The sequence below is a fragment of the Copadichromis virginalis genome, linkage group LG3 (assembly GCF_057382275.1).
Source record: "Copadichromis virginalis isolate Kocher_CV1m ecotype Utaka linkage group LG3, C_Virginalis_male_GT1.1, whole genome shotgun sequence".
Taxonomy (NCBI): domain Eukaryota; kingdom Metazoa; phylum Chordata; class Actinopteri; order Cichliformes; family Cichlidae; genus Copadichromis; species Copadichromis virginalis.
In genome coordinates this window covers 23,834,297-24,107,572 of record NC_140620.1, presented here as the reverse complement: position 1 = coordinate 24,107,572, position 273,276 = coordinate 23,834,297, and the positions used below count along the sequence as shown (strand labels likewise).

General features: G+C 39.0%; 13 protein-coding genes, 2 long non-coding RNA genes and 1 pseudogene across 18 annotated transcripts; 10 read left to right on the top strand and 6 right to left on the bottom strand.

Annotated features, from left to right (window-relative positions):
• The first annotated feature begins 20,678 nt into the window (after nucleotides 1-20,678).
• Nucleotides 20,679-24,685, top strand: LOC146713551 (butyrophilin subfamily 3 member A2-like). The gene is made up of 6 exons (XM_085438586.1): nucleotides 20,679-20,714; nucleotides 22,543-22,648; nucleotides 22,955-23,296; nucleotides 23,431-23,718; nucleotides 23,794-23,904; nucleotides 24,186-24,685. Exons 2-6 carry the CDS (start codon nucleotides 22,549-22,551, stop codon nucleotides 24,683-24,685), a joined length of 1,341 nt encoding a protein of 446 aa, XP_085294712.1. The 5' UTR covers nucleotides 20,679-20,714; nucleotides 22,543-22,548.
• A 28,728-nt stretch (nucleotides 24,686-53,413) lies between these two features.
• Nucleotides 53,414-56,936, bottom strand: LOC146713550 (uncharacterized). Its single transcript, XM_085452674.1, has 6 exons — nucleotides 56,801-56,936; nucleotides 55,946-56,203; nucleotides 55,722-55,865; nucleotides 55,451-55,504; nucleotides 54,286-54,354; nucleotides 53,414-53,814 (listed from the first exon to the last, which is right to left on the bottom strand). The coding sequence occupies exons 1-6, from the start codon at nucleotides 56,880-56,882 to the stop codon at nucleotides 53,723-53,725; spliced, it is 699 nt and encodes a 232-aa protein (XP_085308800.1). The 5' UTR covers nucleotides 56,883-56,936; the 3' UTR covers nucleotides 53,414-53,722.
• Nucleotides 56,937-72,896: 15,960 nt separating this feature from the next.
• On the bottom strand, nucleotides 72,897-116,422 carry LOC146713549 (uncharacterized). Its single transcript, XM_085448737.1, has 29 exons — nucleotides 116,327-116,422; nucleotides 115,019-115,360; nucleotides 114,403-114,696; nucleotides 114,177-114,302; nucleotides 113,995-114,089; nucleotides 112,903-112,989; nucleotides 103,262-103,336; nucleotides 102,841-102,933; nucleotides 100,204-100,278; nucleotides 99,003-99,086; nucleotides 94,200-94,262; nucleotides 93,289-93,342; nucleotides 92,728-92,823; nucleotides 88,203-88,256; nucleotides 87,712-87,774; nucleotides 87,250-87,318; nucleotides 86,824-86,922; nucleotides 83,910-83,984; nucleotides 83,564-83,620; nucleotides 82,948-83,022; nucleotides 82,109-82,201; nucleotides 81,136-81,228; nucleotides 78,856-78,930; nucleotides 78,434-78,523; nucleotides 77,032-77,106; nucleotides 76,412-76,492; nucleotides 76,031-76,129; nucleotides 73,285-73,338; nucleotides 72,897-73,129 (listed from the first exon to the last, which is right to left on the bottom strand). Exons 1-29 carry the CDS (start codon nucleotides 116,418-116,420, stop codon nucleotides 72,932-72,934), a joined length of 2,928 nt encoding a protein of 975 aa, XP_085304863.1. The 5' UTR covers nucleotides 116,421-116,422; the 3' UTR covers nucleotides 72,897-72,931.
• Nucleotides 116,423-129,354: 12,932 nt separating this feature from the next.
• LOC146713548 (uncharacterized) lies at nucleotides 129,355-133,584 on the top strand. Its single transcript, XM_085448609.1, has 6 exons — nucleotides 129,355-129,593; nucleotides 129,789-129,926; nucleotides 130,032-130,085; nucleotides 130,565-130,651; nucleotides 130,829-130,923; nucleotides 132,956-133,584. The coding sequence occupies exons 1-6, from the start codon at nucleotides 129,497-129,499 to the stop codon at nucleotides 132,983-132,985; spliced, it is 501 nt and encodes a 166-aa protein (XP_085304735.1). The 5' UTR covers nucleotides 129,355-129,496; the 3' UTR covers nucleotides 132,986-133,584.
• A 10,559-nt stretch (nucleotides 133,585-144,143) lies between these two features.
• On the bottom strand, nucleotides 144,144-152,924 carry LOC146713547 (uncharacterized). Of its 2 annotated transcripts, none has more exons than XM_085448591.1 (7): nucleotides 152,786-152,924; nucleotides 151,507-151,618; nucleotides 149,449-149,793; nucleotides 149,107-149,364; nucleotides 148,005-148,106; nucleotides 145,565-147,202; nucleotides 144,144-144,694 (listed from the first exon to the last, which is right to left on the bottom strand). In XM_085448591.1, the coding sequence occupies exons 2-7, from the start codon at nucleotides 151,610-151,612 to the stop codon at nucleotides 144,687-144,689; spliced, it is 2,457 nt and encodes an 818-aa protein (XP_085304717.1). In that variant the 5' UTR covers nucleotides 151,613-151,618; nucleotides 152,786-152,924; the 3' UTR covers nucleotides 144,144-144,686. The 2 variants fall into 2 exon arrangements, with proteins under 2 accessions (XP_085304717.1, XP_085304724.1); XM_085448598.1 differs by having other exon boundaries at nucleotides 149,449-149,754.
• A 3,675-nt stretch (nucleotides 152,925-156,599) lies between these two features.
• LOC146713546 (uncharacterized) lies at nucleotides 156,600-158,168 on the top strand. The gene is made up of 3 exons (XR_014918042.1): nucleotides 156,600-156,703; nucleotides 156,800-157,072; nucleotides 158,118-158,168. It is a non-coding gene; the product is annotated as an uncharacterized LOC146713546 (long non-coding RNA).
• Nucleotides 158,169-159,284: 1,116 nt separating this feature from the next.
• LOC146713545 (uncharacterized) lies at nucleotides 159,285-160,784 on the top strand. The gene is made up of 4 exons (XR_014919281.1): nucleotides 159,285-159,399; nucleotides 159,482-159,550; nucleotides 160,454-160,522; nucleotides 160,707-160,784. It is a non-coding gene; the product is annotated as an uncharacterized LOC146713545 (long non-coding RNA).
• A 9,118-nt stretch (nucleotides 160,785-169,902) lies between these two features.
• Nucleotides 169,903-173,631, top strand: LOC146713544 (Fc receptor-like A). The gene is made up of 4 exons (XM_085448581.1): nucleotides 169,903-169,958; nucleotides 170,991-171,266; nucleotides 172,868-173,110; nucleotides 173,470-173,631. Exons 1-4 carry the CDS (start codon nucleotides 169,949-169,951, stop codon nucleotides 173,619-173,621), a joined length of 681 nt encoding a protein of 226 aa, XP_085304707.1. The 5' UTR covers nucleotides 169,903-169,948; the 3' UTR covers nucleotides 173,622-173,631.
• A 1,250-nt stretch (nucleotides 173,632-174,881) lies between these two features.
• On the bottom strand, nucleotides 174,882-180,879 carry LOC146713543 (butyrophilin subfamily 1 member A1-like; the record flags this gene model as incomplete). The annotated part of the gene is made up of 6 exons (XM_085438575.1): nucleotides 174,882-175,849; nucleotides 177,881-178,006; nucleotides 178,286-178,567; nucleotides 178,785-179,123; nucleotides 179,385-179,484; nucleotides 180,823-180,879. Coding segments are annotated over 6 exons (948 nt in total), but the record flags the coding sequence as incomplete, so codon positions are not given.
• Nucleotides 180,880-183,846: 2,967 nt separating this feature from the next.
• On the top strand, nucleotides 183,847-226,068 carry LOC146713540 (uncharacterized). Its single transcript, XM_085438561.1, has 2 exons — nucleotides 183,847-184,141; nucleotides 225,734-226,068. Exons 1-2 carry the CDS (start codon nucleotides 183,847-183,849, stop codon nucleotides 226,066-226,068), a joined length of 630 nt encoding a protein of 209 aa, XP_085294687.1.
• LOC146713542 (caspase-8-like) lies at nucleotides 194,735-196,095 on the top strand. The gene has a single exon (XM_085448570.1). The coding sequence runs from the start codon at nucleotides 194,923-194,925 to the stop codon at nucleotides 195,880-195,882; it is 960 nt and encodes a 319-aa protein (XP_085304696.1). The 5' UTR covers nucleotides 194,735-194,922; the 3' UTR covers nucleotides 195,883-196,095.
• Nucleotides 200,522-211,153, top strand: LOC146713541 (uncharacterized; annotated as a pseudogene).
• A 16,966-nt stretch (nucleotides 226,069-243,034) lies between the features above and the next one.
• Nucleotides 243,035-250,843, top strand: LOC146713539 (Fc receptor-like protein 5). The gene is made up of 5 exons (XM_085438551.1): nucleotides 243,035-243,272; nucleotides 243,762-244,004; nucleotides 249,356-249,583; nucleotides 249,892-250,137; nucleotides 250,665-250,843. The coding sequence occupies exons 1-5, from the start codon at nucleotides 243,035-243,037 to the stop codon at nucleotides 250,841-250,843; spliced, it is 1,134 nt and encodes a 377-aa protein (XP_085294677.1).
• Nucleotides 250,844-253,240: 2,397 nt separating this feature from the next.
• On the top strand, nucleotides 253,241-262,569 carry LOC146713538 (low affinity immunoglobulin gamma Fc region receptor II-like). Of its 3 annotated transcripts, none has more exons than XM_085448560.1 (8): nucleotides 253,241-253,544; nucleotides 253,934-253,978; nucleotides 254,683-254,937; nucleotides 255,106-255,354; nucleotides 256,460-256,636; nucleotides 257,000-257,032; nucleotides 258,495-258,569; nucleotides 261,752-262,569. In XM_085448560.1, exons 1-7 carry the CDS (start codon nucleotides 253,523-253,525, stop codon nucleotides 258,566-258,568), a joined length of 855 nt encoding a protein of 284 aa, XP_085304686.1. In that variant the 5' UTR covers nucleotides 253,241-253,522; the 3' UTR covers nucleotide 258,569; nucleotides 261,752-262,569. The 3 variants fall into 3 exon arrangements, with proteins under 3 accessions (XP_085304686.1, XP_085304679.1, XP_085304673.1); XM_085448553.1 differs by having other exon boundaries at nucleotides 253,934-253,996; nucleotides 257,003-257,032; XM_085448547.1 differs by having other exon boundaries at nucleotides 253,934-253,996.
• A 288-nt stretch (nucleotides 262,570-262,857) lies between these two features.
• LOC146713537 (uncharacterized) lies at nucleotides 262,858-269,999 on the bottom strand. Its single transcript, XM_085438542.1, has 5 exons — nucleotides 269,850-269,999; nucleotides 266,659-266,767; nucleotides 266,116-266,457; nucleotides 265,189-265,470; nucleotides 262,858-263,406 (listed from the first exon to the last, which is right to left on the bottom strand). The coding sequence occupies exons 1-5, from the start codon at nucleotides 269,997-269,999 to the stop codon at nucleotides 262,895-262,897; spliced, it is 1,395 nt and encodes a 464-aa protein (XP_085294668.1). The 3' UTR covers nucleotides 262,858-262,894.
• LOC146713536 (uncharacterized) lies at nucleotides 269,599-273,012 on the bottom strand. Its single transcript, XM_085452673.1, has 3 exons — nucleotides 272,739-273,012; nucleotides 271,199-271,321; nucleotides 269,599-271,046 (listed from the first exon to the last, which is right to left on the bottom strand). Exons 1-3 carry the CDS (start codon nucleotides 272,914-272,916, stop codon nucleotides 270,535-270,537), a joined length of 813 nt encoding a protein of 270 aa, XP_085308799.1. The 5' UTR covers nucleotides 272,917-273,012; the 3' UTR covers nucleotides 269,599-270,534.
• Between the last annotated feature and the right edge of the window lie 264 nt (nucleotides 273,013-273,276).

Here is a 273,276-nt window from a genome sequence, read left to right as displayed (position 1 = left end):
ATGTGAGAGATTTGTGATGTTTAGAATGTTTGGAGTGTGTAGTTAATGTGTTGTCTTGTGTAGTTAGTGTGTAGTGTTGTGGATTATTTTGTGTTGTGTGTCAGAACAATGAGGTGACTGCTGTCTCCAGGTAGAAACAGGAGTGATACACCTGCTGTCTGCGATGTTCTCATTTATAGTGGACAGAAATTATGTTTTTGGAGTGGCACAAATAATTTGTACTTTAGAAACATGAACAGGTAGAAACGGAGGCTGCAGCCTGACTGCTCATCACTGCTTGGGGAAGTTCGGAGTCAGGTTGGTGGGCTGGGATGGTTATGCAATTAGTTAAATCACCCTGGGGTATTGTCTAGCTTACCATTAGCTTTCTGTCTGTGCAGATGCTTGCAAAGTTTAGTTAGTAGTTGTCAAGTTGTTTTTGTCTTTGGTGCATTTTGCACTTTACATTTGTGCTCTCGTCCTTTTGTGCAATAATATTAAAAGTAATGTCCATATCTACGCTACAGACTGTGCTGCTATTTTTCTTCTCTAGCTAGCAATCTGAAATCAGCTGATTGTAGCTCAAGTGCAAGTGGAACCAATACGCAGGATTGATAGGCAATCAACTAACAAGTTCAGGGAATTGAACTAGTGGAAACTGGTTCTCGATTTGTGTTCCATGTTATATTAGACATAGAACTAGGACTAGAAAGAGAGCACCTCTTCTAACTCTCTGTGGTTATACACACACTCTACATTTAATCATTAGTTATTATTAATTATTATTAATCTTTGTCAGTGTGTCTTTTTCCCTGTAAGCCTGTCTCCTTCCCCTCTCTCCCCTTACCCCTAATCTGTATACCTCGGTCATGGGAGATGATTATTCCTTCACCCTGTTTGCAAGTTCTCAACTATTCTACAGTCTTTATTCTAAAATACAAATATAATTTGGTTGTTGTTATAATTTGGTACAACAGCCTTTATTTATCTACGGATATATAGAGACATATAGATCATTCTGGCTAATGTTATAGCAGCCTTTATTTCAAAATGTGTGTTAACAATATGTGTTGCTTAGAAACATATGCTTCAAATGTCCTTTTACATACATATCTGCATACCGATGTTGGTGTTTCACTGCATAGGTATATATTTTTTATTTTCATTTCACACAAGCCAAACATATGACCAAAAAATGACATGGGGTCATAAACCCATTATAGTACAGTATAGTTTAAAAAAAAACATTCTGCTGTTAACATTTACTGATTGTCTCCCCAAGGATTTATAAAATGCAATTTACATGTGCAGCATACAGTACCTCAGTTAATAATTACTGGTAATGTAGTCAATTCATGTATTGCTCTCAAGCGATGTAAAATGTAAAGCTTCAATCAAAACAAAAAAGTAAAAGTAAATAAAAAAATATGTTTGTCCTAATGAAACTGCTGTTTTTAACTGTAATAATTCCACTTTCTCTTCTGTCAGGCATCTTTTCTTTAGTAATCTATAAGGCAAACAAGAAATAAACATTTTATACAGGAAACAGGAAGTGAAATATAACAAGCAGCTGAGAAAAGAATCCAATAGCAGTGCCAGTCTCACCTGCAACACACTTAATAGAAGAATAGACAACTGTTTCTTCTTGCAGACTTGGACGGGGATGTAAATTGGAAACATCTTGTTCTGTGTGGGACAAAGGAGACACCACAGCCTCAGTGCAGTCAAAGCTTTGCATTGTTGCCTGTTACAGTTAAACAGCACTATTTTTTATATCTAGCGCTCATCAACCACTGCACTGTTTGAATTAAATTGTACAATTCACTGCAGCTTATATCTTTAAATGTGGATATTGACAAACCATTAATATTTTAAATTTATACTGGGAGGCAGAGCCTTCAGCTCTCAGGCCAGTTACGTCTGGATCAGGTGACCCTGAATCCTCCCTTAGTTATGCTGCCATAGGCTTGGGCTTTTGGGAGATTCCAGATTTCCAGTATAACTGTGAGAAACGTTTCGGCACTCATCCAAGTGACTTCTTCAATCTCAGCTGACTGCAGGTTTCCTAAATTCACATCTTATAAACAGTACATTTGCATAATAACTGAAACCAGGTCAGTTCTTTGATCATGAATATGATGGTCTTTCCCTTTTGATGTAAATGGCCTCCTTGACTCTGCGCTCAAACCAGCGTTCCTCCCTGTCCAGGATGTGTACATCCTTATCATTGAAAGAGTGTCCACTGGCCTGTAGGTGTAAATAGACTGCAGAGTCCTGGCCTGATGAGTTGGCTCTTCTGTGTTGATTTTCACCCAGGTGTCATGCACATACCTGAACCAATGACTTGCTGGTGTTCCAGGGTAGGATAACAGCATGGTTGTTGATCAGTGGTCATGACAATTTGCATATTAATGATCTAGGAACTGACCTCACAGCCCATTGTTCGTCCAGTGGGCTAGTTTCAGTCATTGTGCAAAGGTACTGTTCAAAAGGTTGAGGAAACCTGCAGTCAGTTGAGATTGAAGAAGTCACTTGGATTAGCGACAAAACATTTCTGCCACGGAAATCATTACATCCAGATGAACAGAATTAACTGTCTTTTTATAGATGGATGATTGAGCATGCATCAAGACATTAATAAGCATTAATATATAATCCTAAAACCGGACCCTTACACTATACTTTCGGACCACAAATCAAATGTGTGTGTAGACTAAGCCTATCTCCAAATTCTGTTTTTATATTTAATCCTAAGCATCAAGTCTGCAGCTGAAAGAATAAAAATATATTTATTTTAAAATTTTCAGTGCAAATTAGTGCAAATTAGACTCTCAGCTGGAAATTGCTTAATTTTTTTTTCTTTTGTTCTTTCTTACTAAGCACTGTTGAGCTGTACCTTGCTAAAACCACTCAATGAAATTATAACTGCGTCTCACATTGTCATGGGAATGTGCATGTAAAAATTTGTGTGTGTGTGTGTGTGTGTGTGTGTGTGTGTGTGTGTGTGTGTGTGTGTGTGTGTGTGTGTGTGTGTTTGGAACCAGTAAAGCTGGAATATATACATACCTTTGTTCCACTTTATTTTTACAACCTCATAAATCACATCTGGCCATGAAGAGAAAAAGCAAAACAATCTGTTAGCATTGTCTTTGTTTTCTTTTGCATTTGCATCTGGATAATTTTATGTTATCAATATTAATTAAAACACTGCTTTTTTTTACCTTCCTTCTTCCTTGGAAGGTAAATGTTAAATCGAGCAGAATTTATTTTTGTGTGTATGCGTTTATGCTGTTGTTATGTCTTGCAACAGCATATGTTGCCACTTGTGGAGCAACTGAACAGTTATGTCCGGAACGTATATCACACAGAATGAAATGCAATTATCCTCTCGTATTTAATCAAATGTGGCACATGCAATTTTGTTTTATATTTGACAGAGGCAACTATCAAACTACAGGAGGTGGTAGATTTTATAGGCTTCCAGTCAATTTATTAAATTTTTCCCTCAAGTTGATTTTCACTCATTAGCTATATTCTAGTGTAAAATGTATTATTAAAACCCTGATTAGTTAGACATCTATAGATTTTTCTTACTGCATAGCGTTGCCCTGAGGCAACAAACCACATTTTCATGCCTCACACAGGCCCTTCAAAGGACCCCTTTCTGCAAGCTGCACTACATGAGAGACATCTCCCTTAGGAGGCAAGATAAAGATCACTATTTTACATGTTTATAGTGAAATGTTTACAGTGAAATAAATGTATAAATGTATATGAAAAAATACTTGTATGTGCATGAATATGCTAAGAAGCATATTTGATTGTTTGTTCTACTTTTTAACATTTATTTATACATTTTGTGTGCATTTATATCATCATAGTCAATGTTTTTTACTTTACAATCTACTGATAATTACAGGACATGGACGTAAAAATCTTGTATGGAAGGAAACCAAGGGAATGTGCACTTTCTGTCCTCAGAAAGTGAGGACAGTGAGCTATCAGGGGGTGTCAGTGAAGTAGAGAAGTGGATCCCTGAATCAGGTTTGAGGGACACTTAGGAACTCAGGGGTCAGTTGGTAAAGTAATCGTGTCTGTGTGTGTGTTAGTGTGTGTGTGTGGTCGTGTGGTCGTGTATTACTTATTGTTGTGGGGACACAAATTTGTTCACACACTCACATTGTGAGGTCTCGCATACTTTACGGCACAGGTGTCGAACTCCAGGCCTCGAGGGCCGGTGTCCTGCATGTTTTAGATGTGTCCTTGATCCAACACAGCTGATTTAAATGGCTAAATTATCACCTCAACATGTCTTGAAGTTCTCCAGAAGCCTGTTAATGAACTAATAATTTGATTCAGGTGTGTTGAAACAGGGTGATATCTAAAACCTGCGGGACACCGGCCCTCGAGGCCTGGAGTTCGACACCCCTGCTTTACGGGGACAAATTGCAAGGCACACACGGGTGTTCACTGCTCGTAGACCCAAATTACACCTTTCTTGGCTACTACTTCGAAGCACATCTGTCCTGCGTGCTGCACAACAACATTGAATATTTAGTATTTACTGCTGTTTACACTTAGCTAGATTAATGTGATGGTGTTGTGTTTAGTATGTTGCTTTGTTTTTTTTTGCTTGTTTTCTATTCTTCTCTCAACAGGTGATCCAGGAGATTTTTATTTTTTTTCTCCCCCCCTTTCTCACTGTCCCTCTCCCCTTCTGTTTTTCCTTTCCTTCCTCTTTCTTTCTCCCTTTCCTATCCCTCACTCATGTCTGTCCCGTCTGTAACATCTGAAAATAAAATATAATAAATAATAAAAACAAAGATCGACCAAATGGACCAATACGGCAATGCCACGATGATCCATTTGGCAAAGTAAATCCATTGGGTATCCTTGTTGGTCTTCAGACAACAATTCTGATGGCTAAAGAACCAAATGGGACAGGCAAAAAAAAAAAAAAAAACAAAACAAATTGCAAGGCAAATCATTCAATTTTAGGGTGAAGGCTTGAGTGAGGGTTAGGGTAAGGTTAGGTTTAGGATAAGGTTAGGGTTAGGTTCAGGCAGGGAGGTGTGATGGGTAGGATCAGGATAAGTCTCCAGGAAATGAATGTAAGTTAATGTAATTTCCCCAAAAGTGATGGAAACACACTGTGTGTGCGCATGGGGTTAGGGCACAGGTGTCGAACTCCAGGCCTCAAGTGTCCTGAGGGTTTTAGATGTGTTCTTGATCCAACACAGCTGATTTAAATGACCATGTTACCTCCTCAATATGTCTTGCAGTTTTCCAGAAGCCTGGTAATGAACTAATCATTTGATTCAGGTGTGCTGACCCAGGGTGATATTTAAAACCTCCAGGACACCGGCCCTCGAGGCCTGGAGTTCGACACCCCTGGGTTAGGGTCAAATGTTGGATGTATTTGGTGTTTTATTGTTCTGTGAAGTGTTTACATTGTTTATTTGTTGTTTATTTATTTGTTCATCCTTGTTGTACTAATAAAACCTATTATTGAATAACTTGGCGTTTTACTACCCTTGTCGTACAGTGTTGCCTTGAAGCAACAAACCAATATCTGTTGGGCGGGGCAAGGTGTCAAATTTTATGACTGATATACTATTAGGGACCCTAAAGCTCCCCCAAAATAGGGAGAAATATTTTTTCCCCAAAAGTCCAAAAAGTCATGCAGTAGAGGGTAAGATGATACATTAATAAAGTTATCTGAACTCTAGAACAGCTGCTATACTAAACTCTGGGGTATTCTCAGTTAAAAAACAAAGGCTTGACAGATTTGTTTTCATAGATTTTTTGATAAATCTTTACCTGTGTTAGTGGTTACTTCAGTTTGGATGTCTGCACTTTTGTGTTTTCTACAGTATATTGCTCCCAGTGCCAACAGCAGCAGGGAAAAGGTGATGACAATCCACAGCAAGGTTTGAGGATTTGAATGGTGATTCAGGGGCTGATGACCACATTCATAAGGCTCTGAAAAGATTGGAGAAATACTGACTGCACTATACACAAAAGTAGTAAAAGTTCAGTTTTACTATCTGCATAATTGTAAATATGCCAATTAGTGGATCACCTGCACTACCTCTTGAGCTATGGGCAGTGAAGTCATTCAAGAAACCAGTTTGGGATGATTTGAGCTTTGTGACATGATGTGCTACCATGGTGGAAGCAGTCATCAGAAGATGGGTACATGGTGGCCATAAAGTGTAAGTAAGCTATAATGTTGAAATGATGCTCAATTGGCAGTAAGGGCCCCAAACTGCACTGAAAGGCAGGATGGATCAGTGTCTTTGTGTAGTTTTCTGTCAAATTCTAACCCTACCATCTGAATTTTCCATTGCCTAACTTTGGCGAGTCCTTGTGAATTATAGCCTCAGTTTCTTATTAGCTTCTTATAAGCTGCCACTTAGTGTGGTCTTTTGCTGCAGTAGTTGATTATCTTCTAGGTTTGATGTCTTGTCTTTTGTGTTCAGAGCTGCTCTTTTGGATACCTTTATGGTAACAAGTTTTTAAATTACTTTTATGTTCCTATTTTTTGAAGGTATCTGGCTATTCTCTTGATATTTTCTCTGTAGAGATGATTGAGTGGTAAAATCCCAGTAGATCTTAGTTTTTGAAATAATAGGTCCAAAAAAACCATTCTGATACTTAATTTACTTCAGCAGGGGTCCTGATCATGTCTAGATGTCTAAATGTATTTTATTGTTGGCATGTGAATAGTTTATTAAATATTTCTGTTGAACAGGTGACCCTTACTTATCTGTACTGATGTATAAGGCGCTATTGTATGTGTTTAGAGTCTGATGAAGTTTTCTTTTGTATTTTTCTTACAGAGTTTAAAAGAGGCTGTGATGACCCACTCCACTCTGCCTTCCTTTTAAGCTGTTTGTGTGGCATGTCTTGTTTGGAGGCATTGAAGGGGTGGAGTGGCTGAGTCCCAATTAGTGACAATTGCAACAGGGCCCAGTGTTGCTACAGTTACAGTAAAAGTACACTGTAAAAGCCTTCAGAGCTCGGTCGCTGGGTGGCACTTTTGTTTTTTTTTTTTTGGTTTTCTTTGGTTTGGTTTTGCACTAAATAACATTGCTTACATCATTCTTCCACCCATGAACTCATCTACACCACTGATTGTACTGACTACAAATGCCATGGTTTGTGTAAGATTTTTCTTAGTTTTTCTTATTTAAAATAAATCATTTTTGAATGATACTTGTATGCATGGCCGTGTGGCACAGCGTGTTACACATAGGAGCCTGTCCATCTAAATTTGATTTATTTGTGAGCATTTTGGGTTTTGTTGGTGTGGACTTATTGCGAGGATGGTAGGTTATGTGCAAAGTGGATTGTTTGACAGCTGGGCAGGTGGGAGCTATTGGCAGTTCTTAGTGTGGTGGGTGTTTGTGTGGAGTCTCCCTCGGTAAGGATAGCAGCATTGTCTGTTTGGACTCATTGGTTTTTAGTTTTAGTTTTTTGTTTTTGTGTAATATGCGGTCAGAGCATTTTGCTCGTGGACAAGTCTAGAGCTGTTAGATGAGTAACCAGCTTGCTGGGGGCCTAACCGGGTTACTGGGTTGAGTGTTTAAAGAGTCAATCGCTAATCTGCATGAAGACAAATGTTCATGGTATACAGTAGATAAGTTGGGATAGGCAGGGCGGATGAGGGATTTTCATCTTTTTATTGACCAGGGACAACACTGTTTTTTGACTTTGTGTTTTTTCCTCCTGTACCTTAAAGACTCAGTGCAGGAATAGAGGAATTTTTTGCTGTGCCATGTAAAACTTTCCTGATCGTTGCACTAAAAACAGCTTTTGAGAGTTGCAGACAAGTGTCAACTTGTTTTGAGTGGTCTTGGGGATTAATGAAGCATTATTTAAAAAACAAACAAACAAACAAACAAACAAAAACTGTAAATAAGTTACAGTTGGTTGAAAAATGAGTGTTGGTGGCTGGGCAAAAGGGAGTGATTAATACTGCCACCTGGTGTTTAACCCAGAAAGTTTTTTGAGCAGCATATCTAGTGAAAATATTTTAATCTACATAATGATAATTTACTTGGTTTAGTATAAAATAAAAACAACACTTCCCCCAATTTTATTCTAAATAGAACAGAACTGCACTCTGAATAGAATTTAATTTTATTTCAAATAGAACATTTTTACAGTGAAGAGAATTATAAATAGAAGAAAAATTAACTTTATTTCACTCATTATGTAACTGTATTACAATCATTCACTACAAGGTTTTAAAGATACAATAAATAAATCAGTATTTTATTTTTTTATTTTAACAGCCACCTTTATTGTTCAGAGGAAACAGTATGGTACAAGATAAAAACTGGAATCACCATGACTGTATGACACCTGTAAATCAAATGCTTTACAACAGAAAAGCTTTTTGACATGAATTACATGAGGTCCGTCTCTTGTACACAGAACTTGAAAAACATTAAAATGCTCATTGAGACACACTGTTTGCAGTGCAAAAGTAATCAACAATAACCTCTCATCCTTCACAACAACACGATAGATCATGTGAAAAACTGACATTTCACAATGGACTTCATACAAACAACTAAATCTGCACCATAAATATTCCCATGGTGTTTTGCCCATCTAACATTTAACACCTTGGTGTTGATTGGTAGCTGAAGAGTCTCTGTAATCTCACAGATAATTTGGACAAACTAAGTTTCCAAAGATGAGAGGTAGATGCCGAAGTAAACACCAGGACTGGATGGCATTTAACCCCAAGTCATTTGAGTCCTCTCCCAACTTCACTGTAGGTGGTTTGTTGTTTTCTTCCATGTAGTAATAGTTAAAGCTCTTAACTCGCCCGAGCTCTCAGTGGAGACTGACTGCTGAGACGACCCTGCAGTTCCCATGTGACACAGTTTGTGCTGGCTTCTTAGTCTTCAGGGGTCCAGAGTCAGCTGAGGGCTGAAACCGAGCCTCTGGGGAGGCCCTGGAGAGAGTGACAGTCTCTAAAAAGGCCAGCCTTTGGGAAGCAGCTAAAGCCTTCATAGCATTAGTTCCCTGTGGGAATGAACGGGCGAAAAAACAGTCCTTTAAATTCACAGTCCCAATTATTATTACCCCCGGGTAAGAAGGAGCAACGCCAAAAGAGTCTTTCATATCCATAGGATGTGGCCTCGGAGAAAACAGACTTTGAATGTGCAATTTCAGAACTTGCAGACTCAGAGATGCTAGACCCAGAGTTTACAGATACTGAAAAGTTATTTTCAGGGTTGACAAACTCTAGAGGAGCTAGGTCAGCTGCCATACAAACAGTCTTTGAGTTGGTTTCTACTGAGCAAACTATGCTTAAACCATCAGAGCAGTAATACCACAAACACTAAATCCTCCTTCTCTTGTACTGTTTTGTAGCAGTGTATACACCTGAGACTGTCACCTGTCTGTCTGTCCTGCACTCTCTCTCTTTTTCTTTCTCTCTGACTGTGGAATAAAAGTATGAACATGTGTTTATAAGTTACACTTGTGTTTGAATCCTGCACCTTATCACACATTTGATTTCCATGTGTGACAACTGCAAGTGTCCAGAGTGAGGACAGGCTGAGGGACCCACTGCTGCACATCATCTGTGAGGCTTTGCACCCCTGATGATTCACCAGGACAAACTCAGCAGTGTGTGAGGAAGAGGAGGAGGAAGAGCCAGCAGCAGCTGACAGATGGAGAGAATAGACAGACTGTTCCCTGTTTGTGAAGGACTGCTAGGAAAGTTTAACATAACTAACTGTCTGTCCTGAATCAGTCTTATTAGGTAATGTTCAAATAATTTTATCATTCCAGTGTTTTCAGTGTGGGAGAAAGTACTCAGGGCCTTCAAGTTACACACTATGAAAGGCAGCAACAAGTTTAATATTCAGAAACCTAAAGTATGTATCAGCAGCAGAATGGAGCTAAAAATAAATGTTTGTGTCAGTTCTGTGAAGCTTTGAGTATTTTGGATTAGTAGCACTGCTGTGTTTGTTGCATCATATTGCTGTAATTGTTTATATGCTTTAAATATTCTGAGGTAAGTTAATCTATAGTGTTACATCATTTTCTATAAGGATGTTATGTGTTTGTAGACTTTCTGCCCAGTTTGACCCATTTAGCAGAAGTCAGCCTGTTTAAGTCTACTCTTCATTTTATCAGAAACAGTTATCACAGCTCGTACATTTTCTTTTTATAAATATATGTAAGCAATGAGCCAAATGTAATAATGCCAACATAATAAAATAACAATATTTGTCTCTTATATATAATACATCTATAGATACACTTTCAAAGATACTTGTCTTTGAATGGAGTTTTAAGGTGATAGGAAATATAAATAACTGAAACTTGAATTTTTACTGAAGCTCAGTAAGATAAGATAAGATAAGATAGAACTTTATTAATCCCTCGGGTGGGTTCCTCTGGGAAATTCGACTTCCAAAAAAAGCACAGCAACGACCGAAGTTACAGTTACAGAACTGTTATATATATATATATATACACACACACACACACACACACACACACACACACACACACACACACACATATATATATATAAATACAGAGACAAATATAAATAAAATATACAAAGGGGATAAATAGAATAAATAGGAATAAAAAATAAAAATACAAGTGAATTGCACATTTCAAGTATTGAGTCTATTGCACTGTTGACTATTTACAAAAGTATTGCACAAGGTATTGTACAGTGAGGTGAAGAGGCACTACAGCTTAGTTGTTCCCCCCTCCTTTGTCCTCCTGTCTCCCCTCCCTCTCCCCTCCAGAGAGGAGTTAAACAGTCTGATGGCGTGTGGGACAAAGGAGTTTTTAAGTCTGTTAGTTCTTGTCTTGGGGAGAAGCAACCTGTCACTGAACAGACTCTTCTGGTTGTTTATGGCCGTGTGCAGAGGATGCCCAGCATTGTCCATAATGTCCATCAGTTTCTTTAATTTCCTTTTCTCTGCCACTGTCACCAGAGTGTCCAGCTTCATGCCGACCACAGAGCTAGCCCTCCTGATCAGTTTCTCCAGCCTGGATGAGTGCTTCTTTGCTGTGCTGCTCCCCCAGCACACCACAGCATAGAAAAGTACTCCAGCAACCACCGACTGGTAAAACATCCTCAGGAGCTTCCTGCAGATGTTAAAAGACCTCAGCCTCCTGAGGAAGTACAGTCGGCTTTGGGCTTTTTTATACAGGTACTCTGTGTTGCATGACCAGTCCAGTTTGTTGTCCACCCACAGCCCGAGGTACTTGTACTTGTTGACCACCTCCACCTCCTCCCCCTCTATCTGAACTGGCAGTGGACCTTCTCTGGACCTCCCGAAGTCCACAACCAGTTCCTTAGTCTTTGAGGTGTTGAGTTGCAGGTGGTTTGTGTGACTCCATGCGACAAAGTTCCTCACCAGACTTCTGTACTCCTCTTCCTGATCATCCCAGATACACCCCATGATGGCTGTGTCGTCTGCAAACTTCTGAATGCGGCATAATTCAGAGTTGTAGCAGAAGTCAGAGGTGTACAGGGTGAAGAGAAGAGGGGACAGCACAGTTCCCTGTGGTGCTCCTGTGCTGCTGACCACTGTGTCAGACGTGATGTCCTTCAGCCTGACGTACTGTGGTCTGTCGGTGAGGTAGTCGGAGATCCAAGCCACCAGGCAGGGGTCCACCTCCATCCTGTTCAGTTTTTCCTGAAGCATACAGGGCCGGATGGTATTAAAGGCACTGGAAAAGTCAAGAAACAGGATCCTGACCGTGCCTTTTCCCCCATCCAGGTGTGAGTGGGCTCTATGGAGGAGGTACAGGATGGCATCCTCCACTCCGACACCCACCTTGTATGCAAACTGTAGTGGGTCCTGGGCATGTTGTACCTGTGGTCGGAGGAGGTTGAGGAAGAGCCGCTCTAGAGTCTTCATAAGATGTGACGTCAGTGCCACCGGTCGGAAGTCATTCAGCTCATTGGGCCGGTTCTTTTTGGGGACCGGGACGATGCAGGATGTCTTCCATAGGGCGGGCACTCTCCCCAGTCGCAGACTGAGGTTGAAGACTCGTTGTAGCGGCTCCCCAAGTTCAGCAGCACACGCCTTAAGCATCCTAGGACACACCTTGTCTGGGCCTGCTGCCTTTCTGGGGCGAAGCTTCCTCAGTTGCCTCCTGACCTGATCCACTGTGACACTGGGAGATGTTTGGGAGGAGGGGAGGGGGGGAGATGTCTTGCTGCTGAGAGAGGGATGGGAGGAGGGGGGTGTCATGGTGTCAGGAAGGGGGGGAAGCGAGGGAGAGTGGGGAGAGGACTCTGTAGTGAAGGTGAGGGTGAGGGTGGGGGGGTATTTGACACAGAATTCAAGTTCACTGCTTTAATAACTTTTAATGATTAATGTAATATTAACTTTAATATTGGCCATATTATATTTACATTACCAGAGTGAGATGATTTTAGTCTCATGAACAACATTAGCTTATTGTCATTTACTGTCACGGTCTGGAGGGCAGACCGTGGGGATGTGGGGAAAGGAGGACCCAAAACGCAGACTCTGCGATGCAAACAGTGCTCTTTATTTACAGTGGAAAGCTGTAAACACAATAACTCCCCGTTGTTCCCTCGAACCCCGTGTGCGTGCTTCCCTCCGACGTCTGTGCTCGTGCTCGTGCTCCCCGCTGTTGTGTTACTGCACACCCTGTGCGTGCTGCCCTTCTGGTCCCTCGTTTCACCTGCAGGACAATACAGAAGCAGCCGTTAAACACTGAACCCGCGCGCACACACACACGATCCGCACTTCCTAATGCTACACACTGACTTGGAGTCTTAGCTTAATGATCCTGCGCCGGTGGGAGCTCCAACTCTCTCCTAAGTAGCTCCCCCGACGAGCCCTGATCACCAACAGGTGTGGCATGAACTTCAGGTGTGGCCAGTCCTTCCGCAGGGCCACACCCCTCAGGCCTGCAGGTGGCTGAGCTCCATCCTCCAGCCACACCCGCAGACATACACACCCATACCCTGCCTATACATATGAGTGGGACACAGACTAACACAGCACAGTGCAGAAAAACACACACATCACCAAAATAATAACAACAACAATATCAACGGGAGGTGAGTCAAAACTGCTCACGGACCCCGAGTCCTCCAGAGCTGGGTCCGTGACATTTACTAGCTAATCTTAAAATGACTGTTCAGTACAGAAATGAAGCCCAACAATCATGTTTTTACAGTCCCGTGGTCTCAGCCCCAGATACTTATCAAATCAAACAAACCTGAGCAGCGTGAAGGAGGCTGGGCCATCCTATTTCACATGCCTCTGACTTCCGGCCTTTTCGGTCTTCGCACATAGACCGCTAATGCCGGGTCCGCCGAAGGATGCAGACCCTGAATTGGGACACAGCTACAGCCTAGGAGACTACCCCGACTACTACAATAGTATGACCCCCCCAGTGGTGGTATACCACAATAAGGGTTGTTACAATGGCTGAACTGTGATGAGACAGGGAGGCTGCAAAACAGTGACATCAGACACAGACCTTCAAAGTAAAACAGGAAATACACAAACTGAACTCAGAGACACGATACTGACAGAGTATAGAAGGAACACACGGGCAGGCATGACTAGACACTAAACAGAGGGAGCACACTAGAACATAAGAAAATAATATTTAACACAAAACACTGGGTCAAATGACCGAGGACTGTGACACAGTTACTTTTTCACAAAGGACGAAGGTACGTTTGGATAACTTTTCTCCCTTAATCAATAAAATCATCATTTAAAGCCGTATTTTATATTTACTCAGGCTATCTTTATCTAATATCAATATTTGGTTGATGGTCAGAAACATGCACGTGTGACAAATATGCAAAACACTAGGAAATCACTGTATATCCTTTACCAAAAAGGTAAAGTACCAATTTGAGAGTAAAACAGAGTCGAGCCTCTCTCCAGGAGGATGATTCCAAAATCCAAGCTGTTCATTAACTACATCTAACTGGTATTCAATGATTTTAGACAGCCCCCAGGAACATAGCTCCTCTGATCAGTAGGAGCCTATTGCTATTGTACTATGCAAGAAAACAGAGGAAGAACTGCATTAACTGCTGTCATGAGATTTTATTACTTGCTATCCAGAAGTTTTATTTATTTGTTTTATTTAATTTTAGTAAGTGTTTCACTGTTAATTTGTTTTGGGTGTGTGTGCATGTGTGCGTGTGTGTGTGTGTGTGTAGGAGTGCATATAATTCAGTAGTCCAAGGCCAGCGATAATAAAACTGGGTGAACACACCCTTTTCAGTTACCACTGAGCAGGGTTAAAGTACAATGCATTGTATTTGAGGATATATATATAGTGTGCTCAACACTGCACCCTAAACTGAGCGAAGCTTTCATACATCTATCAGGTATGTAGATGTTAACATAAAATGTTTTTTTTTTTTTTGTGTGTTTTTTTTTTTTAATTTCTTGTGGCAATGGGAAAATGTAATTACTAGAAATATCTGTCTATACAATTTTGGTAGTTTCACATTAAACTATAAAACAAAGACCCTAGCTGGACTTTGAACTTTGCTTTTACTGATAAAATTGTACTTAGATTCAAGGCACAGTTTTAGGAAAAAGAATTATTTCAATACTTCTCTCTTGTATTGTTGTGCAGTATTGTACTTTTCACCCACGTGATTTAGTCTCATCCATTATTACTGAATCAGTGTCATGAACGTGCGAGTGATAAGTCTGGCATTTAAATTATTTCTGTCTTTTTTTACCGTGGGAAAGTAACAGTTGTTTATTGATGGTAAACAGTTGTTTATATATATATATATATATATATATATCAGAATCAGAATCAGAATATTTTTTACTCTTGTCCCTGTAAAAAAAACAGGGACAAGAGTAAAAAACTGTTTTGTGTCCTCCGTTAATGTTTTCAGTTTTGCTTTCTCCACATCTCCTTATTTTTGATTACTCCCAGCTGTGCTCTCCTGCTTTGTTTCATTTACTCATTACTCCTTTGTGTATTTAAACCCTGTGTTTTCCACTGCCCTTCATCACATCATACCCTCATCATGCTGTGTGTTTCCTCCCTGTTTCTGGTAATGTTCTGGTTCTTGCGTTCCCAGTCTTCTAGTTTCCCACCTTCTAGTGGGGTGACTGTAGCTCAGGTGGTAGAGCAAATCAACTACTGATTAGAAGTTTGGTGGTTCGATCCTTGGCTTCCTCCAGTCTGCCAAATATCCAAATATTCTTGGACCAGATACTAACCCCAAGTTGTTCTCTGATGAGTTCATCGGAGTGTGAATGTGTATGAACACTGGTTAGATTGCACTAGAGTTTAGAAGTGCTTGTGTGAGGGTGAATGAGGCAGAGTAGAAAAGCGCTATATAAAATCAGTCAGTTTACGATTAGTTTCCTTGTATCTCATGATAGAGGTTTTGTACCGGCTAAATAAAGCTGCCTCCCTGGGATATTCCTTTCATTGAGTCCTGCGTTTGGGTCCTTCATCCTGCCTGCTGCGCAGCATAACATGACAGACCAGACCAAAGATAAAGTTTTGGGACTAAAGGCAAAGCGCTAAGTGTGGCGGAAAAGTAACACTGCTCATCTCCCTGAACACACCACCCGCTGTGAAACATGGTGGTGGCAGCATCATGCTCTGGGGATGCTTTTCTTCAGCAGGGACAGGGAAGCTGGTCAGAGTTGATGGGAAGATGAATGGAGATAAATACAGCACAATCCTGTTGGAGGATGCAAAGGACTTGACACTGGGAAGGAGATTCACCTTCCATCAGACAGTGACACTAAACATACATCAAAAACTACAATAATAGTTTAGATCAAAGAATATTCATGTGTTAGAATTTCAGTCTCTAGATGTGCAATTTATGTGTAAGTTACTATATTTGTGTTTATGTGTGTGTGTGTGTGTGTGTGTGTGTGTGTATATATATATATATATATATATATATATATATATATATATATATATAGTGTGTGTGTGTGTGTGTAAGTATATATAAAACAACAAAATGAATTACCAAATTAATTAATTAATTGGTAACAAAATTATATATGCTGTGTGGGTGTGTGTGTGTGTGTGCGCGCGTGTGTGTGTGTGTGTGTGTGTGTTTGTGTATAAGGATGTATATCTACAACTTACTGATTTTAAAATGTCAAACAATAATCTTGATGTGTGTTATGCAGTCATTATGTAGTGGATGTTATAATATGGCAGAGAAGAATGAATGGCGATGAATCTGTTTCAGATACTATATTTCAGATACTATATTGTTTCAACTACATATTGAAAACTTGCTGTCAAAATTAGAAAAACAGATATACAGAGTCTTAGAATGTCTTCAGTCCAACTGCAGTTGTAGACAGGTGTAGTTTTCTGTATGGTGTATAGTGTTATAGGTTTTCCTGTCTTTGTGTGATGCTTATTTACTATGTTGCCCTTCGAGAGTTTTCTTTCCCTGAGTTTGGAAAAAAGTCCTGAATTATACCTGTGATCTGTCTGTGTTACACTTGAATCCAATTTGTTTTTTTTTTAACATGTTTCTGTCTTGGATGGATGATAGGTTTGGAAATGAAAAATGCAGTGATTAATACCCTGACGGAACTAAAGAAGGAGCTTGGGAAACACAGAGATTAACTTACACAGCAGCTTGAAAGAATAGAGACCGGGAGAAATGAGAACAAGATGAAGCTTCGACAAGTAGAAGACACACCTGACTTTTTGAAAGAAAAAGATGACCTATTAAATGTCAAATCGAAACTAGATGACGAGCAGAGAACATATGGAAGTTTTGTGCTCGATGTGGACCAGATGCTAGAGACAACAGAGACTCTACTTGTAAAAGTGACTGAGTAGTTGATAATGTACAGCAAAGATCGCACTGACTTTGTGTTTGAAAAATGTTTTTAAATATGAAATTCTCATTTCTCAATTATTGAAGCTCTACTGAGCTTTCTTTGTGACAAAATAGAATAACAGAATTAATAATTAACTGTAACATAAGGCAGGTCAGTCACCTACAATTTCTGTGCATGAAGAAAGAGTAAATTTATTTTTATGTTGTCTGAGAGCCACATATTTGTATTTTATGTCTGGGTATTGTAAAAAAAAACTCCAATAAAAACTGTAAAAACCAAGCTGTTAATGGTTTACCAGCCAAGTGCTGCGCACACTGCACAGGCATTGATTGCCTTTCTTTAAAAAAAAAAAGCATTATAAAAGGAATTGTATTCTATTATCTGGGCTAATTGCATTTGCACAAACTACAAATGCTAGTCACTTGGCTGGGTGTATGACTGATTTATTTGTAAAGTTGCATTGGTAGTCTTATCGTCTCATACCTTCATCTTTTGATTCTTAGTATAAAGAAATAGCTACTCATTAGCTGTTTTGGTTTGTATGATCACTATAAATTACAACTGGGTATCAGTTTTGTTTTTGGCTTGGTTTTTTTGGGTTGTTTTTTTCTAACTGACAAACAGACAACACTGTATGTTTCGAAGGTAAATCCATTTGCACAGGCGCTTTCACTTGGTGTTAACTCTCATTTCTCTACTTTATTAAATCCAGTTCCTGTTGGAATGCACAAGTCCCTTTTCTGTAGCTTAATTTGTGCAGGTCAATTAATGAATTAATAACTTTTACTTTTGTGTAGAGTTTGCATGGTCTCCCCATGTTTATCTGTGTTCTGTCCGAGTACTCCAGTTACAGTACTTCCCTCTTTCTGAAGACATGCAATTAAAGCAGTGGGGTGATTCTAAATTGCCCATAGGTGTGAATGTCTGTGCAAATGGTGGGAACTCCCACATGTAGGATACCATAGGTGGTCAGAGGGCCCGGTGGCGCCAGTGTCCGGCAGCCTCGCCTCTGTCAGTGCGCCCCAGGGTGGCTGTGAGTACAATGTAGCTGCCATCACCAGTGTGTGAATGCGTGCGTGAATGGGTGGATGGATGACTGGATATGTAAAGCGCTTTGGGGTCCTTAGGGACTAGTAAAGCGCTATATAAATACAGGCCATTTACCATTTACCATTTACCATAGTGGAAAGAAGGTTTTCACTGATGAACAAGAGAAAGGATTAACAGAATACCTGATAAGGGCTGCAGATGCATTTTATGGACTGTGTCCATGTGATGTAAGCAGATAGAAATTGCTAAAGGATAAGACAAGGGAAAGTTAGAAAATTGTAATGGTGGCAATTTAAAATGTAGTATATCATAAATACTAACATATTTGGTGATTAAAATTACAGGTAAAACAAATGGCATATCAGCTTGCAGTGAAACATGGATGCAAATATCCAAAATCATGGCTGGACCAGACTGGTTCTCAGCCTATATGAAAAGAAACCCAACTTTGTCCATTAGAAGTCCTGAGGCTACAAGTCTGGCACGGGCCAACAGTTTAAATGAAGACAGTTGTGCAATGTTTTTCAACAAACTTGATGAAGTGCTAAAGAGACACAACGTAACTGCAAATGACATATGGAATATTGATGAGTGATTGCAAAATGTGACACTAAACAAGTTGGGGCAATGACAACAGCAAAGAGAGGTTCACTGGTCACAGGTTATATGTGCAGTTAATCCAATTGGCAACACAATTCATCCAATGTTTGTGTTCCCACGCATACGTTATGCACAACACTTTGTCTCCCAAAGAAGAGGCTGTGCCAGAAACAAGGCAAATCCTCTCCCACAAATCTAAGACAATCCAAGCTTTCAGCATCACGAAAGAAAAATCTGAAAATAAATAACACTGAACAGGACAACACATATTCCTAAGATGCTGATGAGAATTTCAGTATTTTGTGTATGGAGTGCCGTACATTTGTCCCCACTGTGATTCTGATGGTGACTAAAAACTTGACACAAACTCATAATTGATGAAGCTGGTGCACAACTACATATTTTTTAGCTTCATGTTCAAATGTTAGTGCAAGAGTTGTAGGTTACAATGCCCAGTGAGCCAATGAGGACAGACACAATGAAAGCCAACCAAAATTAATAAAATATATAGTTGTTAGAATATGTTCAAAAGCTATATTTTTGCACTCTGTCACACACACACCTACACACTAACGCACGCTACTATTTAATAGCAGAGACATGTAAATAATTTGCTTTGCATTTTGAATTCACTACCTTATAAGAGCTCCAAGCTACAGACAGAAATGTCAGAAATGTTACTACTATCCCTGGTCTCCCTTACTACAAAGATCAAATTTTTTTGAACAGGTCTCTCAAACATCTCTCAAATACTCCGTCTTTGAGTTTGTACCAGAAAATATATCACTATCTACCACTGGAGGAGTTGAGAAATAGCATTTTGTTTAAGTAAATGTATGTGGTTATGCATGATGTAAGTTGTAGGGAAGCACTAATGTAGCAAAATGTTCCACAGGTTACCCCTGTGGCGGCCATCTTGTTTTCCCCAGTAAAGAAGAGGCCGGCCTCGGTTGCAACTATTTTATAGGCCAGTCTGAATTGAGAAGGCGTGGTCTTAGAGTATTTAAAGCTGGCAGGAATTGGATTGCGGGCCATTTTGAGAAGTTGCTGTCCGTATGTGCAAGATCTTGCCAAGAGACTATAAAGTAGCGATGGCCAAATGAACAAATTCTCTTTATTTAAGAAGAGAATTTGTTCCTCTGTGATGGCCGAGTCTCTTTCTTTTCATGGAGATAATTTCTCCTGCCTTAAAGAAAATCCTCTCACATGGAACAGAGGAGGCTGGAGTGCACAGAAACTGGTAGAGATGCAAGTATACAGGCTTCCTGGGCCCCACAGACTATCAGCTAAAACAAATAAACAAATTCAATTGCTGCACATTTTGTATAATAAGACTTTAAGATTACATTAAATGTAAAGAGTCAAATGGAAGTCTATCTAAAGTTATTTAATGATATTTATATTATGAAAAGCAGATTCTTGACATTTTTCACATTTTCAGATAAAATAAACACGCACAAAACAAAAACAAACAACAAGAACAGAAAGCTGGCAAACCCACCCGATTCACCAAAATCAACTAAAAATACTCCCACACAACAGAACCTCCTCTCTTCCACGCTGGCTCCAAATCTCTCAATGGAATGAAAAATGGTTCGCTTTCTGTCACCATCAAAACACTCCACAAATCCCGCGAATGATTCACTTCCTTATAAACCATTGAATCAGACACTGAATCAGTTATGTTCTAAATGAAGCTTCGGACATCACTGATCACGTGACTCTGGCCAAATGAATCAAGCCTCGATACAGTGCTTCTGAAGCAGTGTGTTGTTTTTTTTACACATGCACCGGAGCAAAGCTTCAAGCAGACCATCTACTATAAAGTAATTACTTCAGTTAAGATAGAGTGAAGTCTGATGTTTTCCTCACCACACCTCTCTGCGTAATATAATTTTCAATACCTTATCACACAGTCACACACACCACTACCACATTGAAACCACACCATATTGGACAATCAGTTAAGTGAATGTATTTATCCACTTAAAAATTACTAAAGCAATGTAATATTGGTTCTGAACTACTCATACTCACATCTTAAACACCTATTTGCCTTTGTCTTTAATTATCATCAGCTGGCAGAGTATTGCAAGTCAATAATTACTAGAGACAGAGATAACCAGAATGTACCTTGATCTATATAAATCCTAGATCAAGGTACATTATTTTAGAACTTTGACTTACTGACTGCACTGAAGTAAGTGTTGAGAGCAACAACAGGTATGAAATCTTCTTTTGAGATTACTTGGTGATGATTAGCTGTCATGTAGATATGGGTGGGGGGCACACTGCCTTTGTGCAACAACTTGATATTCAAGATTTTAAGATTGAGTTACTCATGCTAACTATTCTTTTTAGGAAATTTGAATATTACAATTATTTTTTCTGCATAACACAGTGGTAATTCATTTTGAGGTTGAGTATGAGAGTTATTGAAACAGAAGTCATACATTTGCATTCTATGACCGAGTACTATAAACAACTCAATTAAAACTGTCATTACCAGGTTCAACCGTACTTAAACAAACAGTAATGGTAGTTACATGATTGGTTTTGTGGCAGGAATTTAGCTGTTAATTTGTATGTAAGTTCTTCATCTTTAACTTAAGTTGGTTTTGTTTTGACAAGGTCATTTCCTGATTTTAATAAATCCTAAGTCCTGATTTTTAAGAATGGGTGGGTATGTTAAAACATTTGGCTTGTAGTACAAATTGTCAATTTGTGTTTGGTTCTATACCACTATCCGATACCATTGTATGTATAAATGCATAAACCATATGAATGTTCATGCTGCTGAATATATATTACAATGACTTCAATGACAGAGACCTTTATAGAAGTAATTTCCACTGTTGACCACCTGTGGGAAATATCAGCTTTCAAAATATTTGTGCCCATAACATTTAGTTTCAGAATGTATCATATTTTCTGTACTACAAGGCACACTTAAAATCCTTTAATTTTCTCAAAAATCATCAGTGTACCTTATAATCTGGTGCGCCTTATGTGTGAATTCTGGTTGTGCTTACTGACCTCGAACCGATTTTATGTGGTACACAGCACTCAGAAATCTGTCAAAAAATGTTTTAGTATGACTTTGCTAAGTTACAAAGCCGCACAGTTTGATGGATTGTCTGAGCATTATGGCTACCATAGTCAGGAGCCTCACCAAAACAAACAAACACTGAGAGTTAAAAACTGTCTAAATTCTTTCATCTTTAATACAATGATCAGCGTTGCTGCCTTATCAGGTGTAACAATGAAGTTTAATATCCAGGCATCCATGAAAACAGAATGTATTAAATTTAACGGAGTTAGAAGTTAGCAGGAAGTTAGCTCGCTAGTTTCCACCTAAAAATGATATAGCATGTTCTGACTGAAATGTTTCTGAAAAGATTAAAACGTACAGCTGTGCTATCACTTCCAACATAAATGAAAACAGAAACTAAACAGCAGTGACTTTTGTAGGGTTATTGAAGTTGGACTAGTTGGTATATAATGATGTGCTACGTGATTGCTAGCGACACAACTATCTTAGCATAACAGAAACACAGTGAAGCTGGAGGATGAACGCTAACCTTTTTTCCACTCGATAAAAGTTAACGTGAGGGACTGACTGACTGCCAACTTGCAAACTGCTGATCTAAAATTCAATGCAGTAAGTGATGGCAGAAAGAGATGAATCAAACAGATGCAGGCCAAATAGATTTTTAAAAAATGTGCCTGATATTATTACAGCAAGAGGACAGCCTGTTTCCTCTGGTACTATTCTGATGCAGCACACTTGAAATAGCTTAGCTCAGAAGACTATAAAGCAGCCCTGGCAGATTGTTTCACTCTCCTGTTCTCCTGAATCCCAAAGTTATTGTATTATTTTTCACATACATGCAATAGTACACATCTGTTTTGTCTTTCATGCATTAAAGAAGTTGAATATTGGATCACAGCAAATTAATCAATCTAGAAGTAGTTCTTACATATTCACAAGACAACACAGTCTGAACATAGCTTATTTATTTACTTTTATGATTTATTTATTTTTTCACAGAACATCATGGTGCTAAAGCGAAGTAAGGGGCAGCCTACATCAAGATTCGCATGTTTCATTTTTCATCAGGCTCCTGTTCTGCTTCTCCTAACATGCTGTTGTGAAGGTAACTTTGGGAAAACAAAACAAAATAATCAGACTTGACTAAAGACTGCATCTTTGTTAGAGTGTGGTAGATTAGTATTTTCAGAGTAACAGGTGATTTTAACTGTCACTGAGAGTTCAGGATCACATTATCAAGTTTTATTCATACTTGTTTAAATTACATTGGCATCTAGGGGATTTGATAAAAACATACAATTGTTGTGTTTAGCTGTTACATATAAATAAAAAATGTATAAAATAAGTTTGGATAAGTTGCTGGAATCATCTTTGCACTCATTGTGTCTCATTGCTGGAATCATCTTTGCAGGTCAGATTCAGGTAGTTGGTCCATCGCAGGCAGTAACTGTGATGGTGGGTGATGACATTATTTTGCCATGCCATCTGAAACCGGCTTCAGATGCTTCTGGTATGACCTTTGAGTGGGCAAGACCTGACCTTAAACCCAGATTTGTCCATGTGTGGCATGAAGGTCAAGACCTTCATGTTAATCAGCATTCATCTTTCAAAGGACGAACATCAGTGGACATCACTGAACTGAAGCATGGAGATATTTCCCTGAAACTCTCCAAAGTACAACACTCAGACAGAGGAATATACAGATGTTACTTTCCAGATTTGGATAAAGAGATTACTGTCCAGCTTGTTGTTGGTAAGCAGAAGTTATTCTTGTTATTCTTCTTTTTTATCTGTGTACTCAGAAGTGTTTTACCAGCCATTAGTACTGCATGTTTGACATGATAATTATTACTCTGTCCTTCAATTGATGCTTATTTTGCTCACCAGGGAGTGTTTCCCAGGCAGTTGTCAAGTTAGCAGGGATTGACCAATCCATAAGTGGAGTGGTGTTACAGTGTGAGTCTGCAGGCTGGTATCCAGAGCCTGAGCTGCTGTGGTTGGATGGTGAGGGAAACCTCCTCTCTGCTGGACCTACAGAGACCCTCAGAGGTCCTGATGACCTCTATACTGCCAGCAGCAGAGTGACTGTGGAGAAGAGACACAGTAACAACATCACCTGCAGAGTCCAACAGAGGAACACCAACCAGAGCAGAGAGACACACATACATGTTCCAGGTAAAAAATCATTTGATTTGGGTATGCTTCTATATTTGTATATATTCATAAGTCTAACTTTTTCTCATATTTCAGATGATTTTTTTGGGACTCCATGTACCTCTGGTGCTTGCATTGCCATCAGCTTCACTGCTTGTGTCATGAGTGTCCTTGTACTCATCTTTGCTGTGTGGAAACACAAACACAGTAAGTTAAGTCATCAATGTATTAGTTTTAACCTTCTTGGATTTGTTAAATTGACAGCAAGTCTTCATATGTCTTTTTGTAGGTTTTGTCAAAGTAGCAATAAAAACACACATGGGTTTCTAACTGTTTTTGAAAACATTTTTGTTACTGAAACACATTTGAATTAAAATGTATTATTTAAATGCCCTACTGAGATTTTAATATTAAGTCACATATAACTTATTCGTGTCTGTTTAAAAAACATTAGCTGTGAAACTTCCTGTTTGTCTATTTGATAACAGAAACCCGACAACAAGAGAACTTGGACACCATGAATCAAAACATGAAGGCTATTGAGAATAACATGAACAAACTTAGTAAAGAATTACAGAAGAAGGAGGAAGAGCATAAAAACATGGTGGGGACACTGATGGGACACAAGAAAGAATTGAAAGAGGAGAAAGAGAAATTTAAACTGAAATTAATAAAAATTGAGGAAGTGGTGGAGGCCAGTGAAACGGAGCTCCACTCAGTGGAGCAAGATAAAGGCTCCTCCAGTGCACAATCTATAAATCTTCAAAAAAAAGTCGTAGAATGCAAATGGAGCCTGAATGAGACAGTGACAGCATCTGAGAGACTGGTACTAAGCATAGAGAAAGTGTTACAATATATAGAAACTGTGGACAGTCCTGATTTAAAGAGTACAGACTCCGAACAAACTTTTTGTGAAGACAGTACACTGATCTCAGAGGAAGAAAAAAAAAGTGATCACATTAATAGTGTGATCGTACTACTGCATTAGTAGGTTAGTCTTAAATTTGCTTCTGATTAAAACAAATGTCTATCCTTAACACTCAATAAATACTGTAATGTTACAGATCCTGTGTTTATTTGCAAATTACTGCATTATAGATTTGTTTGGTGCAGTAGTGCAATAGTCAACATACATTTCAATCAGTGATTAAGTTTTCAGTTCAGTGTAATGTGTTGGAAATTTAGTGCATTAAATAAAACAAGTGAACTGCTGGAGTTGTCTTTCGAGAGTTTTATTCTTGCAAAAAGGAATTCATTCACTGCAGCAGTGCAGTAAGGAATTCAGCAGCAGAGAAAAGTAATACGATTACTTTTTTCAAGTAACGAGTAAAGTAAGGGATTACTATTGCAAAAAAGGTAATTAGATTACTGTTACTTTCCCGTAAGCACACTGCGTTACTGCGTTACTAAAACCATGATTTTTTTTTTGCGAGTGTCTCATGACAATGACGTAAGCGAGTGCGACGTTCGTGGCAACAGCTGTGTGCAGATCAACAATGGATAATATATGGAGTGCGGGAGAGAGTATGAGCGTGGAAGTACTGACCTTACTATGAGTTTGATTCCATAAAAAGTGACAAAAACATTAGCATCTGCTGTTCAAAGAAAACTTATTTTTACAGCAAAAACACCCCCTAAACTTCCGCACAAGCACTGAGTAGGCTACGCTGTGAAACTCACAGAGAAACTCCTGGATTCTTCCACTGACATGACGGCTGCGACACACCTGCACCAGGGCAAACCTCCGCCTGCCTCACTCCTGCTAAACAGGTGAAAATAGAGCAACAGGACTGCTAGTCTTTGGTTTTATTTACTTTAAAGTTACTGATTACTTTTTTCAAGTAACTTGACCAATACTGTTCAGGAGTTCAGTAAGGGACAGAAGAAACAGACCCAACTTATACCTTAAGTACCCTCTTAGTAGGTGTCCAGTCCAGTCTACACAGATCAAACACAGTTCAGCAGGATATATGTAGCAGAAAGGGTACACAAGTATTATCTGTCCAGAGAGAGGAAGCAGTGGGGATTCTGCATGCCTCCACTTCTACATATGCAGTAGTGAGGAGGTTAAGCATAACACAGGCTTAAGAAAAAGACAGCTGTATCTTAGTATATAGCAAAATAATTACATTAATCTAACAGAAATCATGGCAGTGAAAGAAATACATGTAAGTCACGGTTATAATGTCATGATGGCTGAGATGGACTCTGAAGTCAGACTCTAACAGTCAGAGGCAGATTAAAGGTTTTATTGAAATTGACAATTTAAAGAATACACTGAGAACTGAAGTGGGGATAAACCAGGAGCTCTGCAAAAAATTGGAAAGGAGGATGTTAACTGAGTTTAAGGTGAACTGCTGAATTGAGGTTTGTTTCAGTTTCAGTTTTTATTTGTCATATGCAAGTTAGCACAGGGTCAGCATTGCAATCAAATGTGTATGACAAGCAGAAGACAAGTAACTAAGCAGTACAGTAAAAAAATATTACAAATATTAACAGACTAAATAAAAATATAAATATATATATATACACACATGTATAAATACCAAACTGTAATGCAGCTTGTCAGCAAGCGCTCGATCACACTCCTGTCGAAATTTGAATTGATGCTGGCATTCAACTTCCTCAACCACCTCAGAAAGTAGAATCGCTGGTGAGGTTTCCAAATTGGTAGATTGGGAAAAGTCTTACTTGGAAATGATAAGTGTGATGGAAATTTCTTTATTTTATGTACTGATCACAACTTTTAACAATACAACAATTGTGTCACTTAGTTATAGACGTATAAGATAGCACACAGTGGGGTAATTTCAACTGAGATGTCCAGTCACTGAGGGAAATTAGGCAGATGGTGAGACTCCTTCTTATCTTAGGGAGGTAGGGATGGGGGGCGAGAAGCCCCACCCTGGGGCCAGCTTCCCCACTGACCCCAGTAGGCACACCCACTACCAGGAATACACCACGGCCAGGGAGCTCAGGCCCATCCAGACCAAGGATGTGACAAACTCCCCGCCAGTTGAAGACACCCCTATTTCCGCCGGCGCATCAGAGGCCCCCCACGCCAGGGCAGGGCCTACACGCACACACCAACCCACAACCACGGCGACATACCAGCCAGGGCACAAGGCCCCTGGGCCCACCCAGAGTCCCAACCCGGAGGCGGAACACCCTCAGCCCAAGCCTGCACCTACCCTCGCAACCGCGATACTAGTGAAGGCAGGACAAAACCACGACCCCCCACCCCGCTAGGTGATGGAGCCGATCAAAGACGCCTAGAGCGATTAATTTAATGTGGTGGCAGAGGCTGTATCAAGACTAATGTGATCTATTACATGGTTTGTATATTGGTTAGAATTTAGATTATTTTTATTTTTCCAGTTTATGAGGACTGTTTTCTTGGAAATGCACAGGGCAGTGAAAACCATGTAGGCTGTATTTATTTCTGTAGTGACATCATCCAAGTTGCCCAACAAACACACTATTTAAGACACTTTGATAATTCTTCACATATCCCACGCCAAAACTTCTGAACTGGTGGACAGAACCAATGAGTGTGGATGTAATTGTCCAGTGTATTGCCTTGACAGTGTGAGCAGTTGTTAGATGACATAAAGCCCATCTGGAACATTTGATTACCTGCATAGAGTACTCTATGTAGTATTTTGTATTGTTTTGAAGACTGTAATTTCTAATCAATTGAAAGGTTTTTAAGCATACCTGATACCAGACGTTTTGGTCTAAGCTGATCGATAAATCTGCTTCCCATTTAGCAATAGGAAGGGATATTGATTCATCTATTTTAGAAAGTGTTTTGTATATTTTAGGCAATAATTTGGTGGTTATAACAGTAAGAAATTGTACCACACTTCGTGGTGTTTGTAATTCAACTTTACTGGGTTTAAATTTCTTTTTTACTATGGATTTAATTTGTTCAAATTCTAAAAAAATCTTTTCTTGTTGATCCCATATTGTATAACTAGTCTGTCAAATGGAATAAAGTCTGTTCCTTCTAAAATATGCTCCAAGTATTTAATTCCTTTGCAACTCCAATCTGGGAAGTTAATCATATTATTGTTTTGTAATATGTCAGGGTTGTTCCAGATAGGTGTATGTTTGCATGGAATTAATGAAGACTCTGTAATTGTTAGAAACTCCCACCATCCTGTCAGAGAAGAGCTGAGGTGTAACCCTGGGCACATCACTGTGAAAGAACAACTCTGCAGCAGAGACATTGAGCTGTTAGCCGTTAGCATGCGTCCGTACTATCTGCCCCGGGAGTTCTCGCATGTTATCGCAATAACAGCATATGCCCCCCCCCCTCGGCCAACGCGGATGCAGCCTGTGACTCTCTCCACTCTGTGGTCAGCAGACTGCAAACACAATCACCGAGAGCCCTTCTCATAATATCAGGGGACTTCAAACATGCCTCACTGGACTCCACACTGCCCACCTTCACCCAGTATGTGACCTGCCCAACCAGAGACAATAAAACACTGGACTTACTGTATGCCAATGCAGAAGAGGCATACAGTTCATCACCTCTCCCTCCACTGGGCAAATCTGACCACAACCTGGTGCACCTTGTCCCTGTGTATGAGCCCTTAGTGCGCAGGGAGCCACCAGCCACCCGCACAGTGCAGAGATGGTCGGAGGAGAGTGAGGAGGCTCTTAAGGATTGTTTTGAGTCGACTGTGTGGGAGGTGATCTGTGACGACCATGGAGAGGACATCGACAGCCTTACTACATGCATTACTGACTATGTTAATTTCTGTGTGGATAACACCGTACCTACCAGGACTGTACGGTGTTTTTCCAACAACAAACCTTGGATTACCCCAGAAATTAAAGCTGTCCTCAAGCAGAAGAGGGGGGCCTTCAAATCCAAAGACAAAGAGGAGTTGAAAAGGGTGCAGAGAGAGTTGAGGGGACTGATAAGGAATGGGAAGGACAGCTATAGGCAGAAGATGGAGAACCAGCTTCAGCAAAACAACGTTGGTGAAGTCTGGAGAGGCCTCAGAACCATCTCGGGCCACAAACAGCAGAACTCTCTGCCTGGGAGGGATGTGAGATGGGCAAATGAACTGAATCATTTCTTCAACAGATTTGATTCAGCCATGAGGCAGTCTGCAACATCGGCTGCAGACTCACTGTTAGATTTGTATTGTTGATTGTCATTTATGCTTAGAAATATTTACTTATATATGCTTAGAGTTTTGTAATTAGTTGTAGATTGGTAGAGGTTTTGATCCTTGATAGTCTGCAAACTTTGTGTGTATTAGACAGCACTTTGGGAGCATGAGAGGTCATACCATGTCTTATTGTTTTATGGTAGGATTAACGTAGTTGCGTCTGTTCTAGTCTAAGTGCTCTTTGTTTAGATGAACTGCAGGACTTCCTCACCGTGTTATCTAGGATGAACCATATAGGGTGAGGGGGAGGCTACCCTCTTCCTGACCAAGGATGTTTGACCCTTTGATCAGCAGTACACACACACACACACACACACACACACACACACAGGCAAGGTACTCTTTGTTTGTATGTAGACGTCGTATGTTAATGAACCTATGCATATTCATGTAACCTCAATAAAAGGACAGTGTATGGGAGAACGGACGAGAGCAACTGGGGTCAAGCGAAGGGACGGCGCTCTGTCCGGTCTCTCCCGTGCACGAGTAACATGAAGAACTTTGCCTATTTGTGTCTTGCTTAGCAGTGTAATTATATTGTCTTAACGTTCCAGCGAATAGGTTCAAGCTACAAACCTATCATTAATTGGTCCTTCGATGCCGGAGCCATGGAATCGCATTCACCGAGGGGAGGAGAGGCACGCTGAAAGACTGACGTCAGCCAGGAAGTTCCTGTGGATTCGCGGTCTGTCTTTTCTCCTCGATGAATGACGGTCGGCGGGATTCGGGCTGATATTACACTCTAAGCAACGCCAAGTAAGTTTAAAGAGGCCGACTCTATAACCGTGTCGTTGTGCAGTCTCCGCCACTGTGTGAGGCGTTGAGAAGAGCCCGACTCTATAACCGTGTGGTTGTGCAGTCTCCGCCACTGTGTGAGGCGTTGAGAAGTTCGCTACTTTGTGGAGCGATACCCGGGTTCCTTGCTACTTTGTGGAGCAAGAGGTTCCTTGCTACTTTGTGGAGCAAGAGGTTCCTCGCTACTTTGTGTGGCGAGAGGTGAGTTCTCCGCCACTTTGTGGGGCGTTGAGAAGTTCCGCGGGGTCCAGACTGTGCTGGACGATAGGCCTATTTTGTGTTGTTTTTGTTGTCGTCGTCGTCGTTGTTGTTGTTGTGTGGGTGTGTGCGGAGCAGAACATGTGGTCTGTGACACCGACTGTTGTTGTTATCATGGGTTTCTAAGCAACCAAGAGTGAGTCGGAGGGAGACAGACGTTTGTGCTGGACTTTGCTCCTGGCAGCACAAAGTATTTATGTAAAAAAGAGAGGGAGCGACGGCTCCACAGCTGCGCGGGTTCACGCAAGCGCGGTCACGCGGGTTTCACGCGGACCTGAGCCGTGCGGTTAATCGCAGGCTTATAAATGGAAGAGATTCAAATGTTAGAAGTTTTCAGAAAACACACCAGCCTTGAAGAGTGTGTGGAAAAGGCCAGCCCACATCAGCAGCTATGCTCTGGTGGGTGGCTTTCCCCCCACCCCTTCCTGACACAAAATGTTAACAGCCTGTGTGCCAAACCATAGACGTTATTGAGGTGGATAGTTGTTAAAAGTAATCTACATTAAGCTTGTGGTTGCTTAAATTCAGTACAATGACATGTGAGGAGAAGTGATATAGGTAAATATTTAAACTAATGAAGTGCATAGAGGCACTTGACCTGTGTGAAAGACTGTCGTCTTATTATGAGCCATTGTTGAGATGTAGAGCACACCTGTGAAAACAACTAATATGCTGAACCCTGTATGAAACATCTAAAAGTACATGATGGAGAAGCTGAGTTGAATATGAAAGTGTAAGACTTTGCCGCTGTGGGCAGAGCAACTACTGTGTGATGTCGCGTTGCAGTTTTGTTTTTGTTTTTTGAGCTGATGAGCAAGCTACACATTATCAGATCAAGAGCTGTCTGAGAACTACTCAAAGAGAGGGAAACAGAGAGTGTGCAGCGTTTCCATGAGCAGTTTTTCTGCACCTTGACTCGTGTGTGTGTGTAGCATCAGCATCATGTTTTTGTTTATTTGTTTTGTTGGATTAAAAATAATTAAATAAACTGGTGATCATGCTTATGGATCACCATGGCACATATCTCCAGCCATATGGTTTATTTATGCAGATGAAAAAGTGAGTGTGAATGTGTCTGACATCACAGTGTTTTTGTGCGCTGTGTAAAAGTAATTGCCTTTGATTGTGAGTGAGAGCGGTGATTCTGCAGGTCACCAGCTATTGTAACGAAAAAAAAAGAAAAAAAAGAGTGAAAAAGAAAAATAATCATAGGAAAAAGGTTTTGTGTTGATCAGCCAAAAACAACTACAATTTCATTTTCTGCTTTTAAGAAAGGATTGTTCACAAAAACACAGAGCGAGAGAGAGAGAGAGATGTGTGTTGATTAAGCAGTGATGATAATAATGAACATGTTTTAGTTTGTCACTTTCAGGTGAAAAGCAGACCTGAATCAATTTTCCACATGCAGCAGTCGGAAGAAAGTTATATTTTAACATCATTGGAAACATGCAGGCCAAGTTTCTGGCTGACTTATTTACAGCGCCATGTGTCTCTCAACCTCACAAGCAAGCAAGCTCTCACCCCTCCCTGAAGACAAGGAATGCAGCTCCAAAGCAATAACATGATAAAGAGACAGCATCAAGTCCTGAGCAAAAAAGTCCCAACAAGCAGCAGTAATGTGGATAAACAGCAGCAGAAGAAGAAAGCAAACCCATGTTCCTGTCTGATTGGTTGAATTTCACGGAGGGGCGAGCAAGATGGCAGCGTGAAGAGGAGTTTTTGTTTGAGTTCTCAGCACGAGACACTTATTTGACGTCTTTCTGGCCTTCGGGACTTTTTTTGGAGATCAGCGCGCTAAACTTGCTGGATCTGAGGCCAGGGTCTGCGGCGGCAGCATGTTGAAATGCTCAAAAAGGACTGAGTGACTCGGGCAAGCCACATGCGGCTAGCATGCTGGCTAGCGACCATAGCTACATGAAAGAAATGGACCCTTCATGATGCGCTCAACGTGCCGGCGCTGTGGTGGGAAAGGCTCCATCATAAACACGCCCTGCGCCCTGTGCAGAGGTTCAGGCCAAGAAGAAGAAGACGACGACTTCCAATCCCAAGAAGGTCGGCCCCAGTGTGGGCGAGCTGATTGTGAAAGCCGTGGCCGCCCTCAAGAAGGCTCTGGCTGCCGGAGGCTACGATGTGGACAAGAACAAGGCCCGTGTCAAGACCGCCATCAAGAGTCTGGTGGCGAAGGGCACTCTGGTGCAGACCAAGGGCACCGGGGCCTCCGGATCCTTCAAGATGAACAGGGTTACTGAGACCAAAGCTAAGACGCCCGCCGCGGCCAAAGCCAAGAAACCGGCAGCAGCTGCTAAGAAGTCGCCCAAGAAGGCAGCAGCAGCACTTCAGCTACTAGACAGGACAAAGCTGAAGGAGAACTGCCGGGACTGTTGAAGTGGGAGAGGACAAAAGAGTGAGAGGACAACAGAGTGAGAAGACTAGGTGAGAACACATAGGAATTATTTAATGTGGGAAATCAAAATTTGGGTTAGCAAACCTGGGGAAAAGAAAACTGACAGCTTAAGTTGGAAAATTGAGACGGAGTCTGAAACATTGCGAAAATAGAAACATATACAAAATCACACACACACAAGCAGAACATGCATTAACCCTACTAACAATTCCAAACACAAAATGACTCATGAAGACTCATAGCACATTAGTTAAGAAATGATTAAATAATAGCAGAGAAGTGTGTAGGAAAGGCAGCTTTAAGAACATGCTCTGCTGGAGATGCAGCTCCACAGACATGCATTAGACCTGCCTAATAACACAAACACATGTAATGAAAATTAGCTTGTTATCTTTCATCAGTGTTAAATTAGTCTCAATTTAGCAGACACTTGTTATCAAATACTGAATTTATCCTAAAAAAAAAAAAAATTGACTCTCCAAGTTGCAGGACAACAATTTAACTTTTGTGGGAAAAAAAATCCTGGTTTGATAAATCAGTGATCAGGCAATAAATTTAGTGTTAAAATGGTAAATTGGGAGAAGCTTCCTGCTTGATTGATGCAGCAAGTAATTTACTGTATGAGGGAAATTGTCTTTTGTGATAATATTTTGAACATGCTTTCCTGTCGTCCTGTCAACTTAGTGGGTTAATAGCTGATATGCAAATTAGTTGATTGGTTTTAGATTAATGAAAGGTGACTGAATTCTAGCACGAGTGAATGAGATGTGTTTGAGTGGAAACTCTAAAACACTGAGTTCCTGCTTTGATGTGCGAGTGAATTCTGTATTTAGATATACAACTCTGAATACGTCAGAACAAACTTTTTTTATGAAGTGCATGACAGCATGTCACATGTTTTATGATGAAGGGAAAAAGGAAAAATTGAATAAAATAGATCTGTGACCTAAATGAGTGAAGAGCACAGACCTGGTGATTAAACTCATAGTTATGTGGTGTGGTGTGTTGTGCAGCTGATGGTTGGTTTGGAGTGAATCTAGCTGATGATTCTTCTCCTGTTGTGAAGATGATGAGGAGTTTGTGTCATGACTTAACAAGGCCTTTTTATTTTGATACTTTCACAGTGCACTGAGAGTTTGGTTTGATAATCTCTGTTATTTTTTATTTTTCATTTTTGAACAAGCACTGATTTTTGCTTGTGAATTTCTTTTCTTTGAGCAGATCTGCAAGTCGGGAATTAAAAGCGTTACACGTCGTCAAGACAATTGTGCCAAGTGAGTTCTCCACATTTAAATGGACTCTGGAGAAAGCCACTTATTTGGGACAATTATTAAATGACAGTCCCAGTCCAAAAGGATTCAGCGATGTAATCCAAACTAAAGTTCTTCTTTTTCTTTTTGAAATGACGTCATTTTGCTGAGAGTGGAAACTAAATGCGACGATAGGTTCCACTATCAGCAAAGAAAGAAAGAATGAATGCATGAATGAGTGAGTGAAAGGAAAACAAACTGACTGACTGGTAAAAGCTGACAAAAGCTGACAAGACTTTACTGATGTAACACGACTGTGTGAAGTTGACCCCCGCCTGGCAGGGGTGCAGATGGGTCTGTGTGTGCTTCCCTTTACAGAAGCAGAAAGATGACAGCAACACTCGAGGTTGCGTGATGATTTAACATTTTAAATGCCATTTTCTGTGTCTGTGAATTTACTATGTGTGTGTCATTCACTAGCTTGTGTGCTCACAGAGATAACTGTGACAAAGTATGCATACGCCTGCGCAAGCGCTAACATTTGCATTTTCGTTTTTACAGCATTACGGTTCTTCATGTGTTTGATCATGTGATTTATAGGAATACTGGCTAATGTTTCTCTACTACAAGATTTCTGGGTTTATGTGTGAAGAAAACTGTAGTTACAGGCTATATGTTGATGGAGAAATTAATATAGTTTGAGACATACTGTGATGAGACCAGTGTTACTTTTTCCACAGCGAGTGTTAACTTTATGGTGTTTTATGGCACCTCTGGAATGTGGATGGCCGACGCCTGCCCACCAGGATGGTCAATGTTGCTAATGTTTGTTTTTCTGAGACTGCATTTAGAAGATTCAGCTGAAGCGGACAAGTGACATGAGTACAAGAAATAAGAGATTACGGTAATTATGGAATAGTTTATTATGGGCTCATTTGCTGGCCACTTTTGAACCCATAATAATAATATATGAGTGGAGTGACTTTGCTTAAGAGAAGTCACTGATTACATTAATGTTAACAGAGTACATGGGATAATCCATGTCTGAGGTGAATTAGGGTAATAGTTGTAGTTACTGATTTGAGAAAACCTGCACATGACACTTGTCTTGCTGATGTTGAATGCTTATTACTCTTATGATACAATTGTTTACAGGTATGAAGTTTGATTTCACTTCCAGATTTTGCTTTCCAGGCCGTGATGGTGTGTATGCAGGCTCCTGGGAGAGCCAGGTGTTAAGCAAACTTAATATGCAACACACGCTAACATCTTTTATTGCAGGGTTACGGAGCTACTCCGGAGGAGGTGCCCTGATGTTGCCTGGGACATGATCTAGCTAATCTTTTTCTTTAAGACAGGGATCCAGGTTTGGTGAGTTGACGCATGGGAATGTCCATGCGTCAAGAGGTGGAGTGCAAGGATTAACATTAAACAATGTTTACTATTATTGTTGCAGTGATTTGTGTGATTAGCCGTTTATTTACAAGTATTAAACCTATGCAAGTGGTGCATCCATGTTCAGATGAGGCTTTGATGGCCTATAAGTGAAGTTCACTGAACTAAAGAATGTGGTTTGATGATTGTTGACATGCTCTCCAAATAGAAGTTTTTCTTCTTAGCAAGGAAATACAGGTGCAGCAGTAATCTCCTGAGAAATCTTCAGAGGCCCAGTGAGAAGCGTGAACCATTCCAGGCATAGCTGACAGCCAGGCAGTGGTTGAGGTCAAAGGTCAAGCTGGTTGGGGCCCATCATGAGATCAGACCTTGGAGCCACAGCAAGGACCATGAAACTGCCTGCAAAATAGAGGAGAGGATCGTCCACAAGATGGGAGCTGAGGCCAGGAGAGAGGCTTCAGGAGGATCAGAGATCATCTTCAGCACAGCAGACATCACACAGAGGGCTGTGCTACTGAGCTTCCAGGAGATTTTAAATAAAATGAAAGATTCAATATTGACGCTGAGGAAGACAACTAAGGTGTACGACGTGCTCTGCCTTAAACCTTCAGCAGCGTTGGAACATGAAAACTCGTGGGATGAGGGGAGCGTGCCAAGCTCCATCGACAGCGCAGAAGGAGTTCGAGGATGACATCATGATTCTGTGAAAGCACAGGAACCAGAAGCTATGGTGGTGATGACAGCAGTTTCCTATGAACATCACCTAATGCTGTGCCACTGTACTGTGCATACGATGACACTCTGAAGGCTGCTGGGATCATAACAGCAGTAAGATGACGGAACCCAGCACCCTTTCCACAGAGAGCTTTTCTGCAGAGCGTGGACAATTAAGGAGTCATAAATATCCCCCTCACAAGACGAAGGTCTGAAGTCAGGTGATGGGGGCTGGTAAGAGGCCATAAAACTAGAGTGCTGAGAGGTCTGCAGCTTTGGAAATAGCTGAGACCCATGTTGACAAACAACAAAACCAACTGGTATGTTTGAATGTTTATTCTACATACATTTGGACTCTGGTCCTATGGACAACGAAACAACTAGAAGAGACATTCATGTCGCCCTGCAGAACTCAAACCACTCTGCAGAGAGACATGTGATGTGCACACCTGGAGGAAGCACCACCAAGCTGAGATGTTTTTGGAAATGTTATCTTCTTATTTTCACTATTAAATTAACAATTTGTTTGTTTGTGGGATGCAGTTTGCCATGAGATGAGATCAATGAGGAATGGGATAACTGCTAATACATTTGTTAAACTGTGTACCTTTTCAGTAATTTAGGGTGATTTGACATATGCTGAGTATAAAAAGGTTTGCATTGAAACTGTCAGACATGAGGTATTCATACCTGGGAACTTTTCAAGCATAAAGGTCAAAAAGGGGGGAAATGTTAGATTTGTATTGTTGATTGTCATTTATGCTTAGAAATATTTACTTATATATGCTTAGAGTTTTGTAATTAGTTGTAGATTGGTAGAGGTTTTGATCCTTGATAGTCTGCAAACTTTGTGTGTATTAGACAGCACTTTGGGAGCATGAGAGGTCATACCATGTCTTATTGTTTTATGGTAGGATTAACGTAGTTGCGTCTGTTCTAGTCTAAGTGCTCTTTGTTTAGATGAACTGCAGGACTTCCTCACCGTGTTATCTAGGATGAACCATCTAGGGTGAGGGGGAGGCTACCCTCTTCCTGACCAAGGATGTTTGACCCTTTGATCAGCAGTACACACACACACACACACACACACACACACACACACACAGGCAAGGTACTCTTTGTTTGTATGTAGACGTCGTATGTTAATGAACCTATGCATATTCATGTAACCTCAATAAAAGGACAGTGTATGGGAGAACGGACGAGAGCAACTGGGGTCAAGCGAAGGGACGGCGCTCTGTCCGGTCTCTCCCGTGCACGAGTAACATGAAGAACTTTGCCTATTTGTGTCTTGCTTAGCAGTGTAATTATATTGTCTTAACGTTCCAGCGAATAGGTTCAAGCTACAAACCTATCACTCACCCACCCCCACTGCTGCTGTTCCACCTCTGACACCTCAGACACTTCACACCTCTTCTATTCACCCTGCTCACTCCCCCCCACCCCCAACAACAGCATCCAATACACACTCAACACAAGGCTCCAGCCTGTCTCTCTCAACCACCCAGGTTAGGAGGGAACTGAGGAGGATTAATGGCAAGAAGGCAGCGGGCCCAGATGGCATCAGCTCGAGGGTCGTCAGGTCCTGCGCGGACCAACTGTGTGGGGTGATGGAGCACCTCTTCAACCTGAGGCTGGGAAGAGTCCCACAGCTCTGGAAAACCTCCTGTGTTGTTTCAGTGCCAAAGACTTCACGCCCCAAGGACCTCAACAGCTACAGGCCGGTGGCTCTGACATCCCACCTGATGAAGACCCTGGAGCGGTTGGTCCTGGCTCAGCTTCGGCGCCTAACAAGCTCATCACTAGACCCACTTCAGTTTGCCTACCAGCCTGGCATTGGAGCAGATGATGCCGTCATTCACCTCCTACATCGTTCCCTCGCTCACCTGGAGACCGCTGGAAGCACTGTGAGAATCATGTTCTTTGATTTCTCCAGTGCCTTCAACACCATTCTTCCCTCGGTTCTGAAGGACAAGCTGGAGAACTCTGGAGTGGACCATCACCTCACTACCTTGATTCTGGACTACCTCACCGACCGACCACAGTATGTGAGGACTCAGGGCTGTGTGTCGGACAGGGTCGTCTGCAGTACGGGGGCCCCACAGGGAACGGTTCTGGCTCCGTTCCTCTTCACCATCTACACTGCAGACTTCTCCCACAACTCCACCCAGTGCTTCCTGCAGAAGTTCTCTGATGACTCTGCAATAGTCGGCCTCATCACTGATGGGGACGACAAGGAGTACAGAGGACTGACTCAAGACTTTGTGGACTGGTGCCAGCTGAACTACCTCCAGATCAATGCCAGTAAAACCAAGGAGCTGGTGGTAGACTTCCGCAGGCACAAGCATTCTCCACTGCAACCACTGAACATCCAGGGTATGGACATCGAGGCTGTGGACAGCTACAGGTACCTTGGTGTTCATCTGAACAAGAGACTGGACTGGACTCATAACTCAGACGCCCTCTACAGGAAAGGGCAGAGCAGGCTGTACCTGCTGCGGAGACTCAGGTCATTTGGAGTGGAGGGCCCACTCCTGAAGACCTTCTATGACTCTGTGGTGGCCTCAGCTATCTTTTACGGTGTGGTCTGCTGGGGTGGCAACATCTCTGCCGGGGACAGGAAGAGACTGAACAGGGTGATCCGAAGGGCCAGCTCTGTCCTAGGATGCCCTCTGGACCCAGTGGAGGTGGTGAGTGAGAGGAGAATGGCGGCTAAGCTGTCATCCCTGTTGGACAACATCTCCCACCCCATGCAGCAGACTGTGACAGCACTGAGCAGCTCCTTCAGTGGGAGACTGCGGCACCCACGGTGTGGGACGGAGAGATTTCGCAGGTCTTTCCTCCCCACTGCTGTCAGACTCCACAACAAAGACTTTAACTGAACAAACACACACATCCATACATATGCAATAATACTATGTGCAATAATCTTTTCTGGCATCGTTGTATTTTTACTCAGTGTATATAGCATTTGTATTCTATTTTTATCTTATTGTATATTTTTATTCTATTTTATTCTACTGTATATAGTATATTATTTTATTTTATTCTATTCTGTACAGTTGTGTACTGTATTTATTCTTATCGTATTCTAATTTTTGCATCATAACTTTTGCACTGTCCACTTCCTGCTGTGACAAAACAAATTTCCCACGTGTGGGACTAATAAAGGTTATCTTATCTTATCTTATCTTATGTTGATGCTTTTAAAGCAATCATGTCATTTGATGTTTGACCTAATGGTAGGTCTGACATCTCTAGATTATTGTATAGTGCCTGTTCTACATCTAGCCAAGGCTCATCTAAGAAGGTATGTTTTAACCATCCAGAGATGAATTGAAGCCTGTTGGCTAAGAAGTAGTGTTGAAAGTTAGGCAGATCTAGTCCTCCTTTATCCTTGGTCCTTTGTAGCATTTTTAAGTTGATACACAGTGGTTTATCATTCCAAAGGAATTTAGAAATATGTGAATCTAGAGATCTGAACCAGTCTTGTGATGGTTTACTCGGGATCATTGAAAATAAATAATTTATTTTTGGCAAGACCCTTCCCATGAGTGAAATGATTAGAGATTTCCGTCTGGCTAGATCGCCTTCTACTGTCTTTAAAAGTGGGATGTGGTTTAATTTAGTCAAATCTACAAGCTTAGGAGAGACATTAATACCTAAATATTTAATATTTCCAGATTGCAGTGGGGTAGAAGAAGAATTATGTAAGGAGCAATTCATCGGAAGAACTGTAGATTTCATTTGTGGTGAATATAAAGTTTAATAGAAATCCCTAAAAATGTTGTTTATTCTTTCAGGGTCATATATTGTGTTCCGAGATTAGTCTTTAACACCACATATAGTTGTTTTTTTCTTTATTTGTCTTTAACTGTTTAGCTAAGAATTGACCGGATTTGTTACCATGTTAAATTTTTTTTTTTAAATTTAAGCGAAGTCTTTGTACTAAGAACTGTATTTTTTAATTAATAATTTCGGGGGGGGGGGGGTTTGCACATTTTGTTCAGTATTTCCTGTTCCTGGGAGGACACGTAGGTCATAACTGTGTTTAGGGAGGGGAATGATCTTCAGGGATGATTTGAAGGGAGTTTTTGTTCTCTGCAATCTGCTTGTGCCTGTCTGAATTTGGTTCAAGTTTACAACACATGATCTGCATTTCCTGCAAATCACAACTTGGCATTCTTTTTTTTTCAAAGTAGGAAATGGGTTATTATCCAGAGATCAAATTTTCAAGTTTTGCCATGATCCTATCTTTTAACTCAGTGATTCATAGACATGAGCGAGACAGATAAATATGAAGGCATGCCAGCTTGGACGTCGCCTGGACCTATGGGTGTTTCGATACCCAACATCCACAATGATGGCGAAACAACTATTAGCGCAGTGTTCCAACATTCGAAAGAAGGAAGTGCTCTCACAGCCCCTGTCAGAAGGGGTTACATGAAAAGGATGAGGAACCTATGGATGCTTTGAAAGCCAACATCCACAATAATGGAGAAGCAACTAGTAGCTCAGTGAACCGACATGGTTCACGCCTACTGGCTAAAGAAGCTGATTGCACTCCACGAGCGTTTGGCAGCACAAATGAACCAGCTGCTAGTTGACGAGAGACCCCCAGAAGGGACCGGTCCCATCCAACTACCGACCAATAACCTGCCTCAGCACCACATGGAGGCTCCTGTCAGCATCATAGCAGCTAAGATGAACAGGCAAATGGCTCAATACATGAGTGGGGCACAGAAAGGGATGGGCAAGAATACCAGAGGCGCAAAACACCAGCTACTGGCAGACCAAGCAGTCAGCCGAGACTGCAGGACCAGACTGACCAACCTGTACACTGCCTGGATTGATTACAAGAAGGCCTATGACTCAATGCCCCACACACGGATCCTGGAATGCCTAGAACTGTATAAGATCAACACAACCCTAAGAGCCTTCATCAGGAACTCAGTGGGGATGTGGCGTACAACACTAGAGGCCAACCTCAAGCCCATAGCACAAGTCACCATCATGTGCGGGATCTACCAAGAAGATGCTCTGTCCCCACTGCTGTTCTGCATAGGCCTGAATCACCTCAGTGAGATACCGACTACAGACAGTACCAGGAGAGGACGTTTTAAGTGTATGTGCTTATGCACAGCAAATGTTGAGTAGATGTTTGATATCTCTGTCTCTGCTGATTGGAATTTTACACACATTACATATCACTTTGGTTTTATCTGCAGCACTGACTGTAAAATGCTTCCACGCAGAACTTGAACACGTTTTTTTTGGCTGGTGGAGGACCAAGAGGTGGCTCAGCAGCAGCCACACTCTTATCTATGTGATTGACCAAATCCATGTGGGGAGTTTCAGCTAAATTAATGAGTGACAGCTTCACCCCTACTGGAGACATATGCCCTGAAGTTCCAAAGGCATGTAGTCTACGCAATCCAGCTGCAGCATCACACCGCAAACATGACTACGATTCTCACTGAAACACAACTGAAGCAGACCCACTACCTTAATCACACTGAAAACGATCTGAAATTTGTATTACTTGGCTCTTAAAATGATTCTCTTATCCCAGGGCTCAGTGAAGAAAAGAAGTGTATGTGCTGCATCTCTCGAAGGGGAGAGTTGGGGCATATGAGTTTGTGGTTGAGGAGCCCAAGTGCTGTTTAAGCAGACTCTGAACACAGTAACCGTATCATGCAAATTAAATGTGAGTCCAGTTTTGTTCGTGGTATTTCCGGCTAAGCAAATACTATCAATGATGATTTTTTAAAATTTTTAAATCTGGAGACTCTGGATTAAATATATATTAAAGATATAGCTTTTCTTCAATTTTATTTCTTCAAACCAGTATCATACTGACTTTTAAACACAGTGCAACTTATATCTAAGTTTCACTTTTCAATGTCATTCTGACTGATTGAAATATAAATGAAAACTTTTAAGATTTGAGAGTTTGAGCACTTTATGTATCCTTTTATTTATTTTTTAAACACTGTGGTTAACAGAAGTATTATCACTAACAGAAATGTTAAATATTAGTGCCAGTTCATGTGTCAGTTCATGTATCCCTGTCCCTTTCAGAAATACACAGTGCTGCATTACTGAGGGTGTGTTTTTAATAGATGTCTGTGGTTTAATATGTTAACGGGAACATAAAACATCAGTGTGCTGTTATGTTGGTTGCTAACCACAGTAAATGTATTTAAAAAGAAGCAGCATCTATGTTTATATAAGCAGAATCTTCAGGTAAGAAACCGAGCCGTGAAAAGAAGGCGGTTTAACTGATACTAACAATGTAACCAAGACAGAGACCAATGTTGAGACAATGGGTGGGAGTAAGGGTGGGGGTGACCTTCAGTCTAGGTCAGCTGTCAACATCTTACACACTTGGAATTGGCGCAGAAAAAAACATTCCAAATTTAAATAAAAACATTATTTATATTTGTATGTTACATTATATTTGTATGTTAGTATGTGTAATATTAGGCAGAATCTACTGGTTGCCACTGAAACTTACTTTGATTATAGCTGTTTTAGAAAGAAGACCTAATTATGTGAGCCCAAGGAAGTGAGAGTATAACTTTATTGGTTTCAGAACTCAGTAATAGGTCTAAATGTATTGAATCTGATGGTCTATGTTCTGAATTTGTTACAGTGCACAAGGGGATGCCACAGAGCTCTCTGTATTAGGTCCCCTTCTACTTATCATTTACATAAACAATCTTGGTCTAAATGTGCCATACACATACTTGCACTTCTATGCTGATGAGACAGTTATTTACAGCTGTGGTTCAACTCTCATCCAGCTGTCCAGCTCTCTTTACTTCAGCTTAAACTTGTTCTCAATGCAGACAAAACAAAGCTCATGTTGTTTTCGAAATAAAGGAAATGGGCCAAACAATTCCTTCAATTTTGCCTGCTTGTAACGATGTTGATTTATTAACAAATATTTTTAATAATTATTATCTTTCTATTTTAGATAATATTTGCCCTATTAAAACTAGACTATCCCGTTTCAAAACCCTCTCCCTGGATAAACGACAGCATTTGCTGTTTAAAGCATGCTTTAAAGGTATGTGCTTATGCATAGCAGATGTTGATGTTGAGCAGATGTTTGATATCTGCTCAACATCTCAACAAAGAAACTAAAATACCTTTTACATATCCATATTTTTAATTCTATAAAACCAAAGCTAACACTGGTGAGACTTAATAAGAGGTGTAAGCATCACAGCAGATGCCTTTGTGTTAAAGTAACTGAGCATAAAACACAGAAAAACATGAAGGAGATTTTCTTGGCTTGGCTTTTTGTAGCAGATAACCCAAAAAATATTCTGCAATATAACAAAAACTGAAGAAAACCATGAATCAACATATGAACATTACCTGATGCTGCTGAAGTGAAGCAGAGCAAAGTTACAGAGGTTTAGAGACACAGCTAATGGTTTTGTAATTTTGCATAATTTTAAGAAGTCTAAATTTGTTCAGTATTGAATAGCAGAAATTAGGTTTTATTGTTGGAAGTAAAAAAAAGAAAGAAAAGAAAACAGCGGCCAACAGCGCTGTAAACAACGGTAGACTGGTGGGTAATAAGCAAGCGAATAATGCAGAAAACAGAGATTTGAGATTGGAAACTGTTCTTTAAGTACACCGAGAGAGAGAGAGCTGTGGAGGAAGTGTGATTTTATCTTGGTGGAAGCAAAACAGCAAAATTAATAGGGAATTCATGACGATGTTTATGTGAACCATAGTTTGGATCTTCTTTTGCTGCTGGTTCAGTCAATTTTGGTTGGAGAGAGAAAAAACCTGCATCTTCAGAATCTAGCGCAAAAAGGACGCAAACACAAAGTGCAGACCCGCCAACGCATCAGAATCAGTGAGATGTCGGCTTTCAGCCCCTACAGCATGTCCGTGTACGTGCCATCGAGTGAGAAGGGCGACATCTCACTGATTGTAATGCGTTTGCAGGTCCACACTTTGTGTTTATGTCTTTGTGCAGAATCCGTGGACCTGCTCTCATTTACTGTTTTAGCTGTTTGGTGGTTGTGGAAATTTTGTGAGGTTTAACCTGAGATTCTGGCGTTTCGGGCAAAATAAAGTTATATTTAAAAATTGATTCAGGGTTTTAATGAATTGATATTCCATTATCCAAGCTAGAATTGATTTTAATCAATAAATCGATTATCAAAACCCACCCATAGTTTTATATGTAAGGCAATACTTCGATTGCTGCCGTCCTATATAGGTTCCCTGCTTGCAGTGAAACATGCTGGTTGTTATTCTCTTCGTCCACAAGGTTAATTGCTGCTTTCTGTTCCATTTGCCCGAACTGAATTTGACAAAAGAGCTTTTGTCCGTTTAGCACCCTTGGCTTGGAACGAACTGCAGAGCGACTGGAAAAAGACTCAGTTCATTTAATTAAGTGCTTTTAAATCTGAACTAAGAATCCTTGAGGCGAAGTCCATAACATGCAACTGTTTCATTTAGATTGTTTGTCCGTTTTACTGAATTGTATTAAATTTTATTATATATATATATATATATATATAAATTTATTTTAGCATGTGTGTTGTTGCTATTTATGTTTAATTGAGTAATATTTGTAACTGTGAGACATTTGCTGCTGCCTATCTTGGCCATGTCTCCCTTGAAAAATACGTTTTTAATCTCAATGGGATCATCCTAGTTAAATAAAATAAATAAATAAAAAATATATATTCGGCTCTTCAACTGTTTTTTTTTTTAACTTTCATTTCCTGAAACTCTGGTCCTTGGGAATCTTCAGCAAGGTTCATTTCAGTCTACTTCAAGCATCTTCCTGTAACTTTTGTGTTATCCAAAAAACATCAAACAGTAACTGCTAAAAAACTGTTATTTCTTTAATATTTGTTTATTATTGTGGCTTTATAAATTACAGTGACTGGAGAGATAAAGAAAAGCTCACAATTAAAAAAAAATAGATATAGAAAAACTTAGATGTGCCATTCAAGAGGAGCAAACGTTACATTTATGGGATAATAACTGTTAATGTCTAATGTAAGTCCAGAAAATAAACTGTGTATGATCTTCCATTAATCAGTCAATTAGTATGGTTAGACTCATTAATGATTCTAAATTGCCCAAAGGTGTAAATGTGAGTGTGAATGGTCTCAATGTGCTAGCTCTGCAATAGATTGGCGACCTGCCCAGGGTGCATCCTGCTCTCGTATAGCCTCCAGCCCCAAGCACGACCTTAATTTGGATGAGCGGAAGAGAATGGATAGATGTATGTGCTTCAGTTCTCTGAAGAATAGGTGACAGTCTCTTCTTGAAAATATGGATCAATGTCTGCTCTGGACACTTTTAGTTCTGTGACGGAAACAAATATATCAAATTCAGAATGTTTCTTTTTTCAGGAAAATACGTAAATTTTATTATTATTTTATGCAAACAAGAAACAGTGTGAGAGGAATATTCTAGAATTTACATACGTATACCTGTAATTTAAATAAGTTTTTCACCTGTGTTAAGTATTTAGCTCATATACAGCTCAATAGACTACAATTAGGCTTTTAACAGGCTTTTCAAGTGTGTATGTGGATATATACTCTCTCTCTCACACACACACACATTCACACACACACACACACACACACAATAGTTGTCCAGTGGTTGTCCAGTGGTTGCTCACTGTGGCAATTGAGTCATCTTGATTTGTCTCCATCTAACAATGTAAGATTAAACCTGAAAACCTAAATATTCTCTCACATGCTGTCATTTATGTACTCATTTAATTCTTGAAAACCCCCACAAAATATAAATGACTCAAAAAGTTTACCTTTCTGTACAGCATATGCCACTTGTGTGTACTCTTCTTGCAAGCCTGAAATGTTAGAAAAAAAGGAGGCATTATGTTGATTTAATGTGAGGATTTTAACATGCATGTTATGGATGCATTATCATAGAAATATTTTAAGTACTACTGTTCAATTAATGTCAGCATTTCAGAAAATTGGATGCATTTGTTGAACATTTCTGAGGTCATCAAGGATGTCTCCTTGGGAAACATTTTTCCCTTAACCCTTACTAGTCTCCCAGTTTCTGGTGAAACAAACATCCCCACAGTATAATCCAGTGCCATGCTTCACTGAAGGCATTAAAATAATAATAAAATTTACATATTTTCCTGAAAACACAGGTGAAAAACTTATTTAAATTACAGGTATACGTATGTAAATTCTAGAATATTCCTCTCACACTGTTTCTTGTTTGCATAAAATAATAATAAAATTTACGTATTTTCCTGAAAAAAGAAACATTCTGAATTTGATATATTTGTTTCCATCACAGGACCAAAAGTATCCAGAGCAGACATTGATCCATATTTTCAAGAAGAGACTGTCACCTATTCTTCAGAGAACTGAAGCACATACATCTATCCATTCTCTTCCGCTCATCCAAATTAAGGTCGTGCTTGGGTCTGGATGCTATCCGAGAGCAGGGTGCACCCTGGACAGGTCGCCAGTCTATCGCAGAGCTAATAGACTGCCATGTTTCACTGAAGGCATGGCAGTGGCAAGGCAATGAGCAGTACCTGGTTTCCTTCAGATGTCACGCAGTGCATTCAGGTCGGATCAGATCAGATAATTTTGTTTCTCTATGGTCTGAGAGTCCTTCCTTTTGGCAACTCTAGGGGGTCTGTCATATGCCATTTACTGAGGAGTGGCTTCCATTTGGTCATGTTACTATACAAGCCTCATTGGTAGAGTGCTGTGGAAATAGTTGTCCTTGAAGGTTCTCCTGTCTCCACATGCAACACCGGAGTAGTTCCAGACTTCTTCAGTTTTACGAATGATGGTGGCCACTGTGCTCACTGCCAGAATTTTTTTTCTGTACCCTTACTTAGATCTGTGCTTCAATACAATCCTGTCTCAGAGGTCTACAGACAAGTCCTTAGACTTCATTGCTTGGTTTGCACTCGGATATGCACTGTCAACTATGGGACCTTGTATAGACAGGTGTCCACCTTTACAAATCATGTCCAATTGACTGAATATACCACAGGTGAACGCCAGTCAAGTTGTACAAACATTTGACAGATGATTAGTGGAAATAGGAGGAACCTGAGCTCAGTTTTGATTGTCATGGCAGAGGCTGTGAGTAGTTATGTACCTGTATAGTTTAGTTTTCTATTAAACATTTTTTTTCTTGAGTTTCTTATTGCGCTCTATTGGCTGTAGAATTTTGAGGTGAAAGTGAATGTAATCCATTTTGAAATACGGCTGTAACATGACACAATGTGGAACAAGTAAAGCGCTGTTAATACTTTCAGGATGCACTGTACAAGTTACTTTGGAAATCAGCTGTTTTTGAGAGGACTCATATGGGAACTCAGATTTGTCTGATGTTACAGAGAATGACCCTGTAGTTAATTAAAATCTGTATGCCTGTAACATCAGATTGAACATCCAGACATTATTAGTGTTTTTTTTCTTTGTGATAAGACTTCTCAAAAGCACCTCTGCTGTCTGCCCTTATGTTTCTGCCTAAATGTTTGAGTGCACAAGAGTTTAAAGGGAACTGTATATTGCACATTTGTACAGCTTTTATAGTAAAAGAAAATTTGCTTTTGTCTGAACAAAATTATTACTGTTAGAAAATAAAGTAACATTAAACTCTAAAATTGTCATGGAATCAAAACAAAAGGGCAAACTGGCTTGGGCATATCTAGGACTCATGTTGCAAGTTTTTAGTCACTGAAAAAGCCACTAAATGAGGATGGCGTTTCTCACCTGTGTTGTCTTCACATGAGCGTGACCCTTGTAGTGATGAAAAACAGGCTGATACTGAAGGACACAACAAAGAAAATCAATCAGTAGGAAAGAGAGCAGGGGAGATGTAGCAAAGAGGGGTAGGGGATGTTACTGGATTGATATATATAATAATCAAAATGTCAGCAGCTAATACATTAAAAAAGCATAATAGTGTCCTATGTGTATGTATATATAAAAAACACCCAGCACGCCCCTGCGGGCGGTTTATCCTTCAAGCTCGGGTCCTCTACCAGAGGCCTGGGAGCTTGAGGGTCCTGCGCAGTATCTTAGCTGTTCCCAGGACTGCGCTCTTCTGGACAGAGATTTCCGATGTTATTCCCAGATGTTATTCCCATATCCATAGGTCCGTCATGAATAGGATGACGGACCTATATATATATATATATATATATAATTTTTGTAGTAACGTTAAATTATCTGCCAAATATTAGGATAGCAATATCTGTCATATTAGCAAATACCTTCATATTTGTTTTGCAGGAGCAAGCCGACCACCAATAGATCCACCAATAAAACACAGATAACAGTCCACAGCAAAGTGAGTGTTTTAGAGAAGAGACTTTGTGAAAGCTCAGTCTCTTTGGAAGGTGCTGAAAAGAATATGTTAAACATGAGCATATACAACAAAAACAAAATACAAATATACTTAAAAATGCAAAAGAAATTTTTTTTTTACATTGTTTTATAACAGCTAACCAGCCCTCTGGTGATTCTCCAGCTCCAGATATACTGCACTTGTAGAGTCCTTCATCTGACTTGGAGACATTTTTGATGGTCATGCTGCTTTGATACCAGGTCCCGAGAGAAACACCATCTCTGTAGAAGTCAGTTATGTGTTCTGACTGAGTTTTCTTGTTTGTACATTTAAGGGTCACCTCATTTCCCTCCTTCACACCATGCGTCGGGGTTTCCAAGATCACAAATCCAGCTGCGAAGTGTGATGAAAATGCATTTTATTAATTACTTCATTACGTGATTTAATAAACATCTGACTATGGTAATACACATATTACCACACAGACATATACATATATATATGTATGTATATATGTATATATATATATATATATATGTATATATATATAGATAGATAGATAGATAGATAGATAGATAGATAGATAGATAGATAGATAGATAGATAGATAGATAGATAGATAGATAGATAGATAGATAGATAGATACCACATACCAGTGACTGTGATGTTAACAGCCTCACTTCGTTTGCCATCTTCATTTTCACACCAGTATTGTCCACTGTGTCTTTCAAAGATTGGATAAATTGTGCAGGGTGATGTAGATGTGTGGGAAGAATTTGTTATTTTATGGGATTTCCATTTCACACTCCATTCAGTGATGCTGTCATCTTCCTCACAATGTACCGAAACAGACTCGTATTCAAAGAATTGAAATCTGTTTGGAGAAAAGCGAGGGAAAACTGCACCTGAGACGGAGATGTGAAGAAGGAAAGCAATTATCTCTTCTTAAAACAAACAAAAAATCTTCCAACAGGTGTGGCTATTACTAAAAAAAATGAAAGTGCTAATTCCACTAGATTTTGAGACATCAGTGCTGGGAAGAATCTGCTTGTGCTAAATCAAATCCAAACATTTGCGTTTATATCAGGAACAAACTATTTTTAACTCACCAGCAATGTTACCGTGGTCAGTTTGTACGGTGATCAGGACTAAAACAGCAGTCACTGAAACGACAAATGAAAATGCTCTAAATCAGACGTATGTTATAGTTGAAAATGTAATGAACAATTGATATGTAGAATCAGTACTTACAAAGTCGAATACTGAGAGCTGTAATCTCCATAATGTCTCACTGAAGACTGTGAGAGCGTCAGACTGAAATACACCAAAGACAAAATGTAGGTCGGTACTTCCTCTTCCTGTCTAATTTTCGTCTCATGTTGATGCAGATGCAAATGGTACCAAGAAACTGTAGGACACATCATCAGCTGCTATGAGGATGATAATGTCACAAGTATGACCTATGATATATATATATATATATATATATATATATATATATATATATATAAACACCTAGCACGCCCCTGCAGGCGGTTTATCCTTCAAGCTCGGGTCCTCTACCAGAGGCCTGGGAGCTTGAGGGTCCTGCGCAGTATCTTAGCTGTTCCCAGGACTGCGCTCTTCTGGACAGAGATCTCCGATGTTATTCCCGGGATCTGCTGGAGCCACTCGCCTAGCTTGGGAGTCACCGCACCTAGTGCTCCGATTACCACGGGGACCACCGTTACCTTCACCCTCCACATCCTCTCGAGCTCTTCTCTGAGCCCTTGGTATTTCTCCAGCTTCTCGTGTTCCTTCTTCCTGATATTGCTGTCATTCGGAACCGCTACATCGATCACTACGGCCGTCTTCTTCTGTTTGTCTACCACCACTATGTCCGGTTGGTTAGCCACCACCATTTTGTCCGTCTGTATCTGGAAGTCCCATAGGATCTTAGCTCGGTCATTCTCCACCACCCTTGGGGGCATCTCCCATTTTGACCTTGGGACTTCCAGGTTATACTCGGCACAGATGTTATGGCGTTCCATGTATGCCTTGCCTGCTAGCATCTTGCACCCTGCTGTTATGTGCTGGATTGTCTCTGGGGCATCTTTACACAGCCTGCACCTGGGGTCTTGCCTGGTGTGATAGACCCCAGCCTCTATGGATCTTGTGCTCAGAGCTTGTTCTTGTGCTGCCATGATTAGTGCCTCTGTGCTGTCTTTCAGTCCAGCTTTGTCCAGCCACTGGTAGGATTTCTGGATATCAGCCACCTCCTCTATCTGCCGGTGGTACATACCGTGCAGGGACCTGTCCTTCCATGATGGTTCCTCGTCTTCCTCCTCTTTCTTGCGTTTCTGCTGCCTGAGGTATTCACTGAGCACTCGGTCAGTTGGGGCCATCTTCCCAATGTATTCTTGGATGTTTGTTGTCTCATCCTGGACTGTGGTGCTGACACTCACCAGTCCCCGGCCCCCTTCCTTCCGCTTAGCGTACAGCCTCAGGGTGCTGGACTTGGGGTGAAACCCTCCATGCATGGTAAGGAGCTTTCTTGTCTTTATGTCAGTGGCTTCTATCTCCTCCTTTGGCCAGCCTATTACCCCAGCAGGGTACCTGATCACGGGCAGGGCGTACGTGTTGATGGCCCGGATCTTGTTCTTACCATTCAGCTGACTCCTCAGGACTTGCCTGACCCTCTGCAGGTACTTGGTGGTTGCAGCCTTTCTAGCGGCCTCTTCATGGTTCCCATTTGTCTGCGGGATCCCCAGGTACTTGTAACTGTCCTCTATGTCTGCAATGTTGCCTTCTATATATATATATATATATATATATATATATATATATATATAAACGCTTGGATGTCTTCAACCCACTCAATAGGCCCTCTGTGAAGGTGCGATAAACACGAGGCCCACTTGTGATACCATTCCACATGCATACAACTGGTGACAGGAGTAAATGATCAATACATAGAATAAATAAAGAATAAAGAAATTTCCAATACAATAGAATTTAGAAAATACATCAGTGCCAATTTTAAGTCTATATCATAATGTCTGGTTTTAATTTTGTTTTATTTTGTGAGCTGGTTATTTGATGTCACTCCAGCCAGCCAGAGAATCCCCTACTGCCCGGTCTCTCTCCTCCCTGTGCCCGTGAGTGGAATCAAAACCTGTATGTCCAGGTGGCTGACCTGAAATCCAGAGTTCTCTTTGAACGTTGGTGGCAGGAGGGTATATGTGGTAAAGATATCCATCCAAGAAAAAAACAGAACATGGGGTTCGGTGGTGTGAATCCAGTAAGAGTTTAACCAGCGTCTGAATGGTGAGCACAGCTGTGAAGTGGAGCAGAAGCTTGATAAGGGCACTGTAGCACAAAGAGATAAAGGCAAGTATACAAAAACTTGGTCATAGAATGAGAACAGAGAGCCTTTTACCAACATGGGTAAGCTGATGAACTGGTACTGAAGAGACGGTGATGCTGGTCATATGTAAAATTTCTGAAGTCACATGATGGCCCAAAAAAATAACTGACTAGACTCTGCATTCCATAAACTGCTGCTAATTTGTTTGCAGAGCTGTACACACCACTCAAAACAAAATGACTGCATGTTTCATGTCTTTCTTTTATATATATGTATAACTTCCCACAGTGGCTCATTAGGGCGAAGCACTGAGCCATTGATGACCTTAAATGTCATTGAATGAAGTACTTGGGTCAGTTCATGAACTAGTGTGAGTTCATGTGTCAGTTACCTCAGGTTGAACTTAATTTGAGTGTGTGTTTCAGACATACAATGCTGCATTCGACAGGGTGTGATTTAAGAGATGTAATTGGTTTAATATGTTAATGGGAAAATCTAAAAGTGTCTGTGAAGGTTCTCAGTCATCCAGGTCATCGTAGTCAAAGGAGCTTGCAAAGAAAAGCGTCTGGACTTCTTTAAGTTGCTTGAAGACGTTTCACCTCTCATCCGAGAAGCTTCTTCAGTTCTAAGGTCAAATGGTGGAGAGTCCCAGATATAAACCTAGTGGGAGTGACCCCCCACAGAGGGACAAAAGGACCCCCTGATGATCCTCTAATCACCTGAGACAAGGTGTGAAATTGGGTGTGCGACCCAATCAGCCAGAGTTTCAGGTGAGTTCATTGTGAAACCTGGCCCCACCTTGTCATGCGAATTCCTGAGGTCAGATGGCCCAGGATGTGAGTGGGCGTTAAGGCGTCTGGGAAGGGATGTCAAAACTGGATTATAGATGGCAGAGAGTTGGTGTCGTAAACCCCCGCCTCTGTTCAAAGATGGTCGCTCACAGTGGACATAGATGGCTTCTTTCACTCCTCTTTCAAACCATCTGTCCTCTGTCCAAAATGTGAACATTGGCATCCTCGAAAGAGTGTCCTTTATCCTTAAGATGCAGATGGACTGCTGAGTCTTGTCCTGTGGAGGTGGCTCTTCTGTGTTGTGCCATGCGCTTGTGAAGTGGCTGTTTGGTCTCTCCAATGTAGAGGTCTGGGCATTCCTCACTGCACTGTACAGCATACACCACATTGTTAAGTTTGTGCTTTGGCGTTTTGTCTTTCGGGTGAACCAGTTTCTGTCTGAGTGTGTTGCTGGGTCTGAAATACACTGGGATGTCATGCTTGGAGAAAACTCTCCTGAGTTTTTCTGATACACCGGCTACATAGGGGATGACAATGTTGTTGCGTCTAAAAAAAATCTAAAAGCAGTCCACACTGTGTTAGTAACTAACCACAGTGAATGTATTTAAAAAGAGGTAGCAGCTGTGTTCATCTTCAGCATCTTCAGCCGTTGACAAACCGAGCAAGTAAGACAAAGTGGTTATCTGACACTAATGTGACTGAGACAGAGACCAAAATAGAGGCAGTATGTATGTGTGTGTGTGTGTGTGGGGGGGGGGGGGGGGGGTCAGTCTAGGTCAACTGTCCCACTAACTCACACACTTTGAAACTGTGCTGGAAAAACCCCCAAAACAGCCGTTACTGAACGTGGTAAGTTTGTGTGTATCTGTAACAAAATGCAGAAGTTACTTTTACCACTGCAATCATATCCAACATACTTTGAATATGATTATTTCAGAAAGAAGATATAATTATTTGAACTTGAGGAAATGATAGTAGAACTTTATTGATGTTTTTTTGGAAGTGAAATATATTTGGCTCTCCAGTGGTTTCTGTACTTTTTGTACTTCCTGAAATCGTGATCTGTTAACATGAATAGGGTTAGGAATAAATTGTAAGTAAAGTTAATTTGAGACAATTCCAAACACTGTCCTGTGACACCAGTGTTCAATAAAACCTTGCACTATAATAACTGCTGACAAAAAACAAAAAACAAAACCCCAGTACTTGGTTTCTTTGTCCTTTATTGATGCTATTTAAAATTACAATGAATGGAGAAAGAGATATGTAGACAAATGCTGACATTCTTTAAAAGTTCATAGGCAGATAAAATTAATTTCCAACATACGTATAAAAGAACTTTAATGTGCCATTTGGGGGAGGGGCTATCTTTTTGGGATGATACCTGTAATGACAGTTAAGGCTGTTTTTTCATATTTCAAAATAATATTATTAGTGATCATTTTGTCTTTTTTTAATGTCTTTCTCAGTTTTTTTCATTTGTGACACATGTTAGGCCAACATTAGATAATGGTTTATAAGTCCAGCAAATAAACTATGTATGAGGCTGAACATCCTTGACTGAAGAATAGATGACAGTCTCTTCTTGACAGCATGGATTCATTTCTTCTCTGGACACTTTTCGTTCTGTGTTGGAAACAAAGGTATCTGACTCTTTATCAATAAACTTTTTTTTCTCTTAATGCATGTTCAATTGTCCAGGTAGCAAAATCCCAGAAACTTTGTCATTTGGTCATCACATCAGGATGAACAGAACAGATGGGAAATAATTTTTCTTTCCATTTGTAAAACATGCATATTGAATTATTATTTTTTACAAATCATTATTAATACTGATCACTAGATAGATAGATAGATAGATAGATAGATAGATAGATAGATAGATAGATAGATAGATAGATAAGGTGATAGATAGGGTGGCTGTGGCTACAATGTAGCTTGCCATCACCAGTGTGTGAAAGTGTGTGAATGTGTGTGTGAATGGGTGGATGACTGGATATGTAAAGCGCTTTGGGGTCCTTAGGGACTAATAAAGCGCTATATAAATACAGGCCATTTACCATTTTTAGATATGCGTGTGCGTGTGTGTTTGGGTACCTTTTTTCTTCCAGTGGTTTTTAACAGTGGCATACATGACATCGTCTGGATCAATGGAACTGTCTCCATCTAACAACAAACATAAGATAAAACCTAAACACTAAAAGGCTCTTTGTCACACTATTGTTATTTATTTAAGTATTTAATTCATTTAGGCATGAAATGTAAAGGACTAATAAAACTTTACCTTTCTTTACTACTACTTTACTATTACCATTAATTACTATTAAGCCTTTTAAAACAAATAATTATGCTGGAGTTTTAATGACCCTAACTATTTCCAGGTGGCTAATCTGTAATCCTTCCAGTCCTTAAACTATGACTCAAACATATTTGTCTTTGTTAAATTGCCAAATGATTTCGATATAGAAACAGTTTAAATCTTTATGTTCACAATCTCAGTATTTGTTAACTGCATGGTTTTTTGGTTTTTTTTCCATTGCTCTGTAAGTTCATATATTCCCTGTGTGAGTGACACGTGACAAATAAGTGTAACAACTTGTAACAATAAAAATGCCATCAGTTGAATATAAGCTTCCACACTTAATAAATTAAGAGAATTTGAAAATGCTGAAAATATATTAATCAAAAATGCTACATTTTGAACCAAAACTATGTTCTTTGAAGGGCCTGCGACTCTGTAAATGTGCACAGCACGAGGATAAATTTTGTATGGCTTTAATATACTATAGCCACTATAGAGGGAATTTGGCTTATTCTGAATGAGTTATGGGGGACCTTTGCTCAGATTTGGCTGATGTTACACAGATTGGACTGTTGATGATATAACTTTTTGTATGTCTTGACTTTTCTTATTTATTTATTTATATTTTCCTCCTCTGATGAGACCACCTTAAATGCATCTCTCTTATTTACACTCATCTCTTTCTACAGGTGTGAAAGTGGAAGAGGACTGTTCATAGGGTACTATTGAATTGTAGGCTTGCAAAGCTGCTGAAAAAAGAGAAAATATGGCTTTGGCCAAACAAAATGATTGTTATTGATAATAAAATAACACTAAACTAAATTTAAATTATATGTTAATCTTAAATTGTCACACAGGGGTGGGATCTAGAGAAAAGGCCAAAGTGGTTTGGGCAACTTCAAATTTTGTGTTTTTCACATGGAAATGCATTAGCAACATTCCACTGAACAAGGTTCTCACCGGTGTTGTCTTCATGTGAGTGTGAAAGCCGTACTGATGAAAAACAGGCTGATACTGAAAGAAAGAGCAGAGGAGTGATAGCAAATACGATAAGTCAAGGTTAATGTAATGATGCCTAATATTCAAAGTCAGCAGCTAATGCATTAGAAGAATTAGCAATCCTGCTAATCTTGTTTTGATCTATTACAATCAGGCAAAAACATTGCTTATATTTGAATTAGTATGCTAATAATACCATGTTAATGAAGTCTGTAAGACAAATTTTCCATACCTTTGTGCCCCTTATGAAGAAGTAGGCCCACCACCAGCAGCAACAGAACCGCAGATAAAGCACAGATAACAGTCCACAGCAGAATGTCTTTTTTAGGGAGGGGACTTTGTGAAAGATCAGTCTCTTTGTGAGGCACTAGAAAGGCTACATTGAAGATATTAAAGCAATTTAAGAAAAAGACAAATTAAAACAAACAAAACAGGGATATATATGATCTAAATCACCTTTGCTTTGTTTTATAACAGCTAACCAGCTCTCAGGTGATTCTCCAGCTCCTGATATGCTGCACTTGTAGAGTCCTTCATCAGACTTGGAGACATTTTTGATGGTCATGCTGCTTTGATACCAGGTCGCAAGAGATAAACCATCTTTGTAGAAGTCAGTTATGTGTTCTGACTGAGTTTTCTTGTTTGTACAATTGAAGGTCACCTCATTTCCCTCCTTCACAGGGATGATTGGACTTTCCAAGATTACAAAACCAGCTGGGAAGTGTGATGAAAATATATTTTATCAGTTAATTTTTTACATGTTTTAGTAAACATCACATTACTTATGCTGCCCCTTTTACATGGAACATGATGCAAAAAGACTGGAAGATAGCAGATCTTATTTCATTAAATGCTTTTAAGTCCAAATTGAGAGAGCCAGAGAAAAATGTTTTTTAAAATGTAATTGTTACTTATAACATGTATGCAACTTTGTAATTTTAACATGTTGTCGCCTCTTGGCCAGGACTCCCTTGAAAAAGAGGTTTTTAATCTCAATGGGACTTTTCCTGGTAAAATAAAGGTTAATAATAATAATAGCATCCAACTATGGAATATTACATTTTTATGAAAAGTGTTAAAACAACTATAGTAGGTCCAGCCTTGTATTATAGACTCTGCTGGGTAATAGGTTTTACTCTGTACCCTTATCTACTTTTGTAATCTCTTGTTAACAGATAATATTGAGTATTAGTGCATTGTTGAGTATAAATAATGTGCTTCATATTCATCTTGATTGTCCCCTTATAAGGGGATATTTTAAAGAAAGGTTAGTATTAACATAGAAATAAAGGATATAGTCACCCAACATACCAGTGACAGAAATGTTCACAACCTCACTTCGTTCTCCCTTTTCATTTTCACACCAGTATTCTCCACTGTGTCTTTCAAACATGGGAGAAATTGTGCAGGGTGATGCTGATATATTCAATGTGAGGGAAGCGTTTGCTATTTTATGGGATTTCCACTTCACAGTCCATTCATTGATGCTGTTATCTTCCTCACAATGTACAGAGACATTATCATATTCAAAGAACTGATGCCTGTCTGGAACAATGCGAGCAAAAACTGCACCTGAGACAGATATGAAGAAGGAAAGCAATCAAATGAATTATCTGTTCTTGAAACAAGAAAAAAAAATCTTTCAAAATGTGTAGGTATTACAAAACACAACAAAAAAAGTGCAAATTTTGTTAGATTGTGAGGCAGTGACATTATTTTCTAGGCAGGATCTGCTTGTGTTAAAAAAGGCAGACCATTAAAGACTACAGTTTCAGAGCTTCAAACAGTTTTGAAGGTAGTTGAAATCTTAAATGTCAGTTTATATCAGGTATATCAAGTAACTGCTTCTTACTCACCAGCAAAGTTACTGTGGTCAGCTTGTGCGGCCATCAGGACTAAAACAGCAGTGACTAAAGAGACAAATGGAATTTTGTGCATCAGACATATAGGATTGCTATTGAATGATTAATTGGTAGAATCAGTACTTACAAAGTCGGATGCTGAGAGTTGTAATCTCCATGATGTGTTACTGTTGACTGTGAGAACATTAGACTGAAATACAACAAAGGCAGGATGTAGGTTGGGACTTCCTCTTCTTGTTTAATGCATTGCTGATGGTGTAACTTGTAAGTAGAAATAGATATTAGTGCTATACACTAATAATGTCACAGATGTGACACATTCGCTGGCTATTTGCTACTGTTTTGGGGAGTTAAATTATTTATTTAATTAATTAAAATTATTAATTATTTATTGCCATTTTGGGGGGGGGGGGGGGAGGGGTTATTTGTTTGTTTTTAGAGTTCCAGCTCAAGCATTTCAAAACAAAGATACTTGGACTAATGGGGGGCAAATGATTACACAGCGGATTGAACCCAAGGTAAAAACTATCCAGAACTAATCTTCATTCCTCTGCATTATAACATTCAGTAAAGGCTGTTTTCCTCTCCCTTCACTTTTTCTTAGTTCCACTCTGCCCTCTGCTGTTAGCCATTTTACACTCCTCAGTACATATATTATTTACAGATGAAATGAACATTGAACCTTATAAAGTACAAGGGGTGTAACAGTAGTCTGATAAGGCAGAATTTATTTTCTCTATCATGCCATCAAGTTTGTGACAGGTGCACCAAGGTCAACTTAAATCTTCAAACACTAAGATTACCTGAGATTAGACATCACAAATCTGGAAGTAAAAACGATTTTACTGGAGAACTTTGACCTTAAATTTAACTGAGTCCGACATAAGCAGAGGTCGGCTTACTTGTTCATGTAACCTTATATCGGTAAACTTTATAAAATGTATATTTATTAAAATTTAATATTTTTATTTTAATAATAGAATAAATTAATTGCTTTTGAAATAAAATCCGGGCTGTTATCCTGAGTCAGTAAATTGTTTTGATACGCCTATATTATATTTAATTTGGATTTATTACAGTAAAATTAATTTGTAGCTGAATATATCACATGTTTTTTGATTATATTATATTTTTGTTTAATATACTGAGATATTTATAATTAGATTGATTGATTAATTGCATTAAATATTAATTGGGCTGTCTTCTATACATGATTTCATTGATGCCAGATATTGTATTTCTTTTCAGTGTACACTTCCAAGGTGGTGGGTTTTACAATTGTGGACTGATTGCAGGTGGTTTGATAGTTGGTATCATAAGGAAATCTACACCTAAGTCTCAGCTCACTTATTCATAAAACTCCATATTTCACTTTAAAACACAAGTGAATTGTTGATATTGTAATTAATTTTTTTTAAGTGAATGGGGAAATTACTCTCTCTGCATTTAACCCATTCACTCAGTGAAGCAGTGGGCAACTGCAAATCAGAAACCCAGGGAGCAGTGTGTAGGGACAGTACCTTGCTCAGGAGTACCTCTGGGTAGCCGTTCAGTGGATTTGAACCCCTGACCTTCCATTCCAGAGACCTGAAGCCCAAAAAAAAAGCAAATGTTTGAAACATGACATAGATATCCCTGTTTTTTTTTTTTGTTGTTTATGTTGTTTTTTCGATCATTGTATTGTCTACTTTTTGGAATTTGTACAGTAACTAAGTAAAACCTAATGAAAACGTTTATAGTATTTTTCCCCTTTTTATAACAAAACAAAATACTTCTTATTCATCCTTTTTTGCTTACAAATTTATAAAATAAGGAGATAAGAGATGACCAGGTGCAAAGTACATGGCTTTCAGCATTTATTTTCTACCCCTTCTGAGCACTTTGGAGTGTTGACAGTGAATGTTGTTGCTTGGTTTAACTAAAACGGTATGTAAACTGTATTAAAATTTACTAATATTTTTTTGTTCTTTTATGTCGGCGTAGTATATTTAATATAGTTATTGTTAAATACATTTATTTATATATTTCTTATCTATCCTTTTTTTATTTGCTTTTACAAATTAAAAACAAAAAAATTAACAAGGTTTTGTAGCCAAAACACTAAGATTATTTTATTACAATTTGTTCTTTATTGTGAACATGCTAGGATTTTCAGCATGGATGATTTCTATGCAACTTTACAATTATGTTTTATGTTTTATCATTTCATTTGCTTTGACTGATGCAATCACATGACCATCATGTGTTACTAGTTTCTGCATGTGCTTGCATTTCTTTTGGCTTACAACCTTGTGTTTATTCCTCTACTTGGAAATAAAAACTGAAGTACACATTTGTCCTGTTTAATGTAATTTTTACCGTAATCTTAGTTAAACAAAAATGAAGCATTTATACTTTTATACAAGCCTGTATGTACATTGTGTGCCAAAGAACAATGTGTTCCAGGTACAAATCTGTCATATTATCTATCTAACAGTATCTTGGATTAAATATTAGCCAGTCTGGTTTTTTTGCTGAAACAATAAAACATTTTTTAAAAATTAGCAGTCACTAAAACCTGTTGCTAACCACAGGATCTTTCTGAATTTATGTAATTGTTTAAAGCTTTCTTTCATTACCATGTTGTAAGGGTGAACTACATATTATCTCTCTGTAGTGTCCATGCACCCATGCCGAATTGTATATCTTAGAAGTTCCTTCCTTCACACACACACACATGCATACACAGAAACCACCACCCTTTTTATATAGTCATGATCAAAGTACAGATGAGTCTGAGGTTTCTGAGCACAGCTTACTGAGGGGAGAATTTTTGTTTTGGCGAGTGTTTTGGCGAGCCTTTTGTTGGTAAGTAAATACATTACTATGCTATATCGTCTTCGTAAGCTCTGATCAAGTTTCAAATACTGCTGCATTCTCAAATTAATGTGGATACATTCATGGTTTTCTTTTGACATATTACAAATTTTGAAAGGAAGGATTAATCCTGCCTTCTAAAGTGGTTTAGGGTAGTGGAATTGTATAGTACACTAGTAAACTTCTGGCCCTCCAGTACCAGTTGAGCATTATTTAAATATCTCAACCTTGTATGAACATCCCTTCATGGCCCATGTGTACTAACTCTTAATGATATAGTAGTCACATTATTGTATAACAGAGATACAACAGAGAAGCTCAATTACATGATGGAAAATAAGTCACAGAATATGAATTGTGTGTTTATTGTTTCTAAATTACTTTTATTGTGGAAAAAGAACTGAAGTGCTGCTAACTTACCATTTCTGAGGCTGGTGACTAGGATGAATTTATCCTCAGCAGCAGAGGTGACTCTTGGTCTTCCTTTCCTGGGGCAGTCCTCATGTGAGCCAGTTTCATCCTAGTGGTTAATGATTTTTGTGGACACATTAAAAGTTTTAGCTATTTTCTGGACGAACTGACTTCAGTTCTTAAGTAATGACGGACTTTCATTCCTCTTTATTTAGCTGATTTGTTCATGTCATAATATGAATTCTAACAGTTGTCAAATAGGGCTGTCAGCTGTGTATCTACCTGAATTCTGCACAACTGATGGTCCCATCCCCATTAAGAAGGCAAAAAATTCCACAAATGAACCCTAACAAGGTACACCTGTGAAGTAAAAACCATTTCAGGCGACTAAATCATGCAGGCCAAGGGTTTGCAGCGCTGTCAACAAGACAAAGGGAACCTACTTTAAGGAATCTAAAGTATAAAACATATTTGAAGTTGGTTATCAATTTTTCTTTGCTACATAAGTGAATATATCATGGCTCATATATTTGATGTCTTCAGTATGTATCTACAATCTAGAAAGTAGTAAAAATAAAGAACAAATGCCGAATAAGAAGGTGTGTCCACATTTTTGACTGGTAATGCATATGTAATATATATATACACACACATATATAATCCTATAAAACCTCAAACAGCCAAATCATTGTTTATTTCTGTTAATTTCTCTGCTAGATGTCTTAACTTTTATTTATTTTTTTATTCAATTCATAGTAGTGAGATTGTTATTATTATTATTAATAATAATAATAATAACAATAATAAACAATAACAATAATAATGAAAATAATAATAATAATAACAGAATGACAATTATTAAATATGAATAATTCTGTTCTCTATACATGATTTAGTTAATGAAAGTTACCTTATAAGATGATGTTATTTGTCTTGTGCTTTTACGTTACCTTGCTTCAGTATTTGATTCTCTCTTTTTGCCAGTAAAAAAGTGCAAATCCGGTAACACTTTAAACCCCTGCATTACTATGGCTCTCCTGTTTGGCGCTGCTGGACTGATTTTGGGTGGTGTTACAGGCAATGCCATGTGGCTATATAGACGTAAGTCTCAGCTCACTTATCGTTAAAACTACTTATTTCAATTTAAAACAAGTATATTGATGACCATAAATTTTAAGTAAATGTAGTGGGCTTATTAAATACTCCAAAATCTTTTTAAGTGGTTTCATTGTGGAATAAAATGCTATCAGAGAAGCTCTACAGTACTGCAATATTATTTACTAGGGAATATTGCATAAATGCATAACTCACTGACATGTCTGGTTTTCACAGGTTTTAGATCTGACACTGAGAAGGGTGATGCTGCTGGTGCTGCTGATGCAATGAAGAAACTGAAAAAGGAACTGGAGAACCAGGAAAAACAATTAGAGGATGAACTTGATGACGTGAAGGAGCAACTCCGGAAAAACAAAGAGCAGCTTCACTTAGTGGAGATGAAACTAACACAAAAAGACACATCTGAAAAACCAGAGGCATTATTAACACAAAAACAAAACCTTCTACATGCTCAATGGGCACTGGATGAGAAAAAGAACGATTGTGAGAGAAAAATCCTGAAAATAGAGCAGTTGCTGGAGGAAATAAAGGAGAGTAGTTACATCTAAAAGGAAACAGATCTCAAGAAGCTCTTTGCTCTGATGAATATCAATGGATATTATAATTGGTACCACTACACAATCATCCCTATAGAGAGGTCAGATATTAAAACACTGACCAACCTTTAGGTTTAACTAAGCTGACAAAATCATTTTATCAACATATAACCCAATTTGAGAGTAAAAGAGAATAAACTATAGAAAGACATGGACATAATGGGAAAAAAGATGAGTGCCATTTAATGTGTGTCAGGCGTGTCGTGTGTGGAGGCGAGGAAGAGATGACCCAAACGCAGGACTCACGGTGCAGGATAATGGTGTTTTATTGTAGGCAGGCTGGATTAACAGAACATGAACTGAAATGACTGGCTGGGTGACTGAACTAACTGGCTGACTGGACTGGACCGGCTGATTGACTGACTGACTGAACTGAACATACATGCGGAGAGACGACATCAACATCAATGACACGACAAGGGCTGAAGGGAACAGAGGGCATAAATACGTGACTAACCATGACAACGATTGGAGACAGGTGAGAGCACAGCTGAACTTAGTCAAACTAATAATGCATGGAAGGAACTGGAACATGATACACTAGCAGACAGGCTGACACAGAAAACATCGATGTGAAAATAAACTGAACATGACAAAACAGAAAACACTGGGTCAACGACCCAGGAAACCTGACAATGTGTATGCAAATATTCAAGATTATTAAAGAAAATAAAGCAAACCACAAATGATGCTAATGTAAGTTCACATAGTTGTTCATGTTCTTCACCATAAGTGTCTTTTTCCATATATGCAAACTTAAATGGAAAAAAATGAAACAATTACATTTAAACTTATTTAAGAGCTATCTTTTACACGTCCAAAAACCCCTTTTTGTTTTTTTCCCTGGCACATTAGGGAAATTGCTTAAAAGATACAGAACAGATAAATTTAAGAATTATGAAGCAATGAATCAATGCTTACTGTTAGTGGATGCAGAAGCTTATTTTCACTTGAATTTATGTGAAATGAAGCAATGTCAAAACACAACTGGTTTTTTTTTTATTTAACCAGAAGCAGCTTAATGAAACGAGAGAAATAAATGCAGTGTGATTAAACCGTATATCTGCTCAAGTGCATATTCATGCAAATCTAAACTTGATATAGATTTTTTTTTTTTGTATTTTCTTTTTTTGTATTTTTGGGTCCATTTCATCCATGTGGAAATTGAATTAAAATCTAATAAAAAAATGTTTCTAGTAGTTTTTTTCTAATTTCCCTTTAAGTCTATCTATTTTTTTTTCATTTCACAGCGTTATTATTGGTATTATGTAAGAATAGTACATATATAGCACATGTCATTGCAGATGTAATAGTTTAATGTAAGGTAAACTGCGTAGTTGAAATTCTAAAGTCTCTCTGAAGAGACTTCATGATGTCAGAGCTGTGCAAATATGTAAAACACACATGTCAAACTCCAGGCCTCGAGGGCCGGTGTCCTGCAGGTTTTAGATGTGTCCTTGATCCAACACAGCTGATTTAAATGGCCAAATGACCTCCTCAACAGGCCTCTGGAGAACTTCGGTTGTGTCTCAAACCAGCGACCACACGCTTCGTAGTGCGCATTTGGAGACTGATTACATCACAGCGACGTGACGAAGGGTGTTCCTGTCCCAATTCGAAGTGTACTCCAAATGCAGTTGACAAATGCGCCTGTCACTACCCGATCCGTACGGGAAACCTGATCAGTACCACGCATGCGCAAATCTTACGTCACTTCCTCTCTTTGCCTTAATTGCGACAGTTAATGTATTTGAATGACACAGTTAGCGCCCAGTTAGCTCCTAGCATTTCTCAACAGCTCTGCCTCCTTTTCGACTGCCCGGGACATTTAAACAATGGATAATCCGTATACAAACAAATTAATAATTTTCTCCTCAACAGAGAGCATCCCTGATTGAACAACATCGCCGTAAAATAAGAAGAATTACACCTAATTGCGCCTAATTACAGACTTAATAATGGTCATGTCAAGATTCATCAGACAGATTAAGTGTTTACTGACAATTGACAGTAATAGTGGACATCATCGTCACTATTCCAACAATTCTCTCTTCACTGACATGCATAAACACACTCGACTATCACTAAATCAATGTATTTGTAATGACGCTAGTTCAGCTTACAATAGGATTCATTGGCTCGGTCAGCAGGTGGCGGTATCCTCCTACACTGGGGAGTAAAATGCCATTGAATGATACAGAAGAAGAAGAAAACATTTGCATATACACGGTACGGATCGGGGAGTCCTGATCCGTAACTATCTTTTTATTTTTCGTTTTTGTCTACATTATATTGAAATGTTTCATTATTGCAAACATTTTAAGAGATGACCCATAACTATCATAAAACGCTTAGGCCGGAAGTAGACACCTTTTGCACATGCGTGGTACCGATCGGGTTTCCAGTACGGATCAGGTAGTGACAGCGCCTTTCATTTCCCCAAATTTCAAGTGTGGTCCAGTGTAGACTTCATGGCCCCATATATCCCACAATTCATAGCGCTGCGGTGGATGGGGATATTTTGTTTGAAAAAACAACAGCAGATGGCTGAAGTGGGGCGCCCGAAGAGTAAACTTTCAAAAGTAAGAACTGAATATTATGTCACTTATTTATGTGCGAACGTTTAATAATGCAGAACATTTAAACATTATTGTTGGCCACATGTCGGCAATGTTTTGTGACATTAGCAACATTGTACTTGCAGAGTTAATTTGGTTTTAAAACCTTTACTTTAAAATATACACCGTTCAATAGTTGACTTTAATCTTACAGAGATTGTGATGATTTTGTGGATAATTAAAGTCAGTCATATATCCACAAACACAACAAGCTGAAAGTCAGTGATGCTGCTCGGTTTGTAGTCCTGAATATCACGGCACAAGCAGGATTCACTGCACTGTTAATGTTAGCTATGTTATATTGCTGCCTCTGTTCGGTGGTGTCGAGCCAAAACGGACTTTAACGTGTGTTTGAACGAGCTGACGGTTCACTCGTTAAGCTGAAAGAAAGATACTTTAATCACAGGAGTCACACATGTGTCCACTGCACCATCTGGGAACTCTTCTTGTTTAGCACTCGTAATAACACAAACACTAAATCCTCCTTCTCTTGTGCTGTTTTGTAGCAGTGTATACACCTGAGACTGTCACCTGTCTGTCTGTCCTGCACTCTCTCTCTTTTTCTGGACCGAAAAATAAATGTTTGTTTCAGTTCTATGAAGCTTTGAGTATTTTGGATTAGTAGTCCTGCTGCGTTTGTTGTATCATATTGCTGCAATTGTTTATATGCTTTATCGGGGCTCTAGAGTGCGACCAATGTGGTCAGAAATGTGACCATTTCTCAATAGTGCGACTAAAAAAATAAAAAGTTTCCACAACTCTGAAAGTCTCTGAAAGTCTCCGTGTGTTCAACAACAGACACACATTATGCACATGTCGTGTTCTAAACCAATCAGAGACAGTCAGAGGTGGGGACCTCTGTGATTGGCTTTGGTCCAGATATTCCTGCAGGCCTACGAGTGTGTACATTTGAAAGTGCACTGAAAAAAATAATCTGTGGGATAAACATAAAAAAATATGTACATTGGTTGCACGAAATTAAGTTATGTTTGGTTAACCTTAGTTTTTTATGTTATACCTGCACACATTTTTCTGGTAACATGAACATGACTTTTTTATGTTGTTGTTATGTTTTTCATTCCAGTCAAATATTTATAGAAACCACTTGTTTATCAGACATGAACTTTTTGTGTTAATTGTATTGGACTACTATGTGTTTTATTGACAAGATTATTTTATGGTAAGCTTATTTTATTTCATAACAAATTTCTAATATATAATATATAATTAATATATAATTGAGTGTTCAATAAATAAAACTAAATTAAGGCTGATCTTACTGTATGTACTGTACACTTTCTCTTCAATCAAAGAAGAGAAACATTCCTTTAATATTCCTTATTAAAGGAATATTTAATAGATCAGTCTACTTATCAGCAGTTATCACAGCATTTCCTTTTTACACATATATGTAAGCATTGAGCCAAATTTAGTAATGCCAACATATTAAATGATCAATATTTGTCTTTTATATATAATACATCTATATATACACTGTCAAAGATACTTGTCTTTGAGTGAAGATTTAAGGTGATAGGAAATATAAATAACTGCAAGTTGAATCTTTGACACAGAGTTCAAGCTCACAGCTGTAATATATATATATATATATATATATATATATATTGGATATATATATCATAATAATCTGACAATACTATAATATTGGCCATATTATATTTACATTACCAAAGTGAGATGACTTTAGTCTCATGGACAACATTAGCTAATTGTTATTTACTAACTAATGTTTAAATGACTGTTTATTTTTCAGAAATGAAGCCCATCAATCATGTTTTACAGTCCTGTGGTCTCAGCCTTAGATACTCAACAAATCAAAATGATCTCGTGAAAAAAATGAACGAACAAAAAAAAATTTTTTCTCCTTCATTTCTGTCAAACAATGCTGTATGAAACGTTTCTTGTGGTTAGTATCATGGTTGCTAGGCAACCTGAGCAGCGCAACGAAGGCCAGACCGTCCCATTTCACAAGCCTTGCACTTCTCGTACTTCGTAGTACCCGCCGTACGTAGTCCGCGAACTGCGCGTACTACAAAGCGTGCGGTCGCTGGATTGGGACACAGCCTTCATGACACGTTGAGGAGGTCATTTGGCCATTTAAATCAGCTGTGTTGGATCAAGCACACATCTAAAACCTGCAGGACACTGGCCCTCAAGGACTGGAGGTCCCCAACCCTCATCTAGCAGATAGGATGGAAAGGTGTGACATATAATCTGACACACCTTTTCTGATAAGAGATGACCAGGAGCAAAGTACAATGCTTTTTCTTTTTATTCCTTTCACTTCTCAGCACTTCCAACTGTTGACAGTGCAAGTCATGTTGCTTGTTTTAACAAAACAGGTATGCAAACTGTACTAAAAAAAAGTTGTCAGTTTTTGTTTTGATTTGGTGGCATTTTATATTTTATATATTTTTATATATGCAAAATATTTCTTATTTAACATTTTTTGCTTGTACAAATGAAAAATACATAAATAAATCAACAAGGTTTTGTAGCCAAAACACTAAAGACCAAGTCTATTTTAAAACAATATGTTCTTTATCGAATACAATAAAGAAAAAATTTAACCCATGCTGAAATTTTTAGAACGGATGATTTGTATACAACTTTACAATTATAAAGTTATATACAAAATGTTTTACGTTTTATGATTTTAGTGGTGTAATCTATTGTGTGTTACAGGTTTCTGCATGTGCCTGCATTTCTTTTTGCTTTTTCCTCGCAGAAATGTAAGTTACAACCTTATCTTTATTCCTCTACTTTGAAATGAAAACTGAAGTGCACATTTAGAGTCTTTGAACTTGCTTGAGCAATAATAACTTTTTTTTTTTTTAGGGCTTTTCATATTGTTTACCTCTGAGATGGCTGTTTAGTGTTTACTTACAGTGGCTTGCAAAAGTTGGCCCCTTGAGAAGTGGAAATTGAGGAGTGGAACGAAAATCATACATGATTCCAAACATTTTTTTTACAAATAAATAACTGAAAAGTGGGGTGTGCGTAATTATTCAGCCCCCTGAGTCAACACTTTGTAGAACCACCTTTTGCTGCAATTACAGCTGCCAGTCTTTTAGGGTATGTCTCTACCAGCTTTGCACATCTAGAGACTGAAATCCTTGCCCATTGTTCTTTGCAAAATAGCTCCAGCTCAGTCAGATTAGATGGACAGCGTTTGTGAACAGCAGTTTTGAGATCTTGCCACAGATTCTCGATTGGATTTAGATCTGGACTTTGAATGGGCCAGTCTAACACATGGATATGTTTTGTTTTAAACCATTCCATTGTTGCCCTGGCTTTATGTTTAGGGTCATTGTCCTGCTGGAAGGTGAACCTCCGCCCCAGTCTCAAGTCTTTTGACTCCAAGAGGTTTTCTTCCAAGATTGCCCTGTATTTGGCTCCATCCATCTTCCCATCAACTCTGACCAGCTTCCCTGTCCCTGCTGAAGAGAAGCACCCCCAGAGCATGATGCTGCCACCATCATATTTGACAGTGGGGATGGTGTGTTCAGAGTGATGTGCAGTGTTAGTTTTCCACCACACATAGCGTTTTGCATTTTGGCCAAAAAGTTCCATTTTGGTCTCGTCTGACCAGAGCACCTTCTTTCACATGTTTGTTGTGTCCCCCACATGGCTTGTGGTAAACTGCAAACGGGACTTCTTATGGTTTTCTGTTAACAATGGCTTTCTTCTTGCCACTCTTCCATAAAGGCCAACTTTGTGCAATGCACGACTAATAGTTGTCCTATGGGCAGATTCCCCCACCTGAGCTGTAGATCTCTGCAGCTCGTCCAGAGTCACCATGGGCCTCTTGGCTGCATTTCTGATCAGTGCTTTCCTTGTTCGGCCTGTGAGTTTAGGTGGACGGCCTTGTCTTGGTAGGTTTACAGTTGTGCCATACTCCTTCCATTTCTGAATGATCGCTTGAACAGTGCTCCGTGGGATGTTCAAGGCTTGGGAAATCTTTTTGTAGCTTAAGCCTGCTTTAAATTTCTCAATAACTTTATCCCTGACCTGTCTGGTGTGTTCTTTGGACTTCATGGTGTTGTTGCTCTCAATATTCTCTTAGACAACCTGTGAGGCCGTCACAGAGCAGCTGTATTTGTACTGATATTAGATTACACACAGGTGCACTCTATTTAGTCATTAGCACTCATCAGGCAATGTCTATGGGCAACTGACTGCACTCAGACCAAAGGGGGCTGAATAATTACGCACACCCCACTTTGCAGTTATTTATTTGAAAAAAATGTTTGGAATCATGTATGATTTTCATTCCACTTCTCACGTGTACACCACTTTGTGTTGGTCTTTACCTGGAATTCCAATAAAATTGATTCATGTTTGTGGCTGTAATGTGACAAAATGTCGGAAAGTTCAAGGGGGCCGAATAATTTTGGAAGCCACTGTATATAGAATATAGAGGTAATGTCATGACCAGTCAGAGCAGCGTGTCACATAGGTGGAGTAAAAAAAAAAAGAAATGGGGAACAGAAAATTAATCTTTGTTAAATTCATCCAAAATCTGAAAAGCTCAGGTTTCCAAGTAGTTATCAAATAGCAATACCCTGAGGATCTGCAGTTCATGTGATAGGACAATAGGGATTTAGTGAATAGTTAAATAAAAATAGAAAATCTTAAATTGCTTAATGAGTAGTACTTTGAACCTTTGACATTTTTGACAACATTTAAGTGTCTTAAAGTTATTGAAACGGAGTTGAATTGAAACTTAATTTTAACTCTGAAACTTTTTCTACATATACAAAATAGAAGTGTTCTGTTTGTGTGTGTACCTATTTCTGATAAGTGATAGGAGGTCCAGCTCTTTTCAAAACTCTTTTGGCTTGGCTAACTTAATTAACATTTGAACTCAGACGTATATAAACATGGTTTTGAAACACAATAACACAGGTACAGCAACATTACAATTCTATTTGTCTGACACAGAAAAATGAACAAAATATTAACCCTATTAAACACATAGACACAAAAATGTTCCCAGAATAGTGCTTTGGCTCAGGAGTTGTTACCTGATCAAATTTTTATTGATCAGTTGGTTTACTAACTTAAAACAAGTTTAAAATCTTTCCAAAAACAAAATTAAGTTAATAAATCAGCAGTGCATTTTCAGCATATTTTTAGTTGATAAGGTTTATTAGTTTTTCTGTACAACTGAACAAGGACTGAAAAACTTTAGTATTTGGGAATTTTAGATGGATGATAAAAGCTTTTGCTTACTTCACTTAAAGTGTTACAAGTTGAACAACTGATTATTTAAACATGAATCAGTGACATAACAAACACCAAGTTTCTCCATGATGAAGCTCTTTGACCTCAAGCACTCCTCAGTTACATGTTGAACAACTTCTGGATTAGTTTTGATTGGATCATTTCCCAAACACTGACCTAAACACATGGCTGATGTGGGAAACCTGTTGGCAGAGATCAGTTAGTGTTCTTCTTTTGTGTAAATACAATTCATCACATCTGTAAAAACTACAGTCAGTAAACGTGGAAGACAGATTTAAAGTGTTTGTCCCAACACCCTCAGCTGCCCTGTAATATTAGTTTTGTTTCTATAGAGCAAAGTATAAAGTTCAGTGACTATGAGAGTAAAGTTTTATTTTAGGACTTCTGCTCAGAAGTTTATTCTGACAAAAAAAAAAAGAACCAAGTCTGTGTGAACCTCGAGCCACTTTTTAAAACAGAAAATTGATAAATGAGGAAGTAACAACAGTAAGTATGGAGATAAGAAACAAAGCAAACAGAGCAGAATTCTTAAAATAATGTCCAACCATCCTTCTGATTATCTGGGGCCACGGGATAAACAAGGATTTAAAAATCTAAGTAGATGGCTAAGATGCTATGGCTAAAGAAAAGAAATTAATGGATGTTGAAAAGAAAATTAATCCTTAGCAAACAAACCAAAGGACATCTAAGGTGAGTGTAAGATGATGAATGTAAGGACTCCCAATCATGCTTCAGTAAGAAATGTAAGAAATGTACCCATGATGCACATGTAGGAACCTGTTACATAAAACATGTAGAAAAGAGAGATGATAGCAGGTGTTTCATTTGACAAAGATTTACCTCAGTTTTCTCCTCCTAGAGCTGCTTTACCAACTGGAAGACAGAAGAGAGATAAAAACAAAGCTCGGATTTGAACTATATTCACCACAATTCACTAAAGCTCCAGTTACAGCTTCACTTATACTTAAATATAACTGGCCTGATGTAAAAAAACAAAAACTCCAGAGAAACATTTAAATTTCCATTTAACTCGTCCCAACAACAGTTTAAACTCTTGTCTGTTTATAATTTCTGTTTTATTACAGCAGAGTTGATGGTTTAGTTTCTCACGATTGTTTTCATGCATGCTTCAAGTTGTAATTTCAGTATCTGTATCTGTACCATATAAAAAGAGATGATGGGGAAACATCACAGTAACTTGTTATGTTGGAAACCTTTTGGTTGAGTTTGGAAAAAGATATTTAACCCAGAGGGTTACTGGGGGTTATATTACACCTGAATATAGCATAAATAGTGCTGCTCACAGCTTGTGAACATCTGCTCTGCCACCTCCTAGCAGATCTCAGTCTGTACACCTGACCCCACGAAGAAAAATGAAACAGGTGACAGTGTCAAACTTTAGCTGTTAGTCAGGTGAGGCACCTTTGCACCTGACTAACAAGTGCTCTGCAAACCTTAAAGCTAACAGGTGGATTTTCCTGTTTTATAATTGAAGAACCACTGACTGCTTCAGAGACGGACAGTGAAAGTGGACAGTAGATCCTTGTTTTTCTAAACATAAATCTCATTGCTGCAGCTATGGGCAGTACAAAAGTGCCGTCTTAGTTTGATTAGTAGTTAGGTTTTTTCACTAGTTAGCTAACACAAACTAATGTCTATTAGCACCAACCAACCAAACAAACCGGTAATATTGTACTCGTACAAGATGGATCTACACATGGTCTAACAAACTATAAGTGAGAACACCTATTTCTTAACTCCAGCATCACAAACAGAGTTAAATCTGCTTAAACACTGTCTGCAGTTTTTGAGAGGATGGCTCCAAAGTTTAATATTTCATGTCTACATTAAAGTCAGAGTTTTCTGTGTCACAGAGGTTTCTCTCTTTTTACCTGGTTAATCACTATGGTAACCTGTGCTGATCCCATAAACAGGTTATGATCTGAGATTTGGTTTAAAATCAGCTGAAAACCTCTGATTGTTTAATTTACAGTATCTTGTAAGTTTCCTTACAATCTCTTCTTGCCAAATACATTTTAAATGTGTGAGCTGTTAAACTGCACCTTACTAAAACTACTGAATGATCAGTGTGCATCCATTAATTGTGTGATGCAAAAAAACATAAATACTGCTGAGTCTCTTTTACACTGCAGCAATTACAAGTCACACAGCAAGAATATCTGTTCAGTCAAATTAAATTCACTTTGATGTGTGAGCAACTTTATCAGACTGTGGGGCCTTTATTGTTTACATCGATCCAGTTTAAAGATTCATAAACCTAATGTGCAGTCGTCACCTTAGACAAGAACACTGAGAGTGCGCTCAGAGATAAAATAATGAACTGGAATTAAAATGTTTATTTTCTGTGTGCTAAATATCCAAGTTAATGACTTTCAGCATTTGTTTTTTTTTTTTGAAACATTTTTGCATTTTTTATGTTTAGAAGAAAATTCAGCAGGATTATAACAGAGAGATAAAATCCCTGATTTCTGGACTTTAGTTTTTTCAGGGTTTCTCCTGCTAGAGCTGATTGTTTAAGTCTGAATACTTTTTCTCCAACAGCAGGTGAGAGGACACATGACTGGAGACGTGCTCTTTTATAAGACATGATATAACAATACAATCACAAACTTCACTAAAGAAAAAAAAAATCTGTTTAAATGTAAAGTAAAACGTGTTATGTAAATATAAAGTGGTTGAGGATGTTTTTAAGTTTCAAGTTTGAAAACAGTGAGAACAAACTTGAGCTTCACTAACAGTTATTTGGTGTCTGAGGTTTGTTCTCATGTGTGATTGTAACCTGAACACGTAGAAAACAGAGATAATAGCAGGTGATTGATTTGGGTGACAAAGATTTACCTCATTGAGATTTTTCTCAGTTTTCTTCTTCTCATGCTGGAGCTGCTTTACCAACTAAAGAGAGATGAAGAAAAAGATCACAGCTATGAACTGAAATATGTTTTTGTGCTGGAAAATTAATGTTTGTGAAGAAATTCCAAATTTGGATTGTATACAAAGAGATAAAAGAGAGATGACAGCAGTGAACTGCTTTGGGTGAAAAGATTTACCTCTTTGAGTTTTCTGTCACTTTCATCATTCTTCCTCTTCTCAGCCTGGAGCATCTTTTCCAAATAGCAGAGAGAAATGAAAACATCAGTATATTTTTAATGGAAATATTCTTCTAATTACTTTTGCAATATCCTAATTTATTTAGATTAGTTTATTTCTTAATGTAGTAAAACAGCTGTCATTCTTATATAGATCACCAGTCAAAGGTTTTAGAACACATGTTATTTTTAAGTGTTTAACTGGTCCCTCAAATCCTACATTTTCCTCTCAGCATCTCGTCTTCTCTTTGTCCTGATGAAGCTGATGCTAATTATAGAATCATTTTTCTCTGACTGCACATTAAAAGACATGAAAAAAGTCTCATGCGTTGACATTTTGTGAGTGCTTTCTGTCATTTTTCAGGCCTGCTTATAGAAAAATATGACTAAAACAACTCGTGTATTTGAATTTCAATAAATGTTATTTAATTAAAAACTTCCCATCTATCAATTTCCTTACACTAATCCAATTTACATAAATCAATTCATCAATCAATAACTAAAATTATTGGGGCTAACACTACTGTGTTATGGGGTATTTTTGAACTTGTGTTTCTTGTTTCTCAATAAAAAGTCAAAAATTAGCAGGTTGGTCACATCAAACAAATCATATCAGCATCATAATTTCCACTAACGACTTCACATTAAGCAGAAAGTCACACAGAGGGACATAATGAGCGTGCAGGTCTATGATCATTGGTATAGCAGCCATCACATACGTCCATGTTTATCTGTCTTCTGAGCAACACTTTCATATTGAGTCTTCACTATTGGGGTTGGCACAACTCAGCTCTGTGTACTTTGAGTTCAGTTTATGAACTTGAACCACAACAAATAATGGTCCCATTTACTTTGACATCTGATAGCACATTTCTTATTACTGTCAATATTTATAGAATAATTATGAATTTCAATATAACCACAACTTTTATAAGGATACTGTTTAAATGAAATGAACATCTGCAATAGTCTTACTCTTGTGTTTATCTTTTCACACACAGTTAATCCAATCAAACGTAACAATAAAATAATAAAAATAAACTTCCTCTTGAGTCTACTCGTTTCTGTCAACCAATGACAGCAGCACCATCACACAAAGCAAAGAAATCATGCATGTAAAGTGAAACAACAGTGCTTTTTGTCTGAATGAAAAGCTGGAACAGAGCTGATCCTCTACATCAGACATCAGGCAGAACGTGGACCAGATCTGGACCCAGTGTTGAGATTTCTCTGTAAAGTCGAGACTGTTTAGTCAGGATTTAAACCGAAAAGGGACAATTCAAGCGTTTTATCTCTTTAATGAATTTTTCTGAAGTTAAGCACTTAATCTAAATGTGGGCAGTTTTCATATTTATATGGTGAGAATTTCAGCAGGCACACATACATATCTGTTCAGTTTTATGTTGTGTCAGCAAAGCTGTTTTTGAATTATATGTTAAAAGGTTTTGAAATGCACAATCATATGAAAACATCTGGGAACGTCTCTCCCTGCATAAATATTCACTCTTCATTCAACAAAAAGATAACAGTGGCATGCATTTCATTTCCTCCTCATTTCCTACATCTGAGTACTGGAGTGTTTCACAAACATCTATTTTTAGTGAAGCAGTATTTAGACGTACAGAATGGAGTTAGTTGTAAAAGCTGGCTGTGCAACAATTTGGGTATCATTGTAATTTTACTGATTTGAATGCATGGAACTGTTCAATACTGATTACTTGCAACACTAAATCAGTTGGATTAGCTTGTTAAGCCTTGAACTTCATAGGCAAGCATGTCCAATCATAAGAAAATGTATTTAAGGTGGAAACTTTCAAGTTGTGCTTCTCTTTGACACTGAACACTGACAGAACTGGATTCTCAAAGTAATTCTCAAAAGATCTGAAAACAAAGATTGTCAGTACTGTGGTTCAGGGGAAGGCTGCAAAAACATCTCTCAGAGGTTTGAACTCAGTTTCAACTGTAAGGACAGTAATCAGGAAATAGAAGAGCACAGGCACAGCTGTGGTTGAACTCAGGTCAGGCCAAGAAAATTACAGGAGCTGCATATGCAGCGGACTGTCAGAATGAATCACCTCCAAAACCCTGCAGAGCATCTTGGTGTTGTATTTGTACATATGTATGGGAGGGTAATGAAAAGAAGGCCTTTCTGCACTCACACCACAAACAGAACTGCTCGTTGTATAAAAGCTCATTTAGATGAGACAGATTGAAACTGTGCTGTGGAAGAATAACACCACATTCCCCTGAATTGGATGTCATTGAAAATTTGTCGGATAATTTGAATCAGGCTGTTGATGCTTTTTTGCTTTTTTGTATGGAAGAAGGATCAAACATGGCTTCATCTAAGATCCAGACACTCATCAAAGACTATCCGAGGTGTCTTGAATTATATTTGCAAATAAAGCTCAATTAAGTGTTGATGTGCTTAAGTGTTAACAAAAATAATGAGACATTATGATCATCTGGATCTTCGCATCAAGAAGTTTTCTCTAACTGGACTCTCTACATTTCAGTTTAATAACAATAATAATAATAAATCAGTGTGTGGTGGGGTAATGTTTATTAATATTGTACAGTTTGATGTAAATACTGACACTAACTGTATATGTTCTGAATGACAATAATATGGCTATTCTGTTCTATTCTGTATTACCAAAGAGAGTCGAGTCAGCAAATTCTCACTGAGTCTAAAGGAAACACAAACCTCCCAATTTTGGGACTCCATCTGCTTCTTCAGATTCTCTGCTGTGTCTTTCACCTCCTGGAGCTGATCGATGATTTTACTCTCTGTCTCAGCCTGGAACTGAAATGTTACATGAGGAAAGAGCAGAAGAAAGAAACAATCATGTTTAAGACAATAATGATAACACAACCAGAGTCAAATAAAAGCTGTATTATGTAAATAGTGTTCATCAATGCTGCTGATTTAATGAATTATGTAAAACGCTGCGTCCAGATGATTTAAATTTAATATAAATTTATTCATTTATATAGAAGAGTCTGACGGTGAGTAAATATTGATGTATGTAATTATTCAGTTCAGTAAAGTCAGTAAATTCAGAATCTTTATAACAGAAAGACAAACCTGAAGCTGCTCCACCTTCTTTGCTGTTTTTTTGTCCTGCTGGAGCTGTTTGATGATTTCACTGTCTGTCTTACCCTGGAGCTGAAATGTTACATGAGGAAAGAGCAGAAGGAAGAAATGTTCATGTTTAAGACACAATCATGATAACACAACCAGAGTTAAATAAAATCTGTAAATAAAAGCTGTATTGTGAAAATATAAGTTGGAAAATATAAATAAATATTTGTAAATAACTGAAGATGGTAAGGAAATATCTTAGTTTCAATGTAGTGTCTCTGAAACTAAAACCAGGTTTTACTTTTTACTTACTAATACTTTGCACGCACAGCCCAATGTTCATTAGTGCTGCTGATTTAATGAATTGTGTAAAACTCTGCATCCAGATGAACAGAATCAACTTTCTGGGAATATGCATGGACAATTTTTTCCTATATACTTACATATATGTGTCCTGGATTTTTTATTTTATTTAACTGAGACACGTAGATTTAAATTTAATATAAATTTATTCATTTATATTAAAGAGTCTGACAGTGAGTAAATATTGATGTGTGCAATTACTCTATTCATAAATAGAGCTGGGTCAGTAAATTCAGAATCTTTATAACAGAAAGACAAACCTGAAGCTGCTCCACCTTCTTTGCTGTTTCTTTGTCCTGCTGAAGCTGATTGATGATTTCACTATCTATCTTACCCTGAAATGTTATATGAAGAAAGAGCAGACGGAAGAAATGTTCACCTTTAAGACACAATATTAATAACACAATAGGATTTAAATAAAGCTAGAAATAAAATCTGTATTATGTAAATATAAGCTGGATAATATAAATTAATATTTGTAAATAAATATCTTTTGTTCAATTTAGTTTCTAAAACTAAAACCAGCTTTTACTTTTTCCTTACTAATTATATGCACAAAGGTGAAACATATTTTGCTTTATGCTTGCTTAGCAACTATTGATGCAGAAGGTGTTAAAGATAAGCATGCCATGAATAAGTCGACAGGAAACATCTGGAGGGTGAGACAGCCATATAGGCTAAAATGTTGTTGAACACGGAAACGTGTTTAACTGTCATTAATTATAACTTATGCCTGTTATATTCTTTATTGATGCGAAAAGGGGCGTGAACCCTGACATAATAAAACTATTTTAAAAGTATGCTTTGAGCGGAGATCTGTGTTGACAATGTAGTGCTGCGTATCTTCCCACACGTGTGTTTAATAAATTGAATAAATGCTTAAATAAAAAGGATATCGAAGAATAAACATGATATAAAAATTATATAATTCCCACAACACATCAGTTCTGCTGATTTTTTTAATTGATTATATAAATCTACTGTTCATAAGGTCGGGGAAACCTGCAGTCAGCTGAAGCTGACGAAGAAGTTACTTGGATGAGTGACAAAACGTTTCTCCCACTGAAAACGCTACGTCCAGATGAACAGAATCAACCTTTTGGGAATATGAATGCACACTGTTTTTTCTTACATTCTTACATGTATCAATCAGTCAATCTTTATTTATAAAGCACTTTTCATACAAAGTGCTTTACATGGTTAAAGGCAGCCCACCCCACCTCGCCCTCCAACTCACTCCCCACACTCTCATTAACATAAACGATCATGGATACATACATCTTTTATAAAAAGATAAAAATAATTAAGAATGGGATACAATATAAATATAAGAAAAGTAAGAAGATAAAAAATGACCAAGAATAAAATCAATAAATATTAGGTAAAACCTAAATTAATAATATAAATAGAATAACAGGATAAATAAGCATAAAATAAATAAACGTTAAGTAAAAGCTAAATTAAAAAGCTTAATTTTTAATTTTTAAGCTAAATTAATTATATCTGGGATTTTTTTAAATAATTTAGATGCTAAGATTTTGATTTATTGATTCATTTATAATGTACAGTCTGATGGTGAGTAAATATTGATGTGTGCAATTACTCTATTCATACAGAGAGTTGGCTCAGTAAATTCAAAATGTTTATAATGGAAACACAAACCTCCTGATTTTTTTTCTCCAGCTGCTTCAGTTTCTCTGCTGTTTCTTTCACCTCCTGGAGCTGATTGATGATTTTAGTATTCTCCTTCCACTGCAGGAGAAATGTTACATGAAGAAAGAGCAGAAGGAAGAAATGTTCATGTTTAAAACACAATAATGAAACACAACCAGTCACATTAAAGCTGTATGATGTAAATATAAGGGAGCTGATGTAGCATGATGCTAACAACATTAAGTGTTGTGGGATGACGTCAACAATCTTGCAGTGGTAGGATTTCAAAGTTGTGTTTGGTTAATGATACAGAAGCTGCTGCTGGACAAAACTGCAGGAATATAAGTGCACAGGTCTGTGATCATTGGGAGGATGACAGCATCACATGTGTCCATGTTTACCTCTGTGTGCTGAGAGATGCTTTCACTGACCTTTGAGTCCAGTGTAGGAAATGTTTTCATCAACTTCTGAATGAATTCATCCTTCTCCCTCTCAGATTTGATCATCTGTCACAAAAAAAGACAGACATATGTATGTATGTTTCTGCAGCATTTTGTTTATAAAAGTAACAAAATTATTGAAGCTTCACACTGTGAGTAACATGTTTCCAACCGTACTCAGTCTGATTGGTGGTTTTCTATTTTTTAAATGATACACACTGTATAGAATAAAATTTCTCTACTTTGTCTAAGAGAAACCAAGATTGCGTCAGTGTGTACAGCCTCTGCCGGAGGTTTCTTCCTGTTAAAAGGGAGTTTTTCCTTCCCACTGTCGCCAAAGTGCTTGCTCATAGGGGGTCATATGATTGTTGGGTTTTTCTCTGTATCTACTGTACAATATAAAGCGACTGACTCAGGAGACTCAGCTCTGTTTTTGCTTTTGGATCTGACCGCTGCCTTTGATACTGTTGACCACAGCATCTCCATCTCATGATTGGAGCATTGCAGCATCAAGGTCATTCCATCAGAGTGGTTCAGGTCTTACCTGTCTGACAGGACTTTCTCTGTGAGCTTTGGAGATTTTATCTCTTCCTCAGCTCCCCTTACTTGTGGTGGCCAATTTTATTATCTATTTTTATGCTGCTTCCAGGTCTAATTTTTTGGAAAATATAACATGTTTCCATTCATATGCCAATGACACTCAGATCTGTCTTCAACTGAACAGAAACTGTTCTGCCCTACCTGAACCCTTACTTCAGTGTCTTGGTGAAGTTAAAGCCTGGATGTCTTCTAACTTTAATAAGAACAAAACCAAAGTGATAACTTTGGGACCAAGTTGCAATCCCAGCACCTCTCTTGTTAACCTGCACAGTATTGAACCTTTTATTAAATTGCATGCCAAAAATGTGGGGGTTATAATTGACAGAAAGTTTGCATTTGAAAAAACAGATTAGCCCAGTGGTCTTTTTCCAACCTTATATCTATCTCTGAAATAATTTTTATCTTTTACAAACTTTGAACAGGCGATCCATGCTTTTATTACATCCCAGCTTTACTATTGTAACTCCTTATATGTTGGAGTTGACCAGAGCTGCCTTGTAAGACTGCAGTTGGTCCAAAATGCCGCTGCTCATCTTCTGACACGAACTACACATTTCCTCGGTGCTTGCCTCTCTTCACTGGCACACTGTTCACTTCAGAATTTATTTGAACATTTTATTGTTAACTTACAAAGTTAACTTACAGCGGCCTTTTTTTAAACTGAGGTGAAATCATTTTTCTCTTTTAAAAACTTTGAAAGGATGATCCATGCTTTTATTACATCCTAGCTGGAGACCAGCTGCAGTTGGTCCAGATGCTGCAGCTCGTCTTCTAACACGAACTAAACGACTTCCCATATTTCCCCGGTGCTTGCCTTCACTTCAGAATTCATTTTAAAATTTGATTGTTAACTTACAAAGCCCTGAAGGGACAGGCTCCCAGGTATTTATCTGACCACCTTCTAGGTCTCTTAGATCAGATGATCTTTTGCTTTTAGCCACACAAAGGTCAAAGCTGGTTCACAGAGGTGATTGAGCGTTTGGGGTCGTAGCTCCTAAACTGTGGAATAATCGACGCCTACACATCAGACAGACTCCTACTGTCAATCTTTTAAATCTTATCTTTAAATACATTTATATTCACTGGCTTTTAATAGAGTATGAGAGTTATTTGATATTTGATGTTTGGTACTAATATAAGTTATTTTACTAGTTATTTTGTATTTTTGTAAATCACTTTGATCAACATTGCTGTTGTAATGAAATGTGCTATAGAAATAAATAAATGATAAAATGTAAAGAATCTAAATTATGTAAAGTCACAAACTCATAAAATCTAAACTCAACCAAAACTGCTGAGGGTTGGTGCTTCAGCTTATGAGCTGTAATCAGTTAGTGAAGTTAGAAAACACTCTGATTTGATGGGAAAAACATTTTCTACTTTACTGAAGAGTTGATTGTTTCATCCTCTTTCATCAACATCTAAAAATCCCTGAATAGGGAGGAAGGTGACTGTTTATTTACTGAGATCAACAGCAGCATGTGTAGCTTCTAAATTCGTATTTAAAATATATTTTACACCTTTACATTTAGTTTTATTTATTTATTCATTTACTTATTTATCTAAATAGTCTGTTAGTGTGTAAATACTGATTTGGACTATTATTTTATTCATAATAATTCATCAGAGCTGAGTCAGCAAATTCATAATATATATAATGAAAAGACAAACCTGCTGATTTTTGGACTCCAGCTGAATCTTCAGGATCTCTGCTGCTTGTTCCAACTGCTGGAGCTGATGGATGGTTTCAGTTTTCTCCTCCGACTGCAGGTGAAATGTTACATGAAGAAAGAGCAGAAGGAAGAAATGCTCTCTACTGAGATCAACAGGAGACTTTTCAGATTGAAATCTAAACTAGAAAACTGAAACTTGTTGCTTCTAACATGTGAATGACAATCAGATCAGGAACGATCCTTTTACACAGGAGAGCGTTTACTCCTCTCCATCAGCCTATGACAGCAGCACCATCACACAAAGCCAACAAATCATGTATGTAAAGTGAAGCAGCAGCTTTAGTTTAATGAGAAGCTGAAACACAGCTGATCCTCTGCATGATCACAAACACCAGAAGTGAAGTTTCTGCTTTGACTGTCATGGTCCTGAGTCAGTGACACAGTGGTTCCAGGTCTCTGGACTTTATAATGTTTGGATATTCTATGTTGGTTTCATTTATTTTATGCTTTAAGTGTGTTTAGGTTAGAATAAGCCTTCCCTCTGTGTTCCCCGAGTGTCTCCTCTCTGCCCTGATGTCCTCTTGTGTATATGATGTATGTGTCTCATCTATTTGGTGTTGTGAGCTCGGTCTAGCTGTGTGTCTTGTCTGATTAGAAAGTTTCTGTAGTAATATTCCAAAGAGTTAGTTCCCAGTTCATGTTCACGTCACCTGTTTTCTAGGAATTTAGCAATAAAACTATTTCCAGCGCAGTTTTGCCTGAGAGTCCACAACTCTGCCTCCCACAGAAAATTTACCATGACATTGACTGAGGTTTGGTTGTAGACTGCCTCAATATCATGTATGGATGATATATTTAGACCCTTAGATTTAGATTTGTTTGTTTTTCGTTTATACTGTAAAGTCTGCTGGTGAGTAAGTACTGATGTGCACTTTTATTCTATTCAGTTATAGAAAAATGGAAAGACAAACCTCATGAGTTTGGAGCTGCAGCTGTTTCTTCAGGTCTTCTGCTTTTTGTTTCACCTGCACGAGCTGTTTGATGATACCAGTGTTCTTCTTCCACTGCAGGTGAAATGTAGCATGATGTTAACAACATTTTTTTTATTTTATTTATTTATTACTTAAATATAAGGAACCCCATTAGCTTCCACAACAGTGATTGCTGGTCTTCGTGCACAATGCATAAAAATCAAAAACCCTCTTACAATATTTACAATAATCAAAAACTGTGTAAATACATTTTTTTTTTTTTAATTAGGAATAGTAGCTAGTTCTCTAAGGCAGTTATAAGACAGTTTATTCCTCTTAAAATATGCTCTCAATATAATGATTTTTTTAAAAAAAAATTGCTTTTGGATCAAGGAATTTCTAAATTGCAGTTTGTTACACACCGTGTAGCATGATTGTGTATTTCATACAATACTGCAGCTGAGCAGAGAAAACATGTGTTGTGTTTAACAGTGTTGCTTTCTTTATAAATAAAAAGAAGCCAAAGTGTAATTTAGTTTGTACTGGAAGCTAAAAACGTTTATTATCTATTCGATCGTGCATTAATAACATCTTATTTAGACGGAGCATTTCCTAACCACAGCTGTGGCCTGTCTCATTTTCTTAATGACAGAGTCTCTATGCTGAGACCATGAGGTGGTGATTTATAGTAACACCAAGTAGTTTAATCTGGGTGATCCAGCTATGAAGAGAATCAGTTGTGGACTGTTGACTAAACTCTACTTCCAGTTAACATAGATTTAGGTTTAGATGAACTAGAATCGTGTTATTTTCACTTACTGAGCGATGCTTTCACTGACCTTTGTTTCCAGTGTAGGAAATGTTTTCATCAGCTTCTGAATGATTTCATCCTTCTCCCTCTCAGATTTGATCATCTGTCAGAAATACAGACAGATGTTGATGTTTCTGCAGTGCTTAGTTTATAAAAGTGACAAAATTATTGAAGCTTCACACTGTGAGCAACATGTTTTGTGGTGATCTGTATGAAACAAAACCTACACACAATATTCGAAGCACATAGTGCACACTGTGGGAATTTACGACTGTGTTTAAGGCTCTGATATCTATTCTGTATGACTTAAAGCAGTTATGACATGGTCTGATTTTCTCCCCCAATAAAGGAATATTTAATATATCAGTCTACTCTTCATTCTATCAGAAACAGTTTTCTGGTTGTAAACTGTCTCAACACGTTTAAACTCAAAGATCCAAAGATTCTGTGATAATATGCATATCATAGAATCTTTGTCATATGCTAATAATAACTCACTAATAATATGCAGAGAGACTTTTTAATGTTCTTAAATAAATATAGCCTAGAAATTTTTTTCTACACATATTGTAGAAAAATACTGGTGTGCACTTTGATTCTACAAATTCAGTCAACAAATTCATAATGTTTATGGAAACACAAACCTCACGACTTCTGAACTCCAGCTCAGCCTTCAGCTGCTCTGCTGCTTGTTTCACAACCTGGAGCTTTTTTAACACAATAATGAAACAACCAGAGTCACATTAAAGCTGTATGATGTAAATATAAGGGAGCTGATGTAGCATGATGTTAACAACATTAGGTGTTGTGGGATGATGTCAACAATCTTGCAGTGGTAGGATTTCAAAGTTGTGTTTGGTTAATGATACAGAAGCTGCTGCTGGACAAAACTGCAGGAATATAAGTGCACAGGTCTGTGATCATTGGGAGGATGACAGCATCACATGTGTCCATGTTTACCTCTGTGTGCTGAGAGATGCTTTCACTGACCTTTGAGTTCCGTGTAGGAAATATCTGCAGGACCTTCTGAATGAATTTATCCAGCTCCATCTCAGATATGATCGTCTGTCAGAAATAAAGAAAAACAGATGTTGATGTTTCTGCAGCACTTTGTTGATAAAAGTGACAAAATTATTGAAGCTTCACACTGTGAGCAACATGTTTTAACTATTGTGTCCTCTTACTCAATCCGATTGGTGCAGTTATTTTAATGATTAATTTAATTACGGTCACAAACTCATTAAACTAAAGTCAATTTATTTCATCAGCACTTTATTAAATACAACAAATGAGTGTTGGTGCTACTCTGCTCCAGGTTATGACCTTGACAATAAATTGTAGACTCTGATGCCTGAAAAAAACCTTTATTATTTCTGTCAATGTGAATTTTATAGAATAATTAAGGATTTAAACAGAACCACAGCTTTTACAAGGATACTTTAATGCACAGGTGAAACCAGATATTTACAAACACTTCACAAAAAAACTTTTTTCTTTACCGTCAAACTTTTTTGTTTTGTTATAGATCAATAAATGTTAACATATTTTTGTATTTGTGTAATGTCAGTATAAAGACAAAGAACACATGTTTTTTCATTACTTTCATGCACTAAGTTTATTGTGTCTTTATCTAACAAGACTTCAGGAAAACAACTGTGCACTTCCACATGTGCGGCTCATCTATTGGTGCAATTTCCAGATAACTGAAGGTCCCACGTTCATCAGTTCAGACAATAATACACAAGTATGAATACATGGGAACGTACAACTGTCATACTGCTCGTGTAGGAGACAGATTCTGAGTCCAAAAGAGGAACATTTTTGTGTGAAATGTGCAAAACAAACCCAGGACATCAGGTAAAGACCTTGTGAAGATGCTGACTGACACTAGAAAAACAGCGTCACTGAGTGAGTCCTGTACCACGAGCTGAAAGGTCACTCTTGGAGGAAAAAGCCATACTTGAAAACCATCATAAAAAAGTCAGACTACAGTTTGCAACATGGGGACAAAAATCTTAATCTTTGGGGACATGTCCTGAGGTCTGACCAAACAAAAACTGAACTGTAATGATAAACTTTATATTTGAGGAAAAAGGAGGAAGCTTTGAAGCCTCAGAACATCATCCCAACTGTGAAGTTTGGGGGCGACAGCATCATGTTGTGGAGCTGTTTTGCTGCAGAAGGGACTGATGCATTTCACAAAACAGATGGAACGTAAACAGTACACGCTTAGGCAACATCTGAAGACATCAGCCACAACGTTGAACCTTGGATGTAAACTGGTCTTCCGAATGGACAATGACCCCAAACATACCTCCAAATTAGTTACAAAGTGTTTTAAAGACAACAAAGTCAGGGTGTCGGAGTGGCCATCACAAAGCCCTGATCTCAGTCCCACAGAAGATTTGTGGGCAGCACTGAAAAGGTGAGTGACAGCAAGAAGGCCTACAAACCCGACCCAGTTACACCAGTTCTGTCTCTCAGTGAGCCCAGATTCAAGAAAACTATTGAGAAAGTTTGTGGAAGGAAATCTGAAACGTTTGGCTGAAGTGAAACAGTTTGACAGTAATTCTACTAAATACTAAGATGTGCATGTACACTTCTGACTCTGATGAAAGTAATAAAAAACCCACAACAAATATCTTTCTCTATTCGGACATTTCACAAATACAAAAAATATGTTAACAAAAAATGTTACTCTGATTTGATGTTTGACAGTAAAGAAAAATGTTTTTTTTCTGATGTGTCTGTAAATATCTGGTTCCAGCTGCATCTTTAATATAATGAACATGTGCAGGATTCTCACTCCTGTCTTTGTCTCTTCACTCACAGTTAATCACATCAAACGTAACAATAAACAGAAACTTTAAATCTCACTTCCACTTAATGCTATTTGATCAGGTGTGTGATAAGGTCAATATTTAATAAGGAATAAGTTCAAATTTCAACAGCACAAAATGCCCTCAGTTTAAAAAATAAATAAAAAAATCAAACTTTCTACTTTACTGTGAAGCAGGTTTTACAGTGTTTCATCCTCTTTTACCCTCATTGTGCTTTTGGTATGTGGCTAAAGTTTGTTAAACAAAGAATGAGTGAAGGTTCTACATCCTGCTTCCTACAACTGAACAGATAAAGACTGTATCCACACGATGGCCATAAAGGAGCAACATGTTCTTATCCCAAAGCGTAACATATCGACACTGTGACAAATCGTCGGTATGTTGCGCTTTCACCCACCCAACATGTCTGTGTGTTACACGTTTGGAAACATGAGAACCGTGTGGAATGAATCTACACATGTACATTTATTTTACTTTCTCATCGCTTTGAAAAACACTGTCTGACACGATTAAGGCTGTGGTTCGAGTTAGGCCTGGAATAAACAGCTGGATCGTGTCTTACCACCAGGAGCGTATCATGGGACACTGAAGGTTTGTTGTAGAACATTTCACCTCAGGATGTGACAAAACGCTGGCATGTTACACGTTGGGAAAGAGAGCGGTCTCAAAGGAGATGTTATTATTTTGCTTCTTTGTCACTGCTTGTAAGAACCCTGTTCATGCTGTATTGATCCCTTTGCAAAGGTTTCAACTTTCTTTTAAAAAATCTCAGAAAATCACTTTGATTTATTTTTTCCACAACATACAAAAAATCTCTGTACAGAGAAATTTCTGCTGTGACTGATGTTTGGCTGTAGACTGCCTCAACATGCAGATCTTAAACTGAGTGGGGAGGGTTAGGACAATGAGACCCTGAGATCCAGCACATATTCTTACTTGGATACATCCTGGATTCTTTTTTATATTTCAGACCTTCAGATTTGGTGAGTAAATATTGATGTGCATTATATTCATGAAGAGAGTTGAGTCAGCACATTTTGAATGTTTACAACTGAAAGACAAACCTCGTGAGAATTCTTCTCCAACTGATTCTTCAGTTTCTCTACTCTGTCTTTCACCTCCTTGAGCTGTTTGATGTTTTCAGTTTTCTTCTCTGACTGCAGCTGAAATGTTACATGAAGAAAGAGCAGAAGGAAGAAATGTTCATGTTTAAGACACAATAATGAAAACACAACCAGTCACATTAAAGCTGTATGATGTAAATATAAGGGAGCTGATGTAGCATGATGCTAACAACATTAAGTGTTGTGGGATGATGTCAACAATCTTGCAGTGGTGGGATTTCAAAGTTGTGTTTGGTTAATGATACAGAAACTGCTGCTGGACAAAACTGCAGGAATATAAGTGCACAGGTCTGTGATCATTGGGAGGATGACAGCATCACATGTGTCCATGTTTACCTCTGTGTGCTGAGAGATGCTTTCACTGACCTTTGAGTCCAGTGTAGGAAATGTTTCCATCAGCTTCTGAATGATTTCCTCCTTCTCAGAGTTGATCATCTGTCAGAAAAAAAGACACACAGATGTTGTTTCTGCAGCACTTTGTTGATAAAAGTGACAAAATTATTGAGGTTTCACACTGTGAGAAACATGTTTATGTATAGAAATACTTTAACAGACAACAAATAAACAAAATAATTGTCCTTCCTTACTCTGCAACTGCAACAATGGAAGGCAAAACACATGTGTGTGATTACACAATGCAATCACACATTCATTCATAAAAAGTTAATAAATTAAGTTTTATATAGAAATAAGAGAATGAGAATTAATTAGACATTTGGTGTCAAATAAACAAAATAACATCTAAAGTTTCCTTCATAACTCTTTACAATACAGAGATAAAGAGAATTTTGTCAGCATATTAAAAATGTTTACAGTGGAAGAACAAACCTCGTGACATTTGGACTTGAACTGATTCTTCAGTTTCTCTGCTGCTTGTTTCTCCTGCAGGAGCTGATTGATGGTTTCAGCATTCATGTGAAATGTTACATGAAGAAAGAGCAGAAGGAAGAAATGTTCATGTTTAAGACACAATAATGAAAACACAACCAGAGTCACATTAAAGCTTTAAATAAGAGCTGAATTATGGAAATATAAGTTGGTTCATATAAATAAGTAACAATGAAAATTTTATTTAAATGTTTTATTTGAATTATCTAAATAATTTAAATAAATGAAGGCCCAAAGGATATATTTGATTTTGAATGTAGTGTCTCCAAAAATAAAAGCAGATTTTACTTAAACACACTCACACACAAAATATAACATTTATAAAATGTGATTTATAAAACGAAACAACTACACTGTTTTGTGTTTGTTGGTAAAATTTAACAGCATCAGTGTCAGAATTAAATGTAAAAACATAAAAGTATCTCCTTTACTTTTTCCTTTGTTTCTTCATCCCTCTTTTCCTCATCCTTGAGTTTATTTTCCAGCTGCAGACAGGACAAAGAAACATCACCGTTTTTAACAGAGAAACAATATTGTTTTAGTACTTTATGCTTTTCTCTTATTTCTCTTTTCTCTTATGCACAAATGACATATAGGATTTATTTATTTATTTAGGAGAAAGACCTGATTGACTCTGGATAAAGATGCTACTTTGGCAACACAAACGGAATTTGCAGTTCAACAAACTAAGTCCATAGAAAGAGCACTTCAGCGATACACCACTACAACCACCTGATCTTCAACTGGTTACATACACAAAGAAAATAATTCCTGTGTTAGGATGAACATCACCCTTTTAGGCAACACTGTTCTACCTGCTGCTCCTACTGCTTCTGTGATCTCTACAAACACATCACCTGCTTCCTGCATCCCTGCTGCCCAGATATTGACTGTGTGCATAAAGTGAAACAACTCTGACAAACAAGACAAGGGATAGCTCCGTAGGTAAAGCGGTTGCCCCATGATCGGAAGGTCAGGGGTTCGAATCCCCTGAACGGCTACCCTGAGGTACCCTTGAGCAAGGTACCATCCCCACACGCTGCTCCCCGGGCGCTGCACTGGTGGCTGCCCACTGCTTCACTGAGTGAATGGATTAAATGCAGAGAAGAATTTCCCCACGGGGATCAATAAAAGTGTACATTATTATTATTATTATTAAACAACTCTCATGCCTCCGAACGAGGCACGATTTTCTTGTAAAACAAAGGGGGGCCTGGCAAAAAACATTTGGGAACCACTGCTCTAGCCAAACACCAGGGTCCTCTCTGACGATGGCCGCCGCCCTCACATCTTATATACACACACACACAATACAAATAAGCATCACACAAAGATACACACACAGACACAAAGATGTTCCACAACTCTTACATGTTGCCTCACCTCACAGGCCTATACCTTCCCTTCAAGGAGAGACATTTACAACTGTTTTTCACTAAGCTGTTGCCTCCCTTCTTCCACAGACGAGCAGGAGAGCCCCACTCTATCTATCTAACCCCCCCACACTCTGACTTACTGCAGCGGCCGCCGTGTGTGTCTGTGTAGAACACATGTGATAGAGCATAAGACACGTTAGTGAAGCTAACCTAAGTGACAAAATGATACAACTGTTACTAAAGTGATATGGTTAAAAAATGTGAACAATACATAACATAAAGAAATTTCCACCACATGGCACAGAGAAACCTGCAGCGTTTGCTTCCCCCAAACTGTCTGCAACAGAACAAACATGTTCTACTGTTGAAAAAGAAGCTCTTGCTGGTGTGTGGGCTGCAGAGAAAAGGAGAACATATTTGTGAGGCTGATGTTTCACTCTGCAGACAGACCACCAAGCTCTGACAACACTGCTGAGCAACAAAGGGATTCATAGGGCGAGAATGAATATCACCCGCTGGTCTGCTGTTATTTACCGCCCAGGGTCTCTGAGTTATACAGCTGACTGTCTATCTCGTCTGCTTCTGCCTGTTTCTTCCCATCACACTTTGGATGCAGATCTTGAAATGGTAGCTCAAATTTCTGCTGCCATGTCGTCACTTCCAGTTGCTGATTTTCATTCTGCCTGTTCGACTTGACCTTAACTGTTTGCTTTGCGCTCACAAAGTGTTTTGTCTGCCTCAATCAAATCACTTGCATCTTAATACAAAACCCATAATGAACTCTCAACTCTAATTAATTCTGTTCACAGATGCTCAAGACTCACTGCACCATGTTCAGTGAGACCTAAACTGATCACACTAGAAAGTGAAAGTCACCAAAGGATTGTGAACACAAAGCAAAGATTAAGAGACCTCTACTGGTGGCATCGACTGACTCCTACTCCAAATGGCCTGAGCTTATTCAACTCCTCTCGTCTGTCTTTAGTTGTCACGGCAACTCAGAGAACATTAATGTAACAGACAAAAGTACACAGTTTACCTCTGAAGCATTTGACCCATTCCTCCATAATACAGGCATCTCTCACAGCAGAACATCTGTCTACTACCCAGCTGCAAAATGGAGCAATTGAACGGTTTCTTCGTGACCTCTGCACCTGCATCCAGACAGCAATCCAGCAGTCACAGCCATGGAAGGAGACTGTGCTGGACTGGCTTCAAGTTTACTGTACAACACTGCATGCGACCACTTCCCTCTCCCTACGAACACCTTCATGGCAGAAAGATGGGTAATAAACTGGACATACTCCCTTTGCCTTCTACTGTAAGAAATATCAGCTGAAGAGGCAACATTACACTGATGCTAAGCGTCATGAATGGAAGCCTGCTTTTCTACCAGGAGAGAGAGTGAGGATGAGGAAACCACATCATTCTGTTAAAGGACCCCAGATTTACTCCTCCTGACCTGGTAGCACGCAACTTAAGTTTTTAAGTTAGATAAATAAATAAATGAAGCAAGTATGTGTGACAACAACACACACTGTCTCTGTACATTTTCGATAAACAACAACACCCTGCAATAAAAGACAGTCTTCACCCTGATGAGAAAACACTGAATCTCAGTATCACTAATGTCTGTAAAACTCTGAGGAGAGTGAATGTATGAAAGGCAGTGTGCTGAGCAGCTAGCACACGTCCTTACAGACATCTTTAACACCTCGCTGGAGCAGAACGTTGTTCCATCATGTTTCAAATCTGTCCCCATCACATGTTTTGTTGACACCTGCCCTCTGTATTAACTCCCTTAATAATGAAGTCCTTGTAGAGTCCCTTCCACGTCAGTCTTCGTACTGGCCAAACGGCTCCACAGAGCGATGTCCTCTGCTCTTCACCTGAGCTTTACGAGAACAGTCACGTATGAATGCTGTTTGTTGGTTGATCATCCCCCAGGAGGTGGTGAGAAAACTGACCCCTCCCACAGGTATCAGCACCCCCATGTGTATCTGGCTGCTGGTCTTCCTCAATGACAGAACTCACTCTGTGAGAGTGGGAAACAGAATCTTCAACTCCACCTGTCTCTACATTGGCTCCCATCAGGCTGTTTCCTGAGCCCACTGCTGTTCACGCTGCTGACACATGACTGCAGCGCTGAATCTGCCTCTAATCGCATGATTAGGAACGCAGATGACACAACAGTGGTGGGTCTCATTATGGACAACATAGATCTGTCCTATACAGGATGTGAAACGACTGGTGCAGTGTCAACAATCTAATCCTGAATGTCAAGAAGACCAAGAAGTTGATCATCAAGTTCAGGACAAAACAGTCCAGTTATTCACCACTAATCACTCACAACAGAGCTGTGGAGGTAGTCAGCAGTGTCAACTTTCTGGGGGTACAGATAACTAAGAAGTTAGACTGGTCACCAAACACATGAGCACTGGTTAAAAACTCAGCAGTGTCTGCACTTCCTGCATCAGATGAGGAGAGCACACCTTTCTCCTCCAGCATCTCCACTTTCTACTGAAGCAGCATTAAAAGTGTGCTGAGCAGCTGTGTCTCCATCTGGTTTGACAGCTTTAAGGCCGCAGAGAGGAAATCACTGCAGAGAAGATCACCAGGACTTCTCCTCCATCCATCCAGGAAGTCGAGCACAGATGCTGTCTCAGCAGAGTCCATAACATCATCAGAGACTCCGCCCACCCCCACCATGCACTGTTCTACCTGCTGCCCTCTGGAAAGAGGTTTAGCAGCATCAGGACCAGGACAGCCAGATGTTACAATAGTTTCCTTCTCCAGCCATCAGCACACCAACCACCCACCCTGACTGCCTCCCCCCTCCCCTCTGTCCCCCATGACTATATATTTACAGAAGTGTCATTTCATGGCTGAACGATGATTGTGCACTTTTCTGCTGCTGTTACTGCTGTTCGATATATTTAAAGATCCTGAACAGCTTTTCCTTACTAGTAAAAGTATTTCATAATCCAAATAATATTTCTTTTCCTATATTTTTACACGTTTATCCTTTTTAAAATATTTTAAACCTTTAGACTTTTTATAGATTTATTTATATTTAAAGTCTGGTGATGAGTAAATGCTTTTCATTTTGATGTGCACTAAATGTTCTGAATGAAAATAAAGTGGTGATTCTATTCTATACTATTCGCTTTACGCAAAAAGATTAAATAAAAGCTATTTTATTTTAAATATCAGGGAGTTGATGTAGCCTGATGTTAACAACATTAAGTGTTGTGGGACGATCTGAAAAATGTGTATAAGGTGGATTTATAAGTTCTTTTGTGGTCAATGATACAGAAACTGCAACAATGGAAGGCAAAACGTGGGTGATTGCACAATACAATCACACATTCACTCAAAAAGTTAATAAATTAAGTTCTATATAGAATTAAGAGCCTGCTATGACATAAATTACAAAAGGATGATCCCAAAGAAACACATTTATTTGCATTTCATTATTACTTCAAAATAATATGTAAAGTTTCCTTCATAACTGTTTACAATACAGAGATAAAGAGAGTTGGGTCAGTAAATTCTGAATGTTTATAATGGAAACACAAACCTCACAATTTTTCTCCTCCAGCTTCTTCTTCAGGTCCTCTGCTGCTTTTTTCTCCTGCTGGAGCTGATTGATGATTTCAGTATTCTTCTTCTCTGACTGCAGGTGAAATGTTACATGAAGAAAGCGCAGAAGGAAGAAATGTTCATGTTTCAGACACAATAATGAAAACACAACCAGAGTCACATCAAAGCTCTGAATTAAAGCTGTATTGTGTTAATATAAGTTGGTTCATACAATTAAAAAAATATTTAAATGCTTGATTTGAATTATCAAATAAAATATATATAAATAATTTAAATAAATGAAGACCCAAAGGCTATATTTGATTTGAATGTAGTGTCTCCCAAAATAAAAGTAGATTTTACTTAAACACACACACACACACGAAATATAACAATTATGAAATCTGATTTATAAAACAAAACAACTATTGACGGTTTATTTATCTTTTACTTGAGTGCAGCTGGATTTCAGTGTCACTAAACGGTTTTTGGTGCTTTTTTTTGTTGGTAAGATTTAACAGCATCAGTGTCAGAATGAAATGTAAAAACATAGAAGTACCTCTTTGACTTTTTCTCCATTGCTCTTTTTCTCATCCTTGAGTTTATTTTCCAGCTACAGACGGGAGGAAAAAACATCAGTTTTTAACAGGGAGACAATTTTTTTTAGTACTTTATGCTTTTCTCTTATGCACAAATGACATATAGGATTTATTTCTTTTTACTGGTCAGTAGGACACAAATCTTGTTTGCAGCTTCATCCATGTTGTCCTGTAATGTACATACCACATACCAAACTGCACCACTAGAGGTGGTGTCATAAAAATGTAGAAGAATGATGGCGAGCTGATAAACCTACATAATGTAGTGTTACATGTGTGTTTATGTACTGCAGACATCCAAAGGCACTTGATCCTTGCTGAGGACTTGTTTCATTATCAGCCACTATTACATTTTGGCAACAAGTGACTGTGTGTTTTTTCTGCTTATGTTGATTTTGGCTTCATCAGAGTTACTTGTAAACTGTGTCATAAAGTTTGCTCTTGTCTGCTGCTCATCCAAGACAATAGATGCTTAGCACGTCCACTTATTAAAACTGACTGTACTTTACTTAACAGACCCTCTGCATTTACTGCAGTGTAATTTCATGGCTGCAATGATGATTGTACACTTTTCTGCAGAACAGCTTTTCCTTACTAATAAAAATGTTTCATAATCCCTTGCTTTTGTTGTTAATGATACAGAAACTGCAACAATGGAAAGCAAAACACACGTGTGTGATTACACAATACAATCACACATTCATTTATAAAAAGTTAATAAATTAAGTTCTATTCAGAACTTAATTTGGTATGATATAAATTACAAAAGGACGATCCGAAAGAAACACATTTACTTCCATTTCATTATTAGTTAATAATTAATTGAGCGTTTTAAATTTACAGTGTTGATATATATAATGGAAACACAAACCTCACGATTTTTGTCCTCCTCCTTCTTCTTCAGTTCCTCTGCTGCTTTTTTCTCTTGCTGGAGCTTATTGATGATTTCAGTATTCTTCTTCTCTGACTGCAGGTGAAATGTTACATGAAGAAAGCGCAGAAGGAAGAAATGTTCATGTTTAAGACACAATAATGAAAACACAACCAGAGTCACATTAAAGCTGTATTATGTAAATCAGGGGTTGCCAACTCCAGGCCTTGAGAGCCAGTGTCCTGCAGGTTTTATATGTGTCCTTGATCCATCACAGCTGATTTAAATGGCTAAATTACCTCCTCAACGGCTGTGTCCCAATTAAGATACTGCACGCTTGAAGTACGCATTTTGAGTGCGATTACGTCACCGCCACGCGACAACGATTGGATTGGATTTATATAGCGCTTTTCAAGACACCCAAAGCGCGGCGGTGGGTGTGGATAATTTTGCCGCAGCATACGGCAGAAGGGAGCGGCCGAAGAGTGAACTGTCAAAAGTAAGTACTGAATATTATATCACTTACTTATGTGCAAATGTTTAATAATGAAGAACATTAAAACATGAATGTCGGCAAAGTTATGTGACATTAGTGATGTTTGTACTTTCAGCGTTAACTTGGTTTTAAAGCCTTTTCTTCTAAATATATATATATATATATATATATATATATATATATATATATATATATATATATATATATATATATATATAGTTGACCTTAATCTTACAGAGAATGTGATGATTTTATGGATAATTAAAGTCAGTCATATATCCACAAACACAACAAGCTGAAAGTCAGTGATGCTGCTCGGTTCGCAGTCATGAATATCACGGCACAAGCAGGATCCACTGCACTGTTAATGTTAGCTATGTTATATTGCTGCCTCTGTTCGGTGGTGTCGAGCCAAACGGACTTTAACGTGTGTTTGAATGAGCTGACGGTTCACTCGTTAAGCTGAAAGAAAGATGCTTTAATCACAGGAGTCACACATGTGTCCACTGGACCATCTGGAAACTCTTCTTGTTTTGCACTCGTAATAACACAAACACTAAATCCTCCTTCTTTTGTGCTGTTTTGTAGCAGTGTGTACACCTGAGACTCTCACCTGTCTGTCTGTCCTGCACTCTCTCTCTTTTTCTTTCTCTCTGATTGTGTAATAAAAGTATGAACATGTGTTTATAAGTGACACTTGTGTTTGAATCCTGCAGCTTATCACACATTTGATTTCCATGAGTGACAACTGCAAGTGTCCAGAGTGAGGACAGACTGAGGGACCCACTGCTGCACATCATCTGTGAGGCTTTGCACCCCTGATGATCCACCAGGACAAACTCAGCAGTGTGTGAGGAAGAGGAGGAGGAAGAGCCAGCAGCAGCTGACAGATGGAGAGAATAGACAGACTGTTCCCTGTTTGTGAAGGACTGCTAGGAAAGTTTAACATAACTAATTGTCTGTCCTGAATCAGTCTTATTAGGTAATGTTCAAATAATTTTATCATTCCAGTGTTTTCAGTGTGGGAGAAAGTACTCAGGGCCTTCAAGTTACACACTATGAAAGGCAGCAACAAGTTTAATGTTCAGAAACCTAAAGTATGTATCAGCAGCAGAATGGACCTAAAAATAAATGTTTGTTTCAGTTCTATGAAGCTTTGAGTATTTTGGATCAGTAGCACTGCTGTGTTTGTTGCATCATATTGCTGTAATTGTTTATATGCTTTATATATTCTGAGGTAAGTTGATCTATAGTGTTACATCATATTCTATAAGGATGTTATGTGTTTGTATACTTTCTGCCCAGTTTGACCCATTTAGCAGAAGTCAGCCTGTTTAAGGCTCTGATATCTATTCTGTATGACTTAAAGCAGTTATGACATGGTCTGATTTTCTCACCCAATAAAGGAATATTTAATATATCAGTCTACTCTTCATTTTAGCATTGAGCCAAATTTAGTAATGCCAACATATTAAACAAACAATATGTCTCTTATATATAATACATCTGTATATACACTGTCAAAGATACTTGAGTGTCTTTGAGTGAAGATTTAAGGTGATAGGAAATATAAATAACTGCAACTTGAATCTTTGACACAGAGTTCAAGCTCACTGCTGTAATATATATATATGTATCATAATAATCTGACAATACATATAATATTGGCCATATTATATTTACATTACCACAGTGAGATGATTTTAGTGTCATGAACAACATGAGCTAATTGTTATTTACTAGCTAATCTTAAATGGCTGTTCAGCACAGAAATGAAGCCCAACAATCATGTTTCACAGTCCCGTGGTTTCAGCCTCAGATACTCAACTAATCAAAGTGATGTCATGACAAAAATGAATGACCAACAAAACATTTTTCTACTTCATTTCTGTCACACAAAGCTGTATGTAACGTCTCTCGCGGTTAGTATCATGGTTGCTAGGCAACCTGAACAGCGCGACGAAGGCTAGACCGTCCCATTTCACAAGCCTCTCACTTCCGCACTTCTCGTACTTATAGTACGCACTGTACGTAGTACGCGTAGTGCGCGTACTTCAAGCATGCGGCCTCTTAATTGGGACACAGCCAACATGTCTTGAAGTTCTCCAGAGGCCTGGTAATGAACTAATCATTTGATTCAGGTGTGGTGACCCAGGGTGAGATCTAAAACCTGCAGGACAGCGGCTCTCGAGGTCTGGGAGTTGGCCACCCCTGATGTAAATATAACTTGGCTGATACAAAAAAGCAAATAAATAAAGACCCAAAGGATATACTTGCTTTTGAATGTAGTGTCTCCCAAAATAAAAGTATTTTTTGCTTAAAAAGATCCATTAAAAAAATATAACATTTATCAAATTAGATTTATAAAACAAAGAAAAGTTCAAAATATTCACAGTTTTTTTTTGTATCTTTTACTTGAGTGCAGCTGGATTTCAGTGTCACTAAAAGGTTTTTGGTGTCTTGTGTTGGTCAGAAAAGTTTAACAGCATCAGTGTCAGAATTAAGTGTAATGCACCTTACTGGGATCTACAATGTATTTTATATCTGTGTGTTCAATATTTTGTCAAGCTCATGTTGTCTACGTCCCCTTTTTGTCGCCCCCCCCCCGACGTTCAGGTTCATTCAGGTTCATTTTTGTCAGCTGTGTTTTCCCCAAGTATTCTCACTTCCCTCTTTACTCTACTGCATATTTAAGTTCTCTGTGTTCCTCTGTTCAGTGTTGGGTTGTCTGTTCGTCTTACTACAAGTTCCGTGAGTCTAAGCTCTTCATGTCTTGGGTTTCCCTGATGTTCATATTCAGGCTATATTCATGTCATAGTTTTTCATGTCTTAGTTTTAGTTTTCCCCAGTTCAGGTTTCAGGTTAATTTTTCCCTATTTCACCTTGCCTGGTTTTTGTTTTTGCTCTCAGCCTAGTAAACGGCTCACTTTTTGTTAGTTTTCCTCTCCTGTGTCTGCTTTTGGTAAACACTGCAAACACACCCACCCGGGGGGCCTTAACACCTCTATTTCTTTAATTCACAAATTTCTTTTTTAAAATCCTAGATTGATTAATCTCTAATATTTGTTAGATTTATCGAATGGATTTCCTTTTAGTATTCTCTATTTATGTCTTCTTACTGATCATTTTGGAGCTGACTTCCAGTATTTTGTGTGTCAGGTTTATTTCATGGTTCAGTCACACTAGGACGTCAACCTCATCTGAGAAAAATTATTCTTTGCCAGTTATTGCTTTGATTTGTTTTCACTTTTAGTAACTGAAAAATATATATACCCCAGAGGATGATTATACAATATCTAGGCAACAACATTTGATTGCAAGTGTTATGGAATAAACATATATTCTTAGTGCTTATTTTCTGAGTATATTGTTTTATGTATTTTAATAATAAAGGCTTGTAAACCAAGGCCACTTTTGACTCACAAACTAAGTGCTCAGCCACACTGAAAAACAGGAAGTTACTGTAGAGCTGTACAAGCATATAAATAAAAACAGGAAACCAGACAGAAAAAAGAGGAACTAGTAACATATAAGGAGTTGTTTGTATCGAGGCTGTGTGTGTGACGTGTAAAGTACCAAAATAACACCTATATGAGACACATTTTTAGCTTCTAATGTTAGAGTTTCTACAACTGGCTTTGGGCTGTGCAGGATTCTCTCTTCCGGAAGATGATCGAATAAAGAATTAGAAATGTTTTGACCACTCCTGAGTCGGGTTTTCTCTGTTCTATCATGGGGATCAAAGAATCGGGTTTAATACAAGGCAGTTGCACAGATGACCTGGTAGCAGGCAATCAATCAATGGGTCGATCCAAAGTTAGCAAATCGGTCACAGATGTGCATCAAGTTTAAGCATCATGTCGGCTCAGTGACATATAATTGGAGATCAACATGTTCCTAAATAAAAAATAAATAAAGAACAAGGTTGCAACATTCTTCTGTCATTCTGCAGTTCAATTTTGTCCTACAGCAACTATGATGAAATTTGTGGACAAATTTCTGAATTTATGTTTCAAATCTATGAGGCACCGCCTGGGAAATAAATGAAATAAACACTTTCAAGCACGAAGAATAGAAAATAATAATGATTGTTGCAAATAAATGACAGTTAATCACATTATCATTACAAACAGCAGATGAATCAGCCTAGAAAGTTTCAATCAGTACAGCTCTGCTTATGTTCAATTAATTATATAAAATCTGAATTTCTTAATGTTTCTTCAGAGTGTTTCGATCACCAGAGAAATAGATCTGATTAAACATGACAGTCATGTAAATGCAGGAAGTTAGTGTATAAAAAAATGAACCTGTTGTTTTGTGGAGTCGAGCTCATTGTTCAGTCTCTCCATCTTCCGTTTCTCTCCCTGGACTTGACTGATAGTTTCACAAAGCTGCAATTAAAAAGAAACAAAAACATAGAAGACAAATATATATTTTTATGTTTTTTGTTATAGCATTTGGGTGATTACACAGAGTCAATAAATCAGTTACTATATTGAATTAAGAGCTTGATATGATATAAATTTTAGAATGGAGAACCTGAAGAAACAACTGTATTTGAATTTCATTATAAGTAAATTATTTAAGCTTTGTCTTAAATTAAGAGTTTTTATATAAGAAGCAAGTATGTGTGACAACAACACACACCATCTTAATGAGGTCAACACATTTCTCAACAACACCCTGCAATAACAGACAGTTTTCACCCTGATGAGAAAACACTGAATCTGAACGTGACTGATGTCTGTAAAACTCTGAGGAGAGTGAATGTTTGGAAGGCATCAGGACAACATTCAAGGACGAGTCCTCAGAGAGTGTGCTGACCAGAGATGGGCAATAACGCGTAATCCGATTACATTTTCAAGTAACAAGTAATGTAACAGGTTCACTTTTCTGGAGAAGTAATCAGAAATTAGTAACCAAATACTTTTTTCAAGTAACGTGATCAACACTGGTGCTAACGAGCCTTCACACTTCCTTACAGACATCTTTAACTCCTCGCTGTGGCAGACTGTTGTTCCATCATGTTTCAAATCTGTCCCCATCACATGTTTTGATGACACCTGCCCTCTGCATTCACTCCCTTAATAATGAAGTTTTGGTAGAAGCCCCTCCACGTCAGTCTTCGTACTGGCCAAACAGCTCCACAGCACGATGTCCTGTGCTCTTCATCTGAGCTTTACAAGGACAGTTACGTATGAATGCTGTTTGTTGGTTGATCATCCCCCAGAAGCTGGTGAGAAAACTGACACCTTCCCCAGGTATCAGCACCCCCATGTGTATCTGGCTGCTGGTCTTCCTCACTGACAAAACTCACTCAGGCTACGTCCACACTAATGCTTTTTCGTTTGAAAAAGCATCTTTTTCTCTCCGTTTTGGCCTCCCATCCACACTGAGACTTCGTTGTCCCCAAGGAAAAACGCAGCATTTTGAAAACCCTCTCGAAACCTTCCTCCATCATCTCCACTTTATTAACCCCCCCATCTTCTGAGCGATGCTTTCACTGACCTTTGATTCCAGTGTAGGAAATGTTTCCATCAGCTCCTGAATGATTTCATCCAGCTCCGTCTCAGATTTAATCATCTGTCAGAAAGAAAGACAGACAGATGTTGATGTTTCAGCACTTTGTTGATAAAGTGACAAATTTGTCGAAGCTTCACACTGTGAGCAACATGTTTAAACACACAAAAACTAAAATCACTTCATTTCTTAGACATTTTATTTAAATACAACTACTGCTGGTTGGTGCTACTCTGTTCCAGCTTATGACCTTCAACCACACAAGTCTCGTATACTCTAAAGTCTGAAAGCACATTTATTTGTGTTACTGTCTGTTTAAGGTTTGTAGAATAATTAATGAACTTAAACAAAATCACAGCTTTAACAAGGATCCTGTATCTTTAATGAAATGAACCTGAGCAATATTCTCACTCTTGTCTGTGTCTCTTCACCAGTGTTGGTCAAGTTACTTGAAAAAAGTAATCAGTAACTAATTACTGATTACTTCCCCAAAAAAGTAATCCCGTTACTTTACTGATTACTTATTTTCAAAAGTAATTAATTACTTAGTTACTTAGTTACTTTTTAAAAACACGATTTACAACCTGAATAGGTGATAAAGCGATAGATCTTTCAGCCCAATTCTACTTTTTCTGCATAATCCATCATACAAAATGTAATCAAATGGAAAAGTCTCTTTTTTTAACTTGTTTTATTAGTTTTAATCTTTTAACTTTATGCATCAAGCAAAAATTTAATTATCTGCAACATTCTCTGACTTGAATAAATTAGTTTAACATTGAAACCTGTTTTCTGCACATTCCAGCACATAAAATAAAATATTTTTTGTGTTTACACTCAGTCTTTCAAATAGATGCAAGTGAAACGCAGCAGAAAAAAAATAAAGTCAAAGACTCAGCGGTCCTGTTGCTCTATTTTCACCTGTAAAGCAGGACTAGGGGTAGGCGGAGGTTTACCTTGGTGCAGGTGTGCCGCGGTCAGTTGTGCATTACGTCGTTGCGCACTCGGTGCTTGCTCGGAAGTTTAGGGGTTTTTTCGCTGTAAAAAGAAGTTTTCTTCCCACGCACGATGGACGCTAATGTTTTTGTCACTTTTTATGGAATCAAACTCAAAGTAAGGTCAGTACTTCCACGCTTTAAACGCTGCACGCTCATACTCTCTCCCACAATCGATATGTGATCCATTGTTGATCTGCACACAGCTGTTGTCACTGTCGTGAGACATTCTCGCAAAGAAATCACGGTTTTAGTAACGCAGTAACGCAGCGTTCCTACGGGAAGTAACGGTAATCTAATTACCGTTTTTGCAATAGTAATCCCTTACTTTACTCGTTACTTGAAAAAAGTAATCAGATTACAGTAACGCGTTACAAGTAACGCGTTACTGCCCATCTCTGCTCTTCACACACAGTTAATCACATCAAACATAACAATAAACAGAAGCTTTAAATCTCACTTCACTTACTGCTAGTTGATCAAGTGTGTGATAATGTCAATATTTAATATAGAAGCTCAAATTTCAAAAGCAGAAAATGCTGTCAGTTTAGAAAATAAAATTAACATAAGAACATATAAATATTCAGCTCCTATATATCAAATTTGATGACACATTGATTTTAGGACAGACTTTTTTCTTCTTTGCTGTGGAGCATCTTTTACAGTGTGTCATCCTGTTTTTGCCATATCCACAAAATCTCAGTTAAAGGAAGATGACTGTGTTCATTTACTGAGATCCACAGTTTGTATATCATAAATTATTTTTCTCACATTTTAGACATTTAGATTTAGATTAGTTTATTTATACAGTTGAGTTTCACAATAATAATAATAATAATAATAATAATAATAAACTTTATTTATAAAGCACACTTAAAAACCAAGGGTATCCCAAGGTGCTTAACAAGTAAGATAGAGTATAGGTGGAGGATAATAGAAATAGGACCAAAGTAAGTACTAAGTATGCAAGCAGATAACTGTCACTGATACATAGGAAAGCAACAGGTACAGAGCAAACAAGAATTTAAATGAGCATAAAAGTGCATGATATAAAATCATAAAAGAAATATTAACTAGAGGGAAAGGCAAGATTGAATAAGTGGGTTTTTAATCGTGATTTGAACAGTGCAATGGAATCAGATGCGCGGAGGTCGAGAGGAAGGGTATTCCACAGTACCGGGGCAGCCAGAGCAAACGCATGGTCACCCCGGGACTTCAGTCGAGATCTGGGTTGGGTCAGAAGTAGTTGAGTGGCAGATCTGAGTGTTCTAGCAGGAGTATGTGGTTTGAGAAGTTCACTAAGATAACTTGGCGCTAATTTATTAATAGTTTTGAAAGTTAGGAGTAATATTTTAAATTGAATACGGTACTTTATGGGCAGCCAATGCAGGCTACCTAGAACAGGAGTAATAGGGCAAAATTTCCTGGTACCAGTCAAAAGGCGGGCTGCTGCATTTTGGACTGTTTGCAGTATAAGAAGAAGAGAAGAGGGAAGACCATAGTACAAAGAGTTACAATAATCCAACCTGGAGGTCACAAAAGGGTGAGAAAATACTGATGTTTACAATTATACTTTTCACAAAGAGAGTTAAATCAGCAAAATCACAATGTTTATAACTGAACGACAAACCTCTGGATTTTTTTTCTCCAGATGATTCTTCAGTTTCTCTGATGCTTCTTTCACCTGCTGATTGATGATTCCAGTATTCTTCTCTAACTGCAGCTGAAATGTTACATGAAGAAAGAACAGAAGGAAAAAAAGTTCATGCTTCAGACACAATAATGAAACACAACCAGAGTCACATTAAAGCTGTATGATGTAAATATAAGGGAGCTGATGTAGCATGATGCTAACAACATTAAGTGTTGTGGGATGATGTCAACAATCTTGCAGTGGTAGGATTTCAAAGTTGTGTTTGGTTAATGACACACAAACTGCTGCTGGACAAAACTGCAGGAATATAAGTGCACAGGTCTGTGATCATTGGGAGGATGACAGCATCACATATGTCCATGTTTACCTCTGTGTGCTGAGAGATGCTTTCACTGACCTTTGATTCCAGTGTAAGAAATGTCTGCATCCGCTTCTGAATGAATTCAGCCTTCTCTAACTTAGAGTTGATCATCTGTCAGAAAGAAAGACAGACAGATGTTGATGTTTCTGCAGCACTTTGTTGATAAAAGTGCCAAAATTACTGAAGCTTCACACTGTGAGCAACATGTTTCCAACAATTGTGTCCCTTACACAGTCTGATTGGTGTGTTTTTTATTGATACAGACTGGGACTGGGACGACGCGTCGACGTAATCGATTATGTCGACACGTAAAATACGTTGCTGTGCGTCGATGTGTTGTCACTTTCAAAACAGACATGGTTCAGCGAGTAGCAGCAACATGAGTGAGGCAGCCGCAGTCGACTTAAATCACTCCACCCGAACACGCAGTTCTACAGTATGGGGATATTTTAACAGAAAAGGAAGTGATTCAGTCATTTGCTGGCTGTATATACCACATTAACACCATCTGAAAGGCTTTTTTCAGTTGCTGGAAACATTGTCACCAAAAACAGGGCGAGCCTGACTGCTGAGCATATAGAAATGCTAACATTCTTCCACACCAATGCATAACTACTTCATGTGATGAACGTGATTGAACACACACACAGAAATAGGAGAGAAGGCAGCAAAATGGATATTTTGTTAACAAAGAGCACTTTTTTTGCAGAGAGCAAGTGAATGTTAAGTTTCATTTGTTCAAAGATGCCATTGCTGCTGTTTATATTTTATTAATTTTTGGCTATGATTTCCTTTATTCATATTTGTTTTTGCACAGCATTTAATTTTTTTTGTTAAAAACAGAAAACTGTACTACAATTTTATTGTGGATTTTGTTTTTGTTAAATCTCCAATCCATAACTACTTCATGTAATTAACATGATTGATGATTGAACTCACACACACAGAGAAACGTGAGAAACGGCAACAAAATGGATTTTGTTTTGTGAATGAAGAGCACTTTTTTGCAGAAAGCAAAGTGAATGTTACATTTTGTTTAAAGACACCATTGCTGCTATTTATTTTAAATGTTTTGTTAACTTTTCCTTAATTTTATATATATTTTAATATTTCATTTCTTGTTAAATGCTATCTCTAATATAAGATTGTACTACTACTACAACTTCATTTTGCAATTTTTTTATTAAAAGGTGTTCAAATGAAGAAATTTGTGTTTTTCATTGAGATACATAAATTAGTAAATGTGAAATTGCTGTACAAGTCAAACAATGGGGAAATAATCGATAATCAAATCAAATCAAAATAGAATCGGATTGAAAAATTAATCGTTTTGCCCAGCCCTAATACAGACTGTACAGAGTAAAATATAAATAGAGTCAATTATTTTAAATATAGTCACAAACACAAGAAAGCTATCCATCCATTCTCTACCGCTTATCCTTCCCAGAGTTGAGGGGGGCTGGAGCCTATCCTAGCTGTCATAGGGCGAGAGGCAGGGTACACCCTGGACAGTTCGCCAGTCTGCGCAGGGCTAACGCATAGACACAGACAACCATTGGCACCCACACTGTGGGAGGAAGCCAGAGTACCCAGAGAGAACCCACGCAATCATGGTTGTTAGCACTGTTGCCTCACACCAAGAAGGTCCTCAGTTCAATTCCACCAACAGGCCGGGGTCTTTCTGTGTGGAGTTTGCATGTTCTCCCCGTGTTTGTGTGGGTTTTCTCTCCAGGTACTCTGGCTTCCTCCCAGATTAATTAGTAAATTGCACATAGGTGAGTGTGAATGGTTGTCTGTGTCTATGTGTTAGCCTTGCGACAGACTGGCGACGTGTCCAGGGTGTACCCTGCCTCTCGTCCTATGACAGCTGGGATAGGCTCCAGAGCCCCCTGTGACCCTGGGAAGGATCAGCGGAAGAGACTTGATGGATGATACAATGATTACACATGAAAACTAAAGTCACAATACAATACAATACAGTTTTATTTATATAGCACATTTAAAAACCCGAAGGCACACCACAGTGCTTCACAATAATATGGAGAATCAACATAAGTCAATGACAGGGTACAGATCAGGCACTAGCACAAACAGAATAGAGGCACTAACAGACCAGAGTTAAATAAAATAGGCATCAACCTCAAAAAGTTTACAGATTGAGGAGGTCGGTGAGGTAGCTGGGCGCAATGTTATTCAGGATTTTAAAAGTGAGTAGCAAGATTTTAATCTCAATGCAATATTTGATAGGTTACCAGTGTAGATCAACAAGAGCTGGAGTAATAGGATCAAATTTCATAGCTCCAGTAAGAAGGCGAGCTGCAGCATTCTGAACGAGTTGCAGCCTTCAAAGAGAGAAGGCTTGGAGACCACAGTAGAGAGAATTGCAATAATCTAACCTGGAGGTCACAAAAGTGTGGATAAGTTTTTCCAGGTCCCTGTGTGGTATATAATGCTTAGCTTTTGAAATCTGTCGCAATTGGAAAAAAAAAAAACAGATTTAACTACAGATGATACTTCCTTATTGAGCTTAAAGGAGCTATCCAAATAGACACCCAGGTTATGCATAGAATCAGAGAGAGAGTTAGCTAGGGGCCCCAGCAGGGCAACAAGCTGGTCTCGAAGAATATGGCTGTCGAACACCATAACTTCAGTTTTTTTCTCATTTAAAATGAGGGAATTATCTGACAGCCAATCTTTAACCTCTCTCAGGAAATCGAACAGGGAGTTCAGTGATGCTGACAAATCATCAGTCAGTTGACAATAGATTTGAATGTCTTCAGCGTAAAAGTGATAAGAAATATTGCATTTTTATATGGAGCCCAAGGGTAGCATATACAAAGAGAATAATGAAGGGCCCAATACAGACCCCTGGGGCACACCACAGCAGAGAGAAGCAACAGAGGAAGAGTATCCTCCCATCACAACAGAGAAGGATCTATCTGTGAGGTAAGAATTAAACCAGTTAAGGGCAGAACCCTTGATGCCTACAACAAGCTCTAGCCTCCTCACGAGTATATTATGATCAACCATGTCAAAGGCTGAAGACAGATCCAATAAAACTAAAACGGCAGGGTGACCAGAGTCAGCAAATACAAGAAGATCATTATAGACTCTTAGCAGGACGTTTCAGTGCTATGGTGTGGCTTAAAGCCAGACTGGTATTTGTCAGTGATATTATTTGCAACTAAGTAAGCATGTATTTGGAGAAAGACGGCTTTCTCCAAAATTTTTGATAAAAACTGAAGTTTTGAGATTGGCCTATAATTTGCAGGGTCTTTCTGATCGAAATTACTTTTTTTTTTCAGAATAGAGTGCACTACCACATGTTTAAAAGCAGTCGGGACACAGCCCACTAACAATGATACATTCATTAAAAATAAGACGTAATATATAAAATATATATAAAAATATAAAAATAAGATGCCCAGTTTCCTCAAAACCTTCCTTGATAAAACGGAAGGAAGGATATCATGCACAGCATTTCAGTTTCTTAATTTTTCAATTATTCCCTTAACCCTTGGATGCACAACCTTCCAATACCTACACTCTTCCACGAGTGGGGTCAAAAATGACCCCAAATAGAAACAATGCATTTTGCTATAAACTCTGTTGTTATTCTTCAAAATCTTTAAAACAAAGAGTTGTAATATTTTCATATTTGAGGTATTCCTCATAAAACATGTTTGTGACATGAGGCACTTTGCATTTTTATTTAGTTTTTCATTAATTTTAAGAAATTGCAGTTTTTGTATAATTGTATCACTTTTGTATGTTTGCTCTGCATATACTGCAGAAGCTTGGTCTTTCCTCTGAAAGGCACAAGTTGTTCATCTACTGTAACACAATCACTGAGCATGAATTTCTGCCTGCCGTTGACCAGGAACAGGCCCCATATGTAGCAGAAAGCTGCCATGTGGTTTGTTTTCAGTCGGTAGGCTCTGGTCCTCCTGTCATCAAAGTGCAAGAAACGGTGAATATCTTTAAATCTTTGAATTGACATAGTGGCCTTGTACAATGGGTTATGCAGAGGACTCCCAAAAACACACCAACTGGTACATCCCAGTTCTTCTCACTTCCTGCAAGAATGGTCAATCAAATGAAGGCCATGAGCTTTTGTTTGATTACATTTTTCCACTCTTTTCCCCTGTCTGTGGCTACTCTTCGTGCCTCCATGTTTGTTCATGTCAGCTCATCTTCTATTATATTATCAGACATGAACATCTTCCATACATCTATTGGGGAGACAGTACTAAACCCAGGTGCAAGCCCTGGCTGACTAATTCAGAATATTGTGGCTAGAGCAGTAAGAGGGGCTCATCCTGTTAGACTCAATATCCATCTCCTCTTCAGAGGACTCCTCTTTATCTGACTGGCCTTATTCAGTGGGGGGGACAATAGTCTGGGTCCTCTATGTCTGAGATCTCAGATTCTGAGTCAGTGCCTCCGATGGGCTCCTCATCCCATCCGTCCTGGATCATTTGTAGGGCCACACGGATCCTAGCTGGCCTCATAGCAGCCATGTTAAATATTTGTTATGTTAAATATTATTAGTGCGCATGCGCCAACCAGCGTGCAGCCTGTTACAGTCGCTCCTGCTTTTCTCTTAGTTTAGCTCTTTTTTCTTACGTATTCTTTTTTTTTCTGACTTGTATTTTACTCCGTTTTCTATCTCTTACTCAATCATGTGGATTGAGAGAGTTTTTGTTCTTCTGGTGGCCGTGGAACTGTTACTTTTATCAAGGAACGGGACCGCGGCACATCTCCTACACGCACGGACTGTTTACTCCAGAGATCAGCTGATCGCCCTGATGCCGGCCGGCTCGCTGGCCAGGCCCGCAGAAGTACCAGCTGAAATTTGGAGGAAAACACATCGGGGATGCAGAGGTCAAGGACAGAAGAGAAGAAAAAAGGTGACGGTGAGACAGCGGAGGCTCGAAGCGAGGAGGAGGTTTAAACCGTGTCTGCCGTCTATCGTGATGGGTAATGTGCGATCGTTGGCAATTAAAATCGACGAGCTCTCAGCACTGGTACGGAGTCAGAGGGAATACCGAGAGTGTAGCCTGATGTGTTTCACCGAATCATGGCTGCACCAGGACATTCCCGATGAGAATGCTTCCGTGGAAGGCTTCCACACTGTTCGGGCGGACAGGGACAGCATCGCTAGCGGTAAGCGGAAAGGAGGTGGGCTTGCTGTTCTAGTTAACAACCGGTGGTGTAACCCTGCCAACATAACAATCAAAGAAAGGATTTGTTGCCCGGACACTGAACTGTGTGCTGTTGGACTCAGGCCGTATTATTTACCCAGGGAATTCTCTCACGTCATCTTGGTGGCTGTTTATGTTCCCCCCTCTGCTAACCCCACAGCTGCATGTGACACTATCCACTCTGCCATAGCTCGGCTACAGACTCAGCACCCGAGTGCCTTTATTGTGATCTCGGGTGACTTCAACCATGTATCACTGGACAATACACTACCAACATTCAAACAATATGTGGACTGTCCCACCAGGGGAGAGAAAACTTTAGACTTACTGTATGCTAACGTCAAGGATGCATACAGCTCCTCCTCCCTCCCCCCACTTGGTAGGTCAGATCATAACCTGATTCACCTCACCCCCCGCTATGTGCCAATTGTGAGGAGGGAACCTGTGACCACCAGGACTGTCAGGAGGTGGTCAGAGGAGGCCTTAGCAGAACTACAGGGCTGTTTCGAGGTGACCGACTGGGAAACACTCTGTGAGCCTCACGCCGAGGACATCAATGGGCTTACTGAGTGTATCACAGACTACATAACTTTCTGCACCGACTCCATTGTTCCAGCTCACACTGTTCATTGTTACCCAAATAACAAGCCGTGGGTGACTAAGGACATCAAAGCCCTCCTCAACAACAAGAAGAGGGCTTTCAGAGGGGGCAACAAAGAGGAGGTGAGGAAGATCCAGGTGTTACTAAAGGACAAGATCAGAGAGGCTAAGGACAATTACAGGAGGAAGCTGGAGTGGAAACTCCAGCAGAACAGCATGAGAGAGGTGTGGAGGGGCATGAAGACCATCACTGGATTCAGGCCAACCAACAGCAGGGGAGCTGAGGGAGGTGAGAATAGAGCTAACGAGTTGAATCTGTTTTTCAATAGATTCGACACCACAGTGTCTGCTCCCACCCCCACAACCTCACCTGTAGTCAGCCTGGAATCCAGAGCCACACCACTGTGCCAGCCTCTCTCTTCACATGTTGCCTCCTGTGAGATTCCTGACACCCCTCCCCCACCCATCACCTTCACTCAATACCAGGTTGAGATGCAAATGAGGAGACTTCACTCAGGCAAGTCTGCTGGACCAGACGGAGTGAGTCCCCTCGTCCTCAAGACCTGTGCCCCCCAGCTGTGTGGAGTCTTTCATAAACTGTTTATGCTGAGTCTGAGTCTGCAGAGGGTCCCGGTGATGTGGAAGACATCATGCCTCGTCCCTGTACCAAAGACGCCACGTCCCAGTGGCCCCCAGGATTACAGGCCCGTGGCACTGACCTCCCACATCATGAAGACCCTGGAAAGGCTCATCCTGGACCAGCTGCGACCCATAGTAAGACCACATCTGGATCCCCTTCAGTTCGCTTATCAGCCTCGTCTCGGAACTGAGGACGCCATCATCTACCTGCTCAATCGTGTCTACACCCATCTGGACCAGCCGGCAAGCACTGTGAGGGTCATGTTTTTTGACTTTTCCAGTGCTTTCAACACCATCAGGCCGACCCTCCTGGGTGATAAGTTAGCAGCGATGCAGGTGGATGCTTCTCTGGTGTCCTGGATTGTTGATTACCTGACAGGAAGACCACAATATGTACGTCTCCCACAGTGTGTGTCTGACAAGGTGATCAGCAACACAGGGGCACCACAGGGGACTGTCCTCTCCCCCTTCCTCTTCACCCTCTACACCACAGACTTCAGCCACTGCACAGAGACCTGCCATCTTCAGAAGTTTTCTGATGACTCTGCGGTGGTTGGATGCATCAGCAGGGATGATGAGACAGAGTACCGGGCTGTGGTCGACTCCTTTGTCACGTGGTGTGAGCAGAATCATCTGCAGCTCAACGTGGCAAAGACCAAGGAACTGATCGTGGACTTCAGGAAGACCAGGAAACACTTGACCCCTGTTTCAATCCAGGGGGTCAGTGTTGACATTGTGGAGGACTATAAATACCTTGGAGTACACATTGACAATAAACTGGACTGGGCTAAAAACACCACAGCACTTTACAGGAAGGGCCAGAGTCGTCTCTATTTTTTGAGGCGACTGAGGTCCTTCAACATCTGCCAGAAAATGCTGAGGATTTTCTATGAGTCTGTTGTGGCCAGTGCGATCCTCTATGCTGTTGCATGCTGGGGGAGCAGGCTGAGGGTCGCAGATGCCAACAGACTTAATAAACTGATCCGTAAGGCCAGCAATGTTGTGGGGATGGAGCTGGACTCCCTCAAGGTGGTGTCGGAGAGGCGGATGCTGTCCAAGATAAAGACAATGTTGGATAACACCTCCCACCCACTCCATGACATGCTGGTCAGTCACAGGAGCTCGTTCAGTGAGAGACTGAGATTACCGAAAAGCACCACTGAACGACACAGGAAATCATTCCTGCCTGTGGCCATCTCCCTGTACAACGCATCCACTTAACACACTGTTTGCTGCTACAGCTACACATGTTTCTTTTCCAACTATTTATTTATAAGTGACTTATGTATGTATGTATGTATATATATATGTATATATTGTACTATTCTTAGTTAGTGTATTGTCTGTCTTGTCTTAATGTTGGTTTAAAATGGAGCACTGTAACAAAAAATAATTTCCCCCAGGGATCAATAAAGTATTCTGATTCTGATTCTGATTTTTAAAAAATCAGAAAGGACAATGTTTGAAATGCACAGGAAACTTTAAACAGGGCTACACAAAAATGGTCCTCAGGTGCGCATTTGCTGTCAAAATAAAAGACGCGTACCAGATAAGAAGTTGGAACGCTCGTTTGTGTAGATAAGATGTTCTGGAGGAGGACAGACGTTTGTTCAGAACTCTTAAAGATGTTGAAGAAGCAAGCTCCGTAAGCAATTACTTAGGTGTAAGTTCATGTTCATGTTTAACAGACAATAATGATAACACAACCAGAGTCACATTAAAGCTGCAAATAAAAGCTGTATTATGCAAATATTAGGGGTGCAACGATACTCGTATCGATATTGAACCGTTCGATGCAGTGCTTTCAGTTCGGTACGCATATGTATCGAACAATACAAAATTTTTAATTTATTTTATCAACTTTCCTTCTGATGATGCTGTCTGTGTTGAGCGCTCAGTGGATCTGCGCTCGACAGTGCAGCCTAGGCGGAGTAGTTGAACGCAGATTCACTGAGCGCAGGGCAAGCTAGCGAGACAGAAGTTAAGCTCTCCTTGCAACATGGCAAATTGAACCTCCCCCACCCTCATTCAGATCTGGCGTTTGGAACTATTTTGGTTTTCATGTGACGTATGACCCTGAAGGTAAGCGTGTCATGGAAACAGTATGTTGGATGTGCCACGCAATGCTCAATTACATAGGTGGGAACTAGTGTGTTACCGCAGTTAGCTCGTTAACGTGTTCGCTGTCCAGCCCCACGCACGGGGCGATCCACGGTAGCTCGTTAACGGAGATTTGCCGTGTTGTGGCGTTAATGTCATTTCAACGAGATTAATATATGACTGCACATTTACTCCGACAGCATCCTAGTGCAAAGACAAGTGGAAGAAGACAAAAACAACAAGCACACATGCTACAAAATTTACCCGAGTCATTTAGACAGCCGTTAGCACATGATTCTCCTTATGGGGACCTGATATGTTTAATATGCTGCTGAGACTATAGCCCAGAAGAAGCGTATAGTATAGCTTTTATTTTGGAAAGAGCCATTTCTCTGTAATAAACTCTCTTTTCCAAAGAGGAGTGATTCCTCAATCAGATACAGGGCTCACAAAATCGCTAGCCCGACGTCCCAGGGCTAGCGATTTTTCCAGGCGGGCTACCAAAATCTATCTCTGCCCTGTCCGTCGGGCTATCACCCCTAGTAAATATAACAGAATGATATATAAAAACTAATACATGAACAAGTATTTGTAAATAAATTGAGTCCTCTGTCCCCCATGACTGTATATTTACAGCAGTGTCATTTCATGGCTGAACGATGATTGTACACTTTTCTGCTGCTTTTGTTGATGTTCAATATATTTAAGATCCTGCGCAGCTTTCCCTTATTAATTTCCTTACTAATAAACTAAAATATTTGTTATTTTTTATTCTCACATGGATCTTTCTTGCATTTTATACCTTTAGACATTAATTTTATTCATTTATTTTTATATTTGATGATGAGTAAATGCACTGGAATTTCATTCTGATGTGCACTAACTGTTCCGAATGACAATAAACTCGCGATTCCATTTAATTCTGACACATTTCTGCAAGCCAGTCCTTTCTTTGAATTTCAACGTGGATTATAAGTTTGTTTAATATATAGAAACAGTTACTTTTTTAGACATTTGTTACAAAATAAACAAAATAATCTCCTTCATAACTTTACAATACAGAGATAAAGAGACATTTAATAGGGACACACTCACACACACATGACAAATATATACCAAATAACAAATACTAACCTCTTCTTTAATGTCCTGCAGATTCTTTTCAGCTTTCTCCCTCCTCTTTTGTTCCTCCTGAAGTTTCGACGTCCAAGTTATTGGCCACTAAGAGATGGCAGACAAACCAAGTACAAATACGTTGTTACTGTACTTCAGTATAATTTCTCAGTATCTTTACTTGAGTATTTTTCTGAGATCCTTTTAGTTGTACTCACATTTTTAAACAAATAGCTGTACTTTTGACAAATTATATTTTCAGAACAGGCTTGTTACTTCTTTTTTTTTACGCACTGCTGAGGAGTCATTATTTTACATCACTGTGAGCCTTCAAATATCAAACTGATTTGAGCCAGGAGATGTCGCATAAAAAGAGATGACATGTGCCAAAGTCAGAGGTTAAAGTGGACCCCTAGTGTTACATCTCTTCATCTGAGCATCTGCTTTTTCCTTGCCACACATTGACCTACTTTGATGGGATTCTCGATTCCCAAACGTGCTTCAGTAAGAAACTTAGTTATATTTGTGCTGTGATGTGCATGTAGTGGCCGTTATGTTGTAAAACAGCGCTGATGGCAGCAACTGGTTGCACAGCTTGGTACACTCGCCAGAGGAGGCAAAATCAGCTTGTGTTGGTCAGTTGCTCTCCTCCACACAGTGCTCATTTATAAAGTGCTTTAAAAACCCAAACGTTTGAGTGCAGCTAGACAAAAAACAAACAGCACAAATGTAGTCAAATAAACTGATTTTTAGTTATACTGTAGTTATTTTCCTCTCAGTTCTCGATTCTCTCACTAGTTAGCTAATTTTAGAGAATTGTGGATCAATATGATTGTCATTGTGTAAGATGATTAGATCTTTAGCAGAGTGATTACATCTTTAGGATGAATACTGACTTCTGTTTCCTACACAGACACACACACATATCACTGATCACATCACATGCTCATAGAGACACCCATAATGTCTGTGTGGTAACCGTGTGCAGTTTTTTTTTTTCTGTTAAGCATTATTTCAGATAGTTTTATTTTTAAATTAGGATTAATATTTCATCTCATTTCTGAAAAACAATGAACATCTTGATATTTAACTTGTTCGTGTTTATCCACTCACGAATGAAGTCTTATTCCTAGTTTTGGGAGAAGAGCCTCTCAGAGGAACTTTAGCACCTCCCACATCAATCTGATCCTCTGGGCTTCTGTTGTTCTCTTTTTGAAATTAAAAATAAATAAGAAGGAATGAAAATGAAAACATTGATTTATAGTAGAGGTAGGAAAAATTTATCAGTGACTTACTGTGTTTCTTCATTCTACATAACAGGACAGCAGCTGATGAAATTAACAGCATGATGCAAAGAGCCAAACTAACAGCCAAACCGATGATGACAGAGGGAGAACTGGATGGGACCTCAAAGAAATCCTCTGAAATGGTAAAAAAACAAAACAAAACAAAAACCTAGAAATCTGGACTTCAGATGTTCAAAAAGTGTTTCTATCATGAATGCAATAATATAATTTGAACCTGGAACATGTCTGTGTGTCTCTCTGCTCTGGCTGATTTTCTTCTGTTGGACTCTGCAGGTGATGTTGTTGCTGTGTCTCTTCTCCACAGTCACTCTGCTGCTGACAGTATAGAGGTCATCAGGACCTCTGAGGGTCTCTGTAGGTCCAGCAGAGAGGAGGTTTCCCTCCCCGTCCAACCACAGCAGCTCAGGCTCTGGATACCAGCCTGCAGACTCACACTGTAAAACCACTCCTGCTCTGTTTTTGTCAATCCCTGATAAACTGATGACAGGTGAGGTGGCAGCATCTGATGCTGAGCAAAAGAAAACATGACATTTCAAAGTCAATGGGCATTAATGAAATTACAAGATGCAAAAATATACTTGTGTACCTGTAAAGCTAATAGACTTCTGAATTCATAAATTTGGTCACTTACAAAGAAATGAAGAGTCTAAAATGTTTATGTTAGCTTAATTTTAATGGCGAGAGACTATTGAACAAAAAAATCCAGAACAAAAAATTTGTCTACAGAATCAATTTATTCCATTCCGACCTCTCCATCATGGGCAAGAACAAAGAGCTCTTAAATTATACCAGGGACAAGACTGCACAATACAAGACGAGAAGCTACTTACCAACAACTAGCTCGACGAAAGCTTCTTTGTCCATCTCTGGAATATAGCATTTGTATGTCCCTGTATCATCAAATTTCACTTTGGAGATTTTCAGTGAAATATTTCCGTACTTGAGCTCATCAACAAACAATGACGTCCTTCCTTTGAAAGTAGGATTTTTTAATTTTTCGATTTCCTGACTGGCACGTGAAACGTAGACAAATCTGGGGTCAAGGGAAGATCTTGTCCACTCCAGTGTCTTTATAGAAACATCGTATGCAGGTTCCAGATGACATGGCAAAATTACATCATCACCAGCTCTTGCCACCAGTGCCTGAGATGGACCAATCAAATGAGGCTGACCTGAAAACAAGTAATAATAATTCTTAAATAAGAAATCACCAGAAGGAGGGATTTTTTTAGCATTATCTCACAATTTTTTTTAAAATTACTAAACCTAAAGGCCATGTCTCTAACAAGCATCTTCTCTGATTCTAAAACTATTAATATTATTGTTAGTGTATAGTGTTTGTTAAAATATAATACTATATAGCTATCCTGTTTAAATACCTCTGCTGATAGAAACTGAAATGTGTTGGTTCATAAAAATAAAACAGTTTTGTATCCCGCCAGTGTTGTTTTGACTTCTTAAAACATGGATCTTAATAAAGGCACATTAAAAGCACAAATATAAATAATTAAAATGTGTGCTTGAAATATGAAAAAAACCAAACATTTATTTATGTCATGTTTCAGCTGTATGCAGGCAGGAATTGGACCCAAACGCAAACTCATTGGAAACGGGATTGAACTCAAAATGGCAGCTTTTATTGCTGAACACAAAACTCTACAAAACCTGAACTGGGAAGAATCTAACAAAACACACAGGAAGCCACAGGGAGAAACACACAGCATGAGGGAGATCACAACACTGACACACAGAAACACAGGGCTTAAATACACTGGGAAATAACGAGGGGAATGAGACACGGAAGAGGGAGCACAGCTGGGAGAAATCGGACATAACGAGACCCAAGGGAAGCGAAACTCAGTACATTCACGTAGGACACAGACCTTCAAAGTAAAACAGGAAATGTAACATAGATGCAGACTTGACTAGGGGAGACAGAGCAACTAAGAAACACAGAGGGCGGCTAACTAAATACTCAGAAAACTAAAGAGAATACAAGAAAGCCAAACTAAGACACTAGACTAAAGAATAAACTGGGGCAACAAAGAGAACTAAGATCATAATACAAAAACTCGACACAAGAAACTCAAAACACTGGGTCACTGACTCAGGACCGTGACAATTTATGTATTAATTACCATTACAGACATCCTTTAGGAGAATGATGAAGATCAGAACACTGAAAGCTTTAAGCAGTGATTGAGGAAAAAGTCCATCCTGCTGATGAGCCATCCTGCAGCAGATCAGGGGTCCCCAATCCCAGTCCACGAGGGCCGGTGTCCCTGCAGGTTTTAGATGTGTCCTTGATCCGTCACAGCTGATTTAAATGGTGTAGTAGATCATGCTATCTATACTGTCTTCTACAATTGCAGTAGTGTCACCTGCTGTAAAGGTACAGAAAAATCTAGTTCATAGATTCACCTTTTCCACCCACATAAAAGCTTTAGAACAACTTACACTTGGACTATATTCTTCAACCCAGTTTGACTCCAACAGTTTTAACAGTTTTTTAGACAGAAGCTACATGTCACATTAATAATAACATTAAATTTAATAGACAACATACCCGTTGACTGTGCTCTCTCTCTGCAACTCACTGAATGACTGTTAAAGAAAAACGAGTACAAATGATCAGTGATAGTTTCACTTACAGTGTGAACTTTGAGCCTGCTCCTAAGTAACACTTAAGTTTCATAAACACTGCAGCAGCAATTAAGAAACCTGTTGATGAGGACTGTTCCTTTGTTTCTGTCTATCTTATCAAGTTCATAAAGAGTTTGTAGTTGTTTGGTGTATTTTTTGCTGCAGGGAGCAGATTTGCTGATATATCTCCTACAATCTTATAAAAATGTAAGTGAAAGTAAGAGTTAAACAGTGAAAAACAAAAGAAAGAAAGCTCTTCCTGTTTTACCAATTTGATTTACCATAATACAGATTGCTCACAGAAAATCCTCTTTGTTCTGCATGTAGCTTAGTTCATGGCCCATCAGCACTTCCATTACAGTAGGTGTGCAAACACAGACACACCTATTTGGGCCCTGCTTGATATAATTGCAAGTTTGGCCTCCCCACACAGCTCCACCGTTCTCAGTGGTACATGGAGCAATGTTCCATGTTTGATACGAGTTAGTGGCAATAATGTACTGAGGAGGTGTGGCCCCAGGCTCAGCTGCAGAGGAGAAGTGGGTCACATCAATAAATGCTTCACAGTAATAAAAACATTTCAGTGTGTCATGTCCACTTTTATATGTACCATGTGTTCACTGTGGAGCACGGGTGGGCAGCCAACTGTGGGCCTTGGTATCGACGTAACATGTGAGACAGTGGGGCCCTGCGCAGTGGAATTCCAGTAGGGCAGTCCACGCCCAGAGCATTTGCATACTGTTTGTGTACACTGTGGACAAATATACCCTACATTTCATGCCAGTATATGCGGTCTACAGTCGGCTGCCCACAGTGTCCATGTCTCCATGGAGGCATGTTTGCTGAGGATGAGCTTTTGTTTACTTTTGTTAATCTATTTATTTCAACACTCAAACAAAAAACTATTGAACAGAAGACAATCATGGAAAGGATTGCCAAATGATTAAAATGCCTCATTTTAGCATTACCTGTTATTCTATTTAATGTATTTAAGTTGGACCTACTTGGACCACTCAATTAACTGATGAATTAACTTATTTACTACAAAGGTCATCCAACCCGGGGGGGCAATGCAGGGGGGGGAGGTATGAAAATGAAATAAATAAATAAATAAAATAACGGTTGGACACTGCTAGCATAATGAGCAGGTTTTTGAAAGCGCTCCCACACAAGCAGGAGATGAAGCATCGCTGAATATGTTTCCAAACCAACCTTTCCTTTCAAGACAAAAAGTAGGAAATATGGTGAAGCATATCTTCCCTTTGGCTTCAACTGCACAGGTGCCGAGGTAGGTCTCTGCAACAGTATTAGTTACCCCTGCGTGGGTACACACACTGGGCTCTCCAAATCACGGACAAACAGTATCCCACATTCTTGATTTTAAGTTTACAAACACTTCTTATAATGACTAACTACTCCTGACATTTTGGAGATGTTAGCTCTTTATACAGGAAAGTTACCGTGGGATACAAATAAAATCAGGCTGATCCTGCCACGATTTGTTCCCTCGGTTCAAATCATGGACAAACAGTATCCCACAGCTGTTTTTGTTTTTGAAGCCCTTTTGCACAGAGAGGCATTTTTTTAAATGTATTGATAGCAATGTTGAATATTATTACACAGGGAAAAAACAACTACATGTAAAATAATCACACTGTGATGCCTCTGCCTTTCTCAATGGAGGGACAGTAACTTCGTGTGTGTATGTAACCGTGTAAAACCTGAAGTTAGTAAGATTAACAGTATTTTGTCTCTATCTGTAAACAATAACGTGGTGCACAGCATGACGTGAAAAAAGGCACGCACCTTTGACGTTGCGTAGCGAAATCTGTTTCCTTGTCAACAACGGAGTGGTGGGGGGAGATTTTTCATGTAAAAGAAAGGGGAGCCTAACAAAAAAGTTTGGGAACCACTGATCCAACCCATGGAAGTTCATTTCTAGAGTCTAGATAACATAAAATGTGTTATGCACACCGTTATTTTCTCCAATTTATTGGATTTATAACAAATTTCACATAGCTGTCACTCCATCCATACATCCTCTTCCACTTGTCCTTGTCAGGGTCATGGGGAGGCTGGAGTTACAGGGTGAGAGGTGACGTACACCCTGCAGGCTACTAGTCTATTGCACAGCCAACACAGGCAACCATTCATACTTACAGGCAATTCAGAATCACCAATCAACCTAACCCCACAAACTGCATGTCTTTGGACTGTGGAAGGAAGCCAGAGTACCCAGAGAAAATCCACGCAAACACAGGGAGACCATGCAAACTCCAGACAGAACTTTTTGATTTGAACTCAGAGTCTTCTTTCTTTGAGGCAACAGTGCTAATCACCAGGTTATTGAGCAGTCTCTCCATACTAAAAAAAATAGGAAAGCAATAATTACAAAGCTCGATACAGAATTATCTTTACTTTTTTTTGTCCTTGACAGGTTAAACTACAATAAATAACAATAGCATATATATGGAGTGTGTATTCTTCTCTTCCTAATATAACCTCACTGATTTTCCTGTGGTTTGAAATCTCATGTGAGTCTGTGATATCACATGTGCAGGCAACTAGTTAGACTCTTGTAAATGTACTAACCACCTAATTTCCTTTTTTTGAGTGAACTAGAGGAACAGGTCCAACTCCCTGTTTCAGACTATGTGAGTAATTGTTCTTAGGTTTCTCTTTATATTTTAAGATTTACTGTATATATGTTTATACATCAAATAATTTATGGCTTTCCTGTCCTAATTTAGTCATGCTTTTAGTTATTCTGCTGGGGACACATGTTCAAAATAGCTTTACCCGACAAATGGATGAAAAGGTTAGAGAAGTTAGAAAAACAATTTAATCAGAATTTTGATTAATCTGTTAACATCTTGTGATGTTTCTAATTTTCAGCTGCAGCTACTCTTCATGTGACTCCTAACAGACTGCAACACTTTCAATATGAGTCGTTATCTTTTGATTGTGAGAGCAAGAGAAGTTAGAACATTTTAGTCCAGCGTGTAAGTAAGTAAAAGAACTTCATCTTCGGAGCCCCGCAAGGGACATGGGAGAAAAAAAATTACGATGAACTTTTGCGAGATACAATACAAACTCAGGATCTTGCAAAAGTTGAATCCCAACAATGGCGGCAGCTACTTAGTTGTAATATTACTCTTTCTGGGTCACAAAATAAACTTTAAAGATATTTTGAGGTGTGAATGTAGTTGTGTAAACGTCAGATATCTGCTCGGTTTACAAGACATCACATATTTGCAAAAGTGCTCTGACGTTTTCGGAGATCTGACACCCACCATCTCGAAGCTAACGAGACCTACTACAGCCAGGAGGAACACCGCATTCCCGGCACATTGTGCCTCGACCTCCCGGTCGGCTTCAAGCTGGCGGCCTCCGAAGAATGCGGCTAAAACTTTTGCGAAATCCCGAGTTTGTTTTGTGAGATCTCGCAAAAGTCCGTCTTAATTTTTCTTCCTCCCATGTCCCTTGCAGGGATATTCATATACGTAAATTCTACAAACTACAAACATGCTTCGTCTTCAGTCATTTCAGACAGCTGGGCTTCTGAGTTTGTATCAAGCAGTCATTTTCACAAAAGAAACCGAAACAATTCATGTGAGTTGACTCCACCCACTCTATAACCAGCAGAACAATCAGCAGCAGTGTTTTATCTCTATTTGGCAAATACATTAAAGAAAAGCACAAAGGCTCAGCCAAGGCTGGAGGTGACCCATCAAACACTCACCAGGAACACAGATCAGCTTAGACTATGACCTTTTATTTTGAAATGAGTCTGCTCCATATCAGTGTAACTTAAGCACATAACTAAAACTGAAAGCAGAGTTCCTATAAGTCACCTCGATGACACAAAGTCCTGCTTTAAGTGCAGGTCTCTGCACGACTCCAAGAACAGCTCTTTATAGACATAAATACTGCTTTTCTCACACTTTGCTGCTACATTTGGAGCTTTGTGGGAGGTTTCAACAACATTTGTTATCTTGTATGTGCTCACCGCTCACATTTTGACGGAGAAAAAACAGCCTGACTTTATTCAGTAACATGTAGAAAAAATCCCTTTGTTTTTTACTACAGTTTTAGGGTTTTGTTATAAGGTTCTTGTTTGTTTCTTCTCTGACTCAAAACCAAAACAAACAATAAAGAAACGCAATAAACAAAAAGACTTACCACAGATAAAGACCCCAGACTCCGACACAGTGATCCAAACTATTGCTCTCAAAGTGAAACGAGTGGCTGGAGCCGAGCAGGAAACAGGAATTTAAACAAGTATGAACGAGTCACTGCAAACCAGACACTCCGGTCGGATCACTTTCTAACATTCATCGGTCTATTTATCAGATAAACACTGAGCATGAAAAACACAGGGACGGTTGTCCTTTGTTGCATACTGCACCAGATCAGTACAGACAATGTGTAAAAAAGAGGAGGAGCTCAAAATGGTTTCAGTAGTTTGTTATTACGTTCAACAAGGAGCTTGTGTTTTGGGCAGCATTTGCATTTCAAAGTACATCAAAGTGTAAATACCCACAATGTGTAAATCCTGTCCATGTTTGCCAAGTCCTTAAATCACCTGCTCGATTCATCTTATCTACCTGTCAGACTATGAAAATCCAATCTTTTTTAGAGCTATACAAAGCGGTCCTTTTTTGTATTCTGGTGTATAATGTCTTCAGGTACACACTTCAGGTGTATGCACTGTTTTCTGAACCGGATAAGTTGAGTATCACAAACATTACTTTAATGCTGAATAAGGAAACATTACTCATCAATGCTTAACTTAATAATAAAGATCAATCTCACTGTAATTGTCATGTCACTTAACAGTTTAACAACATTTTCAAGTATATTATATGTGCATGTGTTTGAGTTATTTTTTTCTCTTTCTTTTGTTCTTAGCTCCTTCTATAATGGGTTACATATAAATAATAGGCTGTACTTTGATCCTCCTGCCAGGCAGCTGATCACCACAGTTATAAAATTCTGCAGCCATGCACCAGTGAACTGCTTTATTAAACTCTGGCCTTATATAACCTTAAAACATGACAATGTTTACTGGTCAGAAGGGGGTACCATAGGACCTGTTCATGCTCACACTCCCATATAATGCTTAATCTCATGTATAGTTTCACTCCTTGCTCTTTTTTCCATCACCATCTCATTTGTCTCTGCTTTATTAACTGTAATAGTCTCTCCAGTGATCAAAACACTGAATTGTCCAAACAACATGTTTTCCTTAGCTTTTCTTATTGCCGTGTTTTTAAATTCCTGTGAATAATAACAACACCATGCTTTCCTTATTGTAGAAATTCTGCTGACATATTCAGCAACAGAAACTCTCAAATTCTGCAAAATTCTCCCATTTCTCTGCATATTTTTTAGTTGCACAGGGATAAATTCAACATAATGTCACAAAGCAGATGCATTAATGCCAGTTATAGTTACATACTTTGTGGTACCGAAATTTAAAAATAGGATTTTTAAAAACAATAATGTAAAATTTAAATCATCATCACATCAATGGCATTCACTAAGGTTTCACAAACAGGCAGAGATGGGTTGTTTCTTGTCTGTAGAAGGCTCTTCATTAAGAGGTGATCATATGCACATGAGGCGCGGCTAAAGTTTGGGAAATTACAAAGAAAATTATTGGTTTTATAATAGTGTTCTGTAAATGATCTCTGCCTGATTCCTGTAATACCGTTTACATATGTTACACTGATAACCAGCCTAAAGAGGATATTGGGGACCATGAAGAAATTATTGAAGGGGCGTGTGCTCAAAGTTAAAAAGGGGCACATAGAACCAGACTGAAACCCACATCTATCAAGAATCTAATATGGAATCACATCATACTATATGACTGCCATCAGTCGGGGACAATGCAAAGCAAAGCCAGACAAAGAGCGATTCAAGAACCCCTAGGAGTGAAAGATCCAGGGAACAGTTCACCCTGCTCAGACCTGGAGAGGATGCCCGATAACAGATTAATCAAACTTTTTTTTTTTAATTGCTGTCCATACAGACAATATTAATTCGTAAATGAATGGCTAACTCTTCTCTTTTACATTGCCTCAGTTTATTGAAGTTTGTGGGAATTTATGTACAAATGCAATGTCCCGTCTATGCATTTCAATCAGGATGAGGTTTGGACTTTGAGTGGACCATTGCAAAACCTTAACCCTCTTCTTTTTTAGTCATTCTGGTGTAGATTTGCAGGTGTGCTTCGGTCAAATGTCCTGTTGCATTACTGAATTTTCAAATCAAATCAAATCACTTTTATTGTCACATCACATGTACACTGTTACAGTACAATTCTTGTGTGCGAGCTTCACAAGCAACAGAGGTGTGTGAAAATACAATAACATAAGAACAAGCAAAATATAAGAATCGGTAAATCTGAGAATTATATGAATAAATATATGTACAATATAAGAGTGTATGCGCATTACTGAATGTGTATACTAAATATGTATATCTACGTGTGTGTGTGTGTATTTATATATATACATATTTTTTTTAATTAAATAGAATAAACAATAAAATAAAATATACAGAGGTCCGCAGTTGGAAATGTGCAAAACAAGTGGCATTTATATACAGTGTGGAGTGCATAATGTTGAAGCTCTGGTAAGTGAAGCTGAGGTGTCTATGTAGTGTTCAGCAGTCTGATGGCCTGATGGAAGAAGCTGTCTCTCAGTCTGCTGGTACGGGACCGGATGCTGCAGAACCTCCTTCCTGATGGAAGCAGTCTGAACAGTTTATGGCTGGGGTGACTGGAGTCCTTGATGATCCTCCCCGCTTTCCTCAGATACTGCTACCTGTAGATGTCTTGAAGGGAGGGAAGCTCACCTCCAATTATCCGTTCAGAGCACCGCACTACTCTCTGGAGAGCTTTGTGGTTGTAAGCGGTGCTGTTGCCATATCAGGTGGTGATGCATCCAGTGAGGATGCTCTCAATGGCACAGTGATAGAAGGTCCTGAGGATGCGGGGGCTCATGCCGAATCTTTTCAGTCTCCTGAGAAAGAAGAGGCGCTGCTGCGCCTTCTTCACTGTTTTGTTTGTGTGTACTGACCACGTAAGATCCTCAGCCAGATGTACACCAAGGAACCGGAAGCTGCTCACTCTCTCCACAGCAGCGCCGTCGATGGTGATGGGGGTGTGTACTTCTCTGCACCTCCGGAAGTCCACTATCAACTCTTTTGTCTTTGCGACGTTGAGGGTGAGATGGTTGTCTTGACACCAGTGGGTCAGGGCGCTGACCTCCTCCCTGTAGGCCGTCTCATCACCATTGGTGATAAGACCCACCACTGTAGTGTCGTCCGCAAACTTCACAATGATGTCGGAGTTGTTGGTGGCCATGCAGTCGTAGGTGTAGAGTGAGTACAGGAGAGGGCTCAGTACACACCCCTGTGGCGCACCAGTGTTCAGTGTGATGGGGGATGAGGTGATGCTGCCCAGTCTGACCACTTGGCGTCTGTCAGACAGGAAGCTAAGGATCCAGCTGCAGAGAGAGCTGCTCAGTCCTAGATCCTGCAGTTTCCTGTCCAGCTTCAAGGGAACGATGGTGTTGAATGCTGAGCTGTAATCTACAAACAGCATTCTCACATATGTGTCTCTCTTCTCCAGGTGTGACAGGGCAGTGTGTAGTGTCAGGGCTATGGCATCATCAGTGGACCTGTTGTGGCGGTATGCAAACTGTAGAGGGTCCAGTGAGTCGGGTAGTGCAGAGCAGATGAAGTCCCTGACTAGCTTCTTGAAGCATTTGCTCACGATGGGGGTCAGGGCTGTGATTGTTGTTCTGGGACAGCTAATTTGGCTAATTTGTTGAACAGATGACTGTACATTTAGTTCTAGAAAACTTTGGTATAAGGAGTTCATGACTGCAAGGTGCCCAGGTCATGTGGCTCAAAACAAGTCTAAATCATCACCATACTTAGAAGCCCGTACGAGATGTTTGTGCTGATATGCTGTGCGTGGTTGAAAAAAGTGGCATGGGGCATTATGTAAAAAACATATTCACTTAGGTCTTGTCCATCTAAAGGACATTGTTCCAGTGCAAAAGAAAAGAAAACTACCAAAAAAGCGTCACGTTTGGTAATATAGATGCATTTGTTAAAAAAAGCTGGTCAGGGCACTACTAAGAATGAAAGAGAGTGTATCAGTGTTTGGTCAAATTTGATAACTTGTTGAGTTAATTAGGTCCCTATCTAAGAGTCCATAACCATTACTCTAACCATGCCTTTCCTATTTCAGTAGCTGCTGGGGTTTGGAGAAGAGAAGAGTAGTGGAGGCAGCTGCAGCTGATGAATGCTGGGCTGCAGAGGGGGAGCTGAAAAGCTGCCCACATAGGCACTCAAAGAAGAAAGGATCCTGCAAATAAAAGACACTATTACCACACTGTCACGTATCTGGTCATTTCCCGCCACAGTGCTGTTGACATCTGGGCTCAGCATGATGATCTGCGTAGAGCAGTCGGTGGACGCACTGGCTCAAATGGTAGCAGAGGTGGTAGCAATGCATCAGGAGCAGACAGTGGTGCATCGTGAGGGGGCTGATTAACTGATGGACCAAGCTGAGGATTGGACTGCGGGGTTGGCACAACTTGTCGCTTGTTCCTATTTCTTGTCAGCACTGAGATTGATGCTCTACCTGATGTGGGAAGGGGATGCCACAAGGCTTTATTAGACATTTGTAAGTGACAGACAGAAATGTGCGACATTTAGCTCCTCACTGACTCGTTTCTTAATTCTGGGGACAAATTGGCTGGGGTTTCACAACCTGTTGGAGCTGTGTGTGGGGATGCATTTATGACTTATAATGACATGTAGTGTCTGCACTGTACTCATTGGTGACTTGAGTTGACTAGACCACTGACTCTGGTGAGGTGGAGACAGCAGGGCCTTCTTAGGAGGCTCCGCCGCTTCCAGCGGTTCACTTCATAGGAGATTTCCCTGTAGAGCAGTCTTGTGACAACACTCTATGCTCAGCCTTTGACCAAGTTATGGAAATGGTGCCACATATACTTTTGGTGCAATTAGCAGGCAAGGAACATTGGGCTGTGGACGGGGAAGCTGAAAAACTGCCTACATAAACACAGAGAGAACAAAGCAGATTGTAAATACACTGTTACTACACTGACAAGCGTTGGTTCACTTTTCTGCTTCAGCATAATTCAAGCATAAATATTTATGCAAAGTTAAATAAGTGTGTAATTGCCAAAATTATCAAAAAAAGACAAAAAAAGACAATGAAGGAATTATTAAAATAATTTTATTTCACATTAACAATATTGCACACAAAAATGAACATGCTGCAGACTGAATAAGAAACACAGCAAGGAGTTGTTAAATAATTTTGTTGATGCAATTGTTAAGTGGTTTCCTAATTACTCCAAAAACTGTCCAATACAACAGGTAACAACTGCTTACATGAGAAATGACAGGAGGATGCTTTCATAAATTGTTAGAAAGTTTTTATTTTCTGTAATACCTAAAACAATCACAGTAGACTCACTTTTAGTGAGCACTTTCAGATTTCCTTGCTAAAAAGGAGTATAACAAAACAATAACTACGCATTCATCAGTCTAAGGAGCTTGTAAAGAAAAGCGTCTGGACTTCAAAACATTTCACCTCTCATTCGACAAGCTTCTTCAGTTCTAAAAGTTTGAGGCAGGTAAAACTAATGAGTACTCACGTTAATTAAAATATCTTAATCTAAGAAGATTGAAGACAACATACTGAAAATATGTTGTACAACAAATGCTTAAAGCTGTATAGGATATTGTGCTTTCTATGAAAGCAACGAAGTAGGTAAATGTTTTTGTTTGTCATTGTTCTTGTCTTTGTCTTTGTGTCTTTTGTCTTTGTTTTGTCTACAGAATCAAACAACCTCCGGTAAACCAGAAGTGAGTGCTGGAGCACAGAAGAAAAGAGAAGTAGTAACCACGTGTCTATTCAATAGAGTGCCACACCCTGTGTGCAAAAGAGGGTATTACAGCATCTTTTAAAGAAGAGTGAGTTAGTGCCAACTAGTGGTAGGATTGAGATACAGAGGCTTGCAAAAGTATTCGGCCCCCTTGAACTTTTCCACATTTTGTCACATTACAGCCACAAACATGAATCAATTTTATTGGAATTCAACGTGAAAGACCAACACAAAGTGGTGCACACGTGAGAAGTGGAACGAAAATCATACATGATACCAAACATTTTTTACAAATAAATAACTGAAAAGTGGGGGGTGTGTAATTATTCAGCCCCCTTTGGTCTGAGTGCAGTCAGTTGCCCATAGACATTGCCTGATGAGTGCTAATGACTAAATAGAGTGCACCTGTGTGTGCTCACCACCTCCTTCATGTTACTTTTGCTCTCCACCCCTTCATGTTCAGGTTTTCTGTTTAGTTTTAGTTTTTCCCAGTTCAGGTTATCTTTAGTTTAGTTTATCTTTAGTTCTGTTTTTGCCATCCTCGCCTTGTGTTCCATTATTTACAATAAATCTCCCTCACATCTCAGTAAGTGCCTGCATTCGAGTCCTTTTCCCACACATAACATGACTGCTGCTGCAGCCGTGATAAAAAGACGAACACGACAACGTGGCATGGGAAGAAAGAGGAAGAAAAACTTGGGGCTCAAGGAAAACTGACATGAGTAAAACAAGGTTTTTGGAGAACAATAACAAGAGTGCGTCAAACTATGGTTAAAAGTAAGAGACATAATAATTTGACACAAAGCCAGAGTTTCAAGGCAATTAAGGTCAGACTGTCAGCTACAGAGGCCACACCTATGGTTTGTGGGTCTTCCCACAGTGTACCCACATGGACTCCATTCACCATTCACATCTGTGGGCAATTTAAAAACAATAATCAGCCTAACCCCAGCATGTCTTTGGACTGTGGAAGGAAACCAGATTACCCAGAGAAAACCCACGCAAACACATGGAGACCATGCAAACTCCACAAAGAACTCATGTTGTGGTTTGAACTCAGAACCTTCTTGCTTTGAGGCAACAGTGCTAAGCACCACGCCATTGAGCAGTCTCTCTGTACTTTAAAGAAAATAGAGAAGCTATGATTTAGTGCTGTCAGCGTTAATCTTGTTAAAATGACGTTAATGTCATAACTGCATTAACGCAGCTAATCTCCGTTAGCGGGTTACTGCGGCTCACCCCATGTGTGGGTCTGCACGTCCTCAACCCGTTAGCGTGGTTAGCTCATTAATGTGTCATTTTTAACGAGATTAACACTGACAGCACTACTATGATTACAAGGCTTGATACAGAATTATCTTTACTCTTTTGTCCTTGACAGGTTAGACCACAATAAATAGCAAAAGCATTTATGTGTTGCCTGGACATGCAATATAAAAAAAAATCACACAAGATCTCAAAACTATAGGAAAATCAGTGGGGTTATAACAAGGCAGAAAATGAATACACACTTCACACAACTAATTACACTTGTAATGTAAATGTGATAACCACCCCAATTTATTTTTTTTTTTCAAGTGATCTAGATGAACAGGTCCAGGAATGGTGGACCTCCTTTACAGCTGAATTCTGTCAGACTCATATATGTTGAAGAATTATGACTAAATCAACTGCACAGGAACAGGAAACCTGCCCTCCCCCAATGATATTCTTCAGTTGTATTTTAGTCTTTTACTCAGTCAGTCAGCAGTAAGACAACATGGTGATTACAACTCTCTGCTTCAGACTATGTGAGTAATTGTTGTTAGGTTTATTTTTATATTTTCAGATTTACTGTATATATGTCTGTACATGAAATAATTTAAAGTTTTCCTGTGCTGATCTAGTAATGCTTGAAGTTATTCTGCTGGGGACACATGTTCAAAATAGCTTGCCCCAAAAAATGGGTGAGTACGTTAGAGACGTTAATAAAATAAATAATCTTTTTTTACTTTTTTGGAGAGTGAGTAAGTTGGGGTTGACTTAAACATCTTACAAGTCTGTTGATGATGTTTATTAAAATCCTTTTAAGTTTAATCATCTTTTACTAACACATTTTATAAGAATTTTGATTAATCTGTTTACTATTAATCTTGTGATGTTTCTAATTTTCAGGTGCAGCTACTCTTCGTGTGACTCCTAACAGACTCCAACACTTTCAATTCAAGTCTTTATCTTTTGTTTGTGAGAGCCCTGATGGTTCTGCTGAACTGAGAGGAATCAAAACCTCTGAGGACAAGTTAGAATCTTTTAGTCCATTATGTAATAGTAAAGGAAATTCCTCTTCATGCACAATTACTCAAACTTATGTAACAGACAGTGCAGAGTACTGGTGTGAGGATAAAGGGGGTCAGAGAAGCAACAGTGTCAACATTACCATAACTGGTAAGTTCATCATATTTGTGAAATTAGTAAAGAGTTTTATTTTGAAATTAGGTGAGATTTATTATCCACTTTGTCTTGTATGGTACAGAATTTATTTGTCATTTACCTTTTTAAAAAGTTAAAAACAAAATCCATTTTGCATTTTCTTCAGATGGTTCTGTGATTCTACAGAGTCCAGTTTTCCCTGTTTTTGAGGGAAACAATGTGACTCTGCGCTGCATAAGCAAGACAACTCACACCAACCAAAGTGCAAATTTCTACAAAGACGATGGCCTCATAGACCGGAGCCCTTCTGACAACATGGAAATTAACAGTGTTTCCAGGTCTGATGAAGGACGATACAAGTGCAGCATTTCTGGTGTTGGAACGTCACCAGAAAGCTGGCTTCATGTCAGATGTAAGACTAAAACTATATTTACTTATTTCTGTGTCTGAGCTTCATAGAGAGAGAAATGTGACTCTAACAACTAGATTTCTGTTCTTTTGGTCTTCATGAAAATGTTTATGTTATAAAAATGACGTTACATTTTTTTATATTTAAAGTCAGAAAATTTACAAATACAATGCTATTTATAAAGTTGTACCATTGCAGCATATTCTTCAGGAGAGACCCTGTCTGATGACTTCAATTCCACTCCTGACTTATTCCTGCTGTGGATTGTGTTGCCTCTTTTAGTGATAATATTGACACTGCTGGTAGTCGGATTTCTTAATACTTGCAAACACAGAGGTAATTCAGTTTTTTTTCAGTTTACATAATTTCTAAGAATAATCTTCTGTTCCCAATTTTTTGGGAATTTTTTTCTAATGCTGGGTTTTTCTTTCTATTCATTAGTTTCCTCAAAGACATCATCAGTAGCATCAAACTCAGATGAAGACCATCCAGGAGGTGAGAGAGAAATAATTATCACAGTTGTATTACTCTATTTCATGCTTGTTACCAATTTTATGGCTTTCTATCTTTTTATGAATCAAATTTGTTAACCAGTCACAGTGGGACTGGATGACTTTTGTCTTAATCAATTTAAATAGATTAAAAGTGTATCGCATGTTTGAGAGACTGAATGATACAATTTATAGAAAGTTTATATATAACAAAATTAAAATGAAAGCTTAAAGTGAAGTGTGGTATTTTTATGTGACATATGCTGCACCGAGGGATTATTTTTGTGTCTGCTCGGTATGTCGTATGTGGGGTTTTTTTGTTTTAGACACTGGTGATGCTTCGATAATTTAAAACTCTGTCTTAGGTCAAACCACAGCACAAAGCCTGAAAAAGAGAAGCGTGAGGGCTACCAAAGAACAGCTTTATTGTTTAAATATATATATTCTAATACATACATGCATAATAACCTCTCTTGCCTACAGATGATTCTTCCCCTTCAGACGATATCTCAGAACAACCTGTTTACACCACTGTGATCATAAACAAGACAGAACAAACTCAAGAACTGGGTTTGTTTGTTATGAACATTTGGACATTTTATTGCATTTCTTTCTTTATTTCCTGCCTTTTATAAACTTATGCCAGCACAGTTAAGGCACATTGCACAAATATTTACAGTGATCTTATATTAAAAATGTAATCCTTGTTTCCTAAAAGAAAACATATCTTTTCAATTTCAATGGCAGAATCAGGATTATCACGCTCCACACTGCCACCGATTCCCCAAGCAGTTGAAGAGTCAAGTTCTCCAGAGACGGTCATTTATTCACCCATCCAAACAGTAAGACTATTTTTTGCCTACAGTGAGCTACATTTTAGAATTTACTAAATAATATTTTTAATGTAAAAATATATTCAATTTTATTACTGTAAACCATATTTTATGGTCCCCTTAGGTTTCTGTGATTTGCTCTGGTATTATCATTAGACCAAAGTTATATAGTTTTTGTTTATTCCACGTTAACTTAATGTGATGAAGTGATCAAAGAAGTTAAAAATAAAATAAAAAGATTACACAGGTTCAAAGATGCATGACTGAGGAAGATGGCCTCCAATACTAATATATCTTTAATTGCATTTGTTAAAATAAAAATTAAAAGAATTAAACAATAAAAACTGACTGTGGCACAGCCTATTCTGTACCAGTGTCCTAAATTAAATAAAGCCACCATATATTGAACTGGACTTACCAGTAGCTGAGGACCATAAGAGAATAAAATCACACGCAAAAACCAAATCTACACCCTGTGCTGTACAACACAGGAGGTGTGGAAAACGACCCACCACCGAAGGTCCCACAGCTACCGTTGTGTCCTCAGTTCACTGCAATAAAAACAAAACAAAAAACATAAAGGTTCACAAAAACCTAAAAGGACACTGATATATATTTCAACATTTAATGCAAAGACACACACACACACACACACACACACACACACACACACACACACACACTTAAAACAGAATTAAAAAAAAAACATACACAGGCCTAGTAACTTGAACCACACGAGTGAACTGTGGCCTGTACAAGTTATAGTTGTTGTGATATTTGATCGTATTGTACCCCAAAAAGGAATTCCATACAGCTCTCTGTGGCATGTGGAGCAAGTCAGCTGGACAGGTACAAATATCATCATAAACAACCAGCAAAGCGCGCAGACAAAGGATCACTCCGGCCCCCAAGCAAGTCCTGGAAATAACAAATGAACCCCAAAGATAATCTGTGTTCTGGGCTGGTTAATTTAGCTAGGCTACAATACTAACAAATATTATTTAATCTTGTTGACACACACTAATGTTAGATCCAAATGACACACCCTTGTACTTTAACAGTGCCCTGTCAATATCTTCATTTGGATTTCAAAGTAAGTTTATATCGACAGTATACAACCTCACGGGGACATCATGTCATGTCTGTCACATTTTCTCTTCCAAAACAAAAGCCCTTTGAAATGGCCGCTATATGAACTACTTTCAGTGTCTTCAGAATGCTCTTAAAAGGAAAATCGTGTTTCCACAGGATAATTGTAGTTCATATCGAAAGTATACAACCTGACAGGTATACCATGTCAATATCAAGTCAGTCTGATTTATTTTGTCTTCCAAAATAAAAGCCCTTTGAAATTGCCCATATATAACTTTCAATGACTTAGGAATGTTCTTAAAAGGAAAATTCATCTTTCCAGAGACTAACTGAGAGACTAACTAACCTGAGTCATGGTTGCCCCGTGGCTCAGGTTAGTGGCTCAGCGCATCTGTAACATGAAGGTCGCCGGTTCAATTCCCGGGCTCTCTGTCCTGGTTGTTGTGTCCTTGGGCAAGACACTTTATCCTACTGGTGTTGGCCAGAGGGGCCGATGGCACAATATGGCAGCCTTGCTTCTGTCAATCTGCCCCAGGGCAGCTGTGGCTACAACTATAGCTTGACTCCACCAGTGTGTGAATGTGAGAGTGAATAAATAGTGGTATTGTAAAGCACTTTGGGTGCCTTGAAAAGTTCTATATAAATCCAATCCATTATTATTATAACTGCAGTTTATATTGACAGTATATAAACCACACAAGGATTCAATGTCAATTTCAAGCTGCTCTGATGTTGCCTTTTAAAGTAATGGCTGTTTGCAGACCCCACCCTTTGATTAAAGTGCAACCTGACTAACCTGACTAGCATCCCTACAGAAAGTGAGAGCATGAAAGAGAAATGTACAGTAGCACATCTGGCTACAGTAAATTAAAAAACGAGCGTGAACATCAGGGCAATATCCTGTAAAAGCTAAGTGTTATATTATAGTGGTTTCTTTTCTGTCTTACAGGCCACAAACAAGCAAACTTCAAACACCTGAACAGTAAACTGCAGAAAGGAGGCAAACCTGTCATGGTTCCTGGGTCATTGACTGAGTGCTTTGAGTTCATTTCTCTTCATTCCCACTTAAGGGTTTTCTTAATTATTTCCAGTGTTCTCAAAATTAGAGTTCTAAGGTTATGGTTATGATCTACTCCTTGAGTTTTAGTTAATGTTTATTTGTGCCTTGAGGCCACTGTTGTTGTGATCTTGCGCTTTATAAATAAATTGAATTGAATTGTTTTTTTTTCTTTTAGTATTCTGATAATCTTGGTGTTGTCTCTTGTTATATTTTCACACTCTCTTCCGTGTTTCCTGTGTACAGCTAAATTAGGTGTTCGCATGTTATGTTATGTCCCGTCTTATTTTGCCAGTCTCTCTGCTTCACCAGCTGTGTCTCTCTCCCTGATTACCTCGTGTGTATATTTAAGCACTCAGTTTTCCTCAGTTCCCTGTTGTGTTCTTCCACATATGACATTTTGTGTTATTATTATCTATTGCTGTGTACTGGGATTTTGTTTTTGCACTTTTGGCTCAAGCCCAGCTTTGTTATATATTTTCGTGTGAGTTCCAGTAATAAAGCAGCCTTCTCGAGTTTACCCTTTGTCTCTGCAGTCCTGCATATTGGGTTTAAAATCTGCCTGTCACACAGTGTATCCTGACAAAACACACTTGTGCAGAAGATTAAGAACATTTGCTTTGTTAAAATTGCAACTTTCTAATAATTGTTATAGTGTTTGTGTAGTGTCTATACACACTATCATCCACTGTCAGTTTTATGTAAATCTAAGCTTTCACGTGTTATAAAAGGGTAATTACATGTTGCTTATCTTTGCTTGGCGTGTGTCTTTCTACTAAAACAAAGTTAATGCAAAATTAAGAAATTATAATTTGGTCTGAAACAGTATTGACAGTAATGCAACTTTAACATTTTGTGTCTGTAGCTTACAAGGTGGCGGAAAATAAAGAGCTGTATTTTATGTTTGTTTATGTTAATATTCAATAGTTAAGCATACTTAAATCCCTTTAAATGTGGGATAATGACATATGACATGTAAAATTTTTGGTTTAACTCGATGTCATTTTATCACAGTTTAACACTCTTTGAATCAGACTTTCTTTTGTCTCTGTTGTTATCTGCAAGTAATCTATTGTCTATTGTCGTGGAAATTTTAACAATAACCTGCAACACACCCAGTGAGTGTTTTGAAGTGTATTTAACAAACACATTACAATGTGGGGAGAGCATCCCAGACAAACACTCGGATCATCATAGCCCGGCTTTTATACACAGACAAAGACATTCCACATCTCTTATATGTTGGCCCAGCTCACAGGGGATATACCTGCAACCCCATCCTTAGCCCCTCCTTCCTCACAGAGAGAATTATGACCTTGTCACCTGAAGACTTATATCCCTGATAAGTAGAAGGAGTCTCACTATCTGTTAAACGTATCACCTGAACTTAAAATGGCCCCACTGTGTTTGTAGAACTCACGTGATAGAGCATAAGGCCCAACTGTAGTGCACATGCATACAACTAAGTGAGAAAGTGATATTACTACTACTAATGTGATATGGTTAAAATATGTGATTAATACACGAGAAAAGAAAGATGTAGGATATGAGGTAACTATTAACAACTAAGGATTTAAGATTTCATTAATATATAATCATCATATGTATGGTTAATAAAGCATTATAAAACAGTACAACTGAGTTAAAGGAAAGTAAGAATATGCTCATTTCAAGGTTGGACACCATATGTAATACATTTAAATACTGATTTATTATTATTAGTACTAGTATTAGTAGAAGTAGTCATATATGCTATAACTTGTTTTGTTTAAGAGCTGAATAATACAGCCTGTGTCAGCAGTATTATAATTTGTTCTTAGAGTATTCTGAACAATACAGAATAGTATTTTGGTACAAAGTATAACAGATACCATTGTGACAAAATCGTTCGTTTTGCTGGTTTACGTGTTTTAGTTATGTTCCGTTCAAAACTAAATTTTGATTTATTTTCCAATAAAAGTTTTAAAACTTGTGAAATGCTCATGATTAGTATTTTTACTAAAATTTGTCATGCATGTAATCCTTTACTGCCACTTGAAGTTAGATAATGCAACTTTCATAAAAAGAAAAAGTAACAAAAACAAGAATAAACTTGTTTCTGGTTGGTGTGGTTTGTGGCTCAACTGCAGGGGAGGAGTGCAGAGAGCTGACCGAAACACAGCTGGAGTGACATATGGAGACAAACTGAGCGATCAGCTCTGAACATGCAAAAAACGTTAATAGAAAGTGAAACCCTGGACTCTGTGTGTGCCAGGATCCCACTAATATTTCTCAGGTTTTAGTGTAGCTTACCTGGTATTTAGATTTTTAAAAATGTATTTATTATTTTTAGTTTGATTGAAGTTTTGTGCTGAATACAGAGGTGTGGATTCTCCATCAGCCCTTTAGCTGAATGCCCCCCCCCCCCCCCTCTCAACAACAACAAAGTTAAAAATAAATTTAATAGAAATCTGATGATCCATCGTCTAAAATCTGTCTTAAACTCCAGAATACCAGCAGCTAACATCAAAATATTTCATGTATTTTTATTATTAGTTGTACTAGTAGTATGTGAAAAGACATTAGAATGAGTGTTTGAATATGAGGCCAAGACTAAAGGATTTAGAGGACTATTTAAATTTATTTTATAAACCTGAAAGAGTTTAAATAATGACTGAGAATTTTTTTTTAAATTAATACACTTACTGTACATAAAATTAAAAGTTTTACACACACACAGACACAAAAGCTTTTGGCAGACCCTGTAGATAATGGGCATGTGTTGTTGTTGGTCTGTCACACATATGGAAAACAACAAATTTATAACATACAAAGACCTGAAGTGACACTGCGGGCTGAAAACAATGAAAAGTGTACACTAAAGCCGCTGTCTGCTGTGTTTGTAATATTTTCAGTTTTTCATTTTTCTTATTCCAGTGACCTCAGTACTCAGTATTGGGGAGTAACGGAGTACCACAGCTACGTATTTAAAATACAAAATATAAGTAACTGTATTCCGTTACAGTTACTGTTTAAAAGGGTGGTATTCACTTACTTTGTTGAAATAAATGGATCACACGGTGGTCTTTTCCTGTATCATATGCTAGTCTATGCCCTATCTATTATCTATATTTATTTATTATCTATTTTTGGTAATTCCACGCCGGTGGAAACCCAAACAAAACACCCATTAAGAGGCTCTAATGCCTCTATCTCAATCTCGTGGCCCATGTCACCTCTACTTGCAGCCCGCATAATGATGTGAAGAAATATTTTTTCTGTCCATTATGCTCGCAGTGTCCAAGCATTTTTTTTCTTTTCATACTATTTTTAAAATATTGTCTGATTCCATTTGCAATTGGTGCTGTTGAACTGTGGACTAGCAGTGATGCACAAAATATTGCCATTTATTGGTATCCATCAGTACATTGAGACTAGGACAACAGCATCAGTCAAAGGTTCTTAAAATACATTAGAGTCTCACCCATGTTATTTTTTCTACATTTCCAAACAAGAAAAGCAACAAAAGTTAAAAACATAATGCCAGCAATCAATACAGCAACGGTAGATGTATCTAAATCAACAGAAAAATCATCTGAAATGATAAAGCACATAACATATGACAATTCTTAATAAGCTTACATACAGTAGGCTTTGTCTAGTTTGCTAGTTAGTTAGCTTCTCTGTACTGGTTGTTTTGTTGGATTGTACAGGTGATGTTGTTGCCAGAGACAGTCTGCTGCTGAGGACATAAAGGTCATCAGGACCTCTGAGCTGTAGGCTCAGCAGAAATTATCTTTCTCTCGCTCACCAGCCAAAACACCTCTGGTTCTGGATACCAGCCTTTGGATTTACATTCTAACACCCCAGAGCTGACTTTGGTTATCTGAATATCAGCTTCTGAATACACATAAAATTGTGACATTAAAGATGAACAGTAACACAATTTGTATCTATAGCAGCATATACAGTTTTTCCACTTACCAAAAACAACAGGTTGAACCTGAAATCTGCATTCAGTCCAGGAATGAAGCACCTTTATGTTCCTTCATCTTACAGACAGTGTTCTTTGCTCAAACGCAGTTTTGCAAATTTAAAGTGATACTGTCAAGGTCTCTTTAGAAAGAACATGTTATCTCCTGGCAATCCCTTCAAACAAGCCAGAATTTTTTTTATCCTATTTTGAATTGTATTGTCATGAATCTGAACATTTAAATATCTGTGTTTGGTCAAATTTTATAGCTAGTTGAGTTCATTAGGTCCCTATCTGAAAGGAAAGTTTCTCAGTTCCTTATGAACTTTTTGTCTTTCTTTAACTTACTAAAATAGCTATCTTTTATTACTTTTTCAGGTCTACCTAACAGTTTACTGTCTTTACATTTTCTGCAAACTATGGTTAAACTAGTTAAACTGGTGATATTACTTCTACATTCAAAAGGTCTTGTGCTACACAATTTGTAGTGGAAAACAAAACAGTCCATCAGCACAACAATTTTAAATGCAGTTATCACCCAAAGAATATCCAAATGCATATTTGCCAGTGTGTGGTTCGCGGTTCAGCTGCAGGGGAGGGGTGGAGGAGTGGGTTCAGGGGACAGTGCGAGGGAAGGCTGGCTGACACAGTTGATAGCCATTACTCTGGCCATGCATTCTGTATTTCAGTAGCCACTGGAATGAGGAAATGGCAGACAGGCAGGGAACACAGCTGACTCTAATCAGACAAGACTGGGAGGAAGCAAAACAGAAAACATGAACATAGAACCAAAAACACTAAACACAACACAAGGAACAGAAGGGAGGCACAGAGAACACTAAAACACTGGATATTAATAAACACAAAACATAAACACGGAGTCCACAGATTCCAGACCATGACAGCTTTCTCCTGGCAATCCTTCCAAACAAGCCAGAATTTTTTATCCTATTTTGAACTGTACAAATTATCATGAATCTGAAGATTTAACACAGTGCAAAAGAAGAGAAAACTAACAAAATAGTCACATTTGGTAATATAGATGCATTTGTTCAAATACGCAGGTCAGGGCACTACTAAGAATGAAAGTTAAAATGTCTGTGTTTAGTCAAATTTTATTGGTTGTTGAGTTCAAATGTCCCTATCTAAGAGTTCATAGCCATTACTCTAGCCACACTTTCCCTATTTCAGTGGCTGCTGGGATTTGGAGAAGAGAGGAGTAGTGGAGGCAGCTGCAGGTGAGGAATGCTGGACTGCAGAAGGGGAGCTGAAAAGCTGCCCACATAAACACTCCAAGAAGTAAGCACGCTGGAAATAAAAAACACTTTTGTAAAGGACTGCCAAACATCTGGTCATGTCCTGCTACAGTGGTGTTGGTATCCAAGCTCAGCATGATGATCTGCCTAGTGCAGTCAGTGGAGGCACTGGCTCACATGGTAGCAATGCACCAGGAGCAGGCAGCTGTGCATCACGAGGAGCTAGAGAAACTGCTGGACTAGTCCGAGATGGTCCAGCAGATGGAGGTGTTGGCAAATCTTGTTGCTTGGTCCTGTTTTATGTCAGCATTGGGAGTGATACTCTATCTGATGGGGGTACGGGACACCCCCAGGCCTTATTAGACATTTCCAAGTGACACCAGAGACATGCAACAACTAGCTCCTGACTAACTCATCCCTTAGTTCTGGGGACAAATTTGCTGGAGTTCCACAACCTGCTGGGGCTGTGTGTGGAGATGCATTCATAAGTTTTAATGGCATGTAGTGTCTGCGCTGAACTGAGCGGTGACACGAGGTGGTCCACCGCTGACTCTGGTGAGGTGGAGACTACAGGGCCTTGTTGGGATGGACCACTGCCTGAAGAAGTTCACTCCATGGAGATTTCCCTGTAGAGTGGTCTTGTGACAACACTCTAGGGTCAGTATTTGAGTTATAAAAATTTATGGTCAACACATACACATATTGTTGTATATCTATCTATCTATCGTTGGAAAATCAGTTTTACCCCGGTTCTTTTCATTCCTCGGGCCTCCAGAGATGCACAGTAGTCATTTTCACAAAAACTTTATTCATCTTTATTTATCCTCATTTAAGCATGCATTCTTCTAGAAGGGAAGACTTGCCAGGCCGGTGTCCCTCTGCAAAATCTTCACTCCTTTGTCTGTGAAACACAGTTTTGTAGGAGCGACCCTATCATAAAATCCCCAAGGTGTACTGCAAACTCTGTATCTGTGTCTATGTGCACGAGTGCACGTGAGTGAGTGTGCATGTGGATGTGTGTGCGTAACAGTTAAAGCACTATGTGCGTATATCTCTATGTACGTGCCTTCCTGAGGGTCATAAAAGTCCATCTCCCTTCCAAACCAAAGTTATTTAGTTACAAACTTTGAGACTCCCACCCAGGCATGCCCTGAGGAATTTCCACTCAACATTAATCTCTTTGTCTCACTTTCACAGTTCAAACTGGGGGAGGGTCTCCTAGAAATCTACTCTTAAATTCCTGACACACTCAGGCCTTTATTACATCGAGGGCAGTGTCAGTGTCTCTACATTCTAACACATTTCTAAACTCTAAAATAGGCTACGCATATCTTCACTATCTATCTATCTGATACAAGTAATGGGCAAGAATTGCTGATATTGCTACTTTCTATTTCTTACATTTTGACAAACTGCAGACAAAGGTCCAGCTGCTGTATTAATGAGAAAGAGAGCTAACAGTGATAGAGAGATAAAGAAGACAAGACAGGAGAGGAAGAAGAGATGTTAGACAGGTAAGGACCACTTAGTGGTGTGTGATAAACTGGAAATGTAACGTTTACATTTGTTACGTCCCCACTTAAATGCTAGGCGATGAGGGTGGGGGACAGTAACAGTTAGATCCAGGTGGAATGAAAAGAACGCCAGGCAGAGGTATTTAATATAAAATAGATCTTTATTTTAGGCAAACACCTCAACAATCATATAAATGGCCACAACAATCACTGCTCAGTTAAGCACTACTCACAAAGAGCCACACACCAGAAGGCTGGTCACACGCAGCAGGCTGTTCCACACCTAGGCTAGTAGCACACTCTGACCAGCACAGAGGAAATCCACCAGAAACCTCTCCCCCCCCTCCTCCACACTGCTCTTCTCCAGCTTATATCACCCCTGAGGGTAATTGGTTGTAACGAGAGCAGATGAGCAGCAGGTGTGACCTAAAGGAGAGGGCAGGGGCAGAGAGAGACAAGGGGAGGGGCCAGAACGAAGGAGGAGGAGAGAGAGAAGACAACACCACGCCCACACACTCCCACAGCCTCCCAGGATGTAACAACATTCAAATCAGATATGCAATCTGCACATGTGACATTATGTTTTTTCATATTGTAAAATGTGCTGACCCAAAAGGGGTACCCAAAAAAGAAGCACAGAGCACAGAGAACCACAGTTCCAGAAAATGTGTTGTTTAGGAGATTAAAAGCTCGTTAGACACAGGTTAAATGTGAGCATAAATGAAGAGTAATGAGAAGGACTTTAGGAATAGTTGCAGGATTTCTATGTTATGTAAATTATGTAAATATATATATATATATATATATATATATATATATATATATATATATATATATATTGTATTTTTTAATGCTTATTGTCTGATTATATTGTTTTATGAATTTTAATATCAAAGGCCTTTAGAAACTGAACTCAGAGGAGACAAGACTAGGTTAAGGGTGACAGACCTCAGAAAGGGGAATTTATTGCAAGCTGCACAGGAAGTAAGACACAGAGAAATGAGGAACTGAGTAGAAGGAGTTAGTTTTTAATGAAACTGTGTGTGTCATGTGTCACGTGTGTGACGTCTGAAGTACCAAAATAACACCATATGAGACACATGTTGATCTTCGAATGTTAGAGATTCTGCAACTGGCTTTGGGCTGTGCAGGGGTCTCTCTTCCGGAACATAATTAAATAAAGAATATATAAATGTTTTGACCACTCTGAGTCGGGTTTTCTCTGTTCTATCATCAAAGATCAAAGGGGATCAAAGAATCGGGTTTAATAAAAAAAAACTGAGGTAGAATAACTGTGTTTTTTAAAAAGTTTTAAAAGTTGCATATTAGTGCAGGATAAACAGGTTAGTTTTCTGCACTGTGATGGGTTTAAAGTAAAGAACAGCGTGTGATTGCTGCACAGTGGCTGTGCTCATGTTAGGTAACATAAAGGGCAGCAGAGACTAATATGATCATTAGCTGATCGTGCTCAGATTAATTCACTGAATTCCACCTTCATACCATCTAGAAAAAAGAGAGCATGAAGAGTGTACTGTCATTTTGGATTAAATCAGCCAGGACAACTTGTGAAACTTTTGCTGACATCTTGTTGAATTCAGTTGTGTACATCCACAAAGAGCTGTGAACCTCAGAGCAGCAGTAGTAGCCCAGGTCAGCTGATCACAGCCTGCACACCCATAGAATCTACTGGAGCTCTCAATAGAAACTATTTTGAGTGATGATTGTTCTCCCCACTATGACAGCCAATTTTATAGTTCCTCCACCTGCTGAATCCTGCTTTAACTTCATCCCTACTCATTTTCCAGTTTATAGGCAAAGTAGACCTCAACAATGTGGACATAGAAAATAAAGATATTATTTCATTTTCCTTCTTTTGCTCTGTTCATGTTCTACGTAACTGATTCAAGCAGAATATAATTAAAATAAAATTAGAGTAAATTTAGAATTCCCATTTATTAATTAATTTTGTTATTACATTAATATAGTTTAAGGTTTAAGGTTCAGCTATCCTTGTCCAAAAATAGCTGGTAGAAATGTCCTACAAAGAGATACTTTTTACGTTCATACTTTGAGTAAATTTCAGAGCCTGTACTTTTTCACTTTTTTTGTAAAGGGACCTCTGGCTAATACGTCGGGCTCTGTGTCGGGTTTGTAACCAAAAACTAGCTTTACTTTGTTGTCTGGGTCAACTTTGCCAGTGACAGACAGAGAGAAGCATTGGAAGGCTGCTCCAACAGAACTTATTGTTTCGGAGGAAAACATGAACACAGTGTACAGTCGAGTCTTAATAGCTTACTTACAACTGGGCTTGTCAGTCACTCTTTTTGGCTGCAGTGGTTATTATTATATTTACAAGCTTCCAGCTCCCGTTTTTGCTCGTACTTTTCCATTCGCCTTTTTCTCCTTCCCTCGCTCACAGACAACAGATATGGCAGTCCATTCTCCCTGCAGCACAGACTACACTGCCCATGTGGCTGCATTATTTAGCACTATGCCTGTAACACTCTGCCTATTGACTTCATATTAAATAATTTTTAAAAATATTTCTTCACCTCATTATGAGATGCGAGATTGAGACACGGGCATTAGGGACTCTTGACGCGTGTTTTGTTTCGGTTTACACCGGCGTGGAATTACCAAAAATAGAGGGTAGGCAAGAAAAGAACAGTTGCTTTGGACACAACCCTCCACACCTAGCCCTGGAAAAAGAGCCACGTGTCAGGTCAAACACAATTGCAAGAACAATCATGCCACTGTGCGATGTGTTCACTGCTACAGATACACATGTGGTAAATGCAGACTACAGATACCATGGCAGTGCCAGGATTGTGAGTGATTGCTGAAAATGTTGAAATGTACTCACTCACTTTTTATTATTATTTTTAAATATGTGTACAAATGGTTGGTTTTTTGTACTGTTTTTATCAATAAATCTCAGCAACAAAGGACATACACCCATGTGTGTTGATTTCTCCCTAAGATGGCAAACTGAAACACTCCAAGTTGGTGACTTTTGGAGATTTATTTCCCTGGATGATTGAGAATGCATCAAGACGAACACAAAAGGAAGTTCACAGCTTTTAGCAGCTCCCCCACCCCCTCATTCACACACCCCCACTCCCCTCCAGAATTCCCAGATAACAACCTAATTTACATATGAATGACTAGCCAATTTAGCTTCCACTTGGCTGAAGCTAAAGCCTAGCTAAAAGCCTACCAGCCATTTGGCTGGAAGGTGGGTTTTAAAGGTAGAAAGGTAGAAGGCTGGGCACTGCTGCTCTCGGGGGACTCTAAGTGTTAACGCCCACTCACATCCTGGGCCATCTGACCTCAGGAAATCCATGATAAGGTGGGGCCAGGTTTCACAATGAGCTCACCCGAAACTCTGGCTGATTGGGACCCACACCCAGTTTCACACCTTGGCTCAGGCGATTAGAGGATCATCAGGGGGTCCTTTTGTCCCTCTGTGGGGGGATACGCACTGGGCTTAAATCTGGGACTCTGCCATTTGACCTTAGAACTGAAGAAGCTTCTCGGATGAGAGGTGAAACGTCTTCGAGCAACTTAAAGAAGTCCAGACGCTTTTCTTTGCAAGCTCCTTTGACCACCTCATGTGTTGTTCGTTCCTCCGTTCTCTACAATAAATCACCAGTCCTCACCTATCAGCGAGTCCTGCATTTGGGTTCTCTCTTCCTCACCTTCACACACGACAACCTGACATATGTTGTAGTTAAATGTTCAAGGTTTCCAGGATTTGCTCTAAATGATGTTTCTCTGGATTGTGTCTTTCTGTTTGTGTATCTCAGCCACGTGCAAACTGATTTTTCCCTCTGTTCCTTTACTTCGGTTTTCCTGCCTGTCATTTTGACATTTACTTGCTAAGTATAAAGCAAAAGTTCTTCAGTGGCCATTTGAAAATTTGCATAGGTGTGTCTTTTCCCTAAGAATTTGTTTCTGCTTTACATTATTATGTTTTCCAGATCCATGTATCCCTTTGGTCTTTGCACTTTCTGTGTTCTAGTGACTGAAGCTCACTGTCCGCACCCTCCATCTCTACCCTCTTCCCTTCCCTCTTTCCTCTTTCTTCTGTAATTCTTCAAACTTCTCGCTTCCTGTAATGAGCTGTTCTTTCTCCTTTTTTTCCAGACTCATCCTTCATATGCTTCGTTCTCTCCATGTAAATGCAAAAATACCTATTTTGGTGAAATTGTCAGAAAAAATAATCAATACCTTAATTAAAATTGTCTAATATGGTCTTAAGAATGATTATAGAAATTTAAAAAAGAAAAAAAATATTTTTGACAAGGTCAAAAGGCGGGACAAAAACCCTGACACAAATCTATTTTTTTGTCTTTTGTTTTTTTTTTTACTATGCCTCCAGGATCAGAGGGCTTTTTTGAACACGTCTCAATGTATCATGATAAGTACACTGGAAATGTTACTTATGCTTAGTTACTGTAGTTAAAGTAAATGTCTACACAAACAAATAAAAATGCAGTATCAAAAAACAGGTATTATTGATAAGGAGGTCCAACAGCAGATAACACATGTAACACAGTTATTTTGTGATCGCTTCTGAATTTTCATTTTTTTGTCTTTTTTTTTAAACATCTCCATGTTAGTCTTCTCCCCTTTCTACTGGTTTTCTTTTTCTTTTTTCTTTTTGGCAGGTGGACTCTTGTCTGCCTCCAGTTGCTCCACATTTTCCACCCGGTCAGTATTTTATCTTTCATCCACTCCACTAGCAGATGTTATCAACCTCTGTCCTTTATACTGCTGTTAAATTGGGTGTAGATTGACTTTCCATGTCTGCATTTCCTTTTGCCATATTTAAAGTCAACTTCTTTTACTTTGTTCCTCCTCTGGCTCAAGGTGAGGTTTTCTTGTATGAGTCTTCGTCCTCAGTCAACTGTGTGGATAAACATATAACACATAGTTAGTAAACACATCCAGACAAACTGTGCCTGAAATGCTAATTGTCATATATTTACCATTGCAGCAGTCATTATTTTCAATGTAAACTTTGAAAAAATAAAATAAATAAATACAATAGCAGTATAAAAGCAGGTTACCACATAAAAAATGTGGTTATTTTTACATCTCAGAAAACAAGGGGAAAGAATCATGAGAGTGATTTTGTGTTGCTTCTCTCATGCAGTCCTTTTTTGCAATGAGGAGAGTGCACAAAAAGCCCCTAGTGGAGAATGGAAACACTATCAATTGATTCCAGAAAAGGCTTACTAGCCGATTAGTAATGTACAGATCGCAGTTCTCTTAAATAAAATGACAACCATTAATGCAACACTAAAAATAATTTTTTTTAACAATTTAGTTACTGTATCTACATTGTTTTTATGCTTATGTCAACTAATATGAATTAGTATTAACTATATACCTTTTTATTATCAGTTGAGAACCTTTTTTTTATTGTCAACTCTTTTAGTATGGAATCAACCCATGAATGACAACTGCATGGAGTCTTTTAGTACTGCCTAGGGCGTACAACAGTATCTTCCAACCTATCAAAGTTAGATGTGGCGTGTCATTAGTGTGACCCCATTAAACATAATATTTATTTACCAGGGTCAGACTAATTAATTTTAGTTTTACTCAAACTGTCAGAATATGTTAAATACTAAAAATATTGGCATTTTTTACATATTTGTCTAACAAATTTTAGAAAAATGAAATATCCCCATCTAATCAGTGTCACATTGGAATGAAAAGCCTGACATTCATAAATAATAGTGATGCAAAGATGTCAAAAACAAATCCTGACCTTCTGTGTCTTGAGCTTCTTCTGCATCATTTTCTATTTCTCCTTCTTCTGTGGACAGTTCTTGTTGTTCACTCTGATCTTCTGTTGTACTTTTTCCTGACTGAATTTTTTTCACTGAGGTGAGACCTTTGCCAGGCTTCTTTTGGTTTGTTGTACTGACTTCTGGATCTGAAGGCTGAGCACCGGCTTTTGAGTCGCTATCTTTCTCTCTGTTTTCCTTTGGGTTTCCTCCCTGACTTATGTCTTTGTTAGCTGAATCTGCTGTTTCATTATTTGTAGTTTGTGTTTCATCTTCATTTGAATCTTTTTTCTCGTCCTCTGGAACACTTTTTGCATCGCTTGATTTCCTCAACTGTTCTTCTTGTTGACCGCCTTCCATCGGACTCTGATCTGTTGTTTGAGTATTTCCTGACTGTTTTTCCTCAGTATTAAGCTGTGTTTCACTGCCTGACTGCTCTTGGTTTGTTGTATTGCCTTCTGGATCCAAAGGCTGAGCTTTGTTTTTTGACTTGCAAACTTTCTCCCTGTTAGCCTTTGGCTCTTTTCCCTCTGATGGATCATTTTGACTTGTGTCTTTGTTATTTGAATCTGCTGTTTTATTATTTGTAGTTTGTGTTTCATCTCCATTTCCATCCTTCACATGTTTTTCTGAATCCCTTTTTGTTTCTTGTCCTTCTCTGGGCTGTTGTTGTTGTTGATGATCAACACCTGTTAAAATCTGATCTGTTGTTGGATTATTTCCTGGCTGCTTTTCCTGAGTATCACTATCTGACTGGTCTTGGTTTGTTTCATTTGCTCCAGAATGTGAAGGCATGGTTTTGTTTTCATCAGGTAGATCTTGCGTTTCATTATATCTATTCTGTTTGTTATTAATTGCTGGATTGATGATTTTCCCTCCAGCTTCTTCTTCTTGACCTTCACTCATTACAGTTGTTTTTTCTAACTGGCTTTCCTCAGAATCAGGCTTCTTTGCGGGTGTTTCTGATGCATTTGCAGCAACATCACTACCAATCTGATTTTGGTTTGTCCCACTTTCTTGTGATGTGGGAGGATTTTTCTCACCATTTATATAAACATTCACACCACTATTGCTGTGTTGGCATTTAATTTCTTTGCCCTCAGAATGAGTACTTTGTGTTCCTTCTTCTGCACTTGCACTCTGAGGTGCTGTTTCATCATTTATAGTTTGTGTTTTATTTTTGTTTTCCTCAGTGCTGGTATCATTCTTTGCTTCTTGTCCTTGTTTAGGGTGATGTTCTTGTCCACTGTCATCCATCAGACTCTGATTTGGGATTTCATCCTTTCTGCTCTTGGTGTTATTCTCAAATTGCTCAGGTTGTGCTTGTCTCCCATTACCTGATTGGGCCTCGTCATTTCTGTGTAGAGCATTTGCTGTCTCTCTTCCTGGTTGGTTATTATTTTGTTGTGTGCCACTTTTTGTTGTCTGAGGAATATTTTTGTTGGCAATATCATACTCCTTTTCCACCTCATTTTGACATGAAGATTCAGGTTCTGTACTGACATGTGCAGTGTCATTCACTTCAACCTTATCTTGCTTCATCAGAGGTTCCTTTTGTGATTCTATAACTGACAGGTATGATTTATCCATGCTTTCATCATTACAGCACTTTTTGGTCTCTGTGTGTAAGTACAGATGACAAAAGTTACAATTTTAAATACCTTATAAGAATTTATAGTATTATTAAAATAATAATAATAATAATGATAATAATATGTTTGAAACTAACTTAAAATGTCTTCTAATATTAACAACATTAAATAAGTAAATAAAATATTTAAAATATTCATTTTAACAGTGAATTAAAAAAAACTTTATAGGCATAAGTCAGATGAATATATAATGCAAACATACACACATCACATTGTAACAGTAACATAACATGTGCATAATGATATGTTACTGGTATGATGTTTGTATTGGTTGGATTCAATTTTAAATAAATCTGCAACATACACCAGCATATGTAAACATTTAACAGCTGCAGCTAGACTTAGACATGAACCATTGTTTGGAACACCAACATCAAACCTTTAATATTTTCAACACTGGTGGGAAACCAGTGATGCATTTTACCACAAAATGATGGTTTTCATAGACAAAAATAAATTGCTATGAACTTTGTCGGTTTTATCTGACAAGATAGGAAACAGTATATTGGCAATATTATCTTAATCTTCTGCCATCAGTGGTGTTGAACTGTGGACTTTAGTTAGTTGTGATATATAAACATCATTGCCAGAACCATCAATAATGTCGTTATAGACCTAAACTTCAAGTAATTGTATAAAATGATGAAATTTGAACAGGAATATAACTTCAGCTAAACAAAGAAAATTCATTATTATCGGTATCCATCAGTACATTGAGACCACGACAACAGCAGCAGTCAAAGGCCTTTAAAATATATCAGAGTCTCACCCATATTGTATTTTCTCCACTTCCAAACAAGAAAAGCCACAAAAATAATAAACACGACTCCAGCAATCAAACCAGCAATGGTGGATCTAGCTGATAAAGCATCTGAAATGATAAAGTACATAAGTTATGACAATTATTAATAAACAGACATAGGCTTTGTTAAGGTTGCTAGGTTGGAGCTTAAATATGGATCACATCACACAATAAAAAAAAAAAAAACTCGGGGGTGGGGTGCCCCCGGCCTCTCGGCCTGGGGCTCGGTCACTCAGGCACGGCTGGCTGCCGGCGGAGCTCACGGGCGCGTCACTGCAACTCCCCCTGGCTTCTGCTCCGCGGCTGCTGAGTGAGCCCTCATCTGGGACTCTCCTCAGCTCTTTCTGGGACAGTGGCGCAGCTGCCCCTCTGTTGGTCTTCCTTGGTCTCTTGTGTTCTGGGGGCCTCTGGATGTCTGGAGTTTTGATCTCCTCCATACCTGCTTCATGCCCTGGAGGACGGGGCTGTGGCCCCCCCACACCCTCTAGCAGATCATTACATGAAGGAACCTTTTAACAAAACAAGCGCGTCCATGCTCACGGGTGTAGACACGGGTGATCACACCCACAAACTACAACCTTTTTGGCTCCTACCTTAAAGCACACTGTGTACTTTTGATCTTATGTGCTGCACAATAATGTTTAATATTTAGTATTTACGGTCATATTCCCATATATCATTGTGATGTTGTTTATTCTATTACTCTTGTTCTCTTCTGCTTGTTTTCTTTTTTCTTTCTCAGCAGGTGATCGATATATTTATTTATTTATTTATTTGTCTGCCCATTCTGTTGGTTTTTGTCTTTTGCCCTTCTCCCCCGTCCCTCTTCTCAGCTGTTTCTCTTTCCCTCTTTCTTTCTCCCCTTCTTTCCCCCAGTCAAGTCTGTCCCATATTCAGCAAGTGAAAATAAAATAAACAATAAAAGGTGAATCAAATGGACCATTACGGCAAGGCTGGGATGGTCAATTTGGTAAAGTAAATCCGTTGGGCATCTTTCTTTGCCTTTAGACAACAATTTTGATGGCAAAAGAGCCAAACGGGACAGGCAAAAAAAAAAAAAAAACTTAACCTGGAACATGGATCTTGGCTTCTCTGTACTGGTTGTTTTGTTGGATTCTACAGGTGATATTGTTGCCGCGTCCTTTTTCCAGAGTCAGTCTGCTGCTGAGGACATAGAGGTCATCAGGACCTCTCAATATCTCTTTAGACCCAGCAGAGATGATCTTTCCCTCGTTCTCCAGCCAAAAAACCTCCGGCTCTGGATACCAGCCTTTGGATTTACATTCTAGCACTCCAGGGCTGACCTCAGTTATTTTAATATCAGCTTCTAAAAACACATAAAACTGTGACATAAAATATAAACAGTAATCCAATTTTTAACAGTAGCAGCATATAGAGTTTGTCCACCTACCGACAACAAGTTCAACACTAAAATCTGCCTTCCGTCCTGGAATGAAGCACCTGTATGTTCCTTCATCTGACAGCCTCACTTTGGTAATTTTCAGTGATACATCTCCTGTTTTCAGTTTCTCAGTGGACACTGACGTTCTGTTCTTGTAGGATGGGTTTTGGCCAACCAGATGATCCTCACCTGACCGCCACACGTGGACAAATCTGGGATTCAGGTCAGATCTTGACCACTCTACCATCTCATCCACGACATCCATAGGATGATCCAATTTGCATGGTAGGATGATGTCTTGAGTCTGACCAATTACTGCAAACATTCGATACTGACTGTTTGTCAGAGATTCACCTGTGAAGCAAAAGGGTTTCATTCTTTTCTTTTTTTCTTCAATAACTTGAAGTTGCTTCAAAGAATAATTTTCTATACTTTACTAGTTTCTCACATTGTTGTAGAACTATTTGGCTCAGTGGGATTTGGTGGGATTTGGCGCAAAGGTGTTATAATGTCCAACCACTGAATTTTAGTCAGGATAAGGTCAGACCTTATCCTGACTAAAATTCAGTGGTTGGACATTATAACACTGACTGACCTAATTTATGCTAATGTCAGGTCATGTGGCTGTAAAACAAGCCCAAATCAACGCTCCACAGGAGCTCTCCAAATCTCTGCTTTTGCAGAGTTGGTCATGCTTGTTGATGAATTAATTTAGTACATTTTATTAGCAGTGCCTGGGAGATAGTTGTCGTCTTAATTGTACTCTTAAGTGTATCTCCGCATTTTGGCATAGCTGTTGTTGAATAAATAATAACAGTAGAAGATATTATGTTCTGACATTTTTTTGAGGTTGTTTTTACCTAATTTGTTAACATGTGTAAATACTTAGAATTGAATGTGGGTGTAATATCTTTTTATCATGAAACATAGATGAGTTGAAGAATAAAAATCTTTCCTGTCTGTATTATGGATGTTTAATCAAGTCCTCTGAGGGTGCACACAATACGAGGTTAGTCATTCATATACTGCTGCATGGGCTGGGCTGTAGTTACATCCTAAGGTTTTAAAAACTGAGCTTAAATAAATGATTAGCGGTAATAAAAGCCGAGGGAGGTCAACAGTGATCACTGACTGTTTTAGGAGCTTTTTGAGATTAAATAGAAGAAAATACAAAACATTAAACATGTTAACAACACAAAAGCCATATTAAACGCAGACTACTTTAGACCCGGAAGTAGGATTCGTCGCGTCATCACTGAACAACCGGATTGGAAAATGTAACGATGGTAAACTGTTAGGAAGATTTGGAAAAGTAATAAATGGCCGTTATTTTATTAGGTTACACACGTGAAAAACTCCCCAAAAAACAACTTAGTCATAAACTCTGACACTTCTCTCTTATACAAGACCTTTTTAACCTTAACATGTTATAAAATATGACTAATCTAAAGGGACACTTTCACTTTCATTCTTAGTAGTGTACTGACCTGTTTGTTTGAACAATGGCGCCGCCAACTATTGTTAAACCGTAACCATTGATATTATTTCAACATTTGAAAGACCTTGAGTTAAAAAACATTTTGTGATGGAATCCAAATGTTCTTAGCACATCTGGTTGCAATTTCAAATGCACTGTTGACATTCATTTTTAAGTGTTCCTTCTTGATTGATTCCTCACTTGTTCTCTAGTTACAAAACACTTTTGAATACAATATTACAAACTAATATTTGTGTAATGACATTTTGCCATAAAGTATAATGCAACCAATGCAATTTAGAAACACCCTCGTTGCTTCAGTAAATCGTACACAACATTACATTTAAAGCATGTGTATTTCATAGTTTATAGTATTAATATAACTACTAATTTAATTTTTTTAATGCAACCCAAGAAAATACTTACACCTGCTGATAAGTTCTTGTTGAAACTGTCATCCATATGACAGTGCTTATTTAACAATGTCTTCATTTACACAGAGGTGTTAATAAATCTGTACTTTGTGCATATCCTGAGCGTAGATATCAAAAGTATATTGGCTGTTGTCATTAATTGTGAGGATACATTACCTGCATTGATCTGTGTCAGTTGAAGAATGATAACAGAGTGGAAAAACACTATAGTCCATACACTGAGTTGAGATTTAGAGGATCGTCTGTCCTTGTGTTGAGGCATTGTGTGCTGCAAAAAAATTCAAATACACACAGTTGTAAGACATTTTCTTTCACACTGGAAATGAAATTATGGTGAGAAAAGTTGAGGATATCTTACTGTTGGCTCACTTTTCAATCAGCAAGTTCAAAGTCAAGTCCTTAAATCAAATAACCTGTCCTGCACCTGCTCGATCTGTCTTATCTACCTCGCAGTCTATTAAAATCTACTCTGTGCAAAAACAAACCACACCTGTTGTCTGATATAAAATGTTGTTCAGGGACAGACTTCAGGCATGTACACTGTGTTCTGAACTAGATACGTAGAGTGTCACATATGAGTTAAGAATACATTACTCATTAATGATCAAGTTTACACTAAAGAGAAATCTTACTGTAGTGTTTTAAACCAAGTTAATAGTTGAACTAAAATCATAAATATATATGTGTTTTTTTTTCTTTATTCCTTGTTTTTAGCTCCTTCTATAATGGGTTACATATAAATAAAAGGCTGTACTTTGACCCAGTTGCCAGGTAGCTGATTACCGCAATTATAAAGCACCTGTGAGGCAGTGATATGAGCTGAAAGTGAACTGTTGTGTCGAGAGGCACTACACAAAAAATAATAATGCAATCAAATCAACATTGTTTAGATATTTGTACACAAAGGTGTAGAAATGATGCAAAATGCAGTCCTGAGGAGGGCATGAGGGTTTTAACAGTGGAGTAAACAGTAGTCACACCCCTGTGGTTCAGTCACAACAGTAACATTCCTGACATTGTACTAATGCCTGACTAAATCTGAGAAACCTGCTGCTGCAGTCAGCTCTGTGTTTTATCTCTATTTGGCAAATACATTAAAGAAAAGCACAAAGGCTCAGCCAAGGCTGGAGGTGACCCATCAAACACTCACCAGGAACACAGATCAGCTTAGACTATGACCTTTTATTTTGAAATTAACCTGCTCTCACACTTTTAACAACTGGCAATCATTTGTCATCTTGTATGTGCTCACAGTTTGACAGAGAAAAAACAGTCTGACGTTATTCAGAGTTTCTTCAGTAACATGTAGAAAAAATCCCTTTGTTTTTTTTTTTACCACATTTTTTAGTGTTTTGTTATAAAGTTCTTATTTCTTTGTTCTCTGACTCAAAAACAAACCCAAAACAAAAACAAACAAATAAACACAAAGACTTACCACAGCTAAAGACCCCAGACTCCGACACAGTGATCCAAACTGTTACTGTCAAAGTGAAACGAGTCGCTGGAAGCTAAAACAAAAACAAAAACCGAGACAGGTATTAACGAGTCACTGCAAACCGGACACTCCGGTCGGATCACTTTCTAGCATTCATTGGTCTATTCATCAGGTGAACACTGAACATGACAAACACAGGGACGGTTGACCTTGATTGCATACTGCATCAGATCAATACAAATCATGTATAAACCAAAGAGGAGCTCAAAATGGTTTCAGCAGTTTCTTTCACCCTCTTTGGGTATTATTAGCAGAAATCAGCCCGTAGATATGGGCCATTAGGGGCCTTCTCAACCAGCCGAATTGGGTGATTATAAAATGCTACAGCGAGCCACCTGTGAGGCAGTGATATGAGCTGCTTTATTGGACTCATAACCAGAAAACATGATTGTGTTTACTGGTCAGAAGGGGGCACTATGGGAATGCTGCTGCTGTGCTAAGGAACAGTAACTGTCAAAATGTGTCAAAAGTCCTAAAACGCTGGCACCAAACCTTTTTGCCCCCAGTTTAACATATTCACTGTTCTATATTTATTATTGTGACGCTCTTGCAACAGTCTTCATTAAACTTACACAATAAAGTCTGCTCAACACAAGAAGTAAAGTGACCTGCACAGGAAGAGGAAGACCTCAGCTGTGTATTTAGATTTAATGTTGCTTGATACTCTCAGTGAGAAAGAAGAATGGAGGTCATAGCACTCTGTAGTAGACTCTGTGAGTACAGCGTTTGCCTCATGCCATTTGCTTACATATAAAATCTTTTTTTTATATTTTATGCAGTAGTCTGTTCCTGTTCTACCCCAACATGTTTTATTTTAAAGTTGTCTTAATACATTTAATCTGTTGGGTAGTTATGCAAATAATTTAAATGTAATGTTTAATAACACCGAATTTACAAATTATGTATTACTTTTTAGCACTCGTATATTTGCACAAGTAATGAACTGTTATATGTTGATATCAGTATAATGGAGATGTAAATGTTGATCTCTTGCACAAAAAGATGATTAAACATGCCTTCATACTGACTGTGTCATGGTCCTGGGCCATGTTGGCCCAGTATTCTTAGTTTTCTTGTATGTTTGTATTTTGTTCCCTATTTAGGCCATGTTTCCTGAGTTGCCCTGTTGTGTTGTTCCCTAAGTGTTTTCCCTTCGTGGCTTTTACCCCCTGTGTGCCCCTCTGTGTATCTGTGAGCCCTCGTCTCTCCTTATGTTTTATTCCATGTTTCCCCTGCCCGTTATGTCTAAGTTCTCCCCGTGCTCTCTCTCCCCCCTGTGTGCCCTCTGTGTACAGTGGGGCAAAAAAGTATTTAGTCAGCCACCGATTGTGCAAGTTCCCCCACTTAAAATGATGACAGAGGTCAGTAATTTGCACCAGAGGTACACTTCAACTGTGAGAGACAGAATGTGAAAAAAAAATCCATGAATTCACATGGTAGGATTTGTAAAGAATTTATTCGTAAATTAGGGTGGAAAATAAGTATTTGGTCACCTCAAACAAGGAAAATCTCTGGCTCTCACAGACCTGTAACGTCTTCAGTAAGAAGCTTTTCTGTCCCCCACTCGTTACCTGTATGAATGGCACCTGTTTGAACTCATCATCTGTATAAAAGACACCTGTCCACAGCCTCAAACAGTCAGACTCCAAACTCCGCCATGGCCAAGACCAAAGAGCTTTCGAAGGACACCAGGAAAATTATTGTAGACCTGTACCAGACTGGGAAGAGTGAATCTACTATAGGCAAGCAGCTTGGTGTGAAAAAATCAACTGTGGGAGCAATCATCAGAAAATGGAAGACATACAAGACCACTGATAATCTCCCTCGATCTGGGGCTCCACGCAAGATCTCATCCCGTGGGGTCAAAATGATCATGAGAACGGTGAGCAAAGATCCCAGAACCACACGGGGGGACCTGGTGAATGACCTGCAGAGAGCTGGGACCAAAGTAACAAAGGTCACCATCAGTAACACACTACAACGGCAGGGAATCAAATCCCGCAGTGCCAGACGTGTTCCGCTGCTGAAGCCAGTGCATGTCCAGGCCCGTCTGAAGTTTGCCAGAGAGCACATGGATGATACAGCAGAGGATTGGGAGAATGTCATGTGGTCAGATGAAACCAAAGTAGAACTTTTTGGTATAAACTCAACTCGTCGTGTTTGGAGGAAGAAGAATACTGAGTTGCATCCCAAGAACACCATACCTACTGTGAAGCATGGGGGTGGAAACATCATGCTATGGGGCTGTTTTTCTGCCAAGGGGACAGGACGACTGATCCGTGTTAAGGACAGAATGAATGGGGCCATGTATCGTGAGATTTTGAGCCAAAACCTCCTTCCATCAGTGAGAACTTTGAAGATGAAACGAGGCTGGGTCTTCCAACATGACAATGATCCAAAACACACCGCCCGGGCAACAAAAGAGTGGCTCCGTAAGAAGCATTTGAAAGTCCTGGAGTGGCCTAGCCAGTCTCCAGACCTCAACCCCATAGAAAATCTGTGGCGGGAGTTGAAAGTCCGTGTTGCTCGGCGACAGCCCCAAAACATCACTGCTCTCGAGAAGATCTGCATGGAGGAATGGGCCAAAATACCAGCTACTGTGTGTGCAAACCTGGTAAAGACCTATAGTAAACGTTTGACCTCTGTTATTGCCAACAAAGGTTATGTTACAAAGTATTGAGTTGTATTTTTGTTATTGACCAAATACTTATTTTCCACCCTGATTTACGAATAAATTCTTTACAAATCCTACCATGTGGATTCATGGATTTTTTTTCACATTCTGTCTCTCACAGTTGAAGTGTACCTCTGGTGCAAATTACTGACCTCTGTCATCATTTTAAGTGGGGGAACTTGCACAATCGGTGGCTGACTAAATACTTTTTTGCCCCACTGTATTTATGAGCCCTCGTCTCCCTTTGTGGTTGTTCCATGTTTCCCCAGCCCGTTATGTCTGTGTTCTCCCCGTGCTCTCTCTCCTCCTGTCTGAACCTCTGTACTTCCTGTTTGACTCTGCCCGTCTCCCGTCAGTGTTATGTTCAACCTGCCCTGTCTCGTTATGGTTATCTGTGTCAGCTGTGTTCCCCGTGTGTTCCCACTTTCCTCGTTAACCCTCTGTGTATTTATGTCTGCGTCTCCCTCTGTTCGGCGTCGCGTTCTCCCTCATGTTGTGTGTGTTCCTCCCTGTGTCTCTTGGCGAGCTTTGTATTTAGTTTTCCCAGTTTAGTTTTGCATTTCCTACGTTCTGCCTCTCCAGCATTAAAGCTGTGATTTTTTGAGTTCATCCCCGTGTCTGAGTTTTGCATTTTGGGTCCTCCTCCTGCCTGCCACACAGCGATCCATGACAGACTGTAGCTCAAATCTGATTTAACTTACATGTTGGTGTGAAAACAAACTGTTTCTGCAGGGTTGTTGCTGCTGTTTGCGGATGTGCAGAAAAGTTATTCTAAGATCTCTTGTAAGTAGTATTTGTCCTTTATATTCATATCATGTTTTCCAACCCCTCTGTCTAAATCCTTGTTTTCCACCACTCACCATGAATTAGCATGGGAATTACTTCTTGAATCTCTGGGAACTCAGTCGTTGTTTTATTGCATCCTTCTTTCTCAGATTCACCTTTTTCCATCATTCCATCCAGACTGCAGCTCTTTGAATATGAGTCAGTCTCTTTTACCTGTGAAGGATTTAACATTTCAGCAGGATGGAAAGTGAGAAACACTCTGCAAATCTTTTCAAAATGTTCCAATAGCACCGTGATCAAGAATTGTGGGATCAATTATGCCCTTGCTTCAGATAGTGGAGAATACTGGTGTGAGAGTGGAGCAGAGAGAAGCAACACTGTCAATATCACTGTTTCAGGTATGTTATTATCAGAATTAAAATCTGAAATGTGAAGGTTATAATGACTAAACCATTGCACATTTGTAACATTTATAAATTTCTTTGCATTTTCAGCTGGTGCTGTGATACTGGAGAGTCCTGTTCGTCCTGTAGTGGAGGGAGATGCTGTTATTCTGCACTGTAGAAAGAAGGCAGACAAACAAGACTCAACCTTCACAGCTGATTTCTACAAAGATAGCTTCCTCATGGGTACCAGCTATGATGGAAAGTTAGAAATCCAAAATGTTTCAAACTCTCATGAAGGATTTTATAAATGCAAAATACATGGAGTTGGGGAATCACCAGAGAGTTGGCTGGCTATCAGAAGGAAATCCAATGCAGAGGATGGTATGCAACATTTTTGTTGTTTTTGTTATAGTAATCCTGAGTCAGTAAATCCCAGCAATACTGACTAGCATAGACTTAAATAAAAAATAGCCAGATAGTTGTTAAAAATGTAAGGTTAAGACAGCTTAAAGGGCTTATTTGGCAGATGTGAATGTTTCAGCAGTGCTGCCTGAACTTTGGAATTGAAACTAATTACATATGTCAATTATTAATGCACACCCTTGCCTGCATGAAAATACATGCAGGCAGAGCAGGACTTTATTTTGACCAAGACACCATGCTGCCAATCACAGGCAAAGACAACTCTTGAAAGGAAGTGGGGCAGAAATTCCATATAAAGACAGCAAGTTTAGTGGTACAGGCCAGGTACATAGAGAGTTGGGGGAGCCTGATTTAAATGCAAGCATGTCAGGGAAATTTAAGAAACTAACAAAAACATAAAATGAGGAGCATCTGGCTGCAAAGCTGAGTGCACTGAGCTGAATAAAGTAATACCTGTTTTTTTTCTCCAGCCATTTTTCATTGTTGAGGACAAAAGGCTTCCTTATTTCCTTATTGTGTAGAAAAAACAGTTATGTAACTTCTTTACCCCGACAGAAAGGGGAGTTTCACTGGTGTGGCCCAGTTAAGTAAAAAGTGGGGTATATGTGGAGCGCAAAGTAAGATGAGTGTGAAACCCCTGATGTATAGCCTTAAAATCAATATTTGGCAGTAGAGTTTCTCTGTTTGAAAGGATTATATCTCTTCTAGAAAAATATGATGGCAGAAGAAGTAGCCAGAAATGTACTGCAAGTATTGATGAGAAAATGTGCACTGAACAATTACAGTCATTGTGTATGTGTTGACACAATATCTAGCCACATTTCTAAAGAACTGTCAAGTTTTGTAGTAAGTTACAGTTTAGGATTTCAAAAGGGTTTGTGGTTATGGCATACCTATGATGTTGTTCTAACAGACACATATTCATTCTTTTGCTGACTAATAAAGGTCATCTTATCTTATATATTATAATACAGTTATGTGGGTTCAAATTATTTTTTGTCAGTTGAAGGCAGAGCTGTGACCCTTAAGAATTCTGCTGATTCAGCGACTGAAGGTAAAGCTTTCAGGCTTTACTATCTTTATTAACTTCATATCTGATATATTCTTTATAGGCAAGTTGGTCAATGCATGCATGTTGCAATGCATGAAAATACAGAAGGCCTCACATTTACATCTACAATGTTTTTTTCATATTTATCATCAAAGTTCCAATCCAACTTTATTTATATAGCACAAACAACACAGTTGACCAAAGTGCTTTCCAATAATAAAACCATACACTAAGCAGACAAAGAAAAACATATAAATAACAATAAAAGGCGATTCAGCTTGCCACAGAGAAACTGATAAGGAATAGTGTTGATGAACAGGACTTTTTTCCACCTCCACAATTGGATCAGTCACTGCAAAGTGCTCAGATCCTGTGATTGCAATACAAGCCCATAATTGCACCCCTCTATCTCAATGCATGACAGCTGTTAAATGTGTTAGTTTTTGCCAACTCCTGTGTTGTGCATTATTGCAAGATACTTTCACTTTGGTCTTTCCACATGTTTTCTGGATTCTTCAGGTGCAATTTTACACAGCTAATCTATACTGCCATATACTTCTTAGACAGAAGAGGCTTTCTTCTGGCAAACCTTTTAAACAAGCCGTATTTTTCTAATTGCATTCTCATGATCTTTAAGATTTAACATGTTAACTGAAGCCTGTAGTCTTTGAGATGCAGTTATTGGAATTTTTAGAATTTCTCTGACCATTACAAGGTCTGACCTTGGGGTGAATTTGCTCAGATGTTCACTCACAGGAAGATAATGGCATTGTATTGATATACATCTGAATGTTCTAGACCAACACACAATCAAAACTCCTCTTACAGAGTTGGCTACAGAGATCAACTAATCAAGGGAATTATCACCTGTCTGCTACTTACCTTATAATTCCTATGAAAGCAGTGACTGTGTACTTAGTTTTTCACAGGATTGCATAGTCTTCTCAATTGTTGTCTTTTTCCTTTGTAATATATGTATAGTTTATTGTAACAGTATTGTACACATTAGTCAAATAGTTTGCTTTCCTGTTTTGTAGCAAATCTGTAATAACTTAAACAACAACCGTAAAGAACTTCTTTCTTTCTCCATTTCCAGTATTAGCTGTATTTCCACTATCTCATGAAGCAATTCCTTCAGCACACGTTTACTACACCCTGCTGTGGGTTGTTCTCACTGCTGTGTTGGCACTGCAGTTTCTGGTGTTGGGACTACTTTACTGGAAGATGAAGCTAGGTATAACATGTTATGTTTTTAAAAATATATATATGTAAAATACACAACATGTTGATAATGAAAATTCTCTTTAATGTTTTAGTGTTATTACAGATCAAAATGAATGATCAAAACAAAAGGCAGTGTGGTGTTGCCAAGAATCTGAAGAGAGGTAGGATCTCAGCCACTTTTTTTCCTCTTACTATTTTCATTATTGGGAGATACATGTATACAGATACACATATACACACATACATATATATTTAAAAGCAATGGAAGGATGTGATGTTGGTATAAGCCAGTGGTTCCCAAAGTGGGGGGCACACCCCCTGGATCACAGTCTGGGCTGTCCAAATCACTGACAAACAGTATCCGACATTCTTGATTTTTAGTTCAAACACTTCTTATAATGAAATTTTGGAGATGTGAGCTCTTCATACAGTAAAGTTACAGTGGGATACAAATAATATCAGGCCGAACCTGCCATAATTTGTTCCCCTGGTTCACTCAAGATTTTCTTGTAAAAAAAAAAGGGAGGCCTAGCAAAAAAAAAAAAAAAAAAAAACTTTGGGAAACACTGGTATAAGACATTATACAATTATGCGAAAATGTACATGGACCTTTCTTACCTGTTGAAAATCAAGTGGGGGAAAAAGTGGAAAATTTAAAAATATTAAAACACTTAAAAAGTCATTTTGCCTTACCAAAGCACTATCTGTAATGAGACAGAGAGCCTCCTTGCATGTCTTCACCCTTAAAAACAGTTTACCTCCCTCCACACATCAGTTACCAACTTATCCATGAGGGCCCCGGATTACCAAAACATAGTTCTCAAAAACTATTGTTGGAATATTTTTCTATGAAAGCCAGTTTTAATTTTCTCTTCTATGCATACCTTCATATCATATCACACATGACATAACATCACTGTAATATGCTCAGTAATAGCATTGAGTAAGATAATTTGTAAATGAGAAATAGTTGTAAAAATATATTGTTGTTTTGTAGTTGTTAGAAGAAATGCTTTATAGCCGTTCTGCTTGAAGTTCACATAGTCTCTGGCATTTTCTTTTAGACACTGAAACTGCCGCTGATAATTTGAGCCTCGAGACAAACAAAGTCACAAACCCACAGACACAAAAAGGTAAGTGAGTTCTGTGAACGTGTTAGTCTGCAGTCTGAGGCTGCTGCATGCGATATTTATACCTAAATAGCAATCTGCTGTTAAACCAAAATTGACCTGTGGTAACAGCTAGATGATAAGTTAACTCTTAAAATGCTACTCTACAATATATAATGTGTATATGCTACAATATATGTTCTGTTAGTTTCTTTTCCAGATAAAGATGAACCCTCCTTTCACACATTACACTCTACTTTCATTGACAACAATACTCTGCAGCCTATATATGGTGACTATTCATATTTTAATTCTTTACTATATTATATTGTATGAAGTATTTTACACACATTTTCTCACACAAGTTTGAAACGTAAATTAAAGCTGACTGTTATGAGAAATTGGCAAATACAATTCCTCTGTTGCTTCAGACAAACTTTTTACCTGCAAGCAACATCAACCTGCTCAAAGGCCTGTTTTTCACTTTTGTTCAGTGTTGGTTTCACTTGTCCAGATTTTTACATTTTTGTTTTTCAACTCTATATGAGCAGGACCTTGGCTTGTAGTTAGTGCTTCTGCCTCAGTGCAGGAGGTTCGCACCTTGGTATCCACTTTATGGAGCTATTTAAAACACATCCTACACTAATGCTGCATAAGCTCCACAACAGTTTTCCTGATTAAGCCAAAACTTTACATATGAATATGCGTTTTAAAAATAGAATCTGGATGATTGAAAAAAATAACTTACTCTAATACTTAGCATCGATAATAAAAAACTTGGCATCTCAAGCGTTAAGCATCATATCAATGCTTAGCACAAAGAAAATATTGTAGAGGTTTAAGTCCTTTCCCATTAGAAATAAAAATGTTTCCATTGTCAACTACCAGTGACTGAAGTAAGGCTGTTCCCGTCAGGGAAGGGGAAAAAAACTAAGGGGCTTGGAAAGAAAGGTGTTTTTTTAAGTTACTTGAAGACATTTCTGACACCCGTTTCCACACCTTGGCTCATGTGATTAGGCAGAGCATCACTAGGGGGGGGGGGGGTCATGGGCCACTGGGTGGCTGTAGCTCAGGTGGCAGAGCAGGTCAGCCACTAATCAGAAGGTCGGTGGTTCAATCCCAGGCTGCATCCTGGCTGCATGCCAAATATCCTTGGGCAAGATACTAACCCCATGTTTGCCTACTGGTGGTGGTCAGAGGGCCTGGTGGCGCCAGTGTCCGGCAGCCTCGCCTCTGTCAGTGCGCCCCAGGGCAGCTGTGGCTACAACGTAGCTTGCCATTGCCAGTGTGTGAATGTGTGTGTGAATGGGTGAATGACTGAATGTAGTGTAAAGCGCTTTGGGGTCCTATGTACTAGAAAAGCGCTATACAAATGCAGGCCATTTACCATTACCATTTACCATGACCCTCTTAGGGACACTATCAATAGGGCTTAAACATCTGGGACTCTGCACTAATTGCTCTCAGAACTGAAGAACCTTCTCGGATGACAGGTGAAACATCTTCAACAAACTTGAAGAAGTCCAGATAAGATTTCTTTCCAAGCTTATGCTACGATGACCTGGATGACTGAGAACCTTCACAGAGATGGTTCAAATGTTAAAAGTGTATATAAAAATGTATGCATGTTCTAAATAATAGGAATCCAATATCAGTTTTATCCTTTGTTTCATAACATAATTTCAGTTTTTTAAATATTATATATACAAAGGTTTGTAATCTTGGTTATTTCCATAGATTCCGTGGATTCAGGAGAATGCAGCTTCATGGTGCAAGCTACTCTGTCAGATCCAGCTTTCACTCCTCAGGAATGCCAATATTCTGCAATTAAGTGGTGAAGTATGGGATTCTTTTGATATTTTGGTTGTTGTTTCTTTTTTAGTCCATTTCATGATTGTAAACCCAAAGAAGTCAGCAGAACTGATTAAGGCAAACAATTTCCTTATTTGTTTTCTAAATTGATGAAAATGATGTGGTTCTGTTGGCTTCATTGTGTGCCAGCCTACAGCTACAGCTTGCTATGGAACGGTTTGCAGGTGAGTGTGAAGCGGTGGGAATGAGAATCAGCACCTCCAAATCTGAGGCCATGGTCCTCAGCCGGAAAAGGGTGGATTGCCCACTCTGGGTTAGGGATGAGTTCTTGCCCCAAGTGGAGGAGTTTAAGTATCTCGGGGGCTTGTTCACAAGTGACGAGAGGCAGGAGCAGGAGATTGAAAGACGGATTGGTGCAGCGGCTGCAGTGATGCAGACGCTGTACCGGTCTGTTGTGGTGTAAACAGAGCTGAGTGTTAAAGCGAAGCTCTCAGTTTACCAGTCAATCTACATCTCTACCCTCACCTGTGGGTTTTGACCGAAAGAATGAGATCACGGATACAAATGGCAGAAATGAGCTTCCTCTCAAGGGTGGCTAGACTCTCTCTCAGAGATAGGGTGAGTAGTTCAGCCATCCGACAGGGGCTCAGAGTAGAGCCGCTGCTCCTTCACATCGAAAGGAGCCAGTTGAGGTGGTTCGGACATCTGATAAGGATGCCTCGTGGGTGAGGTGTTCCGGGCATATCCCACCAGGTGGAGGCCCCAGGGCAAACCCAGGACACGCTGGAGAGATTATATCTCTCGGCTGGCCTGGGAATGCCTTGGTGTTCCCCCGGATAAGATGAAGGAGATGGCTTGGGAGAAGGAGGTCTGGGCTTCTCTGCTTAGGCTGCTTAAGTGGAAGAAGATCGATGGATAGATGGAGATAAATGTTGAAGGCTGTCAGCACTTCAGTATTTTAATTACATTTGACAATGTACTGTCTGACTAAAAAACAGAAATGTTTCATAATTAAATTTAAAAATATTCAGTAAATTGTACTTAAAGTTTTCATTCATATCCCCCATTTAAAGTTGACACAACGTAAAAGGAATGAGTACAACAGAGTCACTTTTTTAGTATAGCAAAACTCAATGTTGTAACCCTTTTTAAATAAACAATAGTCAAACATCAAATTTGAAAAACTGAACAACATGTCACACGAAACGCCAAAAAAAATAAAAAAATAAGGCAACTAATTGCCTCAAGTACATCGAGTACTACTAAATTTAACAGCTTAAGTGCATTTCTTTCAGTTCAACAGTATTTTCTTGGCCTCTGCTAGTAACACACTATGCTGTTAATATTCAAATAATAAACTGATTTTATGAACAAATAAATATTTAAAAAGAATATATTAAATGCAAAGAGAACATGTACTTTTAAATATCTGAATGGCATATTTGATGGATTATACTGTCAACTGCTGAAACTCCAAAGTGAAATAAAACAAAAAACAAAGAACAGATGGGTCAAAAGCATATTTGGAAGTAATTTGTCACATGAATCATGTCTTTGTCACCACCTAGTGGTAGGAAACATAGTTGTTGAACACATGAATCTTGTGCAACAAAACATGAGTTAGTTCTGGTTTAGCTCTGGTTATTAAAAATACTAATCCTCTTTTCTCCCTCTTTACAGATCAGTGAAAGGAGTGTCAGCTCAATCAAGGAGACTGTGCAACCCGTTTACTGTGCTGTTTCGTTTGCTAAGATTGGGTCACATTTCTTAAATATTCATCTCGGGTTGCATTTTCAGTCTGTGTATATTTGGAATAAGACGAGTTGAGTTAATTGTGAGTAAAATTCCAAAAAATGCTTTACAACATATTTTTTTAGCTTGGTTGTGTTATTGTCATGGTCCCTGCGGAGGCATAGAGTTTTGTGTGCGAGGGATAACCTGTGAGGAGTTAGGGAGCGGAGCGTGTGTGGACATTTTGTATTTCCCTGACCCTGTGGACCCCTGCAACCCTTTCTCCCCCAGCGTATATATATGTATATATGGTGTGGATTAATAAAGCACTGTTTAACTGTATCTCTCAGTGTGCGCCTGAGTCCGTCCTGCCTGCCTTGACAGTTGTGTTGTAATGCAAACAAATGAAATTCAAAAAAACGATGTAATAATTAATTTTTCATGTAGCCACAAGACTTCGTTTGATGTAATGTAAATAAATGTGGAATCACTTAACAAATTTGTCAGGATTTCTCATTTGTCATGATTTAATGTTGCAGTCTTTGCTTTGTTTCATGATTTCAACAAAAGAAAATTAAAATTAATTAAATTTCATTTCCAGATACAAATTCTGTTTACATATTAAACCCCTTCTTTCTCTTGTGAAAAGAGATGTAATTAAATGATAATGAGGACCTATTTTAAAAAAAAAAAATCTGTGAAAACACAGAACAATTATTTATGGCATAATGATAATTTTGTCTTTTCACCATTTATGTGAAGCAATTCTATTGCTCCTTTTAGAAAAAAAGAAGCTACTTGGACCATGTAGGCTAAGTGTGTCTGTTTGGTCATGTTAATGGTCTTAATCTCCTATACTGAACATAGTTACATCCACAATAAAAATCAAAAAGTAGATTTTTTTTGACTAACTGAAGTTATATTTTCTGTTTCTCAAGTAAACAAGCAAAACTTAATAAATTCATAATAAAATATAAAAATACAAGAAAAAATATTAGAAAAAAAATGAACAGCTGTAACTTTAAGAAATACTGGTAGGAGCAGTACTGCCCCTCAGCATCCTAGTGGATGCACCTATGGTATTTCCATTTCACCAGGACTGGAACTCATGGGAGATTTTTAGTACATGCACCTATGATATGAATTTGCCTCTTCATTCTCAAGATTCTTAGAAAAGTTGACCTCTAAACTTGGCCTTGAGGTCAAGGTCATCCGGATTCAAAGTGGTTTAAGACTTTTAGTAGCCAAAAAAAGGTAAAAAAAAAAAAAAAAGGTTTAGAACAGTTGTTTGTTTATTTCATAATTCATTTCTGACATGTATGTAATATATGTTTAAAAGCCTTTCTTCTCTGGATAATTAGAAGGGAACAGCAACTGTTAGAAATAAGTTTTTAATAAAGTTTCTTTTCAATATTGATCGCAGTGTATAATCATAATAGTTAATATACTCCTCAATAAAAGGATACAAGCATTATGAAGTGTTAACTAAGAGAGATAGAAAGAGTTGAGTGTTGAAGGTAAATTGCTAAACGCTCACAGAACACAATTTCAGACAGGACAGGCTGCTTAGCCTTGGGTGTATAATAACAGGATGCTCTAGTCAACAAGAAATAGAGACTTCATTGTGTCAGTCAAAGCTTACTTTAACATGAAAATAAAGATCCCTGGTAACAACTGTAAGAGAGTGGTTTTCTCACACAGGACAAGATCCCTGATTGGAGGTTTATGACCGTTGCCATGCAGAAGGACCTTGAGGAGTACAAATCAGGGAGTGCTAAGTGTAAACCACGGCATCCCCCTTAAAATTTATGTTCGTTTTTGTGCCTCTGAGAGTGGGATACAATGTATAAAAACGGCTGTAATTTTGGTATTCAAAAGTATTACTACAATATTCAACTACAGCTGAAAGTCTGCAATTCAATAACACATCCAATGTTTGATTTAAAATCCACTGTGGTGGTGTACAGAGGCGAAAACTACAAAAATGGCATCATTGTCCAAATGCTTTTATATACTGTACACACTGGATAGGTTGCAAGGGCTAGTAGAGGTGTGGTTTATCCATGCAAAACATCAGGTGGAAACTTCCTTTGAAGAAGTGTTCAGCTCCATATTTGTTGTTCTGAGATATATCTCTGAACATTTATTTTCTTCAATATCTGGCATGATAAGGGCAGCAGTTACTGCAGTCACAGCCCTCCGTGGCTCTGTTCAAAGGATATAGGGCTTTGGACTTGACTTAACACAAAAGCCTCAATGTGCATTGTGCGAGCATGGCACCATATTGGCAGGCCACGAGTCAAAACAAACACACTGTGTTGGAAGGAAGATTGCTACGAACCATACATAAAAGGATCTCAAAAGAAAAAGGACGGTATAGAGACAAATTGCGTCTGGATGTAAAGAGACAATAAAGGCAAAAAATAGTGTGCATTGGAAATGTGGACCCATATGAAATACGGCCGTGGAGAAGAATCCTGAAGACCAACCGCTATTGACTTGCCATGATCTATTCTCGTACTTTGTCTGTGGAGTCAGGGCATACACGGTGAACCAATTTCGTAATTATAAATCTCTGGAGGCGCACATCCAATTCACCATGGATAGGATACAAGATTTGGTTATTTTTAAGCCTCTACGTTGTGAATACATCGTCATTCAAACAAAGGTAAGTAAGCTTGAGTACTGAGTACCCTGAACATTCAGATTAATTAATAAATTCATTCATGAGGGGAAATTACAGTGAGAACATGCGGAGGCTCTGTTAGATGGATAACATAGTGAGTTCAGTGCATTGATGTGACATTGTTCTGAAGGATTTAGTTATTCTCTATGGTTAAAGAAATTGAACAAATTAATTCATATTTATTATAAATAATCCTAATTATACATCTTGCTTCCTTGTTTGTGTCCTGTGTCACTAAAAATACATTATTTTTTGGTTTTATACATTGATTAATGACCTGCAGAATCTCCTCATCATATTAGGGGTCCCTAATTGTCACTTAAAGTCAAACTTTATGCTTTCTTCATCTTGACAGTGAATACATCCTTGCATTACATACTTTAGCTTCATTTTTTGCTGGCAGGTTTAAAAAACAAAAAACAAAACAAAACAAAACAAAAAAACAGGCAGATTTAGAATATAACCAGTGATACTATAGATGATAAACTATAGATGGATACATAAAAAGAAAAAAATTGCATGTATGTGCTTACTTTGTTACATTTATGATAAATGGATTTGAAAGTAGATAAAACACATGTCGGCCTTGCTTCATTAAAGTTCTTGTCTTTAAATTAACTTTGTCTGTGTGTTTCAGGTCCTGCACTCTCAAAGACTCAATGAACCAGCATTGCAGCCATTGGTCATTGTGAGCATCACAGGGAAGGTTGAAGCCGACCACTGCACCTGTCACGGCCGGAGTCGCGGAGACCTGCAGCCATGTCACTGCTCTTCTGTTTAAAGTAGAAGTAACAGTGGTGATCTGTGGCACAAGGACTGTTACAGATGAACCTGCATACTGGGTTTTGCTGGGTAATGTGACCAAGATACAGCCAGAGGTTGTATCTTGGTTTAGCTACCCAAAAAAAAAGGCTCTCGATCAAAACATAAACAGACCATTCATTGTGACAGGTAAAAGAAGCTGTCGTCAAAAAAAGAAATTCCACCTGCTACTGTGGAGGAGTTGGATCAACTGATGGGAAAATATTTCTCTGTGTTCTGAGTAACCCATGTTTTATTTAGGGGGTCTAGATTCATGCCTGAAGTGCATTGCCAAGTAAATAATTTGCATTTACTGAAAATGCACTAACTAAGTAACACTGTTCAAATGTTGAATAAAGAAACAAACAAATGTTTTTCCTTTTTTTTTTAAATTAAAACCACTTTGTAGAACATCACATCAATGTAGAATCAATGTCATGTATAGTTTACAAATGACAAAATGCTCACATAAAATCATGACAGCATTTATATAATATCACCCACTACTAGCATTCTGTAATTTACTGGCTCTTTTGAAAACCTATCACTACATATACAGCACAAGACTTATTTAACAAGAGCATTTTTCCCTGGTTTCACTACCACACTGGGGCACATGATCACCAAAACACAGCAAACCTTCACCATCTTATCCATAAGGGTCACCTCTTCACCCTCACATGGAATGTCTGAGGTTGAAGCAGAGAAGTTAGAAGATTAATGACGCCATTGTGTTTTCTTTTCCCAACCAAGAGAGTTTGCTTTCGATCTTCTAATATAAAATAAAACACATTATAAAACACAACATTTAAAAAGAAAACAATAAAAAAAATTTAAGTAATTGTAAATGTGGCAATTGGAGCCAGGTGGGCACAATTTTCTCAGTTTTGATTGCTGTCAATGACAAATAAATAAAAGATCCTTTGTTCTAGTTTCTTTGCTAGTGTGGGTTTTTAACTTTTTACCCCCCCTAAGAGTGTATAGTTGAACCTTAAAAAAAAAAAAAAAAGGAGCCACGTTCTGGATTTCCAAACACGGGTGAAAAAAATTGAAAAAAAGATAGAGAAATTACCAGAAGTAGCACAAAACCGTAGTGCATGATAACAGAATGAAAATGCTTCCACTTAAGTTAAAAGGTTACGAGAATAAAAGTAGGAAATAAGAAAAAGCTCACAAATAAGCAGAGCTGCCATGACAGGCTGCCACACAAGATGGCGCCGGAAATAACAAGACTGTTATTGACTCAAACCTACATATGTGCCAAAATAGTCTGTACAGGAAGTATGAAATAAGTTATGTCTTTCTGTAGACCTGTGATGCTCGGTCAGTCAGGCTAGACAGCATGGAGATGAAAACATTTTTCACCTGTCTGCGTGAGTACTGAGTGTACCTATATTTATTCACCAATAATTCATCAATTAATTATTATTATTTTTTATTCTTAATATATAGTTGTCATATATTATACATAAAAAATGTATCAAAGAAGAATTGTTAGAGATTAAATGTTTACAACATGGGCAATAACTTTCTTTGTGCCTGGAATTATTTAAATTTCATAAAATGGGCTTAAAAAGTGTTTCTTTGGGCCATAATATACATGACAGTACAATGATATTACTATGTTAACACATATCTTTGGATCCAAGCATCAACAGCATGACTGATGTACTACTCTCTTTTTCCTCCAGTCCCGAACATGTTCTTGCTTTTGACTGCACACTGTTCTCACAGTTACGCTTCAAAAACTGGTGAGAAGTTAAGTTTTACAAAACCAGATGCATATTTGAATTTTGCTGAACTGCTTTGCAAGGCTAATTATTTCTTACTGCTCTAAAGCCACAGTCAAAACCCCTATCCTAGCTGAATATCTTTCATTATCACATGGTTAAAAATTAATTACAATTTTCAAATAAAAGAAATTTAGTTCATGGACATGTATTTTTTTTTAAATTCCAAATCATTTAATCATTAAAGTTTCTCAATAAAAAATGGGATTCACTGTTCAAAGTGTTTTAACACAAAATATATGTGTATGGGTATGTATATATGTAACATGTATTCATTATGAGGTGTTCAATGTTTTGTGTACCCATAAAAAAGTGTCACTAAGTTCTTAAACTTGGGCCGTTCATCTGAAACGGGTAGTCCAAGAATGACTGTTGTTCAAGTGAAACTGCTAATTAGACATTTGATATCAGTAAGTGTATCGAGTGATCAAAAAAATAATGACATAAAAAAATAAAAAAAATGTATAACTATATAAGAATTGTGGATAATTAAATAAAAACCTTAATTTCATATGCTCTTTTTTTTCTTTTTTCAGATCCAGATATTCTTACTGTCTTCCCAACCAGACTGCAGTTCTTTGAGTATGAGTCCATCTGTTTTAGCTGTGATGGTTTAAATCACCAGGCTAAATGGAGAGGGGTAAGAAATATTGAAGATTTCATTCCAACATGTACAAATTACACAGTGACGCCAACAGTGAACTGCACCATAAATAATGCCTTTGAAACTGACACTGGAAAATACTGGTGTGAAGATGAAGAAGGATGGAAGAGCAATGCTCTCAGCATCACTGTCACTAGTAAGTTTACAGCATCTAAAGAATTTAATTTAAAAAGACCCACAATATATTCAAGAATGGTGATGGAAGAATAATGAAATCAGAAGTAAATCATCAAATAACCAACTCAATTGTGGCCAGCAAGTGATGATAAAGTGAAGGGCATATTAAAAAATTCCAAGTACACATCTCCAATTGTTACATCTTGTAGGATAGCTTTATTGATTATTGAATACAGCTCCCCTTTGCCAAGTTTTACAACTTTATTACTAAATGCAGAAAAATTCAGAAAGATTCTATCAAAATTTAACCGGAACCATAAATTGCTGGTCTGATCAGTTCATTCCCGTACAATAGTATTACATTCATTAAGTGTTGCAGAATTCCAAGACATTTCCTTTAAATATTCAATCTTCCAATTTGAGGCAGTGCTAAAAATTTACTTATTTTGAATAAATTATCCCAATGTTAAGTCAAATTGCACGTTTAGTGAACTTCATTTATTGCATTTATATATATTGTTTGAATGTTATTAGTAAAGTAAGCAGCGTCAATAATCACATTTGGTTATTGACGATGCCCCAGCAATACATATTTGCTTTCTTGTCTGTGATAAATATTGTAAGTGTGATGCCAGTGCAAGAAGGCTTCTTGTAGGGTTTGTAAAGCAGATTAAATTAGACAGACTCTTAAAATACACAAATATTCTGCTTGTAAATGCTGTGAACCTATGAATAACATCTACAACAATTTATTAAACACTGTTTTTTTTTCATTGTACAATTAATAAGTTTGTATTTTGTTATAGCTCCTATTTTAGAACTTGTAGATAGTCTTTTTGTCACTCATGATAACTATCTCTGCTTCAATTTCTCTTTTTTTTCTTTTTTCAGTTGGTTCTGTGATCCTGGAGAGTCCTGCTGTACCTGTAATGGAGGGGAAAACTATCAACCTGTACTGTAGAAAGAAGGGAGCTTCTCTAAACCAAATAGCTGATTTCTATAAAAATGACTTAAAAATTGGGACCAGCTATTCTGGGAAAATGACCATCCACAATGTTTCCAAATCTGATGAAGGGCTCTACAAGTGTACCATCTTGGAAGCTGGAGAATCACCAGAAAGCTGGTTGATTGTGATAAATAAGACTCTGGAAGAACAAAACCAAGAAGGTAATACTTATTATTAATGTTCATCTTCTGTCGTTTATACATTAAACCAGTGGTCCCCAACCCCCAGGCCTGAGACCGGTACCGGTCCGTGAGTCGTTTGGTACCGGGCCGCGAGAGTTAAGGCTCAGGTGTGAAATGTATGGTTTCCAGGGTTTTTATCGGTTTTCAGCGTTATTTTGTTATCGTTTTTATCGTTAACTCGGTTTTTCCTGGGTCTTTTCACGTGTGTTATGAATAAATCTTCTTTTTTTCGGTACAGGTACTAGTTTTATTTTGTTGTATTTATCCGCGACACCTTAAAGGCCGGTCCATGAAAATATTGTCGGGCATAAACCGGTCCGTGGCGCAAAAAAGGTTGGGGACCGCTGCTCTAAACCCTCCTGTTAAGCCTTATCATTTCATGGTTCACATGCAGTAATTTCACTGCAAAACAATTTTGGAAAAAAATAAAAACAAAAACAAACTCTTCATTGTTTTGTTTTGAGTTTGTTTTGTTTTTGCAAGGAACTATTAGATCCCAGGTGAGTCACAAATAGAAACATTTTAAAGTTACAGCAAATGAAACTGCCAATGAAGATTTCTGCAACGTTCTGATGATTACCCTGAATTTAGAGAGAATTTGAATCAATTTTTACACTTCTTTTTGTCTTTTTTACACTACTTCATACATACATATCTTACCTATTTAAAAAAAGAAAGCACAACCTTTACCATCTATAAAAATGCTGACTGCATCAAATTCCTAATCCACATAAAAAATTATGGAAAATGCTGTATTACATAATAGATACACTGATAATCTGTCTTGCCTCTTTAAAGATTTTCAGTGTGTTTCGTTTTGGTTTGTGCTGTGTCTCATAGTACCGTGTCACAGTTGTTAATTAAACAGTCATTTTCAGTGTGACGTAAATAGAGGCCAGACTCTCACTCACATGCATTTATATACAGTGAATAGCAAAAGAGTTCAAAAAAGTCAGAGCAGTTGGAAGGTCCAGTTTCCACAGGGCTTAAATCAAGACAATGTCAGTTTTCTCACAGAATCCAGAGTCAGTCTCACCACTTGATGTCTCATAAACTCCAAATCTTGCACAAAGGGACAGACTGGTGAATATAACTTCACAATAATTCCAAAAAACTGCAGCAGTAGTGCTTTAGAAACTGCTTTCAGGGCAACGATCCAGAAAAGCCTGAGCCACTGCTGCTTCATTATGAAGTTGCCAAATGAGATCATCAGGACAGGTGTTTGATCGCTACCAGGTGTCTGACTCTGAAACTCACACACCTGGTGAAAACTCCTTTTCATAGGTCTTCCATAGGCCAGTGCATACACACACACACACACACACACAAATGGGGAAAATGGAGACACAGACTTGAAACAGAAGCAGAAGCCAAAAACACAAAGAGAAGACTGAGGGAACAGGAAGAAAACTCATACAGGAAGAAGTCATTGATGACTAGACTGAAGATCTCAAATAATATAGTACAGAACTAACAGGAACAGAAAAAAATCATACACAAGAAAATAAAAACAATGTGTTGATAAGACCCAGTAAAAGACCCAGTGACTATGAAATATTCATAAACTCTACTTTAATCAGATATCACGGTGACCCTGGAGAGCCCTGCTCATCCTGTGATGGAGGGGGAAACTGTGGTTCTGAGCTGCCTAAACGAGACGTCTGTAAACCTTCCAGCTGTCTTCTATAAAGATGGCCTCTTCATTGGGACCAGCTCTGTGGGAAACATGACCATCCACCAAGTCTACAAGAGTCATGAAGGACTTTACAAGTGCACAATATCTGGAGTAGGAGAATCATCAGAAAAATGGCTGTCTGTTAGAGGTAACACATAAACATGATTCAAAATATCAAAATAAGGATTTTGTGCTTGATTGTTGTGTCTGTTTAACCATAAATAGCTATTTACAGCACTTATATTGAACTCTTCAGTTGTATTTTGTAATACTGTTGCTTTAAAACATCAGAGAAATTTGGATAAATTGTCTACACATTTGTTGTCTGTCATGGCATACAGTTTAAGCTTTATTTTCTTAAATGACCCTATACATAAAATTAACCCTACCCCTGGGATTACAGTAAGAGAAGTTTAATGTGTCCCAAGAAGACAAAATGGTAAGAAGTAAAAAGAAAAACATGCAAATGAGTTTTGTGTGACATATGATGACGTGGTGTCGTTGCAGGGCTTCCCAGAGAGACATGTTTTTGTTCGGACCAATTCTTTCACCTCCTCCTCCTTTTGCGGGTCATCCTAACTATTGTGATGGTAGCTCTGCTGATACTGCTTGTGGGACTCCTTCACTGTGGGAAACTCGGACCAAAAAAGAACTCATAGATTGATGAATCAATCAACAAGAAATCACCATCAAGCACATAAACACTTTTATAAGTTTGGTTACTACAGTTTTACTGTTGTTCTTTTATTTTATTACATTTAATCTATTTTTGTTTAAAATACATTTGCATTGCATTTTGACAATGCGAGAGACTCAAAAATTATTTTATTTCTGCAACTACCTTAAAAAAGAAACAAAAAAAAAAAAGACTAACTTGAATATGTGAGTGAATATGACTGTGGCTGTTGATGTTTGCAAAGCAGAATAGATATAACCATTATATAGTCACATACATATTTTTAAAGGTGTGCACTGAGTTCTTGCAGCATGTGTTACCCAAGGTTTTATTTAGTGGCTGCAGCTCATCAAACGCAAACCGCAGAAGTAACAGACACACAAATGACCCTCCTAGACCTAACAAAATGTTTATAGAAAAAGAAAACTCTGTCTTGGTTGATTAATATAGTTTGAGAAAACTAAAAGAATACATATATTTTAGATATATATAATTACTAGTGCTGTCAATAGATTAAAAAAATGAACTAATTAATCACACAATATTCTGTAATTAATCGCGATTAATCGCAATTACTTGATCAATAGCCTGGTTGCATTACATTTTATATTTAAGCTTGTAACTGACATTTATGCAATATAATGAAGTAAATGCAGAATAAACACAAATAATGTTAAATGCTTAAATTCAAAGATAATTTGAATAGTTTTCTTCAGTCTTTTAACACAGGTTCTCTGTGTGAAATACAACTTTAAAAAAAACTATATACACTAATATTAAGCAAGAATAGACTAATATATAATATATATTAGTGCTGTCAAACAATTCAAATGTTTAATCAGATTCATCACAGGGTTACAGTGGATTCATTTTGATTAATCATGATTAAATATCATTCATTTTTATTCTACATTAATTGCTTTTCATTTTGCATAAGCAAACAGACTTGAGAAAAAAGAAAATATACACACTTAACATGTTTATTGAACATCTTGAACATTCATGTTAACAAAAAACATGTATCCACTCGCTCTCTGTCACTCGAGGAAGCTAATGCTGGTTTAAATGAAATGATCAGTCTGCCTATAGAAATATCATCCATACATCAGCCAGAATACTGTAGATAGATATTCAAACCTAATGGAGTGGCCTCTGTGCTCTAATGACCATATATGCGATAAAATGCAGTATTCTTAGAATACTGCATTGAACGTGAAATAACTTGTTAATTACTTCCCAGTGATTTGCTTTGGTATGGCTGAGCTGTTAACATAGATTAAAAACACACTGATAACGTAAAGGATGTTTATTAAGGAAATAATGACAACGATGACCAGATGGACTTTCCACTGTGATAGATGTAGAAACTGTCGCACATCTGTCCTAGCCTATAATACATAGTCATAATGTTTTGATTAAAAAACATATTTGGATGAATAAAAGAAAGAATTTTATTAAGTTATTTATTCAACATTGTGCATATCACGACTATTAAACAAAACTGTACAACTAAAAAAAACAGAAAGTTAAAAAAGACACCAAAAGACCAATTAACTTCTCAAAACGATTATTCGTTCTGAATTTTTACATTAAAAATCTCTTCATGGTTACCACTTAATGTTTATGATATGGTCTGTATCTTACAGGATGTACTGCCTTTTCGTCCTTATGTATAGCAAATACCAAAGCACATTTAACTGCTTAAATATTTTTCTATATGTATTAGCAAGAAAATAAATCAAAACTCAAATAAACTGCTGTTTAAGCATGCAGTCTACTGAGTGGTGGTTTTTACTTTCATAGTAAATTATATGGAAAAGTATTGAGCCACAGCTCTTACTTTTTGAATTCATGTGTTTTCAATCCCATTGCTACAGATGTGTAAAGTTTGCCTCAAGAAGTATGTCAAGTAATGGGTCGGACGAAACAGCTCAGTGAATTAGACAGAGAAGATTTATGGATGTAGCGATGGAGGTTGGTGTGACAGAGGAGGATAGAGACAGAAATAGATGGACACAGATGATCACTCCCTAAATGGTGCAGCTGAAAGACGAAAGGTTCTGAAATAAACACACTATATGAAAGCATACTGTCACTGATTAATTCTCTTGTCTTCTCTTTTCCAACATCTTATGAGTCTCCATTTCTTCTTTTGGCTCTGCTTGTCTCAGTCTTGTTCCATCTGAGCTACAGCGTGGTTTGTCTGAATTCCTGTGCACAGAGAAAGGATATTTACTTTAGCCATCAGATGAATTCTGATGGCAAAAGAGCCAAACGGGACAGGCCAAAAAAAAAAAAAAAAAAAAAAAAAAAAAAAAAAAAGTTTGCAGATGACACCAAGGTGACTGGCCTCATCAGTGACAACGATGAGGCCGCCTACAGGGAGGAGGTAGATCGTCTGGCTGAGTGGTGCGACACAAACAACCTGCTGCTTAACACCGAGAAGACCAAGGAGCTCATTGTGGACTACAGGAGGAATGCTGACCCACATCCACCCATCTACATTAAAGGGACGGCTGTGGAGCGTGTGAGCAGCTTCAAGTTCCTGGGAGTCCACATCTCCGAGGATCTCACCTGGACGACCAACTGCTCCAAGCGGGTCAAGAAGGCTCACCAGCGCCTCTTCCTCTTGAGGACTCTGAGGAAGAACCACCTGTCCTCAGACATCCTGGTGAACTTCTATTGCTGCACCATCGAGAGCATCCTGACCAACTGTATAACAGTTTGGTACGGGAACTGCTCTGCCTCGGACCGGAAGGCGTTGCAGAGAGTTGTGAAAACTGCCCAGCGCATCGCCGAAGCACCACTTCATGCCATAAAGGACATCTACAGGAAGCGGTGTCTGAAAAGGGCTGGGAAAATCATCAAAGACCCCAGTCACCCATCACATGGACTCTTCACCCTCCTGCCCTCTGGGAGGCGCTACAGGAGCCTCCGGACTAAGACCACCAGGTACCGGAACAGCTTCTTCCCCAAAGCTGTCAGACTCCTGAACTCTGCCTCCTGACATCTGACCCACATTAAACACATGGACTGAACATACACACGCCCACAATGGACAAAAACAAATAATGGACAACTGTACCCTCATACACACAATAATAACATGGACTGAACCACCACTCACAACCACTAGCACTTTATATAGCCTCTGCAGGAATTATCCACATATTTCACTTATCTTACCTGCACTACTGTATAATTCTGTATAAATAATCATTCTGTACAATACGATAATTTTAATTCTACAACTGTTTATAACTTGCATAGTTCACATTTCTGTATAGTTTTTCATATTTATATCCTGTTCATGGCCTCTACATAGCTTGTACACCACTACAGCCTGCACATACTTATAGTTATAGCATATAATGTGCACGGTACCTTCATACCGTGTACATTATAACATACCCATAATAGGCCCATATTTTGTACCCTCATACCTACAACAGACCCATTTCTGTCTATATTATTGCTAATATATATTGTAATATATCTATATCATGGCTAAAGCACTTCTGGATGGATGCAAACTGCATTTCGTTCCCTTGTACCTGTGACACGACAATAAAGTTGAATTCTATTCTATAAAAAAAAAAAAAAAAAAAAAAAAAGGATATTTACTTTAGATTAGTCTTTACTTTAAACAATAGTTACTTGTATGCTGTGGCATTTGAGCCGCTCCTCATTCTCCAGGTTTGCCTTTGAAAAATACCTTTGGTCTGCCTTTGTGATAAATGCTACTACAACAAAGTATATAAAATGAGTCATTTTGCAAGAGCAGCTTGAGCTGACAGGAGCAATGGTTTATGACAAGAGGAAACAAAGTATTGTAAAGAGGAAGGCAGAAACCTCTTTCTTCCTGTATAAGAAAACAGGACATTTGGTGGTGTAATAAATTTGTCAGCCTCTTTTTTTTTTTCACTTTACTGCTTGTTGTTTTAGAAAAAATCTGTTTGGGTTGATAATACACAATCTGGTCATCCACAACGTTAAGACTCACAAAAGACATCTTAAAGTATATTGCATTCAAATGTGATCCTAAGAAGACATGAAAAACTTCTTTAATTGGCCAGTTCTGAGTGGACTGTTTTATTATTGTGTACTACTGCAGCATCATGCTGAGATTTTCTTGATACTAAAAAACTGGTCTGAGCACTCTTATTCATCACTTCACTGTAAATCAATCACTGAGCTGCGAGAAAAAAAAACAATTTTTAAATTATTTTGCATACAACTTACTGATCTTTTTCCTTCTCTGTATCCAGCAAACAAAGATCACCAGAACAATGCAGAAAAGTGAAATAACAAAGAGAGTAAGCAGACTGACACAAACTGCAGGATTTGGCGGGGTCGTGAAAAAATAATCTGAAACAGTAAAACAGAAAATAATGAATCACATCCCAATAACACAATCAACAGTTGTATATGTGTATTTGATTTCTTTTTTATATGACCTATATTTTTGCCAATATTTTAAAGAATAAAGACAATAAAAGGGATTTGCTTCAAATATCACCAAAAGCAGGACCAAAAATTGTGTTGCCTTTCTAGTCGCATGTTCTGAGTAAACATTGTGTTTGGACATGACCACACTGTATGGATGTGCATGTTCACTATGTGACCTGAGTTTCATCATGTTTTTACCAGAAATGTGGATGTGCGTCTCTCTGGTCTGGTTGGTGTTCCTCTGTTGGACTCTGCAGGTGATGTTGTTGCTGTGTCTCTTCTCCACAGTCACTCTGCTGCTGACAGTAAAGAGGTCATCAGGACCTCTGAGGGTCTCTGTAGGTCCAGCAGAGAGGTGGTTTCCCTCACCGTCCAACCACAGCAGCTCAGGCTCTGGATACCAGCCTGCAGACTCACATTGTAATGCAACTCCAGTCTTGGCTTTTTGAACACGCAATATTACAGGTAGGGATACAGCCCCTAAGATGAAGCACACAATATTCCTTTGGCAGAGTGCACCATGATTTCATTAAGAGGAACTCCAAATAAGAGATCGATTTGGCTGCACATTTACAGACTTTTTTAATATGAATAGAAACTACTTTTCGGTTATATAATGCTAATGTCTGGCGATACTTTGTATTTGAGTTTAAGCTTAAACCACTTCTTTGATTGATAAATATCAGATATTTCTTACCAACAATGAGCTCCAGTAAAGTTTCACCCATATCTGGAAGGAAGCATCTATATCTTCCCCTATCAGAAAGTCTCACTTTAGACAGATTCAGTGAAATGTCTCCATGCTTTAATTTATGAAGGGATACCGTTGTTCTTCCTTTGTAGGAGGGATTCTTTTTGCTTTCCAGTTCACCACCATCACGCCACACATAAACAAATCTGGGATCCAGCTTGTATTTTGTCCACTCCACCGTCTTGTCTGAGGCACTTATTGAGGAGTTCAAATAGCATGGCAGTATGATGTCATCACCCACTAAAGCAACTATTGGGTGAGATGAACCAATTACCTGAATGGTACCTGAGACAGGAGAAAGAAAAATAATAATTTTTTTTTTTGGTTTAGAGACTGTAGAGTTAGAGTTGGGTGACAGAAAGTGTGCGATCATGAATAGTTATCTTTGAAGATTTAAAATTAAATATGAGAACAGTGGAATGTGATAACAGTGGCCTGGTAGCCACTGCTTTGCAAATGAAACGAATCTAAAAACTGCGACTGACATTCATATTTGCCTTTACAAACAAAATGCTTCAAGATAACTTTGTGGATTCATTTAGTTACCTTTAGTAAAGGAAGAAGGTAGTTGGGCAAACACCATCAATAACAGCACCAAATGGGTGTTTAAAGCAGAATTCATTCTACAGAAAACACATTCTGGATTCTGAAAAACAAATAAATTCCTTTTTTAAAATTTTAGAAATAGGCAAATATTTATTTCAGAAAAGGGATATATCTATATCTATATATATATATATATATATATATATATATATATATATATATATATCTATATCTATATATATATATATATATATATATATATATATATATATATATATATATATATATATATATATATATCTATATATCTATATATATCTATATATCTATATATATATATATATCTATATATATATATATATCTATATATATATATATATCTATATATATATCTATATATATATCTATATATATATATATATATATATATATATATATATATCAAAGCATTTCTGATAAGGATATTTAACCCTTTATGTAATTAGAATTTACACCATGTCACAGTATGGCTGAGGCAGACTGTATGTATAGTAAAAAAAAAGGACTGAAGTGCAGACCAAAACAGAATGTGAAACGTAACGTGGATTAACAAAAAACGAGCCATTTATTAAGGCTGGCAAAAATAGATACAAACAAACGGCATGTGTGAAACTAAAGAATAACCTTAACTGGGTGAACTAAAATTAAAACATGAAAAAACCTTGAACATGAAGACCTTGCATGGATACCTGGAAACACGACGTGGACTAGCAAACAACCTGACAAGTAATGACTGGAAACACACGGACTAAATACATACAGGAGGATAATGAGGGAAGTGGGAACACATGGGGAAAAGAAACAGCTGACACAGAACAACATCACAGGGGAACCGTAAAACTAAACACAACACAGGAACACAGGACCTCTTCAAAATAAAACAGGAAACATGATGAAACGCAGACATGACAACATGAACTTGACAACAAAAGACATGAAACACATAAAGGACAAAGGGGGACTTAACACAGGGGTTGAAAACACAAGGGGGAAGTTAAAAAACAAATGAACTTAGAAAACCCAGTGAACTTAAACATAAACCATAAACCTCCAAATAAACTTAAACTCAAAACGCCTGGTCAAAAGACCCAGGATCGTGACACACCATTGGGTTGTTAGAAACAAGAAAATAGTTTAGCCATGTTTATATACAACTATGCAGCTTAAAGCTTGAAAAACTATCTTAAAGTGTTTCATCCGTCTTAATCTATCTGAATATAGCATTTTACAACTATTAAGTAACTTTTACTGCATTCCATATACAGTGTCCTATATACATCCATGTGTGCTTACTTGCAATTGTTTGACAGATCAGACACAAATTTTGAGTTGGGCAAAAGTTGGTAAAATTTGGTTGCTACAAATTATAATGTTTAGTTAGAAATGAACAGTTACTTACCCACTGCAGTCCTTCCAGAGTCCTTCTTTCAACTACATCACTTTTTGCAGTTGGTTTAGTTTAAGATAACCACGCATATTTGCATGTAACCATGACACAGTAAAATAATGTAGAAGCATCACCTTCAAGTTAAAATGTAACCATTAAACCGGATACTAACTTTAGCTTTTGTTATATTCTCTCAGACTTATAAATACAAAATTTACAAATGCAGAATACACAATATCCAAATTTAGGGATGAAAAAAAAACATATTATAGATCTAAGTGTACATGTCAATAAATGAGCTCAAACAGAATACGTCTTACAGTAAGACCATATCCATATAGTTCAAATGGCAAATGCTTTGAATTTTTAATTTTATTTATTTACAAAGTTAGAATATAAAGTTGTTAAAATGCTTTTGAATTGTCCTGTCCAAACTGATATGGGTGACATTAATTTGTAAGTGACTGATGAATAAATGTGTACTTTAGGCATACATACAGTTCAAAAAAGCAGCAAAGCAAAGAAGTCGTGCACCATTTAAAATCATGTTTAGCAACCAGTTTCACAGTTGTCATTTTAGTAGGAACCCCAGAAAGACTGTTGTTAAACACTATGCCCTGTAGAGGTCACTGGATCATTTTGTATGTTATTAACAGCACGAATCCACTGTGAGCTATAATGTATGAGCTATGACAACCAAGTGACATGATATGATTTGCAATTACACATTGAATTCAGTACTAAAGGATTATGATGCTTTAGTTAGTTTGTAGTACTTCAGCCCTTTAAAGGCCTACTGAGGTGATTTTGGGCTGAACAGGTATAAGTACGAGATCCAACCACAGGATAAGGCCTCATAAGTAGAAAGATAACGCCTCTATACTTCAGCAGTCAAACAGGAAGAAGTGGTCTTCAGTTATGCTAAACACTTTATTGGTCTGAAATTCTGTCAGCAAGACAACATGGAGGTTCCACTTTTCTGTGTTCGACTGTGTAAGTATTGAGTTTGTTATACGTTCCAGTTTTCCTTTAGCTGAGGGAAAAGTCAGTGTCATGAAAACCTGAGTTATGTTTACAGAAGGAAGCATCAGTGATATTGAAAACATTTAAATTAAAATACAAAAATTTAAATTACTCGGCGGATTCGCCAAACTGTTGTTCCAAAGTATATAACTACTTATGCCTACTAAATTTTACAGGCGTGCTAAAGCTGGTTTTATCTCCAATACCTTCAATTTTCCTAAAACTATTAAAATATCCACAAGAAAATAGTCAGCAATGTAGAGTAGTATGATTTTACCTGACTTTACAAACTTGACAAAAAGCATTTGATATAATTTTTGTTTTTTTTTAATTCATTTTATTTGGAGTTCAGGGGGTGCAGCTGCTTTTTCATGCATGTTATCTAGAAGCTGTAATTATTTCTGGTGCTGACAGCACTTTGATGAATCATCATGTTGGTATTAAACGTAAAGTTTCACCAGAAGAGTTTCAGTATTCCTTCGCATTAATTTTACAAGTATCAGAATCTCCAAATGTGAGCTAAACTCTAATTTTTCTAGAAAAAAAAAGGCATTTAGATGATTTTGGTGAAGACTCCTGTCTATTGCAGCATTGAGACTAAATGCAAAGCAGAGTATGATAGCACATAAAGTCTGATATGAAGGGATGCAAATTTGTGTGGTGAGCACATTGTCAGAAATGCTAGTCAAGACCTTTGCAAAGTTTCCACACCACACACTGTCTCTATATTCATATTACTATACTCGTTCAATCTTTTTTAATGTTAGTGTTTCAGCCTGAGAAACTATCTGCACTATAACCACGATACTGCCAGAGCTGTGTGAAAAGAGGCTCTGAAATTGCTTTAGTAACAACTATTCAATGACTACCAGGGTCATGACTTTTTAAATCCTGTAGAGTCTAAAATTTAAATATGTCTTAATATAGATCAAAGTACAAGTGTAAAGAAAGACAAGAATAAAGATTCAGTAAGGTAATACTAGTAGTTATCCATCCTACTCCACTTATCCAACTCAGGGTCATAGGGGTGCTGGAGCCTGTCCCAGCTGTCTTAGGACAAAAAACAACCCTGGACAAGTCGCCAGTCTGTTGCAGAGCTAACAAAGAGAGACAGACAACCATTCACATTCATGCCTATATGCAATTTAAAATCACCAGTTAACCTAGCCCCACTAACTACATGTGTTTGTACTGTGGAATGAAGCCGGAGTACCTGGAGAGAATCCACACAAACACAGACAACAAGCAAACTCCACACAGAAAGGCCCTGGCCTGATGATGGAACTGAACTCAGGCAACAGTGCTAACCACTGCATCACTGTGCTGCAATACTAATTATCTATTCATTATTTTTCATTTATTAATATTAGTTTAACAAATCCATCCATTCATGTATATCCGGGTCAAGGACATCAGTCTAAACGAGCAACACCTCCTTTTCCAAAACCATTTCCTCTAGTTCCAAAACCAGCTATGGAACATGATTGCTACAGTATGACTGAAACATCTCATCTATCTACCTCATCTAGATGCACTGATATGATCAGCTTAATAAATATATTTATACTTTAAATTTTATACGAGTGGTTCCGAAAGTGTGGGCGGTGCCTGCAGGTGGGCTGTGGAGGTACTGCAGGTGCTTACTGTTAAAACAGTATAAAAAAATAATCTATTGTTACTTATTTAACATAAGCCATAGCATAAGATTTTTTTTTCCCTTTTTCTGATTCCTAGCAAAGAATATATTCAAAATGCCCTCCAAAGTGTAACAAAGCCACAACATCATCTTACTGAAGGGATCAAATTGAGTTTTCCTTATCACTTATTTTTAATGCATTTTTTTTTCGTTTTTTCTTCAGTGATAAATATGTGGCTGCTGCTGGTGACACAAGTTTGGAATGTTTGTGATGCTCAAAGAGTTTGTAAGTGAAAATAAATGTAATTATTTTGCATGAATAACATTAGCCGGGATTGTGGGTTTTGGTTTGACAATTTTCACTTGGTGCATATTTAATGGTCCTGTCTCCCTCGTTGTTGTTCAATGCAGCTTTTCCTCATGTTGTTCCAAACACTTCTCAGCACTATGAATACAGCACATTGTCTTTTAACTGTAAGGAGTTTGACGTGTCTCCTGGATGGAGACTAATGAGGAAGGTGCCAACCGAAAGTACAGCATGTGGGACTAGTTGGGGAGTTTTCAGTGGGTACATTTGCATCTTCAAACATGTTTTTATGGGAGACAGTGGGCAGTGCTGGTGTGAGAGCAGAGATGGAAAGAAAAGCAACACTGTCAACATCACCATTACACGTAAGTTTACTGTACCTGCGTTCACTAACATGCATATTTAAAGGATAGAATAGAATAGTCCTTTGTCATTGTATATGTACAACGAAATTCTGAGTGCTACACCAACTATGTTGGAATAAAATATTAATAAAATATATTGCTGAATAAATTACTGAATTGGATTGCAAAAAGTATATTCTTATTAGTACACCACTAAACAGAAGGCTTGTTGAGAAATCTGCTAAATGTTCTGATTATTATGTGATATCTGTTAAATGCTCGTAAGTGACATAATTAAATGCTGGTAATAGTATTTTTCCTCTACCCACAAAAGTGCTCAAAACCTATAAATTACATGACAAAGGATTATGTCTTTCAAACACACGATTTCCCAGGGTGCTGTAGTAATTATACCATATGTTATAATTATACTAGCTGGTCCTGTGATCCTGGAAAGTCCTTTACTTCCTGTGATGGAGGGAAACACTGTGAGTCTGCGCTGTAAAAACAAGACAGCTTCTACCAATGCGTCTACTTCCATATCCTTCTATAAAAATGGCCTCTTTATCAAAAACATCTCCACCAGCACTTTGATCATCCACAATATTAACAAGTCTCATGAAGGACTCTACAAGTGCAAAATCTCAAGAGTTGGAGAATCACCTGAGAGCTGACTGGCTGTCAGAAGCAGAGACAGCACAGGTGAGAGCACTTTTTTTGGATGTATTTTTTAGAGGCATTTTAGATGTGAGACTTAAACTGTATATAAAATAAGTACTTACTCCCCTCATTGAATGTCAATATCAAGATAGATAAACAGTTCTTCAAAATGAGATTTTGTCTCTCTAAAACTGCAAAGCACGAGAAATGGCATAAATTGTGGTCTTTTATATTACACAACATAGTTTAAAACCTTATCTCAATGTCAGGTTAACATAACTGTCAGAAAATAGTAGAAAACGTTGGCTTTTTTTCCAGTCACTAAATGCTAACACATGGAAATTCCTATTCCTGTCATCAGCATTTGCAGCCTGACAACATGACAGTCCAAAAATCTACTTTATGTCCCTTATTTAACATAAACTCATAGTATGCTAGAGGCATATATTCTCCATGCTTTAAGAGAAAATAACTTTAGAACTTTTAATCTGCCCACTGCTGCCATTCTAATTCTTACTGTTTTAACTGCACACACTTGGGTTAACAAGCCCAGCTCCTTCCCCTAGTGGGGTGGTGGAGCTACTACAAACCAGCAGTGACAGCACAACATAGTTTCTGGGTCTGGGCCCTATTTCAGGAAGCCGGTTTAGTGGAAAAACTGAGTAAGTATACCCTGAGTTAACGAAAACTCTGGGTTTTCGGTTTCACAAAGCGAGTTCAGCTGAAGCCTGAGTGAGTCACTAACCTGCCCCCTAGCAGGTTTACTACAACTAACCCTGACTGTCCCCGCCTCTTTGTCGGAAACCTGACAGTAGGAAGTGTCAGACATGGCGTGTCCCTTCCTTGAAGAGCCAGTAGATCGTGAAGCCCAAATTCTCCGCAGAGCTCTCCGCCGGGAGAGAGTGATTAGAGCGCGTTTGGACATTTTATCATTTCCTGATGATTTCCTGTGTGAACGTTACCGTTTCTCAGCACAATCTCTAAGTTATTTGGATAACATCCTCAGGCCATATATTACACATGTGACACATCGCGGACATGCTCTCAGTTCATTACGTATTATTTGTATTGCACTTCGGTTTCTTGCAAACGGGAGCTTTCTGTATAATATTGGTGACGCTGAGCACGTTTCCAAGGCTACCGTCTGTCGGGCAGTCAGGAATGTTACAGTTGCACTGAAACGTCTCCTGTACTCGTCTGTGGTGTTCCCCGGTCACAGACCCACAAGATTTATCAAAGAGGGATGCCACAAAATTGCAGGTATCAGGATGACCAAAACTTAATTTATGATGTGGTGATACTTGAACTACTACTTAAATTGTACATTTATTTTCACGGTTCCCAGGCGTGATTGGCTGTATAGATGGCACTCACATTCCAATCATTGCTCCTTCAGTAAATGAAGGAGACTATGTGAACAGGAAGTCTTTCCACAGCATTAATGTGCAGGTACATAGTTCCCTGTAGCATTTCAAACTAACAAATTATTTCATTATAGTAATGGATGCTAATTTGTGTTCTCTGCACTGTGAAGATCATATGTGATGCTGCCAACATTATCACAAATGTGGAAGCCAAGTGGCCAGGCTCTGTCCATGACTCACAAATATTCCGTGAATGTACACTGAGCACAAAATTTGGACATGGTGAGTTGAGAATACTTTAAAATATATAAAGACCAATTGCTTCAGGGACATTTGAACTGAAGTGTATCCTTCTGTCTTAGGAGAGTTCACTGGCTACTTGCTTGGTGATAGGGGGTATCCATGTTTACCCTATTTGCTTACCTCTTACCCTGACCCTGAACCGGGCCCACAGCAGCGATATGAATGAGTAGCACTGCAAAGGTGACTGTGAAGAACGGATGTATGCACATCATGTATTATTTTGAATTTACCCCTTATGTCGGCACTTGTGTCTTGCGGGGTTATTGACTCAGAGGATGTCCCCGCAGAGATGCCTTCGGCCACAGGGCGCCCACTGTTTTGGCTGGGGGCCAACTGCTCAGCCTCTGTGAGTGGTGGTGGTGGAGGACCCCCACCTGTTTTTCAGGCCTCCGCTTTTTTTCTGTTGGCTATAACGGGCCACATTTGAGCATACAGAGTAAGCAAATATGTACTTGTAATGTGCTCAGATAATTTCAATAAGTGCTTACAGAAAGGAAATTAATGTAGCCTCTAACTGCAATTGATTTACATGGGACAAACAGACCAAGCACTGTGGCTCATAATACAATTACACCTCACCTGTTTGGACTATATTTTTATATTTCATTTTTACTTGCTGCCAGGAACGTTTGGGGCCTGTTGGGTTGCACCTGCACTCACATCACATCACAAAATAAAATGTATAAAATAACAAATACAATAACATATGATAAAATAACGTGTTGAATGGGTGGAAATCCCTAGATCAATGTTTAAATTAACACTCACGCATTGACTCTGTCGGCTATGTTTTGCCATGCATGCTCCCTTTCTTTTGCAGCTGTGGCTGTGTTACTTTTTTCCGCGGAATTTGCATGTTATCGGCATATGCTGCCATCAGAATTTCGGCCTCAAGCGCTGTAAAATACATTGACCGCGCCTTCTTTCCCTCCGTCTCCATGGTGACTCGCTTAATCTGTGCTCTGCTTATCAGGGCTTTATGTATCCTCGTCCGCGCGCTTCACTTGGGGTTAAAGCAACTCCGCGTTGACTGAACTAATTGTTATCAGCCTTTCTGAAACCGAATATTCCGAGTTGGACAGTTCGGGGTTACTCAACCCTGAGTATCGTTTTTCACTCTGAGTTTTCTAAACCGGCTTCCTGAAATAGGGCCCTGGAAAGAGATGCAGAAGAGCCTTTGAAGAGCCAATAGTCATGTCCTATTGGCTACACAAATGTTAAGGCCATCTTTGGAAAAACAAAACAACAACAACAAAAACAAACAAACACAAAATTGGACATTTTGGAAATATTAAGTACAAGTGTTGTTGTTTTTACAGATTATCACATGGTGACGCTCCTTTGTTATGATCAGCTTCCTGTTCTCCTCTACCTCCTCATAAGGACTGTTGGCACAGTTTTATGGGTCGCTCTGCTGCTGTTAGTATTAAGAAAAGGTCAGCCTTGGAACAACTGAGGAAGAAAATGTCCACAAGTGCAAATTGCAAAGGGAATAACAAATGTTGCATCAATGTATAGAATTTTCAAAAAGTAGAGGGAAGGAAAACATTTTTTGTTGTCACCAAGGTTCTGTAGCAAGCCAATTTTTTTTCTAAGAACATATTAATTAGTCTATTGATGCTTGGTGAGAAAGTCTTAATCAGTCAATACCGTAATGTGATTTCCCCCCCCCCCGTCTATATGATATATTACAATAAAAGCCTTTGAAAGTTATTTCTACAGATAAGTGGGGGGGGGGGGGGGAGGGGAGTGTACCTCTAGTTATCAAAGTCATAAACTGGCACTCCCTTCAATGTCCAGTGTGGAATTAAAGACATTATTTTACTGTTACTATTCATAATCATCATAATTAATTTTGTAGTCATTATCATTAATCATTGCATTAATTCTTATTCTCATCAAAAACATTGATTGAAGCTGTTGCCATTATGTTATAATTTGTGTTACTGGTGTTATCATAATCGCGTACTAACCTTTTCATTACAGGTGTAGTTGTAATCATTTTATATACACTTTGCTTTTCTGTGCTTATTTAAAGAGTTGAAGCTCAGTTAAGTGGTTGAAGGTCGTGAACTTTGTTTGGCGCTATGATCAGACAATACATGGTGTAAGGGATGTTGAGCTATGGAAAGAACACGCTTACACAACACATATTTAACATTCATTTATTAAGCCTTGAGTAGGGGCATTTTGGTAAAACATTTATTCAATAGATCACACATACTTTTAGTTAAGATTATTTAGAAGCGCCAACGGGAGGGGTGAGGCTGAGTGCGTTGGAGGTCGACACACACACACACACACACACACACACACACACACACACACACACACACACACACACAGAGACAATAGTTGGGCTCATGTTTAGGCTATGAGTTCGAATAACAGTTTGCAAATGCCTGTAGCTGCAAAAGTATGCTCCAGGAGATAAGTGAGAGTCGGCATCTGGCCTCGAGACGGAGAGAAGGCTCTTTCCATTCATGTCGAAAGTCGTCAATATCATTGTATGTGCTTTGTATGTGTTTTGACGCAATGAAGGGGCGTCATAAACAATACCCTGATATAAAATGATTGTTTCTGTAAAGCTGGAGGCAGGTGATTGCTGCTGTGTCCAGTGATCATCTCCCCGCACATGTGTGGGTTCATTAAAATCATTCTTTGACCGAAGCTCGTCTGGACCATGATTGTTTTTGTGCTCACCCTCAATATCTGAACCCGCAACACCAGTAAATTCTACTGTCTGGAAAAATATATCTCTAGATAAGTGTCCTATTCACCACCTGTCATGCTACTGTGGAAAAAACAAACATATGATGTAGCTATATATTTTTAGACCAAGCAGCTCAATAATGTACATTAACCACTGCACTGTACATGCCATGGTGTCAGTGATGAAATTTCTCAGAAGTAAACTGAAGATGTCTGTTGGGTTTCTAAACCCCAGTATCTCTCTACATTCATATTTATATTGTTGGTTAAGTCTTTTTTCTTCTTCATTTTTCTTCGTCTGAAAACTATCTGCAGCATAACCACAACGTCTCTAATGCTCTGTGAAGAGAAGCTGTAAGTTTGTTTGAACTGTAAAAACATTATTAAAACATATTTATTAAATGTCCATGTGTGATGTTATTTGCACTACAGCGGAATGAAATGACTCCACTGAAATATTATTTTGTTTAAAAAATAATTTTCAATTTAATAGTAATTTTAAAATTGATGTGTTATTATTTGAGTCTTTTTATGCTCCTCCAAAACTCAACAACAAAAGAATTAACAAAAACACAACCTATTATCAAATACACACTGAGTATGTGATAGTAAAAAAAAAACAAACCAAAAAAAAAAAAAAAAACCGGATAACAGGATTAAGGCCACTTTTTCTCATTTATACCTCCTAAAATGATATGAATGTAGGACTTGATGCAACTGTATGAAAAAGTATTGTTTTAAATACAAGAATCTGTAAATTTTAACAATTGCTTTGGAAAATACCTGAGCTATGCTCCTTCAGCATGCCAACATGGATGTAGACTGAGACAAACAAAAATCAATAAGCTGTCAGACTTTGTTTTCTAAATTAAAAAAACAAGAAGAAAAGTATATGAACAACTTCTTGTGAAACCTTACCCAAATAAAAATACACGTATTGTCTCACAGGAAAAGGCCCTATTGACACTTTTCTTCTATGCCAGAGGTCACTAACAGGCAGACTGCGGTCTGAATCTGGATGCGTAGGCCACGCGTCCACTCTCATGCAAGCGAATGCATTGTATCCCATATCCCAGATTAATGAAAAAACATTTTCAATACCCGAGAATTTGCGGATATCACATCATGAGAATCTGTTTCTGGGCTCACTTCCCCGTTACCTAGTCATAGGCATGGTTAACCATAAGGGTTTTACAGGTCGATATGATTTATGCCCTTTCAATTTCCAGCATAACAATCTAGAGTTTTTGGCTTTGTGTCATGAGACTAAGCAAATACCAGCCAAAGCGTTTCAACCCAATTTTGCTGAGAATCACTCCGTAAGAGAGTTTTACAGCCTGTACACTGCTACCGGGAGAAACCTGAAAGATCTGTCCTTGTGCATTGACAGACAGGAGTTTGAACAATGGTATACATTGTTTGTGTTCAATATGAATCCTTCAGATGACAGTCAGGCCTTGTCACCGGTGATAAATGGCAACTTGAGACTTGAAATGCGCTTCAGAGTCCCTCTACCTCACACAACCACATTGATCGTTTATGCTTGTTATGATTCCATTCTCAAGATCAATTCCAAAAGACAAGTTTGGGTTGATTATTACTGAGGTTTCACCATTTTTTTTTTTTTTTTAATTGAATTATGAACAATCACCAATTGGACAGTATTATGAGACTGCTAGTGGGCGATAGTTTTTTTTTTTTGGAGTATATGCAGAAGATGAATTATTAACATTACTCAAACGCTTGTTTAAACGGCCTACATATATGATCATAAATACAGATCCAAGGAACAAACCTGGAACTCACTGGCTGGCTATTTCTTTAGATGAAGATGGAGGTGCTACTTTTTATGATTCGTTTGGATTCCCACCAGATTATCCTTTTTACCCCAAAAGCATTGTAACGTTTTTGAAAAAGCATGCTAAACGAGTATTTTTCCATCAAAGCTACAAGCCACACTGTCTACAGTGGGCAGCATTGTATATTTTTTTCTAGCCCAGAAATCACATGGAAAGACTTATGATGATGTACTTGCTTTATATAGCTCTAATCAAAACAAAAATGATAGCATGGTCTCGTGTTTTGTAAAACGATTTATCACATGTGTATTAATATGTAAAGCTAGCAATTTTAATCAAACTTCGTGTTCTTTGAAAGCTTTTAATGATTTTCATTTGTGCTAAAAAAATATTTCAATAAAACTAAAAAACGTTTCTGGGGGGAAAAAAGTGGTGTATTGTGCTTTTTTGTTAAATAAAAACATGAGACAATTAACTTAAAAAACAAAAAACATAACAATAACGTTTTTTGGTTTTTGATTACATCAGAAATTTAACCATGTGGGTGATAAGGCAAATGTCTTGCTTTTCTTTTTTTTTTTTTTCTTAAACTTTCTTCCTTTGTCTTTCAACTTGTTTTTGTTGTCTTACTTCTGATTTATTTTCTTTAGTGACTTTCTTTGTCTTACTTTTTACTTGTTTTATGTTTCTATTCATAGCGAGAGTCCCACCCTAAAGCCTTATCCAGTATGTGATTTTTGCATTCTAGGTACCCTTCCTGAAGTGTGGGCCCAAGCCTATTGAAAAAACATGATAATTTGTTAGTTTGAACCTGAGGAATAAGATCCAGTCTGATAGGGTCGGAGCAGGGCATATCTAGGGGATTCCCAAAAAAAGGGTGATTTTTAAAGGGAAAACAGATTGTTATTTATGGTGATTGTTATGAGGTGAGGCCCTCTCACCGGTTTTCTTTTCCTAACCTTAATTTCAATTGCTTTCCTTTTTTTGTCTTTGGCTTAACTCATTAAATACAATTTTTGCAACAAACCTGTAATAATTTGAATTTACAAACATAGAACTACCTTTCTGTATTTCTATTGTTCCAATATCTCAATAAGAAATTATATAGTTACCACACCCTGCTGTGGGCTGTTATCACTGCTGTGTTGACTCCGCAGTTTTGGGTGTTGGAATTTCTTTACTGGAAGATGAAACTAGGTATAACATGTCATGTTTGAAACAAAAATAAAATGTTTACAATTGTTACGTCCCCCCCGAAAGGCTCTAGGCATACGAGTGAGGGGACCAGTAACAAATGAGTCCAGAACAGAATGAAAGGAGAACAGACAGGTGTTCTTAGTAAATAAAATAAGATTATCTATAATAAAGACTAACATAAAGAGCCGGAATTGCCGTTTTACCGATAACACTTGGAAAAAGGTTGCAACAACACAGAACACAACAACCAAACAAAAACTCCACACCATGAGGAGGCACTTCCAGGGGCCCACAGCTCACCCTGTCACTAGCAGCAGCTAGCTTTACTGCTGCCGAGGCCCACAAGCCCACACTACTCACGTGAAGCAGTTACACTGCACACTGCTTCCACACTATAAGATTTCTCCCAACAACTTCGACACCCAATGTGGGAACACCAGAGAAAAACCCCCTGCTCACAGCTCATCCCCAGCTTAGATAGCCTCAGAGGCGATTGCTGACTGGATTCAGGTGGCAAACGAGGCTAACCAAGAGCAGCTGTCTCCTGGGGAGAGAGGAGAGTGAGAGAAACAGAGGGGGTAGGAGTGGCAAGAGAGGAGGAGGCGGAGAAAAACGCCACGCCCACACAAGGGCAGTTTCAGGAGACCCAGCTAGGGCCGTAACAATAATGAAAATCCTTATTAGTTAATACAGCTAAATACTGACTAATTCAAAAAAGAACAATGTGGTGTTATCTAAAATCTCAAGAAAAAGAGAGGTACTGACTCACTTTCCTACCACACATCAGTTTTCCAGCTTCTCTTACCTTAAGTTACCAATAGTAGAAATTATGTTCATCAGTGCTGTTTGTGCTGATGGAATCTAGTTGTATGAGATTCAGTTTTAATTTTCTCATTACGACATGAAACTGCACACCTTCATACATATCACACATAATATTACTGTAGTATGCACAGTATTAGCATTGAGTGGGATAATTTGTAAATAAGGAGCAGTTGTAAAAACATATTTTGTAGTTGTTACAAGAAATGCTTGACCGCTGTTCCGTTTGAAATTCACATCATCTCTGGCATTTTCTTTTAGACACTGAACCTGCCGCTAATAATTTGAGCCCTGAGACAAACAAAGTCAAACCCACAGACACAAAAAGGTAAGATGAGTTCTGTGAACAGTCCTCTGAGGCTGCTACATGTGGTATTTATACCTAAAGAGCAATCTGCCGTTAGACCAAAATTGACCTGTGGTGACAGCTAGATGATAATTCTTAAAATAACACTCTCAAGGGTACCTAGACCCGGTTTGTAGAGTACGCTTGGGGAGTGTGATCGTGTGTACAGCGTCTCTTTATGTCTGTCTCCACGTTGGTTGAGTGTGGAGTAAGTGCATATGAGAGCATGAGGGTGGGGATGGATGTTTGTGTCTGTGTGTGCCTGTATGTCTGTGTCTATATGTCAGGTTGGGTGTCAGGCGCCACCTCTCTGGGGACATCTCAGGCCCTCCAAGGTTTGGAGGCCTATCTCCCCCTACCACCACTTCCCCTGCCAGTGGCGGACTCCCTCAGACATCGGTGCGTTGGTGGTTCTTTGTGTCCGGGGATGGGCGTCCAGGTACACACCGGCTCACTCCTTGGCGGCCGCTTATCAGGGCCTGGAGCCTGGGGCTCGCTCGGGCCACTTCGGAGGTGGGGTGCCCCCGGCCTCTCGGCCTGGGGCTCGGTCACTCAGGCACAGCTGGCTGCCGGCGGAGCTCACGGGCGCGTCACTGCAACTCCCCCTGGCTTCTGCTCCGTGGCTGCTGAGTGAGCCCTCATCTGGGACTCTCCTCAGCTCTTTCTGGGACAGTGGCGCAGCTGCCCCTCTGTTGGTCTTCCTTGGTCTCTTGTGTTCTGGGGGCCTCTGGATGTCTGGAGTTTTGATCTCCTCCATACCTGCTTCATGCCCTGGAGGACGGGGCTGTGGCCCCCCCACACCCTCTAGCAGATCGTTACATGAAGGAACCTTTAAAAAAAACAAAAAAAAAAAAAACAAGCGCGTCCATGCTCACAGGTGTACACACGGGTGATCACACCCACAAACTACACCCTTTTTGGCTCCTACCTCAAAGCACACTGTGTTCTGTTGATCTTATGTGCTGCACAATAATGTTTAATATTTAGTATTTACTGTCATATTCCCATATATCATTGTGATGTTGTTTATTCTATTACTCTTGTTCTCTTCTGCTTGTTTTCTTTCTCAGCAGGTGATCCAGGTGATTGATATATGCATTTTTTTTCTGCCCGTCCTGTTGGTTTTTGTCTTTTGCCCTTCTCCCCCGTCCCTCTTCTCAGCTGTTTCTCTTTCCCTCTTTCTTTCTCCCCTTCTTTCCCCCAGTCAAGTCTGTCCCGTATTCAGTAAGTGAAAATAAAATAAACAATAAAAGGTGAATCAAATGGACCATTACGGCAAGGCTGGGATGGTCAATTTGGTAAAGTAAATCCGTTGGGCTTCTTTGTTTGCCTTTAGACAACAATTCTGATGGCAAAAGAGCCAAACGGGACAGGCAAAAAAAAAAAAAAAAAAAAAAAAAAAAAAGGAACGAGGCTTCATTTTCAAGGACAGCAGAAGTTCCAACTGACCATTCAGCATGTCGGCCCAAAATGCAATAAGGAGCAATAAAACAGCCATTCATGAGATTCTGTCCGGAGACCACAGGCTAATTCTCAACAAAGTTTATGAGAATAAGCTGATCTCTCAGCGGGCACGTCATTGAGCTCGTGGATAAGATCATGAATAAAGGAGAAGATAAATGCAAAGACTTCCTGAACCTCCTGCAAACCGATGGCGCCATTGAAGAAACTTTCCCTCAGCTGGCGAGTTTACAGCTGAGTTGTACCCCCCTTTTATCCGAGCCTGTCCAAGTGTCTTCATGTCAGCACGATGGGAATATGTCACAGGATGTTTATCAAATCATTAGCCGGCCCGTCGGCCTCTGCGTGATCATAAACAATAACAACTTCAAGGATGGTTCACAGAGAAGAGGGACAGATAAAGACGGCCAAAGCTTGGCAGAGGTGTTCAGGTGTCTGGGCTTCAGAGTGCTGATGTGTGAAGACCTGAACAAGGATCAGATGGATCAGGCACTGACGTTTGTTGCTTCCCTGGCAGACATGTCTCAGCTGCAGAAGTTCAACTTTAAAGAGTGGGATGGCAGCAGCTTTGTTGATCCTCAGCAGGTCCTTGAGCACGGTGATGCTTTCATCTGCTCTATTCTGAGTCACGGAAAAAAGGGTGTAGTTTTGGGAACTGACAGGAACCCCCTCCCCATTAAAGAAATTACCCGAAAGTTCAGGGGGTGTGACCAGTCTGTCCTCATCGGTAAGCCCAAAGTGTTCCTGATCCAGGCCTGCCAAGGAAGTAACATACAGCGTGGAGTGCAGATGAACGATATGGAGATTGATGATGATACTTCACCATTGACCATCCCCGAGGAAGCTGATGTTCTGGTTGCCATGGCCACTGTTGAAGATCATGCTTCACTTAGACATATAGTCGATGGAAGCTGGTTCGTTCAGTCTCTTTGTGAGCAGCTGAAGGAGCGCTGTCCCAGGGGCGAAGACATCGTCTCCATCCTCCACTACGTGAACGATGATGTAGCACATCGAGAGACCTCCTCGTTGGCCAAGCAGATGCCTGAAGTGAGATTCACCCTGAGAAAGAAACTTGTGCTGCCACCTCAGTGCACCTGAAGTCATCATGGAAATACAGCACATCTTACTGTGCAACTAGGGATGCATGATTACTTATCAGAGTTACTTATTATGTTTCTTAAAATGTTTCCTTTATATTTTCCATCTTTCTGTCATCATTTTAAATCTTTTATTTTTCTAAATCTGAATCTCGCATTGAGGTGTTGCATTTTATACTGTAGCAGTTTTATATCAAAGAATAAATCTCAGACTGGGAACACAAAATAAATAAATAAATAAATAAAATAAAATAAAATAAAATAACACTCTTCAATAAATTGTTTGTTTCTTTTCCAGATAACGATGAGCCCTTGCCTCACACTCTACTTTCACTGACAACAATACTCTTTAGCCTCTTTAATATTGTGACTATTCATATTTTAATTCTTTACTATATTATATGAAGTTTCACACTAATTTTCAGGAGGCTTTAAGGGTTTTGGTTGATTTGGACAGGCGGGAAAGCATTGTGAGACTACTTCATTCGTACTTTAACAACCTGAGAACACTGGTCTCATGGCAAGAGACGTAGAAACCTGATTTCAAAATGAAAGCCAACTTTAAATGAATTTTAAGGCCTGCTAATTAGATAATAGCAAATTCATTCAGTCTTCCAAATGACATAACCTTGTAATCTAATAGTGCCCTCTCAATATCAAGGCCATCTTATTTGGGGATTTCAAAGTAAAATCCCTCTGAATTTTCTTTTTTGAAGAACTCTTTCAATGACTTCACAATGCTCTTAAAATGTAAATTGCCATTTCCATAGAATAATTGCAGTATACAGTATACAACCACAGAAAGGCAAAATCAGACTGCCTTGATATTGACATGGTATCACTAAGTAATGGCCCTTTCAAATTGCCCACCTATCGTGTGTTTTTCAATGATTTCAGAATGCTCTAAAAAGGAAAATTGCAGTTTCCACAGCATACCTTTACTCTTGATCCACAGCATACAACCTCACATTCATATCATGTCAACATCAAGTCATTTTGATTTTGCCTTTCAAAGTAATGGCCTGTTGAAGTTGCCGACATAAGACCCAGTCTTTTAAATCCATTCCCCCCCCCCCCCCCCCTTTCTGTTACCTACATATGTTTTGATGTGCAATTTTATCATTTTGACTCACATTTTCAAGGTCCTTTCATTTCTAAAGTTTTTTGTTTTTCATTTTTATTGTGTTAAAGTATTCCCCAGAATCACAAAAAAGAAAAATAATTAACTTTAAAATTAGTACAGATTTGGAGAATAAACCCAACCTGGGAGTCTATCGTCTTAGGTAGTCAGGGAGATAATTGAGTGTTTTCCTCTGAGGTGGGGTTGGGTGTGCTGCTAATATGGGCTCCTGTCTGGATGGGCCCGGGCCCCCTGCCCTTGGTGGATTCTATGGAACAGGGGTGCCTACTGGGGTCAGCGGGGAGCTGGCCCCATGGAGAGTGTACTTTGCCTTGACATCCCTCCCCATCTCCAGCTGCCTCCCTCTTCCCACCACCACACATGCAGGGCCTTGGGGTGCAGGGGAGGCATTCCTCCTATGTCCCCTTCTGACCACCTGTGCCAACCTAGATATCAACATTACTCACTCTCATAATAGATACACGTAGAGCCTTGGGGCTGGGCAGACTGAACCGCATCCAAGGGATGGTCTGTGTATTCAACCTCACCTCTGTTGCCGGTTCCCACCCCTCAATTTTAAATACATGTAGACTGAGGTTTCTCAGGAGGGGCTGTGCTGATACCAATATTTATTATTTACCGTTACTTATACTTATCTAGGTTGTGGCTGTGGTCTCCCTACTGCATTGCTCTCTTTTGCTTGTTTTCTGTTTTTTCTTCCAGCAGGTAATCCAGGGAATTTCATTGTGTTTTCTCACTGTCCGTCATCCCCTCTGTTTTTTCTCCTCTTGTTGAACGCCTCTTGCCTACGTCTTTACCTTCCTATCAAGCATTCATGGCTGTTCCATTGATAATAGCTGAAAATGTAAATATTAAAATAGAGTTATTAAATAAATACTTCCATTGGGCATTTTCTTCGTCTTCAGACAAGAAGTCTGATTGCTACAGTGCCAAACGGGTCAGGGGGGGGGAAAGTACACAAGCCTATACCACCCACTACTGGACATTACATTTACTGTCTTTTTCAGGCTATAAGCCACTACTTTTTTCTCCACACTGAAGACTGTGGCCTATACTATGGGGCGGCTAATGCATGTTTTTTTTCATGCCGCCAAAAACATTGTCTGGTAACTGCAGACCAATAAAACTGATAAGTAGTTCACAGAGGTCCAAGGAAATTGTGCAATAAATCCATTGCACTTTTACAATTTTTGTAAATCAGTAATTTGTACTCGTCCTCCTTAACATGGAAAACACTCAAAGAAAAGCATCAGGCAGCTTTTAAGTTAAAGGCAATCAATCTGGTGGTTCAAGAAGGAAATCTAGTTGCTGCACGTTGTCTTGGCATAAATTAATCGATGGGGAGCCAGTGGAGACGCCAGCGTGAAGAACTGAGTCAATGCAAGAAGACAACAAAAGCTTTCACAGGTAATCATAGCAGATAGCCCAACCATGAAAACTTTCACGAAGGCTGGGTGAACACTCAGAGAGAAGTTGGCTGCGATGTTACAGTGCAGATCAGACTGAAGGCTAAAGCAATTGCTACCGAAGTGAAAATTGAAGATTTTAGAGGTGGGCCATCGTGGTGTTTTGATATGAGACGAAAAGGCCTGTCCGTCGGGGCACGCACAGCTTTGTGTCCCGACTACGAGGAAAAACTTGCTAACTTCTGCACATTGACTCAAACAAAGACAGTGGAGAATTCCATTGAGCCAAATGATATTATAAATATGGATGAGTACCTTTGACGTTTGACCTGCCTCTCACTCTGACTGTTAATAAAAACTTGTCCATCACATTGAAAACAAGTGGCCGTGAGAAACGCATTTTACGTGTGTTCTGAGCTGCACAGCATCCAGACTAAAGCTTCCACCAACTGTGATTTTTAAGTGGCTGACAATATCAAAGGAAAAATACCCAAAATAAATCGTGGTGATAAGTCAATAAGCAAGGCTGGATGATGGAGAGCCTAATGAAGGATTGGCTCAGAGAGTGTTACGCCAAGCATCCTGACGGATTTCACGTGTTTCATTTTATTTTGAAAAATCTCAACTGGACCTTTAGCTTTATTGTGAAAGGTTGGCAGGGCCACATGATTGTTGTTGCCAACGACAACGTATATAAGCAGTTGCTTGCCTGTCCGTAGTGTGGTTGTTTTAAATATATGAGAAAGAGAACTTTATGAAAATAATATAGTCACTACAGTGGCCATCAATCCGATGAAAAACAATATATCTATCATCATCATCATAATATCGAACAGCCCTAATTGAATTCCACCGTGACAGCTGGTGACACAAATCTGAAGGCTAGACCGTCCCATTTCACAGCCTCGCACTTTTGGCCTTCTCAGTCTTAGGCTACGTTCACACTGCAGGTCTTAATGCTCAATTACGATTTTTTGATCAAATCCGATTTTTTTGTCTGCTTGTTCACACTTAAAATAAAATGTGACAGCAAGCGCGCTCTAGTGTGAACCCTCAAAGCGGCCCGCATGCACGTGGCGTCTGTCTTGTGTCAGTGATGTAAAAGACTGATTTAATGCGACATGACCATTCAAACAGCAATCACTTTCTAAAACATCAGATATGTATCGGATTCAGTACCACATACGAAAGTGTCCCAAATCGGATTTGAGCCGTTCACACTTTCATACCATGATCGAATATGGGTCGCATAGGGTCAAAAAAGTCGGATTTGATGCGCTTTTGCCTGCAGTGTGAACGTAACATCATCATCATAGAAGCACCCGGACCACGTAGACCAAAGGTCGGGCCCTCCGAAGGATGCGGCCTGGGAACTCAGACATAACTGATATTTAATGACAGTTCTCAACATAAATTATTGCAATATATTCCTAACTAAAATCGCTTGCTTAAAATACCTTAGTATTTCAAGCATATTTACAGATATTATAGTATATATGCAAAAAGAAAGAAAAAAAGTCTCTTCACAAATTTCTCCTTTTTAGTCTAACAGCAACTTGTCTGATGATGTCCCACTTAAACCTACTTTTTTTTTTTTTAAGAAAGGAAAGAATGGACAAATCTAAAAAAAAATAAAATAAAAAAAAATAAAAAAAGAGAGATCACAAAGAGGATACATGGGACTAGTGGACCAGTCTTATTTCAGATGGACTGTGGACAGTGTTTCCATATTGTTATTTTGCTTTCAAAAAGGCATAGAGTCAAGGCTTTAGACTCAAAAAGAAAGGGCCCTCTCTTCTAGTGTCTGGGTTATGCAGGTTCGAGGATTGTCCAGACACTGTTGATGATGAGGAAGATCTGAAGGCGACAGTCAATTGCTAAGATCTGGAATGTGTGTACAACCACTACGAACTGAAAAGAAGACCAGTAAGAGTTGATAAGAGAGACCAGATTGGCTGTGAGTTGGAACTTCATTACTGCACCCCGATTGTGCAACATCATCATCCAAATTTGCTCAAGTCTTGAGAATCATATCATTGGAAATACGAAAGAAAAGTCAGCTTCATCACAATGACATTATTTGTCTCCAGGTAATGGTAGAAAACAAGAAAAACAACCCAAATGACGTATTGCAAAAAGTGATGTTACACCCAAAAGGTGTTCTTTTATGGTTTTAAAGGAGCATTGAAATTTTTCAGAGCCGATGTCAGGAGGACATAGTTTATTTGGATGCTACAGGCAGTATCATCAAAAAAGGAAGGGTTCGCCTCCTTTCTATGTTCATGAACTTATAGTAAGGAATCCACAGAAAACATGCTCTCCCCTACCAGTGGCTAAATATTTGACAAGCGACCATATCACTGCCTCTGTCACATATTTTCTGGAGGCACTTATGACCGATGTTACAAGGGCCTCTGGGCACAAAGCCATGCAGTCACCTGTAATGCTCATTTGTGATGGATCAATGGCCCTAATAGCTGTTTAGCATTCCCCCCCCCAAAAAAAAAAAAAAAAAAAAAATCTGTCAGACACAATAAATCATTATTACAACACCGCTTCTGGGAAAGGAAACAAGACTTTGAGGCTCCAATTCTTCATAGATGTCTTAGTCATGTCATGAAGAATGCCAAGGAGATTTGTAAAAAGTAGTAAGTATAATCCTGTTATTAGTGTTTGCGTGGGGTTTTTTTGGCTCTTGATATGTGACATGGCATCTCATTTTTCAATTTGGGGAAACTTTTCACATTATTATTACAGTTTTGGAAAAGCTTAAAGATAATTTCTTCTTAAACTGAACTACCATCTCACAATACACACTGTTGGACTCTTCACTACTGCGACTTCCTTAAAAGACCTCACTGACATGGTTCAAAGTGCTGTAGCTGTTTTTGCAAGTCCGTATATTGGTGAGAATGCTGAAAAACATTTTCACAACCTGCAGTTATGGAGGCAGACATCCATTGTTGATGTTCATGGTAGTCTGTTTTATTTGTTAACAAGAGAATCATGTTTGCTAGCCTGCTCATTTGGGGGTTGTAGTCCGGGGTGGCTTGGGCTGCATCAACCTCAGGTTTATGCTATGGTTTAACACTCATCTTTCAAGCTAGTTTAACTTAAAAAAAAACAACCAAAAAAAAAAACACAACCCACAGGCACAGACGCTCACATATTCTCTCTCTGTCAGAGCTGTTATGGAAGTCAGGAAAGGACCCAAAATGCAGACTCAATGTAGCGGTAAAACTTGAACTCAAAATGGCAGTTTTATTGCTGGACACAAGAAAGAAAGAACTAGACTGGACTGGACTACAAACATAAACTAGGCAGGTAGAACACACAGACTTGTATGAGGGAGAGTGCAGCACTGACAAAGAGAAACATGGGGCTTAAATAAACTGAGGGATAATGAGGGAATGAGACACAGAAGGAGAGCACAGCTGGGAGTAATTAGGCCAGATGAGACAAGAAAAGCAAAACTACATACCCTGACACAGACCTTCAAAGTAAAACAGAAAACACACCAACTGAACTCTAGACATGTAAACTTAACAGAGACCGGGGAGACAAAATATAGAGACATGAAACGTGGGACCGAGAGGCACAGAGTAGACACGAGATGGAACATTTGACAAAACCTAAGAACTAAAACCTTAACAGCCATAGCTGAACCCTAGGATAATAATGATTACAAAAACAATAATCAAAACAGCACAAAGTACGCAGAACATAAACCATAATATAAAATAATACCAAAACACAAGAGCTCAAAATGCTAGATCACAAATACCCAGAACCGTGACACTCTCTCTCTCACAGACACACACACAGCAAAACTTGGTTTGTTTTTGTGTACCAACGTCTGTTTTGTCCTTTTGGTGCTGGATATAATTTGAGTGTTTTGTTACAGATGCAGATACATTGCAGATTGTTCATGAGAGTGTGGGGAGTGAGTTGGAGGGTGGGGTGGGCTGCTTTTAACTATGTAAAGCACTTTGTGCTACATTTTTTGTATGAAAAGTGCTTTATAAATAAAGACTGATTGATTGATTGATTGATTGATACATATACTTCGTTTTTTCCCAACACCCCCATTATTGTCTTTTTTTTCCCATGGGTCCCTTTTTTTTGCCTTTTCCTCTACTTTCTTCTGATATCTTTCTAAAATTTGCTGATGGCTTGGCTGATTGTGACCTACATCTGTTTTCACACCTTGGCTCGTGTGATTAGGTAGAGGATCATTAGGGGGTCCATTCTATCACTAATTTGTGTACCTGGGTATGTAGTGTAGTGTTTTATTGTGAAATAAAATAAAAGTCAGCCACACTCATTAAAACACATTAAAATACATTAAAATTAGATTCTCAAAATCAGTCTTCGGATTAGACTTTTTGTTTCTATTTATGATAAAACTGCATTATACACCACAGACACCCGTAGGCCACGGCAGCACATTAACACACACACACCCAAAAAAAGTTATAGCAACTGTATGTTTATTTTCTGTGGGTAGTATTTTGTTGTTGTTCTTCTCAGATGTTTTGGGTCAGCTAAGGGGATCACGACCCCGGGAATGTTCCTGCGCTGGAGGCAGCCACACCTGCTGCTAGTTATCTGCAGCAGATTACACTCACCAAGGGTTAAGAGTGTGGCTGAGCTCCAGTTAGCACCAGATCCTTGAGTCAAAACTAATCAGTACAGCTGTGGATTATCATTGGTGTTGTGAAAGTAACTTCACTGACTTGGGATTGCCTTTGACATTTGTGTTCTGGTGTTTCACCAGGAATCCGGAGCGGAGTGTGTTTTTCACGGAGCTGAGCCACGGTGGGGAACAGGTTTTTTTTTTTTTTTTTTTTTACAAGCAGCCACTTATCTGTTCACCTTTTATGGACATTTGCACTGTGGGATTCTGCAATGTGTCTAGAAATGAATAACTCAACTGTATGGGGTGACTAAGTTCATCATGTTGCTGTCACAGTAGTGTGTATGAAGCCTGAAATGTATTATTTTGTTAGTACTATTATTAGTGATTTTTTTTTTTTTTTTTTTTTGGAGGGCGTTTTATAAGGCACAATTGCACTTTATGCTGTGGTCTAATCTATAGAAAGTTGTATACAGTCTGACATATGCACGAATTGGCCCTCGAACAAGTATCTGCCTGATTTATTTTGATCCTGTAGTTTAGTTTTTGACACAAGTAGCAACTGTGTTAAATGACAAAGCCACCCGCTACTATTCCAAAATTCTGTTCTGAGGATCAGGACATTCAATGATCAACGTTTAATAATGAACTGGGTGAGTTGGACAGTATTTGAATTTCTGAAAAATGTGCATTAGTCTTTGAATATAACTGTTGTTTTTGCTTTGTTTGTATTTTTTGTGGGGTTTTTTAATAGATACAATATGACACATGTCAAAGGTGGTATAATGAACAGTGCCTTGACACAACTAACGATGACTTTAAGAAAGCAAGGGATGAAGCGTGGAATTCTCCTGTGCTGTTAAACCAGAGACGGATGTTTGCATCATAATCTCTGAAGATGTACTCTGTTGTCTCCAGCAACGTAATAATTTGAACAGCATAGTATGGTATAACGTTTTAACACTACTGCAAATTTCCGTGACATTTTCATTTACCCTATGTGCACCTTTAATGTTATCGTCACTGCACCTTTGGGACTTTAAAAGTAATGTACTCTCCTGCTATTGAGCTGTTACTTTTTTTGGTTTTCCAAGTTAAGTGGAGTTACCGGTGTTAAAATTAAAATTATTATATTTCATAACAGGAGAAATACAATGAAAAATTTTGAAAACATTGTGTCTTGATTCTTTTAAGACAATACTATTTCGGTAAATTTTAATAACCAAAATCAGACTGACTTGAAATTGACATGATATCAGTGTTGTCATGGTCCCCGTGCCTTGCTGGCTGACTCTGTGTTAGGTAGGGATGGGTACCGGTGTTCTGACATAAACGGTAGTAACCAGACCGAAAAGCAGCGAACATTTCGGTGCTTTATTTCGGTGCTTTTTTTCCCGAGCTGTGATACACTTTAGATTCTAGCCAATCATTTTACGTTTCCGAGGATAGTAGGCGGGTCCAGGTATGTACGTTCTTTTAGAGCATAGCTACAGATTAAAAATGCCCAAGGCGAAGCGGTCAAAGTCTATCTGTACTTCACAGCAAAATATGCAAACTCAGCAGCCTGCAACAAGTGCTTTAAGCTGATACTGTAATACTGTCAAAGGAGGTAACACCTCAAATCCGATGAAACACCTGGCTACGCATAGCGTTTTTTTTTAAAAGCCGAGAAATGCACCATATTTGATAGCTTGCTGCGAGACCTCACACCGAGCACATCTACTGCGGGTGTGGTGCCTGTTATCGGATTCGGAGTTTGCAACATCCCCCGAGAACCCGAAGAGGAGAGTCTTGGCCCCTAGCCCTGCCAGTGTAGCAGAAATGATGACGGCAGCAGCAGCCGTTCTTCTCTGCGTGAGTAGCTTAATGTTGTTCGTGTGTAACTTACGTTGAGTAGGCTAGCCACGTTATTAAATTAATGCATGTAAGGTGAACTAGCAAACACCATCATAGCTACATGCGGCTGTCTTCTTGTTTGATGGCAGATGCTCCCTTCACCCTGGCCAAAAAGGCTAAAATGACCAAAGAAAAAGTGGAAAACAGTTAAACATGAGAAGTTTTTGGACAAAGTTTGTGTTTTTTCCATTGTTTAAGCACTGCTTCCAGCCAAGAGTGATACCATATATGCCCCATAGCTGCAGAAAAGGCTAACATTGTTATCTTTTTACAAAAAAAAACAGCTGAACATGAGAGGTTTTTGGACCAATTTTGTGGTCTCCATTCTTTAAGCACCGGCACCATTTCAAAAGTACCGGTTTGGCACCGGTATCGGATAAACGATACCCATCCCTAGTGTTAGGCGATATGTTTTGTTTTTGCTGTATTCAATTCAATTCAATTTTATTTCTATAGTGCCAAATCACAATAACAGTAGTAACAACAAGCATATGACCCCCTATTAGCAAGCACTTTTAACAGGAAGAAACCTCCGGCAGAACCAGGCTCAGGGAGAGGTGGCCGATGGTGCGACCGGTTGGGGTGAAAGAAGGAAAACAGGATAAAGACATGCTGGGGAAGAGAGACAGAGGTTAATAACAGATATGATTCAATGCAGAGAGGTCTATTAACACATAGTGAGTGAGAAAGGTGACTGGAAAGGAAAAACTCAATGCATCATGGGAATCCCCCGGCAGCCTACGTCTATTGCAGCATAACTAAGGGAGGATTCAGGGTCACCTGGTCCAGCCCTAATTATATGCTTTAGAAAAAAGGAAAGTTTTAAGCCTAATCTTAAAAGTAGAGATAGTGTCTGTCTCCCGAATCCAAACTGGCCCATATGGAAAAGATGTATATAGGGCTGGGCGATATGGCCTAAAATCCATATCGTGATATAATTTGAAGCACATGCGGTAACGATATATATCGCGATATATTCTTTTCTTCTGAATAACGTATTTTCCACATTATAAGGCACACTTAAAATCCTTTTTCTCAAAAATCGAGAGTGTGCCTTATGTATGAATTCTGGTTGTGCTTACTGACCTCAAACCGATTTTGGCGTGCAGAAATCTGTTAAAAAATGTTTTGATGGATTGTCAGAGCATTACGGCTGCCGTAGTGAGGAGCTTCACAGAGTAATCTGGGTCCAAAACTCCATCTGTTTCAGGTCCCAAAGTCAAACAAACACAGAGTTGAAAACGGTCTAAAAGTTAATGTGAGGGATTCTGGTGGTCAGGGACAAATGCAATCGCATAGCAGGATGCTATACACGGGGCAAACTTCAGTCAGGAGAACAATTGAGATTATTCATCCACAATACATTTGTCTCTAACCATCAGGAACCTTCACGTTAACTTTTATAAGTGGAAAAGTGTTAGTGTTCGTCCTCCAGCTTCACTGTTTATGTTATGCTAACATAGCTGTGTTGCTAGCGATCACGTAGCACATCATTATATAGCAGCTAGCCCAACTTCAGTAACCCTACAAACGTCACTGCTGTTTAGTTTCCTGTCTTCATTTATGTTGGAAGTGATAGCAGAGCTGTACGTTTGATTTTTTTCAGAAATCTCTCAGTCAGAACATACTATATCATATATAATGATATCATGATAGCAATATCATGCTTAGGTAACTAGCGAAACTAGCTAGCTAACTTCCGCTAGCTTCTTGCTAACTTCTAACTCCGTTAAATGTAATAAATTTTGTTTTCATGGATGCCTAGAAGTTAAACTTCATAGTTACACCTGGTAAAGCAGCAATGCTGATCGTTTTATTAAAGATGAAAGAATTTAGACAGTTTTTAACTCTCAGTGATGCTGCAGTGTTCGTTTGACCTGAAGAATATGGAGTTTAGGACCCAGATTACTCCCAGATTTAAGAGCATCTTAGTCCGACAAATACGACAATAACGACGGCCCCTTGCATGTTCTGCAAAAAATGTGCTTTGTCGTGTATCTGACGGACAAACACCAAACCAGTTCCACATCACTGAAGTTGCACCATTTTTACAAACCAATTCTGGTTCATTTGTTTCACTCAACAATCGGCCATGTGCGTATGAAAACAAAGGAACTGTGCATGCGCGTTTTACTCATTCTATCGCGATATTTCATTTTCCTGTCATTGCCTAACATTATACCGGTATTACCGTGAACGGTATAATATGGCCCAGCCCTAAAGGCCCAGACAGGATATTTCTAATTTTAGAGATGTTGCACAAATGGAAGAAAGCAGTCTTACATATTTGTTTAATATGTCTTGGTCAAAAATGACTCCAAGGTTCCTCACAGCGTTACTGGAGGCCAAGGTAATGCCATCCAGAGTAAGAATCTGGTTAGATACCATATTTCTAAGATTTTCAGGGCCAAGTACAATAACCTCAGTTTTATCTGAATCAAGAAGCAGAAAGTTAGGTCTTTATGTCTTTAAGACATTCCTGCAATTTAACTAATTGGTGTGCGTTATCTGGCTTCATGGATAGATAGAGCTGGGTGTCATCTGCATAGCAGTGAAAATTTATGCTATGTCTTCTAATGATGCTGCCTAGGGGAAGCATGTATAATGTAAACAGAATTGGTCCTAGCACTGAACCCTGTGGAACTCCATAATTGACCTTAGTGTGTGAAGAGGACTCTCCATTTACATGTACAAATTGGAGTCTATTAGATAGATATGATACAAACCACTGCATAGAGTTGGGTGTCATCTGCATACAGTGTTGGGGAGTAACGGAATACATGTACCGGCATTACGTATTTAAAATACAAAATATGAGTAACTGTATTCTGTTACAGTTTAAAAAGGTGGACTGAAATAAAGGGAATACACGGCGGCCTTTTTCTGTTTCATATGTTAAGCCTATGCTCTTTGTTTTTTGGTAATTCCCCACTGGTGGAAACCCAAATAAAACACACATTAAAAGGCTCAAATTCCTGTGTCTCAATCTTGTGCCCTATGTCACCTCTACTTACATACTAAGTAAGCTATTAACCCTTTAGAGCCGATCGGAGCGGACATGCTCTGTTTTGCGTAACTATTTTTAAATCCCGGTAGCACTGCAACCACGTAAGCTAGCGCAAAATTTTTTTCTGCATATGAAACCGGAGGAGTTGTCCTTCCATCTTATGCCATCAGCTTGTCCTAGGTCACGGTTTCCTTCCACATAAAGCTTTGCAAAAACTGCATAAAAAGCACTTGCAGCAACAAAAACATAATATTCCAGAAACTTGCTTTGCCGATCCGATCAGCTGTTCATAACACTTCCTACGTTGGAATAGACGTCAACGCGAACTTTTGCATTTCCGCCATTACCTGCCCGAAACCGGAAGTGACGTCATTTTCGTGGAAATGTAGTCTTTTTTACCATCAGGGCCTCAGGGCCTATACTGGTGTTTTTAAAAGTTATCTTTGACTTTATGACTTTCTGTGTCGTTTCTGGGATGCTTAGGACTCATATTGCACTGCTGGAAATAGTTTATTTTGATGCATATGCTGCATTTTTTACAAATTTGCAGTATAATATTTATTTTCGTTTTTCCTGCAGTGTATAAAAATTGTTGTATTTCAAAAATAAAACTATGAAGACACTCAAAATAAATTTCCTGTGGTGGGAAACTATTTTGTGCAACTTTTTTGTATTTACAGTTTTGAGGGATAAGCCTCTTAAATTTCTCTAACTACAAATATATGTTAAAAAATCAAAAACGATTTTCAATTGTTTTATAGTTTATTGCACTTTTTTGCAATTTATGAAATTACTATGCACTTAATGAATACATATTATTAAAATCTGGGCTATAATGGTTGCATTGATGTATAGCAACTTGAAATGCTCCCAAACATGGCTCCACAGCATGTAAAAATATAATATAAGCTCTGGCGGACTTGGTTCTATGGTAGGTCTTAAAGGGTTAAGACTCGACTGTACACTGTGTTCGTGTTTTCCTCCGAAACAATAAGTTCAGTTGGAGCAGACTTTCAACGCCTCTCTCTGTCTCTCGCTAGCAAACTTGACCCAGACAACAAAGTAAAGCTAGTTTTGGCTACGAGCCCGACACGAACCCGACGTATTAGCCAGAGGTCCCTTTACTACAGTTCACAGCCAGTTTTATATACCCCTGGAATATTTTTCTATACGAGATCGCTGCAAAAAGTGCAGCCTTACCCTACCCTACCGAATGTTACTCATTTTATATTAAGATTAAAAAATAAAGTTGGTATTGGTATGGCGAGTAACCTTCAGTAATAGTAATAAATCACACAGCAATAGTACATTCATGTAGTTGTAAAAAGCATGATAATATATTAAGTAATCCAAAGTATTCCGTTACGTTACAAAATACATTTTGGGGCATGTATTCTGTAATCTGTATTGAAATGCATTTTAAAAGTAACCTTCCCAACACTGTCGCTCTCTCTCCTCTCTGCCAGGGGTGGTGCTCATTACGGGCTCCCACCCCTAGCCCACGCACCTGCGCTCACCATAACACCTGCGGCTGATTCCAGCAGATTGAAGCACTATTTAAGATGGTGGACCTGTGCTATTCTTCGCTGGATCGTTGTGCCATCAGCGTCAGTCCCTCTGAAATCTGCAAGTCAGAATCTGTGAGTTTTGTGAGACCATTTACTAACTGGACGTGTGTGTATGTGTACACTTTTCTATCTTCCTGGAAACTATGGCCTGAGATTGCAGTCACGGAAACACATTCATACTTACCTGGGGCCTCAATTTGGAGAAGAATGTGGGACTCGAGGCCATGGGGGTTGACGGCTCGTGCGTTCCGTGTTCCTACCCTATGATGGGGACAGGCTTTCGTTTCTCAACCGAACCCATAACCCCTTACCCTAAATGTAAAAAAACATTTGACCAGTACACATCTCTCACAGAAGCCACAACAGTGTGCAATAGAGCCACATTTTCTGGATCTGTGTGTGTGCGTGCGTGCGTGCGTGTGCGTGCCAAGGGCCTGAGGAAGACCCTTGAAGGGTCAGAACGTTGCGCATATGGCACACCATTTTTTAACTTTTTATTAAATAAAAGTTTTTTTTATTTCATTTTTTTGTTTTTGTATTTTTTAATATTATATACTTTTTTTTTTTTGCCAGATAAAGACTCCTATTAGAGTTATTTAAAAAAAATTAATTGTGATTTATTTATATAGCAAAGGTGAACCCAAACACAACAAGTACAACACTAAAAACAACAACACCAACACACCCGAGGACCCGATGGCCTCAGAAGGCTTGACCGTGGTCCTTTATGGGAAAAGACGAAGGGCTTCCCGTAACCGAAACAACCAGCAAGTTGGGTTTCCTACTGGAGGGATGACCCTAACCCTTTTCTGCTTCATGTAGATGGCAGGCTCAGTCCCCTTCCCCTAACACTAAATGTAAGAAAACATCCAAATAAAATTCATACTTACACAATTAAAAAGCAGTTTATACTTGCCTACAAAGTGTAAAAACCATTTAAAAAAAACATTCATACTTACCTGGAAAACCTAAAGGCCTTGCTTTTTAAAACAATTTTAAAAACACGTTTTTTAAAAAGTTATTTCTTACACTTACCAAACAGACCCTATATAAGGGGAGGAGTGCTCAGCTCAGTCATTCGGGCCCTGAAACTCACAGGAGCAGCGTCTCTGGATTTCTGACAACAGCATCTCGGATAACACGCACAACTTTTTTCTCTGCTGGATTTAAAGACTGTATTTACAGTACAGGTAATATTTTTGCATATCCCTAACTGTTGCAAATTGCAATTTCCTGTTCTTTACTTACCTAATTACACTGTTTTTGCGTTTCCTCGTTTGACAGGTTTTTTTAATTACCTTATTTCACTTTCTGTTCTTTCCAGAACACAACAGCCACGGAGGTCGTTGGTGTGGAAAACATGAAGGGATTGGCGGACACTTTCGCGAGATCGCAAAGTATTGAAGATTTACTCCTGGACCCTGACATTATCATTCCGCTGCAGGTGACGACCGTTGAGGACACCAGGAAACTACTGACAGTTGAGTTTGACTACGACAGAGAGGTGGTGGAACTAAAAGCCTTGGAAGGCCTGAGAATACCTTTTTCTAGGTTGAACATGGCACCCTTCAAGATGCACCAGCTGAAAAGCTCTTGGCATATGATCAAGAAACAGTAACTTGTCTGTGGAGGCTTAAAGGTCTTGCACAAGGTAAGAGGCTTTGATTTTGCCAACCTGGACAGGGGATTCAAGTTAGAGGTAATAGTAATTCCCAAGTCCCTTGTGGTGGTAGACAGCCTTTCAAATGCCTGGCTACTTAACAAGGCACACGGTGGACCTTGTTAATGGCGGCTTGACAGAATTTGTTGAGATACTAAAAACCCTTCCACTGGAGGACCTTAGCAGACCCACGCTGCATAAGACCGTGATACAAAACAAGGGGAACATGAATATATTGCCGCAGGATCACGCATTCGTGCTCACCAAACTGGATGAAGCAAAGAGGAGCTCATTTATTTTCCTTTTGATTTTTTTTTTTGTTTTTTGTTTTTGTTACACAACTGATATCATTTAAGGAGACAATATCAAATAATTAACGTGTATAATACTTATTACTTTTAAATGAATAAATGGTCAACTTATGAAATAATAAAACTGGGATAAATAAGCGGGGATTTTTTTGGGGTTTTTTTTGCTTAATACACAAGCACAGCAGTGAACTAGCTGTAGCAGAAGCAATGAGTTTTCCTTTGAAATCAAAGGAGCGAAAACTACTTTTTGACTTCATTAGAAACAAGGGGAACCGTGCACGTAATATTGAGATTCTGAAAGCTGGCTGTGGGACACTAATTTTAAGTCAGCAAACTCAGAAACCGGTGAAGGCAAATGATTACATTGCATAAACTGCCTGTTGGAGTCGAATTGTTAAGTGTTGTCATTGTGTTACTTACAGTTTGACCCACGACTTACAAATTTATGATCAAAGACATTCCTTTGTTTCTGACTCCTTCCCCAGCCAGTCTGTTGGTGGGGGAGGCTGTAGTGTTTTATTATAGGGACATCTATGTGAGGGTTCTGTTTTGTTGCTTAGTAAACTTCCTGCCTTTATGACCCTTTGGTGAGCAGGAGGTCACACAAACGCACCCCCAAACACAAACACATACACACACTCTCGCACATGCATAGACGCACTTACACGTGCACACACATAGTGCCTTGTCTTTTGTAACCGTCAGCGTTGGGTAAGTTACTTTGAAAAAGTAATTAATTACAGTTACTAGTTACTTCTTCAAAAAAGTAACTGGGTTACAATATTCTAAAAGTAATTAATTACTTGAAAAGTAACTTTAAAAAAAAAGTTACTTAAAAAAAAAGTTTAACCCTCTGGGTTCCAGGGTATAATTGGCCATTTTTAACTACTTGATTTTCCCTCCACATTTTACCTTTAAAAACTATTTACTTTGCCTTGTTTGGTATCATCCTTTTCAGCACAACCTCACGTGTCTGAATTTACAGTTATGTTTTCGTTTTGACATACTGTATTAACACAATTGATCTAAAATCAGACAAAACATAAAATCAGAGTCGAAAAAGTTATATTTTTTACTGTAACAACCACAAACATGTTTAAATGCAAATATAAATTGTCAATTTTAAAATCCTATGCACAAGTTTTCCAAACAACAAAGTTATTTGCAGCCATTTACCTTTTACCTTGATTTTTTAAATAACCATTTCAAACTATTTACAGAACAATCAGCTGTTCTGCATTCAATAAGATGCCACACAAATTATTTGTGCCACTCCAAAAAAATAATTTCTGTCCACTTTAAAGGAGAACATCACAGCCTGATACCTGCAGGTCTGACAGCAGCAGGTGTATCACTCCTGTTTCTACCTGGAGACAGCAGTCGCCTCATTGTTCTGACACAACACAAAACTATCCACAACACTACACAAGACAACACATTAACTACACACTCCAAACACGCTAAATGTAACAAATCTCTCACATCTCAAAACTCGCTCTCTCTCTCTTTCTGCTCTCTCTCTCTCTCGCCGTCACTCCTAAAACTTCCCTTTTTTTATTTTTATTTTGCGCCCATAAGCAGAGAGTGCTTGCTGCGCTGTCCTTAGACAGTAAACGTGACGAAACTATTGAGGAAAAACACGCGTATATATTGTTTATCATGACTCTGGTTTTACGTGGCCTATCAACACAATTTATAAACTGGTATATATCACCTTGTTGCTTTGTCTTTAAGTGGCCATGTGACTGGATTACCACGACTACTTTATTCTTCCTCAGTCAAACAGCAGCACTCATGCGATTGTTTTGCCCCCTTAGCTCCAGGTGTTGTGCTAGACAGTAATCATGATTACCATCCGCGGGAGCGCGCACAGCTGCTTAAAGCTGTAGCACCCAGATTACTTACAGCTACTTCCGTGCAACTAATATAAAATGCGGTAACCTGAACACAACTTCAACCGTCTGTTTGATGAAAAATAGTAACGGACCGCATTTTCTTGTTTGTAACTGTAACAGCGTTGTAACGACAGGAATAGTAATTAGGTAGATTATTCGTTACTGAAAAAAGTAACGCCGTTACTTGTAACGCCGTTATTCCCATCACTGGTAACCATAGGGGGATTTTACAATGGGAGGTGCTTGTGTGTACTGTAATTGTTTTCAATAAAAGGTGGCAAGCGGAGGCCTAAGTCGGAGTCATTTTGCAGTTGGATTCAGATTGCTCCTCTGAGACTCCGACCGGGGCTTCCCTTGCTCAAGTAAAATCGAACGATCGCTGACTGTCTTGCTTCCTTGTCGTTAACGGGAATACGTTTCTAAACCAGCGGGGCCTGTGGAAGCGTAGACCCAACATTGCCAGGCATTATCGAGACATAGTTCAAGATGCAAGCTTTCACAGAATTGCAGCACAGCAAAACCAGGCAAAAGTTGGATCCAGTCACTTTGCACAGTCTGTCCTAGATTGTGTCAGCAGAACGGTTTGGGAACTGGTGAATGCTATGTATTAGGATGAAGTCAGAAACATCATCAGAGGAGAAAAGTATCTTGAGACTCTGAGGACACTTGTATTCAAAACATGGACATGACAAGACCAAACATAAGTACATCGGACAAAAAATGCGAGACATAGCATGATTACTTCTGCAGGGAGACAGAAATCCTCAATTTTTTTTTCAATGTACCTTCCAACTTCAACTTTGTGGTTGAAGCAGTCAAGGATGTGGCTGGCTTTGATGAAGACAAAAACAGAAAAGAATACCAAACCAGACTTGCCAGTGATCTCAATAAGAAGAACTGGTCCATGCTGACCAATTTGACTCTTCGTGAAGTGATACTGTTTAACCGCAGGAGATAAAGTGAGGTATCAAAAATGCCACTAACTGCATTCACCCTGCGAGACACTTCAGGAGTTCGGATTTGGCAGTAGGACTTTTAGAGTGTGAACAAAACTTTGTCTGCATTTCCAGCGCATCGAAATAAGCCATCGATGTCTTCAATGGAAGCCTTGGTTTCACATCGGTGGGCCTGTGGTGTGTCTGATGAAAATCCCTTTTTCTTCTCTGGACCTGAAGCAGACACTCACTTCAGGGGATCGAAAACCATCAGACAGATTGCAAAGGAATGTGGAGCGAAGCAACCAGAAATGCTGTCCTCAACTAAGTTGGGAAGGCATGTGTCCACACACTGTCCACAGTCCTAAAACTGAGAGACAATGAGATGGACATCCTCGCAGATTTTCTAGGCCATGATATCAGAGTTCATAGGGAGTACTATAGACTGCCTGAAGGAACACTTGAGTTGGCTAAAGTCACCAAAGTGCTCATTGCTCTAGAACAAGGCAGACTATCAGACTTCCAAATTAATTTAAAGAAAAAATGCAGGAAGATGTGGACAGTGATCTTTCAGAGACTAATGCATCAAAGGACTTTCTTTCAGTTCCTCAACACTGAGTAGGTGTCAGGTTTAAATGTTTTTAGCATCCAGCCATTTACTGTGTATAAAAATAGATGACATGATAGTTTTTAAACTTGTAGCTAAAATGTGGAATCTTATGGTGGCAGGCTGTTAACAATAGTGATGGGTCGTTCGCGAACGAAATGGCTCTTAGAGCCGGCTCTTAGACGTGAACGACGCGAGCCGGCTCCTTATCGCGAGCCGTCACGTGGTTTGTTTGTTTTTTTTTTTTCTTTCTCTCAGCCTCTCTCTCGCACTTTTTTTCCGCTTCACTCTGTGCTTTACGCTGGGCAGAGTGGGGAAGGGGCGGTAGTTACACTCAGTAGCACAGGAACAGAGCCAGAGAGAGAGAAAGAGCCAGGGACAACAACATTAGAAAGGTATAGTGATCATCCACAACTATTTTCGGTTGCAGATGATAAAGGATTGAGAAAGTTTATTCATGCAGGTCCATATGACAGAGAATGTGCATCTTCTGTTTGTTTTCATATTATAATTTATATTTAATTGTGTTGTGGTTTGCAGTGTTTTGTGTTCTTTTCACTTTAAATTGGTTTAAAAGGAAAAAGCTGAAAATTTAAATAGTTAAAACTTGAAATGTGACTAGTTGATTTTTGTATTATATGATTTATTTATTACATTTTATGTGGAGTGAATAAATAAAAGTATATTTACGGTGGCCCCTAGAGACAAAGCACATACAAACTTCAAATCACGTACGAACTCTGAAGCATGTACAAACTCCAAAACACGTAAAAACACGTACAAACTCCAAAACACGTAAAAACTCCAAAACACGTACAAACTCCGAAGCACGTAAAAACTCAGAAGCACATAAAAACTCAAAACACGTACAAAAGACAACAGAAGTGCTCCAGGATGCTAGGCGCAGTGTTGAGCCTTTGTTATCTTGTGGCTACACAAGCCAGCAAGTACCAACGACCGGATTTGGTGTGTGGTAATAACAGGTAAATGAACTTTTTTTTTTAAATTATTTGAATATATATATGAGTGCCTGTGTATAAATACACAAACAATACACACATGCTTTCAATTGTGTAATTTAAGTGATCTAGTAGCTCTGCTTTGGAAGTTCAGTTCATGCTAGAAATGTATTTTGGAGTTTGTACGTGTTTTGTCTCTAGGGGCCACCGCATATATTTATATATAAACATATATAAATAAAACCACTTGTTTTTACGTTAGTAATTCCTTTTGTGCATAATTTTATATTATTGTTAATAATAAATTAATTAAAGCAACAAAACAACCTGAAGAGCCGGTTCGGAGCCGAAAGAGCCGGCTCTTTTTAGTGAGCCGAACCGAAAGTGCCAGATCTCTAAAAAGAGCCGGAAATCCCATCACTAGTTAACAAAGGGGATAAACTAAAACCTCAAAGTGCATCCCAAATAAATTGTTCCGAAAGAGTTTCTCTCTTTTTACTTAGTTCTTATCACGTGAATGTATGTTCAGTTGTTAAATTTTCTTATCAGTTTGGTTTGAAGTGTACTTCAATGTTATAAAAAGGCTGTGAGTTGTCATTATTGACAGCTGATTTCAGTTTGTTTCTGGCAGGTGGATGGACAAGAACTACATCCCTTGCTGCATTGCCCCATCACTATTGTGCAGACTCTTGGTCCAAACGACAAGCAAAAGATGTCTGCGCTTGTTGTTATGGCTTAATGTTTGAATAGTGCAAAGATGTGGAGACATACCAGTCATCTTTACATACAGTTAATACGTCTAACAAAAAATACATTGCATAGTGTGAAGGCTGAATGGGCACTGAGTTCAACCATATACCATTACTGACTTTTTCTTTTTTGTCAAATGATCCCAAAGATCGAAAAGCCAGCCAACTTCCAATGAGTTTGATGAAACACCCACAGGTATCCAGCAGACTAACTAGATGGTACCTGTTTTTATTCTTTTGTGGTTTTTATAAACACAGAAATGTAATATATATATATATATATATATATAGATAGATAGATAGATAGATAGATAGATAGAGATATATATATATATATATATATAATCTATATATATATATATATATATATATCATTATTTGATTTTTTTTTTTAAACAGCATCCTCAACACCTAAGAGAAGAATGGAGACTGGATCTGACATTGATGACCCTAAAACAGGTACTTCTCACACCTACCGCACATCTGAGATACCTGTCTTAATTTAACCTCTAAGCAAACTTAGAGGCGTTACAGTGGATAAAATGTGTGCCAAATTTCTTAATTAAGGCTAACTATCTCGTTGATTAGCTGGTTATTATGCTCTTGTCCAAAAAGACTGTTACTGGTCAAAGAATTTACTTTTGTTACTTAACAGAAAAACACTTCATCTGTCAGCTCTTTTTTGAGAGTTCCTGTATGTGAATACTTTAACCTGAAGCAACCAAAGTCATACTCCTTGGGTGGGTGAATACAGACAGAAGTCTTCATCTCATATTATATTGTGGGCAGGGATAGCTCAGTAGGTAGAGTGGTGGCCCCATGATCGGAAGGTCGGGGGTTCGATTCCCCTGAACAGCTACCCTGAGGTATCCCTACACACTGCTCCCTGGGCGCCCAATGGCTCGCCCACTGCTTCACTGAGTGAATGAGTTAAATGCAGAGAGGAATTTCCCCACGGGGATCAATAAAGTACACTTTCTTAATTCTGGACAAGAGGATTCCAGGAATCAGGGCTCTGTGCCAGAAAACATGTTTGGATAAAATTCTGAGTTTAACTTGGTGATGAGGTATAATCCGGGTTTTCCATTTCAGAGTGAGGATGGAGTCAGATACTGGGGTACAGACCCTGTAAACCTAACCTGCAGGATTTCTTTGACTCCTCTCCTGCTTCTGTTGTATCTGAACTGGCTGACTTGCATTAAGTTTTCTTTTTCTCATCCATAAAGTTGCTATCAAAGGTCATAGTTGAGTGGTTTAGTTTGCAGAAGTTTACATTTGCAAACCCAACAATTACCCTAAAACTGCAGTTTCTACCCTTTTAGTTTGTGTTAATTTATCTTAAATTAATTATTAGAACTGTATTAAGTTACTTTCTTTTCTATTTTAGGAACATCAAAGAAGATGACTTGGACATCAGCTGAGGTCAATGCTGTGGAAAAGACACCAATGCCCTTCATTGAGTCTGGTAAAATACCAGGAAAGTCAGAGTGCGTTGCCTGTATTGAGGCTTCACCGAAAGCACTTAAAAAAAGAAGCTGGACAGCGGTAAAATTCTATGTAACAAATCGAATCACTGCAATGCAGCGTAAACCAAATGAGTGTGTGTGAACGAACTGCTGAGGAAGTTTCTGTTGGACTAATTCCCTTTTCCCTGGACCCTCGGATCCTTTTCCCCTGCCACATTCTGTATATATTATCACCTGGTGTTTTCCACTGTAAATAAATGCACTGTCTTCTTTGCAAAGGATTTCTGGTCTGCGCTTGAGTCAGTTTTAAACCCCTTGACAAGTGTGAGGTTTTCTACAGTCAATATAGACTGTAATTATCCTGTGGAGATGGCAAGTTTCCTTTATAGAGCATTCTAAAGTCACAACGATATATGGGCAATTGGAAAGGGCTTTTATTTTAAAAAGCAAAATCCGACTGACTGGCGGCACGGTAGTTAGCACTGTTGCTGCACAGCAAGAAGGTCCTGAGTTCAATTCCAACATCAGGCCGGGGTCTTTCTGTGTGGACTTTGCATGTTCTCCCCGTGTTTGCGTGGGTTCCCTCCGGGTACTCCGGCTTCCTCCCACCGTCCAAAGACATGCAGCTTGTGGGGATAGGTTAATTGGATAATACAAATTGTCACTAGGTGTGAATGTGAGTGTGACTGGTTGTCTGTCCCTGTGTGTTAGCCCTGCGACAGACTGGTGACCTGTCCAGGGTGTACCCCGCCTCTCGCCCTACGACAGCTGGGATAGGCTCCAGCACCCCCCGCGACCCTGAAAAGGATAAGCGGAAGCGAATAGATGGATGAATGGATGAATCCGACTGACTTGAAATTGACATGGTATCACTGTGTGGTTGTATAATGTACAACTAGTATGCGGAAACATGAGATTTCCTTTCAAGAGCATTCTGAATACATTGAAAGTCTAGAAAATGAAAATTCACAAGGCTTTTCCTTTGAAATGTAAAAGAAGATGGCCTTGATGTTGACAGGGTGCTACTAGGGTGGAAGGGTACGTCATGCGGATCTAATATTAGTTTTTTAACAGGACTAAGTTATATTTGTTATTATGTACTTAACATATGTCTATTAATTCACTCAAAGTGGGCTTTTATTTTGAAATCAGGGTAAATGTTGAAGCTAAATTCACCCAAGGTTGGGCTTTGTGACAAAGTGGCTAGGACTGAATTAATTTACCATTTGTTACTTGCATATATTGTTCTTTTGTGTTCTGTTATCTTATAGTCAGTCATAGTGCTTTAATGTAAACACAGCACATGTAACCTTGCATACTATCCTGGGTCTGTGGTAGTTTGTGGTAGTATTGGTTACATTCACTACATCTGTGCAAGTGTTCTTAAAGCTAAAGGTCACTTCATCATTAGTTGATTTGAATCTTTCATTTGTTTATGCAGTTTGGTTATACTTACCATTGTGTGTTCCTTTGTGCAGGTCCTATTTGTGAAACCGGTATTTGTGAAGGGCTGCCCCAGTACTTCCTGTTTTTATAGGATATGATGTCATTGATCATGTCAATTGGGTGTAACCAAATGAAGGAAGTTTCTTTTGTGTAAAATTGTTTATTTTCTTTAAAATAACCTCATGAGTCAGATTTTGTGAAGAGATTGACTTTTCAAACCATTCAGCTGGGTGAATGAGTTTGTTAAGTGGAAGATTGAGTTTACTTTTTCTTTGTCTATACTGTGTTATTTAGTCTACCCTGTTTTCTCAATGGAAGAGGTTAATGAGGTTCAGATGTGAGTGGAATTCTATATAAAGCAGGTGAGATATGAAACTGCCAGGTTCTGATGTTTTGTGAAATAATTGTTGAAAGGCGACGGCAGAAAACAAAGGACAATTAAAAGAAACTTGAACAGTCTGCAGATGCTTTTTTCCTATCACTTTCCATGCTGCTTATGTTATGCTACCTCACAGGCTTTATTTTGAAATCAGTTTTCAACATCTCTTCCCGTAGTACATGGAATACACAGGGAACACAAAACAAAGTTGAGGCTGGCTTGACACAAGTGTGAAGAACCCACTGGATTTTTGGTAGCCTGTCTTTGGGGCTTCTGGCATAGGTAGCATTGCTGTTTCCTTCACAAGTTTTTTTTTTTTTTTTTTTTTTTTTTTTTTTTTTTTTTTTTTTAATTAAATTATTTATATATATATTTTTAAATACAAAACTAGGCAAGTTTAAAAATGTAATTATAGCTGACTGATACGAGAAATTGTCAAATACAATTTCTCTTTTGTTCCAGACAGACTATTTACTAACTCCAAATTTCAACATGGTCAAATGTCACCTGAAACTGACATAAATTGTTGGTTTTACTTGTCCAGATTATGTTTGTTTTCCTTGGTATCAGCTTTATGCAGCTAGTTAAAAGATGTGCCAGGCTAGGTTAATGCTGCAAAAACTACAGAGCAATTTTCCTGCTCACTTTAATTGCCAAAATTTTGATTTTGTAGCCAAATGCATATTTTAAAAAATGGAATGGGGTTTTAGTGTAGAGATTGAAACAAAACAATGTTACTGTCATGATGCGCTGTGTGGCAGGCAGGATTGGACTCTAAAGCAGGACTCTCAGAGACGGGAGGTTAACCTTAAAGCACAGCTTTTATTGCTGGATAAAAAGAAAAAATCCAAACACAAAACAAAATCATAGAACTACAAACTCAAATCCAAACACTACGACAATAGAAAGCTACGCAACAGAGGGCAAGGAAAACACAAGAAAATACACACTGGAGTAATCAGGGAATGGGAGACAAGAGGGAAACACAGCTGGGAGAAATCATCTTGTCCCTCCTTACAGATCACTAAAAGGAATGTCAGCTAAATCAAGGAGATTGTCCAACCCATTCACTTGCTAGGATTGGGCCACATTTATTAGATATTCTTCTAATGTTTTTGTTTTAGTGTGTGTTTTTGGAATAAGGTGACTTGAGTTAAATGTGTGTAAATTTCCAAAAAATTCTTTATAAAATTTTTTCTTGATTGTCTGAGCATGGTTGTGTTATAGTGTTATAGTGAAAATATTATGTTGTAATGGAAACACATCAAATTTTCAAAATATGGATGAAATAACTAAATGTCATGTAGCCACACGATAATTCTTGTTTATGGTTATGTAAGTAAATGTGAAATAACTTCACAAATTTGGTAAGCATCAGAATTTCTTGTTTGACAAAATTTGAATTTTTGCAGTCCCTGATTTGTTTGATAATGTGCACTTATAGTATGAATTTGCAAATCCCAAGTTAACTCATTTTCAGAAAGATTTTCAGAAAACTTGACCTCTAACCTCAAGGTCAAGGTCACCAGGATTTATTTGTCCAAGACTTAGTAGATGCAGCTATGGTATCATTTAGAAAATCCTTTGGGACATATTTCTCAATTCATTGCATTCACAAAATTTTCAGAAAACCTCATCTCTGACTCACCAAGATTTGAACTTGTTCAATATGATTAGTAGATGCATCTATGATATTAAACTTCATATTATAGATGTACTACTGAAACAGTTTTTGCCATTGCTGCTGATTGACAATGTGTGATTTACCAACAAATCAAGAGATCAAGATTATTGTTGCTGGCGACTTCAACCACAGCAACTTAAAGACAGTCCTCCCCAGATTCCACCAACATGTCTCCTGCCACACCAGAGGAGACAAGACTTTAGACCATGTTTGTTCCAACTGGAACTGCTCTGCCTCGGACCGGAAGGCGTTGCAGAGGATCGTGAAAACTGCCCAGCGCATTGCCGGAGCACCACTTCCTGCCACAAAGGACATCTACAGGAAGCGGTGTCTGAAAAGGGCTGGGAAAATCATCAAAGACCCCAGTCACCCATCACATGGACTCTTCACCCTCCTGCCCTCTGGGAGGCGCTACAGGAGCCTCCGGACAAAGACCACCAGGTACCGGAACAGCTTCTTCCCCACAGCTATCAGACTCCTGAACTCTGCCTCCTGACATCTGACCCACATTAACACATGGACTGGACATACACACACCCACAATGGACAACTGTACCCTCAAACACACAATAATAACATGGACTGAACCACCACTCACAACCACTAGCACTTTATATAGCCTCTTAACTCCACTACTGTATAGCTCTGTGTAAATAATCATTCTGTACAATACGATAATTTTTAACCCTTAACTTGCATAGTTCCCATTTCTGTATAGCTGTATATCTCATATTTCTGTAAAGTTATTTATTTCATATTCTGTATAGTTTTTCATATTTATATCCTGTTCATAGCCTGTACATAGCTTGTACTCACTACAGCCTGTACATACTTATAGTTATAGCATATTCATAACATACCGTGTACATATTACATACCACAATAGACCCATTTCTGTAATATACTTACATATCTATATTATTGCTAATATATATTGTAATATATCTATATCATGGCTTAAGCACTTCTGGATGGATGCAAACTGCATTTCGTTGCTCTGTACCTGTGACATGTGCAATGACAATAAAATTGAATTCTATTCTATTCTAAAAGTTAGAGCAGCAGAAAAATGAGAGAAAAACTATGAAAAAATCATGTAAGAATGATGAAGAAAGTGGAAGAAAAAAATGCAAAAGATTAGATGCAAAATACAAGAAAAAAAGAGCAGTGATTACAGACATCACTCAAAGCTGCAGAGAAATGTAACAGAGAAGTCAGACAAGAAATAAAGTAAGAAATAATACATAGTTTATGACTTTTACTTGTTGAAAGTCACATCCATCAGAGTAGAGGAGCCCCTCACTTATAACTATTCCTGCCACTACCACAGTGGTGGCTCATATTGAAATCTTTATAAATTAAAACCTGGAGCTGTTTTACTTTATAAGTTTCTCTTAATAATATTACATAAAAAGTATAAGAAAAGAGTCACACATGAAATGCATCATGGTTATATAATAAAAATGCATATTACATCATCTAAAATTACTACTTAAATTTAATACATTTGCACTGAAATACATTAAATGAGTAAAAGAAAGAATTCCTGCAAAATTACCTTTTACAACCTATTTATCACTTGATGGAGGCCTGAGTGTGCTACTGATCAAAAGCTTTTTATTAAAGTTCTGCTGTGTTGACAGTTAACTGGTTGTAGAATATTAATAACCAAGTCTGAAGGTACATGTAGACATTTAGAGACATGTATTGAGTTTTTACAGCATGTCTTCAAAGTTTTATTTAGTAGCTGCAGCATATCAAAAGCAAACCACACATGAAGACAACAAACAGAAGAAACACCCTAATAGACACAGAAATAAATGGTCATACGGTTTAAAAATGAAAGTTGTATCTTAGTTCATGAATATTAGCGTAAACACACAAACAACCAAAAAAACAGCAAAGGAAGTGGAAGACCTCAAATACTTTGAGCCTTATTGTTGTCTCATTGTCACAGCCAAGACAACATCAAGACAGCATGATGGTCACAGCTTTCTGGAGCACAATCTGTGAGTAGTGTATTATTCTGTAGTCCTCATAAATTTTCTTTCACATAAGTAAGGCATGACAGGTTGCAAACTGTTGCTGTTTTTCATTCACTGGCTAGTTTTAAGATTTTGAAATTATTCTACTTCCACCATTCTTCTTTCGGCATAATGCAAAGTTAATGTCTTTTTTATTTATTTATTGGACATTTCTGCAAGTTATTATATGATCAATGAGATGATGTCAAACATTTAAACGCAAGACTTGCAATGCAATATGTGCAATGTGTGTCCCAATAAGTTATCAATAAGTAATCAGCTGGTGTAATTTTTAACCTGTAAGTTACTATTGGTTCATCCTATCAAATTTATTTGGGCCTTCTTCTTGTTTGTCTTTGATTTGCATACAATTATATGGTCTATAATGAGGACAGAGAATGATTGCTGTAAATTTTAACTTATATATTTGTTTAGACACTTGTTTGGGAAAAATCATCACTTTTTTGAAAAATGAGGCAAAAACTATTGAAGAAAGGAGCCTGAAATGTTCCCTGTGATTTTTTTTTATCATTGTAATTTACCAGGATTTGGATTTTAGAGCTAGCAAGTAAAAAATGTGGAAAGAAGGCCAGCACTCCTGCAGACGCCCAAATTTGACTAACTAAAATGTCACAAATGTCAAATGTTAGTGGCAATTTCTGATGGTTTATAGTTGAGTTTCACAAAAAGGCAAACAAAAATATTTCAAATGCTTTTTTTAAGATAAACGCAAAATGACAAAAATGCTATTTTTTTATTAACCATAAAAACAAAAACATAAATACAGATTTTAAATGTTTTATCATTTTCAGATGATACTCTAATTATAACTGAGAAAATTGATTTGTTAGACATTTTTTAAAATCTTACTCTACCTGCTGTTTTAAGACCTACTCCCCTCGAGCAGTCATATAATTCAAGTAAAATTTATAATATTGTAAGAGGCATTAAAATCAACAATATATGTTTTTACTTTTTATTAGCCTATGCTCAAATATGGGACACCATAGTAGTAGCATCTAAATGCAAGACTTTTCTTTTAGTTTTAGTTTTACTTTAGGTTCTTAACATTTGTTCATGTAATCTCTACAACACGGAATTGTGAAGTGTAAAATAATAGACATCCAAAAGTCTCATAGTAAAAACTATCAGCTAAAATAATATTTCAAGAAAATAAAATAAGATATGCTAAACCGTTATTGTTTATATATTTTTTTACATTTATTTTTTGTGAATTCATGACCCAAAAGTACTAGACAACACCCCTCTTGTTCATTTATAAGAGCAAGAACCGTGTTAGCCTGAGATTAGGATTGAATAAAAAGGGAGCTCCTTCCACACAGCACAATACTAATAAGAAAATTACAAAATTGTTTCAGAACTTGAAGTAAAAACATACTGAGTATAGCCAGACTATGACAGCATCACCAGGTACCCATGGTTTAATGTGCAGTGCATGTACAGTATATGTATGGTGCTCTGTCACTCTCCAAAGTAGATTATAAAAATTAGTGTATATTTATATATATCGTTATACAATCAACATTATACAAAACTGTCCTTGCTGTTTTTTTAAGGGTCGATGCTGCTGGTTGCATATGTTAATCTTAACAAAAAAAATCACGCACACACATTTCTTTCACACTCTTTTGATGGGCTTTGCTTAACCTTGTTCTTTTTTCCCCTAATTTCTGCATTAAACTGAATTTTACATTTATGACATGCTTTCTTCTCAGATTCAGCATTTCAAATCCTTCCATCGAGGCTGCAGCTCTTTGAATATGAGTCAGTCTATTTCACTTGTAATGGGTTTAATATTTCAGCGGAATGGAAAGTAAGGAACATTGAGCAAATCGTTTCGAAATGTTCCACTAACACTACGATGAAGACCTGCACGATCGACTATGCTTTTGTATCAGACAGTGGAGAATACTGGTGTGAGAGTGGAGCGGAGCGAAGTAACACCATCAATATCACTGTGTCAAGTATGTTTTCTCAAAGTTAAAATCTGAAATGTGAAAATTATACAATCCAGCTTTTATAAAGTCAGAAGAAGAAAAAAAACGTTCTACACATTTTTCAGCTGGTTCTGTCATACTGGAGAGTCCCGTCCATCCTGTGATGGAGGGAGAAGTTGTGAATCTGTACTGTAGAAACAAGACGACTTCCTCCAATTTTACGGCTTATTTTTACAAAGACAACTTACTCATTGGCACCAGCTTTGAAGGAGAGGTGACAGTCCAAAATGTTTCCAAGTCTCACAAAGGATTTTACAAATGCAAAATACATGGAGTTGGAGAATCACCAGAGAGCTGGCTAGCTAACAAAAGTAAGCACAGCACAACGGATATGTCGTCATTTTGTTTTATTGTATATTTTGTTTATGGTGTATGCATATGTTACGGGTCCCAGATGTGAAGACCACAATAACAAAAAGAATACAAATCTGTAAAAATAAAGGTAGAGTCTCAGAGAAAGAATCACAGGAGCACTCGTGTCTTTTCCCGAATTGCATCTCTTATTTCAGATCAACAAATATAATTTACATCCAGTGCTTTCACTTGTCAGATATGCTCAATAACTGTAAAAGGTAAATAAAAGGCATTTGGCAAATATATGCATCTATGGTCATTACATTTCTCCAGTTTACACTGTTAACCACACTATTCCTTCACTCATTTACATCAGCAGTGCAGATAGCATATAATGCCTTAAACGTCTTATTGCTCTTTCTCACATATAGGGCAAACTCAAAATAGCTTATCCACAAATCTGATATAAGTGCATAAATCTTACTAGATTAGACAAAACACACCTGGATGTATTACTTTGCAATGTAACAACATAAATGTACATTCATTCTTAGCTTATTCTTAACATTTCCACATCACTTGAACCATAAAGTATATATAAGATATTTTAATCTCGAATAATCTGATGTCAGGGCCTTTACAGTTAAATTGGAGCACCACACACACATATTTGCTTGTTAAATGGAGTTTACCAAGTTTAAATACATCCCGCGGGCTGGCGAACTCTCGCGGTAACTCTCGCGATAACTCGCGGTAACTCTCGCGATAACTCTCGCGAGACTTGGGGCTGCGCGGCTCGGCTTTACCACCGCTGCGGTGCCGCGCTTCAGTAATTTTCAACTAAACCCCACTTAAGGTTACATCGGCGGTGTCAACATAACTCTCAGTAAACACCGAAGTAGAACAAGGCACAAAACCCTCATACACTGTATTTTTAAGACGATACTGACCTGTAAAAATAAAGGTAGAGTCTCAGAGAAAGAATCACAGGAGCACTCGTGTCTTTTCCCGAATTGCATCTGAGAGGACAGGAAGTTGGTCCGCTCTAGGCAACCGCGGGCGAACGACTACAGTGTCAACAGTTCCGCTTATTATTTCTCACTTTTACTCTCCTCAATTGTTATGGACTACACGTAATGAATGTAAAATAATAATTGTCTTAATTGCTGACATATGTTTTTCTTAAAAATAATAAAATTTCCCAAAATGTGGTAGCACATTTGTGTTCACCACACGCTCCCCAACAGCAAAAGTGGCTCCTGACACTTAACTTGAATTATAAAAAAAACCTTTAAACTAACAAAGTCTCTTTACAAAAGTCCCTGGGATATTCCTCTTGCCCAGGTGTCCTTAGACTTCAGGCATTCTTCTTCCTGAGATTTCTGTTCAATTCAATAGCAAGGAACAACATATGAAACAGGTAAGTAAGGGCTAAGGGTGAGGGGAGAGGGGTAGGGGGGTTGGGAGTAGAGAAGAGGGTAGTAGAGGGAAGGATATGGCGAAGGTTGGACGTTGATGGTGTTCACCGCAGGATGAGCCTGATAGGCTGGTTGACCCAAGGATGGGTAGGTGAAGAATGTGGTGGGACGTCTCTGCCTGCTGGACTGCCTAAGATGAGATGGTGGCTCTGGATGGATGTCATCCCCTGGCTCCACCCTGGGTTCCGGCTCTGGGTCAGGAACCTCTACTGGATCAGGACTGGACTCAGTGACGTCAACTTCTTCTTGAACCTGAGGCATCTCCTGATCGTCACTTAGTTGAGGTAGGTCTGGGTCTCTTAACACAATTAGATCCTCTTCCGGAACCATGGCTCTTTTTTTTCTAGGTTGGACACGAGCCCTTAAGACTTGTCCTAGTTCACTTGGACCGGAGCTCCGTTGCGCTCCACTTGGAACTGGTGTGACTGGAGAATGGCCCCCTCGAGGGTATCTGGGTACACCAAGCCAGTACAATGGCTCACCCTCTTCCGAGTCAGTTGTGTCAGGGTCCGGCTCTGGTGTCATTGGTCTTCCGGTGGACTTCTTGTTTCTCTTGTGTGGTCTTGTAGCCTGACTTTGGATAATGTCCACTGGCAAGTCATTCACTTGTAACAACAAGTTCCTGTGCAAGGTGCGAACAGGACGGCCTCCCGCCTCTGGACTCACTTTGTAGACGGGGTTGTCGCCCACTTGCTCCCTCACAATGTAGACCGTTTGCTCCCAGTAGGGTCTCAGTTTGCCAGGGCCCCCCCTTTCACTCAGGTTTCGTACCAGTACTCGGTCTCCTGCCTGCAGCATTACTCCTTTGCATCTTTTGTCATAGTTTGCTTTGCCTTTGGAACTTGACTGTTGACTGTTTGCATTTGCAATGCGGTATGCTTCTGTCATCTTCCCTTTCCATCTTTCTGCATACCCATGTGGTGTCTCAGTGTTGTTTTCTGCCATGAGACCAAAGAGAAGGTCTACTGGAAGACGAGGGTGTCGACCATACAAGAGGTAGTACGGAGAGAAGCCAGTCGATTCATGCTTGGTACAGTTGTAAGCATGGATAACATGGGGTAGATGTTCCTTCCAATTTTGTTTCTCCTTTTCTCCCAGTGTACGCAGCATCTGTAACAGGGTGCGATTCAGTCTTTCAGTAGGGTTGCATTGGGGATGGTAGGGGGATGTCCTTGAGTGACCAACGCCTGCGAGTTCTCTTAGGGACTTGAATAACTGATTCTCGAACTCGCGACCCTGGTCGTGGTGGAGCTTGGAGGGGTAGCCGAATTTGGGAATGTAGTCATTGAAGAGGCGGTCTGCCGCGGTCTTTGCGGCCTTATTCTTGGTGGGATACGCTTGTGCGAACCTGGTAAAATGGTCTACAACAACCAGTATATATTCAAACCCACCTTTACAAGACTCTAAGTGCAGGAAGTCAATGCAAACAAGCTCAAGAGGGGAGCTGGATGTTATGCTACCCATGGGTGCTCTCTCGTGTGTCGTTGGCTTCTTCTGCTTGATGCACTGACACTTCCTTGTGACGTACTCTTCAATTTCTCTCTTCATGAAAGGCCAATAGAACCGCTCTCGAGCCAGGTTCAAGACTTTCTCCACGCCGACATGGCCCATGTTGTTGTGGAGGTGTGTGAGAGCTACCTGTCTGTAGAGAGTAGGTAGGACCAGCTGCTTGCGTCCTGTAGTCTTTCTATAGAGAAGGTCATTCTCCATGTGCAGCCGACTCCACTCTCTCAACAGTCTCTTTGTGTTAGTGTCAGCCTTGTCATCTTCTGTTGGTCTTATGTCCTTCTCTACCATGTCAATGACTTTTCCGATTGCTGGATCTGCTCTCTGCGATTGTACAAGTTGGTCATGACTGATTGACTGTAGGGGTTCTTTGATGGGTAGGTTTGGTGCGGTGAGGTTAAGGGCTGCAATCCATGCTACGTCTCCTTGCTTCGCTCTTCTGCTCCCTTCCCAAACTGCACATACGGCTTCCTCCGACAGTTCCTCTGAGCACTCTCCCATGAACCTCTCAATGTCAAGTGGGCAACGTGACAGCACATCTGCATCAATGTTTACTTTTCCCGGCCGATATTTGATGTCGAAGTGGAAATCTGCCAATTGTCCGACCCAACGGTGTCCAACTGCATTGAGCTTTGCTGTGCTGAGGACATATGTCAAGGGATTGTTATCTGTAAAAATGGTGAAATGTGGAGCATAGTAGAGGTAATCCTTAAACTTGTCACAAACTGCCCACTTGAGGGCGAGAAACTCTAGTTTTCCGCTGTGCAAGTGGTAGTTTTGTTCAGCAGGTGTGAGCGTGCGAGACCCATACCCAATCACTCTCATCTTGCCTTGTTGGTTCTGATATAGGACGGCACCAAGGCCCCTCTGGGATGCGTCCGTGTGCAATATAAAAGGGCGGGTGAAATCAGGGTACGCTAACACTGGTGGCTGAGTGAGCATGCCGATCAAGCGCTCAAGGATCTCTTGGTGTTCTTTGTTCCACTGTATCAGGGCTCGAGAAGGCTGCTGAGTGTGTTTTGCTCTGCCTCTAGTTGGCTTTGGTGGCAGTGTGTTGGACGGGACTTGGAGCAAGTCATACAACGGTTTGGCTATGCGGGAGAAGTCCTGCACATACGTCCGATAGTAGCTTAGGAATCCCAAAAGCTGCCTGACTTCTCCGACGGTCTGTGGCCTTTTGTGTTTGAGTGCCTGTACTGCCTCGGTATCTTTGGGGTCCACCTTTACTCCATCTGCAGATACCAATCGGCCGACATAGCGAACCTCTTTACGGAACAGCTCACACTTCTCGGGTTTTAGCTTTACACCATGCCGTTGTAGGGCTTGGAGGACTTTCTGTAGCACTTGGACATGTTCGTCAAACGACTTGGAAAAACAAAGCACGTCGTCAAGGTAAGGGATACAGCACTCGTCTCTGAGGGTGTCAAGCATTTCTTCCATGCTCCGTTGGAAGGCTGCTGGGGCATTAGACAGTCCAAAGGGTATCCTCACCCATTCATAGAGGCCCCACGGGGTAGTGAATGCCGTCAGGTACCTTGAGCCTTCTGCGATGAAACCTTGATGATAAGCTTTACCCTGATCCAGGATCGAGAACCAGCTGTAACCACCTAGCGAGTCTGTGAGATCCTGGATCCGGGGGAGTGGGTGTCTGTCTGGCACAGTCTTGTTGTTTAAGAGACGATAATCGATGCATAAACGTAAAGACCCATCCTTCTTCCTTACGCAAATGACTGGAGCAGCATATGGCGACTGTGACTTCACTACCCATCCCTTGACAATCAGCTCTTGAATATACTCCTTTACTTCCCTGTAGAGGGGTTTAGGGATAGAAGCATAGGCCCTCTGGACTGGTGTATCATCTTTGAGCCTGATTTCCATTTGTAGTGAAGGGATACAGCCTATGTCTGTGCTGCTACGAGAGAACGCCTCACACTCTTCCCTTAACACCTTTTCAACTGACTTCTGTTGGTCCGGACTCAGGTGGCTAAGATCAACTGGGGGTAGCCATGACTCAGTGGACAGTTCAGAAACAGGGGTGGCTGCGCTTACCTCAGCTATGGTGATGGGGCTCTGTGTGGGTTGAGTCAGCTCTGATGTGTTTGTGGGTCGGTCTGCCTCAATAACTTTAGCGACATGTTGAATAGTACCCAGGGCTGTTCTCTTCGGTAGAATTATTTCGTGTTTGGAGTGGTTAGAGATGGGGACCTTAACAAATGGCCTTTGAGGGTTGTTGATCTCAAGGAGCCCTTCCCCAACACTCAGGTGTCTCAAGGCAGTGTTCTCGTCGGGTTCGTACAGCACCAGGGGGTCACAAATGTCAAAACTTTGGGGTACTCTGCACCACACTTGGACTGCTTTTCCAGCAGGAATGGTCACATTGCTCTTCCCAATTCTCACTATGGCTGGGTCACATTCTGCTCTTTGTGGTACTTGTATGAAGTTTACCATAGCCATCACTTGCTCTTCATCTGTACCAAAAGCTTTGCGTAGGAGACTATACAATAGAGCACTGGCCTCTCGGTCTGACTCTTGTGTTTGGATAATGGCGCCAAGCACGTTCGCTCCCAGGAGGGGCTGAGGGAGTGACAGCTTACTGACAAGGAAAGGGGCTTGCACAGTAAGATTGGGATCTTCGTGACCAGCGAGAGTGACTGTAAGTTCAACCCACCCATCATAAGGAACTGCTTGTCCGTTAACCGCATAAACTTCAAGTCCATCATTTAACAGCTCTTGGAGGGGTCGCACCTGATAGTTAGGAATAAACCGCTGAACCCACTGTCTGTCCACTAAACTCACTTGTGAGCCAGAATCAAATAACACTGTCACTGGATAGCCACCAATCAAACACTTGAGGAGGCTTTTCTTTCCAACTAGGGGGACTTTACAGCTGTTTGGTGTTAAACTTTGGCAAGAGGTTACCTGTTGCTTTCTCTGGTCTCGCTTTGGCTGCTTTCTTTTTAGCTTACTGCGACGTCTTGCACACTCAGTAGTAAGCTGTGCAGAGGAGGACCTTACTGGCTGGGACTGTGACTCTGCGCCGGCCTCTGGCTGTCCCTCGACAGAGACCGATTCCAGTTTCCCTGAGTTTTGGTCCGCTTTAAACATCCCACCGCTCGGTGTCCTGACTCGCAGCATACAAAGCAATGACTACAGTCCTGCAAGTTCTGTTCAGTACACTTTGGACAAAGGAACGCTTTCTTTTGAGGAGGTCTGTTGGGGTTGGCTGGGGTTTGGAAAAGCGGGTTGGGAGGTGGTTGTGGGGACAGCTGGCAAGGCTTTGCCTCCTGTTGTTTAATTAGGCTGGCGACCATGTTAGTTAGAGTCTCTACTTGGGCGGCGAGTTGTTTGATTGTTGGTGAGGATTGTTCTTTGGCTATCTTGTTGTTTGCTTCGATCCCAGCACTTTGGGCTTGTGCACTCTTTTGGCGGGCGACTTGGCCTAACCTTCGCTGGTGTTCATTTTCATCACTGATAATCTTTGTGACCTCACTAAGAATCTCTTCGTCAGTGACATTGTTGTTTGAGGTGAGAGGTCTTAGTCTTTGTCGCAAGTCTGCGTACTTAGCCCCCAGGCCTTGATAGATTGTGTGGAGGAAAACTTCCTGGACAGTTCTTGGGTCATAGGAGATCTCAGTGTTGGCCTGCTTCGACTGAAAAATAAGCTTCTGTTTAAGTCCAATCATGCGATACAGAAACTGCTGGGGCGTCTCTTGTTCACTTTGTCTAGCACACATTAACTCCTGGAGCATTTCAGTTGTCGCTTTTTCTCCGAGATGAGACCTCAGAAAGCCCTGAAGTTCATGGAGAGACAGGTCATCTTTGAGCATTAACATGTCCCGGAAAGTGCCAGGCTTCACAATTCTCAACACACCTCGAACAATTTCAGCCTCCACAAATCCTTCTTGAACTCCTTCATTAATCTGCTTGGTGAGACTGTTGTAGCTGATTTCGGAACTGTTGTCTCCAATCTGTCCCCCAAAAACTTTGAATTCTCTGCGTGGTAAGTACGAAAAGTCTCTTACAGTGACTGGCTGCTTAGGGCTCATCTGTATGATTGGTTGTGGTTGCAAATTGCTCTGCTGGCGTGCTACAGCAGGTGACTGGGCCCTTACAGTTCCACATAGTCTTAGCCTCTCACCCAGTGTCTCATACGCTTTCCTCAACTCTTCTAACTGTTGTGTTTCTGCGTTTGCATAGGGGTTTGGTGATATATCTGGTGGATCTTCCGGCGGTTGTGGGTCTAGCACGGTATTGGATGGTTGTGGACTGGGCATGGCATGTACTTCATTCTCACCAGCTGTTTGCACGGCAGGATTACTTCCCTGGATGACTAGATTAATCAAATCATTCAGCGTCAACAAATGACTCATGCCCTCATCTTCAAGTTGCAGTAGTGTGTTTGACTGTATGTAGGAGGTGATATAGTCCATACAACCTTCTTTATCATCCTGACTGAGCTGTGTAGTGTCTTTGTTTTCTGATGCGAGGCTCTTAGCGAGTTCGAAGAGGTCTTGACCTTGGAGTGAAAACAAGCGTCTCCTGATATTCCAGGCGAGTTCCTTTCTCTCGGTCGACATGTTGTATGTATTTCTGATTATCCTTCAGCTCGATAGTGACTAGGATGCGTCACACTCCCCTCACTGAAGTACGGTTCCACGTTGAGGCAAAGGTCCCCTTTTCACCTCACTACCTGGACACCTACTCGCTGGCTTGGCTGGAGTAACGGCCTTGTCACGATTGTGTCGTGGTTCTGGTATCACTGGATCTGCCCTCGACGACTGTAGAGGAGAGATCCCGGACGAGCCCCCACAGTTTGTTACGGGTCCCAGATGTGAAGACCACAATAACAAAAAGAATACAAATCTGTAAAAATAAAGGTAGAGTCTCAGAGAAAGAATCACAGGAGCACTCGTGTCTTTTCCCGAATTGCATCTCTTATTTCAGATCAACAAATATAATTTACATCCAGTGCTTTCACTTGTCAGATATGCTCAATAACTGTAAAAGGTAAATAAAAGGCATTTGGCAAATATATGCATCTATGGTCATTACATTTCTCCAGTTTACACTGTTAACCACACTATTCCTTCACTCATTTACATCAGCAGTGCAGATAGCATATAATGCCTTAAACGTCTTATTGCTCTTTCTCACATATAGGGCAAACTCAAAATAGCTTATCCACAAATCTGATATAAGTGCATAAATCTTACTAGATTAGACAAAACACACCTGGATGTATTACTTTGCAATGTAACAACATAAATGTACATTCATTCTTAGCTTATTCTTAACATTTCCACATCACTTGAACCATAAAGTATATATAAGATATTTTAATCTCGAATAATCTGATGTCAGGGCCTTTACAGTTAAATTGGAGCACCACACACACATATTTGCTTGTTAAATGGAGTTTACCAAGTTTAAATACATCCCGCGGGCTGGCGAACTCTCGCGGTAACTCTCGCGATAACTCGCGGTAACTCTCGCGATAACTCTCGCGAGACTTGGGGCTGCGCGGCTCGGCTTTACCACCGCTGCGGTGCCGCGCTTCAGTAATTTTCAACTAAACCCCACTTAAGGTTACATCGGCGGTGTCAACATAACTCTCAGTAAACACCGAAGTAGAACAAGGCACAAAACCCTCATACACTGTATTTTTAAGACGATACTGACCTGTAAAAATAAAGGTAGAGTCTCAGAGAAAGAATCACAGGAGCACTCGTGTCTTTTCCCGAATTGCATCTGAGAGGACAGGAAGTTGGTCCGCTCTAGGCAACCGCGGGCGAACGACTACAGTGTCAACAGTTCCGCTTATTATTTCTCACTTTTACTCTCCTCAATTGTTATGGACTACACGTAATGAATGTAAAATAATAATTGTCTTAATTGCTGACATATGTTTTTCTTAAAAATAATAAAATTTCCCAAAATGTGGTAGCACATTTGTGTTCACCACACATACCATTCGTAATGTAACACTGCTGGAAATATTCTTGGTTCCAAATTGGATACCAACCTATGCGCATCAGGATTTGTGTGCTTATCAGGATGCATGATACATTTTTGATGTACTGTAGGGGTAAAAAAAATATACGAATTATTGTCTTATATGTCAAAATATACAGTTAGGTTGATACATTTGACAAAGCTTCTGTAATCTTTCATCTGTTAAATGAAACCATCAAGATGTGATTGTCATGCAGATTTTCAGTGGGGCAGAAGGTATTTTTGATAATATGTGGATGTCAATGATCTATTTCAGCTGTTCCTGTTATGCTAGAGAGTCCTACACATCCTGTGATGGAGGGAGAGACCGTAACTTTGTGCTGCAGAAAAAGAATGTCCGCCAGTCTCCCAGCTGTCTTCTATAAAGATGGCATCTTCATTGGGACCAGTTCTACAGGGTACATGACCATCAACAGAGTTTACAAGTCTCACGAAGGGCTCTACAAGTGCAGGATATCTGGAGTTGGAGAATCCCCTGAAAACTGGCTGTCAGTCAGAGGTGAGACATAAACATATTTCAAAATAAAAGCCTCAAGTTTGTTACATATAAAAGTGTATAAGAATAGATTAATTAGTTGTTCTAGGATTTAAAACGTATCTTAATAAATATGTGTCAAATTTTAGCAAGATCAAACAAGAAATTTGCAGCACTTATACAGCAGTTTAAAAAAATGTTCAATGTTGTTTATTTTTATGTCACTTTAACAAAAGTAATCAAACTTTAGGATGGATGCAAGGATGAAATTTAGGGTATTTTTGACTCTATCAAGGAGAATTTAAGGATTAAGGGGCACATTTTGGCAACCAGGAATGTTTCCAGTAACTATGTTGCCTCAGCTTTGAGGAGCTAACACAGGTTTACACTGTTTGATTTATTTACCGTATTTTCCGCACTCTAAGGTGCATTTAAAATCCTTAAATCTTCACAAAAATCGCCAATAATCCAGTGTGCCTTATGTATGAATTCTGGTTGTGCTCACTGACCTCGAACGGATTTTGTGTGGTACACGGCACTCAAAAATCTCTCAAAAAATAGATTGTCGTAGCATTACGGCTACCATAGTCAGGACCCTTGCAGAGTAATATCTGGGTGCAATACTCCGTCTCATTCAGGTCCCAAAGTCAAACAAACACTGTCGCAATGCTGAAAGTTAAAGACGGTCTAAATTCTTTCATCCTTAACCCTGATACACCCGCCAGGGGGAGAGCGGCGGGGTCGGGGGATGCGGGTCCCCCGCGGAGGGAGGGAGGGAGGGAGGGAGGGAGGGAGGAGGTTGGGGTCGCGAGATCCCCCCCCCGATGGGATGGGGATGGGATGGGATGGCGGGGTCGGGGGATACGGGTCCCCCGCGGAGGGAGGGAGGAGGTTGGGGTCGCGAGATCCCCCCCGATGGGATGGGATGGGATAGGATGGGATGGGATGGCGGGGTCGGGGGATGCGGGTCCCCCGCGGAGGGAGGGAGGGAGGGAGGGAGGGAGGAGGTTGGGGTCGCGAGATCCCCCCCCCGATGGGATGGGGATGGGATGGGATGGCGGGCTCGGGGGATGCGGGTCCCCCGCCGAGGGAGGGAGGGAGGGAGGAGGTTGGGGTCGCGAGATCCCCCCCCAATGGGATGGGGATTGGATGGGATGGGATTGGAGAGAGAGAGAGAGAGAGAGAGAGAGATAAAGTCTTGTAAAAAGGTGGTCGAGAAACACCCCGGCGAAAGCAGAAGAAGACGAAGAAGAAGAAGAAGAAGAAGAAGATAATGTCACGCACTAGACCGTGGGAGCCAAAGAGCACTAAGGTCGGTACAGGCGGATCGCAATCGCCAGCGGTGTCCTCCTCCTCCTCCTCCTCCTCCTCCCGCTCACCATCACCGTCGCCATCGCCATCGCATTTGGCGTACGCTGCGTGGTCGGCTCCGGTGGCTCCGTTGTTGCGACCGGCCACGTTTCGCTATCGAGGGCTAGGGGTCGAGGAAGACCAAGAGCAGCGGCAGCAGCAGCAGCAGCTACAGGAGAACTTGGAGGAGGACGAGAGCAAGGAAGAGGAGCAAGAGGCCGAGGGGGACGACAACGACGACCCGACGGCCCGAACGCTCGCAGACGACGAGGAGGACTCGGAGGATCAGGAGGACGAAAACGATGGGGTGGGTAGTTGCGAGGAAGACGATCGCGGTTACGAAATGGCGTCGCAACTCTGCCAGGACGGCGGCTCGCAAGGCGAGTCGAACCGCCGAGAGGGAGAGGAAGAAGAAGCAGGCGCCGACCCACCGGGGCGGGGGACTCGGGAGATTTGGCAAGAGGACGACGCCGGCCGCGCTGCAGGTGGCGTTCATGATCCTGGGCGCGATCGCGGCCGCGGCGCTGTCGGTGAAACTCGCGACGCTGATGTAGCCGACGATTACGACTACGACGATGACGAAGAAGACAAAGACTATGAAGAAGAAGAAGAAGAGGAAGAAGAAGAAGAAGAAGAAGAAGAAGACGTCCTCGCCGATGATGATGATGATGATGATGATGATGATGAAGAAGAAGAAAAAGAAGAAGACAAAGACTATGAAGAAGAAGAAGAAGAAGAAAAAGAAGACATCCTCGCCAATGATGATGAAGAAGAAGACAAAGACAAAGACTATGAAGAAGAAGAAGAAGAAGAAGAAAAAGAAGACATCCTCGCCAATGATGATGAAGAAGAAGAAAAAGAAGAAGAAGAAGAAGAAGACAAAGACTATGAAGAAGAAGAAGAAGAAGAAGAAAAAGAAGACATCCTCGCCAATGATGATGAAGAAGAAGAAGACGTCCTCGCTGATGATTATAACGATGACGATGAAGAAGACAAAGACTATGAAGAAGAAGAAGAAGAAGAATTAGAATTAGAAGAAGAAGACGACGACCTCGACCCGCCGGGACGAGGCCCCACCGAAGAGGCCGTGGCGGCGGCGCGAGACGAGGCCTCCGCGTTCATGGCCTACTTCCCGCCGGAGATAGAGGACTCGGTGATCGCCATGACCAACCTGGAAGCGGGCAGGCGCAGGCCCGCCATCGACGGATGGAAGCCCATGGGCCGCGTCGAGTTCCGAGCCTACCTGGGGCTGCTCGTGCTCGCCGGCGTGTACAGGTCCCGGGGAGAGGCCTGCGAGAGCCTGTGGGACGCCGAGAGCGGCAGGTCCGTGTTCAGAGCCACGATGCCGCTCAAGACCTTTCGAGCCTACTCGAGCGCGCTGCGCTTCGACGACAGGGAGACCAGAAGGGCCGGGCGAGGCGAAGGCGAGGGCGATAGCTGCTACGACAAACTGGCCCCCATCAGAGCCGTGTGGGACGAGTGGTGCGCGAGGTTGCCCGCCATGTACCGCCCGGGACCGGAGGTCACCGTCGACGAGAGACTGGTGCCGTTCAGAGGTACGTACGTACTATGTGGTGTGTGTGTGTGTGTGTGTGTGTGACTGGGGGAAGAGAGGAGGAATAGGAGCGGGAATGACGAAAACGGGCTAGCTCGCTGCTCTGTTGCATACTCGTGTTGGGTTCCGCGTTTGTGCTGCTTTCGCATGACTCTTTATGTCTATGAAGCTATGAAGCTATGAAGTCTATGACTCTTTATGTCTTTATGTCTATGAAGCTATGAAGCTATGAAGTCTATGACTCTTTATGTCTTTGTATCTATGAAGCGCCTTGAGGCGACTTTTGTTGTGATTTGGCACTAATATGAATAAAATTGAATTGAATTGAATTGAATGTCTTCTCCTTGCGTTTCTGCCCCAATCTCCCCCCCACTTTCCCACATCTCTCTCTCTCTCTCTCTCTCTCTCTCTCTCTCTCTCTCTCTCTCTCTCTCTCTCTCTCTCCATCCATCCATCCATCAGGACGGTGTCCGTTCAGACAGTACATGCCCAGCAAGCCGGCCAGGTACGGGATCAAGATATGGGTGGCGTGCGACGCGCGTTCCAGCTACGCGTGGAAGATGCAAGTCTACACCGGCAAGCCCGACAAGCGCGGCCCTCCCGAAAAGCACCTGGCCACTCGAGTGGTCGTGGACCTCACCGAGGGACTGACTCCGGGACGCAACGTCACGTGCGACAACTTTTTCACCTCGCGCGAGCTCGCCGATAGGCTCTATCGCGAGAGAGGCCACACCGTGCTGGGCACTCTGCGGTCGAACAGACCCGAGATCCCCAGAGAGCTGCGCTGCGTCAAGGGCAGGGCCGTGGGCTCCGTCGAATCCGTGGTACTCGGCGGCTCCGCGGGACGAGGGGGAGAAAGAGGAGGACGAGAAGGAGGAGGAGGAGGAGGAGGGCCTGACACGATCATCCTCTCCTACGTGGCCAAGAAGAACAAGAACGTGCTGCTCCTCACCACAGCTCCTCGTTATTACCACCATCGCTCCGGCCCCGAGCCCCGGCCTAGCCGCTGCATCAGCAACAGCAGCAGCAACAGCAGCGGCGGCAGCAGCAACAGAAGCGGCGCGAAACCGCCCTTGGTGCTGCATTACAACCGCACCAAGGGAGGAGTGGACAACCTGGACAAGGTCGTGAGCACGTACAGCTGCAGGAGAAAGACCCGCAGGTGGCCCGTGGCCCTTTTCCACAACATGGTCGACGTGGCGGCCTACAACGCGTTCGTGCTGTGGAGGGAAATTCACCCCGACTGGATGCCGGGCAAGCTCAACAGACGACGGCTCTTCCTCGAGCGACTGGGCAAAGCGCTCGCGCGCCCCATGCTCGAAGCCAGGGCGGCTTTAGCGCGAGGACCGGGAGGAGGAGGAGGAGGAGGAAGAGGAGGCAGAGTCGCGGCCCGAGGCGCTACCGCCGAGGCAGCCTCTAACAACGCTACGCCACGCGACTCCTCTCCGGTCAAGAGGCGCAGGTGCCGCGTGTGTCCCAGGAGCAAAGACGTCAAGACCAAGATCCTGTGCCGCGAGTGCCGAGCGCACGTGTGTACAAACTGCGCCGTCACGTACTGTCCCAACTGCGCCGCTTCTTCTTCTTCTTCTTCCCGCGACGCAGCTCCCCGGACGCCACCGACGCCGTGATAACACAAGCGCCCCAACGGTGGTCCCCTAGCGACCCACCCCACCCCACCCTATCATCATCATCATCATCATCATCACACAATATATGCCCCCGGGGGGTCCTAGTGACCCCAAACCTATCATCATCATCATCATCATCATCATCACATATGCCCCCCCGGGGGGGTCCTAGTGACCCCAAACCTATCATCATCATCATCATCATCATCACATATGCCCCCCCGGGGGGGTCCTAGTGAACCCAAACCTATCATCATCATCATCATCATCATCATCATCATCATCATCATCATCATCACATATGCCCCCCGGGGGGGGGTCCTAGTGACCCCAAACCTATCATCATCATCATCACATATGCCCCCCGGGGGGGGGTCCTAGTGACCCCAAACCTATCATCATCATCATCATCATCATCATCACACAATATATGCCCCCGGGGGGTCCTAGTGACCCCAAACCTATCATCATCATCATCATCATCACATGCCCCCCCCCCCCCGGGGGGGGTCCTAGTGACCCCAAACCTATCATCATCATCATCAGGATCATCATCATCACACACACACACACACACACACACACACACACTCATCATCATCATCATCATCAACACACACACACACACACACACACACACCTCGGGGGGTCACCACGACCCACGCCCCGAGAACAGGCGGGCGCACAAGGGTTAATAAAATGATCAGAGTTGCTGCTTTACTTGGTGTAATAATTAAGTTTAACATCCAGGCATCCATGAAAACAGAATGTATTAAATTTAACAGAGTTAGAAGTTAGCTCGCTAGTTTCCACCCAAACATGATATAACATGTTCTGACTGAGAGATTTTTGAAAAAATTAAAACGTACAGCTCTGCTATCACTTCCAACATAAATGAAGACAGAAAACTAAACAGCAGTGATGTTTGTAGGGTTACTGAAGTTGGGCTAGCTGGTATTTAATAATGTGCTACGCAGTGTTTGGAAGGTTACTTATAAAATGTATTCCACTACAGATTACAGAACACATGCCCCAAAATCCATTTTGTAACGTTTTCCGTTACATTACTCAAATAGAGTAACTTAACGGAATACTTTGGATTACTTAATATATTATCATGCTTTTTACAACTACATGAATGTACTATTGCTGTGTGATTTATTACTATTACTGAAGGCTATTCGCCATACCGATACCAACTAGAATTTTAAATCTTAATATAAAATGAGTAACAGTAGGTTGGACCTAACGCTGCAATTTTTGCAGCGGTCTCGTATAGAAAATTATTCCGCGCGTATATGAAACAGGTCCGCGGTTCTGAACCGTAGTAAAAGGACCTCTGGCTAATGCGTTGGGTTCCGTGTTGGGTTCGTAACCAAAAACTAGCTTTACTTTGTTGTCTGGGTCAACTTTGCTGCTCCAACGGAACTTATTGTTTTGGAGGAAAACACGAACACAGTATACAGTCGAGTCTTAATAGCTTACTTACAACTGGGCTACACTCCCCATGAGACTATATTCTTTAGGGCTATGCCTGTAAAACTCTGTCTATTGCCTTCATATTAAATAATTTTTTGAACAATAATAAAGATTTCGTCACATCATTATGCAGGCCACAAGGAGAGATTGAGACACGGGCATTACAGCCGTGTAATCCCTTTATTTCAACAAAGTAACTGTATTCTGAATACCACCTTTTTAAACGGTAACTGTAACGGAATACAGTTACTCATATTTTGTATTTTAAATACATGACGCCGGTACATGTATTCCGTTACTCCCCAACACTGGTGCTACGTGATCGCTAGAGGCACATCGAGTGGTTATGGTCAAACGCAATCGCATGGCAGGATGCTGTAAATAGATCAAACTTCAGACAGGAGAGCAACTGAGATAATCCATCCACAATACGAGGTTAGTCATTAATATACTGCAACAACATCGGAATAGGGCAGCTGCGAGAGAATTCATGAATCAATTGTATGGAAGTGGAGGAAGCAAGAAGAATGAGTTGAATAAAGTTTGACTTATTAGACTGTTTTGTTTCGCGTAATGCGCTTTACAATCTGGTGTGCCTTATGTATGAACACAGACAGTGCACCTTATAATTCAGTGCGCCTTATGGTCCGAAAAATACGGTACTAAATTATATGGTTACAGAATATTTTCTGTTATGTACAGGTGAAGCTGTGTCACAGGAGCATCTTTCTCATCCTATGACTGAAGGTGAGAATTTAAGTCTGGTTGACCTTATAGCTTAATTACATGAAGATGATCACATAATACATATGCCATTATATCTAAAATATTCTCTTTTGGGAAGTCTGTCATTCAATATCTCTGATACAGTTAAATGTCTTATAAGTGCTTAAATACATTCATTATCCAAGAAATTCGAGTTAAGTATGACTCAGGTTCTGATACAAGTAATTTAAAACAATTACAGTAACAACTCTATCGTGGCCACAAAAACTAATTCTAACATCAAGGGTAATGCAGTTTTTCCTAACTAAACAGTTACAGATATAACTTTGTTTATTACACTATGTGGAGCTATAGTAGCTGTTAAATTTGCAAGTTTGTGTAGTTTTCATGTAGTATTGTGGCAAGAGCCTTGGAATGTATCTTTTGATTACAGTAGTATTATTAATATTTGTTGGATATTGTTGGATTGTACAGTTACAAAACTGTATAACCTGCACTGCAGGTATAATAACTGAACAAGTAGCCCTAGTATTAGATATTTGTGATGATGAATTATCTTTTGCCACTTTCTTGTCTAATACATGTTAGGTTAATATGGCCACAGTGATGTCTGGGAATGTTTTTCCTGTGCGTGTGTTTTTTTAAGTAGTTTGTCACATGCTTTTTGAATCTCCCCCTTGTTTCTTACCATATGTATGAAATATTTTTAACCCCCCACATGGCATATCATTATCTAATATTTTATGTATAATTCACATTAAATGCAATTTTGTATAATCTGAATTCAGGACTGAACTTTTATTGTACATTTATTAAATGTTTCAGTTGGTTCTGTGATCCTGGAGAGTCCACCTTTCCCTGTCATGGAGGGCGAAACTATCAGCCTGCGTTGTAAAAAGAAAGGAGCTCTTCTAAACCACATAGCTGATTTCTATAAAGATGACCTGAAAATTGGAACTGGCTATTCTGGGAAGATGGTCCTTCACAATGTTTCCAAGTCTGATGAAGGACTCTACAAGTGTATAATCTCTGGAGCTGGAGAATCACCAGAGACCTCCCTGGTGGTGATAAACAGCAGTTTGGAAAATCAAAATGGAGAAGGTATTTGCTTTCAAGTTCATGTATTCTTTAAATTATACACGAAACTCTGTTAGATCAAACCATTTAGCAGTGGAACATTGTGGGGGTTTTTTTTAGGTTATTTAATTAATTTGTGGCATAGCCACAACACAAATAGAAATACCCTAAAGTTAAATACAAAAAAATAAATAAAACATGCAACTCTGCCCATATATTTTTGACCACTCATAAGGGTATTGAGGCCTGCAGTATGAGCAGATATGCCCAGACTTCCCTCTCTCCCTACCTCCCAAGGCAGCCGAGATGTATAATCTCTTTAATGTGTCCTGGGTCCAGCCCAAGGCTTCCTTCCACTTGGACATAAAAGAAACTGTTGAGTATAAATGGCATTGCAAAATCATTTTTTCAGTGTTTATAATAATTACCCTCAAGTTTGATGGATCACCAACAAATTGATAAAGAGATTAAGTAAACATTTACACTTTAAAAATGTGGTAAAATGTTTTCTAGTTGTTTCAGTAATCCTGGAGGGCCCTGCTCATGTGCTGGAGGGTGAAGCTGTAACTCTGCATTGTAGAAACAAGACACTGTCTGCCAGCCTTCCAGCTCTCTTCTATAAGGATGGCATTTTCATTGGGACAAGCTCAACAGGAAACATGACCATCCACCAAGTCTACAAGTCCCATGAGGGACTTTACAAGTGCAGAATATCTGGAGGTGGAGAATCACCAGGAAGCTGGCTGGCTGTCAGAGGTGAGAAATAAACATGGAGTCGAAATAAAAGCTTGTTAACTGAAAAGCGTCACTTTAAAATTTAAAATGTCAAAATGTACAATGTTTTTGAAAAGCATTTTACTGATTTGAGTATAAATTTAAAATTAAAGCTTAAAAAGAGGGATGGGCAATACATTTTCTGAAGGACTGCAAAACAAACTGGTAATATTGCCGAGGGCGACGCCAATAAGCTGAATTCAGTTGTGCTCGATATTAATTTTATGTCTTTATATGCTTATTGGTACAGTCCTCCACAGCATTACCAGGTGCTCATGTGATCCCTTAAGAAAAGTAATTTACCCACCATTCCTTTGAAACTCTGCAACACCATAGAGTAATTCTTTTTCAAATCAAACCTTCTGCTTTGACGCCTCCAATTTACATTATAGTATTTTATGGTAGAAAATCTGAACATTTATAATTATTGCTGTGAAATTTTAACTTCATATATGAAATACTTTAAGATATTTATAAATATATATTTTAATGGTTCAACTACCCACTTTCAGGCCCTTTTTTTGACATTGAATTCTACAACAATGTTTGCACATGAGTATCTTCAAGAAAAACCTGACTTTTTTTAGCATAAAAAAAAATATTAGAATTTGTCAAGTCCCATATTTGAGCACAGACTAATTGCAAATGATGATTTGTATAAAGATGAATTACACAACACTGTAAAAATACTTTTTAACATGAAATTCTTAGTCACAAAAATTAAGAAAATGCCATTTTCATTCAACTTCAATGCTGGGATGAGCAAATATTACAAGCTGTACCAAGAACATCATATATTAAGCACAATATAAGATCTACAGTGGCTTGCAAAAGTAAATTCAAATTCAAATTTTATTTGTCACGTACACAGTCATACACAGTACGATATGTAGTGAAATGCTTGGACAACTGCTCGTGACCTAAAGAAAACAAAAAAGGAAAGGCTATGAATAAGATAGGAAATAAATATGAAAAGTTAAAAGGGGTAAATTTAACTAGGAAGGAATAAAATATAAATTAAGGTTAAAAAATGAAATAACTGTACAACACAAATTAGAATGAAGGGTAAATTTAACTGGGAAGAATAAGATAAAATATATAAATTAAAGTTGAAAATAAAATAACTGTACAACAAAATACACAATACACAATATAGAACTATATAAGAATGTATGAAGAAATCTAAATATAAATAAATATATACACAATAGCAGCAGCTGTACAAGTATTAACTGGAAATGAAGAATATAGTGACCAGTGTTGTGCAAAAACAATGTCCAGAAAGTCCAGTGTGTGTGTAAGAACCATATGTGTGGGTCAGTACTGTGTGGTGGTGTGATTGAGAGACCGTATCGCCTGCGGGAAGAAGCTCCTCCTCAGTCTCTCTGTGTTGGTCTTCAGGGAGCGGAATCGCTTTCCTGACCTCAACAGAGAGAACAGTCTGTTGTTGGGATGGCTGAGGTCCTTCACGATCTTCCTGGCCTTGGTCCAGCACCGCCTGCTGTAGATTGAGTGCAGGTCAGGGAGCTCGGAGCGGATGGTGCGCTCAGCTGACCGCACAACCCTCTGTAGAGCTCGTCTGTCCTGCATGGTGCTGTTCCCGAACCAGGTTAAGATGTTTCCCGCCAGGATGCTCTCTATGGTGTACGAGTAAAAGTTCCTGAGCACCTTGGAGGGCAGTTGGAAGTCTCTCAAGCGTCTGAGGTGGTAGAGACGCTGTCGGGCCTTTTTCACCACGGTGTTGATGTGACAGGACCATGACAGGTCCTGCGTGATGTGAACTCCGAGGTATTTGAAGCTGTCCACTCTCTCCACTGGGCACTCGTTGATGACGGGGGTCTGGTAGTTCCTCTCCTGCTTAGTGCTGAAGTCCACTATCAGCTCCTTTGTCTTACTGACGTTTAGAAGGAGGTTGTTCCTCTGGCACCAGTTCTCCAGATTCCTAATCTCCTTCAGGTAGGCCGTCTCGTTGTTATCAGAGATCAGGCCCACCACGACGGTGTCGTCAGCAAACTTGATGATGGTGGTGGAGCTGGTAGTGGCCACACAGTCATATGTGTACAAAGAGTACAGCAGGGGGCTCAGAACACACCCCTGGGGGGCTCCAGTGCTGAGAGTGGTGGAGGCTGAGACATGTCCGCCCATCCTTACTGCCTGTGGTCTGCCAGTTAGGAAGTTGGAGATCCACTGACACATAGATGAGCTGAGTCCCAGATGCTCCAGCTTGGTGGTGAGTGTGGAGGGAATTATGGTATTAAATGCAGAGCTGTAGTCTATGAAGAGCATTTTAACATAATTCCCCCTTCTAGTGTCCAAGTGAGTGAGTGATGTGTGGAGGAGATGAGAGATGGCATCGTCTGTGGAACGATTTGGACGGTAAGCGAACTGTAGTGGGTCCAGTGTGTCTGGTAGTGAAGAAATGATGAAGTCTCTGACCAGGCGTTCAAAGCACTTCATCACTACTGAGGTGAGGGCTACAGGGCGATAGTCATTGAGAGAAGCAGGGTGGGGTTTCTTCGGGACAGGAACAATGATGGACTCTTTGAAGCATGTGGGGATCACCGACTGAGATAAAGAGATGTTGAATATCTCAGTGAACACAGGAGCTAGCTGGTATGCGCAGTCTCTTAGGATACGACCTGGGATGCCGTCTGGTCCTGCTGCTTTCCTGGTGTTCACTCTCTTGAAGGCTCTCCTTACTTCATGCTCGGAGATGACGAGCACGTTTCCGGTGCTGGCAGTATCTTCCTGTCTGCAGCCGTTAGCGCCGCTAACACTAGCATTGTTGGAGACCTTAGCTGCAGCCTCGAAGCGAGCATAGAAAGTGTTCAGCTCGTCTGCCAAAGTCACGGCCGCGTTCGTCATACCGGTTGTTGGTGTTTTATAGTCCGTTATTGTCCTTAGTCCCCGCCACAGGCTCCTAGAGTCACTCTGTTGGAGTTGTGACTCTAGTTTCCTCCCGTAGCGCTGCTTCGCCTCTTTCACCGCCCTCCGCACGTTATATGACGCGGCTTTGTACGGGTCCATGTCCCCCGTCATGAGTCCCGTGTTGTAGGCAGCGGTGCGGGATCTCAGAGCGTCGCGGATGGTTTTATCCACCCACGGCTTCTGGTTGGGAAACGTTGTGATAGTCTTTGTCTCCACGGTATCATCCGCTAGTTTCCCGATGAATCCCACAACCGCTTCCGTAAACACGTTGACGTCATCGTCGGAGCTGTTTCTGAACATGCCCCAGTCTGCGTCATCGAGTGCGTCCTGTAACGCGGCCACCGATTGATCCGTCCAGCGCGCGACCTTCCTCTGAACCGGAACTTCCTGTTTCAGCCTTTGTTTGTATTTTGGCATGAGGAAGATGGCGGCGTGATCAGATTTGCCAAACGGGGGGCGGGATTGTGCCTTGTAGCCGTCCTTGACCATAGTGTAGCAGTGGTCCAGTGTCCTTTCACCCCTGGTGGGGCAGGTGATGTGTTGATAAAAGTTCGGCGCTGCGCGTTTGAGGTTGGCGCTATTAAAGTCCCCCGTCACAATAAGCGCAGCGTCCCGGTGTTGTGTCTGGTGCTGTGTGAGTGCCTCATGCAGCTCGCATAAGGCGGTGACCGTGTCCGCTTGTGGTGGAATATAAACGGCACTTACAATGACCGATGTAAATTCCCGAGGTAGATAAAAAGGACGACAGATAAAAAGTAGTCGGCCATCTTGAACTTTCCACATTTTGTCACATCACAGCCACAAATATGAATAAATTTTATTGGAATTCCACATGAAAGACCAATACAAAAGTGGTGTACACGTGAGAAGTGGAACGAAAATCATACATGATTCCAAACATTTTTTTACAAATAAATAACTGCAAAGTGGGGTGTGTGTAATTATTCATCCCCCTAAGTCAATATTTTGTAGAACCACCTTTTGCTGCAATTGCAGCTGACAGTCTTTTAGGGTCTGTCTCTACCAGCTTTGCACACCTAGAGACTGAAATCCTTGCCCATTCTTCTCTGCAAAACAGCTCCATCTCAGTCAGATTCGATGGACAGCGTTTGTGAACAGTAGTGTTTGCATGTTTGCTGTGTCCCCCACATGGCCTGCGGCAAACTGCAAACGGGACTTCTTATGGTTTTCTGTTAACAATGGCTTTCTTCTTGCCACTCTTCCATAAAGGCCAACTTTGCGCAGTGCACGACTAATAGTTGTCCTATGGACAGATTCCCCACCTGAGCTGTAGATCTCTGCAGCTCGTCCAGAGTCACCATGGGCCTCTTGGCTGCATTTCTGATCAGCGCGCTCCTTGTTCAGCCTGTGAGTTTAGGTGGACGGCCTTGTCTTGGTAGGTTTACAGTTGCGCCATACTCCTTCCATTTCTGAATGATCACTTGAACAGTGCTCCGTGGGATATTCAAGGCTTGGGAAATCTTTTTGTAGCCTAAGCCTGCTTTAAATTTCTCAATAACTTTATCCCTGACCTGTCTGGTGTGTTCTTTGGACTTCATGGTGTTGTTGCTCCCAATATTCTCTTAGACAACCTCTGAGGCCATCACAGAGCAGCTGTATTTGTACTGACATTAGATTACACACAGGTGCACTCTATTTAGTCATTAGCACTCATCAGGCAATGTCTATGGGCAACTGACTGCACTCAGACCAAAGGGGGCTGAATAATTACGCACACCCCACTTTCCAGTTATTTATTTGTAAAAAATGTTTGGAAAAAAAAAATTATATTCTATTACAAGTTATATTCTAAAAACTAAAGTATTTAAAAAAACAAAACAAAAAACAAGCCACTGTAATATCATATATAGTTTTTAGAATATTTTCTGTATGGCCATCTCAAATTTCCATAAATATTGTGTCAATATGTGTCACAATATTTGTGTCAATATGCAATGTGAAGATATGCTCATTGCCTACTAGAATATTTACACGTTTACATTGCTGTGGCAGAATTTTGGCCCACTCAGACCTGAGCCAGTAAAATGTACTGTTGTGTACTTGAGAAACTTGAAATTCTAGAAAGGTTTGATCCAACCCATCCCAACTATCGTGCAAATGTGGGGGGTTTTTTTTGCTTACAAGTGCACCTCTATATTTAAAACTAAGAAAAAACAAGATAATGACATGTATAGATTTGGCAGCACAATGTTTTAGATTTTTTTTTTGTATCAATAGATATTATACTTTTCATGAATGTTTTGACAACCATAATTCTTTAGTTAAAACCAGGTGTCCTGAAAGCCTGAACACCCGATAGTTAAACAACAAAAATAATTTCTAATGAATGCATATTAGGCCTTAACATACTGTATAAATGTTTCAGTTAATTCTGTTAATTTCAGTTAATTCTGTGATACTGGAGAGTCCAACTTTCCCTGTCATGGAGGGTAAAACTGTCACCCTGTGCTGTAAAAAGAAAGGAGCTCTTCTAAACCACATAGCTGATTTCTATAAAGATGAGCTGAAAATTGGAACTGGCTATTCTGGGAAGATGGTCCTTCACAATGTATCCAGGTCTGATGAAGGACTCTACAAGTGTATAATCTCTGGGGCTGGAGAATCACCAGAGAGTTTGTTGATTGTGAAAGAACAAAAAAGAGAGGGTAATAAGTCTTGAATTTAATATGTTCTGTATATTGTATTGTGAAGTGTAATTATAGGCTTCATCATTTAATAATTGAACAAAATTGTGTACTGTCATTTGTTTTTGGTTTATCTTTTGTCATTTTAATTATTTGATTCTGCCTGTAGTAAAAGATTAGCGCATCTTAAAACTGAATGAACCGAAAATTGCATTCAGTTTAGATGGGTTGCCAGTGACCTTATGAATGTTGGAAGGTTAAATTATATAAATATTGACAAGCCCTATCTTGTTTAGTTGTTGCTTTAATCCTGGAGACTCCTGCTCATCCTGTGATGGAGGGCGAATCTGTGACTCTGTTCTGCAAAACCAAAATGGCTTTTGCCAGCCTTGCTACTTCCTTCTATAAGGATGACATCTTCATTGGTTCCAACTCTATGGGAAACATGACCATTAGCACAGTCTACAAGTCTCACGAAGGATTCTACAAGTGCAGAATATCACGAGTTGGAGAATCATCAGAAAGTTGGCTGTCTGTCCAAGGTGAGGTGTAAATGTTTCAAAATAAAACCCTTACATTTCATACTTATATCTGTTCACTTTGTAGTAAACTTATATAATAAACTTTATTGATCACATTTAAACTTGACAAACCTATATCATTTTAGTCATACTGGGAGCATTGTCAGTTTTGTCAACTGTGTCACTGTTCTGTCCAGCCATCCAAGCATTGCTCAAAATAACACGTAGGCTGGTTGTATTTTAAATTAAAGGATTAGCAAAACCTACATTCGGAGATAAATGCTCATGAATTCTGAAAAGCACGCTTTATCATTCAATATTATTATGTACCATTATTTAACCAACATAACTAGATTCTTTTAAAAAGTGCATTTTGCATGGCAAGGTTTTATTTATATATTTTTTAAGTAATCTTACAATGGGATAGAAATATTTTTTTAAATTTAGGGTATCATGATGTTAGAAGAGACACCATGGTGTGAAAGACGATGCAAAAGAAAAATTGCAAATGTTTCTTCTTAATATGCAAATTTCTGGTCTCTTTGCAGGGCTTCACAGAGATACTAATCTCTTTTCTGACAACTTTCGTGATCTCCTCCTCCTCTTAAGGGTTGTTTTCACTATTGTGATGGTGGCTCTGCTGCTGCTTTTGGTGGGACTCCTTCACTGTGGGAAACTCAGCTCTAGACCAGAAATTACACTCATAGATAAAAAATCAGCCATATAAATGTTTTTAAAGCCCTTGCAGCCTTATGCTGTATACATCCTGAAAAAAGACCAGTTGTTATGATTAAAAGCCTTAAACCCACATTACCAATACATTCATGCCCATGATCATGTATATAAGCTTTTAACTGTAACTATATAGATAGATAGATAGATAGATAGTCAAACCCATACTTGAATCCTCAGCAAGTCATCTGTATCCAGTAGTGATGGTAAATTTGTTTTTTTTTACTGAATCAGGTTTTAATGAGTCACTCACCAAAGTGAATCGGACTTTTTGAGTCACTGAGTCAGTTGACCAGAGAATCCAAAAAATGTACATTTTCACTCAAACTTAATTTGTTTCTCTTTTCATGTATATCCTACTGCTAAGATGAGTGATTCTAAAAGAAAACAACTATTTTATAGAACAAAAAAGAGCAAAAAAAATTCTATAGGGAACATTTATTTTGTTTATTTTTATTTTATTAGTATTTTCCTTAAATGTGTCAAATATATATTTTCTCATCTAAATGTCCACTGAGCTGTGAGCCAGGGGGCGGTAATGCGCCTTAACATTGGTGCCAACCAAGAAGAAGAAGAAGCTGTGAGCCAGGAGGGAGGGGGTGAGTGAGTGAGTGATTCATTCGTGCAATGATTCAGCACAGGAGGGAGGGGGTGAGCGCGTCCTGAGTGATTCCTTCGCACTATGATTCAGCACGGGAAGGGAATGAGTTAGTGAGTCCTGAGTGATTCGCGTACCCTACAAATCAGCACAGGAAGGGAGGGGGTGAGTAGCTCAAATGTGTTGTTAGCATGTTAGCAGAGCGATGCTACTGTGAACCGAGGAGCTATTGTCTTGATGTGAGATTCTACTCAGGGTTTTTTCTTCCATTTCAGAGCAGAAATGTTTTTGTTAAGATACTGGATGTTGTGTTTTTCTCCACAATTTTAATTATAAGCTAGATATATTTCTAATAATGAAACTAACAGCAAGAGGGATGAGTCAGTGAGTCAGTTGGAGTTGAGTTACTGACTCATGAATGATTCAAAAGTGATTCTCGAGTATTGAACCATTCGTTCATGATTCTTCACATCATTACTTACTACATCATCACCACTAAGCGTCCCTAGGCTAGGCCACCATGCTAACCAACCCTACGTTATATATAAGTGAGTGTGGCTCCGGCAGATCCCAGGAACATCATCTATCTATCTATCTATCTATCTATCTATCTATAGATATATATATTAGGGGTGCAACAATACATGTATCGGTATTGAGCTGTTCAATACAGTGCTTTCGGTTCGGTACGCATATGTATCGAACAATACAAATTTTTTTAATTTATTTTATCAACTTTTATTCTGACGATGCTGTCTGTGTTGAGAGCTCAGTGGATCTGCGTTCGACTACTCCGCCTAGCCTGCACTGTCGAGCGCAGATCCACTGAGCGCAGCGCAAGCTAGCAAGACAGAAGTTAAGCTCGTTGCAACATGGCAACTGCCTCAACGCTACCCGAAATTGAACCTCCCCCACCCTCATTCAGATCTGGCGTTTGGAACTATTTTGGTTTTCATGTGACGTATGACCCTGAAGGTAAGCGCGTCATGGAAAAAAGTAAAACAGTATATCAGATGTGCCACGCGATGCTCAATTACATTGGTGGGAACTAGTGCGTTAGCACAGTTTGCTCGTTAACGTGTTGACGCTGTCCAGCCCCACGCACGGGGCGATCCGCGGTAGCTCGTTAACGGAGATTTGCCGCGTTATGGAGTGCATGCGCGAGGTCAAAGAATGGCTCCTAGCAAACTCTCTTATCCTAAATGATAAGAAAACTGAAATCGTGGTATTTGGCAGCAACATTCCTCGTGGCTAACTTCGTGATGCCTTTGGTTCCCTTACCAGCTCCCTTTCTGACACTGTTAGCAATCTGGGCGTGTTGCTTGACAGCTCGTTCAAACTCGATAAACAAGTGTCTGCTGTAGTTAGATCTAGTTTCTACCAACTCCGTCTCATCTCTAAGGCTAGGCAGTATGTTCTGCATAAGGACCTGGAAAAGCTCATCCACGCCTTTGTGACCTCAAGGCTGGATTACTGCAACTCACTTTATTTTGGTCTTCATTCTGCCCTCCTTCATAGACTGCAGACAGTCCAAAATGCTGCAGCACGCATTCTGACCAGAACTGGGAAGTTTGCCTGTATCACTCCTGTTCTAGCTGACCTGCATTGGCTACCCATAAAATACCGCATCCAATTTAAAATACTGCTGCTTACGTTTAAAATTACCAACAACACAGCACCGAGCCACCTTAAGGAACTCCTTAAATCGTATGTTCCTGCCAGAGCATTAAGATCATCTACTCAGTTACTCTTGGTGCAGCTTAGATCTCAGCTGAAGTCTAGAGGTGACTTTGCTAAGGCCTTATAATACTCATGTTACTGCTCTGTCTCTTATGTTAAGCACTTTGGTATACCGCTGGTTTTTAAATGTGCTCTATAAATAAAGATTGTTGTTGTTGTATGTCTTGTGTGAAGTAACAGTGGCTCTTCCTTCTGACAGTTCAAGAGATAGGTTGACAAAAAACAAAATCCCCCACATGTAGCTGTGGCTTCTATGCTGCACAGAAAAAGGGAAGTACTACCCTGTCACGTTTTACTTGTATTCAGTTAAATAGTGAGGCCCATGTGAGGTACAATATGGAGCTCTGCATCAAACTGAGTGAGTACTGATCCTCATTTGCATCTGAATCAACATTCAAATAAAATCCATGGATGTGTGTGTCTATTAAGCGGTTTGTTAATGCTTTTTTCAGAAGTCACATTTATTTATAAAGCACAGTGCATGTGAATTTAAACTGAGTGATTAATACGATTTTTATATGATGCAAGTGTTAATTCTGTTGCCTTAAAGAAACTAGATCATTTGGTAACTTTAAATTGCTTCTGCTGATCGCTGTCAGCTGGACACTGAACTAAAAGTATATAAAAGCCAGACTAGTATTATTACTATTATTATTAGCAGCAGTAGTATTAGTATTTTTTGCTGTTGAGATTCCATGTCTTACATATAAAGACATCTGTAATGTGTCATTTTTTTTGTCTCTACAGTGGTGAAAATGCTGTTGCTGCTTATAGCTCAAGACCATAAATATTGTATGTATGCTAAAGAATGTAAGACAAACTTTTGTTAACAGAGACAAATGTCTGTAAGAATACACTTACTGGTCACTTTATTAGGTACACTTTGCTTGTGCCTGGTTGAATGTAATGACAAACCTGTTGTTGAATCAGTGATGCCTCGGTGTGAGTGCCATCATGACACTGCACATTAAACCCGATTTTCATTCCAACCTTTACTCCCTTCAAGCTGGGAAAATGTAACGGTCAGAAAAACAATACCAACATAAATTGCTATTATACGATTTGTATTGTTACTTTAAGGGTGCTATCATGAAATCAAGGGGTGCTTGAAAAAAATGTCTATCTATGATAAATCTGTGACTCACAACAACCCATTTGGCACCATGCCACATTCAAAGTCTCTCAGATCATTTTGTTTTCTATTCTAATTGTTGATTTGACTGATTAGCCATTTTGTTAAAGAGCAGTTGAACATATGTCCCTAATAAAGTGACCGGTTAGTGTATATAACAATTACAAATACTAGACATGGCTTATCTTTCTATTTCCTAAGAAAATGATTTGGAAAAAAAAGTATATTGTACTTTTATTGTACTGTACTTGCAAGTGGGTGGTCCCTATTAAATTCACTTTTTTTGAAGAGTAGATATCAATCTCTTCATCTAGTCATTTTTTTATTTAATTTTATCCATTTACTTATTTTTGTGTGTGTGCAGCAGAAGGAGCTTATCTTCATGTTCATCCAAATAGACTGCAGTTCTTTGAATATGACTCCATCTCATTAAACTGCTCGGGGTTTCATGGCCCAGCAGAATGGAGAGTGATCAAAAAGCTTGGCTTAAATTCTACTCAGTGGGAAACATCAAAAAAATTCTTGTACATTAAACCTGCCTTTAAGTCACACGGTGGAGAATACTGGTGTGAAAATGAAGATGGAGAGAAAAGCATGACTGTCAGCATCACCATCACTGGTATGTTTACTAACCACTAACTTCACATTTTTCCAAAATTTCAACATGCTACTAAGACTCAAAAATCAAGATGGACGTGAGTTAAATGTGTTTTTACAGCCATCTTAACTTTAGTCAGGGGGGATGTCAATGTATTCATTTTTATTATAAATCTTCTTGTTTTTTGAGGAGGAGATGTGATCCTGGAGATTCCCGCTTTTCCTTTTATGGAGGGAGATTTTGTCACTTTGGGCTGTAGAAAAAAAGGAATGCCTTCCAGTCTTCCACCTGATTTTTACAAGGACGGTCACTACTTGGAAACTGGATATGCAGGAAAGATAACCATTCCCCATGTTTCCAAGTCTAATGAAGGACTGTACAAGTGCAGCTTTTCTGAATCTCAAGGGAAATCACCAGAGAGTTGGATGGCTGTGACAGGTGAGCTATGACATTTTTTTAGCACAATGGATGCATACTATTTTCAAATAAACTATACAGTTCTGCATTTGAGCAAATGCAATGCACAAATATACACGCAATAGTCTCTTTGCTATATTCTAAACTTTGTGTAGTGGTGCTAGAAGAAAATTAAAGTTTTAAAACAGGTCTCTGCAGTCTCTGCTTGCATGTAAGAATATAAAATATCGGGCATACTAAGGAAATGCTTGAACTGAATTTTATTCAAGAATAAAGCCACACTTTGGGGTTTGTAAAGCTCTAGTTTTGTAAGGCACAGTGTTGCTTTGTGCAATATCAGCATCAGCCTTCAAACATAATTATAATTTTCACTCTTTCATGTCCTACTATATAATGTTCAGATTTAGCATAGATTATGATTGAGTAAGTGGAGATAATATTTCATCATTATTATTATTTTTTTTTAACATAAGTCAGATAACTAATGTAACTAGGACAATGTTAACTTGAAGAAAGGTGTATTTAGCACATAGAGGGTGGAAAAGGTGAGTAAAGAAGAAATACTCAATGCATCATGGGAATCCCCCAGTAGCGTAGACCTATTGTAGTGTAAATAAAGGTGGATTCAGGAGCAACTGATCCAGCCCAAATCTTAAGTCTAATCTTAAAAGTAGAGAGGCTGTCTCCCCAACCTAAACTGGAAGTTGGTTCCACAAAATAGGGGACTGAAAACTGAAGGCTCTCCCTCCCGTTCTACTTTTAAATACTCTAGGAACAACAAGTAAGCCTTTAGTCTGAGAGCGAAACGCTCTAATGAGGGTTTTTTAAGGACATCTTGATGATAATGAATTACAGTACTCCAGCATAGAAGTAATAAATGCATGAACAAGTTTTTCAGTGTCATAATCCTATCTCCAGAATTATTAGAATGAATCGTCTGCTGACCATGACTGTGCAAAAGGTCATTGCAGGTTTTTTTGAGTTATTGATTTAGTTGATCTAGTGAGAAACTAACACTGTCTTCACTCACGTCAAGGGAATATAGATTAGATTGTTATCCATTTCATCATCTTGAAATACTTAACAAAAATTAACAAAATACTATATTGTATATTTATTGTGTTAGCAGCACATGTTGCTCCCACACCTCAGCAGACAATACCTCAAGATGATCAAGAGACTGAACAGAAGAGCTCTCCATCCAGGTCCACTGGACTCTCCATCATATTGCCTGCTATGTTGATCATTTTGGCTATGGATGTGATAATAGTGGCTGGACTACATTACTGCCAGAAACACACAGGTTTCTTTCTTTCTATATTTGTGCATTTACTTATTTATTGTGCCAATAATTTAAGGTGAACAGAAAATTAAATAATACAATTTAATTCATATGATGTTCATCGAGGTAGATATCAGAAGAAGTCTTTTGTTCAGTTTGGATGTGCAGTAAAGCACTTATAATAATAATAGATTAATATGTTCAGTAGCAAAACAAGGCAGAAAGAGAAATAATTTTTGGAATTATTAAATGGATGTTTATTAATGTAAGATTACTGGTTACTAATTTCTGATTCTAAAATTCAGCAAGATGTGCCAGTTTCCTGTTTGTTCTTTAACTTTTTTATTTATTGTTCTTCTTTTTATTTTATTTTGTTCCACCTAGTAGCAAGCTCTTTCGCTGTCATGTCAGTAACAGGTGAGTAGTTTATAAATTCAAGATTCAAGGTCTTTATTGTCAATACAACAATATACACAGTATACAGCGTACCAAAATGCCATTTCACCACAAACCCCCCATTTTGCATTTATGAGAAAATAGACAGTGTTGGGGAATACATTACGTTACGTATTTAAAATACAAAATATGAGTAAATCTATTCAGTTTAAAAAGGTGGTATTCAGAATACAGTTACTTTGTTGAAATAAAGGGATTACATGGCGGTCTTTTCTTGTTTCATATATTAGGCTATGCCCTCTCTATTTTTGGTAATTCCACGCCGGTGGAAACCCAAACAAAACATGCATTAAGAGGCTCTAATACCTAATGTCTCAATCTCGTGACCCATGTCACCCCTACTTGCCGCCCGCATAATAATGTGAAGAATTTTTTTTTTTATTATTATTTAATATGAAGGCAATAGGCAGAGTGTTACAGGCATAGCCCTAAAGAATGTAGCCTCATGGGCAGTGAAGTCCAGTTGTAAGTAATTATTAAGACTCGACTGTGTTCGTGTTTTACTCCGAAACAATACATTCTGTTGGAGCAGCCTTTAAACGCCTCTCTCTGTCTCTCACTAGCAAAGTTGACCCAGACAGCAAAGTAAAGCTATTTTTTGGCTACGAGCCCGACACAGAACCAAACGTATTAGCCAGAAACCTTTACTATGGTTCAGAGCCGCGTACCTGTTTTATATTGAGTCACTATTGAGTAACGGAATACGTTACAAAATACATTTTGGAGCATGTATTCTGCAATCTGTAGTGGAATACATTTTAAAAGTAACCTTCTCAACACTGAAAATATATCTAGAAACTAGATATATTAAACTAGAAATGACAAATAAATAACAACTCGCTAAATTTAAGTAAAATTAAAATGATAAAAAGATACTGCCACTAACTACATCTATGTACAATAAACACAGACAGAACAACAGACAATACAACGTGGTCATGTGCAATTGCAGTAAAGTGAGATGATTGTGCAGTAGGTATTGAATACCAGGTTCAGGTTATGGTCAGGTTTTAGTAGAGAAGACAAGCCAAAGACATGTGCAAGGTGTAAAATTTGCAAATATAGCATAATGTATATGTGCTCAGTGACCATGTGACTGAGGTGTGCGAATAAGTGTTAAGAATAATTGTTCCAAGGTCCAGTTTGTAGTAGATTTGTGGAAGTTTGTGTTGTTTTTGAGTCTTTTTGGTGAGTATTGTAAAAGTGTTTGTAAGAGTGTTTATGTTTATTTTAATAATCTTACACTCATCTCTCCTGCGAAGTTTTGAGTCTCAGTGAACTTATTGTAAAATTAGGAGGCTGTAACACAGTATCACCAAGATAGCGTTTTTATGTGAGAATTTCTTTCAAATAGACTAATGAGTAAGTTATCTTTCTGTCACCACACACTACTTATTTCAAAACTTTTTTTTATCTGTTTCAGTGTATAAAAATGTTCAGGTAACTCATCTACAAATGGATACCTACAACAATGAGACAAAACAGAAAAAGAAATGAGGTACTCATTTTACATTTTATTATTATTATTATTATTATTATTGTTACTTTATTTAGGAAAACCATATAGGAATATATATATAGAAAAATATATATCTTAAAATATGATGATAATCATGATATCATAATTTATAGTGTTCTGTATTTGACATATATTTATATTTTTGATTTGCTTGAGTTTTCACTGACAATGGGACACAAAGTGTATTATATTAGTGCTGAAATAGACACGAACCTATTCAGGGTGTGCCCCACTTGCTGGGGAAGTGCAATTAGTAAGAAAGCTCCTCCAGATGATGATTGTTATGAATTGACAATGAATAAAAAAAAACTGCATTAAATTAAAATATCCAGTGCCAAGTCAAGTCAGTTCATTTATAAGCACAAAAGAACAATACTGACCAAAATACTGTTCAACTATATCATGAAAGCAATAATAACAACACAATACACATAACCACAAGAAAAAACTAAAAAGAAATGTGAAGGCTCAGTCTAGATTGAATGCCAAGGCATGAAAATTAGTGTTGAAACAGGTTTTGAAAAGTGTTACTGAGTGTTGGTGAGGTCCTAAGAGGAGGCCAGGCTGTTCCAAAGTTTACAGGAAACTAGAACAAAGATACAAATTCCTCTCTTCTTTAACTTCTTGGTACAACCAGAAGCAATTTAATGACTGAAACAAATAAAATATTACAATCAAATCCAAAACACAAAGGTATTTGGATTTGGATTTTATGTTTTATCCTAAGAGCCTCAGTGGGTAAAAACTAGCTCTGACATCAGCATTTTCTTTCTTAAATGTAAAGATATTGTCAAAAACCACCCACCAGGCTTATTACCAAATGTGTTTTTCAGAGGGTCAAGATCACCTTTGAAGGAGGAATCTACACTTAATAAAAGATCACTGAACATGATTAAAAGTGCTGATTCTGCACTATGATGCGCTTCTAAACCATTCTGAAATAATCCATCCAAGTGATGGTTGAATAGATTTCTGATTTTGATGCTTTTCATGTTGCTTTAGCATTTACTTTCATCTATTCAAGATTGGTTGCTCTTAAGCCATCAGCTTAGAAGTAAGAGCTACGTGTATCTTACAACATTTATTTTTGTTGTTGTTAAACAACCTTGTTCTCCCTCTATTTGTTAATACCTCATTAGAGATGTTTTTTATAAGACACTGCATGCTATCACTTTTCAATACGGACACTGTTGTCAGCTGCTATTACAAGTGCAGCTCTCAATACAGATGAGTTTGAGTTGAACATGTTTACTGGCAGATGTCTGACATGGAAAAAAAAAAAGAAATAGGAAAGAAGTGATTAAAGATTAAGTTTATCTAAAATTCCACCGTAGCAAAACATAACAAAGCCATGTGTGTTTTAGTTAAAAGGTATTCGATAATTATTTAGCATTTGTTTTTAATTTTAAAATCTTTCTGACTCTTGCATAGGCAGGGCATGCACTTAACAGAGTCCAATAAATAATAAGTGAATATTATCGTAAACCCAATTTGCAAAGGTCAACTTTAAGTGGTATGTAACTACAGAACAGAGTCATTTTTATTATGTTAATTGCTATTGGTGTTATTAGGTGTTATCTTCATATATTATACTAGCAGCTGCATTTATGTTTGACTCGTTGACTTCAGTTATAATACATGTGACTTCTGGAAGAGCAGTTGCATAACTTTTTGTAACTTCTATGGCCAGTTTTCTTATATTGGGCATGTAATACACTGTCCTGTATAAACTTATTTTTTAGCCCATGTGTCTCTTTATTTGTACCTGTATTATGTGGATCTATTAATTATACATTTAGAAGACATGTACATGTATTAATTAGAAACATAATAAAAATACATTTTCAGATTCAGTTTATACAATGGAATATAGAAAACAGCATATTTGTCAGATATATTTATGAATTTATGACATATCAAGACTAAAACAAACAAAAAAGAAACCTTGAAAAGAAACAAACATTTAGAATTACTATTCTTAAAATTTCAAACTTATATTTGCCTTCCTATTAGAGCTTCAATTTTTGTTTTTTAAGGTCGTGGTTTATTATAGTTTAGCAGTTATACCACAATACAGTTTTACTTTATATGCTGGTAGATACTGTGGTTATTGTGAATATAACCATTGGATGTTCGCTTAACCTGAAGTAGACATGCAGTGTGACAGATATAACTATGGCTCAAGACATTAGAATATATATAAAATGCAATTTAGAGTTCTAATTTAGAGGCCCTTTAGAGGTCACCTGCCCTCTAAATGCAATAAATAAAAATAAAACTTGTTTTTATAATAAAAGAAAAAGAGAAATATATCTATATGATAACATCATGTATCCACGTGTGTTCATTAACAGCTGATCTGCAGCAGTGGATTTCTCAGTCTGTCTTGACTCTGGACACTTGCAGTTTTTACACATGGAAATCACATGTGTGCTAAGATGCAGGATTAGAACACAGGTTTAATCCGAATAAACTACTATTTTTCTGCTCGTTTCGCCTTATAAAAAACGCCCATTTAGCTCAACACCACCGATAGAACCAGATTAGGCAGCAAAATAACTGAACTAACATTATCATTAGTGTAAATGATCCTGATGTTTGTGGAGGACCGTAAAAGTGATATTCAGCTGAGCATCATGGCCCTCCTGAACTCCACAGCTTTCTGCCAGTGTTTAGACAGCATGAACGGCGTGCATTAAAAAGTAGAGGCTTTTAAAGCAAGTAGAACGTGAGTTCTATTTGACGGACTGACTGACGATGAGAACACAGCTGAACCTAATCTGACACATAGGAAGTAGAACATGTGGAAAATAAACAGTGAACATGAATGAACTGAAAACACTGGGTCACAACCCAGGAACCCTGACATTACTCTTCGTCATGCTGTTTGAGCATTCAGCCATTTTTGCAAAAAAATTATCCAACACCACACTTCCGCATCAGCTTTGTCAAGTTAGTGACTGATTTGTTTATTCTTTTAGCTTTTGCTGCATTTTTCTATTTGTTTCCTTTCTTTGTAATCTTTTTTCGATTTCTGTTGTGTTTTGTGGTGTTTTTAATTTGATGGTGTTTTCTTAAGTTGCACTCCTTTTGGCCTCTCAGGACCACTGTAACTTTTGCTATTTTTTGTTAAGTGCAATGGTTGGTTTACGTTGCCTTAGGATTGTGTGTCCAGAGTCAAGAGAGACTGAGAAATCCATCAAGGCGAGAGGTGCCCAGACACAAGGTTTTTCTACTCTTGATGATAAACCAGGACAAATTCAACAGTGTGAGGAAGAGGAGGAGGAAGAAGTGCCAGCTCAGAGATATATAGAAGAGCGGAGGTGAAGACACAGACTGCTCTTTCTTGATGAAGGCTGTTAGAAAAGTTTAAAATAATTAGCAATGGTTAAATAAATAAATTAGCACTGGGCAGTGAAAAGGTATACATTTAAAAAGTTAAAGTGTGTAAGCACTCGCACCAAAATATCCCTGAAAATAAACGTCAAGCATATTAACTTCAGTTTTATGTTTCTTCAGTTAAACATGAAATATTTTTGTGTTTGTTTCATATTGCTGTTTATATGTTTTATATATTTTGTGATAAGTTCATCTGCTGCATTACATCGTATTTTATAAGCATGTTATACATCTGTATCATGCTCTGTTAGGCCCATTAAGCCATTTAAGGATCAGATATCTTTTCCATCTGACCTAAGAAAATTATATGTCATGATTTTCTCACCCAATAAAGGGATACAGGCTATTCTCATTTTATCAGCAGCTTACTCGTTTATAAACAAGAAGGCCCAGAGGTAGCACTGACGGTTGCCAGAATACTTTATAGTATGTAACTTTATTTGTTGTGTTTATGAAATGTATAGTTTTATTTTTTGAAGAACCTTTTGATGTAATGTGATGCGCATTATGTGTCGAGTCATGACTGAATGGCTGAACTGCAGCACAGAAATAAACGAGATCTTATCTGGATAAGATGATAACTTTGATTTCTTCTCTATTACAGCACAGCTTTTTTTTAAAAAAAATAAATAACTGCCTTCAGAAAATGTCATCAGAAAAATTCAAAAAGATATTAATTTTTTTATTCAGTTAAGCCTTTTCACCAAAAGAGCAAGCTGAAAAAAAAGAAAGCTCAAACTTTACCTTCATGTATTTGAAAAACCCTACATCTAAAGTTGCATTCATCTTATTTAACTCTACTCACATAAAAAATATTGTTAGGTTAATATACAGTACATCTATAATATATGTGTGTGTGTATGTTTCTTTTAGCACCTGAGTTGTTTTTTAAGTAGTTGTTGTATTTAAATGTTTAAGGTTTCCTGGTTTGACTCTAAATTTGATTTCTTATGAATAGTTTCTTTCTGTTTCTTTATCTCTGACAGTTGCAAAATTATGTTTTCCTTCTGTTTCTCTGCTATTGTTTTTATGTTTCTCATTTTATTACATGCTTGCCGCGTGCTAATCAGATGTCTTTCAATGTTTGTTTCCATCTCTCCATATGCTGCTCTTTGCTGTGGTAATCTGTGTTTGCTTTTAGTTATAATGCTTTTCAGATCCATGTATCCCTTTGCTCTGTCCTTTTCTGTGTTCTTATCCACTTCCAGAAACTGCTTGCCCAGGTTCTCCACCTCAGATGCAAATGTATTGCTTTGATCTCCGAGTTTATCTTTCACTTCTTTCAGGTCAATCTGTTGTTTCATCAGTATATTAATCAGCTCCCCCAAGTCTTTCAGTTCTTCATCTTTCTTATGTAATTCTTCAGACTTCTTGCTTTCTGCCACGCGCAGCTCTTCTACTTTCTGTCTCTTTCTTTCTGTGTAAACGCATAAATAGTTATTTTGTTGAAATTGGCAGAAAAAAATGTGTCACATAATTTAATTAAAACATTTCTAATATGGTTTGAAGGACGATAATGGACATTAAATAAAGAATATTAGAAATTACCCTTCAACAAAACAGATTTTTTTGACATTTCATTGCTATAGATTCTGGGCCATGCGTCTAGGATCAGGGGCTTTTTAAATGAATTCCATCTATCATGATACAGTAGGTACACTGGAAAGGTCACTAATGCTTATTCACATTAAATTGTTAAGAGTTACCAGAGTTAGATACCTTTAGATCTGTTTTGTTTCCATTTCCACACAGAAATAGCTGCTGCAGTTAATATGAAACAAATTGCTAAGATAATGCTGACACGGTCAGCAGGAAAATGTGGAACTGCAACACAATCACCTGAAATGAAAAATACAAGGGAATTACATTTATACAAAGATCTTTTCCCCCAAAATTCTGGGACTCTATAAATAATGTCTAAAAAATCAAATAAGAGAAAAAAACATTTCTTGCCTTTCATATCTGAGTTAATAAAAATGATGCTAGAAGCAATTGTATAAGTGTATGGAATCAGAGGAGGTTGTTTCCTGTAGATTTGAAATTAAAAAATATATTTTTCATATTCTTAACGAACATACGAATTGGGGCAACTGAGACTTAGGAGGGTCGTCTACCAATCACAGTGTTGGTTGCTCAATCCCTGGCTACTCCAGTGTACATGTCAAAGAGTCCTTTTTGCCTCCACCCATTAGGGGTGTGAGCTTGTGTGCAAGTGTGAAACAAAGTGCTTTGTTGCATTTTAAAAAATTGTTTGCATGAAAGTGTGTTTGGGTGAAGGAGCCTTGTAGTAAAAGGAGCTCTGAGTGCTCAAATAGACTAGAAAAGTGTTTTTTCTTGATCCTTTTCACTACAGTTTAGCAACAATTTTTAATGCAGTGATGATTTTCCTAGTTTCCTACGTGTAATGCATGTCTTGTTTATTGCCTGATGCATTATATAATTTCTGTATGGTTTTGTTATTTCATGTTAAGTTAAATTTTGGAGAGCCTTGGGCTTCTTTAGTAAATTCTTTTTTTGTGTTCCCATTCTGTTCATCCAGTCTTGTCTTTGTATGTTTGTCTGCACATTTAGCTATATTTAGTTTTATTTTGGTAACTGAGGTATTCTCTGTTGTTATTTTCACATCCCTCTACCTCCGTATGTCTGTAGTGTTCAGTCTGTCTCCATCTGTTCAATGTTGTGTCGTGCTAGCTGTGTGTTCCCAGGCCTTGTATTCCCAGTGCTTCCAGGCCTAACCAGAGCTCTCTTGTTCTGTATTCCCTAACCCACTCTCTGGGTTTGGACTTTATATATTCTTCAGATTTCCCTGCACCTGTTCGAGTTTGATTCCTGCCTTCAGCATTCTGGATTGGGGTCATCCTTGAACTGGTACACATAACATAGGGTCTTCAGATCACAGAGTGGAAAAAACAAAACAAAACAAAAAGACACCCCTTCCATAGAGAGGTATTTTGGTATTTAAAACCAAAAACAATTATCCAAACATAGTCCAAACATCCACTGTCAGATGTTCCACGGGGTTCTTTTTAAATTATAGAGATTTTTAAATATTGTTGCTTGTGTCCATTTGGGAACATCTTTTTTCAGTTTTAAGATTTGATAATGATCTTTTTAGTGCAATCAATTAACTATAGCATTTAAAAAAAATCAAATTTTGTTTTTATTTATATTTCTAAAGATTAAAAGAAATACAATTTACCTGAAACACATATGTGTGTCTCTCTGCTCTGTTTCATATCCCTTTGCTGAAATCTGCACGTGAAGCTGTTTTTGTGTCTCTTCTCCACAGTCACTCTGCTGCTGACAGTATAGAGGTCATCAGGACCTCTGAGGGTCTCTGTAGGTCCAGCAGAGAGGAGGTTTCCCTCACCGTCCAACCACAGCAGCTCAGGCTCTGGATACCAGCCTGCAGACTCACACTGTAACACCACCCTGCTGGTGTTTATGTTGATTCCTGATATTGTTGGTAATGAAAGAGAGCCTGATGATGCCAAAGAGAAGAATGTGTTCTTACAGAGCACAGTGTTTCTGGTCAATTATATCAGCAATAAAAATGTTTTAATCAGTTTGGATAAAGGTTCCCTCCAAGCGTACTGAGCAGAGTTATATGTTCTAACAATAATTTACTTCTGCAAATTGTTTATTTCCAGCTGAAAAATAAAGGTTGAACTGTTGCTAGAAAATGTCACAGTTCAAGAAACTGCCATGGTGCTATTGCCAGTTTCACACAAGGTCATAGTGTACACAGCTCTATTAGGATGAAGATGGAAAACTAAGATAAATTATTTTCAAAAATATTCAAAACCTGCATAGGATCAACCTTCTTATTTCCTGCCATATAATGCAAAAATCAAAAAATATATGCACCATTGTAGTTGGTAAAGGACAAAGTGACTGGTGTGTGATAAAATAATGGAAAAAACCAGCAAAGACTGGACTGGATAAAGTTGATTACTTAAAACAGCTTTATATTAACTGCAACAGTTTCATGTAACTATACAGCCAAATGCTCCCCACGGCATATAAAGAGACATCTTTGTAAGGATCACTTTACTGTGTGTTAAAGTTTTTCCTTTAATTTGTCATCAATTTGTATCTCACAGTGTACTGAAAAATGTCAACTTACCAACAAGAAGTTCAATGATAGATTCTTTGTGCTCCGAGGGAAAAAAGCATCTATATCTGCCATTATCAGAGTGTTTGACTCTAGTGAGTTTCAGTGAAAGGTCTCCCTGCTTCAGTTTCTCAGTGGACAGTGATGTCCTTCCTTTGTAAGATGGGTTTTGATTAACCAGATGGTTTTGGCCCTCGTACCACACATGGACAAATCTGGGATCCAAGTCAGGTCTCCCCCACTCCAGAATCTCAGAAACAGCGTCTGATGGAGGTTCTAGGTGGCATGGTAAGATGACATCCTCACCAACTAATGTGATTATTGTTTGAGATGGTGTTACTGTCTGAGACTGACCTGAAAAGCACAGGACAAAGTTTATATCTTACAGTCACATTGATGTTTGTGGATTCTTTGCAGCTGACTCTTGATTGTTTAATTTTATTTCTATTGTGTTGATGTATATGTGCAAAATCGTGAAATATCTTCAAACCTCGTTTAACTTTATATTGAGTTTAAAGTATTCAAATTAGTTGATGAGGTTTGTGTAGAAGTTACCTGTCTTAATATCTATCAGAAGGAGTAGGATCACAATGTGGTGAAAAACCAAAGAACATAACTGAGGTTTCAAGATGAGCTGGCCATACTGGGGAAACATCCTGGTGCTCTGGAAATAGAAAGAAAAGAAGCAGTAAGAAGAGCATACTTCAAACCTGATTACACAGAGTGAGTTGACCTTAAATATTAAATTACTGTGATATCAAGTTTGTATATTCAGTAGTAAGCATTTTGTCAAAGATCAGTTAAAAATTCAGTGAATTATCATAATTTAAATTGTGCATACACTTCCTAGATATCAGACCATATTATATCAGTAGAGACAGCTCCCCTAAAATACAATCAGCAGTCAAATTAGTCAAATGTATTTGTGCTATTCTGGTTACTACTGTAAGTGCGTAAATATAAATAAGTACCGCATTGAAATGAGTAGTAAAACAATAAAAAGTAAAATAAGGTCTGTGAGATCACTTGTTTAAAAAAATGCGAATTTGGTAATGACTTCTCTTAAGTCAGCAACAATTTACAACATAAAACAGATCATTCCACATAACTTAGTGATCTAGCTAATATATTATCATGGTATTGTAGTTATCTAAGGCACATAGATGCACAGGTTTTTCTTGTCTTACGGCTCCACTTTTAATTGCTTTTTTTGGGGTCACAGCTCTAGGCCTTTTATTCTGTTGTTAGTGCCAAATGCAATTTAAAATCAGCAGGGAAACACTAATTATCTTAATTGCAACATTTCCCAACAGTGTTATTTCCTATTTGAGGTTTGTGGGAAAATATGTTGCAACCACAGATCTTCCCCTTGGTGCAATCTTTTTTCCCCTTTTCATTTGGTCTTTTGTTCTTGCTGTGTGTGAGTGTGGTGTCTTGTGATAATTATACACTTGATCACAAAGTCCAGCACTGGTGATACATTAACAGCAAAAAGTAAAGGCAGATTAAGACAAGCAAGTAAAAAGAGATCCGAACTGCTGCCCAATTAAGAAAAAAACTGGTTGAGAGTGTTGTTTTTACAATGGTTAACAGAAGAAACACAATTTAATGAAAGCTTACTGAACAAATACTCGGACAACAGTATAAATCAAGAGAACTAGTTTTAAATTTACGTTTATCAAATTAGAACTACAACAAAAGAAGTACAGTCAAGATTAAAATAGAATCATATTTATGTAACTTTATACACTTACCAGTTGTTTCTCTGAGTGAGTTTGCACCTACGTTCAAAATGCTACACAGGATCTTCGGCTGTGCTGAGCTTGAAAAGTGGAAGTGTGTGCTTTGACCGTCTGTGTGATCTTTGGTACAAGGAACTGCTCCAACTATCATAAAATCACAGTCTTTGATATACAATTGTATTTTACAGCTCTCTGATTACAGATGATACAGTCGGGGTTATTGCTGCACGTTGCTAGGTCAACCAGTCAGACAATGGGTGGGGGTAATGATGTTGCGTCTGACACTGAAGCTCTGAGGCATGTGTAAATGGTGCGTGTCCAAATGTAGCCTGTGTCGAGGTCTGTATCTTTAGAATATCAAGTAACCAAAGATAAACAAGACCCGTTATCTGACTCAAGCAGTTCAGAAGATGTAACCAATATATTAGTTTAACAAAGAATAACTGTTATGGCCCAGGTCATGATGTTGTGTGTTGTTTGTGCTCCTCACACCTGAGGGTGGCGTTATTCATTCTTTTTGTTTGTACCTATGTAAGTTCCAGGTGTCAGCAAGTCAAAGATTTTGCACAGCTGAGGTATCTAGTGCTTTTGGGGGGTTTTAAGAAATGCTTGCTAGAGCATGTGGTATTTTATTTAAATGAACAAAAAGTTGAGTCTCTTGCAAACGCTGCTGTCTTGGCAGATGAATTTGGCCTAACTCACAGGAGTGTTTTTTTTTTAAATCTCCGATGCATCAGGACCCTATGGTTTCCCCTGGTGTGGGGAGGACATGGTCAGTTCTCAAGAACATACATGCTCCAATCCAGAAATTTGTATTAGATATTGGACACAGATGGTGAACTGCTGTCAGACCCTGAATAAATTGTGAAACGTGTCTGTGATTACTTGGGTCCAAAACTCGATGTTCCAGAAGAATATGTGGCTGCCTCTAATCTCTCAGCGGCACCATTAAGACGGCAGGACAGCAGGGCCTCTTCCCCATTAGAAAACTCTCCTCCACCACTAGCAGGAGAATGAATAGTGAATATCTTAAGGCTACTGCTTGTACAGATATCATGGCTGGCTCACACAAGCTTACTCTGCCACTGCCACAGGCCATGTGAGTTTACAGCCCCTCCCACCAGAGTTTACTCCCCAGTTGACTGTCGTGAAACAGGCGTAAATCAGTGACATTGTAAAACTTGCAAATATTATAGGGCACATTCTAACAAAACAACCAATAGATGTAACTGAATATCACATAATATCAAAAGACTAACTTAACACTGGGTTAAAACGACACAGATTTTTACTTTGCTCTGTTTTTGCATGAAATGGATCTGAGAAGATGTTGAGGGTGATAGTATTTTGAGATGCTGTCACCCAATAATAACCAATAATATCACCCAATAATAACATAAGTCTTGAATCAGTCTCAGAGAGGATGGCTAGTTGGGGATATGTGTGTGTGTTTGTATGTGTGTGTATGTATATATTTATATTACACAGGACTGCATATTACACACTGATCGATGATCATTTGTCCTATTATTATCAATCACACTGACTGAACAATGTTTATCACAGTTGGATCTTGGAGACGATGTAAATATTTGACAGAACATGAGGTGGAAATTACTTTATAAATTTAAACTGGAGTTTAAATTGAAGAAAAGACGAAAAATCGGGTAAAAATTTGTACTTGTAAGTTGAAACTTACACACAGCCGTGAAACGTGAGTTTTACACATAGTTTTTTTGCTCTGTATATGTAAGCAGACCTTACCAAAGAAAAATATCTAACTTGTGTAAATATGTTTTACAAACACAAATCTTTTTTACACACACACAAATTTTAATTTATAGATGCAAAAACATTATATTTTCATATATTTTCATTTGAAGGTTACAAAACTCACAACTACACATTCTGATTTACAAGTACAAAATATTTATGACCACAATTTGAGCCCATACACATGGGAACCTCAAAGAGGCTGCCAGGAAAGCTGTAACAGTGAAATACCTGCAGAGAGTCAGGTACGACCTGAAGAGTCAGCTGAATAGGAAGAACAAGATCCAGGCAATCAACACCTAAACACTGTATCTCACCCGTGATCAGGTACTCTGGTGGGATAATAATCTGGCCAAAGGCAGAGATAAAAGCCACTGACATCAAGACAAGGAAGCTCTTTACCATGCATGGGGTTACAGTTACACTTTACAGTTTAGAGTAAAACCATACATATTTAATCCCTGTAATATTCTGGATATTTATAATCTGTATATTTGTATATATTAGAGCTATTTCTTTGTTAAATATTGTATTATTTAATTTCAGTCTGTTACAGTTCTTATTATCTTGGAGGAGGACGCACATAGTCTAATTAAGGATTAATAAACTATTCTTATTCTAATTCTGATTCACCCCAAACCCATCACCCCGAGTCTGTATGCTAAACCAAAGAAAGGTGCATTAATGAGTGGCAGAACCACCGTCCAGGATGAGACAACAAACATCCATGAGTACATCAGGAAGATGGCCACAACAGATGATGTGCTTAGTGAATACCTCAGGTAGCAGACACCTGAGAAACAAGGGGAGAAGGAGATGAGATGAGCCATCATGGAAGGACAGACTGGCGGTACGTACCATCAGCAGATACAAGAAGTACTTTTCAAACCTCTCTACATGAGGTTTGAGAATTTTTCTAAACGTTTAAAGTTTCCTGATTTTGCTCTAAATTAAGTGTCTTCTTAATCTCATCTTTCTGTTTCTGTAACTCTGCCAGTTGTTTCTCCACTTCCGGTTTTCTTTGGGTCATTTTATCATGTATGTGCTGCGTTCTAAGCAGACGGTTTTCAATGTTTGCTTGCAGCTCTGAATTTGCTGCTTTTTTCTCTAGTAATTTGTTTTTGCTTTCTGTTATTATTTCTTTCAGATCCATGTATCCCTTTGCTCTGTCACTTTCTGTGTTCTTATCCACTGACTGAAGCTTGTTTTCAATATCCTCCACCTCACCATCCACCACATCCCTTTGTTGTTTGAGTACATTTTTTACTTTCTTCAGTTCGTTTTCCTGTTCAATCAGTATATTAACCAGCTCCTCCAGGTCTTTCAGCTCTTCCTCTTTCTGCTGTAGTTCTTCAGACTTCTTGTTTTCTGCCAACAGCTGCTCTTTCTCTTTCTCCTCAGCTTCATCCTCAGTTTGCCTCTTTTTCTCTGCATAAGTACAGAGTTAGTTATGTAAAAGTTGTCTGATGAACAATGGTACACACACCTTGATTAAGTTGTTAATCAAGGTGATTTTAGTTGTTAAAAACTTGAGTTAGTACAGATTTGGTGACACCTAGCAGATAGACCAATATGATTACCTTTGATTTTGTTTTGTCTCCATATCCACAGAACAATGACTGTTGTACAAGTACAAATGAGAAAAACTGCCAAAATAATACTGACACGGAGGGCAGAAGAAGGTGGAACTGCAACACAATCACCTAAAATTAAAAAGACAAGATAATTAAATTCATAATAACTTCCAATAATGCTCAGACATGCATTCAAATTGTAAATAAAACAGATAATCATTTTATGAGACACTTAGAGCCTATACTTTAAAAGAAATACCACAAAGAGAACCTGTTGAAACACGAAGGACCTTCCCTGACAAAGACGGCAGCTGATGGCAGCCGATGTTACTCCAAAACCAGTATTGTATGTATCATTATGTACCGACTGGCTGGCTTTCACAGATGTCCAAGCTACCACATACATCACTTTACATTACTTTGGACTGTGTGCTGAAAACAGCAGTACAGTTTCCCACGTCTCTTCAATATATGTTTAATGAGCTCAGATGTTATTTTGATGCAGAAATGAACTGTGTTGACTGAAAATGGTTTTCAGAGTTGTTTCAGACCACAAAAATTATTTTCTCTTCAAAATCTAGACAATTTTTAAGGCACTGCTGCCAGATGGTCTGAAGATCACAGCCAGTCAATGTTTCACAGACTGGAAAACTCGTCCCTCTTCAGTTCAGAAATACTCAGCCTCACTGGGTGGTTTTCTTTAATGCCAAACATCAATTATGAAGTAACTTCATCAACTGTCAGATATTGGATTGGTTTGTGTTACATCCACTGACCTTTTGGCCTCTTCCTGCAAGAGAGTTGCTCTCTCCCTCGCTCTCTGTTCCAGGTTCCTACACCTGATTGACACAGCTGAGCAGCATCAAGATCACGTGTGGAGCAGCATAATCCCCCCAGCAGCAAGTGTGTTAGTCTCTTTGTCTTTTGGCTACTGAGTCCTGGGAAACATTAGTGCTGTTTTTGCTTTCTTTGATTTGTGCTTTGGAAGCCAAATTTACGATTTAGTCATGGTATTTAGAAGTTAGTGGAAGTTTGGTAGGGGTTCTCTGCCATTTCTTTTTTATGTGAACCTTGGAGTTTTTGTTTGTTGTTTTGGCCTTGGAGACCCTGGAGATTAATTTGCTTCCTTTTCCACTCCTACTTAATTTAATCATGTAAAGCTGTAAGAATTTTTAAAAACCGCAAAATAGATTTTGACGCACACTTTATTGTTTGTAGTCTGAGCTTATAAACAGCTTGTGCTATTGCCCTTGTATTACACCTCTCATGCCCCATACAGACAAAGTCAGTCTGTAACAGTTTGAATTTATCATTATATCAATTATCCAGTATTGTTCTTTCAGTTTAGGAAAATAGAAATGTTTCTTATATCAAATTTTAAATGAATTTAGATTTGCATTTAATTTCTTTGCAAGTCTTAATAATTATAAAAAACTGACTTTATTTAACTATAACATTTAAATATTACACTTCAGATTTTTTTAATCAGTGAGGTTGTAACATAACACATCTTAAGACTGAATCAAATTTCAGAAGAAAACGTTACCTGAAACATGCATCTGTGTCTCTCTGCTCTGGTTGATATCCCTTTGTTGGACTATACAGTTGACAGTATTTCTGTGTTTCTTCTCCACAGTCACTCTGCTGCTGACAGTATAGAGGTCATCAGGACCTCTGAGGATCTCTGTAGGTCCAGCAGAGTGGCTGTTTCCATCACTGTCCATCCATAACAGCTCAGGCTCTGGATACCAACCTGCAGACTTACACTGTAAAGCGACTGCACTCCTGTTTATGTTGACTTCTGCTACTGTAGGTAAGGAAAGTGAACCTGAGGATGGCAAAGATAAGAAGTGTTAATGCATTCACAGAACAGTGTATTTGATTAATGATATCAGCAGTAAAACACGTCTTAATCAGTGTGGAAAAAACTTTGACTGCTTTTTTCAAAGCCGACCAACACTTCACTTCCTCTAATTGTAACATACTTGGTAACTCAACCACAACGTGAGAACAGCCATGTGATGTTCCAATAATTTACTCCTGCCAATAGTTTACCTCCAGCAGGCTTTTTTTTTTTTTACTTC

What these genes read in the sequence shown, in the direction of transcription:
- LOC146713551 (XM_085438586.1), top strand. Translation starts at nt 22,549, where the DNA reads ATGGTGCTAAAGCGAAGTAAGGGGCAGCCTACATCAAGATTCGCATGT. An exon ending in TACTGTCCAGCTTGTTGTTG is followed by an intron (nt 23,297 to 23,430) that starts GTAAGCAGAAGT and finishes TTTGCTCACCAG; the next exon opens with GGAGTGTTTCCCAGGCAGTT. An exon ending in GACACACATACATGTTCCAG is followed by an intron (nt 23,719 to 23,793) that starts GTAAAAAATCAT and finishes CTCATATTTCAG; the next exon opens with ATGATTTTTTTGGGACTCCA.
- LOC146713550 (XM_085452674.1), bottom strand. Translation starts at nt 56,882, where the DNA reads ATGTTTGAAAGACACAGTGGAGAATACTGGTGTGAAAATGAAAAGGGA. An exon ending in TGTTATAAAACAAAGCAAAG is followed by an intron (nt 55,866 to 55,945) that starts GTGATTTAGATC and finishes TCTTCAATGTAG; the next exon opens with CCTTTCTAGTGCCTCACAAA. An exon ending in CTCACATGAAGACAACACCG is followed by an intron (nt 54,355 to 55,450) that starts GTGAGAACCTTG and finishes GTTTGTTGTTAG; the next exon opens with ATGGAGACAGTTCCATTGAT.
- LOC146713549 (XM_085448737.1), bottom strand. Translation starts at nt 116,420, where the DNA reads ATGGCTCATCAGCAGGATGGACTTTTTCCTCAATCACTGCTTAAAGCT. An exon ending in CCTAAAGGATGTCTGTAATG is followed by an intron (nt 115,361 to 116,326) that starts GTAATTAATACA and finishes ACTTGTTTTCAG; the next exon opens with GTCAGCCTCATTTGATTGGT. An exon ending in TTCCTACACTGGACTCAAAG is followed by an intron (nt 78,524 to 78,855) that starts GTCAGTGAAAGC and finishes TTTCTCCTGCAG; the next exon opens with TGGAAGGAGAATACTAAAAT.
- LOC146713548 (XM_085448609.1), top strand. Translation starts at nt 129,497, where the DNA reads ATGGAAATTAACAGTGTTTCCAGGTCTGATGAAGGACGATACAAGTGC. An exon ending in AAGCTGGCTTCATGTCAGAT is followed by an intron (nt 129,594 to 129,788) that starts GTAAGACTAAAA and finishes GTACCATTGCAG; the next exon opens with CATATTCTTCAGGAGAGACC. An exon ending in TAATACTTGCAAACACAGAG is followed by an intron (nt 129,927 to 130,031) that starts GTAATTCAGTTT and finishes TCTATTCATTAG; the next exon opens with TTTCCTCAAAGACATCATCA.
- LOC146713547 (XM_085448591.1), bottom strand. Translation starts at nt 151,612, where the DNA reads ATGCCTCAACACAAGGACAGACGATCCTCTAAATCTCAACTCAGTGTA. An exon ending in AGCCAAGATCCATGTTCCAG is followed by an intron (nt 148,107 to 149,106) that starts GTTAAGTTTTTT and finishes TTATCATTTCAG; the next exon opens with ATGCTTTATCAGCTAGATCC. An exon ending in GTGGAGAAAATACAATATGG is followed by an intron (nt 147,203 to 148,004) that starts GTGAGACTCTGA and finishes ACTTACACACAG; the next exon opens with AGACCAAAAAGTGCTGTAAT.
- LOC146713544 (XM_085448581.1), top strand. An exon ending in GGAAGAACAAAACCAAGAAG is followed by an intron (nt 171,267 to 172,867) that starts GTAATACTTATT and finishes TACTTTAATCAG; the next exon opens with ATATCACGGTGACCCTGGAG. An exon ending in AAAATGGCTGTCTGTTAGAG is followed by an intron (nt 173,111 to 173,469) that starts GTAACACATAAA and finishes GTGTCGTTGCAG; the next exon opens with GGCTTCCCAGAGAGACATGT.
- LOC146713540 (XM_085438561.1), top strand. Translation starts at nt 183,847, where the DNA reads ATGGTCCTGTCTCCCTCGTTGTTGTTCAATGCAGCTTTTCCTCATGTT. An exon ending in TGTCAACATCACCATTACAC is followed by an intron (nt 184,142 to 225,733) that starts GTAAGTTTACTG and finishes CACATTTTTCAG; the next exon opens with CTGGTTCTGTCATACTGGAG.
- LOC146713542 (XM_085448570.1), top strand. Translation starts at nt 194,923, where the DNA reads ATGAATAAAGGAGAAGATAAATGCAAAGACTTCCTGAACCTCCTGCAA.
- LOC146713539 (XM_085438551.1), top strand. Translation starts at nt 243,035, where the DNA reads ATGGAGGGCGAAACTATCAGCCTGCGTTGTAAAAAGAAAGGAGCTCTT. An exon ending in GGAAAATCAAAATGGAGAAG is followed by an intron (nt 243,273 to 243,761) that starts GTATTTGCTTTC and finishes AATGTTTTCTAG; the next exon opens with TTGTTTCAGTAATCCTGGAG. An exon ending in GGCTGGAGAATCACCAGAGA is followed by an intron (nt 249,584 to 249,891) that starts GTTTGTTGATTG and finishes TATCTTGTTTAG; the next exon opens with TTGTTGCTTTAATCCTGGAG.
- LOC146713538 (XM_085448547.1), top strand. Translation starts at nt 253,523, where the DNA reads ATGGAGCTCTGCATCAAACTGA. An exon ending in GAGTTGGATGGCTGTGACAG is followed by an intron (nt 255,355 to 256,459) that starts GTGAGCTATGAC and finishes TTATTGTGTTAG; the next exon opens with CAGCACATGTTGCTCCCACA. An exon ending in TTACTGCCAGAAACACACAG is followed by an intron (nt 256,637 to 256,999) that starts GTTTCTTTCTTT and finishes TGTTCCACCTAG; the next exon opens with TAGCAAGCTCTTTCGCTGTC.
- LOC146713537 (XM_085438542.1), bottom strand. Translation starts at nt 269,999, where the DNA reads ATGTCAGTGGCTTTTATCTCTGCCTTTGGCCAGATTATTATCCCACCA. An exon ending in TCTGATAGATATTAAGACAG is followed by an intron (nt 266,458 to 266,658) that starts GTAACTTCTACA and finishes TGTGCTTTTCAG; the next exon opens with GTCAGTCTCAGACAGTAACA. An exon ending in TATCATTGAACTTCTTGTTG is followed by an intron (nt 265,471 to 266,115) that starts GTAAGTTGACAT and finishes TGGCATCATCAG; the next exon opens with GCTCTCTTTCATTACCAACA.
- LOC146713536 (XM_085452673.1), bottom strand. Translation starts at nt 272,916, where the DNA reads ATGGACAGTGATGGAAACAGCCACTCTGCTGGACCTACAGAGATCCTC. An exon ending in GACACAGATGCATGTTTCAG is followed by an intron (nt 271,322 to 272,738) that starts GTAACGTTTTCT and finishes TTTTAATTTTAG; the next exon opens with GTGATTGTGTTGCAGTTCCA. An exon ending in GAGACAAAACAAAATCAAAG is followed by an intron (nt 271,047 to 271,198) that starts GTAATCATATTG and finishes GTACTTATGCAG; the next exon opens with AGAAAAAGAGGCAAACTGAG.